General features: G+C 35.3%; 2 protein-coding genes across 2 annotated transcripts in view; both read right to left on the reverse strand.

Moving 5' to 3' along the window:
- Positions 1-10,515: 10,515 nt before the first annotated feature.
- On the reverse strand, positions 10,516-178,708 carry Mcm6 (minichromosome maintenance 6). Its single transcript, XM_090405865.1, has 18 exons — positions 178,561-178,708; positions 167,812-167,958; positions 157,832-157,942; positions 153,012-153,174; positions 137,699-137,838; positions 130,492-130,604; positions 112,302-112,447; positions 104,355-104,505; positions 94,734-94,875; positions 87,679-87,820; positions 61,598-61,705; positions 52,297-52,452; positions 41,833-41,961; positions 39,355-39,516; positions 30,881-31,022; positions 28,805-28,978; positions 17,657-17,796; positions 10,516-11,787 (listed from the first exon to the last, which is right to left on the reverse strand). Exons 1-18 carry the CDS (start codon positions 178,650-178,652, stop codon positions 11,680-11,682), a joined length of 2,466 nt encoding a protein of 821 aa, XP_090261991.1. The 5' UTR covers positions 178,653-178,708; the 3' UTR covers positions 10,516-11,679.
- A 12,953-nt stretch (positions 178,709-191,661) lies between these two features.
- Positions 191,662-288,358, reverse strand: part of LOC150098836 (ras suppressor protein 1-like) — a 105,287-nt gene continuing 8,590 nt past the window's right edge. Inside the window, exons 2-9 of the mRNA XM_090404776.1 lie at positions 285,794-285,844; positions 274,950-275,017; positions 248,936-248,988; positions 239,272-239,390; positions 225,876-225,958; positions 218,109-218,223; positions 202,489-202,621; positions 191,662-196,152 (exon numbers count right to left, since the gene is read on the reverse strand). Of these exons, the coding sequence (XP_090260902.1) occupies positions 196,059-196,152; positions 202,489-202,621; positions 218,109-218,223; positions 225,876-225,958; positions 239,272-239,390; positions 248,936-248,988; positions 274,950-275,017; positions 285,794-285,844 (716 nt within the window). The 3' untranslated portion in view covers positions 191,662-196,058. The remainder of the gene's footprint in view (positions 196,153-202,488; positions 202,622-218,108; positions 218,224-225,875; positions 225,959-239,271; positions 239,391-248,935; positions 248,989-274,949; positions 275,018-285,793; positions 285,845-288,358) is intronic.

Genomic DNA, 288,358 nt, shown 5'->3' on the forward strand with positions numbered 1-288,358 from the left:
CTTTTTCTTTGGTTCACTTTCTTGGGCTTGCTAATATGATGGATTTTCTGATTTTTTTAAATATTTGTCCATTATTGTGAGTAACTGAAAATTAAATTTAATAGAATTAAAATATATGCAAATAAACAAGTCATTGAATAGAAAGATAAAAATCACATGAAACTAAAAATACTACATTATAATATGAGTGGTTCTGCTCTGTGGTAGGATGAGCATGTCACTGAGTGGAATCAACGCTGAGTTTGGACAATCTTTCGGTCACTCGTAGGGAGTGGACCGGAGGATCGTCTAATTTTTGAGAAAGACCCTTTACCTAAATAGTGGTTTTTGAGGATGAACCAATAAACCAACGAAACAACTGTCAGGCCAATGAAACATTATTAGAATGGACCAATAGGAGGCGAATATACGGACGCTTGATAGCGGTCGTTATCACCTATTAGGGCTGGCTAGGGCAACTCGTAAACGCCGGCGAATGTATTCCCGTAAGCTCTCTGGTCAAATTTCATAAGAAACCTTTATAGTTTCTGTATTCGGCTTTGAAATAATGCTGCATTTAATATCCAGTTAATTTTTATAAATAATTGCCGGTAAAGGTTGGCCGATTGGTAGCGCCTCGGCTACTAATGACTCAGTTAAGTAAGTTTGAGAGCGGTTAGTAGTTGGAAAGAGATCGGATCGTTCGATGCTGTTGGTACACTCTCCCTCGATGAGTGTTTGGACTCCTTGGAGGTGTCAAATAATAATATTTTTTGCCTATATTTATATATTTGCCTCTACAGTATATTTATATTTACACTATATAATCTTAATATTATAAGTAATCTATATTACATTACAATAATTGGATATTAATCCTATTGAAAAAATTAGATAATTTTGAGTAACACTTTTTAAATCTCTCTTTTGACGCGGACCTCTCATCTCCGTAAATAATGATGTTTTGTATCAGGAGTATGCGGATGTAGCGGACAGTCTGTTGAAGATGCAGACAACAAATGCATAATAGTGATTCCCGAGTACGGAATCCGTGTAGACAGTCTTTGTTTTCCATAACCCATTAATAGCATGGTTAAACCTGAAGAGATGATATCTATTTTCAGATAGAGGCTGCTTCTGATACTTTACTTTAAGAAGTAAAGATTCTTTTGTTCTTGATCCGTTTTAGACGTTTTCCATTCTTCTTCTCACAAGTTTAGTCTTATTTCTTCTGCAAGTGTTTCATAACCGATTTGGAGTAATTTCGGAAACTCATTTCTAACCGTTTATTACCGTTTCTTTAACCAACTAATCCCCTCTTCCGTTTTCTGCTACTCCAGTAAGCGTCTTCACTAATCAAAATGTGTGTTAACAATCTGTTTACTTATTATAACAAGGTAAAGAACACATTGGACAAGTGTGTGAGGAGGGGATGCGGAATGAATATACAGTAGTGTATTTAGATTTTGCAAAAGCTTTCGATATTGCTACATGACCAACTAGTAATTAAATTGGAGAACAGATGGGATTGGATAGTTGATTAATGCATTAGATTGGACATTGGCTTGTATCATGGGTATCAGCCAGTTGTGTATGGGGAAGTGATATCCCAGAAGAGAAGAGAAAAGTCACAAGTAGTGTGGCGAGGGCTTATTTTGTAGACACGTTTGCTTACTTTGTTGTAAATGTCATTGGAAATGACTTAAATGGTGATATGCAGCAGTTGTTTGGAGATGATGTTAAGTTGGAGAGAGTTACGGGAAGTAGAGCAGATGCTGTAGCTTTGCAGGACCTAAATAGATTGTCTGAATGAGCGAGTGTGTAGGGATGTCAGTTTAATGTAACAAAGTGTAAGGACTTAAAATTTGAGAAGTAAAGATGGCGAAGCAGAGGATAATATTGTAGGGATATTTTAGAGAAGGGTGAAGGAGATGAAAGATCTGGAGGTGATGGGGGATAGGGTCGTCTTGAAATTTCCTGGACATTTTATAGAAATTGTGAAGACAGCACAGCGGATTATGGGGATGATGTGGAGAACACTGAAATGTAGAAGAAAATGTTACGATTCCATTGTACAAGGTTTTAATCAGGCCACATATGTATTACTGTGCATATATTGGGAACTATAGTAGGAACAGATTTCACAAAGTGTCGAACATCCTCCATGAATAACTCGATTCATTTTCGCTTCAGCAACTCCGTCAGTTAATGCTCATTCAGGGCCTGAGGATCAGCAGTTCTTGCACTCAGTTCTAGCAATTTCACATGTGCTCAATTGAGTTACACTCAAGTGCAGTTGGGGGTAAAAGCAATGAGGAGAATCCATTCTCGTGTTACTCCAACCACACAGTTGTACAAGCCAGAAGCCAAGGTGTGTTATTCTGTTCAAAGATGGCATTGTGGTCAGGTTCGACCTCCTGCAGATATGGATGGAGATGATTTGCTAACAGGTCCCTGTAATGTTCACCATTCAGTGTTTGTGAGATGATAAATAACGGTGATATGGTCTGGATAAAAGTTCTCCAGACTATAACACCACCTCGACCAGTTTGTTGAACACCAACAGTACAACCACGGAATAGGGTATCATGTTTACTTCAAATGCGAACCCGGCCATCAGCATGGTACAAAAAGAAATTCGACTTATCACTTCGGACGACCTTCTTCCATCTGTTCGGGGGTTCATTGTCGACGTTCCTTGGCCTATGCGAGGCAGGTTTGCGATGCCTGGCCGTCTTCATGGGTACCCCTGTTGGTATTCGGCTGTGGAATCCCCCAGGCGAAGCAAGCTTAGGTGCAAAGTGATTGTGGAAATGGGTCAAACTAACTTGTTTTTGTACTGTGGCTGAGTTGGGTAATTGTTGCATGTCTTTGCTGAGATATCAGTCATGACGCCTAGTGCTCACCTTCAGAATCAACCACGCGTGGCTGACCAATATAAGCGCTTCTGCTGGATGTTTGCTCATGGTTAATCCAGTCCTGATACAACCTTGATATAGTAATACGGGAGCATTCAACAACTACTGCTATTTCCACAATCTGGCGCCTGCCCTCGGGGACCTCAGTTATCTTCCCGCAGTCAAATTGGTTTATGTCGCCAGCTTTCCTCATTATTTGGTAAACATTTACTGATTACATACAGAGGATAAGTTGGTATTTATAGCAGCCGTACATGATACGTTGGTATCAGTGATACTTCGTTATCGAGCCAAATATGTAAATCAGAGGGGAGATGCCTAATGCAAAAGTTAACTCAGTATACACAATGAATAACATTTGAGATAATGTGCACCCTTGTCGCATATGATTTAACATCAAACCAACTTTCTGTATCCCCTTCAATTCTAACTGCTGACTTAGAGCTTAAACAAGGACTATGTATTTCTTGATATAATATCCCATTTACACCATATAACTGTAACGTTTTGATGAGCTTGGCACCTTGTCACGTGCCTTTTCCAGACCAACAAAATTTAAATACAAATCGTTGTTATATTGCCAAAATTTCGTAACTATTTGTCTTAAAGTGAAAATCCAATCCGTGCAATCACTATTTGGCCTGAAAGCTTGTTCTTCACCAAGCTTCCCTTCCACAATTGTTTTTAGCTATTTCTCAAGTATACTTGCACATATCTCACAAGGAATACTCAGTACGGAAATACCTCTGTAATTCTCACATGCAGTTTAATTTTGCTTTTTATAGATGGGTACTATGAGAACTCTTCTCTAATCATCTTGAATACGCCCCTCTGATCAGGCCTTCTGAATTATACAATGTATAAAACTTCTATTAAATTCTATTCAATATATAAAATCACCAGTTGAGATTGAACTGCCCACTCAGTCTCCAAAAGTTAGACGGGGCTCTAAAACGCCCTCGCCTACTCCCTATATGCCAGAATAAAAAGGCGTTAGCTGATTTATATATGCCAGAATAAAAAGGCGTTAGCTGATTTATATGTATGTTCATATTTTTTATACTGACTGAAATCCGAGAATTAGACAAACGATTATTTTATTTAACACACAACATGTTTAGTCGGAAAGCCGTCTTCTTCGGGCGTGAGAACATTGAAAGCAAAATAAAAAAAACACTACAATGAAACATTGTACCACTACAAAATCGACTATAAACTTCAGCTAAGTTTGAACTGTAGCTACAGTCCGGGCTAAAGCCCTATTGTTAGGCATCTGCGAGCGCTTCACTTCACGAGTGCGCCAGTATCTTATAGCAGAGCTAAATGAGTCCGGTAAATTGTAACTAAGGTTACTGTTTATGTGATGAGAGTCCAGGACAATTTCCTTAGACTCAACAATGCGGCGTTCTACCTCATCGTGGCATATATGAAGGTTTGAAGATGTTGTCCAGTTTATCTCATGTTGGCGGCCTTCACTATTTGTGTTCACTGAGAACAGAACATGGCTTGAGAGGGCGCTTGCTCTGGTTCTGTTGTAAGCAATGTCCCTTTGATGTTCCTCGAGATGTAGGATGATGAAATTCTCAGTTTGGCCATAATATGGCTTCCCGCAGTCAGGTGTGATTTTATACACCCCTAGAAACTGAAGATGGTTGTGAGCCTGTTTGGGTTTGCTTAGAATTCATCTGGGTTTAGGAAGAGTATGAAAGCACGTTTTTATGTTAAATTTTTCAAAATTTTTCTTAGAGTCTGGGAGAGCGAGCTGATGTATGGTAAAGAGATATAACCTTTGGGGTTGTCCTGTCTACGTTGTTTTGATGACGGCAGTATAGTTGTTTATTAATAGTTTTTGAACAGTAGCTATTATTTGCAAAGTTCTTTTTAGATGTCGTAGTTCATTTTTTTATTTCTTCCTTATCTGACAATACAGATCTGGCACGATGCGCTAGAGTGGAGATGATTCCCAACTTCTTTCCTGGATAGTGGTGTGAGGACGCATGCAAGTATATATCCGTGTGTGTTGAGTTTTTAAATATCGAGATTTTTATGGAGTCAGAAATTTTAGTAAGTTTGAAGTCTAAAAAAGGCAGAGATCCATTTTCTTCAATTCCTGTTGTCAATTTGATGTCTGGGTGGAAGTTGTTTAAGTAATTTAAAAAAGTGAAGATTATCTATACCGTATTCCCAAATAAGGAATATGTCATCGACGTATCTCAGCCATATTTTAGGCTTACCAGAGGACACTGCCTTTTGTTCGAAATTCTCGAAAATGGCGAGGTTTGACGTGGTAGCACTCTTCACAAACGTTCCAACACAAGAGGTTCTTAATATTTTAAGCAACATGATCCCAAAAAAGATGTTTGCTCTGCTATCACATTGTGTTAACTCAGGCTACTTTGAATTTGAAGAGAAAATTTATAAATAAAACAAGGGATTGGCAATGGGCAGCCCCCTGTCTACAATATAGCCAAAATTTTTTAATAATAAATAATAAATTTAGTTTAATCCTTTATCCAAGTGTGTGTAAACAAAGCTTGCACCTGAAAGTATCTTCAGGACTGGGGTAAAGTGGTACAACACCGGGCAACTCCTTGCAAAGGTGGAGCAAGCTACCAACACTCAATAGTGTTGAAGAGACCTGAATAAAGGTCGAAACTAGTCTGGGTAGTGGTCCTTCCCTTAATGCATAAATTATACATATCAGCAAGGAGATGTGTTTTGCATTATGGGAGATACTGAGATAAGAGTGTTGGTATCTTGCTCCACCTTTGCAAGGAGTCACCAGGTGTTGTACCACTTTACCCCAGTCCTGAAGATACTTTCAGGTGCAAGCTTTGTTTACACACACTTGGATAAAGGATTAAACTAAATTTATTATTATTATTGATAAAATTATAGTTTGATATAATTCAAAATTACTTTAAAATAAAATATATTCTTGTTTTGTTTCATGAAAAAACATTATCGATATAATTATACAGTTCAGTATAATTCAAAACTTTATTACTGGTGCAAACTGCATATAAACAACAATGGAACTGCACGACGGACAGTGCCGCACTATGCTAATAGCTCGTATTTCACTATCACGTGTATATGCTTGCATGTGTAGCAATATGACACTGTGGTAAACACAGTGCTGCCTTCGCCCTCCTAAGCGCTACAAGATGGATTTTTATTATTTTTTTTACAAAATAAGAGAATTGTATAGGATTGTTAATGATAAAAATAAATATTACAAACAAATATAAATATATTTATATAGAGAAAAATTGGGGGTGCTGCACTTCTGCAATGCCTATGCATTAGCCACCCCTAGTGGAGAGGTAACAGAACACCAAACCAAATAGTTTAGTTACTGAGGGAGCATTCTGCAGGGATGTACCATCTAGGTGGTGACATTGCAATGCCAGATGTGACACTGACTTGTTGAAATAGAGGTTAAAGAACTGGAGGTTTAGAATATTGTAGAAGCTCAATACATATGCAGTGAGCAGTGACGGGATTAGATGGCATATCGTACCATGTATTAAGATGCAAGGGAATTATCAGCTCCACTGACCAAGCTGTTTAATTTAAGCCTCAGTGGTAGGCAGGTACAAATGGAGTGGAAAATAGTAGAATTGCATAAAGGAGGCTCCAAGACAGAAGGCGATCACAAGCTGTATATATTATACTATATTGATGGAACTGCACTTCAAACTGATGAGGCCAGGGCATGGAAGGATTGTTGACAGGAAGTTGAAGTTTAGAAAGCATACTGGAAAGATAGCCAAAAGAACACAACAGATTACGAGGTAGTTGAGGACCACACTACCCAGCTGGGATAGAGAAGTTATTGTTCTCCTTTATCGGATTTTAACGAGGCTGTATCTGGACAATAGTGCAAAGATCTGGAAACCTAGATATGAAGCAGTGGTGGAAAGGATTCAGAGTCGAGCATCAAGTTTATGGATTACTCCACTGCCTATGAAAATAGATTGAAGTTCTATAGGCTTCAAAAAGAGACATGACACAAGCACATAAGTTATTAAAGGGGTTTTATAGAAGTGAACATTTTTTTCTGTTTGTGTAGCTCAGTGGAAGTGGCGTTTGCACATCTCAGCACTAGACCGCTCGAAGAAAGAGCGTTCTAAGTACAATTCTAGTCGCTAACTAGAGGAAATTTTTCTAAGCCTTTCTTTGCCCAGTTCCTGAGTTAGGTTGATCTCTCGCACTTATGAGAGGATTTTTTTCATCCTAGAAATTCATGATAATCGACCGCAAAACCAACACTAAGTCAGACATTAAAAATATTAGGTTAGTGTTAGGGACCACAAGATGACAGAACTTACAAGCAGTCTCTTCACTGGATGCCCTTAAAATTGTGAGTGTTGGGCCAGCTATCTCTGATTGGTTATCAGTGCAGATTGAACTGCCACTGTCTCCAAGTTAGATAGGGTTAAAACGACCTCGACTACTCTCTAAGGCAGGGGTTCCCAACCTTTTTGTTTCCTAGAGCACATTCTAAAATACCAATAGGGTGACAGGGCACCATCTATTTTTTCAAGCAAATTTTTTGAATTCTTTTGTTAAATGAATACATACAAAGTTTACATTATAATCAAATGTTTTAGTACTTAAAAGTTTACATTATATAAAAATTTAAATATGTAAGTTAGTGTGATCTTTGGCATTTCATTTCATTGGCCAGTGCTTCATAATTAGGAGAATATGATGATATTCCAGTTCTTAAACTGGAATGAACAACTTCGAATGCGCATCTACTTTACATTGTATGCGTTTAATACTCGTCATGTGTCATTAACGCATGCATCATATAGCATGCCATGAATTGTTGCGTGATTATTTCAAACTATACGGCACACGGTTGAACAGCGGCGGGCACACACAAATTGGTCGACGGTTGGGAACCCCTGCTCTAAGGGTATAAAAGGCATTATCTGATTTTTTTCCCAGTATGTCAGGAAGAAAAAGAATGTGAGATCACCAATGGAAAGCATGAAAGTGTTACACACTTTCCAGTTAATATGACAGATATTCTGTGAATAATGGATCTCTCATGATAAGTCTTATGACTCCATGGAGATATACCAGTATTATAATAAAAGTAAAAAAAAATTCATTAACACCTTTTATTGCCATATAGGGAGCAGGCGAGGCCATATTTAACTTTTGGAGACAGGGGGTAGGTTCGATCTCTACCATTAGCACATGAGAGATAGCTGGTACAAGACTACAGTAATTATACAGCATCCAGTGAAGAGAGGGGGCTGACGAGTGCCAACATATCATGGTCCCTAATCTTAATACTATATTTATTGTCTGATATAGTGTGGGTTCTAGGGTCAATTTCCTAAGTTTACAGGACTAAAAACCCGCTGGCCTGTGCGAGGTAACTCTGGAACCAACGTTAGAAAAAAAAGCTTAGAAATAGTTCGTTCCTCTGGTCAGTGACTAGAATTGTGGATGCACATGCTATTTCCACAGACAAATTTGAACTGAAACAGTTTGAATGCAGCAGTGGGTACTTTGCTAAATTTCCTTATATAGTATAATTAATTTTTTTTAGTATTGAAAATTTAATTTCATAACTTGTTTCTCCTATATGCATATTACTGCCCTAGTTGGTAGAACTGTTAGTGTCTGTCCTGCACCCAAAAGGCTGCAGGTTCGGATTCTGCCTTGGGCATGGATGTTTGTGATATACTTCAGTCATTCGTACACATTCCTATATACAAATATACTCTCCTGTATATTTAATGGGTCAAATATACAAGTACAAATATACTGGGTCACCATGGGAGTAGACCCTACTCACTCCATAGAAGGCACCTCCCTCAGTAGTCAACGAAATCAGATGCTGAATAGAATATACCACTTACACTGCTTGGAAAGAAGTCAACGGACACCATAATGTGAGGACAAACAGCCATTCTGCCCATCTTAAGATGCAAAATCTCCTTTTGCCACAGTAACTGCAGCAATCCTACAGTGCACACTTTCCACAATTGTATGATAGCGATCAATGGGAATTTTGGACCATTCTTCCTGTTGGCATGCAATAGGGTTGAGACCAGGGCTCTAAGAAGGCTGGTCAAGTGTGGTAACATCCTTGTCCACAAACCATGCAGTTATAGCAGTAGCTTTATGCCACTATTGTCTTGCTGAAAGAAAATGGTCAATTCCATAGAAGTACCACAAAGTAGAAAGCATTGCAATTTCCAGATAATTTTTGGAGTTCAATGTTTGTGGCACCACAAACATCTAATCTGTGAAAAGGATAGCTGTTGTTCATATACCACTGGAGAAGTATCTTTGATTTTTTCACCCCATCACGAGTTGTGGTGTTAGGAAGTATCCAGTAGAACGAGGATAGGCTCTCACCCCCACATCATTAGTTAGTACATGTGACATCATTCTCTGTGAAACATTCATCTCTCACGACACCTGTGTTCTCACAGGATTACAGCAGAAGCCTGTCTTCACCACCCTCACAAGCTGTTGTATCCTAATTCAGCTGTTGGCCTGTTCCTTGGTAGTCAGATACATTTTCTGTATCATTATAACAGTTAATAGTCTGATACACAAACATCCTACCGATACTGAGTGTTTTCAGCATCAAAAATCTTACCTGGAACATTCAGCATGGAAATTAATTCTCACATTCTTTTTTATAGATGGATACTATAAGAGATCTACTCCAATCAACCATCTGTCCAGGCCTTCTGAATTATGCAGTGTGCCCAATTTAAAACTTATTCCTCCACATTTAAGCATACATCTTGTTGAATGCCATTTATTGCAGCTGCCTTTCTACATTTCAGGATTTTGATCACTTTTTCTACCTCAAGTATTGATATGTACTCCTGATTGCATTCGTCTTCAGCATCTTTCATCACTGTGCTGTCACTGCTTGTTTCATTTAGCAATCTTGAAACGTAATTACTCCTAACAAATAAATTTATCTTCATTTTTCATGTCACCTTTTATCATCTTTGATTCCTCTTTCCTTCATTTAAAATTTTTCAATAGCCTCCAGAATATTTGCAACTTTTCTGATATTTAATTTTCTATGTTCTTACCAGTCTTCCCATGATCAGGTAGTTTTACACAATGTTATGCTTTCTCATATTTTTCTCTGTATGTTCTCGGACTGCATGATGACTTATTTGCCATGAACTTGTGAAATAAGTCTTATGTTATTAATAAAATAAATTAAAGATTCCAAGAAATTATATTATTGGTTTAATCCTTTATCCAAGTGTAAGCAAACAAAGTTTGTGCCTGAAGTATTCTTAGGACATGGCATTTACTGGATCTATGAAATCATCTTGGTAAACCCAATTTTACTCAAATGCTGATGCTTACTTATGTGCAGTACACAAAGTCTGAATTTTTGAAATGTATCATAATTGCTTTCGAATAATTAATACTTAATTATTACTATAATAGTTAACTTGGCTGCTATGTAAAACAAAGAAAAGATTTAGAACAAAAGATTATAGTAAAAGTTAATTACAAAAAGCATACTAGAAAAAATACTGTTATAAATAATGCTCAATATAACTGATTAAACATCTTGAAAGGTATAAATTACTTCATAAAAAAAAGTTATTAAACAACATCATTTATTCAATATTTACAATTGATTCATAAAATAAAGACAAAGAATCATTAATATTCTGGAATAATGGTTACGGTAAATCAGACAAATTCATATAGTTTTTATTATTCTGACACATTAATAGCATGACATTAACAAATGCAAAAGTAAAACTGAATGAACAGTTAACAATAAACATTCTCTAGTTTATTAAACAGTTGCCTCTCATTATAGTAAACACCACCATAGTGAATTCACTTAATATAACAAATTACCAAAAAAAAAAAGTCAATCCCTCAAGTCCACAGCATCAGTGCTATGCTAAAAGAAATTTGCTATACTAAACTAATTCTTTTGGTGCTACAAGTTTGATATACTGAGAACTGCATTATGGTATTAATATTAAAATTTCATTTCACCGATAATAAACAGCTGTAAAAAAAAAAAAAAAAAAAAAAATCCTATCAATCAATAATTGTATTATTTATGCAACAGAAAAATGACAAAAAGCTTTGCCATTACAAGTAAAAAATATTTCTATTTTTTAAATTAATATATGTGATTGTCAGTGCAAAAAAATATTTATAAAAAAGATACTTTTTATATACACTATTCATTACTAGATTTGCACTACAGTTTTACCAGATCTGCAAATTTAGCAATGAATAAGAAGCTATGGTTGAATGAAAAAGGAGAAACCAGATCGTTTGAATACAAAAGATTACAACAAATTTAACCTCAGAACACAGTAAAAAAAATAATCAATCAAATAATGCCAAGATATATATACAGTTGGAAAAAGAAAATCCAGTGTTTCTCCACTTTCTAGGCAAAAAAACAACAACAATATTTTAGAAAGTACAATTCAAAATATTTTGGCAAGTCAATATAAAACTTTTAGTGGTCTTATAAACTGAAAAAAAGTGAGGAATAAATTATAGAAGAGATTTAAGAAAATAAAACTGAGATGCAATTAAATGAAAACAAACAGTGCAATTATGTATGTATGTATAGTGAATGAACAATTCTTTTAAAAATTACCTTTGCTTGGTAATACATACTGCAACAATAATTATATTTAAAGAAGCAATCTAAACGACACTTTTGAAAATAACATACTATAATTAAAAAGTAATGTACAAAATAAAACTGGAAATTGCGAAAGCATAACTTTTATCACAAATCTTCAGAAACAAAATTTGGGTGGACAACTAGAATAGGATCATCTTCTTCAACTTCTTCTCCCTTCAAGCCTTTCTTTGATAAAGGAATAATAACTTGATCCTAAAATGAATGAAATTTAATATGTAGTGTATAATTCAGTAAGGATGGATGGGAATGTATATTTTCAACTGACATTTGAACGCTACACTTCATATAAAAAAGATGCGACATGGGCAATTATGAATGCCAATAAATTCAGGAGCATGCATGTGTATGCATATGTAACAAAGTTCATATTCATTAGCTGCGCATTTCTGTTTATTCACAATACATCCAGTTGTTCATCATATGACTGCAGTCATTGCTTCTCAAATTTTCATATGTGTAACATTAATGGTATATCAGGAATTCATCTGCCAGTTAGCAGACAATCATTTTGGTTATTTTTAAATAATCATATGAAAATCATTTTGAATTACTGTAAAGCACATAAATAAACTTTATGTACTGTATAGTTTAGTAGTACATACGCTGAGCTTTGCATTAGCTTCCCTCCAATTTACATATTTGGCATGATAATGAAATACCACGTGATATCAACATCATGTGCAGCTACTATAAATAAGCACACCTATTCCTCTGTATGTAATCAGTAAATGTTCGCCAGTAATAGGGAAACGTGGTAACATAAGATAATTTGACCATAGGCAGATAGTTGGGGGGGGATCAGGAGGGCAGGTACCAGTATTTCAGAAACAGTCAGACTTGTTGGTTGCTCTGATACTACTTTATCAAGGGTGTACCAGGATTGGATTAACCATGAACAGACATCCAGCAGATGGGCTCACAATGGTCAGCCACACGTGGTTGATCCTAGAGGTAAACATCGGGTGTGACTGGTATCTCAGCAATGAAGTGCAAAGTCACACCGTTCACCTACCAGTACAACAGTGAGGCAGTTTGATCCATTTCCACAGGAACCACACGCTGTATCTTGTTTCGCCTGGGGGTTCCAGAGCCGGAGACCAACAAGGATATACCCATGATGATGGCCAGGCATTGCAAACAACACTTCACATGGGCTGAGGAATGTTGGCAATGGACCTTTGACAGATGGAAGAAGGTCGCCTGGAGTGATGAGTCCCATTTCCTGCTGTACCATGCTAATGGCCGGGTTTGCATTTGGCATAAATAGCATAAAGCCATATCCCCTGGTTGCACAGTTGGGGGGTTCAACAGGCCAACGAAGGTGGTGTTATGGTCTGGGGAACTTTTTCCTGGCATGTCCTAGGTCCACTGGTTATTAGCCCACAAATACTAAATGGTGAATGCCAGAGAGACCCATTAGCTAACCATCTCCATCCATATCTGCAGGAGGTCTACCCCGACCACAGTGCCATCTTTCAACAGGACAATGCACCGCCTTGGCTCCCCCCATGTGCATGTGTGGGATATGTTTGAACAGGGTGTGAGAACTGCTGATCCTCCTCTACAGAATGAGCATGAACTGACAAAGTTGTGCAGCAGACATGGATGGAGTTACACATGGAGGATGTTCGACACCTTGTGGAATCTGTTCCTAGGCATCTGCAAGCTGTGATTGCACAGAGATGTGAACCAACACATTATTAGGTTGTGTTCCTAATACAAAGCTAACTCAGTGTAGTTTATATATACTTCTTTAATACTTAATTTATTTGACTAATAACTACTTGAATATACCAATCACAATGGAAAAGCTAAAATATATAAATATAAAACACAGCATAGTATATAATACTACACTGTGTTGAACAAATTTTTGGAATTCATAACGGAGGTCACAGTTTTTTTGACGTATATAAATTGATTTTACTTACAGGAAAAAAGATCTGAGAAATACTGCAAAGGATTAATCTTAAATATTTTACTACCCACACTCTAATGTATTATAGGTTTTGCAAAGTCTCATAAATAAATAAATCCTCTAATACTTTTCATTTCCAAAGTACAAAATTAGTAATACAAAATTAGTAAGCTATATGAAGGTAACAGACTAGGTTATAACTGATGGTTCTAATTCATACAAAAAATTAGTATTGTGCAAGACAATGCACGTGTCTCAGGAACGTGATTTATTTGTAATGACTCATGATGTAATTGTCATGAAAGTTCATTTCTTTGATGTTTAATGATCTAATTAAAGCTTTCCAAATTTCTGGCAAGGTTAGACCGTGATTCTTGTTTAGGTTTTCAGTTGTGCGGGTGACTGTAGCTGCTTCCTTGAAGGTTCTTGAATAGTAGCTATCTTCTATATAGGGCATAAGGCTCTTATCCCACTCAATGTGATGGTTGGTAGATGCAAAGTAGCAAGAAAGGCCTGAAATGTCTTGTTTCTGACATACCCTATGTGTTCTTTCTTTCTCGTTTCGAAGCTTCTAGAGGTCTGATCTATGTAACTAATACCACATGAGCAAGGTATATTATATACTCCAGAGTACTTGTAGAATGGATGAGGGTCTTTTGGTGATCTTAAAAATTTCCGAATAGTGTTGACTGGCTTGAATGCTACTCTGATATTATGTGGTTTTAGAAGGTTAGCCAATTTTTTTGGAAATGCTGCTTACATATGGAATAGTAATAGTACTGATGTATTGGAAGTCATCACATTGTCTGTGTGGTATATCAGTAAAGAGAATCTTCTTGTAGAGTCTTTTTGGATAACCATTTAAAGATAGCTCTCTGGATATCATAGTTAATTCCGTTTGTAGGTCATCTTGGTCTGTTGTGTACTGTATAGCTCTTTTCTTGAGCATATGGATAATGCTAAGTTTCTGAGATATATGATGAGACGAGTTGAAATGGAGGTAACGTCCAGTATTTGTAAGTTTTCTATACACAGATAGGTTGATACTATTATTGGTTTGTTTCTTCATTAGGATGTCTAGGAATGGCAGTTTTCCATCTTTTTCAATTTCTAACATGAATTTGATGGTATGGTGGAAACTATTGATTTGGTTGAGGTAATCAATTAGTTCTTCTTCTTCGAAATGAGAAAGAATGATATCTTTCTCATTTCCCAAATGAGAAAGATATCATCAACATATCTGTACCAAATTTTCGGTTTTGGAATGATCTGGGATAAGATTTTATCCTCTAGATCTTCCATGAATAAGCCAGCACAAGGAGGAGAGAGGGGGCTACCCATGGCTAATCCGGTGAGTTGTTTGTAGACAGTTTTTTGCCAAATAAAATAGTTAGAAGTTAAACAGTGATTGAACGAAGTAGTGATGTTTCTTGGGAACAAGTTGTCTAAGATGTTGATGACTTCAACCACTGGAATGTTTGTAAACAGAGATGTAATGTCCAGGCTTGCTAGTATATCATCTTCATAGATAGGGATGTTTTTTAATTTATCTATAAAATGTTGTGAGTTTTTAATATAAGTATCCGAGACGTGAATGTGTTGTTGTAACATCTTTGCAAGGTACTTGGACAGTTGTAAGTAGGAGAATAGATTCCATCAACTATTGGACGTAATGGTATGAATTTTAGGAACGCCATACAATCTTGGAGTTAGCAGGTGCATTGATTTTAGCTTTCTTATTACTTCTATAGGCCAGTTAGTCATTCCACATAATAGTTCATTGGTGTCATTATGGTTTTTTAGGGTAGGATCCGTACTGAGAACTTCATAGACAGACGTGTCAGATAATAGATTTTTAATTTTTTCTTCGTAATCTTTAGTATTTAATATAACTGTATTATTGCCTTTGTCGACTTTAAGTATGATTATGTCTTTGTTATTCTTTAATTTGAGAAGCATTCTTCTTTCCATTTGGTTAGAGTTAGTGTTAGGAGATCTTGACGGAGCTGAAAGGATTATGCTGCTTTTTAAACGTAATTCATTAGCTATTGGAAGTGGTAGCAATGAGAAGGCTTTTTCTAAGTTGCAGATGAACTCTATTTTAGGAATGGCAGTGGGTTTTAAGGCAAAATTGAATCCTTTTTTGAGAATTGAGATCTCAGGTTTTGTTAAAAAGTGTTTAGATAGGTTAATTATCACTTGGTTATCTAGTAGCGACGGTTTGTAGTTGATACGATTATCATACAGCATGTTGAATTTATCAATTTGTCTCTTTTTGCTGTGGTTAAAGGTTTTGGTAAAACTGTTGCTAATATTATCTAATAGTTGCCATGTCTCTGCGTCAAGGCTATTACAGATATCTGTGAATAAGTTATAGCACTGCGAGTCTATTTTGCTAAGCAAGAATCTCGTATGGCAAATTCTTTTTCTGAGAAGTGCAAACGAAGTTTGTTGGTAAATCATGTTAGCTTTTTTAGTTTTATAATATTGTTTTAGACAAAGAAATTTAAATTTTCGGATCATGCTATTGTCTCTACATCTTTTTAAAAAAGTCAGATGGTTTAAATACCTAGCTTTTTGCATTTTAAACCTTCGAGATTGCGTACCTTTCGTTTGGTGATCTCTTTGATCCTGTTCATTGTGTGGTATTTTTTCTTGACTATTATGTATATAAACTATTACACTTTTTTTATAATGTTAGTCAAGAGGCTTTTAATTTATCGTCCTACATGTTTCGCCAATTTTTCTATCGGCATCTTTAGGGAATACAAAATTAGTAAGCTATATGAAGGTAACAGACTAGGTTATAACTGATGGTTCTAATTCATACAAAAATTAGTATTGTGCGAGACAATGTGCGTCTCGGGAACGTGATTTATTTGTTATATCTCATGATGTAATTGTCACGAAAGTTCATTTCTTTGATGTTTAATGATCTAATTAAAGTTTTCTAAATTTCTAGTAAGGTTAGACCTTGATTCTTGTTTAGGTTTTCAGTTGTGCGGGCAACTGTAGCTGCTTCCTTGAAGGTTCTTGAATGGTAGTTATCTTCTATATAGGGCATAAGGCTCTTATCCCACTCAATGTGATGGTTGGTACAGGCAAAGTGGCAAGAAAGGCCTGAAATGTCTTGTCTGTTGTTTCTGACATACCCTATTCGCTGTGTATGTTTTGTATTGAATATAAATACAATAAATATTATAATAATATATGTCTGTATTACGATTTTTTTCGATGGGGGGGGGAGTAAAATATTTTAATTTTCCCAAGGGGGTCTTTAAATCCATAAGTTCGGGAAACACTGTTCTAAGGCACTTTTTACTGTATCAATTCACTTATATCTTGGTCTTCCTCTGGATCTTTTTCCTACCTCTCCCATTCTGTTTAAGTGGCCATACCACCTGAGATTAGCTCTGCTAACACATTCCTGGTGCTGACAATGTCAAGTTCTTTCCTAACATCCTCATTTTTAATGTGATACTGCCATGCCATCTGTTCATGCCCCTAATCTTTCTCAGGACTCTCATATCTGTGGTCACTAGTTTTGGTCAAGTGTTTTACTTCTGACCCAGCTCTAATGATTTAATTAAAGCTTTCCAAATTTCTAGTAAGGTTAGACCTTGATTCTTGTTTAGGTTTTCAGTTCTGCAAGCAACTGTAGCTGCTTCCTTAAAGGTTCTTGAATGGTAGTTATCTCCTATATAGGGCATAAGGCTCTTATCCCTTATTGAGCAGGCTTCCAAAAAAAGAAATTGTATACAAGAAAAATAAATAGTCCCTTCTCCTCTCTTGAAATTCACTTATTTATTCATAAATAAAAAGAAATATTATTATTTGTCCCAATTAATCACAGTAAGCATAGTATAGACACCTGCTATACTTTGAAAATGTTGAAATGTATAACAGTTTAATTACTGGCTAGATAAATGCCAAGCAACATAATCCCAAATTACAAATAAGGCATACCAAACTGTAGCTTATAACATTGCTGATATATCTTACTTTTGTCAACAAATGCTCACTTAAAATATTAGCATTCTTTTGTAGAAACCCTTATATTGTATGCAAAAAATATGTATATCAAATTTAGCAAAAATTAGTTAATTTTTATTTATTATTATCTAAAATAGTAATTTAACTTACATGGTGAATAAGTCGTTCAATAATTTTCTCCACTAACAGTTTTTTCTGGATTAACTCAGCTTCACTTTCTATCTCACTTTCAATTTCTTTCAGGTACCAATTTATTAATTCACTCATTCTCATGCCTTCTTCTCCTGCTTCTATGAAGAAAATTTTGGTAACATAGTATTAAGTATATAATAAGAAAACTATATCCATATGTATTAAAGATACCAAGAAATTACATTCTTGGTTTTAATCCTTTATCCAAGTGTAAGCAAACAAAGTTTGCACTTTAAGTCACTTCATGACTGAAAAAAAAATTTTTTTTTAAATTTCACAACTGGGCTACTTATATATGGAGGCTGATGACTTCACATCAATTGCCTTAGTATCCCATAATGCAACACACACACACACACACACACACACACACACACACACACACACACACACACACACACACACACACACACACATCCTTACAGAAAATATTATGTATGCATTATGGGAAGGGCCACTACCCAGAAGTGATATCAAGGTTGAAGTAATGCAGAAGCCATATTTCCATATACAAGTAGTCAAAAAGCATCACACCTTATTACTAAAATATTCTGAATTAGAGAAAGATGTTGAAAGCTTTTTCACTTGGTTGCCAAAAAATTATATTCTTAGTTTAATCCTTTATCCAAGTGTAAGCAAAAAAAAGGTTTGTGCATTAAGTCACTTCACGACTGAAGAATATAATTTCTTGTTCCTCAGCCGAGTAAATCTGTTTTATCACACACACACACACACACGCATGATAAAACAGCTTGACTGAAGAGAAACTTGACTGAAAAAAAATATTTAAAATAGATTAAATGACTGGAAGCTGAGAGATAAAAATAGAAATATTATTTTTTTATTTAAATAACACGCAGAACTAGTTTTGTCTTTGTAGAAAACTTCGTCAGGTGCATTACATGAAAAGAAACATCCAAAAAAAAAAAAAAACCACATAGCTATAACTTAAATTGCCAACCTATTACTGACATTTGAAGGCATTCTGGATATCACAGTATTGTTAGGCAAGTGCACATGGTCATAATCTCGTAAATGCCAAAGTTGGATTGCAGCACAGTGACATTCAGAAAGATTATAGCTGAGGTTAGTGTTCAAATGTAATGGGTTAAGAACAATTTCCATATTCCACAGTCTTCTTTCGAGTTCATCATAGCATCTAAAGATGTTCTCTGATTTGTTCCAGATGATGACTGGGTGAGTGATAGAAAGAAAATATCATCTATATATCTCCTCCATAACCTAGGCTTTAATGGGAATGAAGCGAGCTTTTTCTTCAAATGTTGCCAAGTATAAATTTGCCAGTATGGGGGATAAAGAATTACCCATGGCTAAGCCAAAGTTCTGTTTGTGGATAGTAACTTTGAAAAGAAAATAACTAGAATTAACACAATGGGTCAGTAGAGACAACTTTTTTTTTGATAACTTATCCTTTAAAAGAGTTAGAACTTCAGAAAAATGGTTATTCTAAATAAACAGTTAGAAAGCTCCTATTTAATCCATCTACCTGCCATACTGAAGATAGAGATGGTGGAAAAAGCTATATATTCTCCACCATACCAGCTCCGTTTCTCCTAAGTTAGCTAAAGTTCTCAAGAAATTTAAAATCTAGACTTCTTTCATTCCTCTGCCCAAGCCACGTTCCTTACCCAGTACACCTAAACAAAAACATAACAGCTTAAAATATCCTAGTGTTTACTGTCTTTGATGCAACTGGAAGAGCATATTGAGAAACATCACATATGCCAGAACTAGGGCTAGCGCACTATCTAATCACTTCCTTAATTCTACTGACCCTAATGATAAAAATTTTATCACTCACACAGTCATCTGGAACAAATCAGGGAACATCTTTAGATGCTATGATGAACTCAAGAGAACAACTGTGGAATCTAAGGAAATTGTCTTCAATTCATTACACTGGAACACTAACCTCAGCTATAAGCTTTCTGATTGTCACTGTGCTGCAATCCAACTTTGGCATTCACAAGATCATGACCACATGCACGTGCCCAACAATACTGTGGTATCTGGTTTTTCATGTTATGCACCCGATGAAGTCTTCTAAGAAGATGAAATTAGTTGTGTGCATTATTTAAATACAAAATAATATTTCTATTTTTATCTATCAGCTTCCAGTTCATTTAATCTATTTCACACACACACACCAATTAGTTCTATTTTAACATCATTTATGGCAAGCGTTTTCAAGAAAATGTACAGAATACTATGACAGTCCAATATAATTAAGATTTCATTATTTCTAGTTTCCCTATTAACAACTTACTTCTTTGTCAAGTTTTTAATACACACAGTTCTATTTAGAAATTGATTTGCCTCCTATTCCTCACACTACTTGAACAGTGTTAATTTTTCATCCGTTTTTGTTTAGGTCCATATACTATTTGATTATATGCATTAATTCTAGCATTAATGCAGTTAATGTTAGAATTCTTTTCTGATATCTTCATTATTTAATATGGTTCTGTAATGTTATTTTTACAAACAACTGACCATTGAAACATTGATGACCTATAGTATACAAGGGTAAGCTAGAAGAATTTGTGGCTATTCTTTAATATTTCTAGATTATCAAAGAGGATGAGTAGTTAATGTGATGTCAAGAGCATTTTTTTGTTGTTGTGTGCAAGATATATAACCAATTCTGTATGACATCTGAAGTAATGTGCTCATATTTTGGCCACCAGGAGTTGTTAACATAATCAAACACCATCAATCACTGAATTAAGTTCACTATGGAGATTGAATCAAGCAGAATGAACTTTACTTTTCTTTCCTGGCTCAGTTTATCCTATTGATTTCAGTTTTTCTGTATACAGAAAGTTCACTTTTACTGGCAGAGATATTCATAAGTCCTTGAAAGAAATTAGGTATAATTAGGATTTAGTATACATACATAAAAAAAAAATGTTACTTCTCTAAAAAAAAAAAAAAAAAAAAAATCTGAAGGGCACTGGTCAGTTTTAGTCCCTCCCACAAGTATGGAGAATTTTGTATTTGCAAACCTATGGCATCTACAGACATTACACAAAGTAAATACATCTACAATTACAAGCAATAAATCAAGGTTGGCTGATCATGCCCCTTCAATAGATCTGGAATGTGATGACCTTGCTACAATGTTATGCTTAAGGATGCAAATATCTTTGTGAAAATGTTCTATGTAAAGATATGAGCATCTTTATAAAGAATCATGAGACACTATCATATCAGCCTAATCCCAACAGAAATGCTTTTACAATGTTCCAGGTGTAGAAAATAGTTATCAAAAAGAATTTTAGCCAACTTATATTGTTATTTTTTTAATACAATAGCTTCTCATGTGCAGCTTTAAGTGACACAGTATCATAACTATGGATCTTTAAACTTATTCTTTGTAAATGGAATTTGAAATGATAATATACTCTTATCAGCATCGTCTCATAAAATTCTTAATATCCAAACTCAGGGGGGGGGTTGGGGAAGTACAGGACATTCTGATAATACTATATGAAAGTTTACACCATTTCTGTCGACAAATTTTCTTTCAAATCAGTCTGTTGCCTGTCAAGACTCCAACATTATCAGATCTTATATTTCTATCTTCTAAGGCACTTTCTACTGTATCAATTCACCTATAGCTTTGGTCTTCTTCTGGGTCTTTTTCTGCCAACCTAGCAAAGAACACTTGTTTTGCTAATCTTTCTTCTCCCATTCTGTTTAAGTGACCATACCACCTAAGATTAGCTCTTCTAAAACATTCCTGAATTATAACAATGTCAAGTTCTTTCCTAATATCCTAATTTTTAATATAATACTACCATCCGTTAACTCCTCTAATATTTCTCATATCTAGCCTCTAGTCTTTGATCAAGTGTTTTATTTCTAACCCAGCTCTCAGATCAATAAGTTACAATTGGTTTGAACATTGTATTGTTAGTATACTGACTAATTTCTCTCTTATTCCACATAAATTTATTCAGTTGACTTCCTAACATACCAGCTTTGCTAACTGTTGTCTATTTCCATATTTGATTTAAAATATTATTATTAAGAGACATCCAGGGACTCATCAAGAGAGGCCACATACTACGTGCACCAGGTATCATACTTATTCTTGAATTCATTCCCACTGCTTGCACACACAACATTCAATGGCAATCCTCCAATCATACATCACTCTGAGAGAAAAAGTTAGATCTCACTCCCTTCTTAGTGGCATTCATTCTTAGCTTTCAAGAATGCCCTCTTGTCCTTTTCCCACCCTTCATAAAATAAAATATTCCATCAACTGAAATCCTGTATGACCCTTTCAGAAGTTTGTAAGTCTCAATCATATCATCCCTCTTTCTCCTGTTTTTGCAGTCTACAAATTCTCAATCTGTCCTCATAATCAGTATTCCACAATCCTGATATAATTTTTAACACTCTCCTTTGCAACTTTTCTACTGTATCAGAATTACAATGGAAACCAGGAGACCAGACCCAAGAGTGAGGTCTTATCAAGGTCTTGTAAAGGCAAAATGACATCCTTATCTTTACATGTCAAAGTTCACTTCAGCACTGCAATTATCTTTTGAGTTGTGTTTGCAATTTTTGCTACATACTTCAGCTATAACTTCGACTCCCTATCTACTAGCATTCGAAGATCCATAGCCTGATCAGTTTCTTCTAGCATAATCCCAAGAACAGAATATGACATTGGATATCCAATGTTGTATTAAATATCCAATATGCAAGCACTGCACATCAGCTGCATTCCTGATTACCCTACCTTTCTTTGCATAATCATCAACAAATAGCTGTATGTAGCCTGTCAAATCCTTCTCAATGTCATTAATGTACAGATTGAATAACAGTGAACCAAGGACTGATCCTTGTGGTACACCATAGTTACCTTAAATATTGCAGACTCACATCTCCTATATACCACTTTTTGATATCTGTCTGTCAGCCATCCTCTTATCCATGCTAATATTTTATAATCCAACAATATGTGAAATATTACCTATTAATGTTATTAGTAACTAATATTATTTCTTTTCCTTTTGGTTGAAGAAATTGGATGTCCATGGATGTACTGATAGAAAATGCACAGGATAGAGACTGAGCATGTATGCTAGGGAGTAACAGCAAATCAGAGTTGTTTAATCATTCTGCCTACTATATGAATAGCATCTAGGATTTTTAGTAGTGTTTGGGGAAAATATGAGAGTACTGCCTGCATTTCAAATCATATTTAGAAAAAAATACACATACTGTTTGTAAGTTGAAATAATATCTCACATCAGAAAATCCAGTACTGTGATTAATATATGGGATCGAACCAATATGATACTCCAAGAATGCACATTCAACTATATCACAGCACTTGTTGGAAACAACACACTCATGGAATGTTTCAAGTATTATTTTCTTTCCAGACAAAGAAAATATCATATTTGGCTATTAACAACTGATTAAAGCAATAAAAGGCAAAATCCTATGAGGTACCAACAGATCTTCAATGTAAACAAAATGATCAATACAGTGAAAGGTTGACTGTGCCTTCTCTTTTCAAATGCAAATATTTAATACATTCAAGTTTAAATATAAATCAACATTTAATAAACATTTATAAACTATAGAAAGAGAAAGAATTTATACACATACTTAATGTTAATCAGTGGTAATGTTAATTGGAAAATCTGCTAATAACATGTGACTTAAAAAAGGCTTAGCAGGCACTGGCTATAAAGCAGCAGTGTATGAATTCAAGTGTGTGATAAAGAAAGGTTGGGATCTGAGTGAATTAAAATGGTGATAGGACAGCAACATGCAACAGCATCTTGGATAGTTCAAAAATCATGATAAACAGAATTTTGGAATCACAACAGTATGTTTTTTTAATGAGTTTATTAAGTGGAGGTGACAGCATGGATATCGTATTTACTCAAATACAAATCCCACCCCTGATTTTATTTTACAAAGAAAGAAGGGGGTGCTTAAGGGTCAAAGCTGTATAACTGAGAGGAGACCTCCACATAGCCTTTAAAGGCATGCGGAGAACCGACCAGGGCTTCTGACCTAATGTCCAATCCTCACCTTCTCGTGGTGCACCCTGTTGGGTATCTACTTGGATACTGAACAAACGAGGATGGGCTGAGAATTTGGGATTTAGCCAACCAAATTGTATTCTCATTCGTTAAACCAAAATAAAAAATGATAGTACGACATGACAAAATTTCATGCCAGCTGGGGCGTCGCCCGGTTAAACAACCCCCCCCCCCCCCCGTTGTATTCACCAGGGGACCAGGGTGAACGGCGAAAAGTCAGCTACTGAACAAATCTGAAAACAAACCCCAACTCAACATCACCAGAGTTAAAGATCGGTACTATCAACATAAGAAGCCTGAATGGCAAAGAAATGGAGCTAGCTGAGGAATTAGATAAGTACCAGATCGACATAATAGGGGTGACTGAAACAAAAAAGACAAAAACTAGTGAGATCTTTCTGAGCAATAAATACAAAATGTTATATTCAGACAATGACAATCAAGTAAAAGAAGGAGCAGCCATAGTATTCAACACAAAATACGAGGCTAATCTTCTTGAATGGCAATCAGTCTCAAGTAGAGTAATGTGGGCAAATATGAGAATGGGGAACTGGACAATGAGACTTATTTGTGCCTATGGTCCCACAGAAGGTTCTACTACTAAGGTAGAATTTGAGGAATTTTTTGAGGCTTTAGAAAAAGCAACTGACACAATGAAAAAGGAAAAGTTGGTCCTTGTTGGGGATCTAAATAGCAGAGTAGGAAATGATTGTGAGACATACAAAAATATTTTGGGAAAATTTAGAGAAAACAGCAAAGCTAATAATAATGGCAAATATCTGTTGGATTTCTGCTCAGGATATGGACTGGTTATTACTAACACCATGTTCCAACATAAAAATGTGCACAAATTCACATGGAGAGAAGAGGCAAGGAATAAGAAAAGTCTCATTGACTATGTTATTGTTGATAGTGATGTTTTCTCTCTGGTGCAGGACACCAGAGTGTACAGAGGATTTGAAATTGGAAGTGATCACTGTTTAGTCTTGAGCAGGATAAATTGAATTAATATTGAAAAGAATAACATGTAAGAAAGTTTTAAAGCGAATAAAAGTTGAGCAGCTCTCAGATGTGAACTGTAGACTAAAATACACAAAGATTATTGAAGAAAAAATGAGAGTTTGAGAACAGGAATGAAACCTTAGAGATTCAGTGGCAAACTCTGAAGAAAACATTGATTGATTCTGCCAGAGAGGCATGTGGTGAGGTTGTCTGCAAGGATAAAAAAATTAGAACTCCCTGGTGGACACAGGAAGTTAAAGAGGCAGTGAAGGAAAAGAAGAAAGCATATCAAAAGTTCCTGTCAAATAAGTCAGCTTGTGCTCTTAGAGACAAATGCAAGAATGCTAAACACTGTGTAAAACTAGATAAACAAAAGTCATGGGAGGACTTTGGCAAGAATATAGAAAACAAATATCAAGAAGGTGGCAAAATATTCTGGAGGTTGTTGAAGAAGCTTAGGAATGGAGGAAAGAGAGCTGTAAAAGGAGTTAGAGATGATAAAGGTGACATGAAAACGGGAGAAAAAGATATCCTTGAAGGATGGAGTAATTACTTTGAAAAACTGCTAAATGAAACAAGCAGTGATGACAGCACAGTGGTAAAAAACACTGACCAGGCATGCAGTCAGGAATACATATCCATTCCTGAAGTAGAAAAAGCATCAAAGGCTTGAAATGTGGAAAGGCAGCAGGAGTAGATGATATTCGACCAGAAATGCTGAAGTATGGTGGTATAAGAGTCTTATAGTGGCTGCACTGTCCAAGCACATTCATCCCTCTGTCCAAGCTTTCTGAACTATGGTTCAGAAAGCTTGGACAGAGGGATGAATTCCCGATGATTGGAGTAGAGCTCTCATAGTACCCATATATAAAAAGAGAAATAAAACTGAATGTGAGAATTACAGAGGTATTTTCCTACTGAGTGTTCCTGGCAAGATCTATGCAAGTATATTTGAGAAACAGTTGAGAAGAATTGTGGAAGAAAAGCTTGGTGAAGAACAATCTGGATTCAGGCCAAATAGCGGCTGTCAGGATCAGATCTTAACTTTACTATAAATAGTCGAGAAAGCATGGGAATATAACAGAGATCTGTATTTAAGTTTTGTCGATTTGGAAAAGACATATGACAAGGTGCCAAGAGAGAAGCTATTCAATATGCTACAGTTATATGGTGTCAATGGGGCATTATATCAAGCAATACTTAGTCTTTATTTGAGTTGTAAGTCAGCAGTTAGAATTGAAGGAAGTACAGGAAGATGGTTTAATGTTAAATCTGGTGTGAGACAAGGATGTACATTATCCCCTCTGTTATTCATTATCTGTATGGATCACATTATGAAGGAAAGTGGTATTAAACATGATATCAAAATTGGAGATGTTAATGTCAGCTCTTTGCTTCATGCAGATGATGTTATACTTCTAAATAAATCCGCTACAAGTCTGCAAGATTCCCTGACTAAATTGAATAGCTGTTGTAATAGATATGGTATGAAGGTCAGCAATAAAAAGACAAAGACAATGAAAATAGGCAGAATCATTGAAAATGTCAACTGTGTTGTGAATGGAGAACCTGTGGAACAAGTGAAACATTTCAGCTACTTACGTATGATTTTTACAGATGGTAAATTAAATACAGAATCAGCAGAGCTGGTATGGTAGGAAGTCAATTGAATAAATATGGAATAAGAGAGAAATTAGTCGGAACACTAAATTAGCTGTATACAAGACAGTGTTCAAACCAGTTTTAACTTATGAATCTGAGAGCTGGGTCAGAAGTAAAACATTTGACCTAAGACTAGAAACCGCAGATATGAGAGTCCTGAGAACGATTATAGGTGTGAACAGATGGCATCAATGGCAATACCATATTAAAAACGAGGATATTAGGAAAGAACTTGACATTGTCAACATTCAGGAATGCGTTAGCAGAGCTAATCTCAGGTGGTATGGTCACTTAAACAGAATGGGCGAAGAAAGGTTAGCAAAACAAATGTTCTCTGCCAGGTTGGTAGCAAAAGGACCCAGAGGAAGATATAGGTGGATTGATACGGTACAAAGTGCCTTAGATGATAGAAATATAAGATCTGATAAGGTTGGAGTCTTGACAAGTAACAGACTGATTTGGAGGAAAATTGTAGATAGGAAGTTAGTAATGATGTAATTTTTTTCATGTAGCACTATCATATCCTGTACACCCCCTTGAGGGTACATGACAGGAATTTGATGATGATGATGATGAGAAATTAAAAAGTTTTGCATATACCTCGCACACAAAAAAAGTTTAAACATGTTCACATTGGGGAGATAGTAACTCGATCCCACTGTAAACAACAAGGCTGCCCCAACAACCACTATACTGCAGACGCAAGAAAAACAAATAATTTTTATTGAATTACTGAATAAGGTACAGACATTTACAGTCTGTGTAATACATTTCTCAACAAATAATGCAATTAGAGACAACTGGGATAAAAACGGCACTAACTAATGAATCACGTCCCCTCCCACAGAAACTGCTTTAGAGACTCAAGCAAAACCATATGTTGCACCAGCAAAGACAGCATCTAACTAAAAACTATTTTCCAATTTTTTAATTACATGAAATAAGTGTTTGATTGTATTTGAAATTTTCGATGTCATTAAGACAGATCACAAAGGCTAACTTCAAATAAACTTCTACTGCCGAACTGAACTAACATGCTGTATAGTGTGTGTGTGTGTGTGTGTGTGTGAGTCAGCCCACCAGCTTGACACAGAAGCAGCAATAAAATTCAACCAAAGGGTTGAAACTTTGTGCGAGTTGAACCCACCCATGTGGGTGGGTTCAACTAGCACAAAGTGGAAGCGGCACACAAACTATAATGAGAAGTTCTGTCAGAATGATAAACGGACAAAACACCACCCCATCATGAATGTGTTAAAACTAAGAAATATATAGTGAATGTTGTTATAGCAGTTTCAGATATTATGGAATTCGGTTACAGAGAATTAGCATTTCAACTCAACAATTGTCAGCTTGCCTTTGTTGTTGGGTCACGTGCTCTTTTGTTAATACCACACCAATCATATGCATAGCTGCTCTATCTCTACTAGCCTACTTGTCTGAATTACTGTCTGTTTCGCGCTTTGCTTTCACTTCTCATTAGTCATTCATGAAGGAGTATTCATTACATATCTCAAGTCTTGTAAATTGCTGGTAATTTTTGCTTGAAATAATGGGAAAGATGATGCTATTTGGGTAGATGACTTTGATAATGCACACAAGGAAACCGCTCTCGAGGCTGGAAGTAGCGATATTGGTAAGTTATACCCATTTTCAGTTTTTTTCTGAAAACTTTAATTTCCAAAAATCCCCACATATATCTCACATCACGATTTTTTACCTTTAATTTTGGGAAAAAAGTGCAAGTTATATTTGAGTAAATACGGTACTACTTTAACACAGTGGATCAATTATAGCTGACCATACCACTAACGTCCTGAATGAAAGTGTCATCATGTCACACAGACAACATTCAGATGTCCACAACTTCCCAATAGTGCCATAACCAATCACATATATGACGTGACTTGACACAGTCAAAAGAGATAGATTTCTATATTCTTTGGACATGGACTATAGCAGACAATGCATAAACATCCTTGACAATTATGTGGAAAAGTCATGTTAATCAAAGTTACTTTATGTGTCATACATTTATCCATGCCAGAAGAAACAGGAATAGTTAATGAAAAATTCGAGATTCCTTCGAAAAATTCGAAATAGATGATCATGGCTCAGGAAGATAGGAAAATCAAGCATTGTTGTGAAATGTAGCTAAAATAAAGACAATATATAATATTTTAAAATTTAATAATTTAAAATGCACAAAAATTAACCTTTTTGTGCATTTTATACTGATATGGTATTAGCTTTTTTTTTTGTTTCTATACAATTTTTTAGAAATATGAAGAAAGAAAAGGATAGAATTCAGAAATATTCTAGATATTTATTCTAGAGTAAACATTACCTTCTTGCCTGCTCTCTTCTTTCTGTAGTTGAAAGATAAGCAAATTAGAAAGAGATTTATAGTCCTCATATGATAGCCTCAATTTCTGTATTTGTTTTTCTTTTGTAGCTGATAAACCAGTTTTATCTGCTTCGACTTCAGCAGGGTTCTCAACTCCATTAATACCATTGACAACTAGATAATGTGAAAGATATTAATTTCATAAATATTTCAATCTGAAAAAAGAACCTTTTTTTATATATATACACAATATTTAATAATTTGATTAATTAGCTTATACAGTGGGTGATCGGTTAACGAACAGATCGGACAACGAACACCTCACAGAACAAACACAAGAAGCAACGCTGCGTGTAAGATTTGTAGAACTGTATTTTACTGCCATCTATGAACGGTTTCTGGAACGAGACTTTGACAGTTGTATACATAACCTTTTTGTGAATTAGTTGATTTCTGTGAATTTATTATTATTATCATCACCCCAAGACCTCATGGAGTCAAAGGTGCTTTTCTGAACTTTTTATTTAAAAAAAAAAAAAAAAACTGATAATATTATGAGGCCTAAAAAAGAGAGGAGTGTCAAGAACTGTGCTCACCATAGAAACCAAGCAAGAGATAATAGCCAAGGTAGAGAGTGGGCAGAAGATGTTTGATGTTGCTAGGCAGTATGGCTAGAACAGGTCTACAGTAGGCACAATCTTAGCTAAGAAAGATATAATCAAGAAGACTCAAGCAACTAAAAGAGTAATGAAAATCACATCTGAGAAACAAAGATGTGCCATCCATGAAAAAATGGAGAGATTGCTTTTAGTTTGGATAAATGAAAAGGGAAATGAAAAGAGATGTAACTAGTATGACTATCATTCAAAACGCAGCTAGAGAAATTTTGGAAGAACTGAAGAAACAAACTCCACATTCGTCACATGAGGAGATAGAATTCAAGGCGGCTACCACTGGAAGGTTTGCAAAATTTAGAAGGAGATCTGGCATTAAACATGTGGTAATGCACGGCGAGTCTGCTAGTGCAGATTAAGAAGCTGAGAAGTTCTGTCTCAAATAAATTTTTAATTGTGATGAAACTGGTTTATTTTTGAAGCGCATGCAGAACCGTACCTACATCACGAAAGATGAGAAAAATATTCCTGGGCATAAACCAATGAAAGACCGATTGACGTTACTTTTGGGAGCTAACGCTAGTGGTGATATGAAGTTTAAACCACTTCTTGTATGTCACTCTGAGAACCCTAGAGCATTCAACAAAAATTCCATAATTCAAGAAAGACTGCTAGTGATGTGGAGATCGAATGAAAGGGCATTGGTCATGCAGGTTCTTTTCAAAGAATGGCTGTTTAAAGTTTGTGTCCCAAGCATCGAGGATTACCTTCAGACCAATGAACTGCCATTCAATGCACTGTTGCTATTGGACAATGCACCAGGACACTCAAAAGACTTTGAAGATAATTTGCTGGAAGACTTTCCCTGGCTGACAGTTCAGTTTCTGCCTCCAAATACAATACCACTTCGTTGATTCAGACAATCGATCAGGAGATTATTTCAGGTTTCAAGAAATTGCACACTCACGTGTTGTTTCGTCGGCGTTTTGAAGCATGCCAGTTCTCCCCAACGATGACATTAAAAATGTTTTGGAAAGAAAAATTTGATATTCTTGAAGCGATCTGGCTCATTCAAAAGGCGTGGTCAGAAGTCACTCAATGACAGTTGAATTCTGCTTGGCGAAAGCTGTGTCCATCCTGCATTCAGGGAGATGGAGATGATGTCCCTGAAATTATGACAACCTCACTTGCTTCTTTGCTCCGATTTGCAATGCTTTCTTCAGTTTTAGTTTGCTGCCTTTGAAAAGAGTTTCTTATTATGAAGTTTGTCCTTTACTTCTTCCTTCCACTATCTGGTTCCCTTGTTGCTGTAACCATCACTTTAAGTGAAAATAAGAATACAGCATGTAATGTAAATATAAAAGGATAAATATTTAAATGTAAATGTGAAACATAGGATATGTACTGAAATGTAAATTTAAAAGGATAACCAAGTAAATACAAATTTCAGTTAATTTCTCACCTGTTACTTCTCCATTAATTTCATCTACTTCCATTTCTTCTTCCTCTCGTTCTTCATCATATAAATGTATATCAGGTTGTTCCACACGAATAATGGATTTATTCAAGAGCCTGTAAGCCTCTCTCACATGCTTTGGTTGAATCTATTATGATATAAACATACACAATATCTTTACATATGCACACATACATCTACAATTCATATGCTGCATTCAAGTATATGATGGACCCAATTTGATGGATTTTAAGTACTATATATGTTAAAGATACCAAGAAATTTTATACTTGGTTTTAATCCTTTTCCCAAGTAAGCAAAACAAAGTTTTGAACATGAAATATATTCACCTCTAAGCTACTTGTATATAGAGGCTAATCACCTGCCTTAGTATGTATCCCATAATGCAAAGCACACACACACCCCTTTCAGGCATGTATAATGCAATGCATAATGGGAGGGGCCACTACCCATACCGGTTTCGACCTTTATTGAGGTCTCTTCAGTGGGAGCCAGACCCGAGAAAGATACCAAGGCTGAAATAATGCAGAAGTCATATATATCTCATATACAAGTAGACAAAAGGTGCTTGACCTTCATAATAAAAATCTCTGGATGAGAGAAAGATGTAAAAAGTTTTGTACTTTGGGTGTAATATACATTGAAGATACCAAGAAATTTTGTACTTGGTTTTAATCCTTTTCCCAAGTAAGCAAAACAAAGTTTTGCGCATGATATATATTCACATCTGAGCTACTTGTATATAGAGGCTAATGACTTCATATCACTACATATATGACTTCTGCATTACTTGATCCCACTGGAGACACCACAATAAAAGTCGAAACCGGTCTGGGTAGTGGTCCTTCCCATTATACATTGCATTATACATGCCTGAAAGTGGGTGTGTTTTGCATTATGGGATACATACTAAGGCAAGTAATATGAAGTCACTAGCCTCTGTATACAACTAGCTCAGAGGTGAATATATTTCACATGCAAAACTTTGTTTTGCTTATAATAAATTTACTTTAATCCTTTATCCAAGTGTAAGCAGACAAAGTTTGCGCCTGAAATATCTTCAGGACTAAGGCAACTCGTGGTAAAGGTAGACTAAGCTCTTCTCATCACTTGTCTTAGTATCTCCCATAATGCAAAGCACATTTCCTTGCAGACATGTATAATGCTATGCATTAAGGGAAGGACCACTACCCAGACCGGTTTTGACCTTTCTTGAGGTCTCATTAGTGGGAGCCAGACCCAGAGGTGGTGATACTAAGGATGAATAATAATGAATAACGTTTATGGCGAGTTGGGTGAAGCAAAAATGCTTTTCATATTCCCCTTTGTCTGTAAAGGAAGAACTTGGAATGGAGTGTTTATGAGCTATAAGCTCACCCAGTGAAATTAGCTGATTTCAGCTGGATGTATCATATCAGTAGATTCAGTATCATATTAAAAATGAGGATATTAGGAAAGAACTTGACATTGTCAGCATCCAGGAATGCGTTAGCAGAGCTAATCTCAGGTGGTATGGTCACTTAAACAGAATGGGCGAGGAAAGATTAGCAAAACAAGTGTTCTCTGCCAGGTTGGCAGGAAAACGACCCAGCGGAAGACCAAGATATAGGTGGATTGATACGGTACAAAGTGCTTTAGACGATAGAAATATAAGAGCTGATAATATTGGAGTGTTGACAAGTAACAGACTGATTTGGAGGAAAATTGTAGATAGGAAATTAATAATGATGTAATTTTTTTCATGTAGTACTATCATATCCTGTACACCCCTTGAGGGTACATGGCAGGAATTTGATGATGATGATGATAATTCATTAATTGTTTCCAATTTGTATTGGTATCTTATATTTTTAAAAATAACGATGTGTAGCATATCCGAGCTGCCTGATGGGCTGAAGTGGGTGGGCTTGGTAGGTCCAGCCACAACAGCAGAGTCGAGCATTACATAGTTGAATAGTGTGTAGCCTTTGGTATTAATTGAAGAGCTGTACCAAGCTGTGTGTTTTGAATTGAGGTCTCCTGCTATTATTATGGAGTCATTTGATCCAAGTATAGAGCCCAGATCTGTTGTCAGCAGAGGAATGTTCAGAGGATTATAAGCAGCATAGATCTTGAGACTGCCAGTGTTGCTGGTATGCACCTCCAGGTTTATGGTTTGGGTACTGTATTATGATTTAGGTAACTCTTGATATATATGGCTGTGCCTCCACCTCTTGCACCAAGTCTATCATTTCTGTACATAGTGTAGCCATGGATTCTAGGGTTATTAGCTGGTCTTAGGTGTGTTTCATCAATCAAGATGATATCAATACTGAGACGAGTCGCAAATTCTTGAAGTTCCAGGACCTTGTTTATCAATCAATTTGCATTCTACACTACTATCATGAGTGACTTTGGTTTGAATTTTTTACTTATGACAGATGGCTGTTATAATGGTTTGAGTGCCTTGCAGGAATCTCTTTCTGGAAGATGGTGAAGGGCTTGTTTTGCTGAGATACTAAGACAAGTGATAAGAGGAACTTAGTCCACCTTTACCATGAGTTGCCTCAGTCCTGAAGATACTTCAGGAGCAAACTTTGTTTGCTTACACTTGGATAAAGGATTAAACTAAATTTATTATAGTCTACCCAAGTGGGAAAAAAACTTCCAACATTTGTTTTGCTTACTTGGGAAAAGAATTAAAACCAGTATAAAATTTCTTGGTATCTTTGACGTATATTACACCCAAGGTAAAAAACTTTTTACATATATATACATAACAGGTATCCCTCGATTAACGCGGTTAATTAATCCCTCAATGTTACCGCGTATATCAAAATCGAGTTAATCAAATCTAATAATCAATGGTAAAAATTACAATTCGTCCATGATTGATTACTGTATTAATAATTCATTTTATGTGGTACTCTTTTAGGAAAGATAAAAAATGAATGCAAAGTAAATGTTTAATAAATGCTTGTACCTAATTTAATAATACCTTGTACCTTATTTACTGCAATTTTTTTTTATCAAAAGTCGTTTGAGCAGTTTTAGTTTTTTTTCTTATCGGCATAAATTCTATGATAACAAGCAAAATGACTCTCCATACTTCATCAAACAAGCAATAAAACAAAGAAAAAAAACACTGCAAATATAATACATGATGGTACAAATTAAGTGGATATTGAATCCAACATTATTTCAAAGCCGAAACTACTAGAATTTTGTGCCTAATATATAGAAACTAAAAGTTTCAGTGGATGCAAGCATAAATAACCTTATGGGCAACTCGTAGTAAAGGTGGAGTAAGCTCCAGATCACTTTCCTTAGTATTTTCCATAAATGTAAAGCACATCTCCTAGAGGAGATGTACGATAAATAAGTCTTTGGCTCTCTATTGTAATACATGATGGTTTATTTATTTTCAGTTACAATCTAAAAATTATTGAACAAAGAATAAAAAAAACAACAACAACAAAAAAAAAAAAAACTAAACCACACTATATCAGAGGTTGCGGTATCTCTCAGATACAGTTTACTGTCAAATATCACAAACCTTTACATAACTTGTGTTAAACCAAATTGACAGCAAAAAACAGTGCGGAATATCACTCGTAACATATGAATGTACAGCTACTCATGACCTCCAAGCTATACAATGAATTGTGTAAGAATATTTATATTAAACATTTTGCTTATATCTGTCAGATCAGCTGCAAGCTCCTCAGGGTTAAAGGTGCGTTAATCAAAACTCTTGCCGCGTATATCAAGGGATTGTCGCAATTAATTTCGCCCCGATAATCAAATCCGCATTAAGCAAAGCCGCGCTAAGTAAGGGATACCTGTATATATTAGAAAAGAATCTAAAGTTGATTTCATATCTTTCATTGGTATTAATAAGCATATTTATTACAAATAAACAGTATTAAGAACTGATTTATCAAAGGAAGATTTATTCAAGTTGCACCACACACACACACCTTATCTTGATTTTGACTCTACTCCTTGATTTTCAGGAGTAGAGTCCAAAAGAAAGCCATGACTAGTGGTGTGTCGCATGGGTTTGTTCTAGGACCGCTACTGTTTAATTTGTACATTAACGATATAGGAAAGGATCTGAGAGGAACTGTTCAGTTATTTGCTAATGATGCAAATTAATACAGATGATGTCAAGATCTTGCAAGATGATCTGGATAGATTGGCAGACTTGGCAAAGGTTATGCAATTTGGGTGAAAAGATTACCAGCTGTATACCTCATTGATGGAACTGTACCCCAGGAAATTGATGAAGCAAGAGACTTGGGAGTGTTAGTGGGTAGGAATTAAAGTTTGGGTGGGGAGGGGGCCTTACACAGCAAAAGTGGCTAAAGCAGTTCATCAGATAACTTGGTTACTAAAGAATACTCGCGACAGAGACAAGTAGGTTATTGCTCTTTTTTTATCAAGCCTTGATAAGACCTCATCTGGACTGCTGTGTGCAGTCTGTGCACCAAGGTTTCTTGGTGATGAGGAGGAGGAGGTGTAGAGGATCCACAGGTGAGTGACAAAGATGGTAACAGGCTTATAGAATGAACCTTACAAGACCAGGTTGAAGACATGGGTTACACAAACTGGTTGAAATTGCCCATTATGATAGTTTTCTTTGTATCCATGAGATTTATCTGTTTATGTAAGTCACAGTTCTTTTCAGATGTTCCTGGTTTGCAGCATTACCCGACTGTATTTTGTCTTGTTAATTTTTATCTCATACCAAACAGCCTTAAGCCCACTAGTGGCAGTACTATTTCATTACCATCAGAAATTTCTATTCTGGTTGGATTTAAATCTTCTTAACCATTAGTAACACTCCCACATACTTCCTATCTTGTCTGTCCTCTCTGAATACAATGGATCCTTTCACATTCTATTCTTATACTAACATTTCTCCTGTCAGCCAAGTCTCACTAATGCTGATAATTTTTTGTTCAGCTACATTACCAATGCTAAGATGTTCCTCATCTTTAATCCTGATGTGGCATTAGTGGATGCAAGTCAATCAGTGTTCATCATACATGAACACTATTCAGCCTAGTGACTGACTTGCATGCATAGGTGGGGGTTGATTTCTCAACCAATTTCCTCTCCCCATTTCCACAGCATACCCCTTTATTTCTTGACAAACCAAGCACTCATTTCTGAGATAATTGTTAACAAGCCACCATTCTCATGCTTAATTTCTACACTTAATTTAATGCATGCATCCACACTCAACTACTCAGACATATCTAGCTTCAATGACAACTCACAACTCTCTTTCACAGAACAACAATTTCTCCAAGCACCTGTCACCAAACCCATTGCACCACAATCTATCTTATAAGTAGAAATCTTTTTGACTATCAGTCACCCCACATTTCAACGTATTATGCACCATTGCTCTCGAACAATCTGCTCACTGACTCATTCAACTGCAGATCTTCTCTTCAGTTCACTCCTGTCATATAATGGCAATATATTAATAATCTTTATTCTTTTACTCTTTTTTGCCTCACTCAACAACTGATATCTTTTCATATCTTATGATATTTTTTCTCATACTGTACTTTTCTTCTTCCAACCAACACCATCATATCATACACTCTTTCTGCTTGCTTACGTATTACTTCATGAATCTTCATACCAAGGAAATGTGTTTCTATTGCTCACTGGTCCAATACATCCCTAACCACAGAATCACAATATGTTATTATATCTATTTTTGTTTGTTTTCTCAGACCCTCCTTTACTACTTCTTTGCACATTTCATTCCCTCTGGAATCTTTTCTGCTATTTGTTAAGTGCTTTTCAAACTTTTGCAATTTCTGTGTGATGCTGTGAAGCACTCATTGAAGCCTTGAAATTTCGAAATATCATGGAACACTCTAGTTTAGTTTCCCTTTCCTCATATCTTTCTCACACCCTCTCTCTCTCACCATTTTGCATTCTAACACCTCCATTCTTGCTTAATTCCATCCAGTATAACTCATACCAAAGTAATAGATTTGGTATGAAGGTCAGCAGTAACAAGACAAACACAATGAAAATAGGCAGATGCAAAATATCAACTGCACTGTGAATGAAGAACCTATAGAACAAGTAAAACATTTCAGCTACTTAGGTACGATTTTTAGTGAAGATGGTAAATTAAATATGGAAATAGACAACAGAATCAACAAAGCTAGTATGATAGGAAGCCAATTGAATAAATTTATATAGAATAAGAAAGAAATTAGTCCAAACACTAAATTAGCTGTATACAAGACAGTGTTCAAACCAATTTTAACTTATGGATCTGAGAGCTGGATTAGAAGTAAAACACTTAACCAAAGACTAGAGACTGCAGATATGAGAGTCCTGAGAAAAATTAGGGGCGTGAACAGATGGCATCAATGGCAATATCATATTAAAATTGAGAATATTAGGAAAGAACTTGACATTGTCAGCACCCAGGAATGCATTATCAGAGCTAATCTCAGGTGGTATGGTCACTTAAACAGAATGGACGAGGAAAGATTAGCAAAACAAGTGTTCTCTGTCAGGTTGGCAGGAATACGACCCAGAGGAAGACCAAGATATAGGTGGATTGATACAGTAAAAAGTGCCTTAGAAGATAGAAATATAAGATCTGATAATGTTGGAGTCTTGATAGGTAACAGACTGGAATAGGAAGTTAGTAATGATGTAAATTTTTCATGTAGTACTATCATATCCTGTACACCCCTTGAGGATATATATCAGGAATTTGATGATGATGATTGATTTCTTCATCATCATGAAAAAATAAAAACAACCTGACACCAATTCTAGTTAGAGTATTCACTCTGATTCACTCTAAAAGTTAGTTCAAATCCTATGCTGGAATTTGTAAAGGCTTTCTCAGGATAAGTTTGTATAACAACCTGAGTTTATAAGGATCATTTTTTGTCCTCCCTTTTTCTTTTTTTTAAATACCATTTTTATCAGTTTCATAACAATGCTATACAAAAAGATTATAAGTAACAGTGGAGAGAGTGTGCAATCCTGTCTTATATCTGACTGTATAAAGAATAAAGTTGCAATTTCAGATTTTCCTGGGATACCATAGGTTGCTGTACTTTCACTCATTTTTTCTCCTACATAAATGACATTTTCTCACTGACTTCAAATCGTATCTGTAGTTTTGCTGAGAAGAGTACATGCCACTTATCATCATCATCATCATCATTTCGTACAATCATTTAAAGCTGCAAGATGATTAATTCTTTGAGCTCTGATCTGTAATCAATTCTTGAAGCTCTGATCTCCTTATTATTCCTCACTTGCGTGAGAATAACCTTATGAATTTCAATGCTACCAAAACACAGTCCTGTCTTATTTTTTGCAAGAAAGACCTCGCTTCACTTTCTCTTACTTTTGATAATACCCAAATTTCCAACCAAGATCAGATTTTTCTTTTTTGGGCTGACTCACATAGCACCAACACATCCCAGACATAATCACTCTTTAAGCCTTAAAAAAATTGCCCCCACCCTCAATGCACTCTGTACAAATGCTGACACACCACAGACTCACTTCAGCCACTATTATTTCTCCACTTTCTTCTAAGCCTGAAAGAACATGAGTAGCTGCTGATCAACATCCATTTAGTGTTGACCAGCAGTTTAATGTTAAGACAGAATAAGAGACACTTTTGTGGAATATTAATCCTCATTTTATCTCTCTCAAAAATTATAGCCCTCAGTTGTTTAAGAAACATTAATATACCTCTCACCATAACCTCATGCCCACACTTAGTACTGCATTATGAGTTTTGCAACTTTTCATGTGTGGAGCTGACAAAAAAATAAAATAAATAAAAACAAATAAATAAAATTAAATTTAACACCATACAGATTTAATGCTTCAATTCAGTAATAACAGTAATCGTTACTGAAATGATCCTGTTTTTCTTGATGTTTTCATGCATTAAACTGACAGCTTCTGTTTTGAAGAAGTAAAAGCTACAACATAAAGAATCTGATGATGCATTGATTACTATTACTAAAAAACCTTAAACTAAATGAAACAATTGTCATCTATGACAATACTGTTTTATTCATGAGCAATCATTATGATGGATTTGTTACTGTCAGTGCAATAAAGCTCATTTTATCTGTGATTTATGATAAATTGTTTCTTGTAATTACATGAAATAATTAGAACTATAGGATATTAGACACTATATATCTAATATAAAAAAGAAAGACAAAAGAATGATAGCACACTATACGAGTAAAAAGTTAACAGAAATGAAGGGAAAGGTAAGCAGAAAAATAATGTTGAGAAGTAAGATTTTTTTTCCCATTTCTTTTATTACTTTTCTGAGGATATTTTCAAAAACGCATACATCAATTCATTATAAAGTAAGGACAATTTGAAATTCCGAATGCTGAATGATAGAGGATGTATAATCATAAATGTACTATCCTTTGTACATAAATTACCTCTTCACAACAGTGTAGTCGAGCCATAGCTTCAGAAAGGCGAATCATGCTTTCCAGTTGCCGTACTGTGATGCGCCAAGATGATTTTGATAACCCAGCAGTATCTCTCAATCGAAGATGGCGATATTGTTCTACAAGATAATCTTCAGCTTCTTTACTTATCTATAGAATATAAAACAAACCTTAATGATAAAGTAGATTTTTAAGGTTTCACAACTTTTATCGTATACATACTTTTAGAAAGGAAACTATTACTAAAAAACCTTAAACTAAATGAAACAATTGTCATCTATGACAATACTGTTTTATTCATAAGCAATCATTATGATGGATTTGTTACTGTCAGTGCAATGAATCTCATTTTATCTGTGATTTATGATTTATCATAAATCACAAACTTACATTTACTCTTGTAATCAAAATTCTACCATGAGATTCCCCATCAAACACCTGTTACAGCTTCCTAAACTCCTCCTCCCACCACAGCTCCTTTTAGCTTGAAAGTTCTTAAATTTTTTCCCTCAAATATAAACCTCCAATAGCAAATTCGTTCTTTCAGATGACCTGAAAGACCACAATATGAACTGTGTAATTTCTTCCATTCTACTAATACGAATGGAAGAAACACCAAAGCATCTGTTATTTGTATCAATTTCATGTCCGTGCGGTTAGCCTAGTGGCTATGTGCTTTGCAACCATATGCCTGGGAAAGGAGTGTCCCAGGTTCAATTCCTGTTGATGACGTGAGGAGCTTAAGGATCTTCCCTCAGCCATAGACAAGTTAGCCGGTCTTGGGCGTGGACAGCAAGGTTTTTCCTCCAGTTTATCTGGGGTTTTTCATCCCCAGATAAATTTGATCGTATCTCCCTGTAAAAAGGGGCTCAAGGGTGTTGAATCACCATATGAAATGAATGAATCAATCAATCAATCAATTTCATCTAAACATTTCACTAAAATTTCTGATAATCCTGCTAACTCTTGTAATCCGTTGTATTTTCTCCTACTGCCATTTATGCTGTTGACATGTATCCCACAGGCAATTCAGTTCCCAACTTGACATAGATTTACTCTGCTGTGGTGGCATTATAATGGTGCCAAATGGACAATGACTTATTCGCATCCAAGTTTCTGGAAGATAAAACTACACAATGCAAATAAACAATTTACTGACAAAAATTAATTATTTACAAGAGCTCAAGCTAGCATTATCAAAAGCACATTAACAATAATCACACACAGAACAAAATGATCTGGATAACAAGGATAGCTAGGCACAGGGAGGGTGACATTGGTACTCTTTGTGGTGATTCCTGTTATTAATGATAATGAGTAGATAGGATAGTGTGCCAAAATCAATTCAAGATCATAATGCGGTTACCCAGATTCTGTAAAACTTGTACTGCTTCCAGAAACAGTCCCTTGAAGTAGTCTTTCTTCGATGCAAGTTGTGAGAGTCTGATTTCTGGTAGTCCATTCTGGATATTGAAAAACATAAATATATCTGGAACAGATAACCAAAAATTGAACTCTTAGAGCATGCCTTGAGGAAAGACCACTTCATCAGATGGAAGAAAGTCAGGCTACATCACAAATCCCAGTTTAAATGGAGAGACTATTCCTGGAAGCAGTACAAGTTATACAGAATCTGGGTAACTGTAACAGAACTGACAATATGATTTTGAATAGATTTTGAAAAACCTTATCTATCCATCATCATTAATAACAGGAATCACCATAAAGAGTGCCACTGTCACTCTCCATGCATCTGGTTGTCCTTGTGTCTTCAATGCTGCCATTTTGTTTTGTGTCTTCACTGAGTGTGTATTGTTTAAGTGCTTCTGATAATGCTTGCTTGAGCTAGCAAAATATCAACTTTAAATAATTTTTTTTCTATTTCAGTGTCTTTGTAGTTTTCTCTTCCAGAAACTCTGACATGAATCATACACAGCTTCAGAAATTTGAACATGAAAGGATAATTACTGTATCTTATTTTTTACTTTCTCAGTTCATAATGCCAGAACTTGATTGGAAAGCATAAATGATATTATTCTTAGTGGCATGAGTATTTTCAGCACTCATTTCATTATTCAAATTCTCATCCTTTCTTTAAAAACCAGTTAAAAAAAAGTGTATAGCAAAACTAGTAATGTTGCAAGAGATTCAAACTGACTTGTCCAGTACCCAAATGGCAGCTGCACTTAACACTCCTCAACATTTGCTAAAGCCATTAGTTTCAACTTCTCCTTTTCCAAGTAATTCATAATATAAGGGACTGGACAGAGAAGAGGAAGGTGGATAAATAATTCAGTTTTTTTTTCTATGTTTGTTTGAAAGAATGTGTATTAGCTTTCTCTGATGAAGCAACGTGACCTCAGGTAGCAAAATGTTAGATCATCATCCAAACATTTAAGATTTTCTCCATGAAAATTTTCATTTTCATGCAATAATTAAAAATATACACAGAAAAACTATAAATACCTTTGGTTTGAACTGCCGAGCAAAGAGCAGGTATCTCAAAATTTCATCCACGGTATATATTCTTTCTATTGATCCTGCATTATTACTATGTAGATCAATAATTCGTCTTGCAATAGCATAATCTGTAACCTATAAAATTTAAAGATGCATAATTAAATATTTTTAAAATAAAATTAACAACTTACAAATTGTTTACAAAGTGAACTTTGCTGCTCATCTCTTATTAAAAAGAGCTAACTGCTCAAAACTAGTAGGTGTGGGTAGGCATGCAGTATGAAATTTTAGCTAAGCAGTTTAAGTATCGCATCTTTATTGGGTATTAATATTTACATCAAGAAGAAAATTAAACAATGTTTACTGATCATATGAATCAGACATTTTGGAAAGAAAATAACCATCCATCCATCATTAATAATAATAATAATAAAATTAATAAATTAAATTAACTTAGTAATTGTAATTTGGATTCCAATTTAAATTGGGATGATGTAACAAGACTAGATCCAACTAGAGCCTTCTTGAAACATTTAAACTGACTTCTATAAATCAGAACCATCTTTCCAAAGAATCTATATCCCATGATGACTCCATGATGTTTAAGTGCTAACCATGCAACTTCTGGTAATGGATACAGTATTGGTGATTGATAAGTCTCTTCTTTACTGAATGCACTGTTTGTTCAAAATATGAAAGATAATACTCACATGGGACATAGCATGGTAAACACAAGACAGCAATCTCTCGATTAATGCATAATTTTTTTTTCTATACCCAAATTCAATTAGTGTACCTATATACACCTTAAAAAATAAATGTTACAGATTTTAAAAATTTTCGATCTATACATTATTTATGGCTAACTATTTTAAAAAATCACTCACCAGGATGAAATAAATTAGTTACCGATTTGAAACATTTTACAGAGTTATTTTTTAATGGCATACTACACTATTTCCATGTATGCTACGTTCCAAATTTACTGCCAAAATTTACGTCTACTTTACATAGCATTTTGCTGATCATATCTCGTGCAATTGTTTTCAGTACTTTTTTATTTTAAATTATTTTCCTAATCATGAGTAAAAGAATTAGTTAGCAAAAAACAGAAGTGTGAAAATTATTCGAAAAGTAATCTGATTAGAAGAAAAACTTGAATAATAGAGAAAAATGAACAAGGCAAGTGCAGAGCAAAGATAGGACAAGAACACAAAAATGGGTGCTCAACTGCTGAATACAAAGAGAAAGGCAAGGCTGCTTGAAGTTCATCATGCATGCACTGAAAAGCAAAGTACAGGGTGGCCATAAAATAACTTTCCCTCTTTGGGGGCATCTGTAGCTAAAACCAATAACGGAATGAGACCAAATTTTATATTGAGACTTTTGAAGGCATGGGGAGATGATTTCTGCGAAAAAAATATTTAGTACCAAAAGTCGCCAATAGGGGAAATTTTAGTGCTTGCGGAGCTGAAAACAAGCAGATAATTACATTAAAGGCAGATAAAATGGAATAATAACATTTCGACGGTGTAAGCGACAGCAGCGTCACTCATTCCAGCTGGATATGTGGCAAGTTACAATGATAATAATAATAATAATCTAAAACAACAACTTGTGAGAGAGACAGAAATTAATGTAGTGATTGAACTCACAGGAAATAATGTTTTATTCATCAGAATCAGGGTCCCCTGGACCACATACACGATTTTCAATGTGCTGACCTTTCTTGTGTACATAAATTGCATCCAGTGTGCGACATGCTCTACAGCTGAGCTTAAGGAGTCGGATTGGATGTTCATAACAGCGTGTTTTATGTACTCTTTCAAGACATGCAAGTTGGGAACGCCACCAACATACACAATGGATTTCAAATACCCCCCCCCCCAGCCAAAAGTCACATGGAGTGATGTCTGGCTTGTTTTCAGCTTTGCCAACACCAAAAATTCCCCTATCGGCGACTTTTCATACTAAATCTTTTTTTCACGGAAATCATCTCCTCATGCCTTCAAAAGTCTCGATATAAAATTTGGTCTCATTCCATTTATTGGTTTTAGCTGCCTTCAAAGAGGGAAAGTTATTTTATGACCACCCTATATTATAATGATTAAATTAGAGAGATTTCTTTTTATATGGATCGAAGATTATAACCAAAAACGGATCCCGCTAAACACTGGCCTTGTTAAATCAAAAGCATTATCTCTTTATAACCTGGAAAGTAAGGGCTATCAATGATGGAAAAGAAGTAGAATTCCATGTTAGTGCTGGATGATTTGTGCGTTTCAAAAAGAGAAATAACCTGCATAATGTTCTAATCACAGACGAAGCTGCAAGTGCAGATAAGGAGATATCCAGAGATTTTGAAGAAAATTGTGTAAGAAGGGGACTATTGTGATCAACAAATATTTAATGTCGATGAAACAGGCCTTTTTTTTTGGAAGCAAATGCCTTCCAAGACCTTTCTAGCCAAATCAGAGAAATCTCAGCCTGGTTATAAAGTAGCAAAGTCAAATGAAATTACTGCTAGCAATCTGCGAGCAGTTTGGAAGCACATTTCTTCCACATTGTGCAAATGATTTTAGAGGCTTTTCAAATGAATCTAAGTTAATTAAATCTCATCCTGAGAAGTTGAGTGATTCAGACCTGCTAAATTTAGATGCACAGCGGGAAGATCCTGAAGAATATAAAGAAAATTTAATCACTGACAAGCCCAAAGAGGTTTCACAGAAACAATTTGAAAATAGTTTTCGTACAATCGAAGTTTTTAAGCAGCAATGCTTAGAGATTGACCCTGGTGAAGAGAGAACCAGTAAAATTTGCAGAAAAGGCAATACGGCCATTCCGTCAGTTGTATGAAAAAAAGAAACAGAATGCCCACCAAACTACATTAGCTCAATTCTTTGTTAAGAGCAGAATAAAAATTTATATTCTGATAAGTTTTATTGTCTTTCAGCTTCTTGGTTTTCCTTTAACTAGGCCCTGAGACATACCCTAATTCTTTTATAAAAAGAATTAAGGGTCAAAAAGGAAATCTGAGGAACGAATTATACATTTTTCCATAGGTTATTATATTCAATTAGTGCGTTTTCGATTAATGCGCCTGTTTTAAAGAATGCATTAATTGAGGGATCTGTATTTGTCAGGATTAAACATTTCATCTTTATAACAGATTTAATAGTATGGAATTCTTGTTGCAATGATGAAGCAGAAGAGTAAACAGTGAGCTTTGTTAATCAAAGTCAAGACACTCTGACTTTGATGGGGAGGATGATGAGCACAAAAATGTATGCACATACCAGTGAAGGTAGGGTTCCAAAAAATGAAAAAGCTGACCCAGGAAAAGTAAAATACCTACATTTTCCTTTTCCAGTGAATCAATTCATTTTCTGGATGTTTCAAATAGCAAAAGCAAAAATAGTATCTGCATAGTGGACCCAAAAAGAGAGCTCAGAATGAATGGAGGAGAACAAAGCATCATTCATGAAGGATGTTTTAGATAGTAGTTAGCCAAGGGAGGGGGAAAGAGGATTTCTTCATGGTAGTATCTTCAATCCATGTGCAAGATTTTATTTTTCTGGCTAAAATAACCTGAATGCATTATCAGGTCAAAAATATTTATTATTTCAATAGGAAAGCCCTTGAATAATAAGTTTTGGCCACAGGAAGAAGGAACATCAGTATATAAGGAGACAATGTCAAAACTGACTATTAGATCCGTAGGTTATAAAGAAAGATCCTGAATCCTCTTCAAGGAAAATGTGTTGAACTGTTGATAAAGAAAACCTGCTATCAAAAAGAAACCAGACCGTGCCAGATAGTGTTACAGTCTCACGCCGCAATGTGTCAGTGGCATAGACATTGTTGAGTCAGCCTGCCACATGGCATTGAGCTATGTGCACCTGAACTCGTGTAATGCACGCTATTCTTATCACGTGTTTGTTCTATCTGTGATCACACCATGAGCACGATATTAGAACAAAGAGCAAATGTAAAATTTTGCATTCTGAGTGGCATTTGCGTTTTAAGGGCAGAACCACCTTGGAGGGCGATAAGAAGCCAGGACGACCAGCAAAACCCATGAAAATGTCGAAAAAATTCAACAGATCATCCATGCAGATTGACGTATCACCATCACCACCGAAGTTGCTGACAGAATTGAGATTTCATATGGAGCAGCTCAAGCGATCATCACAAGAGATTTGAACATGCATCGGTCGCTGCCAAGTTCGTTCCCATCTCTCGATTTCTGACCAGAAGGAGCACTGTGTGAATGTATGTCAAGATCTTCATCTAAAGGTCATCGATGACCCAATCTTCATTTTAAGGATTACCACAGGGGATGAGACTTGGGTTTACGGCTACGACCTGAAGATAAAACAGCAATTGTCACATTGGAAGAGTCCACATAAACCAAGACCGAAGAAGGCAAAGCAAGTCAGCAGTGCACCAAAGAACACGTCGATTGTCTTTTTCGACATTAAGAGAATTATGCACTGAGAATATGCCCCAGGCACTCAATGCAGAATTCTACTGCAATGTTTTAAGGTGGTTGAGAGAAGATGTTTATCATAAAAGCCTGGAACTGTGGTGAAGCCGTAACTGGCTCATCCACCATGACCAGGCTCCCTCTCACAGCGCCTTAACAATGCGAGAGTTTTTGGGGGCCAACAGCATGGCAGTTGTCCCACATCCTCCTTACATGCCAGATTCAGTCCCTTGTGACTTCTTTTTGTTTCCAAAAATGAAACTGAAGCTGAAAGGGCAGCAGTTTGACACCGTTAAGGAGATCCAAGATGAATCTCAAGCGGTGCTCAAAGCACTTCAACAAAGACTTCCGGGAAGCGTTTGGAGCACTGCAAAAGCAGTGGGATCACTGTATGAACTCGGAAGGGTACTTTGAAGGGGGCCCTGAGTTCAAATTTAAATTGGGTAAGTCAAAGATTTTATTAGCATAGTTCAGTTTCTTTTTGATAACACTTGATACCTTTAAGTGGTAGACACAAAGAACATGTTTTTGCACATTATGCTTCCCATATAGGTATTAGCAGACTATGATTAACTGAACTCATATTTGCTCTACTGCTTCACTGTTACAAGAAATTAATACTATTAAATTATTATGTAGCTAAATGGTTCATAAGTCCAATGATCCTAGTGACACCTGTTAGAATGTAAAATTCTAATCCCATACATTTCTGGAGTCTATATCTGTCACTATAATCAATCCTGAACAACTCTCAGATTCATAATTCACCTTGACCTGTTTTATATACTGATATTCTAGTTTTTTGGCTAATTTCTCTTATTTTATATAAATTCCACTTAAAGTTAAAAACATGAAACGATCCAATTACCCAATGCAAAGAAGTTTAAAGTTATTTTCTTCAAACACTACATGATTCATCTTTTGATAATAAAGTCATGTCTCACAGACTAACCAAAAACTAGACTTTGATGAATACTAAGTTCAGACAACACCCTTCTCTGATTATACTTGGTCTAATTAAAATGCTAGCACAAAATTCATAAAGCAAACATAGATCCACCAACATTTTTTTGTTGTTTGTTTCTGGGCCAAATCAGTCCACAACTTTGAGAAGTTATCTCCATGTTTCTGTTAAATTTCACTTTGATTCAAACACTTATGCTTAATCCATAAAACAAATCCAAACAAAATACACAAATAAGAAAACGTTTTGTTAATGAGTATTAAAAAACATGAATTTCATCAAGAAAACTTTGAGAAATCATAAACAGCATCATGTTCAAAAAAAAATTTAGAAATTGTTAAGTATTGATTTTCTGTCTGTAATTTCCTTTGTATCACATGAATTTAAAGGAAATTTTGAGATTTTCAGGATGCATGCAGAATAATAATCTGTATGCCATACTTGTTTACTTTGTCTACTGCACCATAACTTGTGGCATACCCATTAGATTTCAACAAACTGCCAATCATCTTATATATTGCTTCAATTTATTTATTTACTTTTTAATATTAAATCCACATGAGGGAATAACTGTTATAATAGATTTGGTATGAAGGTCAGCAATAACAACACAAAGACAATGAAAATATCAACTGCACTGTGAATGAAGAACCTATAGAACAAGTAAAACATTTCAGCTACTTAGGTACGATTTTTAGTGAAGATGGTAAATTAAATATGGAAATAGACAACAGAATCAACAAAGCTGGTATGATAGGAAGTCAATTGAATAAATTTATATGGAATAAGAAAGAAATTAGTCCAAACACTAAATTAGCTGTATACAAACCAAATTTAACTTATGGATCTGAGAGCTGGGTTAGAAGTAAAACACTTGACCAAAGACTAGAGACCATAGATATGAGTCCTGAGAAAGATTAGGGACATAAACAGATGGCATCAGTGGCAATATCATATTAAAAACAAGAATATTAAGAACGAACTTGACATTGTTAGCATCCAGGAATGTGTTAGCAGAGCCAATCTCAGGTGGTATGATCACTGAATGGTCGAGGAAAGATTAGCAAAACAAGTGTTCTCTGCCAGGTTGGCAGGAAAAAGACCCAGAGGAAGACCAAGATGTAGGTGGATTGATACAGTAAAAAGTGCCTTAGAAGACAGAAATATAAGATCTGATAATGTTGGAGTCTTGACAGGCAACAGATTGATTTGAAGAAAAATTGTAGATCAGAAGTTGTAATGATATAAGTTTTTCATGCAGTACTATCATATCCTGTACATCCCTTGAGGATACATGTCAGGAAATTGATATATATATATATATATATATATATATATATATATGCACCCATTAATAAAAAATTATGACCATCTACCTAGGTGTGTTGAGCCTCCTTTGGCTGAGAAAAATTCTTGCATATATATTGGCACTGATTGCACCTGACCAATATTTCTCAAACTCTTCTGGCTGCAGTCCACTAGTTTCCTCACACCCCACCCTTTACCTATACTTACCACCAGAAATGAGACTTTACGTGTGATATCTAAATGCTAAATCATGAATAGTTGGCTTAACATACACCAACTTGATTATTTTTCAGAAAATTAAGTTGAAGGAAAATTCAGATAGAAATGGAATACTACGAATTATATCAAAAAGTGAGACACCTGTAAAGTATGAAATTGAGAAAAAGAATTATATAAAAGAACTTTTTTTTTTTTAATTAATAGGATTTTTAATTTATCATATTCTAAACTGTAAATAGAAATTTACAAACAAATATAAGTTTTATTTACTAATAGAATTCTCTCGTGGCCCACTAGTGGGACCACGGACCACACTGACAAAGGCTGCACTAAACCACGGAAGGTATCCAGGGGTTATTTAGATCAAATAGACAGAATAACATCTGCCTCTCATCAAAATAACGATACGGAAATCTGTTACATCACCATTCCCTATGTTAAAGGCGTCTCAGAAGGTATAGCCAAACTACTTAGATCCATTAGACTACAAATGTCAATCCATTCCTATTTACAAGATATCTACTTTTCTAGACTCAGCTCAAGATAAACACCTTCCTTTAGTATATACTCCTTAGAGTATATCAAATTCCTTGCCAGTGTATCACGCGTGTCATTCTGTTGATCATACCAATTTGTGTTCTTGTTGTTTAATTTAAAAGAGAAGCTGAAGATGCCCTCGATATTAGAGCAAAAATGTTATACTAATTAAATATATACATAAGGTAAATCCGTTTTATGTTATTTACCAACACATGATACTGTCTCTGATGAAGTGATGTATTTAATAAAATGCATGCATGTTTGTCTGTGTGTAAGAGCAAGAAAATAAGTCATACTGTTCAAGCACGGAAGAAAGACCCTTTGACACTTCTGTGTTTGGCAGAAGAAGGTGAATCCATTCCGATAATAGGGTAATCAATCTGTCTTGTGGGATGAGTTCATTATTACATGTTGGAAAATGAGTTTTTCTTTCATGAACATTCTAGTTTTTAAAGTGGTAATTATTTAACTATTTAACAGTTGGAAAATTTTATGTATAGTATTAACAAAATTTAAAAAAGGTATAAAATAAAAAATATTGTAAGCAAAAGTGATTTTTAAGAGTTTTATATAAAATAGTAATAATTATACAAAAAAAAAAGAAAAAAAAAAGAGAAATTTTTTCAAATGCACTTAACCATTCTAAAATTACAGTTGAGAGAACTCAGATACTTGAATGTCCTAAGCCGATTAATTATTTATGACTTGTTGTGACTCTTTAACGAAACCATGCATAGAATTTAAAAAAAAAAAAAAAAAAAAAAAAAACCTTTATCAAATTTTTTTAATCTTCATAGTCATCTGAATCAGTGCCCGAATCACTCACTTTCACTTACATTAATCGCCAAAGACTCACATAATTCTTCGATTATTCTGTCTCTGTCCCAATAAATATTTTCCAATGAGGTGACATGAGAGCAATATTTTCCCCAGTTTTGAACTGTAATATTTTTAATCGCCTATTCTGGAAACTTAAAAAGGTTCAACATATTAATATCCCTAATTACGCTTTGATGACGAATAAAATTCTTCACTTCTGTCCAAACATACTCAATAGCATTAATATCACAATGATATGATGGTAGTCTCAAAGCTAGAAATCCATGCTCTTTGAGCATCGTGTCGAATTTAAATAGTTTAGTTTTGGGCGAGTTTCTTTTAACCAAGTTGAGAAATTCAATTTTTCACATATCTGGGGAATGAGAAATATTATTTGCAGAGAGCCAATCTGTAATGACTTGCTTCCTATTACAAGAATTTGGAACTTTAACTGGGTGGAGTGATAAGGAGCATTATCAATTATAACAACCACATTTTTAGGAAGGTTTGGAATCAGCTTTTCCTCTGCCCACTTTACGAAGATAGCAGAATTCATTTGCCCATGGTAATCTCCAGTTGTTGAATTGGCTTTGTAAAGTAAATTTGAATTTAGTAAAAAACTCATTTCTCCATCCACACAGAAAATTATTATGTGCTGCGAGACATTTCCAGTTTGTAACATTCCACATTCTTCTTTAGATTGCCAACATTTTCCAAAGGTTAAATTACTGTCAATCCAAGTTTCATCACGATACGCAATCAGTTTTTCCTTCTGCCTGAAATACTGTATGTTTTCAAATGCTGTGTTCCAACTAAAACTATGTCACTTTGCTCCATGATAAGTTTCCTTTTATTGTGTGACTTTTTGAAACAAAATCCAATTTCATGAAGTATTTTCCTTAAACTTTCTCTTTGCCAAGAGAAAGTTTAAGTTTCTGAAATAAAAAAAATTTTTTTTTTTTATTTCAGCAGAAGAATTAATTTAGGAACAGTTGGCACTTTGTTCTCGACCACATAAAATTCCTGAATAGTTCTTATAACATCTACATTCAAAATCATTCAAACCTACATTTTCAATATATTTTCTTTCTCTGGTGGTTTTTAGGAGATTTAAATTTTGGCTTATCTTCACCTTTTGATTCCCTATGAATTCTTTTAACAGTCGATTCCAGTACGCCCACAATTTCACCTGCATGTTTTGTGGCCTGAGAAACTGGAACAAGGAGACTAACTTCCCGCAATATTCTTTTGCAAGTGCTACTGAAAGGTTTAACACCAGAACTGGATCCACAATACAAATAAATACGAAAAAAAAAAAATCAATGCAAAAAAGTGACAAAAAAAATCAAGCTAGTACAGTGACAGACAAGAAAGCACGTGATTTCACATGTTGGTGATGAATTCATATATCTCTCATTCTTTTCTCCCCTTCAACATGAATTGAAGGGAAGGAAATAGACAGTACATCACTATAGCAGAACTATTTTCAAATCTGACAATGACGAAATATGGAAGTGTGCACAACACAAGTTACACAAAATAATTTAACATCTCATCTTCCTTATAATGTATTAGGAATGATGGCTTGCCTGTTGTGGAGGATTAACTGTTAATCATAATGTTATGATAGGTAGTTAATCAATCTGTGAAGTCTGTTGATGGATATGTTCTGTCTGGTTTATCTGTTTTGTAAGATGGGGAAAAAAAGGTTCTGGGAGAAAGAAGTATGCTGACTTCATTAGATTAATTAACTCATCTTCAGCTAAGAGACCCTTATGGTTTAACATTTACTATTATTCACTTGCAGGAAATAGAAACCATGTCAAAAACTAGCTGTTAAAGAAATACTATTTTTCCCATGCAAGTTGTGTTTTATTAAATAATATTCATCTCGGAACAAACAAAAAAAGATATACCACTACTATTTTTAAGAACTAAGGTGGATCTGTGTTGGGCATTAGAATCAATGCGAAGACAAATGTCTCAACTGCATGTATTCTCAGACTGGTCTGTATATAAAAGAAAATCCTGGCTACTTTCCCTTGAATATGATTTATAAGTAATGCTAGTAATTCACTTATAACAGTTTTTGGAATTTACATCTAGAACTTAAAGAGCAAAATTTTAAACTCACCTCATTACATTCATCAACCAAGATGAAAAATAGATCAAATCTTGACATGAGTGGTGCAGTTAATGTGATATTCTGCTTCAGTGATTTAGTGCGATCATAACGTCCACCAATTGGATTAGCAGCTGCTAATATTGATGTCCTAGCATTCAGACTTGCCTGAAATTATTAGCAGAATAAATTAATTTGGGTACTAAGCCTCTGTGAATTAAGAAAATAATGGATTGTATCACTGAAATAAAAATTCATATGAAATCATCATCTTTTCAGTATTAGAAACCCAGAGGGATACTTGGCCATAAGAGATCATTAGTAGTTATCTTGAAAAACAGTTTGATAGGATAGGATAAGATAGTCTGTATATATCTTTCTCTGTTGTAAGTATCAAATACAGTGCATGTACTTTAATGGAGTAGTTTGTTTTGTATAAGAAAATACTCTACTTGAAAGTTTATTTTTCACTTGGTTAGATTATAATAAATTTAGTTTAATCCTTTATCATTATAACATCCTTAACATTATACATATCCGCAAGGAGATGTGTTTTGCATTATGGGAGATACTGAGATAAAAGAGACGGTAGCTTGGTCCACCTTTGCAACGAGTTGCCCGGTGTTGTACTACCTTACCCTGAAGATACTTTCAGGCGCAAACTTTGTTTGCTCACACTTGGATAAAGGATTAAACTAAATTTATTATAATCTAACCAAGTGAAAAATAAACTTTCAACATCTTTCTCTAAATCCAGAGTAATTTAAAAAAGGTGGCACACCTTTTGGCAACTCCTACAGGTAAAGATGACCTCGCTATTGCTTCTGCCTAGTATCTCCACGTCTGGGCCTGGTTTCCACCGAAGAGACCTCAATAAAGGTCGAAACTAGTCTGGGTAGTGGCCCTTCCCTTAATGCATAACATTATACATATCCACAAGGAGATGTGTTTTGCATTATGGGAGATACTGAGACAGGAGAGATGTTAGCTTGGTCCACCTTTGCAACGAGTTGCCTGGTGTTGTACTACCTTACCCCCAGTCCTGAAGATACTTTCAGGCGCAAACTTTGTTTGCTCACACTTGGATAAAAGATTAAATTTATTATTAAAATACTCTACTTCTTCAATATAACATTAACTTAATCTCACTTCATAAAAGGCCCAGAAAATTTCCATCATAAAATTTGAAATCAGGTGCCCTTTCCAATCAAGTAACATGATGAAAATCTATGCATCATGGGGAAAAGCATGAAATCACAAACTATTCAGTTATAGAAGAGAGATTATTAACCAGTTGGTTAACTAGTGTTATGTTGTTTCTTCTTATATTTTATGTCTCTCTTTTATCCCTTATATATATATAATCTCTTTGTTCTACTTTTCTCTTTATATTTCTTTCTTATTCCTTTCTTATTGCTTATCTAATATCACCTACTTTAAACTTCATCTATTTTACTCAACTTAAACTTATCTCAGACCGAATCACTGACAAGAGTGAAACTGTTGGTTTGTGAGACAAAGGAAATGCTAATGGCGGATGCCTATTCCTTTGTCTCAGCACTGGTTCTAATTCCTTATTCAGACTCAGAGAAATTTATTTTTTTCTGCTGTGCCACCCTGAATCCTAGATTATACTAAGCTTGTATCACCAAGGAATTAGAACACAGTCAGCTTTCAATCTTATCAACTACAATTATCATATCTGCAGTCATGACCTATTACTATCTATCCTCCTGCTTAGGTTCGCCAAATTTTATGAGCAAGTGCAGTAGGTACAAATCTCAGGCAAGACAACATTTATACTTTAAACAAAATATTTAATTCAAGCAAAGACATATAATACACTTTATGACACTAATATAAACAAGCAAAAAAAAAATTGTAAGCAAGAATGCTAATTCTTGCTTACAATTACTTTATCTTTCCCATGGATTTCAATCTGAGAAACATATTAATGACACTTAAACACTTACTCTTGTTATGCTACTCTATTCAATTAATTCCATCCACATTATATTCAAATTCTATTCACATTATATCTAACAATCCTATTCACATTATATTCAGACTTAATTAAATATCCTTACAATCTTTCACAAGACTATTTCATACAATGACTTTCTCTATCTCGTTCATTTATGAACTATTTTCTAGATACTGGCTGCTGCATAAATTTTACGTACATTCTCCTCTTCCTTACACAATTAATCAATTAGCTGTCTCAAGAGTCTCTTGTAACACTTACAATTAATCTTCCTAATCATTTCCACTAGTTAGAAGATATAAAAAAATGTACTTTACCAATTGCTGGCATGTTACTCTGGCCTCTTCACTAATCTAGTCAAATATTCACCTTCGATGTCTAGTTCACTTCCCACATTTTCAGGATATTCTCTACGGATTCCTTCTGTACTTTGTATCGGGATATCTCTGCAATCTATTGCAATTATCGTCTGCTGGGCTGGTTGCCGACTGGTAGGCTTCCAAGTCATTCTTTCGGATCCTCCTCGAACAAAGGAACACCACGTGGAGGCTCCACACCAGCTGGACCTACGAGAACACAGGAACACCCGACCAGCAGCAAAAAAAAAAAAAAAAAAGCCCTGTCTTCAGTGTTACATGCACTTTTAAACTCCCCGCCACTCCTTTCTGCTTCGTCATTCTTCTATGTCAAGCTTTCTTAGCGTCACTCAGCACCACATGCAGAATTTTCACGCAACTTATGGAGTGTAGTAATGAAGGGGGGGGGGCACCGTGCTTACTAACGGATATACCAGTGCACTGAAATACGTGTTACAGAAGTCGGCCATTTCGCATTATGGAATATCATTTCTTTCCCAGCAATTGTTAGGTACTTACAAAATAGTTACGACTAAACAGGTTTACATATAATAAAAACTTTACAATACAATACAAGATAAGACATAAAACTAAATTATTCTCTGTTTAGTAAATTTTTGATTGCTATACAATTGCTTATTTAGCCTGACAAATCATTATTTGCTCCCCAAAGCATAGGGACCATGTTAAGTCCGTATGAAACGTAATTTTCTGTAAATTTAAGTTTCACTCCAACTTAACACTAGTCAACTAATTTTATAAAAGTCTCAATATTATTAAATATTTCCAAAATATCTACTGATACCCAGCTTTCTCAAAGATTTTAATAAAGCATTTTTATAAACATTAAGTGCTATAATTATGTTATCTTCCAGCCTAACATTCATAATTATGAATCCAGTTAATGAAAATACATAGTTTGATGTTGAGTGTTAATTTCTCACTAAATAACAATGAAGTGAGTAAATATTATTATTATAGTAAATATCCATAAAGTCATTATGGTTAAAATTAGGTCTGTGATGTAGGGCTTCAGCACGTTCTTTATATAAATGTCCACAGACCTAATTTGAACCATAATGACATTCTTACTATCCCTAAAGACTGGGAAATTGTCATCCTAAATTGTGTAAAATAATTTTATATGTTATCTCATTTTAATGCAATTTTTTTTTTTTTTCAGATATATTTTCATTTAATTCTATAACACGCTACTGCATGCATAGAGGGATTCCATTGTAAGCATGCGCCCTAACTGTATGTAATTCCTAGTACTGTCTGAATTAAACTGTACTGAAGATGTCCTATGATACTTAGGAAGAAATATTTACTTAATAAAAATGTTATTACTGTGGTTACGTGTGTATGAGCATTCATGACTAAGTCATGAATGCTCCACAGGTTTCATTATACAACAAATATCCATAAAGTCTTGTTTCTAGAAAATTAATGTTTTGAATAACTGAAATATAATTGTAATAAAGCAAATTACTATCTGAACAGCTGAAATATTTTCACTTACAGAAACAAACCATTAATGAAACATTCTGTTGGAACAGTCACTGGATTATTTTCCATTATATGACTATTTTGCTCATAAGAATATAATGAAAAAGCCCTCTGGCTGGAAAGATGTGGGTTTGAATCTTGTCTAGGATGTGAAGAACCTTTATTGGGTTTTCAATCGAAGATGAGTTAGCTGGTCTCATACAGAGGTGGCAAGGTTTATCCTTACAGAATCTCAGGTTTTTCATCTGGCAAAACAGGCAAACTGGCAAGAGCAACATATGTAATTTATAGCCATAGGATCTGCCACCCTATCATAATCAGTATCAAGCTTCTAAGAAGCCAAGTTACTTGACCATCATAGGCCATTAAGCCTAACATGAAAGGGAATATAAGCTAGGATGGGATAAAAATAGTCCATTAGTGTGCTTGAAACGTAGTGGATACTGACTGCATCTGATAAGTATGGTGCATAACGGATGCAGAACTACCTGATGACCATAGTAATCATATCAGTGAGGATGAAACACTCAATTCAATATTAATGTTGAGCACAACTTGAATTATAGTTTTACGTTTCTAAGAAGGCAGTCAAACCTGGATTTGCAAAAAACTATTACTCACAATACTGTTATTAAAATGTGAAATAACTGATGCACTGAAAATACAAAATATCAAAACAATGTTCATTCACCTCAGAATCATGCTTGTAATGAGCTGAAATGATTTCTTTTAAAAACATAATCTGTACACCCTGCTCTAGAAATCAAATATGGATATTTTGAAAGTCACTTCAAGCCTCCACCAAAGAGGACAATAGTTTCACAATGGGTAACGAAATTCATCTCCAACCTAAAAATTCACAAACATCTATGTACCCACGATTGGATCTGAAAGTATGGTCTCTTGGTTTGAGAATAAGTATGCTATTCACTTTGGAAAACTAGACTGGCATATTATGCACTATAATTTATGCATAAATTATGTGCATATATTATAATTTGCTGTTATGATGCAAGTAAATGAATGCAGGTGATGACGTGCAAAAATAAAGCTAAAAATATGCAGTTTCAGATTAAAGAAAGTGATTTTTATGATAGGTATTCATTCATTTCACCATCATTCAGCCCAACAATATGGTATAATTAAAACACTAACTTATATTTGTTCTAATGACACAGCTCTGTTACAGAATTTACCATGCTACAACCCCCCTATGAAACACATGAAATACTATATGGACCCCCCCACACATTCCTTTCCAAACACATAACATCAAATCACTACTAATCCTGTCCTCTATATTTAGAATACACCAGAAAAGAAAAAACCTTTTCATGAAAGACAAACACCATCTTCTATCTTGAAAAAAAGCAATGTTTCGAGAGGAAAAATCAACACCTTTGCATGAGACTGGCTAACTCACTTTCAGTTGAAGAGGCTCAAAGATTTTCTGCAATTGTCTTGTGCCTATTAATACTGTCTCAGAGACAGTATTTTTTGAACACGCTTTCACGGAAAATTAGATAAAAAAAGCTATTGTACTATGTCGAAAAATCCATTATGAGTCACACTGTTTTTGGAGTCAGCAGATGCAATGAAATACTCTCTTAACAAGTATGGCTTATCCAATATTAGAGGATGCTAATTTGTTCCCTTTGTCTATTAGTCCCTTATGGTTTGAATTATTTCCAACACTATTGATGTCTATGCTATGAAGATGCTGGTTCAAATTCCAGCAAAATATTAGCTAGTTAGTTAATAATCATTTTGTTTTCTGCAATTGTTTAATACCATCAAACTTAAGATGAATAATGCTAATATCTAAGCCTGTCTACAAGAAATTACAGTTACAAAATGATGGTGGCTAATTAAAAAACTGCCAACAGAAATAAAATAGGTAATTCTATAGCGAGAAATAAATGTCACAAAGGATTTCCACACAAAAAAAATAATTTTTTTTACAAATATTTTTCAAGCCGAATTGTCAATTGTTACCAAACCTAATATAGATGCTCACTTATTCAGTGCATGCTTGCAAATCCCATTCTAATTATGAAGATGACAAAGAGATTAACCAAAAGGCGCAGTGTCTTTTACAGTATACAAAATTGGAGTCAGTGATTATGTACTACTAGAATTTAGGTGAATCTATCAAAACAATTCATCTGATAATAAATATATTGAGGTGGCATAAGCATTTAAAGACACTGGCAATGATAAACATATCTATAGGATTCCTAAAAAATCATTAAACTGCTGAACACATTTTCAAGTCATTTCAATAAAGTCTAAAGAAGTCAACAACACATGCAAGTTGGAGCTGCATATTTCCAAGTCCACTCTTCACAAGGTGCTTTTAAAAAGATTCCAGTAGAAGATATTTTTAACTGCACATTGTTCAGCTTATCAATGAAATTGATAGGCAAGACATTTTGAATTCTCTATGATTGTACGTGAAATGGAAGAAGAAAACAAATTCCTTAGCAGTTATATTTTCAGAAGCAAAATTCCACATTTCTGAGTAAATGGGCATAATTGCTAATCTAACCAATCTAGTTGTTCCAATGAAAGAGTTTCTAGCTCCTGAATAAGATTCCCTCCGCAAAATGAATGTGTGGTGTGCAGTTATAAACACAGAAGTGACAAGTCTATTGGAGGCCTGAAGTGGCTTGAAAACTTCCATGTTTGGTCTCTAAAGAAGAGTTTCTGGACTATGTAAAAAAAAACCTTTCATGGGTGGGAGCCACATAAATTAATAAACAAAAATAAATGTTTTAGAGTGATTATAGTGCATAATTCAGAAAGCATGGTAATAATGTCAAATTCTGGATGATTGGAATTGAATTCTCATAGTACTCTTTTATAGAAAAAAGAAAGAAAACTAAATGTGAAAATTGCAGAAGAATTTCCCTACTGAGTGTTCCAGGTAAGATCTGGAACTGTAAGCCTTGAGAACAGGCCAAGAAAAATTGTGGAAGGGAAACTTGGGCAAGAACAAGCTAGGTTCAGACCAAATAGAGGTTGTTAAGATCAGACTCTCTAAGATAAATAGTAAAGAAATCACAGGAATATAACAAGGATCTGTATTTAAGTTTCATAGATCTGGAAAAGGCATACGACAAGGTGCCAAGAGAAAAGTTGTTCAAAACATTACAGTGATATTGGAGTAAACAGAACATTATATCAAGCTGTAAGTCAGCACTTAGAATTCAAGAAGTACAGGGAAATGGTTTCATGTAAAATGAAATGTGAGACAGGGATGCACACTATCTCCACTGTTATTCTTTATCTGGATGGATCATATTATGAAACAATGTGGTATTAAGTCTGATATCAAAATTGGGGATGTTAATCTCAGCTCCAATTTATGCAGATGATGTTATACTCTTTAATAAATCCAGTACAAATCTGCAGGATTGCTTAACTAAACTGAATAACTGCTGTAACAAATTTGGTAAGAAAATTAACAGTAAAAAGACAAAAACTGAAAATCTGGCAGGGACATCAGCTGCAATGTGTTGAATGAACCTTATGAGAACAGGTTGAAGATTTGTGGGTTGCAGAGATTGGTTGATAGGCAGAAAAGAGGAGATATGATTGAGACATTCAAATTGCTGAAGGGTTTCTATAGGATTAATTCAGAGGATATTTTTGAGATCAGGACTGGTGGTGGGAGAACTAGGGGACATCTATGGAAGCTGGGCAAGAGTGTGGTTAGCAAGGGTGTTAGAGCTGGGGTCTTTACTTTTAGAGTGGTAAATGAGTGGAATAAGCTGCCAGAGTCTGTTGTGGGTGCTATGACAGTGAATAAGTTCAAGGCAAGGTATGATAGATACTGTGAGAATGTCGAATAGTTGTGTGGACATGATGTTTAGGACCTCCCTCGATGAGTCTAAGGACTCCCTGGAGTCGCCCAAAATAATAATAGTAATTTCAGCTATTTAGGCACAATTCATAGTAAAGAATGCAAATTATATATATGGAAACAAACAACAGAATAAGCAAAGCTGTGTTGGTATGGTAGATTGGTATCAATACCAATTTTGATAATATAATCCATGAAATGAATAAAATTTGAATGGAATAAGTGAGAAATTATTCAAAACAAAATGAATGGTAGGAAGTCAAATTAATAAATTTATATAAAATAAGAGAGAAATTAGTCAAAACACTAAACTAGTTATATACAAGACAGCTCAAGTTAATTATAACTTATGGATGTGAGGAGCTGGATTAAAAATAAAAGTTGATTAAAAACTGGAGACCACAAGTATGAATGTTCTGAGAAAATTTAGGAGTGAAGAGATGACATCAATGGCAGAATCATATTAAAAATGATGATGGCAGGGAAGAACTTGACATTGTTAGCATCGAGGAATGTGTGGGCAGGGTTACTCTCTAGTGGCATGGTCACTTAAACTGAACAGGAAAGCAAAAATTAGTGAAACAGGTGTCTGATAGCAGGAAAAAAATCCAGAGGGGGCAAACAAGTTGATTGCTCTGCAAACTAAAGCAGGTTTCTATTGTTATTAACATGTGTACATAATAATTTAGATCAGTGGTCGCCAAAGTGGTCGATATAACATTGTTAGGGGTCGATAGAAAAATATAAGACATCATTGTACGGGTAATATTTAATTTGGTTAACTTGGATTACCTCCATCCTGAATGACAATGCAATTAAGAGTGAATCGTAGGAACAATGACACGAATAGGACCTGTAAGATGGAGCAAGGTCATGAAAATAGTTACGGAGGCCAATCAAGTAGGCCAAAATGACACATTTGCCAATAAAGGGATGTCAGTGGTTTTATATAAATATATTTTATATATTATTTATCCCTCCTATCAAATATGTAATGTTAAGAAGAACGTCAAAAACAAAAATGTATCCCTCTGACGTTAAGCCAATATAATAATATATACTATATTATGCATACAATAAACACTGTAACTATAAAATAAAAATCTAAAAACTCACATAAGTGTCTTTTTTGCTTGTCCTATTATAATTATGCAATAGTAAAATAGAGGGGGTCGATAAAAAGTCAAAAAACTCCTAAAGGGGGTCGACAGTCAAAGAAGTTTGGCAACCCCTGATCTAGATGCTTATTATATGAGTGAGTGTATCATGGAAAAGATTTTCCACAAATTACCTTATGCACATTACCATCAACATTTGTTAAACAACTTAAAAAAATAATAAATAAGTATAAAAAAAAATTGTAACTAATTAATGAATGCATTTTTTATACTTTTCATTATTCTGTTTCATAAAATTTGATAACTTAAAATGTTATACCCAATGTCAACTTGGGAGACCTAACAAAGCAATTTGAGAGTAAAAATAAAGACAAGCACAGAAATGCAGAAGACTAATATTCATTAAAGGAGAGGAGAGTGGAGGATGCTTTCTTTTGTCGATTTACTGATAAATAACAACAGTATATTTAAATAAAATTACCTTCACTCCTGCTTTGGTAATAGAAATAGTTTGTTGTTCCATAGCTTCATGAATGGCAACTTGATCTCGAGGATCCATTTTATCAAATTCATCAATACAGCAAACACCCTGAAACCACAGAGTATATATTATAAGTAATTTAACAAACTCTTGCATAAATTTAATCATTCCAGAATTTAAAAATTTGAGATTAAAATTTATAAATTTTCTGCCAACTTACAGAGAACACAATAAGAAATTAACTTTTTTTCTTTCTTTTTTTGTCACTACCTATTTCTTAACATATTATATTTTCAGAACTATTTAAGCATTTTTTGTTGCTTTATATAATTGATATAACACGCTCACCTTGAAAGTTTGGGGGCAAAGCAACTAAGACTATGAGACATGTATATTCTGCTTCTTAACTGCATATATTCTCATGCCAAATTGGCTGTTCTACAGAATAATAATAATAATAAAAAAAACGTAAATAACCCTGTATGAGACTAGCCAACTTATTTCAATTGAAAAGTTTCTATAAACATTCCTATCATTCTAGACAGGATTAAAATCCATGTCTTTCCAACACCAAAAGACAGATGTCATCTTACTTGGAAATAGATTCAGATCTTTCATTAAGTCATTACTGAAACCTAAGTCTATAGTTCAAACATGTATGTGCCATATCATAAGTGGTAAGAATATTGTGTTTAGAATATTATTTTTGTCTACTTTAAGTGATTTAGTCTCCACCACATGGATGAAATTAACTTTGTAACAAAGTAGGCTACTTCATTATCAATTTTTATTTATTTTAATGGTAATTCCATACACGAGAGGCTGGTCTACCAATTGTATATTAGCACTGTGAATAGGCAACTGAAGAGAAAGAATAAAGGGTTAAGATTTGATTAGAAGACCCATGGATCATATTCTTTAGGAAATATATAAGACTTGCCACTTTTCCGAAATGGCAACAAAAGAAATGAATGAAGAGGAAGAAAATCTGTTGTCCGAGTTTGGGGTTCTTATGTGAAATGGTGTTGAACACCTGTTACCAGTGTTTTCACAGTTATAGGAGAACAGGGGAATAATCAATACCAATTCTGATGAACAGTAAGGTAAGCACAAAAAAACTGGTAAAAAATGCGAGTTGCATAAATTGAAAGGAGAATGGAATGGAATGAATTGGCAAGAGATGGATCATTAATTAATCTCACTGCTTGTTTCTTACTAAGGCAATTATTTCTACGTGATGTCTAGGGGCACAACCCAAAATGTGAGAATAGTATTCAGTTCTTGTCTCCCAAGTGATGACACTAACAGACTTCATTTTGAAGTTGTTTCTTTGTTAATGACAGCTAGACTTACTCCGCAAAACTCTTCCATGGAATCCATGCATTCCTTTCATTTAAATGGAACAATTACCTAACCATTTTGAGAGGATAAAGGAAAAGCTATAGTGGTTATGGACAGAGCTGATTGAAGCAGAAAAATCACCTTCTTATTACAGAATGAATCCACCTATTAAGAGATCACTCAATCTCATAAAAACTCAATTCACTGAACTGAACTCTATATTAGATAATGTGAACTAGGATAGAAATATGCTATAGAAAGAATGGTTGAATGTTACTTATTTTGGAGGACATCTTATTTATATGATTTACTGGGAAGAGCCTCAAAAAAGGGCTGTCCCTTTAGATAATGCAAACTGTATTGATATTTCTATAGAGCAACAAAATTAAAGCATTCATTAAATGCACATGTTGGGCAGTCAAGATAATTTATTAAACATTCTGCATGCTTTCTCACAAAGATCTAGCCTGTAGAACAGTGCCATGAAAATAAATGAACCATTTCAGTCAGGAAGATGTTTGCCACTAAAGAGTGGATGTCCAAGCAATCAGAAGATTCAGTTATTTTCTGAGGAACTTCCTTTTGATTTAGTGAAGATATCTGAATTTGTCATGTAATCAGGTCACTTTAGTTGGAAGAATAAGATCTATAAAGATTCAAGGCACAAACATGGAGAATCCTTTATTCCCACCTCCTCTTTGGCCAACTACTATTTAAATCATCTAGAGAATACCTTGTTTTCCATCCTTCAAACCTCAACTTTCTTTCAGGGACAGCAACATGAATGTTTTTGCTTTTTTGGCCACATTCACCTTCATCCATAGATCAAATTCACTATAGAAAAGAAGAGAGTTTGCTCTTTCCAGACATTTTGTTTACTTGTACCTTCTCTGGCCATTTCTAGTAAAATTTCTAGCAAAAAAAAATCACGGTCTCCATTCATACACGATTTTTATAGTCTACAAACTTGCGATTTTAATGTTATGTTCTTGATAAAAATTTTATCACATAAAAAATAATAATGTCATCCAAAAGAAGCAAGTCCGATTCTTTTACAGCTAGCAAGAAAAGAAAAACATTGACTTTGGAAACAAAACTCAACATTGTTAAGTGGAATGAAAATTTGTGAGCTAACAAAGAAGTTCGGAATCCACAGTAAGAACAATCATAAAGAAAGGTTTACAGATTTTTGAGGACATAGATTCTAACGAGGAACGAATTGTAGCCACAAGGCAAGGAATAAAAAAATCATTAGCTTGCTATGAAATGAAGAAATTTTGCATGATAAGAAAAAGACATTATGCCATCAGACGAATCTATTAGATTTTATGAAACCATCGACATCGATGGTTTCATAAAATCATTTCATAATTGTAGTTTTTATGAAAAACTACAATTATGATTATATTTCTTAAAAAATATAGGTGTTTTTTTAAACCTTTGGTCCCAATTGTATGTTTGTATATATAAATTACATGCAAAATTATACCCCGAGTTACGTGAATCCGACCTATGCGCTTTTTGTTGGTTCCACCTACCGCGCAACTTCGGGGTTTTACTGTATATATAGCAAAGTTCAGCTTATCATTACTTTCAAAAGATCAGAATTGTTAAACTTAACAAGTTCATATATTCCTCTTTGCCAGTTTTACAACTTCTCTCAATCAAATTTCACCAGTACAGCCACTCTTGGCTTGCGGATAATGCTCTGGATACCCGCTACAGAATACATTGGAAGAAAGCCACATTAATACACCGCAGCAAGTTTAAACATGAAAGATTGTTCATAGAATCAGTGGATGTCCAAGCATGGGCTAAACTTTCCAAACCTCAACAAATTTGGGTGCATGAGACTGCCTCAAATTTGGGAGGCTTGCATCATGAGAACATCAGCCAAGACAGCCCAATATAGCCTGCTAGGGGACTATATTGGGTTGTTCCTTTCATTAGGACTCGAGGAACAACAGTAGTTTCTCAAAGTTTCTCTTTGAGTTGCTCTCAAAGTGAGTTTAAGATCACTAAAGGACATTAATGCCTTCTTCAAATCTGCAGGTGTATACAACATTCCATGTTCCTGTAGATTAAATTACATAGGGCAAACATCGAGAAGCCTGGAAATTCGAATAAAAGAACATGTAGGAGACGTGAACAACAACAGAACAGCTACTTCAGGATTAGCCCATTACTTCTCGATCTCTAACCACACCATCGATCGGGATAAAAGCTCCATGCCCTATACAGAAGAGACTTTTCAATGTAGAAACTTCAAAGAAGCCGTTGTTGTACTCCACTCTGGAGAAAATCTAAACAGAAATCAAGGAATGATTCTGAAAAACATCTAGAAAAGCCTAATAAGTTCGCTCAGCTTACCAGAATTTCATTTTGCCAAAAACTATATAACACACTCAATAAACAATGACCGATACCACGTCCCATGCTTATGATTTTACGCACCGTTTTAATTTATTTGACTGAATGTTACCCCATTCTTCTTTTTTACTAGTAAACGTTAGTTCCATGTACCATTACACGTCCTGAAGAAGCCAGACAGTACTTGTAGACAATATTTTACAAATATCTGGTCAACTAATAAAGCCAATATAAAATTTCAGTTCAGTGTTTATAACAATTTTATTTCATTCTTGATTATTAATAGTAGATAAAATTCAATCTTATATTAGACATTACAATTAAAAATTAATAAATTTAGCAATGATGGTGTATCGAACGGAAAGGTCACAGGCTAAACTTACCTGTTATTACGATTGTTAGAATTTTATCGTTGTTGAAAACAACAATAAAATTTTAAGTGAAAAGTGCTAAACAATGCTGCAGTTGGCAGGATTAATAGTTTAAAATCTATTCACTTCCAAGCTCTTATCTTACTGCTGAAATGGAAACTTTTAATGGTGTAGATCAGTGCTTCCCAAACTTATGGATGTAACGGCCCCTTTTGAAAAATTAAAATATTTCACGGCCCCCATCGAAAAAAAAAAAATCGTAATACAGACTTATATTATTATAATATTGTTTTTATATTCAACTCAAAACATACACAGCGAATATTGCCAAAAATTACATCTTTAGCATCTTACAGACACATTTGACATGGTCTTAAAACATTTCACTTAGTCTTAAAACAATTTTAAATTTATTTTAATTATTTCACAGCCCCCCCCCCCTCAACAAACTAATGGCCCCCAAGGGGGCCGCAGCCCACAGTTTGGGAAGCGTTAATGTAGATCAGTGCTTCCCAAACTTCTGGATGTTAGGGGGCCCCCCCTTTGGAAAAATTAAAATATTTTACGGCCCCCTCGAAAAAAAAATCGTAATATAGACATATATTACGATTTTTTATTTATTTTGTATTTATATTCAATACAAAACATACACAGCAAATATTGCAAAAATGAAATGCAAATATTACATTTTTAGCATCTTACATACACATTTGACATGGCACATTATCTCATATTTTTATATAGATAGATATATGTTATTGTACATTTGTATTACAAGCATGAAACGTAAAACGATTAGTAATAAACAAAGTAAGAATTAAAAACATAAAAGAACTTTAATTTTGTTTTCATTATTTCATGGTCCCCCCTCAACAAAACCTACGGCCCACAGTTTGGGAAGCGCTGGTGTAGATGACCAAACTAGTTTCATGTTTCCCTAAGCCAAGCTATTCAGAATAACTTTTATTTGTGAAAATTATTTGTCGGCTGTGTATCTGATGTAAATAAATGCTTTATTTACAAGAGTTACACACAGACTGCTGAAAAAAATGTTATTAAACAACATTTTTTCACATTATTCAACATATCTATATGCATTGCCAAAAAAAAATATTCGCCATGTAATGGCAATTTGGAACCTAATCTGTTATATGACCAGGGTATGCCTATTCTATTCTGTGCCATCAGGATAAGAGGTGGAGCATGGACATGAAAAATAGGTTTTAAACTATTAAATCCTGACAATTGCAGCATTGTAAAAGTTTTAACTTTCATTATTCTTGTAATAAATTTTGTCTTTTGTAAAAATAGGCTGCCAATGGCATCAGATTTTTACGGTGAAATCTAAGAACACAAGTAAGATCCTAGATATATGTGCTATGATAATTCGCTACCTATTCTCAAAATTTAATCTCAAATTCTACAATAATTAAACAAATCAAGTCTTATTTACAAAATTCTATTTACAAAAATGAAAACTGAAAAATTAATAATACTAAAATACATGAAAAGAAATTTACAATATTTTTGATCTTTAACCACAGTAGCTCATCTTAAAATCTAAAAAGACAATTAACTAAATCATATCTTATTTGGTTTTGAGGCCCCAAAATATACCAGTTGAAAAGAACGTCTCTTAACTGCATCTGGACCACTCTTGAAAACTAGAAAAATCACAGCATTTTTCTTCTTTCTATTTTCATCTTCAAGATTCACAATCTTTTCTCCTCTTGCTGTACGAAGGATTCTTAAAGAAAACTACTGAACACTTAAAAAATTAATTTGCAGTAACTATTCTCCAAAACAGCCATTAAATCATCACCGATTTAATGGAATTAATGGATTTAATGATTACTAATGGAACCTTTGACACTTCGAGTCCTATCAATGTGAATATACATCGATAGGTCTTTAAGTCCCAGTAGGTCTAGGACTCAGAGTGTTAATAACTGATAAACATTTCTCTTCCTATACAAGAAACTTCATTTATCAAGTTCCAAAGTTCCTTTATTATAAATTTCTTCCACAACTATTATTCCAGTTACCTTGGTACCATAACTGCTCAATAACTTTCAAAACATCTTTCTTTATGAAAGACTGCTACTCATAGAACTTTATTCTTACTCGTTCCAAAAATCTTTCCATATCTTTCAACGTATCTCTATCTCTCTCACTTTCACAGCTCTAACCAACAGTTTTCTGTTATGATGTTCTTTTTACTCGTGTATGCTCCAGTCTGCTTGATACTTCCAGTTCTGCTTCAGTCATGAAGTAAGACAAGACATTTCCATTACATGTTATCTTCATGGCACTTTGCTTGAAAGAGGTAAGATCTCACAGTTTCAGTCAAGTAAGTAAGTCTCTTTAACTTATGTATTTTAAACATATACAAACATTAAACTATAATACTAATTTTAAGCCAGACTTTGAACAAGTAAAATCACTCTATTAAAAATTAGTGCTACATGTAAACAATGCAATATCTCACTCACTCACACACATAAAAACAAGAAATTAATCATGCAGCTCTCACAATATAAATGCACTAACAACTGAATTTGAGTTTACACTAATTTACACAAACAAAATTCTTTAAAACGTGTATGGATATACTGATGGTCTACAGAAGGACATGGAGGCTTTGAGTCTCTACAATATACATCCCATGTCATGTCCTTGAAAGGTGTCATCTACAATGCATGTGGAAAGGGGGGGGGATAAAAGAAAAAAGCAGAGGTGCTGGTGAATCACTAGACAATGAAAAGACATCTTATACCTAGAGGTCTAGATGGAGAACTAGGAAAAACGTGCCTATGCAAATTCACACTTGCTGGGTAAATAGTTTGAGCAAGTGAGACTATTTTATCCTTGGACATGATAGTCATACTTCGTACATTGTCTCTGGAATTCTCAGGAGAATACTGAGTGGCATCTTTAAATTTTTTTTTCTGACTCTCATCCATGAAAGGCTGTAAACCTACCATGTGTGATGGCTAAGGAACAGTGTTGCACGAAACTTCACTCTAAAGACCAAAGATGGAGCTTTTCTAAGCCACTTCAGGCCTCTAATAAGCTGGATGTGGCCTCACATTAGACCGAAACTTTCTTTTTAAATTTATTCTTAAGTCTTACAACAGTCGTGTTTGCCTAGCCTTTCATTATCTTCTCATTAAATAGGGTTCCCGCTTAGATTCAAACTGTTAAATGAGCGGTGCAATGAAATAAATCAGGCAATCACCAGATATAGATTAAATAAGAAACATTTAATACACTATCACAAGAAATTACATTAATTGATCATATTTCAAATGAAAGTAATGTGATTATGAAATAAACAAGTTCACATTAAAACAATAATAACTTTACAGTAGAGCATTTGCAGCATGGTTATTTTCATATGCATAGGCTTCTACCCCTCTTATTGAAAAAAGGCTTTTAGTACAAATCTTATAAATGATTATCTATTCAATTGCTTTAGATATCAACTCTGCTTAGTCATTCATGAATTGCATGCACAAATCATTAATCACACACCAAGAAATCTTAAAGTCCTATCATTCTATTACTTATTCTTAATAAGTCAATTTTAGCTTATACCCCGTTCTCACAGAACAATGTTCACTTAATCACACTTTCAAACAGGAATTGTCATCATAGCAATGCACTTTCCTTCTTTCTTTTAGTATATTCACGAAAGACTTAGAAAGGATTTTCTTACCGGGACAGTTGATTTACTTAGCTTATTATCACAGATCCTGAGAGATATTTCTTTGCTTGATTCTAGCTTTCTCCTTTTGGTCACATCAGTACGATAGAATCTTGGTTTATCGTAATGGCTTGACCGGTTCGAGAACACAAGGCTTTTTTTCTCGAAATTGACGATCCTTCAGGCTTTCTAGGCAATCCTTGCCTTTCCTTACATCCTTTACTATTATTGAATGAGGAATTAGGAATCTGGATATGAACAAAAGCCTAAAAGTTAAGTGAAAAACTAGAGAGCTCCCCTGTCCCTTCTGTCCTGTTCTAACTCCCTGCAATCTCTTCTTTCTTCCTGCCAAAAACCGGTTCGCGCTGGCTTCGTTACACCGTATAGCAACTCGCATTGAAATGTGCACTGGCGAATAACTTCATAACTACATGTAGTGCTTAATTCTGTTATGCTGACTATGTCCTTCATGATGGTTTCCATATGCAGATTAATACAGAGTCTCTGTGCACAGTTTACATAATATATACATACTCTATAAGGAAATAGTACAGGATAAACAACTAACAACTATTAGAATATATAATTATTTTATAACTATGGAATAAACAACAGTAATTAATTAATTCACTATTTATCTGATGAGCAAACTTAGCTCAGGGAATGACAGATTATGTTAAATCCTGAATGAAGTATTAATAATTTATAATTCTCTTCATTCAGAATTTAACAATTTTCAAATAAGTACAAGCTAATGTTTATATCCAGTATCAATAGAATCCTTTATTTCACACCATTTTATGCATAGAACAAGAGGGTTTACACACACATCAAATCACACATTACAGGATGCTGAAGTTATAACACATTACTATCATATATAGGCACTAGTGTGCAGCATTAGTGCCTATAGCTTTTACTTATAGGTAGGGACTTAGAATAGCTAAAGAACATGGTTGGAGAACACTCTACAAGGAAGGTTGTTCCAGAAAATAAAGGCAGAATGGAATGAAAGAGAAAGAGAGAGAAGCAGACTTGGTGGGTTTGATGTTGATTTTTTGTGACGAGGCAGCATCTCATCATCTATTTCTGACAGGACAGCACTATACTCTATTTGAAATTGCCTGCCAATAAGCATCAGCATCAAGCACAATTAAATTTATCTTTATGTTTTAGTGCTGAATGCTACTACTGCTTCCTTTCCAATAATACTACTGCTTGAATATGACATTCCATATTTATTATTTAGCTAGATCTCACCTGTTTGAGTCATCTTCATCTTGGCAATATCAATCAAGTCCGTGTGATACTCTGAGTCCTGCTTTTTATTTATTTTTTTTATATTACTCCCACACACAAAAGGCAGAAGTGCCTACAGCAAATAAATACTGCATGTGGCAGGGATCAGGAGTAGATTAATCTATTGATATTCATCTTGAACTATTAGAGGTTGTAATTAGTCCATTGGAAAAGCTTTGCATGGGAGACTATTCTACAGAACTGAGGCGGATGGAATGAAAGATGACTAGGAATATCAGATTTGGTGAGTATGCAGTTCAAATGTAAAGAGATGTTGAGCAGCTGTTGCTCAAGTTCCTGTAAATCTGGCAGAAATGGGAGGCATAATGGATAGTTCTGCCTAAACAATAGCCATGGAAATATTCGTAGAAGAGACACAATGCAGAAACTGATTTTCTATAGGAAAGTGGCTGAAGAGAGTCTGAAAGCAATGTGTCATTAATCAACTAAACTGCCTTTTTTTGAACAGCATCAAGAATTTTTAATGAGGTCTTAAGTGCATCCTCCCAAATATGAGAGAAATATTCTAAGGTTGGCTGGATTTGGGATTTAAACAGAGTAACTATTCACTTGTATAGCATCATCATCACCTATACAAAATAGAAAGGTTTAGAGTAAAAGTCAGTCTGAGGAGAAAGAGATTTGGTCTTGATTGACGCTGAGCTGAGCATTACCAAAAGTAAGTGGAGAAGATCTAAGGTCTTTTTTTTGCAAGAAAACAAGCAAAACTCCTAAAGATCAACTACATCTTGTTGAACATCCAGGAGCAAAGATGGAGCTTTTAACATCTGCCTTGAAGAACATAAAAATTACATCTGAAATCATCTGTATGACATGTCAGGATTGGCAGATCATGCTCTGGATACTCCTTCACATAGGATCAGATGGAAAAAACAACTACATTACATAGAAATCATTACAGGTCTGAGAGGCTATTCTTAGAATCAGCTATGAAGTACTCTCCTAACCTCAACAAGTATGGTTGCATTAATTTACCAAAGATCTGGGAGACTATTATTTTAAGACCTAATAGCTAGACTTTTCTAAATTAACTTTGTAGTTATCTGGCCCATGGAGGATGCCATGTAAGGACATTAGGTTACAATTTAAACTGTTTCTACAATTACTTAGTTTAGTGCTGTGTGCCTGTTACAGTTATCATTGTGCTCTGATGATGCTAGGTAGAAAACCAGCAAAATATTAGCAAGTTTAATAAATGCAATTTTTCCCTCTTGGTGTTGGTTATACTGTTAAGCATTATGAAGCAAAACTGTGTTCTGTATTCAAGTTGACTAGGTTGTTTTTACTCCAATCAAGAAAGTGCGGAGATCAATGTTAGGGACACTTATTATAGATGATCTCGAAGCTTGAGATGTTTGAGCACTGCAAGCCTTGTCATGTGAGTAAGACAAGCTAAGTGTGCTATCATCAGCAAAACTATGAATAGAGTTTGCAGTTAATCAGAGCAGGTCATTTATATAAATCAGAAAGAGTGGGTGAAATGACACAACCCTGAGGGACACCAGCATTAACAGGAAAGTCTGAAGAGAGAACACTATCCACTATTACATAAGGATTGACCTGAGAGAAAACTGGCAATCCAAACACACAAGGTTGAAGGCAGTCCAAATGATGGTAACCTGTTGAGAAGCCTTCGATGCCAGACCCTATCAAAAGCCTTGGAGATGTCAAGAGCAACAGCACAGGTTTCTCCAAACCTTTACATGGAATGGATCAAGATTGGCAAAATCCATACTGGTGATCATGAATTAGATGGCAGTTCTCCAAGTGCTGAAGAAGAAGATGACTGTTAATAACCTTTTCTATTACTTTAGACAAAACTGGGGTGAGAGCATCAATAGCTTGATGATAGCATTTATTACCCTTTTTGGGAACTGGTTGCATATGGCCTTTCTTCCATGCTAAAGGATGATGCCAGCTGAGTACAGTTTAGTAAACAGATGATAAAGAACAAGTGTTAGATCAGGAGCACATCTCTTGAGCATAATGGGTGAGGTGAGATTCCATTGGGACCAGCTGCCTTAGTGGCATTCAAGTTATTCAAGATGCTTCTGATGTCTTTCTGGCAGAACATCACAGGAGGCATCAGATGCAACATTCAAGGAAAAGGAGGTAATTTGCCATTGTCATCTATGGAGGAGTTGGAAGAAAAGAAGGAAGTCAGGACATCAACTGTCCTTAGGCAATGTTACAATGCTACCATTAAGGTGAGATAGAGAAGGTAGCATGGGTACTATGAGAGCTTTACTCCAATCATCTGGAATTCGTCAATCTGTCCAGGCCTTCTGTACTATGAAGTGCAGCCACTGTAAGACTTTTATACCTCGATACTTGAGCATTTCTGGTCGAATCAAGCCACTTGCAATTGGCTGCTTGCTTCCCTTGGACTGCCCCTGGCACACTTCCTGGAGAACCATGATTTAGATATGGGTTGGGAAATTTGAAAGCGAGGAATGAAAGCTTCCATTCCAATATGGATTATTTCTGTAACAAGATCAATGGGTATCTGGATCAGAAAAACGAAAACAGTAGTCTGGCTGGCGATGGAAAAGAGGAGTAAAAGTTACGTGAGTCATTTGATGTTGTTGTAATGCTAATCTCTTAAGCTGATGGGCAATTTCTGCTGATGTCGAGTTTATTTCAGTGGCTGACCTTTCACTGTTTGTCCTTATTCTTTGATGAAAACAGAGGGACCCTGTTTAACTGAGGGAACCTACCAGGCATGACATTTTGTTGAGTTGTACCATCATGCTTGCTTCTGGTTTAAGCCAATATAGAATTACAATTTTGTTAGCTAAGTCCAAAATTTCCAGATTATTCTCATTATTCATGCCATGTAGAAATGGCTTAAAGCATAGCAGCAAGTAACCTGCTAAGTGGTTGGCCTGATTGTCAAAACAGTTACTATATCAGTTCAACTAACAGGCTACAGTTCGAATCCCATAGGCATGGATGTATATGAACAATTTTTTTTTTTTACTAATTATGTAAAAATAAGAAAAGATACAAAAAATATTATTCATATATGATTCATAAAAAAAATCCTTAGCCAACCCATAGTTTACAAACTTTCACAGGTGGAAGTCACATTAAAAAAAAGAGGAAGTAAAACACCAAAAATGAAAAATTGTCCACTAGAGTGTCATAAGGTATGTAGTGTTGGAAAAGAGCACTGGAAAAAGATAAGTGCTAATTTGAGTAATAATTAACAATATTTCTTGAATTTTAGTGTTGTACTATTTATTTTGGATAACAAAGTGTGTGTCTGCACGATTTTTGTATGATTTATTAATTGAAACTGCCTTCTTTAAACAGAACACAATGGTGGTACTAACAAGGTCAACCATGGGGACGTCGACTGGTGCAACTAAGCGTGCACCGCAGAAATCAAATGGCATTAACAACAGACTTTTCAAAAATGGTTCAATATCGTGAGTGTATGCATGGCAGCGTCAGAGATGTGTTTGTGGAGAGAATGAACAGGAGACGAGAGAAAGTATGGATTTGTAGGAAGTGCAATATATTATTAGACCATGAGTCAATGAATGAGAAACAGACTGAAAAGATAAAAGATGGAGTAAATGAAAGAAACGGAAATGAAACGAAGCTAGTGAAACTGAAGGAGTGAAAGAATGCAAAAACAAAAGTTAATGATAAGGGAGTGAAAGGAAGTATAAATGAGGAAACAGAAGTAAGGAGCTGCAGAATGAGAGGTAGCGAGACTATGGGAGTGACAGAGTCACTCCAGTAGTCTCGCTTTTGGAAAGCAAAATTTGATGAAACAGTTACTAAAAATGAAAAAAATATGTGAAGTGATACTAGACATTTAGTGGAAACTAATGAAAGTGTGCAAAATAAAATGAAAGAAAAAAAGCTAAAAGAGATAGCAGTATATGGCAATTCCATAATTAGAGGATTAGTTAATGAGAAAGTCCATAAGGTCTACTATCCAGGAGGGAGAACGAGTAGGATAATTCAGGTATTGGACATGAGGAAGAAATGAGCAAGAGTTGAGACGGAGAGCAAAAATCATGAATGGTATGATAGTGGAGCTGTGTGTAAGGAAAAGGGAGTACAGTTTGTGGATGTATGGCATGTGTTTGAGGAAAGAATTATACAGGCACACGATGGGTTGCATTTCAATGGCTTTGGAGTGAGTGCAATGGAGAAAGTGTTGCTAGATGGAAGTACAGTGTGTGATGCATGCAAGAGATCAGAAGTAAGAGATGAAGTGAAAAATCAGGAGAGTGGTATTGAAGAGACAGAAATGCTTGGCAGTGGAAACAGTAGTACTGGGAGAGATAATGAGAGAACGGAAATGCAAGAGAAACAGGGAAACGAGGAGACTGGGAAACATGGCATTGGGAGAATGGATGCTGAAAGTAGCAGTGAATGCGTGTGTGTATGGAGATGGAGTATACTGCAATGCGGGTGGCAAAGTTGTGACCAAGCAGATATACACGGTAAGCGGTAATAAAGGTGATTGGGTAAGGGCAGGTGTAGTGGGTATGTCACAACCAACAAGTGGCTTGGATAGGACTGGTTTGAAAAGAATAACATGTAAGAAAGTTTTAAAGCGAATAAAAGTTGAGCAGCTCTCAGATGTAAACTGTAGACTAAAATACAGAAATATTATTGAAAAGAAAATGAAAGAGTTTGAGAACAGGAATCAAACCTTGGAGATTCAGTGGCAAACTCTAAAGGAAACATTGATTGATTCTGCCAGAGAGGCATGTGGTGAGGTTGTGTGCAAAGATAAAAAAAAAAATCAGAACTCCCTGGTGGACACAGGAAGTTAAAGAGGCAGTGAAGGAAAAGAAGAAAGCATATCAAAAGTTCCTGGCAAATAAGTAGGCTTTTACTCTTACAGAATACAGAGACAAATGTAAGAAAGCTAAACAGTGTGTAAAACTAGCTAAACAAAAGTCATGGGAGGACTTTGGCAAGAATATAGAAAATAAATATCAAGAAGGTGGCAAAATATTCTGGAGGTTGTTGAAGAAGCTTAGGAATGGAGGAAAGAGTGCTGTAAAAGGAGTTAGAGATGATAAAGGTGAAATGAAAACAGGAGAAAAAGATATCCTTGAAGTATGAAGTAATTACTTTGAAAAACTGCTAAATGAAACAAGCAGTGATGACAGCACAGTGATAAAAAACACTGACCAGGCATGCAGTCAGGAATACATATCCATACTTGAAGTAGAAAAAGCCATCAAAGGCTTGAAATGTGGAAAGGCAGCAGGAGTAGATGATATTCGACCAGAAATGCTGAAGTATGGTGGTATAAGAGTCTTACAGTGGCTGCACTGCATAGTTCAGAAAGCCTGGACAGAGGGACGAATTCCCGATGATTGGAGTAGAGCTCTCATAGTACCCATATATAAAAAGGGAAATAAAACTGAATGTGAGAATTACAGAAGTATTTCCCTACTGAGTGTTCCTGGCAAGATCTATGCAAGTATACTTGAGAAACGGTTGAGAAGAATTGTGGAAGAAAAGCTTGGTGAAGAACAAGCTGGATTCAGGCCAAATAGAGGCTGTCAGGATCAGATCTTCACTTTACGACAAATAGTCGAGAAAGCATGGGAATATAACAAAGATCTGTATTTAAGTTTTGTCGATTTGGAAAAGGCATATGACAAGGTGCCAAGAGAGAAGCTATTCAATACGCTGCAGTTATATGGTGTCAATGGGGCATTATATCAAGCAATACTTAGTCTTTATTTGAGTTGTGAGTCTGCAGTTAGAATTGAAGGAAGTACAGGAAGATGGTTTAATGTTAAATCTGGTGTGAGACAAGGATGTACGTTATCCCCTCTGTTATTCATTATCTATATGGATCACATTATGAAGGAATGTGGTATTAAACCTGATATCAAAATTGGAGATGTTAATGTCAGCTCTTTGCTTTATGCGGATGATGTTATACTTCTAAATAAATCCGCTACAAGTCTGCAAGATTCTCTGACTAAATTGAATAGCTGTTGTAATAGATATGGTATGAAGGTCAGCAATAAAAAGACAAAGACAATGAAAATAGGCAGAATCATTGAAAATGTCAACTGTGTTGTGAATGGAAAACCTGTGGAACAAGTAAAACATTTCAGCTACTTAGGCACAATTTTTACTGAAGATGGTAAACTAAATATAGAAATAGACAACAGAATCAGCAAAGCTGGTATCGTGGGAAGTCAATTGAATAAATTCATATGGAATAAGAAAGAAATTAGTCGGAACACTAAATTAGCTGTATACAAGACTGTGTTCAAACCAATTTTAACTTATGGATCTGAGAGCTGGGTCAGAAGTAAAACACTTGACCAAAGACTAGAGACCGCAGATATGAGAGTCCTGAGAAAGATTAGAGGCGTGAACAGATGGCATCAATGGCAATATCATATTAAAAATGAGGATATTAGGAAAGAACTTGACATTGTCAGCATCCAGGAATGCGTTAGCAGAGCTAATCTCAGATGGTATGGTCACTTAAATAGAATGGGAGAGGAAAGATTAGCAAAACAAGTGTTCTCTGCCAGGTTGGCAGGAAAACGACCCAGAGGAAGACCAAGATATAGGTGGATTGATACGGTACAAAGTGCCTTAGACGATAGAAATATAAGATCTGATAATGTTGGAGTCTTGACAAGTAACAGACTGATTTGGAGGAAAATTGTAGATAGGAAGTTAGTAATGATGTAATTTTTTCATGCAGTACTGTCATATCCTGTACACCCCTTGAGGGTACATGGCAGGAATTTGATGATGATGATGATGATGATGATGAAATGAACTGCTGTGTTTATTTACAAATGCCAGAAGAAGCAGAAATTAGGGAGATGAAATGGTTTCACTGATTGAGTTTATTTGCCCCCAAATCATTGGAATAAATGAAGCATGGTTGAATGAAGATGATATCCTAACGGGAATAGAAATGGAAGGATACAGTATTTTTCGCGAGGATAGCAGGGAGGTAGCAAGGAAATTGTGTCCACAATAAGGTAGACATGGAATAGGGGCAATGGTTATGAGGCAGTGTGGTGTAAAGTGGAGGTTGACAGGAAGACATTTAGGTGGATGTTGCTATAAACTAGGGAATGTGGAGGTAGTGATGAAGAAATGTATAAACAACTTGGATCAGTAAACAAAGGAAGGGCAATTATTATGGGCAATTTTAATTATGGCAGTATAGATTGGAATGAAGATCTAACAGATAAGCTTAAGTGTTGATGGTTATTCATGACTTATTTTTCACAGTATTAACAACACCACACACACACACACTTTTATCACAAAGAAATTTTATTAATGCTTATATTTCGCTTCTCCGAGTTTGCAGCAAAAAAAGAATTCACAAAAGTAAAAAGCAAACACCTAAAGAAATATGAACTCCTACAACAGCGCCAACGTACGAAGTCCCGACCGCAACTTCGACGAGACCAAGGGGTCATAAACCTATCATCGGAAACACTCACTGAAAAAGCCAAGAACGCTCTCAGTCTAAGACATAACTTTGTCATCATGCCCAAACAAATTCCTAAACTAGAAATTATGATGAAAGTAGAATGTGGTATCCACGATCTTCCACCAGCAATGGCCAATAACGTGCAACTAGATATAGCAAGTATTCTAAACAAGGCTAAGCCTCCAAAAAGCAATAAGCCACATAAGCAAATAACTGCCCTAAAAAGTTATATAATAATAAAAATATTATTATTATAAAAGCCGATAAAGGAAATGCAACAGTTATCATGAATCAAGACGAGTATAACAGAAAAATGCAAGATCTCATATGTGACAGTTCCACATATCAAATTATACATCGAGATCGTACGATGTTTCAAAAGAAAAAAGTCCAAAAATTACTGAAAAAAGTGACATCATGGCCCAAAGAAATCATCAGGAAAATAAAACCATTTCATGTTAAACCACCCCGTATTTATGGATTCCAAAAATCCACAAAACTAATATCCCCCTACACCCCATAGTCGATAGCATAGATAGTCCCACATATAAACTGGCCCGGCATTTAGCCAAGTCGCTTGCCCCCCCCCTACTGGCAACAACTCCTCTACTTTTGTAAAAAATTCAGTCCATTTCAAAACACTGGTTAAAAATCTAATCCTAAAAGATTCAGACATAATGGTTAGTTTCGATGTCACCTTATTTACCACTGTACCACTTATAGACACTCTTGATTTAATCAAGTCTAAATTTCCCCCTGATATTTTTGAATTATTTCAATTTACCATGAATGCAGGTTACTTTACATGGGGAGGAAAATTCTACAAACAGAATAATGGTACTGCTATGGGTTTCCCCCCCCTCTCTCCCCCGTTAGCAAATTTTTACATGGAACACTTTGAAAACAAAGTACTTACCACAGCTACATACAAGCCACAAGTGTGGTTACGCTATGTAGATGATGTGTTTGCCATCTGGCCCCATGGACAAGACACTTTGGATGCTTTTGTCACCTACCTAAACAGCCAATACTCCAAAATTCACTTCACAGTAGAAAAAGAATCAAATAACTGTTTACCATTTCTTGACACATTAGTCACCCACCTTTCAGATGGATCACTATCTTTTTCTATTTACAGAAAGCCTACACACACAGGAAGATACCTACATAAACAATCACATCATCATCCAGTCCAACAGTACGGCATTTTAAAACACTTACAGAGCCAGAGCCATTTGTTCTAACGATACAGCTCTGACCACTGAACTCCAATACCTGCACCATACATTCTTAGCCAACGGCTACAATCCCTACAAAATAGATAAAATACTACATAGGCCCATTACGCTGCCCTCCCCTAATACACAAGAATACAACATGACCATTTCTATTCCCTATATCAGAGGTACATCGGAAAAGATAGCCAAAGTATTGTTGAAACATGGCCTTCGCACCACTTTCAAACCTCATGTCAAGCTAGCAACTCTGATCCGCTCACCTAAGGATAAACTTCACCCTTTAGCACACCCAGGAGTGTATCAAGTTCCTTGGGACTGTAACTTGGCCTATTATGGGCAAACAGGAAGATCAGTGAACATCCGCTTGGAAGAACATGAAAGATACATTCTCTGCTATTACTATGAGAAGTCGGGACTGGCAGACCATGCTTTGGACACTCCTTCACACAGAATTAGATGGAGGAAAACGAATGTGTAATTTAGGAGTCGTTATAGATATGAAAGATTATTTTTTGAGTCAACAATGGCTTTGAAGAATTCTCCCAACCTTAACAAATATGGTTGCATTAATTTGCCAAAAATTTGGGAGACGGTTATCCTAAGAAAAACTTCTGGATAGCTGCTGCTTTTTTTTTTTTTCGTTAGAGGGCGCCAAAAAATAGGACTTCAGATCTTTTGTCTTTTGCAATTATATTGTTTCACTCACTCACTCACTGTCGCATATACAAGTGTGTTGTGCTCTGATGATGCTGAGTTGAAAATCAGCGAAATATAAGCGTTAATAAAACTTCTTTGTGCTAAAAGTGTGTGTGGTGTTGTTAATACCATGAAAAATAAGTCATAAATTGGAATAAGAGATAGCATCTGGGAATAAAGAAAATGAATTTCTTGAGTTGTTGAGAGATAACTATCTCAGGCAGTGTGTAAAGGAGGGCACGAGAGGATCAAGCATTTTTAGATCTGATCATTTCCCCAGAGAGTGTAATTGTGAGTGGGTTTCACACTTTCCTCCAGTTGGTGAGAGTGATCATGAAGTCATCACCTGGGTTGTAGCTAATCATATGCAAGCTTCTGTGAGGAAATGACATATGTGGAAGTATAAGGCTGGTAATTATGACAAGCTTAGATTGGAGCTAGAGAATGGAATGAGGAGTTGAGTGGTAAGGAAATAAATACTGCTTGGGAACTGATAAAGAAATAAAAGAAATAACAGCATCAATGTCGCCACTAGAGGGCCAGGGGAATGGTCGTATTTTCAGGGAGCTCCCGAAAGCTAAGTACAATTTTGAATGGAAATTAGAATAAATGTTAAAAATCATAACGTAATATTGTCTAAATTTGGTAGCTTGTTGTATCTGTGTGATTTTGGTGTAAATTCCGTAAATTAATTTAGTCTTTAACGATACGTTTCATATATTTGAATATGGCGCCAATGCGACGTAAGATAATGGCGTCCAAAAATACGACGCCATTGTTCAAAAACTATAATGTGAGAGAATTTGTCCAATGTGATGTGTGTGAAATGTATGCATTCCCGAATGAGTCTGGAGTATGGGTTGAAAGTGATAGTGGTGGGAGAATGTGTAGAAAGTGTATGCAAAGTGAGGAGTCGAAGTATGTGTCAGGTTGTGAGACAGTTATGGTTGAAGAAAGCCAGAATGCGAGTGAAAATAGTGGCTCGATAGGGAATTGCGGTGTACAAGATGGCAATGTGAGCGGTGATCTAAGAAAGAGTGAGAGCAATTATACAGAAAGAGAAAATGGTTTGAATGATAAAAAAAATGAGGAATTATTTGTAGGAAGTGAGATCGCTAGGCTGCGTGCAGTGATACAAGATGCGCAGCGGCAATTAGAGCACCTGCAAAATTCTTTCCAGAGTGATTCGGCTAACGGAAATAAACAGCGTGGGCGAGTTTCCGAAATGAAGGAGAGAGTATTGTATGGTGACTCGTTATTAAGAGGAGTAATAGATGGGAGTGTAACTAAATCGTACTTACCGGGTGCGAAATTTAAGGATGTAAGTGAGAGCATTAGAGTGCAAAAACAGAGGGTGAAAGAAATAACAATTGTGGCTGGTACGAATGAATTGAAAGGTGATAAATTTTTTATGAGAGAGGACTTGAAAGTATTGTTAAAGGTAGCGAAAGAAAAGAGTGACAGAGTTAGAATGGCGAGTCTGTTACCGCGGTATGACAGAGAGGAGTTTAGAAGGAGGGCCATAATCGCAAATGATATTATGCGCAGGTTATGCGGACGGTGTGGTGTGGAATTTGTGGACGTGTGGAATGAGTTTGATGGGCGAAAGGACTTATACAAGATGGATGGACTGCATTTGAATGGACTTGGTGTGCGGAGACTGGAAAAAGTGTTGCTGAATGAAGTGAAAATGGATGTGCAGAACCAGGGAAACTAGAACTACCAAGGAGGGGGGGAAGTGGATATCCAGACATCAGTGAGACAGTTGAGTGTAAAAATGTATATAATGTACCTGAGCCAGCAATAAGGACAAAAAATGGGAATGGGATATTTAGAATAACGCATCAAGATAGGGGTGGGACAAAGGGAACACTGCAATTCATGTATACTAATGCCAGGAGTATTAGGAACAAGAAGGAAGAATTTTTGGCCTTGATTGGCTCTTCCTGGCCACAGGTTATTGGCATTAGTGAAACATGGCTGACGGAAGATGATATAGTTAGTGGGATAGAATGTGTAGGTTATAGTATGTTTAGGAGGGACAGAGAGAATAAAATTGGGGGAGGGGTGTTATTGATGATAGCTGATGAACTGCAGCCAAGGAGAATTGAAGTATTGCAGGATAGTGAAAGGAGCTCATTTGAGGCTATTTGGTGTGAGATTGATACTGGCAGAATAAAATATACAGTTGGGTGCTGCTATAGACCAGGTGATGGAATAGATGGTGGAGATGGTATGCATAAACAAATTGATGAAATGAGTGGAAGGAGGGTAATTATTATGGGGGATTTCAACTATGGTAACATTGATTGGAAGGAGGAGAGGACACATGTGAGGAAGGAAATGGATTTTATTCAATTATTAAGGGATAACTATCTGAAACAGCATGTAATTGAAAATACTAGGGGTGTGAGAGTGCTTGACCTGGTAATAGTATCTGAGAATTTGACTGTAATGAATATGACCATGTTGCCACCTATTGGTGAGAGTGATCATAAGGTCTTGACCTGGGAGGTGGCTAAGGGTGTGAAATTTGTGATTAAGACAGGGTATATGTGGAATTACCGTGCTGGCAAGTATGACAAGCTTAGGAGATTGCTTGGATCAGTGCCATGGCATGTACAACTGCAAGGGCTGGACGTCGATAGAGCATGGGAAGTGATCAAAGAGCATTTACAGGAGGTTATGGCTGATTGTATACCTAAGGTCCGAATAGTGAAACAAGGAGGGGTTAAATGGATGAATAACACCATTAAGCTTGAGCTGCAAAAAAAGAAACAACTATGGAGGGAATTTAAAGAAAGGGGTGACCTGCAGGCACACGAACGGTATAAAGTACAGGCTAGAAGGGTAACGAGTGTGGTAAAAACAGCAAAAGCCGATTATGAAAGGAAACTAGCTATGCAAGCAAAAGAGAATCCCAAACAGTTCTTTCAATATGCTGCAAGCAAGAAAAAAACTGTACATGGCAAAATGATTTTAAGGAATGATGATGGTAAAGAGTTCACTGAACCAGTCGATATAGTGGAGTTACTGAGCGTGCACTTTGCAAAAGTATATCATCCAGGTGGTGACGTTGAAAAAATGAAGGAACCATTAGTTTATATGGGAATTGTGATGAATGAAGTGGAGGTGAATAGTCTATTACAGAACCTTAATGTGAATACATCTGTGGGATTGGATGGTATACCGGCACGGGTCTTGCATGAAGCGGCTAATGAATTATCAGTGCCCTTGACCATGTTGTTTAATCTGAGTCTCGGGTCTGGCTTAGTCCCGAAGGCGTGGAAAGAGGGGAAAATAGTTCCACTGCATAAAGGAGGATCCAAGACTATGGTTACAAATTACCGACTGATCAGCATATCAGGAGTTGTTGTCAAGGTCTTGGAGAAAGTAGTCAAGGGAAAAATACAGGAATGGATTGATGAAAATGAGATACTGTACAGAGGACAGCATGGCTTTGTGAAGGGTAGATCATGCCTCAGTAACTTGCTCAAGTTTTATAACAAGGTGACGGCTGAACTGGATAAGGGAAATGGGTTTACAGTGATACTGCTGGACCTGGCAAAGGCGTTTGACAGGATACCACATGGAATTCTAATCCGTAAACTACAACATATGGGAATGGATATAGGGTTGGTGAGATGGATAGCTGGGTGGTTGATGGAGAGATATCAAAGAGTAGTTTATTCAGGAGTAGAGTCCAAAAAACGGCCTGTGACTAGTGGTGTGCCACAGGGTTCTGTTCTTGGACCACTGCTGTTTAATCTGTTCATTAACGATATAGGGAATAGTCTAAGTGGGACAGTTCATTTGTTCGCTGATGATGCAAAGTTGGGTAGGGCGATAGTGAATGCAGAAGATGTCAAAGTCTTGCAAGATGACTTAGATAGATTGGAGTTCTGGACTAAGGAGAATGGATGTCAATTTAATGTGACAAAATGTAAGGTTATGCATTTCGGAGTGAAAAGATTAGCAGCAGTATACCACATTGGTGGAACTGTACTCCAAGAGATTGATGAGGCCAGGGACTTGGGAGTGTTGGTGGATAGGGAGATGAAGTTTAGGGGGCACATTGCGAAAGTAGCTAAATCAGCTCATCAACTCACTTGGTTGTTGAAAAATACCTTGACGAGCAGAGAAAAACAAGTTATTGTACCTCTGTACCGAGCCCTGATAAGACCTCATCTCGACTACTGTGCCCAGATTTGGTCACCTCGGTTCCTTCTTGATGGGGAGGAGGTTGAGAGGATCCAGAGGCGAGTGACTAAGATGATAGCAGGTCTATGGAATGAACCATATGAGAACAGGTTGAAGATTTGTGGGTTGCAGAAACTAGTTGATAGGCGAAAAAGGGGAGATATGATTGAGACATTCAAATTGCTAAAAGGATTCTATAGGATTAATTCAGGTGATATTTTTGAGATCGGGACTGGTGGTGGGAGAACTAGGGGACACCCATGGAAGCTGGGCAAGAGCGTGGTTAGCAGGGGTGTTAGAGCTGGGTTCTTTACTTTTAGAGTGGTAAATGAGTGGAATAAGCTGCCAGAGTCTGTTGTGGGTGCTATGACAGTGAGCGAGTTCAAGGCAAGGTATGATAGATACTGTGAGAATGTTGAACAGCTGTGTGAACATGATGTTTAGGGCCTCCCTCGATGAGTCTAAGGACTCCTGGAGTAGCCCGTGGTAATAATAATAATAATAATAATAATAATAATGTGTGAACGTATTCCAAAGGCCAAAAGGCTGAATAAGGTAGGTGTAAAATGGATGAATGAGGGGCTTCAGCATGAAATCTGGAAGAAGGTACGTTGAAGGCAGAACAAGACGAATAATGGTAATAATCAGTTACATGAAGAGTATAAAGAACAGGCCAGGAGAGTGACTTAGTTAGTAAAGAAAACAAAAGTGTAGTATGAATAAAAATTGGCAAATCGAGCAAGGAAAAACCCTAAAGTTTTTTTAGATATGTGGCAAGTAGAAGGAAGAATGATTATGGTAAGATGATATTAATGAATGAAAATGATGGAATGGTAACTGCTGCAGAAGACATCGTTGAGGTAATCAGTGATCAGTTTATAAGGGTGTTTCATTCTGATCAGGGTGGGATCATGAGGAACTTAAGTGTAAGTGAGCAGGAGGTACTCGAGGAAATAATTAACCTTGATGTCAACCAGGCAATAGGATTTCATGACATATCACCATGTGTCTTAAGGGAATTGGCAGTAGCATTCACATGCCTGTTTAATAATAATCTTACAATAGCAAAAGTTCCAAGGGAGTGGAAAGAAGGTAAAATTGTTCTCCTGCATAAAGGTGGTGATAAGGCTGTGGATACAAATTATAGGTGGGTGAATATCTTGAGTTGTGGTGAAGGTATTAGATTGGTGAGAAGTAGGATACAGAAATGAGTTGATAACAGCAGTATTCTCTGTGGTTATCAGCATGGGTTTGTTAAAGGTAGATCATCTTTTACTAACTTATGTACTATAGCAAGGTGACAAATACCTTAGATAGAGGAGATGCATATACAGTGGTGTACTTGGATTTTACAGAAGCTTTTGATAGACTGCCACACAAAAAGCTGTTAAATAAATTGAAACAGATGGGAATTGGATAACAGACTTGTAAGTTTGATCAGTGACCGGCTGTCAGTTAGATATCAGAAAGTTGTATATGGGGGGGGGGGGGTTCAGTATCCCAAAAGAGGAAGGTCACTAGTGGTGTACTGCAAGGGTCAGAGTTTTGGTACCATTGTTGTTCAATTTGTATATTAATGATATTGGGATGGGTTTAACTAGTGGTATGCAGCTGTTTGCAGATGATACAAAATTGGGGATCAAGGAGAACAATGCAGAGCAAGCATGTTATGGCCTTACAGGAGGACTTGAATAGATTGCATGAATAGGTAGGAAAGAGGAGCTATCAGTTCAATGTTGTAAAGTGTAAGGTTTTGAAATTTGGTAAGCAATGATGGGATGCAAAGTATACACTTGGTGGGGAAACTTTAAAGGAAGTAGAGGAGATGAGAGATCTGGGAATGCTGGTGGACAAGGACCTGAAATTCAGGGACCACATTGTATAATTTGTGAAGACATCACATCAGATAAATAATGATAATGATGCAGAGGACCCTGACATGTAGAAATAAAGAGGTTATGATGCCACTGTGTAAGGATTTGATCAAGCCTCATATGGATTATTGTATGCAGATTTGGTCACTGGGTTTTCATGATGATGAGGATATATTAGAAAGAGTCCAGAGAAGATTCACAAAGGTGGTCAGTGGTCTTTGGAGTATGAGGACAGATCAAGAGAATGTAAATTGCAAAGCCTCATGAATAGGAGGAAGGAGAGATATGATCGAGATATATGAGTTAGTCAGGAGTTATAAGGTTGACATGGAAGAGATTTTTCACAGAATAGGAGAGGGGGGGGGGATAGAATAAGGGACCATCTCACACCCTCCTTATACAGTTTCCTGGGATGAGAAGTGAGGAGCAGGTTCTTTGCATGGAGAGTGGTTGGTGAATGGAATGTATTGCCTGAGTGTGTTGCAAATGTAGAACACATTGAATCAGTTTAAGGCATGGTTGGATGAGCATTGTGCACAACTGTGTGTACCTCCCACAATGAGTCTGACTCCTTGGAGGTCAGTATAATATTAATAATAATAAAAGCACAGACCTTCCAAGTCTATAGATATAGACCAAAACTGAAGTTCAACTCTTCCTCCCTTCTTAATATCAACTGTGGCACACACAGTATCAGCATTTTAGCCTAAAGCTAAAAGACAGTAAGCGAAGAAACGGTAACACTGTGTCCTACCATTGGAGTGTTTAGTTTGTTCCATGTCACAATGTTTTAAATTAATCTGAATTAATCTTTAATTTTAATTAAGATATAGAATAAGTGACATCAGAATTCTGTGTTTAAGAAGATACTCTGTTTTTTTTTCCCTTCCCCCAATTTGTATTATGCTATGTACTCTGTTTAAAAATGCCTTGAGGCATACCACATAGCAACCAAAATTAAATACCGAAAGTGAAAAGTAAAATAGAGAAATTTGACTTAGTAGACTTTCCAGTCTATAGATTACAAACATAATGAAAGGCTCCATCCAATTCTCATTTGTGTTATTTGTGATACTGCATTACTGGTTGAAGAGAAGCGTTGCAAAACACAGAAGTTTTGATTATTTTTAATGATATTTCCACTTGCAAAAAGTTATCAACATATAGGACATTATGTATCTTTGGTGGACTAAGAAGAATCTAAGAGAGACCTGCTCTAGTAACTAAACATAATGACCTCCAATAACAAAGTGGTCTCACACTAGTGATAAAAATCATCTATTCATGACATAGATTGCATTTGCCCACCATGTAGGCATATTTATATTATTACAAGTTCAAACATAAAAGGAAAAAAAAGAAAACATTGTCAATCTAGACATTTTCATAATTTTTTTTTTTTACTTCAGAATCTATAGCAGATAATTCCTTTTATATACTGGTGATTATTAAATATTATAATTAGTGATATTAAATTCTTAATTTATCTTTTTCTTATCTTACGTTATCAGCTAGCATAAGAGCTCCAGCTTCAATTACAAATTCTTGAGACTCCTCATCTCTAACCACAGCTGCTGTAAGACCAGCAGCGGTTGAAGCTTTTCCACTGGTATATACAGCTCTAGGTGAAAAGTCTGTCACTTGCCTGAAAGCAAGATGTAGGTAATATAATAGACTGACTATTCCTACTACTACTACTCAAATAAATGAATTTAGCTTTTAGTGCATGCAAAATTATAGCACACTAAAATGAAATTTATAATGCATTTTATTCTGTCAACTGACTCTGAAATACAGATATACCATAAGATCCATTAAGAATCATAAAAATACAAGAAATACTGTAGAACTGATAAACTGGAAGTGAGCAGCATATATATGATGCCACTACTTCTGTACTCCCCCCATTACATGCATATAAAAATGTACAGGTGCCAATGACATGATACTGAATAATGAATGTATAGTGGATTTGTATATATATGTGCCATGTTTAGTTTGTTCTGTCACATTTTTTAAAAATTAATCCATGACAGAAAGAAAAAGGAAAAGAACATATTTGACTGTAAAAACAGAAATTAAAACTGATATATTGAATACCCATCATGCACACTGACAAAAAAGAATATAGTGTGAAAAAGCAAACTGTATCAGCTATTCACAAAGCTGAAGACCAGTTAAAATTTTATAATTGATGTGATTAATTTATGTTATTACTATGTACTGTGTAATGAAGTAGTTATTATGCAATAAATAATAAATGCAATATGTATGACTGACTGTATATGTAGCGAAATTTGTTTTTTCACACATAAACAAGAGTTATGTTGTATTTCAAACTACAGTATGTAATTTGTTATTTAACAGACCTCTGATTTTGTACAGACACTATTTTATAAACTTTTTGAATCAGTGGACTTTCTAATTTTATGGATGGACACCCTCTTCCCCTAATTAGTTAAATCAAAAATATACTAAAAGAACAAGTATTTTGTGAAGTGACGTGGAATGTTTAGGGAGGCTTCTCTTTTTTGCATGTGATTGTTCTTTGCATGACTTTTTCATATTGTAGAAGTGTCTATATTTAAGTTTCTGTGAAATATAGTGCTATATACCCACAGTGGCCAAACTGCGGCTTGCGAGCCGCATGTGGCTCTTCTTAAGTTTTATTGCGGCTCAACTAACAAATAAAAAATATTTACAATTTTTCTTAATTTTCTATTGTTTTTAATTTAATTTTTCAATTAACTACATTACTGTTCAGCAATGTAGTTACATTTATATTATCTTGTCAGAAAATTTAAATAGATACATTAAAAGATACAAAAGAATCAACTGACATTACAGACCAACCACAATTAGCAATTTTTATTCGTTTCGTTCTTGAGGATGGAGTGATGTGGGAAGAATTATTAGATTTAATAGCATTAAAAGATAGTACTCGTGGCGTTGATATTAAGGAAGCTTTTGATGTTGCCCTTAAAAATGTTCCAAAAAAGTAAATTTGTGGCTCTTAACAATTTCTGGGTAGGTAATTATGGCTCTTGCTACAAAAAATCTGGCCACCCCTGCTATATACTACCAATATTTTTTCCACATACTGTATAGTGTTATGTTATAAAAGACTGATCCCTCCTATTTCCTCCTGAAAACAATATGTAATTCATAGACAAACCTTTACCATAAAACCTAGACAAGCAATAAAGTATTAACTTTCAAACAGAAACAAATACAGCACTGTTTGAGAAATCTGTTTATCAATCAAGTTTATACAAAACTATGTTACAGTAAACTCATGCTATAATGATACTGAAGTGACTGAAAAAATGGTTTTTAGAAGAAAGAAAGGCTTATTACAAAAAACATAATTACTACTATGGTTGGACTTTTTTTGGTAGATTGTTATAGTAATCAAGTTTGCTACAGTGAGGATTGACTGTATTATCCTGGAAGTTACATTACTTCTTAACATTAGATAATATTAAAGATCTAAATGAATAAGAAGAACATTGTAAAACCTTCCTGAAAGAAATTAATACAAAATTATTCCTTAAGCTTATTTAAACATTAACCGATTAATTTGGAGGAAAACTGTTGATTGGTAGTTATGTAGTACTACTATCATAATATCCTGTACACCTTAGAGGGGTACATGTCAGGAATTTGATAATGATGCTTATTTAACATGAAGGAAGCTTTGTATACAGCCTGTGTAAGTATTGAGGATGAAGGGCTGGGAAGTAAAGAGATGAGAAAATGTAGCTAAACTAAAATAAATACTTGAGTGACATGAAAAGAATATAATCTAATAAACAACTGGCTCATGGGCAGAAAAGTTTTCGGCAGCATGTGATAGGTTAATTTGCTGAGAGAAGACTTAGCTACTAAGCTAAGAACTTTAGCTTTATTTTTTTTTTTTAAGTTTTATTATTTTTTTATATCTTAGACTAACAATTTCAAAATTTCCTTTGTGTTACTTTAAATTTTTCATGAGGTTTATAATTTTGTTTGTTCTGTAAATGGAAAATAATAGTAATAATAAAGGGGAAATTTTCAAAAGTGTGAATGGAAAAAAAATAATGGATCAACACACATTTTCAGTGAGTGAACTGCTTTTGTAATATTGCAGCATCTGAAATAAGTATATTTATTAAAAGCAGTTCTTGGCATCCACTGATCAGCTATTATTGTTATAACAATGCATCAACATGTTATACAGCATTTACAAAAATAACCAAACATGCAAATAACATAATAAAAATATTAAACTAAAGTAATCTTATTGTCTTTATCTAGAAAAATGTATATTTTATATAACTGCAATTAATGGAGAAATTGCAACTGGCAGAAGACTTGCATAGTCTATAAGGAATGTGGAGAACTGACTGAGAAATTGTGATCTGATGTCCAATCCTCACCTTCCCATCATGCATCCATTACATATCCATTTTAATGGATATCTAATGAATACAAGGAAAGATTGGTAGTTTGAGACTAAGACTTTGTCAACCAAACTGTAAACTATATTGGCTGAAAGTGGTACAATACATTAAAGATATCATGTAGGCTGTCCAATTATACATGAGGACAAAGTTAGCTACTAGAATAACCTTAATCTCAACAGAAGTGAAGCGAGGCACTATCAAACACAAAAAGCACTAATGGAAAAGTGAAAGCAAAGGAATTACATAACTAAGAAATACTTATATACATGGTATCACTGGTACTAAGAATAAAACAAGTGAGATCTAAAAACAATTATAAGGTGACTTATGCAGAGTGGATGTCATGGAAAGGAGGGAGTAGCTATAATAGTCAACATTAAGCATGACACTGAAGTCTTGAATGGGATTCAAGTAGAACAATGTGAACAAATCTCAAACTGAGGAAATTGTACGAGGCACTATGGTCCCATGGAATGTTCCTAGTAAAAAGAAATAGAGAAATTTAAGTCAGCTGCCATCATTTATAATAGCTGAAGACAAATTCAATAGTAATGGCAAGTACTTGCTAGATTTCTATTAAGGACATAGATCAGTCATTATACTAGCATCATGGTCTAACAAAAATGTGCTTAAACTGACATGGAGAAAATACATACAAATCAAGAAGACAATTGCTGCTGATGATATTATTGTTGATAGTGATGTTTTCAAATCGGTCCAAAAATAAAAGTGTCCAGGATATTTCAAATAGGAAGTAACCACTATCCAGTGTTGATTACCTCACTAAGCCATGGGGGGGGGAGCAGTATACTAAAGTTTTTAAGCAACTTTGAGATGTGAATGAACTGTAGATTCCAATATACAAAAATTAGTGGTGAGAAAGTGCAGTCTGGAAAGAAACTGCCCCTTAGAGACAAAGTGAGAAATTCTGAAGAAAATACTGTATTTACTGACTCAGCTAGGGAAGTATATGATAAAGTTATCAGTAAAAAAAAATATAAAAATAAATAAATACATAAGAATTCCATGGTGGCTACAAGAAGTCAAAGAGGCAGTCTGTGAAAAAACTATAAATATAGAAGAAATCATAAAAGTTCTCAACTAATTAGTATTACTCTTAACAGAGAAAAATGAATGAAAAATTAAATGCAGCAAATGATAAAAGAGTGACAGAAAATATTCAAGGTAATGCAACTAGGAATACATATCAATACTTGAGATAAAAAAAGACATTAGAAACCCAAAATATGGAAACACAGCTGGAGTAGGTGATATTTGTCTTGAAATATTATATAAAGTTTTTGCAGTAAATATGCTGCATAATGCAGTTTACTTGAAACCCAGATGATTTTTTATTTTTTTTGTGGCTCCCACCCATGAAAAGTTTCAATGAATCTATAGTGCATTTGTACTGTGGGTGGGTTAAGGATTTTCTTCTATTTTCAATTGATTTTATTTATTTTTTAGTATTTTTTAATTTATGTTTTACCAGATCTGGGAACAACCCTGCTCTAGAGACCAAACATATTCAAACCACTTCAGGCATCCAATAAATGGGGAGGTGGTCTCACATCAGGTGATGAAATCTATCTTCCACCTAAATAGCACTGATGTTCACAAACATCCATCCCAGGATGGGATTCAAACCCACAGCCTGTTCGTTGGAGAGCAGATATGCTAACCATTTGGCCAACCAAGCCAGCTTGAAAGAGAGCTCTTATTGTATCAATTTAGAAAAATGGAAACAAAACTAAATATGAGAATTAGGAATTTTCCTGATTAGTGTTCCAAGAAAGATTTATGTGAACATTCTTGGAAAAGGATAAGAAAAATTGTTGAAGGGAAAACTGATAAAGAACAAGCTGGAATTTTGCAAAAATAGTAGTTACTAAGATAAGATTTTTATCTTATGACAAATAGCTGAGAAACCATGGGAACAAAATAAGGATCTTCATATAAGCTTTGCTGATCTTAGCACATAAGGTAAAGTTATTTGAGCAATAAAACTGTATGGTGTGAGTAGAACCTTATACAGAGCAATGTACAGCACATATGCAAGTTGTAAATCTGAAGATAGTTCAGTGTTAAATCAAATTTAAGGCAGGGTTGTAGGCTATCTTCATTGTTATTAAATAATCTATATGATCTGCAACATTAAGGAGAGTAGTATTAAATATAATCTTCATACAGGAGATATTAAGCTTATTTATGCAGATAATGTTATCCTTCAAAAATAAATCTGCTGCATGTCTTCAAGAGTTTTTACCAAATAAAATAACTGTTGACAAATTCAATATGAAGATCAGCAATATAAAGACTAAAAATTGTGAAAATAGTTAGGACAACAGAAAACATTAACTGTATTCTCAGTAGTGAACCTATAGATCAGATACCCATTTTAGTATTTTCATTGCCAAAATAACTAAGTTAAATATGGAAATTGATCACAGAACAAGTAAAGTTGGTATGGTTAGAGAAAAGTTGAAATAATTTTATATAGAACAAGACAGAAATCAATCAAGAGCTTGATCAGAAATAAGAGTTGACCAAAAAATGAGACCACAAATAAGAGTTCTGAGGAAAATTAAGTGAGAGAGCAGGTGGAATCAATGACAGAATCATATTAAAAATGAAGATATCAAACAAAAAGAAGTTTATGTTATTAACAATCAAAAATAAGCAGAAGTAATCTAAGATGGTATGGTCACTTAAACAGGATAGGAGATAAAGGGTTAGCAAAAAAAAAAAAAGTGTGTGTGAAACAAAAACAGCAGGAAAAAGATCCAGCAGATGGCAAATACAGAGAAGAAGCAGTTAGGAGTGTTTTAGAAATAGCCACTTGAAAAATAACATAACAATTACAGAAGAAGGTTGTTGACTGGAAATAGTCATGAAATCATAATTGTGCTCGATTGACCACCATAATGTGTGGTAAACTCTGAAAGTATACAACAAAAGATTATTTGATTTCAACTGTTAGTTCAATGTATGTTTATGTAACAAGCATAGGCATCATTGTAACTCTGATGCTTTTTATTTTATTCCTCCCATTACTACATTCAGTTAGCTAAGTCATTTGATTTAGCTCTAGCCCATAAAATGTGTGTTATGTAATTGTATCGGCTGTTAACAATAATAAGGCAGCTTTATGTCCCCCTCCACTTTCACATTAGTAAGATTACTCATTTTACTTTATTTCCTGATTTAACAGAAGACCACATTACTTGGATTTCTATAAGTCTTATTTTTTTATTTATAACAGAAAATTAGTAACTAGTAAAAAGCTTATGCTTTATAGCTGACTATTCACTGTCCTGCTCATAACGTGACAAATTAAATGTTTACGTTACTGATTTAATATTATTAAAAAAAATCAGAATATTCCTTGCCATAAAGCTCAAACCTTTTCTCTTACTGTTAATCTTAGAGTATATGAAAATAATTTCTAGAAATCCAAAATCTTAGTAATCAGTTTTTCAAGAGAAAAAAAACTAACAATTTCAATAAGTTATGATTTTATAAGTAAATATACATGAAAAGTCTCCATAACTCAAATGGTAATAATAATGTCCTTTGACCAGAAAGCATAGGTTTGAATCCCATCTGGGATGTGAATATCATTATAAGAACTTTTCAGCTGAAGGTGAGTCAGATGGTGTCAAGATTGCACCCACTCCAAAAACTTGTTTTTCATTCTAAGTCAGAGAATCCACACACATATGCAGCCTTTGCAAGAAGCATTAAATCCCTATCATAATATTAATGGGATTTCTACAAGGCCACATTACTTGGCAGCAAAAGCATGCGGATGTAACAAGTTGATGGAAGATGAGATGTATACATAAATAAAACATTTTTTTTTGTCAATGTGAGATGAGTCATGCTAACTAATTAACATCAATTAAAGCATCTTAAGTTTTAACAACAAGTTTATTATTGACAATGACTATACCAAACCATTATAACAAATGACAAAAGTCATGACGGAATAGGCACAATGCTATTACAAAAAAAATTCACTATAGCAAACTTTTCTTGTAACCCCTCTGAGTTTGCTATAGTAAGCTCACTGTACTCCCCCCCCTTTTTTTAGTGCTCTAATTTCTTACTTACTTTAAAAACTGACTCTTTGCAGTACTAGGATCTCCTACAACGCAAACATTAATATCACCTCTCAGTGTGGTACCTTCCAAAGTAGTTTTCGGAACACCACCAAACAGCATGAGTAAAATTCCTCTTTTTACTTCATCATTTCCTGTAAATGAATTACTGTCAAATTTTCTGAATCAATAAAGGTCATCTCAAATGAGAATTTGATTATAACACCTTCAATTTCTGATTAATATTTCAATAAATACATCCATAAACACAAACTAATACACTGAAAATTAAAATTACAGACACTCAAACTCCCAATACAGCAAATTCCTATGAACCAAAGAAAGAGTTCTATAGTAGGACTGCTTAAAGGTCAAAGTTAGATAACCAGGAGGAGACATCCACATAGCCTGTAAGGAAGAATGTGGGAAAATGAATCCTAGCTTTTGATGCAGTGTTCATCCTCACAAGTCCTCACGGTGCACTCATTAGTGGGTATTCATCTGAATACTAAATAACCAGAGGCCAGGTTAACAATTTTGGATTTCACTGATCAAACTGTATTTTGTACTGGCTTAAATACAATGATATAACATAATCAATTATCATTGAAACTGGAGTTTCACCTAGATAAACAAAAATCCCTACTGCTTTTGTAAGAGAAGCACATCATAATGAAAGTCAGCTACTGGAATAACTTGAAACTGAAAAAATTGAAGAAAGCCACCATCCACATAATGGGGGGAGAAAAGTCAGAAGACGAATTACAGAAATACCGTGTTGACATAAGTGATATCACTGAACAAAGAAGACATAAGTAGGAAGAAGGATTTTCTAAATAATAAACATAAGATATTATATTCAAACAACAGTGATCAGAAAAAGTAAGAATTAGCTATGGTATTCAACACTAAATATGAAGATAAACTTCTTGAATGGCATACAATTTCAAGTAGAATAGAGTGATGTGAGCAAATTTCAAAATGGGAAATTGGACACCGAGATTTATTTGTGCTCACAGATCTACAGAAGGTTCTAGTAAAGAAGGGAAATTTTTGTCAAGGTATTAGAGAAGAAACAAAGAAAGAGCTGATTCTAGTTGGAGAGTAAATAACAGCTTAGGAAATTAATCCAGATAATTTAGAAATGTTTTGTGAAAATTTGGAGAAAACAGCAGAGCTAATAAGAATGGTAACTACTTGTTTTATTTCTGTTCAGGATATGGACTAGTCATTACTAATCCCATAATCTAACATTCAGATTTGAAATAAGAAGTTATCACCATCTAGTTTTGAGTAGGCTAAAAATAAATAAATAAAATTTTAAAAAGAATGAAGTCTAGCAACTTTTAGAAGCTGATATATAGAAATATTATTGAAAAAACAAAGTGGAGATGGAAAACAAGAACCACACCTCAAAAACAAGAACAGCAAAATATGAACATACACTGATTCAGCCAGGGAAACAAGTGGTGTAGGTGTCTGCAAGGCAATCATGAAAGAGAAGAAATCATATGCCAAGTTCCTGGCAAGTATGTCAGCATGTGCTAAAAAAATATATAGAAAAATGTAAGAAAGATAAGCTATGTGTAAATGTGGCTGAACAAGTCAATGGAAAACTTTAGAAGAATATACAGGGAGTCCCATAAGTTTTGAGATATTTCAATAATTCATAAAAATTAGAAAAATTGGTATATTAGAGCGCGGTTTGCACAAAAGTGAATTGCAAGGAGGGAGATTTTTTTTTTTTTTTGTGGAGAGAAAAAAATGTACTTCAAATTTTCACCAATGGAGGGCACTGTGCCGCTTGCATCATTTGCAAATACATGTAAATGAGAGTTCTATAAAACGCAGGGTGTACTGCTGACAGCTCGTAATGAATGCGTGCAAATTCCCAGTCATTGGGGCAAACAATAATTTTTGTGAAAAGAAAAATCTGTTGCTGTGATGCTTACATTGGTGGATAAGACATTGCTAGTGAAGTTGTCTTACGCAAGTGGGGAATCGGTAGCAGAAGTTTTACGAAAGTTTCGACCGCAGAAAAGAATAAAGAAAGGTCAAGATCCTATCATTCCTGCCAGACTATAGTCTCTAATATGACATTTCAAGAAAACTTGAAATTTTTCAGATTGCCCTCGAACATGCAGACCAGTGTTATCTGAAGCCCGTACCAGCGTTGTGGTATCGAAAATGAATACCTTAGTGGCACAATCAACAAGCGGTGTAAGCAGTGCATGGGAAGCTGCAAGAATCACAGGTATAGCATAAACGTCAATATTTTTCATCCTTCATGGTGCGTAAGCATCACAACAACAAATTTTTCTTTTCACAAAAACAATCCTGTTCACCCCAATGACTGGGAATTCACATGCATTCACCATGACCTGCCAGCGGTACACCCTGCATTTTTTAGAACTCTCATTTGCACGTATTTGTAAATGATGCATGTGGCACAGCATCCTCTATCAGTAAAAATTTGAAGTAAATTTTTTCTCCTGGCCAAACAAACCTCCCCCCCCCCTCCTTGTGATTCATGCAAACTGCACTCTAATATACCAATTTTTATGAATTATTGAAATATCTCAGAACTTATGGGACACCCTGTAGATGATAAACATATAATTACAGCAGCAAAATGTTCTGGAAACTCTTGAAAAAGTTTAAAAATGGAGGAAATAGTAATGTATAAAGAATCAAAAATCATAAAGGTGACATAAAACTGCAGATAATTACATTCTGGATTAATTAATTTAAAACAAATATTAAATAAGCAATGACAGAACAGTCACTGCTTATTTCATTGATAGAATAGTGGTAGCAAATATGCAAGAGAAACTGTCATGAGTATATTTCAATGATGATAAGGAAAAAAAAAAACTACAAAAATCCTGAAATGTAGAAACATAACAGGATTAGATGCTATTAAACCAAATAAGTTTTTCAGTGGCTACACTGCATAACTCAAAAGATCTTTTATGTTGCTCCCACCTATGAAAGGAAGGTTTACTTGTAAACCTACAGTACATTTGTACAGTAGGTGGGTTAAGTATTTTTTCTTCATATTTTTATCGACTTTATATATTTTTTGTTGTATTTTTTACAGTCTGGAAACCCTGCTCTAAAGACAAAACATGGAACTTTTAAACCTTCAGGCTTTCAATAAGCAGGGAAGTGATCTCACACTGGGCAATGAAATTCATTCCCACCTAAAGACAATAACAAGGGGGGGGGGGGATTCAAACCCACGGCCTTTTGGTTGGAGAGTGGATATGATAACCACTCAGCCAACCAGGTCAGGGATCAGATCAGAAGGATGAATTCCAGATGATCAGAGTTGAGCTCTCATAATAACTATCTATAAAAAGTGAAATAAAATGGGAATGAGAATTACAGAATTTTCCTTTTGAGTGTCCCATATAAAATTTTATGTAACTATACTTCATTGTGGAAGAAAAACTTGGGAAAAAGCTGAACATTAAGTTATATATCAAATCAGAAATATTCAACTCAGTTCTATACTTTATGCATATGACGTTATACTCCTAAATAAATCCAACTACACTGAATAACTGAGGTAACAAATTTTATATGAAAAGTAGCAATAAAAAAAGATACAAAAACTATGAAAATAAACAGGAACTTTTGGAACACATCAAAAGTATCCTCAATTAGGAATCTGTAGAAGAAATCAAACAATTTAGCTATTTAGGTACAATTTTCAATGAAGAAAGGAAATTAAATATGGAAATTGATAAAAGAATCAATAAAGCTGTATGATGAGGAGGAAGATAAGAAACTGATATCAAATAAGCAAGAAATTAGGCAAAACAATAAACAAGCAACATATAGATGGTATTTAAATTAATTTTAATGTGCAAATCTGGGAGTTGTCAGAAATAAAACAGTTGATGAAAGACTAGAATAACTCTCAGAACAAGATATTTTATCTCTGATAAAAATTAAGGGACTTGACATTATCATTCAGGAGTGAGTGAGAAGAGTTAATCTAAGGTGATTATGTTAGGTCACTTAACAGAACACTAAAGAAAGGTCCTATGGTCCAATGAATCCTTAGAGTATCAGAATATAATATCATTTTTGCAGAAATTTAAATGTAAAACTGGCTTAACTTTACATACCTCAAAACATTATTGTTAAAGCATAACATATGTCAGGTTAGTTATTATACCACAAGCAGAAAATTATGTTATTACAAACAAAAAATTTAAGATCATGTTAAGATGTTGGTTTTATTTTAAAGTGAACAACATGATCCATCTTAAATTTATGATTCAATGCTTGAAAGGATTAAATATTCTACATATCATCATTTTTATTTTACAGTTAACATCATATTGTATTACTAGTTAACATCATATTGTATTACTTTTTAAGATTAAAAATGATATGATATGAAAACATTTAAATATGTTTGTTTTTAAATGTTTTCATAGCATAGCATTTAATCATTTAAAAGAATTTTGACATTTAAAAGCATATGTTCTTGTTCTTGATGCCCAATGACATACAGTATCCACAACTGCTGCCCCAAAAGAACTTATAATCAGTAATGAATTTCAATAGTGCTCACACTTTCATGCATCAAAAAATTTGATTACTATGCACTGTGCCACATGTTTCAAGAAACTTGTAAAATATTCATCCACTGTGTACACAATAAATGAGAAATAAAACTGACAGTATGCCATTGTAACAGAGGGATGAAGGAACAAAACAAGACTAGAGACATATTTCAACATGCAGGTATTACTTCTGGAATGCCTCACCTAATATAATATATCGTATCTTAATTTTTGAAGATAACTACTCTTCTTGAATTAAAAGAAAAGTTTTAAATATTCTGTATCTAAGTTCCAAAGTTTTATAATTTGATATTCATTTAGTTTTGTACTGAGTTCCTCAGTACATGGATGCTTATATCAATTACATATAAAATATATGCCTAGTAGTAGCACCTGTGAATTACAACAGGCACCATGCATTTGATGTCAGTTATGAAAAAAAAAAAGTTTTGAAGAAGAAAGATATCTGACATTTACTTTTTTTGTTTGTTTGTAAATCAGAAAAAAAAAAAATTATAACTACAAATTTTTGGAAAGAAAATTCTTGTCTTTGTTAAGCAGATCATTTACCAAATGATATTTACACAAACATAGAAAGAATCACAAATATCTGAATGGTCATCAGCAATTTTTTTTCCTTCAAATAGCATACATTTTTAAGGTGCGTGTTTGTGGGGGGATCAGTCTCTCTTCTGACTTTATAGAGATTTCAGGTAGAAAATAAAATGAGTTGAGTAAACTTTGTGGAAATGTTCATATGGAAATGACCAAATCCCCAAAGAAATTTCTCTTTGAGCTGATTTACACAGTGCAGAAAATAAAAAATAATAATTAAAAATAATGATATTCAATTCATATAAGCTCAAAATATGAATAAGGAAATATTTTCTTACTTACAGTAAAACAATCCTTGGGGGAATTGTTACAGGACATTCATACAAGCTTTGGAAAGACTCAGAAAATTCATATGCTCGTATGACATTTAGTTCTATAGTAATTCTTCTGAACATTATCAAAATATATCCTTAAAATCTCAATTTCAACTTGGGAAACCAAATAAAGGGCTTCTGGAACCAATTCAGGATAGTAAAAGAGTGACTGAACATGTGAACTGCTCTGAGAGCCAGAAATATATATGCATGTTGAACATTGTGTGAACAAGCAGTACACTGTTATGCAACAGCCATCTACTGGACTGTTCTGAACCAGTCACGTTTGATTCCAATAAATGTTTCAGTATGTTTAAGTAGTAATTACTGGTGACAGTTCTTTCTTCTAGAATGAATTTCATATGAAGTATCCCTTTGAGACTGAAGAATATGATCAGCATGGTTCTGATATGTCACTTCTGGAAATGATTTTTATTTATTTATTTTTATCTTGGGGAGCTCAATGACCACCATCTGCACTAAAGTGCAGAATGGCAATCATCCAATTGGTCCACCACCAGCTGCCTTAACAAAAATTTGTGCAAGCAACCAATCCTATGAATTTTACCTCACAGGACCTTGTACAAATTTTTTTTTCTTCTCAAGTCTGTGGTGATTATGAACCCTATCAATTCTTTATTTACATTTAACTATTTAACTCAAGTTTAATTGGTCATATTTAACTATTTAATTGGTCCACGACCAGCTGTCTTAACAAAAATTTGTGCAAGCAACCAATCCTATGAATTTTACCTCATAGGACCTTGTACAATTTTTTTTTTCTTCTCAAGTCTGTGGTGATTATGAACCCTATCAATTCTTTATTTACATTTAACTATTTAACTCAAGTGTTTGCTAGCATTCTTAGTGTAAACTGTGCATTTTGTCCACCAATTCAAGGTTGCTGGTTGTTTTGATCATCCACTGTCCTCTCTACCATCTTAAAAATGCCTAAACTGTTTGTGCTCAGGACATAGCCTCATCCCTATTAGCTGTTTGTAACACTGCGTGTTTCAAAAAGACCTTATCTTTACAGAAAGCTTCATATTGATCCATTGTCCCTTCTTTCATTCTGATGGTGACATTAACATGATGCACAAAGAACCTTCATATAAAAAAATAAGTGAATTGGACTGACAGAAGTCCAGGGATCATACTTCCATACTCTCTCTCTCTCTCTCTGAGTCATACTTGCATTAAAACCGCCACCCTTTTCTGCCTTTTAAATTCCATCTCATTACTTTTATTTATTTATTTTTATTTTTTGCCACACTGTGTACACTTCAAACCTTACCTTATCTCACACAAACCCATCACATGCTCATCCTCCAAAAAACTTGGTATCCTTTTCTGCTCAGAACACTACTGCTGCTACTACTCAACTGAGCAGTTGTCAACATTGCACAATTTTCAAATCCAGTCAACTTTAAAATACTATTTTCACATTTAGGTGGCACACTAATTCTGAAGCAATGCTCTGTTGCTGTCCATAGGAAGATAATTCAGTTAATAGATGACCTGTTTCTCCCAATGGAATGTTCTGTTTCTGTCTTTTCTAGAAGTATTTTCAAAGATGCAACTAGTTATAATCATTTTCCTCTTAGCCTGCCAAAAACATTATGCAACTGCTGGTCAACATCCATTCATTCATAGTTCAGATTCGAATATACTAAACCAACTTCTCATTCTTTTCTTTCATTCCACATTCCAGTTATCCAAGAAAAAAAAACATGAATATGTTCATACTTTCATCTTAACCACTTTCCTATAAACAACAGAGGTGTTAGGATTTGCAACCTCTTGCAAATACTAGTTCTGTGAATTAAATAAACTGAATTTATTTTAAAACTGATAATTTCAGATCAACTGAGAATTTGAATAAACCATGATTTACTGTTCATTCTACTTGTGGATCGCTTCATACAAGTCAGTTCAAATTATAACTGCAAAGCTAAAAAAAAGAAATGATTTTCCTTTACTTCATGCTTAGACGGTGATCAGAATACATTATGAAAATTATGGAACCAACTACCGCATTAGAGTAAAACTTTAATTTAATATAAACCAAAATAAACACTCGACATTTCGACCTTCACATTAAGGTCATCATCTGGAGTATACGCACATATACAAAGAAACAAGCTGTACAACAATCTACATGGTATGCTAAAGTTACTGATTAACCATTAAAACTATTGGCCTGGCCTCTGGTGTAAAACCAAAAAACTTACTACATCAAAGCTAGAGTTCTGTTATTATTATTATTATTAGGTTAAAATTAAATGAAGCTGGAGAGCAACATGTTCATACCAAAATAATTACTTATATAAGTATACATATAAATTAAAACAAACCAGTATGGATAATGGCCAATAAAAGCTGAAAACTGCTTAGAGTCCTAAAGTCAGGGTTTGCTGGAAAAATAAGTGAGCTAAATGTGTGCCATCCAAATTTTTGGGATTTTTATGCCACCATTATTGTTAAGATTGGGTGGTTAATCAAAATTTCGGACTCTAGCTTTGATGAAGTAAGGTTTTTTTTTGACACCAGAGGTCAGGCCAATAGTTTTAATGGGTGATCAGTAACTTTAGCATACCATGTAGATTGTTCTACAGCTTGTTTCTTTATATATGTGTGTATACTCCAGATGATGACCTTAATGTGAAGATCAAAATGTCGAGTGTTTATTTTGGTTTATATTAAACTAAAGTTTTACTCTAACATGATAGTTGGTTCCATAATTTTCTCTTATTTCGAAATAAGAGAAAATACCAACCCAAGAGAAAATTCATACAGACAATTACCTGTAATTGTTTCCATAATATGACAGATAATCACATATACAAAACAGACTGTTATTATTTATTATTTTATTCACCATCAGTAATAACCAGTGGCGGCTCTTGGCTTGAAATCGTGGGGGTGCTGCAACTTTCGAAATATACATACACATTGTAAGTACGGTGCATACGTGTTTGGATAAAATATCAAAATTGTGGTAAAAATTTAAAAAAAAAAAAAAATTAAACATGAAAAAATATTGTTTATTATCGATAAAATTATACAGTTTAGTATAATTCAAAATTATTTTAAAATAAAATTCATTCCTTTAACTGTAATTAAAGGAATGGATTTACAATTTTTGGACATTACAATTAAATCCTTTAATTGTAATGTCTAAATATTTAAAGAGATGGAGTAAACATGATAAACACTACGAACACTCTACTACTGGCACAAACTGCATATAAACAACAGTGGAATTGCATGACGGACAGTGCTGCATTACACTAATAGCTCGCATCTCACTATGGCTTACATATGCCTGCATGCACGTAGCAATATGACACTGTGGTAAACACAGTGCTGGTAGCGTCCTTCACCCTCCTTTTATCATTTTTTATACAAAATAAGAGAATTCTATATGATTGTTGATGATAAAATTAAATATTACAAGCAAATATAAATAAATTAATAAATATATTTATATATAGCGAGAAAAACTGGGGGTGCTGCAGTTTCACAGTGCCTATGCACGAGCCGCCCCTGGTAATAACACTAACTGAATAATGAATAAAGTGTATCTGTTGTGGTAGGATCCTAAATCCACTTTTGTTTTACATAAACAAATGGTTCATCATACATTAATAATCACAATGCCTTTTTGGGTCAATGAGATATACAAGTAAATGTTTATACTCTACTGTACATGGGATTTTTTTTTTTTTTTTTTTTTTTTTTTTTTTTTTTTTTTTTTTAGTCCAAAGAAATTTTCAGTTGCTATCAAAATTTCAATTCTCCTTGGTCAAAAAAAAAAAATATATATATATATAAAATTTTAAGAGCAACACATATCTACATCTATAATAGTAAAGATAATTTTATTTTCACCACATGTGAGCAGTTATCGAAAATTCACTCACTATAACAAACTTCCCAAAAACGTTTCAGCAAAAGCCTACAGTAGTAGTACTGTTTTAAAGCATCTTCACTACTATCAAATTCCACTAGAACAAACTTTCATTTCATATACCTATGTGTTTGCTATAGTCAAATTCACTGTATATAATAAAAAATTAACAGCAGAATTTTATATATGTGTATATATAAGTATTAGACATTTACCATGAACAGTAGGGAACAAGCTAGAAATAAGATTATGATACAAGTTTTTATCTTGACTCATTTCATATATCTTTTCCCACTCCTGTGGGGTCATTTGTTTTTTTAATGTTTCAGCTGTCATGTCTTCAGATTCAAGCTCCCTACCACCAAACTAAAGAGAAAAATCAATAAACAGAACTATTATCACAAAAAAGTATAATATACTACTCTAACTATTGCAAAACTAGGTCAGGAATGGAACAATTAATGTTACTTAATTTTGATTTATTAAAGCCCATGATAGAGCAGAATATACTGCAACATATTATAAAATTATAATTCTTTATTCTAATAACTATTGATGCTTATATGAATTACTAACTGCAAAAATGAAACATCTCAATTTTTGCCAACTTTACAGAAACAACCAAAAACTGTGCATAAGTTGATTTGTTGAAATAGTTTTTAATTTCTGAATGACTTCAATAATTTTCTAGAATCTAATATCCTTGTAATCTATTGCTTTGAAATCTGTGGTATTGTTCAAATTTAAGAAGCAGTTAGAGATTACAAGTCATTTCTAAAAAAAAATTGATGTGTCCCCTTTTTGCAAATAATGATTCATATAAAAGTATTAGAAAATTACCATGAGCAGCAGCAAACAAACTAGAAATACAGTTGATACAAATATTTTCCATAGAATTAAAAGTCTTTATTATAACAATCACTGATGTAACAAATGGCAATGTTTACTTCTATAGCAATTGAATTCAACTATATAATACCATAAATCTCAATATATGCAATAAAAGCTTCAACTGGCAGAGCATGATGCCATTATCATCATAATTATGCAAGACTGTGTGTAACAGTCCTGTAGATAAAATTGACAAAAAGTAAATTTGGCATCAAATTGTATCAAGTAACCTCAATATAAATATCATAAAAATCCATTCTCAATCAGAATAATATAAATAGATGTTTTGCAATACTGAAAACTGGGTCAAAAAAAAGGTAAAAACATCTTGAATGCTGATTTCTAAAAACAATGAAACAGAACTGCAAAATGCTTTCATTTTAAAAATTTTTATGGAATTTACAACCGTGTTAAAAAACTTTTTTATTATCCCGACGTTTCGATCTTCACATCAAGATCATCATCTGGAGCGTACATAAGTATACAGAACAAGCTGAGTTACATCATTAACTGTAAGCTAGAGAAACAATGATTTGATCACATGTTATTCTACTGGCGTGACCTCTGGTGAATAAAAAAAAAAATTATAAAATAAAATAAAAAATTTTTACATCAAGCTAAATTCTATTTTTACAATGACAGGAATAAACATTCTTTTAGATGGTTTTCTTTCAGAAACAATTGGTGTCCTATTTTTAGTATTACAGTATTCCTTAGCCACCTAAACAAACAACACAAACGCATACAGTTCACAATTGAAAAACACAACGCACTTCGGTTTCTAGATACACTTGTCACACGTCTTCCCTCGGGCAATCTTTCCTTCACTGTTTACCGAAAACCGACACATACAGGACAATATATACACATAAACTCCTACCACCACCCAACACAAAAACTAGGTGTCATCAACACGCTAAAAACAGAGCTCAGACAATTTGTTCCAGTGAACAGGCACTGAAAGACGAGTTTAAAATTATCAGTAATAACCTACAAAAAAACGGATACAGCCAAAATACTATAAACAAAATTCTCTACAAAACCACAATAAAAAACAAAGACAAACCAGACTACAGTAAAACTATAACCATTCCCTACATTAAAGGAATATCAGACAAAATAAACAGAGTACTACAAAAGTACAACCTCAAAGCCACTTTTAAACCTCCTGCAAAATTAAAAAACTTACTCAACTCATCCAAAGACCCACTCCCTCCACTAGCTCACCCTGGAGTATAGCGGATTTATTGTACTTGCAACATACCATATATATGAGAAACAGGATGCACTATTCCTATTAGACAAAAAGAACATAAACGAGACATTAAATATAATAATTATGGTGAAGCTGGCCTTTCTGATCATGCCCTGAATACCTTACACAGAATTGACTGGAAAACCACCAGCTGTCTACATCACACTAAAACATGGTATGAACGGAAATTCAAGGAAGCCTGCGAGATTATCAGCAAACCACCCCAATTTGAACAACAATGATGGTTTAAAAATCCCAAACATATGGAAGGTATATATTCGACCTTCCTCACCAAGAACAACTATAAACAGGACTGTAGAAAATCCAGTATTGTAAATAAAAAATAAGAATTGTAATAGTAAAAATAGGACACCAATTGTTTCTGAAAGAAAACCATCTAAAAGAATGTTTATTCCTGTCATTGTAAAAATAGAATTTAGCTTGATGTAAAAAATTTTTATTTTATTTTATTTTATTTTATATATTTTTTTATTTTATTTTATTCACCAGAGGTCACGCCAGTAGAATAACATGTGATCAAATCATTGTTTCTCTAGCTTACAGTTAATGATGTAACTCAGCTTGTTCTGTATACTTATGTGCGCTCCAGATGATGATCTTGATGTGAAGATTGAAACGTCGGGATAATAAAAAAGTTTTTTAACACGGTTGTAAATTCCATAAAAATTTTTAAAACGAATGCTGATCACCGTGTAACCCAAAAAGAAAGGAGAACTGCAAAATGGATTTTTATCTGAAAGCTGCATAAGACACAAAGCACTGAAGTGCCAGTAACCATCAAACAATAAACTCACATTCCTAATCAAGGAATAATGGATGAAAGAGTCAACAGAATTTAATATTTATTCATTTATTATCAAGACGCTATTTTCAGTACATTTATGATAAAAAAATAACTATGGAAGTGATCCCAAAATCACGCAAAGGCCATCCCCCCACAAACAAAACTAATCTCAGGTGAAAGTAGTAGAAATTTTCAAGGAAAATGACTTCCAGCTTTCTTCTTGCACCAGATCAAACAAAACATACAAATGTCTCATGACACTAAATCCACTGAATGCAACCAGTGTATTTAGTTTTTGAATTTTTGAAAAACTCAGAATTATCACTGAACGGCTTCATAAATTTTTTGTACAAAATGTAACAACAGCATCAAACAATAATTAACTAATTTTTTTTTTTTTTTAAATAACGAAACCTGTGGTGCGATTATAATTAAAAGAAACACACGTATTAACCACAATGAAAATTATTTAATTGTAAATATTTCGTCCTAAGTATCTTAGGACATCATCAGTACAGTAGTTTAAAACAATAATAGGAATAACATACAGTTAGGGCGCATGATTACAATAGAATCTCATTAAACGTGCATAACGTGTTACAAAAAAAAAAAAAAAAAAAAAAAAAAAAAAAAAAAAATTATTTAACACAATTTTGTATGACAATTTCCCATACTTTAGGAATAGTAAGAACGTCGTTGCTGTTTAAGTTTGGTCTGTGTAGTAGGGCTTCAGAACTTTCTGAAGTGTTTATATTTCCCAATATAAACAATATTTACATTGAGGTTACTTGTATGGGGATAACTAACCCAAGATGCCATACTTATGAAGTAAAGGGAAAGAGGAGAATAAAAAATAAACCTGAAAGCCAATCCTAACTGTATGTTATTCCTAGTATTGTTTTAAACTACTGTGATGATGTCCTAAGATACTTAGGATGAAATATTTACAATTAAATAATTTTCACTGTGGTTAATACGTGTTTCTTTTAATTAATTAACTAATTATTCTCACACCATACTCTTGGCTACTGAGAACATTTCATTTTGTAAAGTGGAATTTCACATTTACGTGACAGTTATCCAAACTACATGAAAACTGAAATGTATCAATAAATATTAGTTACTGAAACATGATCCAAGGTACACTTCGTTATTGCTAATTTGTATACTGTCACAAACTAATTAAAAGTTCTGAATGAAATCTCTGGAGTACAAATACTGTTTTCAATCTCATATTGCAAACAAAAGCCCAAAAATTTACTACAATGAATTACATTTACTATTAAAGTCCAATCAGCAAAGATCTTTCTTGGTGATGAATCCAGAAAGGTCCTAGGACCTCAAACTAGGCAATCATTAACCATCTAATCTAAAGATATTCACAATATACATGCCCATAGTGGAATTCAAACCCTCATATCCCATTGACTGAGATAAGCAATGAATCAATAAATGCCACAGGTGTGGGGATAACTAGCCCAAGATGCCATACTTATGAAGTAAAGGGAAAGAAGAGAATAAAAAATAAACCTGAAAGCCAATCCTATTCTGCAGACAAATCAAACACTTTTATCTATTTCTGGCCTTCTAGTAAGCAGGGTGTTGGTATTACACTGGGAGATGAAATTCACTGATGAAAATTAACCATAATAGCCTGAAAATATGGATTCAAATCCTTATTTTATTCCAAATTTAGGTGGTAGACAATTTTTATCAAATAGTAGGAGACCACTACCAACCTGCTTACTGGAGGCCTGAAGTGACTTGGAAAAGTAGGTTGTTTGGTATATAGAACAGAGCTTCAGATTATTTAATCCTCAGCCCATGCCTCACTAAATGCATGACAAGTTTACACCCTTTAGTGGGTTGTAAATTTGCATAAAGTGGAAGAGATTCACATAAAGTCATGATGAAACTACTCATGAGCAGTTGATAGGGTGGCATTACACCAAAACCAAACCTAATTCCATGGTAAACTTCTGCCAATGAATTTCTGGATGTAATATCCTCAATATGCAGAAATCAAACCATGATGCACACCACTATGTACAGTGTCTTACCAAGTCACAGGACATGCAAATATAAACAAATATGTCTTTATTACTCACAGAAATTAATAACATTGTCCTGCTATTGGCAATAATAACTGCTTTAGTGCATCTTGAGTTTTCTTTTACTAATTTCTAGAAAGTGGTGTGCATCACACTACCATAACTCTTTTAAAGCAGTAAAAACTCCATTAATGAAGACAAGCTATCCAGGCCAGACATCGGGGTTCTAGTTCAATCCTACATCTGTTCTGTCTCATTTAGGTTGGGATACATGCTGGACAGTGCAAAGTTCAAATGTTACCCTCTTCAAATCAGTGACTTGTTAAGTCACTGTTAAGACAACACACACTCAAGTAAACAGTCTTCTCCAGGCATTCTCCATATCCAAAACACAATCATCAGATTGAAAGAGTAAGCATGACTCATTATACAAAAGTACTGACTGCTACTGATCCAAAGTCCAGGTTCTATGTGCAGTGATCCATGCCAATCAATGATGTGCATTTGTTGTTGCTGTTTGGGTTGCTGTTCTTCTGTGAAAATTCATCGCACACCTCTATATATCATGGAAACACTTAAGAGATTACTAGCACTCTTAAGGTCTCTGAAGACAAAGATGAAATAACCTGTTGCTATTTCTTTAGGCTTAGTGTCACACATGGACTTTCATTTCTTCAAACACTTTCTCTAAATGACATTATCATTATTTTCTGAATTGGTATTCATGTGCTCATCATTTGGCATGTAAGATCAAAATCATTTCTACACAATGTCCTTGTAAAGAAATTCAGGATGCATAAGAAAATCTTTCTCATATGGATCCTAGTAAGATATCACAAATCTAAACTTGCTTAGCAGGGTTGCATTTGGAAATTATATCTTTATTTTTGATCAAGGATGTTTTCAAAAGTTCATCATCATCATCAAATTCCTGACATGTACCCTCAAGGGGTATAAAGGATATGATAGTACTACATGAAAAATTTATATCATTACTAACTTCCTATCTAAAATTTTCCTCCAAATCAGTCTATTACTTGTCAAGACTCCAACATTATCAGATCTTATATTTCTATCGTTTACGGGCACTTTGTACCATATCAATCCACCTATATCTTAGTCTTCCTCTGGGTCGTTTTCCTGCCAACCTGGCAGAGAACACTTGTTTTGCTAATCTTTCCTCGTCCATTCTGTTTAAGTGACCATACCACCTGAGATTAGCTCTGCTAATGCATTCCTGGATGCTGACCATGTCAAGTTCTTTCCTAATATCCCCGTTTTTAATATGATATTGCTATTGATGCCATCTGTTCATGCCTCTAATCTTTCTCAGGACTCTCATATCTGTGGTCTCTAGTCTTTGGTCAAGTGTTTTACTTCTGACCCAGCTCTCAGATCCATAAGTTAAAACTGGTTTGAACACTGTCTTGTATATAGCTAATTTAGTGTTCCAACTAATTTCTTTCTTATTCCATATGAATTTATTCAACTGACTTCCCACCATACCAGTTTTGTTGATTCTATTGTCTATTTCCATATTTAATTTACCAACTTCAGTAAAAATCGTGCCTAAGTAGCTGAAATGTTTTACTTGTTCCACAGGTTCCCCGTTCACAACACAGTTGACAGTTTCAACAATTCTACCTATTTTCATTCTCTTTGTCTTTTTATTGCTGACCTTCATACCATATCTATTACAACAGCTATTCAATTTAGTCAGAGAATCTTGCAGACTTGTAGCGGATTTATTTAGAAGTATAACATCATCCGCATAAAGCAAAGAGCTGACATTAACATCTCCAATTTTGATATCAGGTTTAATACCACATTCCTTCATAATGTGATCCATATAGATAATGAATAACAGAGGGGATAACGTACATCCTTGTCTCACACCAGATTTAACATTAAACCATCTTCCTGTACTTCCTTCAATTCTAACTGCAGACTCACAACTCAAATAAAGACTAAGTATTGCTTGATATAATGCCCCATTGACACCATATAACTGCAGCGTATTGAATAGCTTCTCTCTTGGCACCTTGTCATATGCCTTTTCAAAATCGACAAAACTTAAATACAGATCTTTGTTATATTCCCATGCTTTCTCGACTATTTGTCGTAAAGTGAAGATCTGATCCTGACAGCCTCTATTTGGCCTGAATCCAGCTTGTTCTTCACCAAGCTTTTCTTCCACAATTCTTCTCAACCGTTTCTCAAGTATACTTGCATAGATCTTGCCAGGAACACTCAGTAGGGAAATACTTCTGTAATTCTCACATTCAGTTTTATTTCCCTTTTTATATATGGGTACTATTAGAGCTCTAAACCAATCATTGGTAATTCGTCCCACTATCCTGGCTTTCTGAACTATGTATTGCAGCCACTGTAAGACTTTTATACCACCACATTTCAGCATTTCTGGTCGAATATCATCTACTCCTGCTGCCTTTCCACATTTCAAGCCTTTGATGGCTTTTTCTACTTCAAGTATGGATATGTATTCCTGACTGTATGCCTGTTGAGTGTTTTTTACCACTGCTATCACTGCTTGTTTCATTTAGCAATTTTTTTTCAAAAGTTTTATACATTATATAATAAACATTTCTGAAAAATTCTATAGTGTGTTGCTGGCCTACAATGTACCTGAAATATTTACACACATTCTTGATGAAAATGAAGAATGGAAAATTAAACACAAAACTCAACAGACTACATACTCAAGCAGAAAATAAACTGTGTTTAGACTGACATGTCTGGCAATGTTCCCATCTCTTATGTACTCAAAGCATCAATCATTTTTACATCTTAAGTGTTTATATTTTTTTATTTGAATATATACAAATCTACAATATTATGTGAAGAAATTTATGCTCAGAACACTTGAATTGTTAACAATCTTGCATGCTGAAAGACAGTATCATTTGGCACGCGGGATCAAAATCAATTCTAAGCAATGTTCTTGTAGAGAAATTATTTAGGATGTATGAAGAAAACCTTTCTTATTATTTATTACATAGGCCTATGCAATACAGTTAGGAAGCTTTTGAGCACAGTTTTTGGATATTTTAATAAAAGCAATGAAATTTTTAAATATATAAAAAATAGTGAGTTTTAAGTGTTTAGAATTAAAGTACGTTTTTACATGTACTGCATTTACCCTTGGGTTTGTTGGTGTGACAGAACATCCTAAGAAAGCCATCCTATAAGAGAGATCTCTAACTCCTAGAGCTTTCAGTCCTCTAATCCCTTCTGTTTCAAACCCTTCCATTCCTTTATGACGGGCACTGCTTTCAGCACGAACACCTAAAAGTAAATGGATAATACAACATACTATATATTATCAAGTATATAATGTCCAGTCAAAATATTATAATCATACTAATAGTTCATAGGCTTCTTTGTTACTTCAAGAATTGCTGCTGTGTATGTGGCAAACTCCACAAGACCTATGAAAGCACATCAGGGTTACTTCTTGTGTTCATGGTGGAGAATTTTTCAGCAAAATCTTTCAGTCCATGTAATTCATAAATGATGACTCAAATCCAGTGAATTTGACAGCCATGGTAAAACACAAAGTCATATTCACTGAACACCACTCTCAAGCGATGGTGACATGACAAAATGCATTTATCTGCCGGAACACACATACCATCTAGGAAGGAAGACAGCTGCCATGAAGAGTTGCATGTTTTGCTGAATGAAGAGGAACATCTTCATCAGCTATAATGATGTAGCATTTGCGGTATGATCTATGGGTATTTGGATTCCAAGAATTCCAAGGAAAACATCTCTTCCCTACACCAGAACACCTGTCACCTCCTGGCTGTTTCTGCTTCACAATGACTGGATTCCTTTCCACATTTTTGCCTATTTTATTTAGCAAATTTAATTTGATGTCTCCACTAAAAACTGTGCCAAAATAGCTGAAATATTTTACTACTTGTTCTGTAGGTTCTCCACTGAGAATTCTGCTGAAGTTTTCTATGTTCCTGCTTATTTTCATAGTTTTGGTCTTTTTATGGCTGATTTTCATGCTAAATTTGTCATAGCTGTTATGCAATTTATTTAGCGAAGCTGAGAATTGAACTGCATGTATTTAGGAGTACATCATTTGCATAAAGCAAATATGCTAAGTTTGATATCTCCAATTCTAGTATCAGTACTGTGGATGAGCTAAGCATTAGACAACCTGGAAACCTTGTTCTAGAGACAAAAAACAATACTTTTCCAAGCCACTTCTATAGGTTCTCCACTGAGAATGCTGCTGAAGTTTTCTATGTTCCTGCCTATTTTCAGTTTTTGTTTTTTTTACTGCTGATTTTCATGCAAAACTTGTTGCAGATGTTATTCAATTCAGTTAAAGAATCCTGGAGACTTGAACTGGATGTATTTAGGAGCACAATATTATTTGCAGAAAGCAAAGAGCTAAGTTTGATCTCTGATTCTAATATCCAGTTTAATACCACTTTCTTTTATAAAGATATCCATATAGATAATGAATAAGAGTGGAGATAAAGTGAATCCTTGTCTTACACCTAATTTTATGTCAAACCATCTTCCTGTATTTCCTTTAATTTTAATTGCTGACTGATAATCTACATATAGACTACACATTGCTCTGTATAATGTTCCATTTACTTCATATAATTGTAGCATTTTGAAAAGCTTTTCTCTGGGCATCTTGTTATATGCCTTTTCAGATCTATAAAATGAAAGTATAGATCCTTGTCATATTCCCATTATTTTTCAACTATTTGTCTTAAAGTGAAAATCTGATCTTGACAACCTCTATTTAGCCTGAACTCAGCTTGTTTTATAAAAAGAGACGATACAGAATGGAAGTTGACTCTAGGGCACAAACCTTTAGGAAAGTTGGAGTAATGTCATCAAAGTCAGGAGAATTTTTGGTATCCGATTTGAACAAAATTTTCCTCTCTCTTTCTGGCAAAAGGACACTGAGTATTTGGGATGGTTGGGAGACATTTACCAAAATCAGCAGTGCGAGAATTGGAAGTGAAATAGGAAGCTGGGAGGTTGGCTTTTTCTATGGCTTGATGATACAACAGAACCAACAGGACACAATAGTGGTGGGAACAGTGTTGGGCAGAAGTTCAACCAGTGGCTTTGGCTAGAGACCAGAATGCATGGCTGCCATTTGGACAAGCTGCAAGTTTTCCTTCAATTCTAACTGCTGACTGACAACTTAAATATAGACTATGTATTGCTCTAGAATGTTCTATTCGTTAGGAAAGTTGGAGGAATGTCAGATGTTCTAGAGATGTTCTATTCTATACAACCCATATAATTGTAGTGTTTTTAAAAGTTTTTCACTGGGCACCTTGTCATATGCCTTTTTCAGATCTACAAAACTTAAGTACAGATCCTTGTCATATTCCTGTGATTTCTCAACTATTTGTCTTAAAGTGAAAATCTGATCTTGACAACCTCTATTTGGCCTGAACCCAGCTTGTATTTTTCTCCAAGTTTCTGTTCCACAATTTTTCTCAACTTCTTTTCAAGTATGCTTGCATAAATCTTACCTGGAACATCTAGTAGAGAAATTCCTCTGCAATTCTCACATTCAGTTTTATTCCCTTTTTAATAGATAGGTACTATGAGAGCTCTACTCCAATCAATCTTTTGACTAGGCCCTCTGAATTATGCTGTGTAGCCACCACAAAACTTTTACACCTCTATAATTTAGCATTTCTGGTAGAATATCATCTACTCCAGATGCCTTTCCACATTTCAGGTCTTTGATAGCTTTTTCTACCTCAAGTATTAATATGGACTCCTGTTTGCATTCCTTTTGAAAATTTTCTACTTTTCTGTCGCTGCTTGTTTTGTTTAACAGTCTTTCAAAGTAATTATTCCAAACATCTAGGATATCCTTATCTTCAGTTTTCATTTCACTTTTATCATCTGTGATTCCTTTTACGGTACTCTTTCCTCCAATCCTAAGCTTTTTCAAGTCTCCACAACATTTACCACCTTCCTGATATTCATTTTTTATATTCTTACTGAAGTCTTCCCATGACTTTGTTTATCTACTTTTACACATAGCTTAGCCCTCTTTCATTTTTTTCTGTACTTTTTTTTAGGACCTCTGTCAACTTATTTGCTAGGAATTTTTGGTATGCTTTCTTCTTGTCCATAACTGCTTCTTTAATATCTTGTGTTCACCATGGTGTTTTTGTTTTTCTATCCTTGAAGACAGTTCACCACATCTACCTCCCACATACATACCTCCCAGACTGAATAAATGTTTTCCTCAGAGTTTGCCACTGAGATTCCAGGGTTTGTTTCTTGTTTTCAAACTGTTTCATTTTTCTTTTTTTTTTCCCAATAATATTTGTATACAGTTTCCCTTTAAAAGCTGATCAACTTTAATTCTTTTTAAAACTTATTTACATGTTTTTTTCAATATGATGTTCATTTTGATCCTACTTAGCACTAAATGATGATCACCTACAATTTCAAATCCCCTGTTCTCTCTTTTATCCTGACCCAGCATAAAGATATCACTATCACCAATGCCATAGTCAATGAGGCTTTTCCTATTTCTTGCATCTTTTTTTCCAAGCAAGCTTGTGCACATCTTTATGTTGGGACATGGTATTAGTGATGACTAGTCCATATCTTGAGCAGAAATCCAGAAGATACTTAACAGTTTTTTTTTTTTTTTTTTATTAGATTTGCCCTTTTTTCCAAAGTTTCCCAAAACATTCCTATATGATTGGTGGGATTAATTTCCTACTCTGCTGTACAGATCTCCAACAAGGGCCACTTTTTCCATTTTCTTTATGTTGGCTACCTGTGCTAATGACTAGAAAACTTCTTCCACTTCTTCCTTAGGAGAGTCTCCTGTAGGAACATACACACAAATAGGTTTTATTGTCCATTTCTCCATTTTGAAGTTAGCCCACATAACTCTATATGAAACTGCCTTTCAATCTAGAAGTTTATCTCCGTATTTTGTATTGAATGCTATCACTATTCGTTCCTTGTTCATTATTACCTGAATATAGCTTCCTATACTTATTATTTAGTAAGATCTCACCTATTTTTGTTTTCTTAGTCTCGGTAATATCAATCATGTCCACATGGTACTTTTCCAGTTCTTTTGAAAAGTTCAATTTCCTTTTCATTAGTACTCTTTATATTGATGGTTCTTGTGATGTTGGTTTTATTCATCTTCTTCCAGATGCTGAATTGGAGTTCAGTCCCATAGCGCTTACTTTTCATTGTTTTCCCCAGTCCCTTGGCGAAAGCAGCGGGGGGGGGGTCCCACTGGGTGATGATCCAGCCAGCATTAAATCTCATCATGTTGTACCATTATGTGTATTTGTGGTCTAAAAACCAATATTATTATTAGTATTATCATTATTACGTAACACCTCCAGGGAGTCCAAAGACTCATCAAGGGAGGGCACCTACTCTACAACTCTGTGTCTCCACCACTCCACCAACCACAACTACCTTCATCATCTACACCAGGGGTTCCCAACCCTATGCCCGCAGGCACCATGGCGCCCGTCGACCAATTTGTGTGTGCCCACCGCTATTCAACCGTGTGCCGTTTAGTTTGAAATAATCACGTAACAATTCATGGCATGCTATATGACGCATGCGTTGATGACACATGACGAGTATTAAACACATACAATGTAAAGTAGACGCACATTCGAAGTTGTTCATTCCAGTTTAAGAACTGGAATATCATCACATTCACCTAATTATGAAGCACTGGCCAATGAAATAAAATGCCAAAGATCACACTAACTTACATATATATATTTATATATTTAATTTTTTATATAATGTAAACTTTTAAGTAATAAAACATTTGATTATAATGTAAACTTTGTATGTATTCATTTAACAAAAGAATTCAAAAAATTTGCTTGAAAAAATAGATGGTGCCCGTCACCCTATCGGTAGTTTAGAATGTGCTCTAGGAAACAAAAATGTTGGGAACCCCTGATCTACACCAACGCCATCTACAACTGACCACTAGTATTTTCACAGATAATCACAAACATCCATGCCCACGGTGGGATTCGAACCCTGCAGCCCTTTGGCTGGAGAGTCGTTATGCTAATGTTGGATCCTACTTGTTCTTAATCTATACTTTGGATCCGATATGATTATAATTATGATGTTCTTAACTAATTGATAAGTTGTGAGTTGATTTCTAATTCAAATATAGACAAAATTTATATTTAAAGACTGCGCCACTCTATATCTGAATTAGTTCAAGAATTGAAGAAAAATCAACCTTCAACTATCATCATCATCATCATCAAATTCCTGCCATGTACCCTCAAGGGGTGTACAGGATATGACAGTACTACATGAAAAAATAACATCATTACTAACTTCCTATCTACAATTTTCCTCCAAATCAGTCTGTTACTTGTCAAGACGCCAACATTATCAGATCTTATATTTCTATCGTCTAAGGCACTTTGTACCGTATCAATCCACCTATATCTTGGTCTTCCTCTGGGTCGTTTTCCTAATCTTTCCTCGCCCATTCTGTTTAAGTGACCATACCACCTGAGATTAGCTCTGCTAATGCATTCCTGGATGCTGACAATGTCAAGTTCTTTCCTAATATCCTCATTTTTAATATGATATTGCCATTGATGCCATCTGTTCACACCTCTAATCTTTCTCAGGACTCTCATATCTGCGGTCTCTAGTCTTTGGTCAAGTGTTTTACCTCTGACCCAGCTCTCAGATCCATAAGTTAAAACTGGTTTGAACACTGTCTTGTATACAGCTAATTTAGTGTTCCGACTAATTTCTCTCTTATTCCATATGAATTTATTCAATTGACTTCCCACCATACCAGCTTTGCTGATTCTGTTGTCTATTTCTATATTTAATTTACCATCTTCAGTAAAAATTGTGCCTAAGTAGCTTAAATGTTTCACTTGTTCCACAGGTTCTCCATTCACAACACAGTTGATATTTTCAATGATTCTGCCTATTTTCATTGTCTTTGTCTTTTTATTGCTGACCTTCATACCATATCTATTACAACAGCTATTCAATTTAGTCAGAGAATCTTGCAGACTTGTAGCAGATTTATTTAGAAGTATAACATCATCCGCATAAAGCAAAGAGCTGACATTAACATCTCCAATTTTGATATCAGGTTTAATACCACTTTCCTTCATAATGTGATCCATATAGATAATGAATAACAGGGGGGATAATGTACATCCTTGTCTCACACCAGATTTAACATTAAACCATCTTCCTGTACTTCCATCAATTCTAACTGCTGACTTACAACTCAAATAAAGACTAAGTATTGCTTGATATAATGTCCCATTGACACCATATAACTGTAGCGTATTGACTAGCTTCTCTCTTGGCACCTTGTCATATGCCTTTTCAAAATCGACAAAACTTAAATACAGATCTTTGTTATATTCCCATGCTTTCTCGACTATTTGTCGTAAAGTGAAGATCTGATCCTGACAGCCTCTATTTGGCCTGAATCCAGCTTGTTCCTCACCAAGCTTTTCTTCCACAATTCTTATCAACCGTTTCTCAAGTATACGTCCATAGATCTTGCCAGGAACACTCAGTAGGGAAATACCTCTGTAATTCTCACATTCAGTTTTATTTCCCTTTTTATATATGGGTACTATGAGAGCTCTTCTCCAATCATCGGGAATTCGTCCCTCTGTCCAGGCTTTCTGAACTATGCAGTGCAGCCACTGTAAGACTTTTATACCATCATACTTCAGCATTTCTGGTCGAATAGCATCTACTCCTGCTGCCTTTCCACATTTCAAGCCTTTGATGGCTTTTTCTACTTCAAGTATGGATATGTATTCCTGACTGCATGCCTGGTCAGTGTTTTTTTATCACTGTGCTGTCATCACTGCTTGTTTCATTTAGCAGTTTTTCAAAGTAATTACTCCATGCTTCAAGGATATCTTTTTCTCCTGTTTTCATGTCACCTTTATCATCTCTAACTCCTTTTACAGCACTCTTTCCTCCATTCCTAAGCTTCTTCAACAACCTCCAGAATATTTTGCCACCTTCTTGATATTTATTTTCTATATTCTTGCCAAAGACCTCCCATGACTTTTGTTTAGCTAGTTTTACACACTGTTTAGCTTTCTTACATTTGTCTCTGTATTCTGTAAGAGTAAAAGCTGACTTATTTGCCAATTTGCCAGGAACTTTTAATATGCTTTCTTCTTTTCCTTCACTGCCTCTTTAACTTCCTGTGTCTACCAGGGAGTTCTGATTTTTTTATCCTTGCACACAACCTCACCACATGCCTCTCTGGCAGAATCAATCAATGTTTTCTTCAGAGTTTGCCACTAAATCTCCAAGGTTTGGTTCTTGTTCTCAAACTCTTTCATTTTTTTTTTTTTCAATAATCTTTCTGTATTTTAGTTTACAGTTCACATCTGAGAGCTGCTCAACTTTTATTCGCTTTAAAACTTTCTTACATGTTATTCTTTTCAATATGAAATTCAATTTTATCCTGCTCAAGACTAAATAGTGATCACTTCCAATTTCAAATCCTCTGTACACTCTGGTGTCCTGCACCAGGGAGAAAACATCACTATCAACAATAACATAGTCAATGAGACTTTTCTTATTCCTAGCCTCTTCTCTCCATGTGAATTTGTGCACATTTTTATGTTGGAACATGGTGTTAGTAATAACCAGTCCATGTCCTGAACAGAAATCCAACAGATATTTGCCATTATTATTAGCTTTGCTCTTTTCTCCAAATTTTCCCAAAATATTTTTGTATGTCTTACAATCATTTCCTACTCTGCTATTTAGATCCCCAACAAGAACCAACTTTTCCTTTTTCATTGTGTCAGTTGCTTTTTCTAGAGCATCAAAAAATTCCTCCACTTCTACCTTAGTAGAACCTTCTGTGGGACCATAGGTACAAATAAGTCTCATTGTCCAGTTCCCTATTCTCATATTTGCCCACATTACTCTACTTGAGACTGACAGCCAATCAAGAAGATTAGCCTTGTATTTTGTGTTGAATACTATAGCTACTCCTTTTCCTTGATTGTCATTGCCTGAATATAACATTTTGTATTTATTGCTCAGAAAGATCTCACCAGTTTTGGTCTTTTTTGTTTCAGTCACCCCTATTATGTCGATCTGGTACTTATCTAATTCCTCGGCTAGCTCCATTTCTTTGCCATTCAGGCTTCTTACGTTGATAGTACCGATCTTTAACTCTGGTGATGTTGAGTTGGGGTTTGTTTTCAGATTTGTTCCAGTAGCTGACTTTTCGCTGTTCGCCCTGGTTCCCTGGTGAAAACAACGGGGGCCTTGTTTAACCGGGCGACGCCCCAGCCAGCATGAAATTTTGTCATGTTGTATCATCATTTTTTATTTTGGTTTAACCAATAAGAATACAATTTTGTCGGCTAAATCCCAAATTGCCAGCCCATCCTCGTTCGTTCAGTATCAAAGTAGATACCCAACAGGGTGCACCACGAGAAGGTGAGGATTGGACATTAGGTCAGAAGCCCTGGTCGGTTCTCCGCATTCCTTTAAAGGCTATGTGGAGGTCTCCTCTCAGTTATACAGCTTTGACCATACTGGCCGAGTATATTTGACTTACTTAATTTACCCGCTTTGGTTCGAATATTTTATGAATGGTGCAGTAAAAGAGATTCAGGCAAAATACAACTTTAGATAAACAAAAACAAACATTTAATTTTAAAATCACAAATTTTACACTTAAGTTTAAATCAGTAATTAAGATATCACAAACATTTTAACTCCTCAGGTAAATTCAATCATTCAACTCATACAATGGTAAATCTGTTGTCTCTATAATACAGTCTTCTCACAGTTCCTTAAGTTCCAAATACAACAAAAATTGCAGTAATACCTCTTCACAAACAAACACTTTTAAATATACACTTTAGCTAACTTCCTCAATAGTTACTGTTAATATAAGGAAATTCTAGAATGAAACTCACACACTTCTCTGTATAGGAATATTAATGGTTGGAATAATCTTACCGATAATCTTCTATCTTCATCTACTTATACATATACACTTTTTATAACTGTAAACACTTTAAACAGTAAACGGCACTCATTAAAATAATTCTTCTAAGCAATAACTGAATTAATCATTGGTCACAATACACATAAACAAACGTTGTTGCATAAAGTACTACTGATCACTCATGAAATAGGGCAACACAATAATTCCTTAACTTTAGGTTTTATATGCACAGTTGTTCACTCTTCCGGCATTCAATTAATTCTTAGACACTACAATTCTAAACACAGCTATCGGTATACTTCAACTTTACAGCTCTACTATTCTTTAGTAACTTCGTGCTTTGCTTCAAGGTTCTGTGTGTCCTTGAAAGGTCGGCCCTGAAATTAAATCTCAATTCAAGTATTGCTAGTCCATTTAGTAGTCACTCAGCTGTCTTCAGCTATAATTGTTATTCTACAACTTATTAGCTAACCGCCTCTTGGCTAGTAGACTTTATTGGCTGCTTGAGTGACTTGCCGACTCGCTATTATCTCACTGCGACTCACTGTGATTCCCGAATGCTCCGATTCCAACCTAATGCTAATCCTCTCTCTCTCTCTGTTTCCTTATTATTCTTATTTTCAGCGTTCTTCGCTTATATCTCCGTTTTTCCCGCCTAAATTCTTCTTGTTTCTTTTTAGTAAACTTTCAGCTTTCTCCCCACGTTCGGTTCCAAAAACGTGCTCGCTCACTTACATACTTTTCCATGACAACCAAACAAAATATAATAAAATTGAGGTATTGCATAACGCTAAACTTCTACAAATAGGAATAAACAAAGAATATTTACATTTCAATTAATGCGCAGTTAAATTATCAAATACAAACTCTTATATTAATATAGCAATAAATAAAATAAACCTAATAATATTTAAATACAGTCTTTTCATTATTAATACATATATCTTTGATTAAATAATTAGATATTAGACAAAATTAAAGTAGTTATATGAATATTAAATTGTAAAATAAGTTGTTTACATTAAATAATATTTACAAGTCTAGCTTTTGTGATGGAAGATCATGTCGGATTCTGAAGCAAATAATAATTACTTAAATCTCTATATATATTCAGAATCCAACACTAAACATTCGGCCAACCAGGCTTCCAATAGAGGGTACAATTTGGTCGGTTAAGTCTCAAATTACCAGGTTGGTTCTCTGCATTCCTTAAAATTCATTGGCCTCTACATACAAAGTAGTCCAGTCATGAAGATACCTCATGTGCAAACTTTGTTTGCTTACATATGGATAAAGGATCAAGCAAGAATACAATTTCTTGGCAATTTTAATTTATATTATAACCAAGTGAGAAAACTTTCAACATGAAGGTCACAATGTTGAGATATTAAAAGTATTACTGAGTAATACTTTATAAGTATAGAAACAGTCTCCTTAATTCTACCATACCGAATGCTGATCACCATGTAACATTTATAAAAAAGGATCAAGACCATTTGATATTGTTACATCCACTTCATCTTATCTATGCCATTTTGTTATATGTGCTTTATCTTTATACTTTGGCTTTCTTACTATCGACGCACACTCTGTAATTTAACAAATTTATTTAATGACTGCGCCAGTTACATTATCTGTGTAAAATTGTAAGAATCTTAAACAAAGATAAAGCAGATACTATTCCCTTTTGCTGTACCATTATGTGTATCTGTGGTTTAAACCAATAGAGAATACAATTCAGTCAGCTAAGTCCCAAACTGCCAGGTTGGTTGACCATTAACTTCTATCAGTTGTGGCTTAAACTTATTACTTGGCATATTATAAATACCTTGCCCCTCATTTGTCAGTTACATGCAAGTTCGTAGTTTTGGGGATTAGTGCATTGATAAATCAGCCTTAATGTGTTATTTCACAAACTAATTTAATTTAAACCAAGAAATCTATCTACAATGTTCATCTGCATATGAGCATGGATACAAAGAAATTACAAGTCATAGACAATTTCATGTGATTCTATTTTAGGCTTAGTTCTCACACAATCTTAACATTTCTATCTCATAATCTAAATATATTTTAGCACAATTTACTACTAATTTCTATTCATTAAACATTTTAAATAGCCAAGCATGAGCTCGATTAACAATACCTTACATTCATTATGTACAGCAGTTCACTTACTCTTATAATAGATATTTATTCAAATACTTCATGAACATTTACATTAGCACAATTGAATATGGTACAAGGACACATTACGTAATTGTCCAGAAGTATTTACATATCCTTCCAAGTACTCATGACTGGTTGAATTACATATATTTCATTCTTTCAGGAAGTCCTTATTCGATTCCTTTGTCTATGCGATAATATTCCTTTTCTTCTGCCTGTATGCCTATTCCTTCAGGAAGTCCTTATTCAATTCCTTTGTCTATGCGATAACATTCCTTTTCTTCTGCTTGTATGCCTGTTCTTTCTTTCCCCACCATTTTCTTTGTCATTGATATTCTTTATCCTCTGATTTCCATTCATAAGCAAAGTGGCAACCTCAACCAGTTGCCGATCTCTTAGTGACAACTTGTGCTGATATCTCCTCATGAAAGACGCTCCGGTGACCAACAGTAGACCTTACATGGTGGTGATCCCAGGGAAAAAGGACTAAAAGCCCCAAGATGCTCTCCTTCCTGACACGAGAGCTTTTAGCATAGTATGCATGTGAGATGGGAATCTCTCAAGATTCCCATCTCAGAGTCACGTTAATCACAGGATATGCTGACATCACAACTCATGTGACACCAGTTTGAATAATGTAAAATATTTTTCATAAAGTTATTACATAAAAGAAATTCAGCATTTTACAAATAATGACAATACCATTTAGAATTTTCATTCTAGTTAACAACTTGTAAAAGTGAACATTGTAAAATCATATGAGATTTTAAAAAAAGATTTTTTTTTAAAAGCTCATAAAGAGCCTTAAAAAAGATATTTTGGTTGTTTTTTTTTATTCGACTCAGTGATTTTTACTTCACTAGCGCTTTCAGGAGCATGACTTTTAGTAACGGATTCACTGTCCTTTTTAGGATTAATCTTAATCTCATAAGTTATGGATTATCAAAATTAAGACTCTTGCATTTTCTAATCCTATTAACACATATCCTTGTCTTATAGGTTTTAAACTTAGTCTGAGCTACATTCACAAAAGACTTTTTCCAAGATTAGGTGTTCCACTATTAGTATCATTTAATTATCTAATTTGTTATTTTGAATCTGTTCAATCTTCTGCAAATCATTAGGAACTATACCTGCCTTACTAATTTTATGACCTAGAAAAACAATTTCCTTCTAAAAAAATTTACATATTGGACAAATTTTCTTCATCAACTGAAATCTATCCCACAAAGAGAAATTGTACCATCCAAGAAGTTACAGGTAAGCTGATATTTCTTTAAGAAATCCAGGTCAAGAATTACCTATACATTAAGATTTGAGGTCTCAGGAAGAAGTTCATGAGATGTTTAAAAGAAAACATGGAATACTAAGTGATACATTTACTTTCCTTGAAATAGAAATCTTAGTTTCAGAGATACCTGTCAGTCTGATTGGATCCTTCAATCTAATAACATCATCTGGAAACAAGTTCTTGATTCCAGATTGTTCTTGTTTCCCTGATTATTGACAAGTTTATATCCACTAGCATTATATTCAAATCATATCTTATTAACCTATATTCCTTTTTTTTAGAATCAAACTTTTTTTCTTCTATAACAATCTCTAGACAAATGTCCCAATTTGTTACAGCTGTAACATCTAGGCAAAACTCTTTCTTTCATTACTTCTTTACACTTAGTCTCAGTCTCTCTAGATGATTTAGCTGATATATTATGAGAATTGCTACTTACTCTAAGCTCTGTCAACAATTTGATTAGTCTTTCTTGACCTTCCAATATATACGTTTGCTGTTTATCTATTTCTTCCTTAATGAAAATCTTTGAGGGTTCCTAGTTCTAGAGAATCTACAGATTAATTAGTTTTATATCTACATCTTGGTTTAAATCTTTAATGTAAAAGGTGTGACAATTTAATTCCCAGAATGCACCTGTAAAAACCTACATTATGAACTATACATTAGTGGCTACTGTCACCTTCGAAGTAGTCCCCTTGTGCATTTATACACTGGTTTAGGCGGTGTTCCGTTTTCGGAAAAAAAGCCTGGAACTCTTTTTTCCGGAATATGCTTAAGTTCCTTTATCCCATTATGCTGGATATCAGCAATGTCAGAAAATCTTGTTCCTTTTAGCGCAATCTTTAATTTCGGAAACAGCCAGAAATCACAGGGAGCTAACTCGGTGAATAAGCAGGATGACCTAATTCAGTAATTGATTTTTTGGTCAGAAACTCTCTCACAATGAGCGCACTATGGCTTGGTGCATTGTCGTGATGGATGATCCACTTGTCAGGTCAAATCAGGTCCTTTCCTCTGAATAGAACCTTGTAATCTTTTCAGTACCTCTAAATAGCATTGTTGGTTGACTGTTTGTCCCTGTTCAATGAATTCATAGTGGACTATCCCCCTTGTGATCAAAGAAAGACACCAGCATGGTCTGTAACTGCAAACGTGACATGAATGCTTTTTTCAGACATGGCGAACTTGGGGTTTTCCACTGTATGCTCTGGCGGTTCGTTTCGGGATTGTACGGGAAGCACCAGGTTTCATCATCTGTAATTACTCTCAGAAATGTGCATATTTGCATAAAGATCAGTTGCAACTTGAAGCCGCCACTGCTTCCGTTTGTCCACAAAGATCCGAGGCACAAACTTTGCGGAAATATTTTGCATTTCCAATTCTTCAGTTAAAATTACCCTGACTGTTTCTCGATTCATTTGCAATTCATCAGCCATTAATCACACACTTAATCAATTGTCAGACCATATTAAATCTTACACTCTGTTCACATTTGTGTCCATCATTTTTGTTTTTCGCTGCCCACTTCTGGGGCCGTCGTTCACATCTTCTCGCCCACCTTTGAATCTCTTATGTCACTTGACTTTTTCAGAGCATCCACGCCATATGCCACTTTTAACAGTTCCAACATTTCAGTAGCAGTTTCGCCAATTTTCACATAAAATTTGATGTTAATACACTGCTCCAAATTTCGATCACACTTTTTACGCCAAAGTTTACACACAGATCTATTGTTTTTGCAATAGCCAACTAGCAAAATGGCTCTATCGGCTTGAGGTTTATGCACACATTAGTTAAAACAGGTACAAAGACAATTACTCACTTGACTCCAACCAAATCACCACATGGGCGACACTACATTGCAATTCCGGGAATTAAATTGTCACACCTCGTATATCTTACTTTTCCCCTTCCTTTTATTTAACTTATATATATACATAAACTCCTACCACCACCCAACACAAAAACTAGGTGTCATCAATACCCTAAAAAACAGGGCTCTGAAGATTTGCTCCAGTGAACAAGCACTGAAAAACGAATTTAAAGTGATCAGTAATACTTTTCAAAAAAATGGATACAGCCAAAACACTATTAACAAAATTCTCTACGAGACCTCAATAAAAAACAAAGACAAACCAGACTACAGTAAAACTATAACCATTCCTACATTAAAAGGACATCAGACAAAATAAACAGAGTACTACAAAAATACAACCTCAAAGCTACCTTTAAACCTCTTGCAAAATTAAAAAACTTACTCAACTCATCCAAAGACCCTCTCCCTCTGCTGGCCCATCCTGGAGTATACCGCATTTATTGCACCTGCAACATACCATACATAGGCGAAACAGGACGCACGATTCCGATCAGACAAAAAGAACATAAAAGACACATCAAATATAATAATTATGGTGAAGCTGGCCTTTCTGATCATGCTCTGAACACCTTACATAGAATTGACTGGAAAAGCACTAGTTGTCTACGTCACACCAAAACATGGTATGAACGCAAATTTAAGGAAGCTTGTGAGATCATTATCAACCACCCCAATCTAAACAATAATGATGGTCTAAAAATCCCATACATATGGAAGGCATATATTCATCCTACGAATCCTTCCTCTCTAAGAACAACTATAAACAGGACTCTAGAAAATCCAGGATCCTAAATCCATAATAACAACTTTAATAATGAAAAATAGGACATCACTGTTAAGGGTAAGAAAAAAAAATCTATAAGAAAGTTTATTCATGTTGTAATTTATATATATATATATATTTTTTTTTTTTTCAAATCAAAAATAACAATTGTAATAATAGAAATAGGACATCACTGTTACTGGAAGGAAAACCATCTGTAAGCAAGAATATTTATTCATGTAATCAAAAATTAAATTAGCTTGATGTATTTTTTTTTTTTCTTTTTTCACTAGAGATCATGCTGGTGAGTAGCATGTGATCAAATCATTGTTTCTCTAGCTTACAGTGTGAAATGTAACGCGCTTGTCTTGTATATTTATGTATGTTCCAGATGATGATCTTGATATGAAGATCGAAACGTCGGGATAATAAAAAGTTATTCTAATACAGCTGTAGAATCCATAATTTCAAAAATGAATGCTAATCACTGTGTAACACTAAAAGAAAGGAAAACTTATTTTTCTGATTGTCATTTTTGCTATTACAAACCATATTACTTGCAATGACACTTCTTTGTTCAAAAGAGCGCACTTGTTTAGGGTTTGAGGACTGCTAGATGGCCTTTCTCTTTCTTTAACTGATAACGTTGTTCCATATTCTTAATTTTTTTTTTTTTTTTTTTTTTTTTAATAGGCTACCTCTTTTAGTTCATCTTTTAAGCATACCCTGAATTGATGAAATATAGACTATTCTAGATGAGATTTTTCATCTAGAATAGTCTATATGAGACACTTAATTTATGACCTATGCTTAATATTCTATTATAATACTCTGAAACTGTCTCTTTATTTCCTTGAATGCAAGGGTGTAATTTCCATAAATTAGAACTTACAACTCTTATCTTAGAATATTCAGATATTAATGACATATGTATTGTAGTCAATAGTATCTGTCAATATAGGTGAGGTATTCAAGAATGTTTTTGCTTTACCTACTAATTTGTTCCTAAGAATAATTAGCAACTGAAATTCTGACCATTTTCCTCTCTTTAAGCTTTTCCGCAAAATTAAAAACATGACTATGTTTTCATTGTCTTCTGAAAATGTTGGAACAACAAGATTAAAGTTAACTGCCCTGAAGAACTCGCTGTCCTCAATTACATTCGTATCTACCCTACTTGCATTGACAGAAGTATCACAATCACCTTCCATATCCATTTCTTAATTAGATAATAAGCAAACCTTTATACAACACACTGATGCTGTAGTCAAAACTAATCCAATCCAAATTTAACAGATTTGAAATTTTTCTACTTGATTGGATTTAATCCTGTTGACTCCACCATTGTTATATCCTGCTTTGTCTTATCTGCTACATTTTGTTATATCTACTTTTACTTTATTACTTTTTGCTCTCTTACTCTCATGCACACTCTGTAATTTAACAAATTTATTTGTTTTTCGACTGGGCCAGTTAAATTATCCTTTGAGTGCGAAATAGTAAGAATCTTAAATGAAAATAAAGTAGATATTATTCCCCTTAAACATCGTGGTGGCTTAAATTTATTACTTAGCATACTATAAATACCCCTCATTTGTCAAATACATGCAGGTTCATAGTTTTTGGGATTAGTGCATTGACAAGTTGGCCTCAACGTGTAGTTTCACAAACTAATTTAATTAAGCTAAGAAATCTATTTAGGATGTTCAATCTACATATGAGCATGGATAAAGAAATTACCAGTTATAGACTATTCCACTTGAATATATCTATAACATAGTTCTACAATCCTAATATTTCTATCTCTTAACCTATATGTAATTTAATACAACATACTAGTCATTCTTACTTATTAAACTATCAAACCTATCAAGAGTGAGCTTATTTCTAAATTAACTTACGTTCACTACATACAGCAGTTCGCTTACTCTTATAATAGATACTTATTCAAATACATAATTAATATTTACATTAGCACAAATGAATATGGAACAAGGACACAGTTCGTGAATTGTCCAGAAGTATTTACATATCCTTCATTCTTTCAGGAGGTCCTTATTCGATTATTTTATCTACATGACAATGTTCCTTTTCTGTATGCCTGTTCTTTCCCACCATCCTTGTTGTTGATATTCTTTATCTTCAGAATTCCATTCATAGCAACCTTGGCTATTCGACAATTGCTTTCTTCGCTGATCTCCTCCGAGATGCTCTGGTGACTGACAGTAGACTTCACATGGAGGTGGACCCAGGGAAAAGGGAACGAAAGCCCCAAGATGCTCTCCTTCCTGATGCAAGTGCTTTTATAGCTCCAGACTTCACGTAGTGCACATGCACATCTCACAAGATTCCCATCTCGGAGTCACATTAACATCGGGATATGCTGACATCGCACTCATGCAACATCAATTTGATTAACACAAAGCTTTTATAACAAAGCTAATATATACAAGATATTTTTTATAAAGTTTTTACATACAAAAAATTTAGTATTTTACACACAATGACAATTCATTTATATTTTTCGTTCTAGTCAACAATTTGTAAAAACTAACAAGATAAAACATTAATCATGCGAGAATTTAAAATATTGCCTAATTAATGGATAAAGAAGTAAATTACATTTCAGAAGATGTAATATATTTGTTTATACAGATTTGCATTGCTTACTTACTATTTTGTATTAATAAATGTTTACATATTTACTTCTTTTTTTCGCATGCTCATATCAATAGTTTACACTATATACTAAACCAGATGTGATGTCATTGAAGCACATAACATTACATCTGTCTCAAACAAACTAAATATATACATATATCTATACACACATATAAAACACGTGCAGTAAAGTCAGAAGAATGACTTCTCAACTACAAATAAGTCAGCTAGTCCCATAAACAGATGGCATGCTTCTTTTCATTTGGAAACTTTGTCTTTTTTAAAATAGGAATAAAAATTTAACTGGTTGGGGAATATGAGCAAATAACAGACAGCAGATTGTGTAAGAGAGGACTAGCTGTTCTATCAGAGCATAAATTAGGTTGATTTTTTTTTTTTAAATAAAAGTCAACGCAATAAACTATAAGCTTTTAGTCCACTAATATGGATAAGCAAAGGATTAGATTAATCATAAATTATGCACTACACAACTCTGAGATACCTGATGAAAGATGGAAGTCATCTATCACTTAACATATGAAAGGTATGGAGGACTTACCTGGTGAGGATAGTTGGCTGACATCTGGAACAACAATCAGGGTGCCAGTAAAATCACAACGGTCACCTGGTTGAGCTGTTTCAACTGCTTCAGCTCTTAATATGACTTCAACACTAAGATTACATGCAAAATTAAAGAAGAAATTTAGTTAACAGTACTTCTCTATAGGTAAAATTTTAAGACTTGGAAAATTTCAAAGTTTCAAACAAAACAGAAAATTTAAATGTACTTAAAAGTGAAAAGCTTGAATTGCAGTTGTGCAAAAAGATAAGAAAATGCTTAATTTACACAAGGGAATATTTTCATCTTTAGTTTATGGCAAATAAATTGAGTCAACTTTATTTTAAATTTGAATTTTTTTTTAAATAAATTGCAACTGAAAAAAAAGTAGGGTTGTCTACTTCTAGCCCCCCCCACACACACACCAAAGTAGGAGGAATGATCTATAATATGTAGTGAAAAAGCAAATGAAATTCCAGATAAAATAGTTTGTTGGCAGTAAAGCGAAGTCATTTGAAACAAATCATTTGTTTTCTCTTGACTAACATATGAACTAAGATTTAACTTCTTAGTATTTTATTACACTTAATCAAAATATTTAAACATACGCATCTCTTACATCATCTAGCTAAAAAAAAAAATCCTCCACCTAGTAATTAAAAATACAATGGAGTCTCTCTCTCTTAAGTAATTCATGGCTTGGCTTTACTGCCAACAAACCAATTTATCTGGAATTTCATTTGCTTTTTTACTACATATGCTTAATCTGCACAAGGAAAAATGACCATTCCTCTTACCTTGGTGTGTGTGTGGGGGGGGGGGGGTAGACAACTCTACTTTTTTTCAGTTGCAGTTTAAAAAAATTGAATATTTAAAATAAAGCTAATGCTCAATTTATTTGCCATAAGCTAAAGCAAGGAATAGATTATCTTATCTGAGAAAATAAAATGCTTAATATGCACCAATATATGCAACAGTAGCTTTGGTACAACTATAACTGAAAAACATGATCTCTGAGAAGGGCCTATATGTTGCTTTCCCTTATAGAATAATTCAAGGCATCACTAAGTAGATGGTCATTCCAGGTTTACCTGGATCCCTCCTGAAATGGGCATCTAGTTAGTGAAGAGCTCAAATATACTATAACAAAAGGCAATCTACAGAAATCCTCTGAGGGACCACATCTTTCAATTACAGTTGTACATAATGAAAGTTCCTCATACTGAAAGTAGGACTCTTAATCCGCTATCAAATATGTTGGTGCATGTTGAAAATTCTGTTTCCTCAAATAAAAGCGATCTTTTGATCAGTAGAAAAAGAAGTCAAACATTAGATTTCTTCTAAATATCAATAATTTTTGTACAGCAAGTAGCCTTTTGCTGGTTAATGTTAAAATATTTTACTGTAGAAATTTAAACGTTAACCACAAAATCTAAAATTATTTATAATGAGGTTGTCTGAAATAGTACAACTACAGCCAATTGTTAATAGCACGTAGCAAATACCACTACATTCAAAGAGAATGTAGTGGTATTTACTGCATTCATCACTCAAAAAAAGGCCAAAAGAGCTTTGATTCACTGGCTAAGATCCTTAAGAATATAGAAAGCTAAGCTCAATTGCAGAAATTGAGCAACTGAATCATGGTTGATCCACAACCTAAAAAATAAAATAAAATAAAAATCCGAGATGCAGAATTGGCCAGATTTTTTTATCTATATGAAAAGCATGAAGAAAATTATCTTCTGTGGTGAATATTTTTTTGAAAATTTTAATGATTTAGAATAAAATATTTAAAGTTTGCAAATAATTTTTAGAAAAATTAAATATCATCAATATTTTAGCCCTAGACAGAACACTAATGTACACAGGTGTATAATTTTCTCTCCTTTTCCTTATAGGCATTTTAACACCTCTGACAGAGGCGTTAAAATAATAGACAATTTCACTAAGCAGAAATGCTTAGTGAAATTGTCTATTAGATAATCATAAGACAAGGACTATCTAATCAGCTCTGAGTATCATGTTCATTATACTTAGAGCTGATATAAGATGTATCACCTTATTGATTGATATCTTCCAATAAGCTCACATCAAGTCAGTGAAGTAGATATCTCCTTTTTGATGGACATCTAGGGATAAAAATAATTTCACAAAGTACTGCTAGAAGAAGAGTTTAAACATATTCAGGGATATATTGTAGCATTTCTCTTGTCACCTCATCATATGTCTTCCAGATCTACAAATCAAACAAATAATATAACAATCCTCGTTATATTCCCATGATTTCTCAATTATCTGTCTTAAAGTAACAATCTGATCCTGACAACCCACACCACTAGTTCTTCCAAAAATTTCTCTCGCACAATTTTTCTTAGCCTCTTATCAGGCATACTTGCACATATATTACCTGTAATGCTCAGTAGAAAAATTCCTCTATTCTTGTATTCAGTTTTATTTCCCATTTTCACAGAGAGATACTATGAGAATTTCACATATAACTGCATTGTTTTAGGTTTTAGTTCAATTTTCCTATCTCAGTGAATTGATAGTATGATCCATAGTATTTTCTGTGATAGTAGCAGTTGTGGCTCATTCCAGGTGTTATTGCCATAATGTGATTTTTCAAGTTTGGTGGTTCCAGCTTATTAAGAATGTTAATGATACCAAACAATTTTAAACCTGGTTTTACTCCATTTCCCAAGTAAGCAAACAGACAAACAAGTCAAGTTTGCGCCTGCAAGTGTTGCAAGTCTAGCTGATCCTACAGGTAGTATAAGATCAAGGCAACTCATGGTAAAAGTAGAATAAACTCTGATCACTAATCTTAATATTTACCCTTAATGCCAAAACACATCTCCTAGAGGAGATGTATGATGTTTTCTATTAAAGGTAAGGGGGCCACTACCCAGACCGGTTTCGACCTTCATTGTATATAATAAAGTATATAATAAAATATAATTTTGTATATAATACAAAACATCATACATCTCCTCTAGGAGATGTGTTTTGGCATTAAGGGTAAATATTAAGATTAGTGATCAGTTTATTCTACTTTTACCATGAGCTGCCTTGGTCTTGCACTACCTGTAAGATCAGCTAGACTTGCAACACTTGCAGGTGCAAACTTGACTTGTTTGTTTGCTTACTTGGGAAATGGAGTAAAACCAGGTTTAAAATTGCTTGGTATCTTTAACATTTATTATACCCAAGGTAAAATACTTTCTACATTTATATCTCCTCCTGAGATTTTTATTTAATAAGGTTAAAACACCTTATGGTAACTTGTTCTGGTAAAATACTTATAAGCTCTGTATTACTAAAATCTTGGTATTTCTAGCCTGGCTCCCACTGATGGGGGCTGGCCTTGAGAGGCTCTGCTTGGGGATAGGTTTTTGCCTGTCTCTGAGCAGGGCCACCGCTGAGATTATGGCTCTGGCTGGTGGTGGGGTGAGCCTGCCACTGGGTAGAGCCAATGCTGAGAAGTTCTTCTCAGTGACGGAGTGAGTCTGTCACTGAGTGGAACAACGCTGAGTTGGGCGGTCTTTTGGCCACTATTGAGTGGTCTAGGGATCGTCCTAATTTTTAGAGAGGTCTTTACTTAAATACACCTCAATAAAGGTCAAAACCGGTCTGGGTAGTGGCCCTCTTGCTTTTAATACAAAACATCATACATCTCTTCTAGGAGATATGTTTTGGCATTAAGGGTAAATATTAAGATTAGTGATCAGTTTATTCTACTTTTACCATGAGTTGCCTTGGTCTTGCACTACGTGCAGGGTCAGCTAGACTTGCAACACTTGCAGGCGCAAACTTGACTTGTTTGTCTGTTTGCTTACTTGGGAAATGGAGTAAAACCAGGTTTAAAATTGCTTGGTATCTTTAACATTTATTATACCCAAGGTAAAATACTTTCTACATTTATATCTCCTCCTGAGATTTTTATTTAATAAGGTTAAAACACCTTATGGTAACTTGTTCTGGTAAAATATTTATAAGCTCTGTATTACTAAAATCTTGGTATTTCCAGCCTGGCTCCCACTGATGAGATCTCAATAAAGGTCGAAACTTGACTTGTTTGTCTGTTTGCTTACTTGGGAAATGGAGTAAAACCAGGTTTAAAATTGCTTGGTATCTTTAACATTTATTATACCCAAGGTAAAATACTTTCTATAGCTTATTAAGAAGTTCTGTAGTAGAAAGAAACTACAGTATTAGATGAGATACTGTCTGGCTGGATTCTGTCCACTGCTGCTGGATATCTGCAGTCAGCTGTTATGAACACTCTTTCATTGTAGAACAGTTCTTCTGATAGCTAGTGAGGTTATGCCAGAGAGCAAGTCAATTTTGTTTTAAGCAGCCTATGTCTATAATACAGGTTTAATATTGTTGCATCAAGTTTGGAGGTGTAGTGTGACATGAATTTGCCCACATAAGGCATGCATACTATGCAGTTGCAAAACAGAAGTTTGTTCTATACCAATTTTTCCCCTTCGACAATTGTCTTTTTGTTAAGCATGCTTGCATAATTCTTTCCTAGAACTTAGTAAAGATAGATCTATAATTCTCAGTGTTTTACACCCTATTTTATCAATTAGTAAGAAGAGTGCTCTGCTCCAATCAACTGTGATGCAAACTTCTGAATTATGCAGCATGTAAAACTTTTATATCTAGGTAAATTCTGAAAGATTTTTCTACCTCAGGTATTAATGTACTCTGAATGTAGTGCTCTTGGATATTTTCTACATTGTTCCATCATGCATTCCATAATTTAATAATTTTTCAAAGTAATTGCAGACATTCAGAATATCCTCATCTTTAGTTATGATATCAACTTTATTATTTCCAATTCCTTTTACAGCACTCTTTCTTCCATTTTTAAGCTTCGTAGAAGTCTCCAGAAAACTAACTCTTTTATGATATTTATTCCCTGTATTATTCCCAGTCTTCCATGAGATTTGTTCAGCTACTTTACACATAACTTAGCTTTCTTGGATTTTGTCTTCTGTATTACTCTGATGATATGCTGATTTAGTTGTGAGAAACTTTCAATATGACTTCTTCTGCTGGACTGTTCTTATAGAAGAAGGAATCATATTGAAAGTGAAGTTTTTTTTTTTTTTTTTTTTTCTTGCAGGAAATTTTATAGCATACTTCTCTGACTGAGTCAATGTGCTCTCCAGATTTTGCCATGAAGTCTCTAAAAGTTGGTGCATGTTTTTGTTTTACTTTTTTTTCATCAACAATATTTGTACATTTAAATCTACTTTCAGTGATTTTCATCATCATCCAACTCAAAAGTGATTACCATTGTTTTCAATCAATAATATACTCTTGTATATTCTGAACAATCTGAAGATACAATATCAACAATAACATAATCAATGACTTTTTTTTTGCATACATATCTTTATTTTGGTCATCCCCACTGTTGTGAGAGCTTGATCTCATAACAGTGACTAACACTACATGCTCCATGCGTGTAATGTTACTTGTTCTGTTTTAATTTTTTAATTTATACAATAGCGAACAGCCCCCCCTTGGTAAAACTTGTTGGCATTAGATGTTTATAAATCATGGTCAATTAAAGATCAATATATATTTCATTTTAATTATAAGTTTAGGATTGTTCGTACCCATACCAGTGAGGGCAATAGCTTACTAATTTGTAGGTTCTTGTTAATTCTTGATGATGATGTCATCAATAAAGACAATGAAACATTGACTTTATTATTTATTAATTATATTAATTTATATTATTTATATTATATTATATTAATTTATATTTTCTTTGTGCAGATAATCTCCAAAAATTACACAGTGTGCAAGGATATATTACCTTGGAAATATTTTTTAACTAAATTAACTTCATAATTTCATTACCAGAACTTTAAAAAAAAATTATATGAAACAAATTTCAGAAAGCTGTCTTGAAAATAGTATTAGATAGCAATGGGACACATTTTTGGGAGGGAAAAAAAAAAGATGGTTTCATATGCTATATACACAGTCTTACCATAATACTGTTACAACTTCTGCACACACCCAAATGCTGCCCACAGAATTGCACAAGCCCGGTTCCATCAATGGTTGCTATGTGCAACCATTGATGTGATAAACACATCAATGTTGCGTAGCATTGATGTGTTTATCAGTAGAGAGACAGTTGTCTAGCTGTACAGGTTAGCATGCAATGGGAAAATTATGAGAACCGCTGCAATAGCATTTCACAAGGTTGGAATGCAGCCACCTGTTATTTTTCGACACACTAAAAACACTTGGGATCAGTAGGATGTTTGCGTATCGGACTATTAACCACCTGTTCTTTGGTAGTCAGATGACTACCAAAGAACAGGTCGACAATGCTGCATTAGGATGCAACAGCTTATGAGGGCTGAGAAGGCAAGCCACTCCGTAACACTGTAAGAATGCAGGAAGCAATGTTGTGAGAGATGAACATTTCGCAGAGATTGATGTCACATGTACTAACTGATGAACTGGGGGATGAGAGCCTATCTTCATTCTAACACCACAACTTATGCAGCAAAGGGATATAAAAGGCACTTCTCCGGCAGTACACAAACAACAGACACAGATGAGAAGATGTTAGCCACAGAAGAGTAGTTTAACTGCCAAAACAATTGGGTATGCACCCCGGATGGTCGCACAGCACGTGCCATAGCATCCAGGATTCAGAGAGGTCATCACCCTGCATCAGTGATGGTTGGTGGTGGGGGTGACGTATCAGAAGGTATCCAAGTTGCATTTCTGTAAGAAAGGGGTCAAAACCTCTGCCAAAATGTATCAAGACTGTGCTGGAACCTGTGGTATGAGGCAGTGACCCTTCCAACAGGACTCAGCCCCTGCACACAAGGCAAGGACTACACAACAGTGGTTGAAAACACCATCTGAATGTTGTGCGTGCTGCCCTCATGCAATTCGGGTATGTATAAAGGCAAAAAGGAGACATTTCGAGCATTGAGTGCTGATATATGCACGTTATACATGTGGTTTTGTATGAGCTGAAAGCTATAAATGATTTACTGATAGATTAAAGGTTTATGCGCTGTCCGAGTTGTAACAGCATTTATGGCTAGACTAGGTGTGTGTGTGGAGGGGGGGGGGATCTTGCCTTATAAATGATAAGGCAAGATCCCTAGCTTTATCGTTTAACTAACAAAATAAATAAATATATATCATTTCATACCTTCTAGGAATGCATCCTCTAGGAAGTTCAGCTTGTGTTTCTTGTATACGAACTTTCTGAAAATCCACAAATCTGGATTTGTTAATATCTAACATGAATCTAGAACGATTGTTGCACACTGGATTACGGCATATTGTGGGCTGCAAATATAATGTTCAATTATAAATATTATTATTATTAGAGATGTCTAGGGAGTCAGAGACTCAATTGAGAGAGGCTGCATATCACCCACACAAGCTGTTATACCTTTTCTTTAATTCATTCATTCACACTATCTGCATTCAACACCAATAAAGGCAAGCCATTCTGATTATGCCCCACTCTATAAGAGAAAAGTCTAGATCTTAAGTTCTTTCTTGACTGCATTCACTCTTATTTCCAAAAATGCCCTCTCATCTGCTCTCCATCCTCATAAAATAAAGAATTCCATCTGCTAGTATTCCATATGACCCTTTCAGAAGTTTGTAGGTCTCATATCACCCTTCCTCCTGTTTGGTAGTATCTGAAGTCCAAAAATCCTCATTCAGTCCTCATAATCTACATTCCACAGGCCCAATATTATCTTTATTGTTCTTCTTTATATCCACTTTACTATCTTCATGACCTTGAAAACAAGGAGACCAGATCTGCACGCAATAGTCCAGGAGAGGTCATACCAAGGCCTCATAAATAAGTAAAAATGACTTGCTTATCCTTAGATGTCAATGTTCATTTCAGCATTGCAATTCTATTTGTAATCTTTGCTATATGGCCCTTGAACTTCAACTACTAAAACGCAATGATAATTTGCTACTAGCATAATCTCACCAATATCTCATCAAACCAAAGTGCATAACTTTATATTTACCAATCTTTTCAAATCCTTCTCAATGTCATTAATGTAAAGACTGATCCTTGGGGTACACCACTGGCCAATTTAAATCTTGCAAACTTATCTTCCCCCCTCCCAATACACCTTTTTCATATCTTGCCAATCAGCCATTCTCTTATCCAACCTAATGGTTCATAATCCAGTCCCATATCCCCCAACTTATGCAACAGCCTTCCACGTCTCAGCAAGTTTCTCAAATGTGACCTTTCCACAGTAAACCCATGCTGTTCATTACATAGTAAAGATTCTTTGTCATGCAAATGCTTACCAACTTTTCCAAAATCTTCCCCACAATCCAAATGTACTGATAGACATATGTCTTTGCTCATGCAATGCAATTATTATACATCCTTTACACTCCTGTGAATCTTTGCTGTGCTGAGATTCAAATTATATAGCTAGATTAAAGGCATAGTCATTTCAGTTGAACACTCTTTTAGCATCTGTGCTTACATCTGATCAGCTCCTATTGCCAAATTCATAATTAGTTTATGTAATAGCTCTGGAACTTCCTTCTCATCCACTTAGGATGAGAAGTTCCAGTGTAGAGGCTATTATCAAAATTGGCACATATTATCTGAACAATCTCTTCTACATCTGCCATCAGCATACATCTGTAGAGTTAATCTTTCACATTTATTCTCTCTTTTATTTGCAGGATAATGACAGAATTATTTTGGGTTGGCTTTAGCTTGAAGAGCCAGTGTTTCTTTTCATACTCAAACTTAGCTTTCCATATACTTGTAACTCTTCTGTACCATGCCTTATAATTTTCATAACTTATGTCACTTTTATGCATATGGTATTCCTTCACATCACCTTCTTACAAATCTCTTATTCCTATCCTATTTATTATTGGCACTCCAGGGACACATTCCTACATTACATCTTTTAAGTATTTTTAATGTTTCCCATGCACTGCTGATATCCTTCTCTAACAACTAATACCATGGGACAGAACCTATTTAAACCAATTGGTCGATCAATTTTAAGTCACTCAAAATGATTACTCATTTAGCACCAATCAGGTTGATTTGGCAATGCATTTCACTGATACAGCAACTGATCCACTAGATCTGCAACAACATTCCACCACATACTTGATCTTGTTAGACTTCATCTCACACCCAGATAGCTTCCAACTTACTACTACATGGAAAATTGTCACTAATCTTGCAATCACAGGTTTCTACACTAACTACTTTCACGTCATCTGATATCATTAGCAACTCATTCCCCTCTCTCTCTGCCCATCTTTTCTATCCTTCCTAAAAATATAGTACCCTTTACACCAGTTAGTACATCTGCCTCTGATAGCCATGACTCAATAATGTCTACAATCTGAAGCCAAAAGGTATTCAGCACAACAAAAGTATCCTGGCATTTGTGTATACAGACATAAGTTACCTCCAGTCTTTTTTGTATACTCACCTCCATTATCTACAAGACCCAGGTAGACAACTTACAGATTTCTATTTGTATCTAATGCCTCACTTATGCAGATATCTTTGCACATACTTAATAAGTTAGAATAAGCAAGCACACAATCACTCTTTCATCATAATCACTTCCATGATTATGCCCATTTCCATCGTTAACACATTCACATCTTCACTCTCACAAAGAATAACTCTTATTCTCTCTCACCATTCCTCCCATCATGATCTTGTTTCCCTGACTATATTAGGTCTCACATCAATACCATTAAATAATTTCTCCAAATTGCTGATACCAAATGCAGGCTGTCCCTCTTATATACATCCACTCTTCACTCAAAAACTCTCTCTCTCTCACACAACCAAAAACCTGCAACCATTCCTTCTACACAACCTGCACATTGAATTATTTGCTATCACAACCATTTCTCTCAATTAAATACTGTCAGATCTGGGTAACAATTTTTACACTCACTTTTTTATGCTTGCTTCTTCCAGCAAACCTTTCATATCCTCTCTCATGCTGCATTTAATTCCAATTTAAACCTAAGAATTACCATCTCTTTTACTTTTCTTTTATACACATACAGCCATTGAATTAGAAACTTTTATTTAATACCATGTTGGACCTCCTTCAGCCCAAATTACAGCACATATGTAGTTTGGCACAGATTTCACAAGGTGTTGAATTGCATCTATGTCTACAACACACCAGGCATTCACCAGACAGTCCTTTAACTAGCTCAGAATTGATAGAAGACAACTCTGCTCCCAGATGGTGAAAATCTCTCTGTCATGCCCACTGAACCATTCTTGCACAATAGCATTGTCATCCATGAAACAATCATTACCTGCTGGATTAAAAGTCAGCATTGCAGGATGGACTCAATTGGCAACGATGTTCACATATTCCTTGGAGGACAACATCAAAGGACCCATTCCGTACCAACAGAACATGCTCCACACTGTGACACCAACCTCTAACAAGGTGTACCATGACTTGTCAGACTTCAATTCCCTGTGCACAGTCTAGCGAGATATGGGTCGGGAACACTTCATTAAATGCCTTTTGTCCATACAAGCCTCCTCAGACAATGGCGATCTCATTCCTGACAGACTGTCTTGGGATTATTGTTACACCGCTTATACAAGCAATGTGGGTTTTTTCCCACGGATTAAACATCTGGGATATCTCACCTTTTGCAAAACCAGTCAGCTCTGCTGATTTATTTTATTTTATTTTTAAATCATGGCTGCAGCCAGACAGGCATCAAGATTAAGCACTTTATCGAACTTCTAAAGATCTTTTGTTTTTCCCATTGGGATCAACACCGTGGGCAATTACTGACTAGCAACATTCTTAAACAGTTGCCTAGAACACATGATGACGCACATGACCAAGTAATTTGCATATATGTTGTGTAAGTGACATTTACGTACATCTGCATAAAGGCTTTCAATGCAGTGGCTTACATGTATTTTTCAATTACATTATATTTAAAATTTTTGCTCCCAGAAAACTAGAAAGAAGTAACAGTCATCAGTGGCATGTTTTATAAGTGAATCACTATTAGTTGTAACATTCTTCACTTTATATTCTACTTTACTTAACTGATTATCATTACTTAATATCTTACCTACTTTTCTCTCTCCTTCTGCTGCTTGCTTATCCTTCCTATGCTTCTCGACTATTCTAATTCAAACATTATCTGTCTAATGAACTATTTTAGTGTTGGAATTTCAAATGTTAAATTCATTTTCAATATTCATGATCAACTTCCTGATACATACCTGCAGGGGGAGTACAGAATAATCACAATAGTACTACATGAAAAACTTACACCATTGCTAACTTCCAAACAACAATTTTCCTCCAAATTAATGTTATCTGATTTATATTTCTGTCTTTTAAGGCAGCTAGATCTTCTTCTGAGTCTTTCCTGCCAAAGAACACTTGTTTTGCTAATTTTTCCTCTCCCATTCCATTCTACTTGAATGATCATACCACTTGAGATTAGCTCTACTAACACATTCCTGAATGATAACAATGGCAAGTTCTTTCCTAATATCCTCATTTTTAATGTGATACTGCCATTGATGCCATCCACTAATCTTTCTCAAAACTCTCATATCAGAGGTCTCCAGTCTCTGATTTCATGTCTCAGACCCACAAGTTAAAATTGGTTTCAATGCTGTCTTGTATACAGATAATTTAATGTTTTGCCTAATTTCTTTCTTTCTAATTCCATATCAGTTTACTCAGATGACTTCCCACCATACCAGCTTTACTAATTCTGTTGTCTATTTCCATATTTAATTTACCATCTTCACTAAAAATTGTGCCTAAATAGCTGAAATGTTTTACTTGTTCTACAGGTTCACCATTCAGTATATATGATATATTCAATGTTTTTCTGCCTATTTTCACTTCTTTGTCTTTTTATTGCTGATTTTCATACTAAATTTATTACAACAGTTATTCTATTTAGTCAGGGAATCTTTCAGACTTGTATGATTTATTCATAAGTATACCATCATCTGCATAAAGTAAAGAGCTAAGATTAACATCACCAATTTTGATATCAGATTTAATGCCACATTTCCTTCATAATGTGATCCATATAGATAATGAATAACAGTGGAGATAATGTACACACTTGATTTTTCTTCAAACCATCTTCCTGTACCTCCTTCAATTCTAACTGCTGATTTACTTAAATAGAGACTATGTATTGCTAGAGATAATGTCCCATTTACACCATATAACTGTAGTGTTTTGAAGAGCTTTCCTCTTACCACCTCGTTATATACCTTTATTAGATCCACAAAGCTTAAATACAAATTCTTGTTATATTCCCGAGATTTTTCAGCTATTTGTCTTAAAGTGAAAATATGATTCTGACAACCTCTATTTGGCCTGAATCCAGCTTGTTCATCACTAGGCTTCCCTACCACAATTTTTCTTAGCCATTTCTCAAGTATACTTGCATAAATCTCACCAGGAACACTCAATAAGAAATACATCCAGTTTTATTTTCCTTTTTATAGATGGACACTATAAGAGTTCCAATCATTTGGAATTCGACCACCTAACTAGACCTTCTGAATTATGCAGTGTAGCCAATGTAAAACTTTTATATCTCCATATTTGAGCATTTCTGGCCAAATTTCATCTACTCCAGCTGCCTTTCAACATTTGAAGTTTTTGATTACTTTTTCTACTTCAAGTATAATGTGTTATTGATTGCATCCATGTTGTGAGTTTTCTACTAACATGCTGGCACTGCTCATTTCATTTAGCAGTCTTTCAAAGTAATTACTACAGACATCTAGAATATCTTTATCTTCAGTTTTCATGTCACCTTTATCATTTCTGATTCTTTTTACAATAATTTTCCTTCGTTTCTAAGCTTTTTCAATAACCTCCAGAATATTTTGGTACTTATTTTCCCATTATTTATTTTCTATGTTCTTACCAAAGTTTTCCTATGACTTGTTTCGCTAGTTTTACACAGTGCTTCATTTTCTTACATTTTTCTCTGTATTCTCTAGGAGCACAAGCTGACTTACTTGCTAGGAACTTTCGATATGCATTCTTCTTTTCCTTCACTGCCTCTTTAACTTCCTGAGTCCACCACGGGGGTTCTGATTTTTCTATCCTTACAGACAACCACATGCATCTCTGGCTGGATAAATCAATGTTTATTCAGTATTTGAATCTTCAAGGAAGGCTCTTGTTTTCAAAATCTTTCATTTTTAATTCAATGATGTTTGTGAATTTGAATCTACAGTTCACCTATGAAAGCAGCTGAACATTGATTCATTTTAAAACTTTCTTACACATTCTTCTTTTCAATATGAAATTCAATTTTATCCTACTCAAAACTAAATAGCAATCACTTCCTATTTCTTAATTATTAATTGACTTAAGGAATTCACAACGTACAATAGAATATAAATTAAATAAAATTTTAATATATATTTCCAATATTTCGGCAACGCCACGTTGCCATTTTCAAAGGAACTTACAATAAAGACACATGCACGCAGGCACTACATACAAGAAATGAGGACAAAGCAGGAAGCTATCGTTTCTCCTAAAAGTCCTGATGGTGCCCCCTAGCAGGCTATGCAGCTATTCTTGGCCGTTGGGCTGAAGGTCTCATGATGTATGTCTCCCAAATTTGGGGCAGTCTCATGCAACCAAATTTTTTGAGGTTTGGCATGTTTCTAGGGCTGAGGCTGATTCCATGAAAAGTCATTCAAACTTGAACTTCTACGGTGTATTATTATTATTATTGTTCTGGGCAACTCCAAGGAGTCGACAGACTCATCGAGGGAGGCCCTAACATCATGTCAAGAACAACTCTTCGACATTGACACAGTATCTATCATACCTTGCCTTGAACTCATTCACGGTCGTAGCACCCACAACAGTCTCTGGAAGCTTATTCCACTCATTCACCACTCTCCAAGTAAAAAACCTAGCTTTAACTCCCTTGTCAACCACGCTCTTGCCCAGCTTCCATGATTGGTCCCTAATCCTCCCACCACCAGTCATATTTTCAAAAATATCTTCTGGATCAATCTTATAGAAACCCTTCAGTGATTTGAATGTCTCAATCATATCACCCCTCCTTCGCCTATCGTCCAATCTCTGCAACCCACAAATCTTCAACCTATTCTCATAAGGTTCATTCCACAGACCTGCTATCATCTTGGTCACTCGTCTCTGGATCCTCTCCACTTCCTCCCCATCACGAAGAAACCCTGGTGCCCATAACTGGGCACAGTAGTCCAGATTGGGTCTTATCAAGGCTCGATACAGAGGAACAACAACTTGTTTGTCTCTGCATGTTAAAGTATTTTTCAGAAGCCAAGTGATTTGATGAGCTGATTTAGTCACTTTTGCAATGTGCCCCCCTAAACTTCAATTCCCTATCCACCAACACCCCTAAATCCCTTGTCTCATCAATCTCCTGGAGTACGGTTCCACCAATGCGATATACTGCTGCTATTCTTTTCACCCCAAAGTGCATAACCTTACACTTTGCCACATTAAATAGACATCCATTTTTCCTAGCCCAGTCCTCCAAACTATCCAAATCATCCTGTAAAATTTTCACATCCTGTGCACCCACAATTGCTCTACCCAACTTTGCATCATCAGCAAACAAGTGAACACTTCGCCTCAAATCCTTTCCTATATCATTGATGAACAAATTGAAAAGCAGTGGTCCAAGAACAGAGCCCTGTGGCACACCACTAGTCGCCAGCTGTCTTTTAGACCCCACTCCTGCATAAACCACTCTCTGGTATCTCTCCTTCAACCACCCTCCTATCCATCTCACCAACCCTATATCTATCCCCATGTGCTCCAGTTTACTGATTAGGGTTCCATGTGGTATCTTGTCAAAGGCCTTGGCAAGGTCCAGTAGTATCACTGTAAACCCATTACCCCTATCCAGTTCAGTCGTCACTGTGTTATAAAACGTGAGCAAGTTACTGAGGCATGATCTACCCTTCACAAAGCCATGTTTTCCCCCATACAATATCCAATTTTCATCTATCCAATCCTGTATTCTTTTCTTGCCTAATTTCTCTAAGACCTTGACAATGATTCCTGATATGCTAATTGGTCGGCAATTTACAACAGCAGTCTTGGAACCACCTTTATGCAGTGGAACTATTTTCCAACCCCCTCGGGACTAACCCAGACCCGAGACTCAAATTAAACAAAATGGTCAAGGGTACTGACAATTCTTTAGCTGCTTCTCGTATGACACGAGCTGGTATACCATCCAATCCTACGGATGTATTGACATTGAGGTTATGCAATAGACTGCTCACCTCCACTTCATTCACCACAATTCCCGTATAATCTACTGGTTTATTCGTTTCTGCAATGTCACCACCTGGATGATATATACTTGCAAAGTGCTCACTCAGTAACTCAACTATATCAACTGATTCAGTTACCTCCCTACCATCGGCATTCTTTAAAATCATTCTGCCATGTACATTTTTCCTTTAACTTGCTACATATCTAAAAAAACTGTTTAGGATTCTCTTTAGCCTGCATGGCCAATGTTCTTTCGTAATCCTTTTTTGCTTTTCTTACCACACTCGTTATCCTTCTGGCCTGCGCTTTATACCGTTCATGTGCCTGCAGGTCACCTTTCTCCTTAAATTTCCTCCATAGCTGTTTCTTTTTTTTGCAGCTCAAGCTTAATGGTTATTCATCCATTTAACCCCTACTTGATTTATTATTCGGACTCTAGGTATACAGTCAGCCATTGCTTCATGCAAACAGTTCTTAACTGCCTCCCATGCATTATCAACTTCTAGTCCTTGCAGTTGTACATGCCATGGCACTGAACCAATCAAACTCCTAAGCTTGTCATACTTTCCAGCCCGATAATTCCACATGTACCCTGTCTTAATTGAAAATTCCACACCTTTAGCCACCTCCCTAGTCAAGACCCTATGATCACTCTCACCAATTGGTGGCAACGTGGTCATATTTGTTACAGCCAAATCCTCAGATGTAATTACTAGATCAAGCACTCTCTGACCCCTAGTATTTTCCATTACATGCTGTCGCAGATAGTTATCCCTTAATAACCGCATAAAATCCAATTCCTTCCTCCCGTGTGTCCTCTCCTCACTCCAATCAATGCGACCATAGTTGAAATCTCCCATAATAATTACCCTCCTTCCACTCATTTCTTCTATTTGCTTGTGCATACTGTCACCACCATCTTTTCCATCAACTGGTCTATAGCAGCACCCAATTGTATATTTAGTTCTGCTAGCCACAATCTCACACCAAATGGCCTCAAATATGCTCTTTTCTCTATCCTGCAATTCAACTTCTATTCTCCTTGGCTGTAGCTCATCAGCTATCATCAACAATACTCCTCCCCCATTTTATTCTTCCTGTCATTCCTGAACACACTATACCCATCACATTCAATCCCACTAGCTATATCATCTACAGTCAGCCATGGTTCACTAATACCAATAACCTGTGGTCTGGAAGTGCCAACCATGGCCAAAAACTCTTCCTTCTTGTTCCTAATACTCCTAGCATTAGTGTACATGAATTTAAGAACCCCCCCATTAGCCCCAACCCTACCTTGATGCCTTGTATTAACTATCCCACTCTGATTTGTTGTCCTTATTCGCTCGGGCATATTATATTCATTCATACATTCAACTGCCTCCCTAAGGACTGTATATCCCCCCCCTTAATAAATCTAGTTTCCCTGAATTTGCACATCCATTACATTCAGCAACATTTTCTCAAGTCTCCTTACACCGTAACCATTCAAATGCAAGCCATCCATCTTATATAGATCCTTTCGCCCATCGAACTCACTCCACACATCCACAATTTCCACACCACTTGTCATACATAACCCACGCATAAAGTCATTCGCAATTATGGCACTCCTTTTAAACATTTCACTGTCATACCGTGGCAAAAGACCAATCATTCTAACTCTCTCACTCTTTTCTTTTGCTACCGCAAACAATTCATTCAGGTCTTCTATCATTTCCATTTTATCTCCTTTCAAATCATTCGTACCTGCCACAACAATCATTTCTTTCACCCTTTCCTTTTACTTTCTAATAGACTCAGTTACATCCTTTATGGTCGCACCAGGTTGGTACGATTTTGTCAAATCCTCTACTAACACACCTCGTACTAACGAGTCTCCATACAGCACTCTGCCCTTCATTTTGTTCATGTTCACACTCATACGCCTATTTTTCCTATCATACTTTTTATTATTGGTTGGTTCATTCAGTCGACTTTTGCTCATACGCTCTAGCTGCTGTTTTGCCCTTTGTATCGCACCATTCAACAACACGATCTCACTCATTGCATCTATCTCATCTTTTTTATTCTCTGTAAAACCATTAATACTATCATTCACACTTTCTACATTCACACTCTCACAATTCTCTGGTACAACCTCCGTTTCCTGTCATATCCCTATTTTCTTCATTCTGAAGTTTGACAAAAATATCACACTCACGATCCGAAATACACTTCAATTCCTCATTCTCCCTACATTTTCTACACACATTCACTCCTTTATTATCATCTAATCACACTCTGACCGCACTCCGTAAAGCGTACATTTCGCAGATACACTGAATCATCTCCTTTATATTACCATTCTTGAAAGAAGATGGCGGACCATCATTACTGGCCTCCATTTTCCTTCGTACTGGAGCTATACTTACTAGTAACGTATTTTATCAAATTATAAATTATAAAAACCAAAAACACACAAACAGATGCACTAAAATACGCAAGGCAAACAAAACTACGCAATATTAAAGTAAATTTATCAACAATAACTGAAAATAACGCTTATCTTATCTGGAGCTTTCACGAACACTACAAATCCCTCTAGCGGTGACTTCCCAACATAGATTATGTTATAAAACACTTTAGTACACTAACAAAGCTACAATAATATACTAAAATTACACAATTAAATCTAACAAAATATTAATAAATCAACAAAAATCACAAATCTTTCAGGAGCTCTCCGACAGTACGTCCTTTCACCAGCTAGCCCCGACACCATTATTGTGGCTTTCTTCCACTGTATTCTGTGGCGTATATCCAGAGCATGGTCTGCAAGACGAGCGGCTATACTGGTGAAAACGGGTGTAGTCCTTGTGTTCTGAAATTCTGATATTCGCTGTCCTGCCTGTTTGGCCAAAGTAGGACAGCTTACAGCTGCAAGGGATCTGGTATACACCAGGTAGGGCTAGGGGAAGTGGTTGGTCTTTAGTGGAGCGGATGAGGAATGCCAATTTTCTGTATGGTCTGTCACAAGAGGTCAAATCATGTTTTCTTAAGATTTTGGTAATTTTTTCCGAGGTGCCTCGGATGTAAGGAATGGTGATGGATTTAGAGCCTTTTTGCTCTTCCAAAAGGCTCAACGATGATGTCGTCAGCGCCCTTTGCCTCAGCCGTGATTTTGCAGTCCCCCCGAAAGAAGTGCCGGTGCTCGATGTAATGGTTAACGTCAAACGGGGGATCGGTCACTTACCGTCGGAGGTAGCCAACAACATCAGACTCGACGTAGCCAACATCCTCGCTCACTCTTCGCCTCCAAAAAGTAACTTATCGTATGCCCAACGCATGACTCTCCTGAAACTACGCAAAGATAAAAGTATCGTCATCACCAGAGCGGATAAGGGTAATGCCACAGTCGTTCTTAATACCAGCGAATACAATCGTAAAATGAACATTATCCTCCGCGATCGCGCTACCTACATCCCGCTAGAACACGACCTCACAAAAACACAAGTTAAGAAATTAAAAATCTTACTTAAAAAAGTAACCTCCTGGCCCCCTGACATCACGAAAAAACTTAAACCTTTCCGTTTCCCCCCCCCCCAAATATACAGTTTACCAAAAATCCACAAACCCAATTCCCCACTCAGGCCTATAGTAGATGCCACCAATGCACCTTGTTACAGACTATCTAAACAGCTGGCCAACTCTCTGTCCCCCCTCACCGGAAATTCCACTTCCTATATAAAAAAACTCAACCCACTTTAAAGCCCTCACAGAAAATTTAACCTTGAATAATACAGACATGTTAGGAAGCTTTGATATCTCCTCTTTGTTTACCAATATTCCCTTAACTGACACTTTATCTCTCTTAGAAAACGTTTTTCCCCTCTGACATCTTAGATCTCTTTTCCTTTGCCATCAACTCTGGGTATTTCTCTACAAGCAGATAGAGGGAACCGCCATGGGTTGCCCCCTCTCACCCCCCCTTGCCAATTTCTATATGGAAGATTTCGAAAAACGAGCCACACTCAAACATTCTATCTGACTAAGATATGTAGATGATGTGTTCTCTATTTGGCCTCATGGCCCAGACACGTTAGATTCCTTCCTCAGTCATCTCAATAGCCTACATCCAAGAATTACTATGGAAAAGGAAAAGAACAATTGTTTACTCTTCCTAGACACCTTAGTCACACGCCTGCCTAATGATACACTTGCCTTCACTGTATACAGAAAACCCACACACACAGGCAGATACATTCACAAACTCTCCCACCACCACCCCTCGCAACAATATGGCATCATTAAAACTCTTACCAAGAGAGCCCACAATCTTTGTTCCAGTGGAACCACCCTCACTACTGAGCTTAACCACATACACAGAACTTTCCTCTCCAATGGCTATAGCGAACACAGTATCAAAAAAATAATCAATTCCTCCCCCATTCCCCGTCCCTCTCGTCAACAAGAATTTAAAAATGCCATCACCATACCCTACATCCGTGGCACTTCAGAAAAAATAGCCAAGATACTAAAAAAGTATAACCTACACACAGCGTATAAGCCCTACCGCAAACTTGCTACCCTTATCCGTTCTACGAAAGATCAGCTCCCTCCTCTCTCTCTGCCTGGAGTTTACAAAATACCCTGTTCCTGTAAGCTTGCGTACTTTGGACAGACAGGCAGATCAGCATCCATCCGCCTGGAGGAACACAAGTCGTACATCGTTAAACACAACTTGGCCATTCAGGCTTGGCTGACCATGTTTTGGACACCACCCACAGAGTATCATGGAAGAAAACCACCATGCTCCACCACAGCAAATTCAAGAAAGAGAGACTTTTCTTAGAAGCAGCAGCAGCTCTCAGAAACCAACCAAATCTTAATAAATACGGTTGCATTAAGCTTCCGAAGATTTGGGAAACACTCATCACCAGAGGTCCCACCTTACATTCCAGGCCACCTATGCCTTTAGAGGACGCTCCACCTAGATAGGACTTTAGTGTCACCCACGTGATTGGGCTTAGTATTGTAAGTTTTTGTGTGCATGTTACATTAATTGTTTTTGTAATCCCCCGTAGATGTCCTAGTGACTAGGACGAAATATAGGAAGTATTAAATTCCATTTTAATTCTTTTTGAGTGTTGTAAAAAATCCATTAAACCTCCAACATAAATTACACAATCCTTCTCATCTGTTTCTCAAGTTTACTTGCATAAATCTTACCAGGAACATCTGGAATTTTGTCCCTCTGAAACATTTAGAAAGTGTCCAGGCCTTCTGAACTATGCAATGCAGCCACAGCAAGACTTTTATACTTTCATACTTGAGCATTTCTGTTCGAATATCATCTACTCCAGCTGTTCTTCCAAATTTCATTCTTTTGAAGGCTTTTTCCACTTCACGTATGGATATTATTCCTGATTGCATGCCTGTTGAGTGTTTTTTACCACTGTGCTGTCACTGCTTGTCTCATTTAGCAGTGTCATTCAGCCTTAATTACTAAATGAGACCGTTTGTCTCATTTAGTAATTAAGGTTGAATGACATTTATTCAGCCTTAAGTAATTAACTACTAAATTACTCCTTAATGTATGGAGTAATTTAGTAATTACTCCATACATTAAGGATATCTTTTTCTCCATTTTTCATGTCACCTTTATCATCTCTAATTCCTTTTACAGCACACTCTTTCTCCATTTCTGAGCTTTTTCATCAGCCTCCAGAACATTTTGCCACCTTCCTGATACTAATTTTCTATGTTCTTACCAAAGTCTTCCCATGACTTTTGTTTAGCTAGTTTTACATAGTTCTAGTAGTAAGACTTATACATTGGTTAGACATAACTGGTAATTAATTTACGGAATTAACAATGCATATAAAGTATATTAATTAAAGATAACTTTAATGAATCACTTCTATATTTCGGCAATGTCACATTGCCATCTTCAGGAACATAAAGATATGGTATGTGCACTAAGGAACTAACAAAGCAAATGAGGAAGAAAGTAAGAAACTAATTTTGTTCCTAAAGTCCTAATGGTGCCCTCTTGCGGGCTAATTTGGTAGTCTTGGCAGTTGGGCTGAAGTTCTCATAATGAAAGTCTCCCAAATTTGGGGCAGTTTCATGCACCCAAATTGTTGAGGTTAGGAACGTTTTTTTAGAGCTGCTGAAGATTCTTTGAATAATCTTTCGTATTTAAACTTGCTGCGATGGATTATTTTTGTTTTCTTCCAACGAATTTTATGGTGGGTATCTAAGGCTGCCAGCCCAGAGCGGCAGTACAGCCGCTCTGGGCTGGCAGACCATGCCTTCATTAAATGATTCATTAAAGTTATCTTTAATTAATATACTTTATATGCGTTGTTAATTCCATAAATTAATTACCAGTTTTACATAGTGTTTAGCTTTCTTAGCCATGAGCAAAATGATAGCCTTCTTAATTCTCAACAAATCTTGGCATTCTTTTCATTTTGAGATGATACTTATCATCCACCCATCCAATTACTAACTCTGTACTAATCTCAAATCTGTCCAACCTTAGAATACTGTTCTCATGTTTTGGGATGGTGTGCCAGAAACCTCCCTCAAAATTGTTGAAAATACTGCCTAGACAAGAAGAGTCCAAATGATCAATGCTCCCTCCCTCAGTGACAAACAGTGTGTTTCTGTTTTAAGTCTTTTCTACAGTATGTTCATGGATGTGCTCCACTGAACTGGCATCCATCATTCCTCCATTTTCTGCTAAGCCTGCTGAAACATTAGCAGCAACTGCCCAACATCCTTTAACTGCAAACCCAATAAACTTGCTTACTCTCTTCCTCTTTCAATTCATCTGCTCTATTCTCTGGAACAGCCTTTCTCATGAAGTATTCCCCAACAACCAAAGCCTATAACTTTTCAAAAAAAAACATCTTTTGATATGACTAGTGTGTGATATAGATTCTGCAACTGTATTGTGTGTGTGAGTAGGGGGAAGATATAATTTAAAAATTAATTTAGCGAGACCTAATCATTACAAAGAAATTTCAAACCAAACCATAACACTGTAGTGAAGCAATTGTAGTTGTATTACAATACAAGAAGTTTTTATTTTTAAACCATTGTAGTCTAGCTTCTGTAATCTAAGTATTTAATTATATATTAATTTTTTTGGAGAAAAAAAAATCATTTACTTACTTGGGTATATTTAAATTGCTGTTCCACATCCTTAATCATTGTCTGACAGTCAAGGCAAGTGAATGTTCCAGCAACCAATTCAGGATGAACAGGATGGGTTCTTACTACCTGGCCACTAATACGCAATAAGGAACCAATTTTTGTTGTTGTTAATTCACGTACCCTATAAGACATGCATTAATTTAAGATTAATTTTTTGTAAAGAACAATTACAAAAAAATAGAAGAATCAATAAACCACCATTGGTAAAATTTTGAAATAAATCAACCCCTTTCACAGTTTTTTATTTACTCTAAAATAAAGATATTATCTCCCTTCCTAGTTGGCCATTTTCAAAGAAAAATATTATTTCTGTCAATGCAAATGCATGAAATTTCATAACTAATAAAAAAAAATCATAAGTTGAAATAATCTTTATTACTTAGAACTATTTTAAATTTTTGTATAACTTTTATGTAAAATAACTGAAAATATGGCATTTTACACAGCCCAGAATTATGAAGACAATACCTGGATTCTTCTCTAATACTGCTTCATGCACTTACTCGTGAGAAACTTTTTCTTCTTTGTCTTGCCCTTAATAGGTAATAAAACTGCATGAAATTCTCTTTATTGGTTCTTTATGATTCAATAAACAGAATTTCAGCCAGGTGGATCCTTTAGAAGGATGCATGATAGGAGTGGTCGTTATTTTTACTTTTGCTGCGAGCAGCCATTTTTAAATCACTGACCAACACAATGGCCACAAAGGTATCAATATTTTGACTGCGGCATTGCAATAAACGCAGGAAATAACCATATCGATTTCAAGTTCTTTGGAGATGCAAAGATTCATCTAAAATTGTCTCAGAAGATCTTTATCTTCAGTTTTTATATTACCTTTATCATCTATTAGTAATTGTTACTATATTTTTGAACTTTTTCAACAGCCTCTAAACCATTTTGTTCCTTTTATGACAATTATCTTATATAGACTTGACAATAATTCCATGATGTTGTGTTTAGCTACTGTCATACAAAGCTTAGCTTTCTTACATTTTTCTTCGTATTCTCTCAGGGCGCCTACTGACTTACCTGCTAGGAAGTTTCAATATGCTTTCTTATTTTTCAGGACTGTGTCTAACTTCATAAGTCTATGACTCCACCACGTGTCCCTGACTGAATCAACTAATGTTATCTTAAGAGTTTGCCACAGAGACTCCAAGGTTTGGTTCCCCCCCCGAAAGATTTCTGTAATAATATTTGTACATTTAAGTCTACAATTCACTTCTGAATGCTGCTCGACTTTGATTCTTTTTAAAACTTTCTTACTTATAATTACTTTAGTCATTAAACATCACATTTGCAATTCAATCTCATTATGCACAAATAGATCACTACATCATTGGAAAAAAGACCTAAAGACCATAGCCTGTAAGGAATACACGTATAACTGACTGGCCATATGACTTAATGAGCACTTGGAAAATGAGGATTGCATATTAGTATTCATTGAAAGAAAAAAAAAGAATGGATGACAAAATTGTATTCTACATTGACAAAATAAACATGAATTATGATGGTATAGCATAATCAAATATCATACCAGCTGTGATGTTACCCAGTTAAATAAAGTTCATTCAGCTGTTTTCAAATAAGGAAACCATAAACAATGACTAGATAATCTCAATTTCAACAGAACATTGAAAACAGATACCCATCAATGCAAAAAAGACAGGGGGGAGATATAAGTAGTAAAATAGTTACTAAAATATGACATAATGGGTATCACTAAGGCAAAGAAAACTTAAACAGCCAAAAGTGATTGTGAAAAGAAAGGAGGCATATGGGAGAAATTTATAGATGGAATAACACAGAAAAATTTCAGTGGATTGAAAAATTAAATTTTTGTTTATGCCAGAAATAAAGATGCACAGATAGTGAAGAGAAATTTCTTTGGGTCTTCAGAAAGGGGAATAAACATAAATCAAAAAGACAAACTGGTTATTGTTGGATGCCTGAACAGCAGAATAAGAAATAAAATCAAGACTCATGGAAACATAGTGAAAATTACAGAAAAGAACAGAGGTGGCACTAATGGCAAACACTTGTAAGATTTCAACTTAAGACATGGACATAAAGAACATAAATTCACACTTTATAAAAATGGAAATAAAACTGACAATTAACACAGGAATTTTATTATAAAGTGATCTACATTTATGCATTACTATGCACACATAGTAATGCATAAGTTCATAATCATCAAGTCTTGATATATACCCTCAAAGGCTACTATGACAGCACTACATGATAAGTATATATTATTATTAATCTCCTATCAACAATTTTCCTCCAAATCAGTCTATAACTTGTGAGCACTCCAATATTGTCATATCTAACGTTTTGTGCTTCTAAATCTTCTCGATCCACCTAGATCTTGGTCTTCCTCCGGGTCTTTTCCCTGCCATCACACACCTGTTTTGCTAACCTTTCTTCACCCATTCTATTTAAGTCGCCATACCATTTTAGATTAGCATTGCTCACACATTCTTGAATGATAATGTTAAGTTCCTTCCTAATATATTCATTTTTAATATAATTCTGCCATTGATACCATCTATTTTCACAATCCTAATTTTTCTCAGAACTTTCATATCTATGGTCTCTAGTTCTTTGATCAGATCAAGTTCTTTATTTCTAACCCAACTCTCTGGTGCATAACTTAAAACCAGTTTGAACACTGTCTTATATACTACAAGTTCAGCAGTTTGGCTAATTTCTCTCTTGTTCCATATAAATTTATTCAATTGGCTTTGCTTATTCTGTTGTCTATTTCCAAATTTAATTTGCTGTCTTGACTAAAAACAGTGCTAAAATAGTTGAAATATTTTACTGGTTCTGTAGATTCTCCACTGAGAATGCTGCTGAAGTTTTCAATGTTCCTGCTTATTTTCATAGATTTGGTCTTTTTATGGCCGATTCTCATGCCAAATTTGTTACAGCTGTGACCAGAGACTTGCTGCATGTATTTAGGAGTAAAACCATTTGCATAAAGCAAATAGCTAAGTTTGATATCTCCAATTCTAATATAAGTACTGTGGATGAGCTAAGATAACCTGGAAATCTCATTCTAGAGACCAAAAAGATGATACTTCCCCAAGCCACTTCAGGCACAGTGGTGATTTCACACCAAACAATAAAATTATCTATGAACTAAATGCATCCATGCAAATCTGTGCCACAGCAAAATTAGAACCCACAACATGTTGGCTGGAAACTTGGTAGAAAATTATGAACTCAGTCAACTAGGTGGGACACACTTGAGACACAATGAAGAAAAATTGATGAAGACACAAAACTGATGAAGAACAAGTTGGTCATTGGCCAAACCAATGGTACTAAATATGCATGGTAAAAATCTTGGTGGTATCAAGATTTTTATTTCTTATCAAAACAAAGATGAGAAATAATGAGAATGATGAGAAACAGTTGAGAAATTATGGGAACATTACAAGGATCTCATTTGAAAAGGCTTCATAAGAGAAAAATTGCTCAAAACACTAAATCTGCATGATGCAAATCAATATTTCATCTAATTTTTGCTGGCCCACGTGCACATGAAAAGCATTCTGAGTGCAAGTTTCCAGTCTCAATGTGTGTGTGATAGCCTGTGCTCATAATAGCAGAAGTCATAAGCTGTGCCCCCCTTAATTCACAACATAAGCACACAACTCTATTATCCTTGTCATATTTAAAATTTCACTAGATGCAACTTGCATCTTGTGCTTTGACATTGCGATTTCAACACATTTGTCCAGCTGTTTTAACTTCAACAGTGATTTGCTAATGTAATATTTCTTAATGAAATAAAGAGCCAAAAAGCTTCACTTCAGCGATATAAAAATTATTTAAATTAAGGAAATATTTAATCCCACATTATTTCAAAGCCGAATTTTACATTAGAGTTAATACTAAGAATAGTGATCCTAGCTTTATCCACCTTTACTACGAGTTGCCTGGTATTGTACTACCCAGGTATTTGCTTACGCTTGGACTAACCGAACTTTTATAGCTTGCTATATTCGGCATGAAACTCTTTGATTTCTACCTTAGAGTTTTGTATTCAGCTTTGAAATAATGTGATTTAAATATCCCCTTAATTTAAATAATATTTCTTATATTAATGTTTCCCCCCCCCCCTTTTTTTTTGTCTAGCTAGACCTGTAAAACTGCAATCACTGAATTAATTTGCTTAAATTTATATTTCAATTTTCTGTCCTTTTCAAATTTTCCCAAAACATTTCTATGTTTTAGCTTCACTTCCTATTCTGCTGTTTAGATCTTCAATATCAGTTTTCCTTTTAGGTTACCTTCATTCGCTCTCTCTCGTGAAAACATTTTCATGAGAGAGAGAAAGAGATCTTTTCTTTTCTAATGATAAAAAAAATACAACTTCTTTTATAAAAAACTGAATTTTTCTTCAAGTCTAAAGTCATGTTTAATGGTGAATACTATAGCTATCCCTTCCTTTCCTTGAGCTTCCCCTTTCCAAATAAATTATTTGATGCTTGTTAATTAAAAGGATCTCACTTGTTTTAGTCTTTTTAAGTCTCAGTAATGCAGTTATATAGATATGGTATTTCTGTAATACCATGCATACATATTTCTACAATATTTTTTGATGCCCAGTATAGTTCCTGACAAAAACAGTGCCAGACTTTATATAACTGACTGATGTGACACTCACTAGAACAGTTCCAAATTCACTAGCTTTAGGATTTTAAACTGTTCATTTCTTTTTGAAAAGAAGAAGAAAAAAAAGTGAAAAAATTACTTACTTGTGTCTGGTAGGAACATCTACAAAACTAACATAAAATTCCTTTTCTATATTTACTTCTGCTCTGTCCTTCACAAAATTATAAACAGATCGACACAGATATGGGTATACTCTAAAAGAGAAAAAAAAATCATTAAAACATTATATACCCTGAGAAGCTGCAATAAAATCCACTAGAAATGCTTCAAAATACCAAATATTTGATTTTAAAAAAAATAATAAATAAATATAATTAACACATGATGCATATGAATATCAAACAATACTTTTCTCATATTTTTTTTTGCTTGGACAGTAGACAAATGAGGGAAATGGATCGTCAGAGGCAGTTGTGAGTGCTTGTCAGCAGATGAGCTTAAAGAAGCATGTGAGGTCCGCGTGGTTAGCCTAGTAGCTATGCACTTCGCAACCATATGCCTGGGGAAGAAGTGCCCTAGGTTCGATTCCCGTCGACGACATGAGGAGTTTAAGGATCTTCCTAAGCCATAGCCAAGTAGCCGGTCTTGGGCGTGGACAGCAGGGTTTTTTCTGCCAGTTTATCTGGGGTTTTTCATCCCACAAGCAGGCAGAAAGGCCCGGTGAACACACAGGATACAGCCATAGGATATAGTATGGCAAGGAAGGCAACGGGAAACCACCTTGCTCATAATCATCTCCCAAGTATGACAGGGGATAGATAGATAGAAGCATGTGATAAGTAGTATGTGAATAGTGGTAGGGTAGGCATCCCATGAGTCTTTTAACTCCATGGTGGTACCCATATTATAATAATAGAATAAAATAATGGTCAAAGCTGTATAACTGAGAGGAGACCTCCACATATAGCCTTTAAAGGAATGCGGAGACCCGACCAGGGCTTCTGACCTAATGTCCAATCTTCACCTTCTCGTCATGCACTCTGTTGGGTATCTACCTGGATACTGAACGAACGAGGATGGACTGGCAATTTGGGATTTAGCCAGCCAAATTGTAATTCTATTGGTTAAACCAAAATACAAAATAATGGTACAACATGACAAAATTTCATGCTGGCTGGGGTGTCACCCGGTTAAACAAGGCCCCAGTTGAACAGCGAAAAGTCAGCTACAAATCTGAAAACCCACCCCAACTCAACATCACCAGAGTTAAAGATCGGTACTATCAACATAAGAAGCCTGAATTGCAAAAGAAATGGAGCTAGCTGAGGAATTAGATAAGCACCAGATCGACATAATAGGAGTGACTGAAACAAAAAAGATAAAAACTGGTGAGATCTTTCTGAGCAATAAATACAAAATGTTATATTCAGGCAATGACAATCAAGGAAAAGAAGGAGTAGCCACAGTATTCAACACAAAATACAAGGCTAATCTTCTTGAATGGCAGGCAGTGTCAAGTAGAGTGATTTGGGCAAATATATTTTACCAAATTTTCCCAAAATACAAAAATATTTTGGGAAAATTTGGAGAAGGGAGCAAAGCTAATAATAATGGCAAATACCTGTTGGATTTCTGCTCAGGACATGGACTGGTTATTACTAACACCATGTTCCAACATAAAAATGTGCACAAATTCACATAGAGAGAAGAGGCAAGGAATAAGAAAAGTCTCATTGACTATGTTATTGTTGATAGTGATGTTTTCTCCCTGGTGCAGGACACCAGAGTGTACAGAGGATTTGAAATTGGAAGTGATCACTATTTAGTCTTCAGCAGGATAAAATTAAATTTCATATTGAAAAGAATGACATGTAAGAAAGTTTTAAAGCGAATAAAAGTTGGGCAGCTCTCAGATGTGAACTGTAGACTAAAATACATAAAGATTTTTGAAGGAAAAATGAAAGAGTTTGAGAACAGGAACCAAACCTTGGAGATTCAGTGGCAAGCCTTGAAGAAAACCCTGATTGATTCAGCTAGAGAGGCATGTGGTGAAGTTGTCTGCAAGGATAGAAAAATTAGAACTCCATGGTGGACACAGGAAGTTAAAGAGGCAGTGAAGGAAAAGAAGAAATCATATCAAAAGTTCCTGTCAAATAAGTCAGCTTGTGCTCTCAGAGAATACAGTGACAAATGTAAGAAAGCTAAACACTGTGTAAAACTAGCTAAACAAAAGTCATGGGAGGACTTTAGCAAGAACATAGAAAATAAATATCAAGAAGGTGCCAAAATATTCTGGAGGTTGTTGAAGAAGCTTAGGAATGGAGGAAAGAGTGCTGTAAAAGGAGTTAAGAGATGATAAAGGTGAAATGAAAACGGGAGAAAAAGATATCCTTGAAGTATGGAGTAATTACTTTGAAAATTTGCTAAATGAAACAAGCAGTGATGACAGCACAGTGATAAAAAACACTCACCAGGCATGCAATCAGGAATACATATCCATACTTGAAGTAGAAAAAGTCATCAAAGGTTTGAAATGTGGAAAGGCAGCAGGAGTAGATGATATTCGACCAGAAAGGCTGAAGTATGGTGGTATAAAAGTCTTATAGTGGCTGCACTGCATAGTTCAGAATGCCTGGACAGAGGGACAGATTCCAGATGATTGGAGTAGAGCTTTCATAGTACCCATATATAAAAAGGGAAATAAAACAGAATGTGAGAATTACAGAGGTATATCCCTATTGAGTGTTCCTGGTAAAATATATGCAAGTATAATTGAGAAACGGTTGAGAAGAATTGTGGAAGAAAAGCTTGGTGAAGAACAAGCTGTATTCAGGTCAAATAGAGGCTGTCAGGATCAGATCTTCACTTTACGACAAATAGTGGAAAAATCGTGGGAATATAACAAAGATCTGTATTTAAGTTTTGTCGATTTGGAAAAGGCATATGACAAGGTGCCAAGAGAGAAGCTATTCAATACGCTACAGTTATATGGTGTCAATGGGGCATTATATCAAGCAATACTTAGTCTTTATTTGAGTTGGAAGTCAGCAGTTAGAATTGAAGGAAGTACAGGAAGGTGGTTTAATGTTAAATCTGGTGTGAGACAAGGATGTACCCCTCTGTTATTCATTATCTATATGGATCACATTATGAAGGAAAGTGGTATTAAACAGGATATCAAAATTGGAGATGTTAATGTCAGCTCTTTGCTTTATGCAGACGATGTTATACTTCTAAATAAATCCGCTACAAATCTGCAAGATTCTCTGAATATACTGAATAGCATTGTAATAGATATGGTAGGAAGGTCAGCAATAAAAAGACAAAGACAAGGAAAATAGGCAGAATCATTGGAAATGTCAACTGTGTTGTGAATGGAGAACCTGTGGAACAAGTAAAACATTTCAGCTACTTAGGCACGATTTTTAGTGAAGATGGTAAATTAAATATGGAAATAGACAACAGAATCAAGAAAGCTGGTATGGTAGAAAGTCAATTGAATAAATTCATATGGAATAAGAGAGAAATTAGTCGGAACACTAAATTAGCTGTATACAAGACAGTGTTCAAACCAGTTTTAACTTATGGATCTGAGAGCTGGGTTAGAAGTAAAACACTTGACCAAAGACTAGAGACAGCAGATATGAGAGTCCGGAGAAAGATTAGAGGTGTGAACAGATGGCATCAATGGCAATATCATATTACAAACGAGAATATTAGGAAAGAACTTGACATTGTCAGCATCCAGGAATGCATTAGCAGAGTTAATCTAAGGTGGTATGGTCACTTAAACAGAATGAGCGAGGAAAGATTAGCAAAACAAGTGTTCTCTGCCAAGTTGGCAGGAAAACGACCCAGAGGAAGACCAAGATATAGGCGGATTGATACGGTACAAAGTGACTTAGACGACAGAAATATAAAATCTGGTAATGTTGGAGTCTTGACATGTAACAGACTGATTTGGAGGAAAATTGTAGATAGGAAGTTAGTAATGACGTAAATTTTTCATGTAGTACTATCATATCCTGTACACCCCCTTGAGGGTACATGGCAGGAATTTAATGATGATGAATAAAATAACATAATACAGACTTTATAAAAAGATGATACTGTATATATTTTACACATTTTGTTGCATACATTTTTTATAAGCCTGTTAATCTTTAGATAAAATATGTTCTTTAATTTATAAATAAATAAGTTGATGTCCTCAGCCTCCAAAAAACTTGGTGTCCACTTCTATTCAAGATACCATTTCTTCCCTCTACGACTCCTGACAATATATAAATCCCAAACTCATCCAACCTCAGAATACCCTTTTCATATTGGTGGGGATGCAACATCAAAAAAACATCCCTAAAAATGCCTGATGTATCAAGAAGCAAGCAGTCTAATAACTAGACGATCCTTCTCTAATAGATGCATTCCAATTATTTTTCCTGTCTTATGCCTTTTCTATAAATAATTTCATGGACACTGCTTCACCAGACTGATCCCTCCACTTTCCTCTAAGCACATAAATATACAAGCAGCTTCCCAGTCAACATTACAAAATTCAAGTTCACACTTACTGAATCAACTTTTCTTATCACAACCTCCTCCATTCCATCTACTTGATTTTTTAGAATAGCTTTCCTCGCAAAACAAGCCTTAAAATACAAGCCATTAGGAAAAAGAAAACCAGGACGTCCTCTTAAACGATGACTTCTAAGGCTGGACAGGCCATGTTAGGCCTAAATCCTTGATACGCATGATGATGAGCAGCTTTCCTCGCACTATTTCCCTTGAAGACTGGCCTCCGATTAACATCCCTTCTAAGATAAGGAAGCAAATGTGCAAGTGATGATGATGTCTTCTGAGCAACAGGTAGGTTATACAAAAATGAAGTCAACTGAAAATATAGCTGTATATTAATTTAGCCATGATAACTTAAAACTGCCTGTGGCTTTATAAGTTTCTTAATATCATTACGATTGTCTGCACTGATTTTTGTACTGTACTTTTGACATCTTGGTAGTGTCAAACTTAAAATTTTTAAAAATCACATGGTACTGATGTACTGTTTTGTTAATATCACAACAATAAAAACACACTTCATTAGTGTGTCATCTTTGACGGTGAGCAGGAGACAGTCCCCTGTGTGGATGTGTGATGGCTCCAGCCATGAAAGTAGCTTAGAGAGAATGCTGCTCCCAGCTGTTCAAGAGACAAATCAGAAGGTTCCTTCTTTCACTTTACTATTTGACAACACAGCCCTGTTGTCTCATGTGTGTGTGTGTGTGTGTGTGTGGATGGTGGGGAGCGATATAATAAATTTAGTAAACTATTAAAGTGGAGTAAAATTGAAAAACCATCATCATTAAAGATATTCCTAAACTATCAATAATTCTGAAACAAATCAGTAGCCTATATTCCTGCACACTTTTTTTCTAAATTCAAAAGAAATAAATGAAAATGTAAGAAACTCTCATTTCATCATAACTTTTATTTACTGTCAACCAAATAACAGAATCAGAAAAAGGTGGATGTTCGCACTAAAATGATAACCACAATCTCTCTCTCTCTCTCAGAAGTAAAAAATACCACGATCCTGAATTACACTTTCCTCTATGAAAATATGAATTTCACATCATCTTTTATTTACTTATGTAAATAAAGGATGGCGGCAACAAAATATTTATACAAGGTTCTTTCAAAAATCATACAATCCAACACATATGTAATATTTTACCGTGATTAGACACTCAGTGTGTGAGTTATCACAACAGCTGAATATTAAAGGAACACGTCTCAAGTGTTGGAAGTGACTACATTCTTCCTGCAAGCATAATGCTACAGGCTGGAAAAATGCACATACAGTATTTGCAGATATAAGGCGCAAGGTCAACATTAACATGTTTCATATGACTGTTCTGAATGCTTTGCTTTAATGTTCTAATTCAATCAAGCCATTCAGATCTCTAGCACTGCTAGAGAATATTCTTGGTGTCACCAACCATTACCTCACAAGTACTGGTTGGTGCCACCACACCTGGAGATCATTGTAAACAAAATTTCTTACTTATTGCAGGGGTTCCAAAGAATTTGTTTAGTATTGTTCTGTCTTGCTACAACCAAGTATTACAGGCAATAATCGCCAACGTGACAATAAACCAATCAGTGATGTTGGTTAATCATTAATTATAGTGACAGAAAACTGTAATTTTCTAGCAATAATTAATGATTAAAAAGATATCAAAATAGGATTTGAAATAGAAAGTGATCACTATTGAACTCACCATAGAGTTCTGATTTTTCTCAGAAAGTTAAAGAGCATGTGAAAGAAAGAAGAAAGCATATTGAAAATACCTAGCAGTAAATTAGCTTGTGCTCTTAAAGAATACAGAGAAAAATGTAAGAAAGCGAACCACTGTGTAAAACTAGCTAAACAAAAGTCATAGGAAGACTTTGGTAAGAATACAGAAAATAAATAAAGAGAAGGTGGCAAAATATTCTGGAGGCTATTGAAAAAAGCTTAGAAACAAAGGAAAATTACCATAAAAAGAATCATTAATGATAAAGGTGACATGAAAACTGAAGATAAAAATATTCTAGATGTCTGGAGTAATGTCACCTTTACTTTACTTTGAAAGACTGTAAATGAAACGAGCAGTGTCAGCATGATAGTAGAAAACATCCAGCAGGAATGCAATCAAGAACACATATCCATACTTGAAATAAAAAAAGTAATCAAAAACCTGAAATGTGAAAAAGCAGCTGGAGTAAATGAAATGTGGCCAGAAATGCTCAAATATGGAGGCATATAAAAGTTTTACAGTGGCTACAATGCATAATTCAGAAGGCCTGGTCAGAGGGTCAAATTTCAGTTGAATGGAACTCTCATAGTGCCCATCTATAGAAAGGGAAATAAAACTGAATGCAAGAATTACAGAGGTATTTCCTTACTGATGCTCCTGGTAAGATTTATTTAAGTATACTTGAGTTGAGAAATGGCTAAGAAAAATTGTGTAGGGAAATTTGTTGAAGAACAAGCTGGATTCAGGCCAAATAGAGGTGTCAAAATCATATTTTCACTTTAAGACAAATAGTTGAGAAATCTTGGGAATATAACAAGGATTTGTATTTAAGTTTTGTGAATCTGGAAAGGGCATATGACAAGGTAATAAGAGGAAAGTTCTTCAAAATGCTACAGTTATGTGGTGTAAATGGGACATTATCTAGAGCAATACATAGTCTCTATTTAAATAAATCAGCAGATAGAATTGAAGGAGGTACAGGAAGATGGACTGAAGAAAAATCAAGTCTCCGCCAAGGGTGCACATTATCCATATGGATCACATTATGAAGGAAATGTGGCATTAAATCCGATATCAAAATTGGTGACGTTAATCTTAGCTCTTTATTTTATGCAGATGATTTATACTTATGAATAAATCTAGTACAAGTCTGCAAGATTCCCTGCAGTCAAAAATCAAGTCTGCGACAAGGGTACATATTATCTCCACTGTTATTCATTATCTATATGGATCACATTATGAAGGAAATGTGGCATTAAATCCGATATCAAAATTGGTGATGTTAATCTTAGCTCTTTATTTTATGCAGATGATGGTATACTTATGAATAAATCATACAAGTCTGAAAGATTCCCTGACTAAATAGAATAACTGTTGTAATAAATTTAGTATGAAAATCAGCAATAAAAAGACAAAGAAGTGAAAATAGGCAGAAAAACATTGAAAACATCAACTATATACTGAATGGTTAATCTGTAAACAAGTAAAACATTTCAGCTACTTAGGCACGATTTTTAGTGAAGATGGTAAATTAAATATGGAAATAGACAACAGAATGGGCGAGGAAAGATTAGCAAAACAAATGTTCTCTGCCAGGTTGGCAGCAAAACGACCCAGAGGAAGACCAAGATATAGGTGGAGTGATACGGTACAAAGTGCCTTAGACGATAGAAATATAAGATTTGATAATGTTGGAGTCTTGACAAGTAACAGACTGATTTGGAGGAAAATTGTAGATAGGAAGTTAGTAATGATATAATTTTTTCATGTAGTACTATCATATCCTGTACACCCCTTGTGGGTACATGGCAGGAATTTGATGATGACGACAACAGAATTAGTAAAGCTGGTATGGTGGGAAGTCAGCTGAATAATTTTATATGGAATATGAAAGCAATTAGTCAAAATGCTAAGCTGTACACAAGACAGTGTTCAAACCAATTTTAATTTATGGGTCTGAGACATAAAACACTTGATTAAAAATAAAACACTTGATCAAAGACTGGAAGCCTCTGATACGAGAGTTCTGAGAAAGATTAGCAGAGTGAATAGATGGCATCAATGGCAGTATAACATTAAAAATGAGGATATTAGGAAAGAACTTGCCATTGTCAGTTAGCATTCAGAAATGTGTTAATAGAGTTAATCTCAGGTGGTATGGTAGCCAACATGTAGGAAAACTTTTACCTAGGATGGCAGGGAAAAAAACCGAGATATATATGGAGTGATACAGTAAAAAGTGCCTTAAAAGAGAGAAATATAAGATATGGTAATATTGGGGTCTTGACAGATAACAGATTAATTTGGAGGAAAATTGTTGATCAGAAGTCAGTAATGGTGTAACTTCTTCATGTAGTAATATCATAATTATCCTGTACGCACCTGAGGGTACATATCAAGAATTTGATGATGATGATGATATCAAAACATAAAACTAATTAACAGAAATTTTTATTTTTTCTCTCTCTCTCTGTAACAGAGACAGATATCATGTCCATCTAAACATGAATTTTTATCTGATTTGAAAACTAACATTAATTGTTTGCTTTGTCTACAGGTGGTCTGATGATGCTAGTGTAATACTAGAGAAATATTAGCTGTTACAAATAAACTAATTAATTTTGCAGATTGCATTTAATCTGTTAAATTAACCAATAAGTTTTAAAGACTAAACTTGTATCTTTGAGACACACAGCTTTAGTCTTTAACCTTATGAGATGAGCTAACTGAGTATGCACTTTCATACAGTACTTAACGTGAAATATCAATTACAGATAGGATTAACTACCCTATCAGAACATTAAGTTACTATGAAGACATCACTCAGCCATGACAGGCCACTGAGCTGAACACACCAAGGGGAAAGTGATAATTTAACTTGATTCATTTCAACTAATATGCATGAATAATTCTTTAAAAAGACTTGTAGTACATGAGGATGATCATCTTTCAGTAAAGAAATAAGTTTACTGTCCCTTATTTTGATAATGAACTTCAGTAGCTCAGTCAATATCAATGATGCCCTTTGGCTGCAAAGACCTGATGTGAATCTTGACAAGGTCAATAAGACCCTTTATAGGGACAATTTTTCAACCAAAAGTGAATTAGGTTGTCGTGTATGGAAATGCAAAGTTTTCCTCCTGGAAATTGATCTTCATTCAGCAAGAAAGACAAATTGGATAGAGATGCAATTAGCGGACACAGCAAATCCTGGAAATACGGGCTAACATCCATTTCCACTGAATTTGGTTTTGAGAGCATACATAGTATGGTATGGGGCCTACATGCAAGCAAAAACAAATTACGTTGACACCAGATGTGTTATAATTAATAGTGTGATCATATCCAACTAAAAGTCAACTAAAATAATTCAAATAACAGCTTTTTCAAATTACAGGAACCATCCTATTCCATCACATATGATTTTGAAAGCCTGCATTAGTATGGAACAGGTAAATATACCATGCGGACATATGATTCTAATACTAGATTTGTTATAACTAATTATTAGCAGTGTGAACAGAAGTGAATATTAGAAACAAATCTATACCCTGTGAAATAATGTGTAAACTGTGCAAATTAAAGTAGCTAGCAAATAATAATAATAATAATGTCATAATAATCTCATTCACTGTCTTTGGTTCTGAATAATGCAAAACAGTTAACAAATTTTTAGTCAATGATCTATGTTTAACATCACTTTCTTTTAAACATGCTAATTCATTGAATTATTTATGCAATAAGTTTTCAGTGGTTACTTTGGGAGACAACATAATATTGCAGTAGTGTTTCTGAAAATAAAACACAAAAGAAGAAGGTTTCTTTACCTGTAATATTCCTCCTGAATGGTGGTTGCTAAGTTTTGGTTATATTTTTCTACATGTTGAAAACTCACTTGCAAAGTATTTCTTTCTGGTTTCACTAAATTTCTGGAATCTTCTGCATATCTCAGTTTACCATGTTCATCTTGGAATCTATAAACAACAGATAATCCATTAAAAAATAGTTCAAGAACATATGTACTTTCTTCTTGACAATCTTTCTTGCATTCATTTGCATATATTGTAATATATAATGCATATATATTCATATATATGAATATTTATATATATGTGCTGGAGTACATATATATAAACTCACACCAGTGGTATATCAGAAAATCCAAAAAGGAAGAGAAAAGAGCTAACTTTACAATTAACAATCCAAGATATTGCTATTGGTAACAGTGATATGTTGCTATCGCTAATACTCATATCAGTAATACAGTAATACAAAACTCGTACCACTCATAAAGTTTCACATTACTACATTTTTTTTTTATTTTGTGTGTGTGTGTGTGTGTGTGTGTGTGTGTGTGTGTGTGTGTGTGTGTGTGTGTGTGTGTGTGTGTGTGTGTGTGTGTGTGTGTGTGTGTGTGTGTGTGTGTGTGTGTAAATGTGCTTTTTATAGTATGCTTTTATATGGAAAGAATGAACAAGAAAAGTGAACAAGTATGGGTGTGCAGGAAGAGCAATATTCTAATGGACTGTGAGGTTTCTTTAGATGAGAGTATGGAACATGAAGCAAACAATGTGGGGCCAAGAATGGAACTCACTGCAGAGTGTAAGCATGTGAATGGTAATGGGCAAAATAAAGGTACAAGTGCTGGAATGCAAGAGTGCATGCATAATGAAAGCTGAGACAAGAAATGAGGCATATGCAGAATGAACAAATACCTATAGTATGAGATTGGTAGATATGAATAGAAGGGTGTAGGAAGAATCAAATGAAAGATACCATGGGGAAGAGGTAACAAATGATTCGAGACTAGCAATGTATGGAGATTCCATTATTACGAGCATGTAATAAATGAGAGGGTGCACATGTTTTTGCTTTCCCAACAGGGATGAACAAGCTGATAGAGGGTTCAAATATTGAGAATTATGTGAGCAAGAAAGTTGCTAATATTTATAGTAATGAATGATTTGGATGGGCAGAAGGAGACTGTGAGAATGGATATCAGGAGGTTAATGAGAAGAGTGAAAGCCAAGCATATGAAAGGTAGTCAACATGTTGTCTAGGTATAACAATGACGAGTTGGGATAGCAAGCAAAGATTATGAATGGAATGTTTTCAGAGCTATGTAAGGAGAAAAGAGTGCAGTTTATGAAAATGTGGAATGAATTGGACGATGGACGGAACAACATGAGTGATGAGCTGCATTTGAATATATTTAGCATGAGTCAAGGAAAAGGCTGTTGCAGGAGGAGAGAGAGAAAGAGAAATGACACGGGTGAAACAGCGCTGATGAAGTAAGAGGTAATGTGGAAGAGCAGGAGAGTGAAGCAGGAGAAAAATGTTTGCAAACAGAAAAGTACGCAGAGCGAGATATGAGAATGGGTAATGGATGAATTTATGGTGGACAAAAAGATATGAAGCATATGTGCTGGAATCAGTAGTGAATGAATGTACGTATTTGAATGGTCACCAAAGGAATGGGATGGCCTGATATGCAAGGGTATCCAAATCTAGGAAAAATATGGAGGTGATGATAGAAAGGAATGGCAAAGAGCAGATGTGGAAAAGTCACAGCCAAGAGATGGCATGAATAGGATTGGTGATAGCCCAGAAATGAATTTCTCTATTTATGAAATGTGGAAAGGATCAGAAATAAGGGGGATAAATTGTTGCATTGAGTTAATTTATATGAAAATTGTTGTAATAAATGAAATATGAATGGATGAAGAAGGAGAAGAATAAGATGATATCCTTACAGAATAGAAATGAAGTGGTATAAAGTTTTTTGCAAAAATAAGAAGAGCACGAGGGATATGAAAGTGATAACAGCAGAGAAATTATGCGGGAGTACAGCAGTGGTTTTGAGGCAGCATGGTGTGAGAAGGAAGTCAATTATATGAAATCTTTTCCTGAATGTTGTAACGGGCTTAGGAATATGAAGAGTAGTGATAAGAAAATGTATAAGAAAACTGGCCTCACAAATAAGTAAAGGGTGATCATTATGGGTGATTTTAATTATGGCAGATACAGAATGAGGAGAATGAAGAGATAACATATGGGAACAAAGAAAGTGAATTTCTCCACATTTTGAGAGAAAAACGACCTTAAGCAATATGTAACTGAGGAGTGAGTCTTGGTTTTTGATCATTTCATCATAGGCTATTATTGTAAATGGGATGATGATCTCCATCCAATTTGTAAGAGTAACTATAAGGTCAACACTATGTTGTTGTTGTCAGTCTGTATAATCCCACTGCTGGGCAAAGGCCTCTCCCCATGTTATTCCATTCAGCTCTATTTTGGGCTGTTCTTGACCAGGTTGGTCCTGCTGTTAAAGTAAGTTCATCTCTCCATCTGGTCCCATCTAGTCTCTCATTTTCTCATCAAGTGTCCTGCCCATTTCCATTTTAGGGATTTTACTGTGACCTTTGTTTTCTGTTTTATTTCTAGGGCTGTTATTTTTTCTATCCTTTTGATGTTTAACATACTTCTCTCCACTGCTCTTTGGTATGTTCTTAGCTTGGTCACTTGTTTAGTTGTTAGTGACCATGTTTGTGATCCATAGGTTAGAATGGGTAGTATGATCATATTATGAAGTTTGCCTTTTAAGCTAATTGGTAAGTCACCCTTCATCCACTCTTTTAAACTCCAATAGCTCCTCCAAGCATTGGTGATTCTGGCATCTTCTTTTTCCATCCTGTTTTTAAATGATATTATCTAGCCCAAATATTTAAAATTTTCTTTGTAACTTATTATTCTGTTTTCAACAGTTATTGGAATTTCTGTGTGGTTAGTCATTAGTTTAGATTTGCTGTAGTTTATGTTTAATCCATATGCTTTACTTTTATTACTTAGATCTCTAATCATCATTTCTGGTTCTGAGCTGTTTTCAGAGAAGAGTGCTACATTGTCGGCAAATCTAAGATTGCTTAAATTTTTGCCTAAGATGTTTAAACCATAATTATCCCAGTCCCGTTCTCTAAATAATATTTCCAACAATGAAGTCAATAACTTGGGTGCTATTGGGTCTCCATGTTTAATTCCTCTTCCAAGGTTGAAGGATGGTCCTGTTGTCTCAAGTTTGATTTCTGCTGTGCCACTATTATAAATATTTTTTAATATTCTGCTATATTAGGTTGGCAAATAAGTTTGTTCAGTTTATGCGTTAATACAAGTTTACGCCACTTCGCCTGTTGCGCTACCACACAACACTATTGCGCAGTTGAAAGGCGACATTTCACATAACCTTTCAGTGAATTTTTGTTCGGCCTACTTCAGCTGCATGTGTGTAACATATTTTTAGAAATGGAAGGAAATAACGTACATTACCAGCATATTTTGCTTTTTTATTTCAAAAAAGGCAAACGAGGCTACGGAGGCCCATAAAAAATATGCAGCGTATATGGGGATGGTGCCTTAACAGAACGCATATGCCCAAAGTGGTTTGCCAAATTCTGTTCTGGAGATTTTGACCTCAGTGATGCGCTTGGTGGCCGACCGAGGTTCATTCGAGTGTTGTGAAGGATATTGTCGACAAAACTCCATCACAAACAGTACAGGAGATTGCTGCAGTACCGAACATATCCCATACAAGCATTGAAAACCATTTGCACAAGCTGGGATATGTTTTCAAAACTCAATGTTTGGGTGCCGCATGAATTGACTGCTCGCATATCCATCTGTGATTTGCTGCAACGTCACCAAGAAAACAACCCATTTTTGAAGCAGATGATTACAGGAAATGAAAAATGGGTCGTGTACGATAACGTGGTATGTAAAAGATCATGGGGACACAAGAGCGAACCACCGCAAACAACCTCAAAAGTGGGATTGCACTCAAAGAAGATCATGCTCTCTGTGTGGTGGAATTATAAAGGTGTTGTCCACTACGAGGTGTTACTTTCAAGCAGAATGATTGATTCAACTGTCTATTGCTCACAGTTAATGCGACTGGCCTGTGCAATTAGCACAAAATATCCTGAATTGGCGAATTGGAAAGGAGTTGTCTTTCACCACGACAATGCCAGAACACACACATCGTTAACAACCCAGAGTAAATTGTTACGTCTTGGCTGGGATGTTTTGCCGCATCCTCCATATTCACCGGACCTGGCACCTTCCAATTACCACTTATTCCGATCATTGTAGAATTCTCTGAATGGGAAAAACCTTCACTAATGAGGAGGCTGTCAAAAGACACCTGGATCAGTTTTTCGCCAGTAAACCTCAGGAGTTTTATGAACACGTCATAATAAAGTTGGTTGACAGATGGCAAGAGGTCATTGATAAAGAGGGTCCATATATAACTGACTAGTATGTATTATACATATTAAATAAAATGTGTTTCGTTTCACTCTGAAAAACTGAACGAACTTATTCGCCAACCCAATATTTATTTTCTATATCTTGATTTTTGAATCCCAGAAACAGCAGCTTGTGTTCTATCAAGTCAAATGCTTCCTGGAAGTCCATGTATAGAGGCTTATTATATTCTTGATATTTTTCAGTAATTTGGTTGATAGTATGTAGATGATCAATAGTCGAAAAATCTTTTCTAAATCCTGCTTGTTCATATGGTTGGTTCTGATCTAGTTGGCTTGTAATTCCATTTTGGATAACCCTAATAAATATTTTATAATTATGTGAGATGAGACTTATGGGTCTGTAGTTGCTTATATTTGATCTATCACCCTTCTTATGAAGTAGTATTATATCTGAATTAACCACTGCTTTTGTACTGTTTCTGTATGTAGGATGCCACTGTATAGTTTGAGAAGTTTTGGTAATAGTTCCACAAGTTCCTATTTTGAAGAATTTTGCTGGAATTTGATCATCGCCCTGTGTTTTACCATTTTCATTTGTTTGAATGCCTGTTCTATTTCTTCTTCAGTGATTTACTTTCCAAGATAGGATCATCATAAGTCCTATTTGTTTGGTTATTTGTTAGACTATTTGCTTGATTACTTGAATATAATTCTTGGTAGAATTCTGTTGCTATTTTGAGAATTTCGTATCTGTTATTTGTTTTATGACCAAATTCATCTACTAAGGAAGGGATCCAGGATTTGCCATTTTTTAGACTATTTTTTTGCTGTTTTTAAAGATGTGCCTTGTTCTAGAGCTTGTTTGATTTTATTTATGTTGAAATTCCTTAGATCTTTTCTAATTTCTCTTTCGACTAATTTATTTAGTTCAACAAACTATTTTGTTTTGTATTGATTAGAACCTTTTCTTTAGTGGTTCTCTTAGTTTTATTAAGTTTTTGGTATTGTCAGTTATTTTTGACTCTTCATTTCTCTTGTTGCTACTTAGTGGTTGGTGTGCTTGCTTCATTACTTTTCTCAAAGCCCTTGAATATTATTTAACCTGGTTGATTTTTGAGTTGTTAATATTTGCCTTAAGTTGTCTCTAAATTTCTTCTGGTTTCTTTGTAGATCTTGAGATCCTGGTTGTCTGTTTCTGAACCAATTATTCCTGTTTTTAAAACCAGAAAGTTCCTCTTATTAATCTATGATCAGAAGTAAAGTCAAAAGTGTTAAGAACTTCAAAGTTATATAGATGAAGTGAATCTTTTAATAATATATAGTTTATTTCATTCCTTGTTTTTCAGTCTGGTGAAAATCCATGTCCATCTTCTTTTTTCTCTTTCCTAAAGAAGGAATTTCCAATTTTCAGTTGGTGGTTAAAGGCAAATTGTAGGAGTCTCCTTTCTCTGCTGTTCCTTTTCTGGCTGCCATGGTTTCCAAGAACTAAATCTTCTGCCTTTTGTTGCTTAGTGCCTACCTGGGCATTAAAGTCTCCCATTATAATGACCAGCGAGTTGTGGGGTGTTATTGCTAGTGCAAGTTCATGATAGAACTCCTCTAGTTTTTCCTGATCATAGCTTGTGGTAGGAGCATAAACTTGTATTATTGTTAGTGATTTGTTTTTTCCTAATTCTAACTTTAAGGAGGCAATTCTGCAATATGCTTTTTGCATTTGCTCTTAATTAAGAGCAACTCCATTAAGTCCATTTTCAGTGTCACATCTCACCTCTGAAAGTCCAATGATGTCCCAGTTGATTTTTTCCAGGGTTTCTAGTTCTACTAATCTATCCTCTGATTGTAATATATGGACATTCAATGAGGCGATTTTTATTGTATACATTTTAGTGGTAGATTTAGTTGAAGTTTTAGAAGTTTTCATGATGGTTTTCCCAGTTCTTTTATCAGAGGCAGACTCAAACCCTTCAGGGTTTGAGTTCGCATCTACATTCGCCTTGGAGAATGAAGCTGGAGAAAAAATGAAGAGAAGTAGTGTACAGAAGTGGCTTAAAATGGAAAGTAAGGATGGGATGTAGGGTACATAATTGGTGGGGATATCTTGATGGAGGCAGAAAAGGAATCTGGAGGGCTGGAGCCCTTTCATATGGCCTTGATTAGGTCACATATAGATTACTGTATACAGATTTGGTCACTTTCCTTGTTTTTAAGAATAAAAATACACTGGTTTCTGATCTCTGTAATGCTGGTATTAAGAAAGACTGAGAAAATGCAATTTGTGGAGTCTCACAGGAAAAATCTCTGCCACATTACCATAAAACGTGGAAGAGATTTTTCACAGAATGAGGACAAATAGGGATAGAAGAAGAAGCCATCTGTGGAAGCAGTATAAGGCATGAGCAGGGGAGTGAGAAACAGGTGTTTTACAAGGAAAATGGAGTGGGATGTACGAGACCGTACATTCCACTCCATTTGCACGAGACCGTAGTGCTAATGCAGAAAATTATTCTAATGGTTTGATGCGCTATGTACATGAGATTGAAGAACTTCCCATCATGGGTCTTTCACTCTATGGAGGTCTGATGATGATATCTTTTTTTTTTTTTTTTTACTTTTTACTTTTTTTAAATGGTAATTAGAAAACAAAAAAAGCTGCTTAACCTATACATAAATTATATTCAGGAAAGACATAAGGGAGGTTGTTTCAAACAACACCAGAAAAGTAAACGAATAAAAGAAGAAAAAAATAATAATTAAGTTTGAAGTTGAACTGCGACCAGCACTGCATGTGCCTTAACAGATATAAAAAAGAAAGAATTATGATGCTAATTCTAGCTAATAGTGACAAAAGAAACATCAGCAGAAACTGAACATCACCAAGAAAGACTGCAGTATGAGTGGGAGACAGAATATTGAGTTCCAAGGAGTGGAAAGAGAGCAAAATAATTCCTTTGCATAAGGGAGGCTTTAAGCAACTTATAGAACAATTAGTATCTCAGGAGTGGTGGTGAAAGTTTTTGGTCAAATTTTTTTTTACCAAAAAAATTAGTCAAAAAGAGAATTCCAGGAATGGGTAGATAAGAATATGATACTCTGTGAGGGTAACGTGGCTTTGTGAAGGATTGGCCATGCCTTAGTAATTTACTAACATTCTATAACAGAGTGACAACTGAGTTGGATCAAGAGAATGACAGCCATTTCACCGAATATCACATGGAACTCTTGTTACACAAATCAGAACAAATGGGAATGGATATAATACTGGTTATATGGATACGAGGGTGGCTTATGGATAGATACCAAAAAAGTGGTATATGGAGGAGCAGAATCCAGAAGATGAAAGTATGACAAGTGGTGTGCAGCAAGATTCTGTGCCAGGACCACTGGTGCTTAATTTGTACATAAATGAAATAGGAAGGAAATAGGATGAAGAAAATATTATTATTATTATTACTATTATTATATGACACCTCCAGGAAGTCCAAAGACTCATCGAGGGATTGCACCTACTCTACAACACTGTCTCCAGCACTCAATCCACCAACTACAATGAATCGCAACTACCATCACCATCCACATCAATACCATCTACCACACACCACAAACAATTATTTTCATAATCACAAACATCCATGTCCATGGCGAGATTTAAACCCGCAGCCTTTTGGCTAAAAAGAATATACGCTAAACACTTGGCCAACCAGATATTCATATATTTGCTGATGATAGAAAACTGGGCAGGGTAATAGTTAATCAAGGTGATGCAGAGAGCTTGCAGAATGATTTAAATAGGCTGTCAGTATGAGCAAAAGATAATGGGAATCAATTTAATGTGGAGAAATGTAAAGTTATGCATTTTGGGATAAACAGATTACAAGTTATGCCACACTGATGGATCTGTACTCCAGGAAACAGATGAAACTAGGGATTTAGGGTGGTGGTGGTGGTAGGTAGAAAATTAAAATTTAGAGGGCATATTGCTAAGGTGGCTCATAAGATTACTTGGCTATTGAAGAGCACACCAACAAGTAGAGACAAGGAAATTGTTATTCCTCTTTATAAGACTTTGTTATGTTCACATCTGGATTACTGTGTTCAGATTTGGTCACCTGGGATTCTTAGGGATAAGGAAGCAGTAGGGAGGATCCAGAGACAAGTGATCTGTAGAATGCTCCCTATGAGGATGATTTGAGAGTTGTAGAAGTTGGTTGATAAGCAAAAAAGAGGATATGATAAAAAAATTTAAGTTACTTAAAAGGTTTTATTGGATTAATGCAGAGGAAGTATTTCAGTACTTGGCTACTAGGGAAGGGGGGGGGGGACAGAACAAAGTTATCCCTGAAAGTTGAGTAAGAGTGTAGTTAGTAGGGTTGCGAGGTCTAGATTTTTCACTTAGAGAGTGGTGAATGAATGGGTTGCCAGAGATAGTTGTAAGTGCTTTTTCTGTTAATGGAGTAAAGGAGAAGTATGATAAGTACTGTGAGGATAGTTTGGGTCTCCTGTGATAAGTCTCTGTAGCACAGTATAGAAGAACCCTCTGGTTGGAAAGACCCAAGTTTGAACCCCTATCCATGATAAAAAGAACCTTTATCAGCTGTTTCCAATCAAATGGTAAATTAAATGGCCTCATACAGAGGTGAAGGGTTTCCCCTCCCAGAAATTCATTTTTTTTAAGTCCCTCAAAATAGGCAAAGCAGTTCCATAAATACACATATCTACAGACAAAGCATACTAACACTAATGCAAGATGGAAGATATTAGATCCTTACACATTATGGATCTCAGATACAGATCCATAATGGTCAACCTCCTGGATGGAGATGACAGGATAGGACTATAAGAGATTACCCTTTTTTCTTGCAATTTTCATATGTAAAAATCATTTTTTTTTTAAATAATATGATTACAATATTTTTGAAATAAAATACTTTAAATAAGAATACCACTATCTGTTATTGTTAGTAGTAGTATGGACCAGACTTGAGTTGTTTTTTTAAGAGGGAGGGAGGGGATGATTAATAAACAGAAGGAAAGAGATTAAGAAATATTTAAGATTCAAGTTTTATTAATGTCATTTACTCTGAAATTGTCACTAATAACATTTACTTAAAATATTTAATTTTAATCCAAACAACAAGGGAAAATGTCACACACACTCAAAATTCATTTTTGTTGCCTAAAAATTTATATTTTGTTTTGATTTCTTTAGAAAAGAACTGATCTCCCTTCCAATTTGTCACTGTTTGTTATGTGCTCTATATATTTTGCCTTGTTCACCAATGCTGATTTCTTGAGAGGAAGAATGACTACACACACAACCGTGGAGACTTCATCTGAACCTAATTAATGCAATCACAGGACTGCTAACATTATTATTATACAGGTCAAAAAATGGAGTCAAAACAACTCATTGTGGAGACCATATTAACCATTATTCATACAATACCTATCACACCTCTCCTGAAACTCATTCACCACTGGGGTATAAACTACTACTTCTGACAATCCATTCCACTCATCCTTACTAACCAGAGGCTCATACCACTTCAAAGAACGACATGTCCTCTCCTTATTTGTCATGTATTGAAAATTTTCTTTTGCATTAATCTTATTGTATCTCTTTAGTAACTTCGATGTTTCCTCTTGTCCGCCTGTAAACTAAACTCTGCAATTCATAAATCTTCAATCTGTCCTCAAATGTAGTAAGCATTCCATAGATATAGAGCCGTTATCACTTATCTTTGAATTCTCTATCACCTCCTGACCCTCAAGAAATCTTGGGAAAAAATTACTTTACCTCACCTCCGTATGTACCCGACTAATTCAATATCTTTAGGTGACTTAGATACGATGCTTAAGATAAGCTTAGGATTCTTAAAAGGGCAGGTTATCTTCTCGTCCCAAATAGGATTCGAACTCTGGTCTTTCCAACTAAGCACATCATTGTTATCGACTAAGTTACCCAGAATCCGTACATTAACTCACACACTACAGATAATATCCAACATAGCATAAAACAAACTGAAATTTCCTAGGATATGTTTCTGTTTTTCATTATCATCACTCCAAATATCGTGTTAACTCACTGGTTGATGATTTCCTTGTTCAGTGACTTATTATATGGAAAAGTATCCAAGCGAAGAAATGATCCGTACTAAGTGTATTTTCGTAATTTTTACAAGGGAGGAACTAAATTTTCTTATACGTTGCGGTAAGTTTTTGTTAACAGCTGAAACCATATCTCTATTTACTAGAGTTTAAAGGTCTTTCTAAACTTTCTTTTCTACTTTCAAAACATTTCACGCCAAATTTACTTACTCCTCCAAAAAATCTTGAAATAACTTTTGACATCGATCACCGATATCATCTTTTACGCGAACTTGTCCTACACGCTGCTCAGAAACATCCATGTTTATAAAATGCTAGACTGTTAAAAGGCAAATGACACGCACATCACCCAGATACTGCTAACATCTTTCCCGCCAAAAGGCTATCTTTTGTGTTTATTTCAGTCTCAACCTAGTGGTGTCGCTTGTTAAAACTTCTTGTTTATAAACTGGTGTTATTTAAGCTTATTTTTTTCTAAAGCTTTCTTCAGTTGTGATCTTTTTAGAAAAGAAATGAGTTAACTGTCCAATTAAATTTTGAAACAGCTGACACTGAATGAAACAACTTTTAAAACTTTTTTTCATGAAAACAAATTTATACATTTACTGAAATAAGAGCTAACAGGTTTCACTCCGGTGAAGTAAAATATTTAAAATTAAGTGGATATTGAATACCACATTATTTCTTAGCCGAATAAAAAACTCAAGGAGAGGAAATCTAATCTAAGAGTTTCATGCCGAATATAGAAAACTATAAAGTTCGGCGAGACCAAGCGTAAGCCAACACCTGGTAGTGCAACACTAGCAAATCGTAGTAAAGGTGGGGTAAGCTGCAATCACTGTCTTTAGTATTTACCCATATGTAAAACACAGCTCCTAGGAGATGTATAATTGTTCTACATTATTTGACATGAAACTCTTAGATTAGATTTCCTATCCTTGAATTTTTTATTCGGCTAAGAAATAATGTGGTATTCAATATCCACTTAATTTTAAATATTTTACTTCGCCGAAGTGAAGTCTGTTGGCAGTGGCAGATTAAGGATAGTTGGGGCCCCTAGACAAATTATATTTCCCCTTCCCCACAAAAAAATAAAATAATAATAAAATAAAAGTTAGGTGACAAATAAATGAAATTTCGTACTTTTGGTTTTTTGAACTTCTTTGAAAAGGATGATAAATAAATAACAAAACTTTTTATTTATTTTTTCTTTTTCTTTTTAATTTTTTATCAGTTTTTTTTTACAATTTTACAAAGTTTTTTTTTACTCGCACTACACTCAAATAATGAAAACACGAAAAGTCACACTAAAAAGTTATTTTTGAAACAAACACCTCACTCTTACACAATTCACTAACAAATGAAGTTAAGGAGCAAGCAGGCGAAACTTCCTATCTCGGCAGTGCAATCACTTTTCGTGACATCGAAGCTGTCAACAGCATCGTGCACCGACATTGGTAATGCGGTTTAATTTAAAGCGTAGATAGCGCGCGCGCTGTTCAAAATACAAAATACGAAGCTTGTCAACTAGCGCCGACATTGGTATTGCGGGATTCTTTAAAGTGTAGACAGTGCGTGCTGTTCAAAATACGTATTAAAACGTAATAATTGTTTTGAAAAAATTTTCGCATAAAATAATCAAGATTTTTATGATGTTTGAAAACATTAATCTATTTTAAAACACTACAGCAAAATGTCTTGGCTTGGGGCCCCCAAAGCTTGAGGCCCATAGGTACGTGTCTCATTGCCTTAATGGGTAATCCACCACTACCTGTTGGCTCTTATTTCAGTAATTGTATTTGTGCACCTTTTGGCGAATCGTACAGTAAAGAAATAAGCTCTGACTACTGAAACTTAAGTATTACATCCAGGTCTACCTACTCACTGATGAGATCCCAAAGAGGGTTGAAACTGGTGCAGGGTTGGCCTTAAGAGGCTCCCCTTGGGGGTAGGTTATTGACTATCTCTGAGTGAGGCCACTGCTGCGATTATGGCTCTGCTTGGTGGTAGGGGGTGAGCCTTCCACTGGGTAGAGCCAATGCTGAGAAGTTCTTCTTGGTGATGGGGTGAGTCTGTCACTGAGTAGAACAATGCTGAGATGGGTGATCTTTCAGAATTACCTAATTTTTAGAGCCTGCTTCACCAATAAAAAATGGTTGAAACCAGTGTGGATAAGGCTTGGGTTCTGAGAGGCTCTGCTTGGGGACAGCTTTTTGCTTGTCTCTGAGTGGGGCTACCTGAGATTATGGCTCTACTTGGTGGTGGGGTGAGTCTGTTACTGGGTAGAGCCAATGCTGAGAAGTTTTTCTTGGTGACTGGGTGAGCCTGTCAGTGAGTGGAACAACACTGCGATGGGCGATCTTTCGAGATCACTAAATTTTAGAGCCTGCTTCACCTATACATAGGTCAAAACCGGTGAGGGGTAGATCTGGCTCTGCTTGGAGGTAGGTTTTTGTTTGTCTCTGAGTGGGGCCACCGCTGAGATCATGGTTCTGCTTGGTGGTGAGGTGAACTTGCAACTGGGCAGAGCCTATGCTGAAAAGTTCTTCTCGGTGACAGGGTGAGCCTGTTACTGAATGGAACAATGCTGAGATGGGCGATCTTTCGGGTTGAAACATAGGTTGAAACTGGTGAGGGTTTAGACTATAAGATTCTCTTATAGTTAAACGTTAAGATTTTGTTTGGTTTCGATGAGGAACTGAATGTAAAATCCACAGTAACAGATAGCAACGCTGTAGCCAATGAAGTTTTAACTGAGCTCTGCTTTGCTGTTACTCAGCCATGACTAGAGCTTTTAGCTCAATAACACCTTATTCAGTGACGGGATAAAGAGTCAAGGACTCAACCCATCTTCTCCCCCCCCCCCCAAGCCGGCCTGGTTGGCCGAGTGGTTAGGGTATCTGCTCTCCAGCCAAAAAGTTAAAGGTTCGAATCCCGCTGTGGGCATTTTGTGATTGTCTGTGAAAATACATGTGGCGGTAGTCGGCAGTAAATGGCTTTGGTGTTAGATGATGAAGGTTGGTGGAGTAGTAAGACAACGAGTTGTAGAGTAGATGCCATCCCTCAATGAGTTTTTGTACTCCCTGGAGTTGTGATGTAATAATAATAATAATTCTATTCTTCCACTAGAACATACTTTAACTCACCAAGTGCCCAAGGGGGAGGGATAGCAGTGCGATGCACAAGAGTGTATGTTTCAGTGGATATAAATCAGGTAATCGTGCTGGCCACAGCCATTGGATATCTTTGGCTTAACACTCCTCTACACACCTGAGATTTATGGGCAATGGCACTCTCGTGCATTAAAGAAAAATCTAGACGAACTGTACCATTAAAAAAGCTGCACTAGGTTAGGGCTCAAGGAGTTACAGCATCCCTATCAAAAACATAAAGATTCACTGCAGCCGTTGATCAATATTTCAGTCCACACGAGAATTCTACCGCCACCGTAAGTGTCTCCTTTCCCTGATGTTGGAGGTTACAGCATTCCTAAACTCATGTAGCAGATTCCAGATCAAACAATAACTGGAATCTGCCTGTAGGCTAAAACGAGATTCATGAACAGAACTACACCCAATTTCTGAGGGTTCCAAGTCGCATTTTCAATTTCGACAAGCTCTGCAGTGGTTTGCGGTTAATGGAATACAAACCACTGGCTTCCTTGCACAGAGTCTACTTGAATTCAGCCATCTTAATACAGTTCACTTATAAATATTTTCAACTCTGACCACAGCAACCTCAAGAAACAATTGATGACAGTACATTGTGTGGTTCTGCCTGGCTGTAAGAGTCATATAAAACATCTATTCTAGTTCATGTAGCAATCGGGCGAACTTGGCCTTGTCATATAATTGTTCCTGTCTCTGATAATATGAGTTCTACGGTCTATTTTTTGGGATGCATGGTTAAAAATAGCACTCAAAACGAACTACCTGGAGAATACCGTATTTACCGTATTATTATACACTATTATTATATATCGGCCATTGTATTATTATACACTACATAAATAAAATCATAACACTTTCATACACTTGTTAACATCATTTAAGACATGTGCAAATCCATGTTCTATTATTGCCACGTATATCAATATTTCCACTGTTGTTGTTGTACTATTTTGTGAGCAGGTTATATAGATTTGGGATTTATATCATGATTGATTTGGTTTGGGTTTGACTTCGTTGTATGTAATGGCGGAAGTAACTAAATGTATTGGGAAAATATTTGTTATTTTATGAGTGTTCTATAGCCTCTTGTTCTTCAACCTGTGGTCCGTGGATCAGTGAAGGTCCGTGGAAATTTCCAGACGGTCTGCCACCCCCCCCCAATCACGTAACAGCTACATGATTCGGGTGCTACGTCGTTGCAATGCGAGTGGGACGCTGCACACGACAATATAGGGCCCGAATATAGGCGAAGTGCACTGCCGTCGAATGCCAGTATTGCGTCACCTCGCCTGTCGACGACGCGTTGCAAAAATTCTTATTTTATCGCGCTCGTCCGTATTATTTTCTAATATTATGTTGTGGTATTTCGGAAAACAAGTTATTTCTTTCGTAAAATTTGAAACCCTAAAAAATGGATGCAAAAAAAGTCAAAAACCTTTTAACCTTCTTTAGTAGAAGCAAGGACAATATTCAGGAGAAAAGTAGTGATGGTACCAAAAGTATGCCAATTACTAGTGCTTCACGTTTAGAAGAAACAAAGAAAAAGAAATATGTTGATACTTCGGAATGTGCAATACAAACCAAAAAAAGAAAAGGAAACTTTGTTAGACGTTTCGACAAGGACTATTTAAAGCAAGGTTTCATTGTAGCCGCTGGCAGTGAACTATCATCATGGCCTTTGTGTATAGTATGTTCCGAAATTCTGTCAAATGACGCTATGAAACCTTCCAAACTTTTACGTCATTTGCATTCGAATCATAGAGATTTCATTGATAAGCCACTGGACTTTTTTGCAAGATTACATGACTAGATGAAAAGTCAGAAAAGTGAAATGAAAATGATGACGACCAGTGACAAGTCGCTACTTCGAGCGTCTTATTTAGTTGCTCTTCGAATAGCTAAAACGAAAAAAACCGTTTACTATTGGTGAGTAGTTAGTAAAGCCTTGCATCTTACATGTCGTACGAGAAATTTTGGGTCCTCAAGCCACTAAAAAACTGGAGACTATATCGCTTTCGGACACCACCATTTGAGAGGAGAATTAATGATATGGCCACCAATATTGAAAAGCAAGTTGTAGAGGGGATAAAGAAAGCGAGATGTTTCACGATTCAACTTGATGAATCAACTTACGTGAGTAACCATGCTATCCTACTTTGCTTCGTGAGGTAGAGTGGTGATGAAGACTTAAGAGAAGAACTTTGTTGCCTTGACTTACCTGGACGAACTACTAGTTCAGAGATATTTAATGTTCTTGACGGGTATTTTCAAGCACAGGGCTTGTGCAAATGCACAAGACAGGAGCAAATGCATCGGACTGTGTACGGACGGTGCTGTGAGCATGACTGGACATCGCTCAGAAGTAGTTACGAAAATAAAGGAAGTCGCGCACCCAGAAGTTTTGTCCACTCACTGTATGATCCACCGGGAGCACCTAGCTGCAAAGAAGCTTTCTACTGAACTAAACACTGTGATGAATGACGAAGTGAAGATCATTAATGAAATTTGTAGTCCAGCTATGAACTCCAGGCTGTTCATGACAGTGTGAGAGTATGGGCTCACACCACCATAATCTCTTTCTCTATGCAGAAGTGATGTGGTTATCGAGAGGAAGGGTTCTTGCACGCCTTTCCGAACTGAGGGAAGAAGTAGAGCAGTTTCTGTGAGAGTGAAAATCTGACCTAGTAGTGCCTTTGTTGAATGAGGAATGGATGGCTAAGCTTTCGTATATAGCGGACATATTTAGCCTTCTTAACGAACTTAACATTTCTCTTTAGGGGGTCTTGTACAAATATTTTTACACAGAGAAATAAAATGAATGCAGTCAAAAAGAAACTGGCTCTTTGAGATAGTCGCGAACAAGAGGAAGATACAGAAATATTCCCACTTTTGGGGAATTTTTGATTGCTGCTAATGTCAACAAGAAAGTCATGATCAACATAATAAGTCAGCATTTAAGAGCGTTAGCTGGAAACTTTAATAATTATTTCCCTGAAAATGAGGATCCTCGTAAAGGTAACCTCTGGATTAATAATCCCTTCTTGGAAGATATAAAATCATTTGCACTTGATCCTCGTGAAAAAGAAAAGCTGAGCGAGTTGTCTTCTGATGTCACTCTAGTGTCCAGACATAAAAAAATGCAATCATTGTCTCAATTTTCGATATCACTCTTAAAAGAATACCAATCTCTGAGTTATAAAGCTATCAAACTGTTAGTCGTTTTTTCGACTTCCTATTTGTGGGAAAAGATTTTTTCTGCCATGTCATAATAAAAAACAAACAGAGAAATCGAATGGATGTTATTACAATGCTTCGTCCCACAGAAACAACGCTCCAGCCACCTATATCAAATTTTCTAACCCCTAAGCAGCGCATATGTCGCAGTAGCTAAAAATTGTAATTTTATAACATTTGATTTAATAAATCAAATACTATCTTTGAAACATTGGTTTATGTTTCTGTCTTAGCTGCCAGCTGGTCCGTGAAATATTTCTCCTATTTTCCCCGGTCCGCAGATGTAAAAAGGTTGAGAACGCTGCTCTAGCCTATTAGCTGTTTTGAGAGTTGTCTCATTCTCTTTTAAAATTATGAGGCCGGTGTTGTATCTGCTGATTGATTTCATGTGTGTTCTCTAACCAGTTGGTTTCTAGTGTCATCTTTGAGGAATGAAAATCCCCCCCCCGCCGAGCTTAAGTGAGGAAAATCATGCCACCACTATTTTGGACAAGATTGGAATTCAAGTTTTTTAAACTGAAGATTTGTTCGATTTTTCACATATTGCATTATCTAATGATAAACTGGCACTTGCACATCAAAAATCAGTTAATGCCTTTTATTCCTTTATAGGGAGTAGGCGAGGCCTTTTATACCCTATCCAGCTTTTGGAGACTGAGTGGGCAGTTCAATCTCCACCAGTAGCCAATCAGAGATAGCTGGCCCATGTCTATCACTAATTATAGCAGCCACTGATGAAGAGGCTGGCAAACAAGTGCTGCCATCTCTTGGTACCTAACCCTAACAAGATATGTCTGAAATAACGTGGGTACTATAGTTGATTTTCTTGAGTTTACAGGATGAAAAACCCGAGTTTCGGGGAGGAAAAATCAACTAAAACTTTGTTAGAAATGTCCTTCCAGTTCGTTTTTTTTTAATTCTATAAATCAGATAAAAAAATAAATGAATTCTACTTGAATGAATGTCTTTATTTCCTAAGGTCATTAGAGGAATCCTTTAGCCTAATTTTTGAGTAGGTGGGAGCTGCTCTAATTTTTATTTTCTACTGAGATAATGAGTGTAAACTATCAATCTAGGGTTTCAACAGGAAGAGAGTGGCAGCTGCTGCCATTTTCTGTCCTTAAATCCTCACATACATGCAATGGTTTCTGATACTCAAATTTTTTGAGATGCAGGTTAAAAATTAGTTTTATAGAGAGAAAATCCCACTTGCCAGTTCCCAAGATCGACTGAATCAGGAACAGGCCGAAGAAAGAGTAAGAAAAAAAAATCATCCAGTCAGCAACTAAAATGAAATCAATAACCGACTTTCTTCAGGTAGCCAAGTAGCATATAAATATTTGTTTTGATATAAATGCCATTTTCACTAACACAGGCGCCCTAAAATCCAGAGATGACAGGGAAAAAAAAACTAACTAAAAAAAAACACGAAATATTCACAATAAAATTTACTTTATGGCAATGGAACAATGCACAACTGAAGCAAATAAACATATGGATAATATGCCAGTTTCTATAAACTGAGGAACAAAGAGAAAACCACATTAACTCATAACTGTGTAATGCATTTTTATACAATTCGGTGCAAAGGAATATGATCTGAAATGAGAATGTGAAATACACAGTGCTCTCATCCCCATGTTCTTGTAGCTGACGGGAGGTCAGATACAAGAACATAGCACTCCTTTTTTTTTTTAGAGATCAGATAATCGGACATTCACTGTAGTTGTATCTTGTGGCTTTCCTTGATTAACTCTGGGATAGTGTTTACAACTGTTGGAATGGTTCTACAGTATGTGAACCACAGAACTACTCGCATACAACCATCTATCTACCTCACATTGGCCAGCCTGTAGTCTTATGATGGCTCGCCACCTGAATTCATTGATATCATGCAGCCATATCCAAAACTTTTACTGTTATTATAAAATGTTTTGCTCTCACTCAAAATGGTAAGCCATTCCAAAACACCAGCTTTTGGGCCATGGCTCATTTGCATATACTGTTGTCAGTGCTATTTATATGATAACTAAACTCAACGTCAATTTTTACATGCTGTACCTGACTTTCATATGCTTTTTTTCCATTTCCTCCGCGTTATCAAGATTTTTCTCTTTGTTCCTTAATCTATGGAAGCCAATGTATGGATATGGTTAAGTGTATGCACACGTATTCTGTAAGGAATATTTGCATACAAGTATATGCATACTACCTTACTAAATATATGTATCATTGAGCATATTATTATTATTAAGAGAAACCTTCAGAGAGTCAGGAATTCATCAAGGGAGGCCATACTATTCGCACCAGCTGTCATACCTGTTCCTTGAATTCATTCACACCACGTGAAACACGCAACATAAAAAGTCAATCCATTCTACTCACGCACTACTCTGAGAGGAAGATCTAGTCATAACCCCTTTCTTGAAAGCATTCTCAACTTCCATGGATGCCCTCGCATCCTTTTCACATCTTCCAGTTAGCATGTTGGCTTCTGATAGCAAGATCTCACTAATGCCTACAATATGAGGTCCCAATATATTAATCAAGGCAATAAACTACACTCAACAAATAACCCATCAATAGAATGGAAAAAAACAATTGTGGTTCCTATCTTCAAAAAAGGTAGTAGAGATGACCCTAAAAACTATAGATAGAGGTATAAAAATATTAAATTCCTGTTACAAAAAATATACCAGAATTTTAAATAAACTAATAAAATAGTTTAAGTTCAAGTCTGGTCGCCGACTGGAGGAACTTTTTCTAAACCTTTCTTCGACTAGTTCCCGAGTTAGTCGCCCGAGGAATGGAAGAATATTCCTGTTGTAACATATCAGAAATTGGTTGAAAGCATGCCCCACAGGGTAGATGCTGTCATTCAGGCCAAAAGCTGTCTATTAATATGCATTCTGGCAATTATTATTATTGTTGTTGCATGGGCACCTCCATGGAGTCCTAAGCTTCATCATGGGACCGTTCTGTTTAACCACTGTGTGGAGAAAATGATAAAAAAGAGACTAGCCTAGAAAAAGTCAGAATTTATATATATATGGACAAAAATAGGATGATAGCAAATATAGATGATATAGCATAATCTATAAGGAAAACTTAAAACATGATAGAAACCCCCCCCCCCCCACACACACACAAAAAGCAAGAAATATGCAATGCAGATAAATTTTAGTAAAGCCAAAAAAAAAAAAAAAAAAATGAAAATAGATAAAGAGAAAAAAACGTTTTAACTTAAACATCGAAGAAATAAAGGGTGAAATAAAGATCAGGTTAAAAATTGATTACTTTGGTGCCTTAATCATAGTCAAATTAAATTCTGTAGGAACTATTAAAGCATAAATCTAAATTTGCCTACTATACCCAAACAAATATTTGATAACATATGCACCTCTCTAAACAACATAAAATCAACATTATAGTTCAATGGTACTCCAATTCACAACTCTTTATGATGCAAATAACACTTGTATTGTTAAACAGGATGGAATAAAAAAAATAGTGATAGTCATGGGCCAGCTATCTGTTTCTGATAGGGCTAAAACGGGCTTAGCCTACTCCCTACAGGAAATAAAAGAAGTTAGTATATTTATTTATTAGGATGGAATAAACATTAACAAACCAAAAATGCATGTGAGAAAAATGAATAAAATATTAACTGTAATGAAAATCAGTGAGATCAGAAATGATGCATATATTACCATATTCCATTAACAGCAGCAATCAAATTCCACAAATTTTCAAATGTGGATGATAGGAGAAGAAAAAATAAGAGCAAGAAAGAACCAAATAGAAAACAAGAACCATAGCTGAACTCTTACAGAAATGCAAGTTGGCTGCAGTCATGGTAGTTTAAACCTGTCTTTGACAGCTGATAATGGTAATGTGACAATGAAAGAATTTAAGATATGGCATGCCATATTTCAGGATGAACCTCCTGCAATGTCTTTACTTCTTGAAGATGCTTCTGCATCTGTCAGTGATGACTTTGCCCTCTGGCTGCAAAGAGCTGGGTTTGAATCCTGTCCAAGGAATAAAGAACTTTTTATATACAGACTTTTCAACTGAAAGTTAGTTAGCTGGTCACAAAGAAGTGTTATACACTCAATGGACAAAACATTAGAGATAGGGGTGATAGGAAGTTAACACTGCCATCACCTGCACAGAATGAAACACACCCAAACCAATGAAGACAGTAAATAGGCGGATGTCGGGGCTTCCCAACAGTGTATTGCAATCGACAAACACGGGTAAATGTGATCTTAGCAGCTTTGATTGTGGATGTATTATCAGTGCAAGACTGATGAATCCCATTATCAGTTGTACTGAGCTGACGGGAGGGTGTGGGTATCATGGTGACAGCATGAGGTCATGCCCCCCCCCATCATATGCCAGGTCAGCTCTGTGATGTTTGAGGAGCCTTCTCATGTGAAACATTAGGTCCCTTAGTGTGTCTGGAGAGGTACTTAAACGCTGTACATTACCACAATGTGCTGGCTGATCACCTATGCACTTTCATGGCCTTCGCACATCCTGCAGCCGATGGTCTGTTTCAGCAGGACAATGTGCCACCCCACCACAACGCAACGCAACTACCCAGGCATGGCTTGAGAAACACTCATCCAAGTTTGGGACCATCCACTGGTCCAAAAGATCCCCAGATTTAAATCCAATCAAATCTCTGGGATGACAGAGTGAGATATCAGATCCATGTATCTGGGACTGACGTCTAAGGTACAATTGTGGACAATGCAACAGGCATGGCTGGAATTACCTCCGGCAATCCTCCAGTATCTGGTGGAGTCAATGCCTTGGAGAGTACAGGGTATTATTTGCACTAGAGAAGGACCAACATGCTATTTATATACACTCAGTGTATATAAATAGCATGTATATAAACCATAAAATATATTTATTAATAAAATAAAAATTTAAATAATTATCTTATTAATTAAAGGCAAAAGAGGGATAACTGGTAAAACTAGTCATTTAATCCTAAAGCCTATGGATCTAGAATTCCAGGAAACTAACAGTGGTTAAACAAAAGCATAATAATAAAAAATAAAAGAAACAACACCTGGATATCAAATCCAGATAGAAGCATATTATTAAGCAGGTGGATTTCAAGTTGAAGATGGTATGTAGAGATTTTTGATTACTCAGAGAATGAAATCCTAGAGCTTGAAGGGGAAAGTGATCAATTGAACAGATAAGGATAGACTGATGAAGTACGGCTTATGTCCTTTTGAACTTCTTTTCAGTCAGGCGATGATGCAGTAGTTAAGACATCCGACTGGTTATATCAGGTCAAGGCATTTGTAGCAACATGATCAAAGAAAGGTCTTGTACAGAAGCATATGTCTGTACAAAGACTTATGCATTAGCAAAGGACATACAGAGTAATTTGTTTCATCACTGAAGGGCTATAGTGCAGCAGCTAAGAGAGTATATCCTGGAGAGAAAGAGAGAGAGAAAAGGGAATACTTAGTTTTTTTTGTTTTAGATAACTTACTGTTAGTGTTCCTCTGTTTTTGTGAGTAGAAATTGTATGTATGTAAAAACACATACATACAAAGATAGTGTGATTGTTGGAAAATGCAACAACCAACATTTTTTGAATGAAAAACAAACTCTGATTTTGTATTTGCTACTACTGAAAAGCCAAAACATTTTGGATTAGAATTATATAAGGATTCGAACTCATGAAGTTCACAGAAGAAAATATTTGATTTATTATCATCATCAAATTCCTGCCATGTACCCTCAAGGGATGTAAAGGATATGATAGTACTACATGAAAAATTTGTCATTACTAACTTTCTATCTACAATTTTCCTCCAAATCAGTCTGTTACCTATCAAGAACTCAAACATTATCAGATCTTATATTTCTATCTTCTAAGGCACTTTTTACTGTATCAATCTGCCTATACCTCTCAGTATGAAATTCAATTTTATCTTGCTCAAGACTAAATGGTGATCGCTTCCAATTTCAAATCCTCTGTATACTCTAGTGTCCTGCACCAGGGAGAAAACATCACTATCAACAATAACATAGTCAATGAGACTTTTCTTATTCCTTGCCTCTTCTCTCCATGTGAATTTGTGCACATTTTTATGTTGGAACATGATGGTAGTAATAACCAGTCCATGTCCTGAGAAAAAATCCAACAGGTATTTGCCATTATTATTATTAACTTTTCTCTTTTATTCAAATTTTCACAAAAAATTTTGCATGTCTGACAATCATTTCCTATTCTGCTATTTAGATCCCCAACAAGGACCAACTTTCCCTTTGTCATTGTGCAAGATGCTTTCTCTAAAGTCTGAAAAAAATCCCTCCACTTCTGCCTTATTAGAACTGTGGGACCATAGGCACAAATAAGTCTCATTGTCCAGTTCCCCATTCTGATATTTGCCCACATCACTCTACTTGAGACTGCCTGCCATTCAAGAAGATTAGCCTTGTATTTAGTGTTGAATACTATGGCTACTACTTCATTTCCTTGATTGTCATTGCCTGAATATAACATTTTGTATTTATTGCTCAGAAAGATCTCACCAGTTTTTGTCTTTTTTGTTTCAGTCATCCGTATTATGTCGATCTGGTACTTATCTAATTCCTCAGCTAGCTCCATTTCTTTGCCATTCAGGCTTGTTGATAGTATTGATCTTTAACTCTGGTGATGTTTAGTTTGGGTGTATTTTCAGATTTGTTCCAGTAGCTGACTTTTTGCTGTTGGCCCTGGTTCCCTGGCAAAAACAACGGGGGCCTTGTTTAACTGGGTGATGCCTCAACCAGCATGAAATTTTGTCATGTTGTACCATCATTTTGTATTTTGGTTTGATTTATTAAAAAATTAGAAAAGCTGAAATTAAAAACTGAAGTCACATTTCTGTTAAACAATAACAGCATTTATTACATTTTTAGCAACATTTCGGAATTATCAATATGTAATACATTAAAAATTCACATACTAAAGGTTTCACACACAAAAAATGAGCAGTACTGTATATGTAAAAATGTTATCGAAAGGCATACCAGCTGTTTTTAAAATAATATATGTATATCTATATAATATATATGGATATAAAAAATAAACTGCAAATATCAACTGTTTGCAGATGTAATTAGCACCAGAAAATATTTCCTCTTATCATACACTACAATTATACTAACAATTTTTAATACAATTAAGTTTCTTTTTTTTACTTTCCAAAATTTCCCATAAAATTTGTCAAAAAACTATAATATAATGTTAATTTAAAAAAGTTCTGAAACTACAAAAAGAAATCACAAATTATGTCCAATTTGAAATATTTTTTCCCTTTAAATATTTATGTAAAACAGCAATAACAGTAAAAGTGAAATTTGTCTTTTTAATTTCACAAGATCTGTTTTTGCAAAGGATTAAAATATTTTATTTTCTGTAGAAATAAATACACACATGGATCAGTGTGCTGGAGAATACATATGCAGAAACTAGATAGACATTATCTAATAACTAGGATTTTGCTATAAGACAATACTAAATAACTGAACAAAATATTTATGTTTGTATTTTCATATAGATAATTATGTTGGAACCAGAACAAAATTATCCAACTATTATGGTATACTCTGAATACCTTAAGCAAAGAATGAAAATCGTGATATCTAGACTTCAAAATTCCACTTAAAAAAATCTCTGCCCAAATCAAGCTCACATTATTTATCATTTTTTAAATCTCTCTTGAACAGTATGCTCATCAGTGGCATAACTTTTTTATAATAAAGAAGTGGATAGATATTCATGAAATAAGTAAGTATAACTCATGGGACCTCCCTAGAGAATTCTTACAAACTTTTTGTACCTACTAGTCACAAACTGAAAAGTTTTAGTCTAGTTTCAGACTACATTTGCATTGAATTCATGTCTTCTTAAAAACTTCAGTAATGAGAATTAATTAAAAAAATATTGATTTACTCAATTTTATTTTTTAATCAATGCGACATTCTCGTAAGTTGATTTACTCAAGAAATACAAAACACCAGAAAACTGAAAAATATACTTTCATACTCAAATATCACTTAAGATATAAAGAACAAATAACACACAATTTCTCTCACATGAAGTCAATTACAGCAATACTGATCCCAAATTTAATAAATTTAAATAAATAACTACGAAATTGTATGAAACCATCTAATATAAGAATTCATTTAGCAAAACAATTAATTTTAAAATGAATAATCACCTCAAAAGATTCTCTACATACACAGACATAGCAAGTGGATTCATTCCACATGAGATTCAGCTAAATGCAATCAGGAAGAAAAAGGTACTAAATACCAGAATTATACTATATAACCAAGAAGGAATTCTTCTTAGTTTAATCAGTAACAATGATGACCTTTGGCTGGAAAGAGTGGACTTTTGAATCCCATCTGTGATGTCAAGAACCATTGGAGTTTTTTAACTATAGAGGAGAGGAGGTATAATACAAACATACAAGTCATTAAAGGGATCATACAGTATATATACAAGTGAGAATTTGCAGCTTATGGCTAATGTTGGTTGAAACCTGGGGTCACTAAAAGCTGAGTAACTGTTTAAGAAGTATGTGAGGTTAATTCCTTTCATTTGGGAGTGTAGTAGGAATATGGAATGGGTTATCTTTAGAAGTTGTGTCTTTGGTGAAATTGTTCAAGGAGAATGATAGGTATTTGGATATGAGTGCTGAAAATGGCCTCTCCTTCTGAGTCCACGAACTTCCTTGGCAAGATGTTCTGCCACTGGCACCCTTCAACACCTGCACTCATTGCCAGATTTAAGATTGTTGTATGCCTAAGCTACAACTCTTAAGAGGTCTCTTTTACGATGTAAATTTTAGGTTATCTATACTGAGGTGGAGGCAGCTTGTGATGCCTTATGCTGTAGCTTGTCTAGCTTATGCATATATCTGCCACTGTCTGCACCCTTGGCAACTGCCGCATTGCAAAAGCATTCTTTTGCAATGGGGCAGTTGCCAAGCAAAGCACATGCACGTGCACACACACACAGCAGACAATCAGAGCATTAATTAGGCTTATATGTAGCCAAGTAACTAAGCCATAACAGGCCACTGAGCTTAACATCAAGGGTAAGGTCTAAACCAAAACAATCTGAAACTTGTAAGCATTTTTAGGGCAGAGATTTTCCCTTAATTTTTTTCATTCAAATATCATAGGCCAGTCACATATGACATAATGCCTGATAATTTTGGGTTTCACTTTCCCTTCAAAAACATGCACCTGCCTCAAACAGTTTTTACAGGAGCATTCCATATAGTAAAAACAGAATAATTCATGGTATCATGCCACTGTTGCTCTAAATGGACATATGTCTATTGTTGGAAGGTTGATAATAACAACCAATTCCTGCAACCAAGTGATAAATAATATGAAACATTAAAATTTACTATATCATTCAATCTTCCATTAATATGTTAGGTAAAATGGCTTGACATGCCAAGTAACTTGGCTTTTCATTAACCTAAATTATGGTTAATTCTATTGATGTTTGCTAAGTACATTGATGTATGTGTTCTTTCAGAGTTTTTTGTTTTGTTCTGTGGAAAATTAAAAAAAAAAAAGCAGAGTTTCTGAGTGAAAAACTCTCCATTTCTGCAAGCAACTGACTTCAACCACAGCTGGGTAATAAAATGTTATAGCTGGCCTGGTTGGCCGAGTGGTTAGCGTATCCGCTTTCCAGCCAAAAGGCTGCGAGTTCGAATCCCACAGTGGGCACAGATGTTTGTGATTGTCTGTGAAAATCTAGTGGTGGTGGGTGGTAGATGGCGTTGGTGTAGATGATGATGATGATGATGGTAGCTGCAGTTGGTGGAGACAGAGTTGTAGAGTAGGTACCCTCCCTTGAATGAGTCTTTGGACTCCCTGGAGGTGTCATGTAATAATAATATTTATTAACTGTCAATCAGAATAGCATAAAAGAAAAGTGTGTCACTAAAGAATATTAAATTGAATATATCAATAACCTTTTCCCCGATTTCACTGCATAGCCACTCTCGCCCTTACAAATTTAGGGAACAAAGGAATAGTTTTTTTAATAAACTGTCCCTTTGCAGAAGAGTCACTACAGTGAATTATTTTTAGAATAGCATTGATATTGTGCAGCCTTTTGTCAGATTTTTTCCAGAGTTTGTTACAATGAATGAATGAATTCACTATAACAGTGGTTGCTAATAGCGAGAACTGACTATATTTTTCCCTAAATGCTTGAATGCAATAATCATAATACTGTTTTGCATTAGATTGCAAAAAGTTGTACCTATGAGAATGATTAAACCAAATCACTCCTTAAAACATACAGAAAGCATATCAGAAAGCTAGTCATCTCATCTTGTTTTTGTTACTTCACTTTTTCCAAATTTAATATTAAAAATATATGTGAAATGAATTAAAATATTTTAGAAAAAGTGAATAGTGTAACAAAATGAACAGCAAGCATTGCTTTTTGCTTCCTATCCTATTTATCTGGAAAAAATAATATTTTATATTCATTCTGTTGCAATAAACAGAAAGAAACTGAGCATGTTAAATGATTAGAACTTCTAATTCATTCTAAATTGTCTTTTTCTTTTTTTTTGTTGGAAACTATAGAAGTTTCTCTATGTCAAAGGAAAATATCAATTTGAGAATTGAGAATCCTTGGACTTATATGATTATAATAACTGCAAGTCCAGTTGTCAAAGAGAATAATCCTTCAATATATTTGAAGATTCCTAAAAATGTAAGTTACATAAATGCAAATACTTTCAACTACAGTGATTTAAAAATCACCTCTCAGTAAATTTCACAATCTATTGTAAAGAAATACTGTCAGCACATGTATTGGGTATTCCAAAGAATGCATAATATACAGTAGATATAGAAACATAAGAAAATTCTCACATTTGCATATTTTTAGAAGACTAACATATACATATAAAAAAAAATCAGATATTTCTGTCAAGTCTTGATCAAAATAGATAAAGCAAGGATTTCAAATTTTAAAAAAGTCATACTAAATAAAAACTTAAGATACAAATGGTGAAAATGCTTGCAAAATGAGAATATTTACATTTAGCTAGTAGACTTTTTTTTTATGCTGAAAGAATATAAGTACAGATGTTGAGCTAGTTACAAAAATGGATAAAATCTATACTTTACACAATATTAACAACATACAAGTAATGATAATATGCAACAACAACAACATAAGCATATGAAGTCATTTGGGGCAAGTTTAATAAAAATATAAATCGTTGCTCTCCTTTAATTATGATCCCTTTTGCGGCTTATTTTCTTGGATTTGTCAGTAGTCTTAGGTGGAGGTATAGATTCAACTTGGGCACGACGTCCATACACACTGCAAGGAAATTAATGAAATATATGAATACAATAAATTTAGTATTTTCTATAATATACAATAAAGAAACAATGTATTATTATAATAACTTTCTCCAATTCCCTTTACTTTCTTTTAAAGATCATCCCAAAGAATACTGAGGTCATGTGAATAACTTAGTGTCATGTTGGAGGCTTAATGGATTGTATACAGCACTCAGAAAGGATTACAACAGAATTTAATTATGTTTTAATTTAATAGGAAGAATTTAATTCTTCCTATATTTTGTCTCAGTCAATGAGACATCTTCAGGGATTACAAAAAAACTAATGTAACATGCATACAAATCACAAACAATATTAAGTCCAACCACATGGGTGAACTAAAGTCCTAACTAGGTGGAGCGCCCTCTAAGAGTGGTTGTAGGTGGCCTGGAATGTAAAGTGGGACCTCTGGTGATAAGCGTTTCCCAAATCTTCGGAAGCTTAATGCAACCATATTTGTTAAGATTTGATTGATTCCTGAGAGCTGCTGCTGATTCCAAGAATAGTCTCTCTTTTTTGAATTTGTTGTGGTGGAGCATGGTGGTTTTTTTCCATGAGATCCTGTGGGTTGTATCCAAGACATGGTCAGCCAGATCTGACTGACCATAGTCATAGTTGCAGATGTATGACTTATGTTCCTCCAGGCAGAGAGTAGCTGATCTGCCTGTCTGTCCAAAGTACACCAGTTTACAGGAACAGGGTACTTTATAGACTCCAGGCACTGAGAGAGGAGGGGAGCTGATCTTTTGTAGAGCGGATAAGGGTAGCAAGTTTGCGGTGGGGCTTAAATGCTGTGTGTAGGTTGTACTTTTTCTGAGTGCTGTATACAATCCATTAAGCCTCCAACATGATGTGCTCACAGCACTTAAGCCTATACACACGAATAACTTAGTGCTTTATCTAATTTCACATCAGCTAAGAGAGAAATTTTACTCTGAGTATTTGAACTTAAATTAATGAATTACCTGAACTTAAAACATTAATGAATTATTTGAACTTAAAACATTAATGAATGCATTAAATTAAATATAAAGAGTCCTAAAATCCAAACTCTCATATACTCCTTAATTAACAATTTAACTCCAAGGTCCTCCCACCCATCTAAACACTATTTCTTGTTGTTTATCCTCCCAATGAAACTGAAATTCTTTAATTTCAATTTCCTACTATGATTAAGTAAATCAAAACCACATAGTGGCTGTTTTTAATTCTGATGTTATTAATAAATAATAGATCCTACTACCTCTAGATAGTTTTCATCATACAAGGTAATTTAAAAATATACAAAAAAAATTAACTCTTAAAAATTGTTATTCTATTTACAGATTTTTCATTAGTAAAGCAAAATATCATCTATGCTAAAATTGCTCATTAAAAATACACCATTTTTCTTAACTCACAAAATAATTTGTCCACAATGTTATTGTTGAAATTCAGGCCCTTCCTAAGCAAGAGCACTCTTTTCTCACAGTCGCTTCTGATAACATTACAATTCCCCTCATGTGAATTTTTTTTGAGACCTACACCATTATACCAGGTTTCAGAAATTACTTTTGCTCTTTCTGCAACATTTTTTATGAACTATGAACTTATCCAGCTCAGTAGATCATTTAGATCACAAAACAGTTTAATATCTACCATTTCTTCTAATTTGAACCGTAGAAGCTTAGTTTTTAAATTTCATGCATTTGTGTTATGAAGCAGTATATTGTTCAAATCAAGCTGTAACATCATGGATTTCCAGCCATTCATTCAAACATCTTCACCAGATTTTGATACACTCTTTTCCTTCTCTTCTTGCCAACTGCACAGTGACTAACCGTGTGTTAAGGCTTAAGTGCTTGGAGGACATCATGTTGGAGGTGTAATGAAGTACTGACAGCACTAGGATAGGATTAAAAACTAAATTTAATGCTTCCAATATTTCATCTCAGCACTGAGACATTTTCAGGGAGTACAAATAACACTTGTAATACACACACACACACACACACACACACACAAAGACAACACAATACTCAATGAAGCACGTGGGTGACTAAGGTCCTATCTAGGTGGTGTGCTCTCTAGGGTACACCACTGTTTACACCTTAGGCAACCTACAAACATCTTTCTAGGATGTTTGTAGGTGGCCTAGGATGTAAACTGAGACCTATGATGATTATTGTTTCCCAAATTTTGGGAAGTTTTATGAATTCATATTTGTTTAAATTAGGTTGATTTCTGAGTGCTGCTGCAGATTCCAAAATCAGTCTTTCCTTTTTAAATTACTATGTTGGAGCATGGTGGTTTTCTTCCAGAAGATCCTGTGAGTTGTATCCAATAAATGTATCCAGTAAATGCCTCTTATTTTTTACATGGCAAAATTTGAAAAATGAGCCATAGACTCAGCACCTCTCAAACTTTCTATCTGACTAAGATACGTAGATGATGTGTTCTCTATAATAAAATTAGTTTAATCCTTTATCCAAGTGTGAGCAAACAAAGTTTGCGCCTGAAAGTATCTTCAGGACTGGGATAAAACTTTCAAGATGTGTTCTCTATCTGGCCTCATGGCCTAGATATATTAGACTTCTTCCTTAGTCACCTCAACAGTTCACATTCAAGAATCTAGTTTACAATGGAAAAGGAAAACAACGATAGTTTATCCTTCCTAGACATCTTTGTAACACACTTTCCGAATGGTAACCTCTCCTTCACTGTATATAAAACTCACACAGACAGATACATTCACAAACTTTCCCACCACCCCATCTTAACAATATGGCATCATTAAAACATTACAATACCAATAGAGTCTATAATCTTTGTTCCAGTGGAACTCTCTTTCAACTCAACTCAACCATATACACAACACCTTCCTATCCAATGGTTACAGTGATCACAGAATTAAATAAATAATCAATTCCTTCCCCATTCTTTGGACATCACCTCAGAAGGATTTCAGACATGCCATTACCATCCCCTACATCTGTGGCACATAAAAAAAAAAACCTAGGTTTTTAAAAAAAGTACAACCTATACACAGCTTTTAAGCCCCACAGGAAACTTGCTACCCTCATCCATTCCACCAAAGACCAGCTCTCTCCTCTCTCTCTCTCTCTCTCTCTCTCTGTGGCTGGAGCAGTTAGCTTACTTCAGACAGACAGGTAGATCTGTTTAGATTAACACAAATCATACATCTGCAATCATGACCATGGTCAATCTGGCCTTGCACAGCATGTATTGGATACAACTCACAGGATCTTCTGGAAGAAAACCACCATCTGCAGTGGCACTCAGAAATCAACCTAATTTAAACAAATAAGGATGCACAAAACTTCCCAAAATTTGGGAAACAATAATTGTCAGAGGACCTAGTTTACATTCTAGGCTGCATACAAACACCCATAGAGGGTGCACTACCTAGATAGGACTTTAGAGTCACCCACGTGTTTCATTAAGTATTGTCTTTGTGCGTGTGTGTGTTACAAATGTTATTTGTATTCCCTGAAGATGTGTCAGTGACATACGAAATATCGGAAGCATTAAAATTAGTTTTTAATCCTTTCCTAGTGCTGTCAATACTCCATTAAGTCTTCAACATGATGCACGGTGACAAACCTTTGTTCTTTCTGCAACATTTTTTTTTTTATAAACATTACATTATGAACTTATCCAGCTCAGTAGATTATTCAGCAATCAAAGACACTTCATCACCATGAAATTATATCCAATTCTTAATAAATCAAAACTGATAAGTTAAAAAAACTACAATTGTGATTAGCACAAAATCTAGTTAAAATTCAATTTATTATCAAATCAGCATAATAAAATTTATTTATTTCTTCTTGATTTTTCAGCTACAGTCACTACCAATAAATCCTCCTGTTCTAACAACTTAAATAAGAACCAGTTTTACATCAGTGTTGGCTATTAGTATGAATGTCTGAATTTACTGCCCAAAGCACTGAGGCTATAATGACAGCATATTATGTCTGTAAATTGTGTGTGTTCTTTTGGCCAGTTTCCATATTTTACAGGAGAAAAAAACCATGCCACTTCTGTTTGAGACTGGCTAATTCACTTTCCTCTTCTTTGATCCTCTTTATTATGACTCTTCATTAGGATGAGTTTCCTTCTTCAGTCCTGTTCCTTACCTGATTCATCCTCCAAAACCAACCACTTAAAACATATGAAATATTTTAGATTTGAACTTCTCCAAGTACGAAGATTTTTGTCCCACTAAGATGCTGTAAGAACTCAGCATTTGCAATGCTGGAACTTGTAGAAGTTCAACTGAAAATTTAACAGCATGGCTATAACATTTTTTCTGAAAAATCTAAAGTAGGAACAACAGAAAATAGTTCAAAATTAGAATCTTAAAATCAGGAAAGTTAGAAGAAAATGTCTGCAATCTAGTTAGCCAAGTGGATAGTATCTTGCTCTCCAATCAACAGGCTGTGATCACAAATTCTTTATCAAATCAGCATAATATTGATAAAATTTACTTTATTTCCTTTGATTTTTTGCAATTACAGTGACTACCAATAAATCCTCCTTGACCTTTCTAGATCTTTTAAATAAACTCCAGTTTTACATCAGTGGTATACTGGCTAGCATGAATATCACAGAATTCATTTCCTTTTCCTTATGATTTTTTTTTTTAAACCTCCAGCTTTGCTGCATATGGTTTGAATCCTGCAGTTACACAGTACTGACGGTAGATGAATTTCATCACCCAGCAGATCACCATCCTATTTAAGGCCTGAAGTGACTTGAAAGTATTCCATGTTTAGTTTCTAGAACAGGATTTCCAGATTATCTGAGAACATATTTCAGATTTATAACTTTTCATTGAAGAAATTCACTTTAAAAATGTATGTATTTCTATTTCAATACCAAGATTAATCTACTTTTACTTCACAAAACACTATTTAAATCAGTAATTAAAAAATAACTATGTCTGCAATCAACCAGAACTGAAAAAAAAAAAAAAAAATTGTACTCTGCAAACTTAGAGGCTAGCTAGAATAGGAAGGGGAAGATTTTTCAGCTATTTTGGAAGGTTTTCAGTTCTGAGAGATTCAATTCATTTCCCCATATGATATTCATATGGGGAAATGAATAAGACAAGTATTTGGATAGCATGGAACTTCTGTATCTGAAATAATCTGACTAGTTATGATCTCTTTTTATCTTAAATCTCAATGGAAAGTTTTTACCAAAAGAATTTCTTCTAAAACTTCCATCCAATATGATGGTTCTCATTATGATAATACTTCTTCAATCAGGGAGCTATCCCAAACCTCTTAGGAATGTTTTTTTTTATTGTTTATAGTATGCTGGTTATAAAATCTCGGCAGGGCATTGCATTATCCACAAGCTCCCAGTTTCTTAGCTATTCTCCACTTAAGATATTTTATTATAATAATATCCAACTTTGAAAAGTCTTTCCTCTCTCAGTGTAGCACTATTTTTCTCAGATTCAAGTTAAAATTATCTTTGGATGATTAACATTTTTGTCAAAGTAGCTAAGAATATGAGAAATTAGTGTATTATGACTGCTAACTATGTATTCTCAAACTGGTTAATCTGTTTTTTCATGAAGACCCAAGATTGCCTGACTTTAGCCTTGCCTAAAAAACCTAGAAATTTAGCATAGCATTTTTGTGAAGAACAATATATCCTCTTCTTTCCATTCCAAAAAATCAACTAAGAACCTCTGAAGTATACCACTTGGTATGTATGCATACAAATGCTTTTCCGAGTGTTATAATTGTCCATGCTTTGTTCCTTTGCATTGCAATAATGTTTAGTGCACAAAAAAGGTGCTGCAGAATTTTTTTTTCCTCATGTGGGTGATAGTAGATAAGGATCTGAAATTTAGGGGACACATTGCCAAAATTGTGAAGACAACACAAAGGTTTCTGGGAATGATGTGGAGGACACTGACTTGTAGAAGTAGGGAGATTCTTGTTCCATTATAGGAGGGTTGTTCAATAAGTCCATGCAAAGTCTAAGAGATACTGCCACCAGTACGTATCGAGGCTATTTTTAGTTGCTGGCAACTGTTGGAGGATCACACACTAAGTTTCACACACTAAGTTTCAGTCAGATAGATCTATTACTCTGTGTTTGGCATTCATTTGAATCAATCAAGTACTGTGATTTGTGAAAAATGGATAAGAAAGAATATCGTGTAGTGATTAAACATTACTTTTTGAAAAGCAAAATGGCTCAGGAAACCAAAGCTAAGCTTGATAAACATTATGGTCAATCTGCACCTTCGATTAGAATGGTTTATAAGTGATTTAGTAACAGTTTAACTTACTACTTGTATGTATCAGAACGAATATACTCAATAACATGAGACACTCCCAACAACAGTTGATCAGCTATTGGTGGCACCCAAGGATTGTTATCCATTCTAACAACACAGTGATGACCAAGAAGATCAAGATTACCTAAGTTTATCCAAAAAATAAAATATCAGTTATACATTTATTATCACAGTAATATATATATATATATATATATATATATATAATTTTTTTATAATAATTTTTGTAATTAGTTTATTAGTCAAACTTAATGATTAGTTAAAAATGCACTATTACTACTTAAGTATTAATAGTGTAGTAATAGTAACAGACAGTGCAAACACTGTACACACAAAAGGAAAAAGATATGAACTAAATGTCAACTTTGAAAAAACTAAAACAATGATATTCGGACAACAGGAGTTACTGAACAGAGTTACAATAGACAGATTTCAACTGGAAAATGTGGAACACTTCACATATCTTGGATGCCACATGACTTGGACCCCAAAAAAGAGATAAAAATTAGAATAGCCAGAGCAACAACTATTTTAAAAGCAATGGACAAAATATGGAAGAGCCAAGCTATAAAGATGCAAACTAAACTGTGCATTGTAGAAACCTGTATCTTCAGCAGCATGCTCTATGGATGTGAGGCCTGGATACCCATGAGAGAATCTGAAAGGAGGATATTAGCATTTGAGAGAAAGTGCTATAGAAAGATCTCGAGAATAAGCTGAATCCAGAAAGTGAACAATGAAGAAATCTGCAGACGAATACAACTAAAAGAAAACCTGATCCAGAAAATAGTCAAAAGGAAACTACATCTCTTTGGCCATATATGTAAAATGAAAGATGAGAGGAAAATAAAAATGCTGCTGTTTGGGATGATTGAAGGAAAGAACAAAAAAGGAAGACCAAACAGAGAATGGGGCGATGACATTGTCAAATGGTGTGGAGTCTCCATGCACAGACTTCTTGGAGGCTCTATGCACAGACATCTTGGGGGCTGCTCTATGCACAGACATCTTGCACAGAATAGAATGCAGTGGAGGAATCATGTCAAGATGGCATCGGACACTGGACTCATGGTTGTTGATGATGAGTAATAGCGCATTTGTTATAACAAATTAGGTTAACCTAAATGAGCAGAAAGGCTTATGCATTGGCAGTACGTAAGTTTATTTAACAGTATTAATTCACAACACAGAATATAAGAAAATATTTATTTATTTCACTTTTGAGAAGAGGCTGAGAAAACTGTGGCAAAGAAACTAAGAGAAAGACAAGCCAGATTCAGGCCAAACAGGGGTTTCAGGATCAATCACTTTAAGACAAATGGTTGAGAAATCATTGGAACATAACATGGATCTAAGATCAGGGCTGGCTCTACCGACGGTGCAATACGTGCATTTGAACGGGGCGGCAAAATTTTTTGGGGGCAGCAAAGTTGGCATAAACTATACGAAAAATAAGGGAGAAGGGGCGGCAAAATTCCTAGGGGCGGTCCTGTCTAAGATTTGTAGATCTGGAAAGGCTCATGATAAGGAGGAAAGATAAAAGCTGTTTGCAATGTTAGAATTACAAGAAATATACAGACTGTATATTTTTATATACAGTCAGTATATAAGCAAATTGTTTTGATGCAAAATCATGTGCATGACAAGGATGCACACTATCTCCACTGTTATTCACCATCCATATGGATCAAATTACGAAGTGACACTGAACCTGATATCAAAACTGGGAAGTGCTAATCTCAGCTCTTTACTTTACACAGATGATGATATACTCTTAAATAAATCCAGTACAAATTTGCAAGATTCCTTAACTAAACTGAAAATCTACCATAACACATTCTGCATGAAAATCAGCAATAAAAAAAGACAAAAACTATGAAAATAGGCAAGAATATTGAAAACCTCAACTGCATGAATAATGAAACCCTATAGAACAAGTAAAACATATCAGCTAATTACACAAGTTTTAGTAAAAGCAAAATAAATATGGAATTAGCTTATTCCTACCATACCAGAATAAGCAAAGCTGGTATGGTAGGAAAGGAAAAGAAGGAGTAGCCATAGTATTCAACACAAAATACGAGGCTAATCTTCTTGAATGGCAGTCAGTCTCAAGTAGAGTAATGTGGACAAATATGAGAATGGGGAACTGGACAATGAGACTTATTTGTGCCTATGGTCCCACAGAAGGTTCTACTAAGGTAGAAGTGGAGGAATTTTTTGTAGCTTTAGAAAAAGCAACTGACACAATGAAAAATGAAAAGTTGGTCCTTGTTGGGGATCTAAATAGCAGAGTAGGAAATGATTGTGAGACATACAAAACTATTTTGGGAAACTTTGGAGAAAAGAGCAAAGCTAATAATAATGGCAAATATCTATTGGATTTCTGCTCAGGACATGGACTGGTTATTACTAACACCATGTTCCAACATAAAAATGTGCACAAATTCACATGGAGAGAAGAGGCTAGGAATAAGAAAAGTCTCATTGACTATGTTATTGTTGATAGTGATGTTTTCTCCCTGGTGCAGGACACCAGAGTGTACAGAGGATTTGAAATTGGAAGTGATCACTATCTAGTCTTGAGCAAGATAAAATTGAATTTCATATTGAAAAGAATAACATGTAAGAAAGTTTTAAAGCAAATAAAAGTTGAGCAGCTCTCAGATGTGAACTGTAGACTAAAATACACAAAGATTATCGAAGAAAAAATGAAAGAGTTTGAGAACAGGAATCAAACCTTGGAGATTCAGTGGCAAATGCTGAAGAAAACATTGATTGATTCTGCCAGAGAGGCATGTGGTGAGGTTGTCTGTAAGGATAAAAAAATCAGAATTCCCTGGTGGACACAGGAAGTTAAAGAGGCAGTGAAGGAAAAGAAAAAAGCATATCAAAAGTTCCTGTCAAATAAGTCAGCTTGTGCTCTTAGAGAATATAGAGACAAATGCAAGAATGCTAAACACTGTGTAAAACTAACTAAACAAAAGTCATGGGAGGACTTTGGCAAGAATATAGAAAATAAATATCAAGAAGGTGCCAAAATATTCTGGAGGTTGTTGAAGAAGCTTAGGAATAGAGGAAAGAGTGCTGTAAAAGGAGTTAGAGATGATAAAGGTGACATGTAAACGGGAGAAAAAGATATCCTTGATGCATGGAGTAATTACTTTGAAAAACTTCTAAATGAACCAAGCAGTGATGACAGCATAGTGGTAAAAAACACTGACCAGGCATGCAGTCAGGAATACATATTCATACTTGAAGTAGAAAAAGCCATCAAAGGCTTGAAATGTGGAAAGGCAGCAGGAGTAGATGATATTCGACCAGAAATGCTGAAGTATGGTGGTGTGAGAGTCTTACAGTGGCTGCACTGCATAGTTCAGAAGGCCTGGACAGAGGGACGAATTCCCGATGATTGGAATAGAGCTCTCATAGTACCCATATATAAAAAGAGAAATAAAACTGCATGTGAGAATTACAGAGGTATTTCCCTACTGAGTGTTCCCGGCAAGATCTATGCAAGTATACTCGAGAAACAGCTGAGAAGAATTGTGGATGAAAAGCTTGGTGAAGAACAAGCTGGATTCAGGCCAAATACAGGCTGTCAAGATCAGATCTTCACTTTACGACAAATAGTCAAGAAAGCATGGGAATATAACAAAGATCTGTATTTAAGTTTTGTCGATTTGGAAAAGGCATATGACAAGGTGCCAAGAGAGAAGCTATTCAATACGCTGCAGTCATATGGTGTCAATGGGGCATTATATCAAGCAATACTTAGTCTTTATTTGAGTTGTAAGTCAGCAGTTAGAATTGAAGGAAGTACAGGAAGATGGTTTAATGTTAAATCTGGTGTGAGACAAGGATGTACATTATCCCCTCTGTTATTCATTATCTATATGGATCACATTATGAAGGAAAGTGGTATTAAACATGATATCAAAATTGGAGATATTAGTGTCAGCTCTTTGCTTTATGTGGATGATGTTATACTTCTAAATAAAGCCGCTACAAGTCTGCAAGATTCTCTGACTAAATTGAATAGCTGTTGTAATAGATATGGTATGAAGGTCAGCAATAAAAAGACAAAGACAATGAAAATCGGCAGAATCATTGAAAATGTCAACTGTGTTGTGAATGGAGAACCTTTGGAACAAGTAAAACATTTCAGCTATTTAGTCACGATTTTTTCGGAAGATGGTAAATTAAATATAGAAATAGACAACAGAATCAGCAAAGCTGGTATGGTGGGAAGTTAATTAAATAAATTCATATGGAATAAGAGAGAAATTAGTCGGAACACTAAATTAGCTGTATACAAGACAGTGTTCAAACCAGTTTTAACTTATGGATCTGAGAGCTGGGTCAGAAGTAAAACACTTGACCAAAGACTAGAGACCACAGATATGAGAGTCCTGAGAAAGATTATAGGCGTGAACAGATGGCATCAATGGCAATATCATATTAAAAATGAGGATATTAGGAAAGAACTTGACATTGTCAGCATCCAGGAATGCATTAGCAGAGCTATTCTCAGGTGGTATGGTCACTTAAACAGAATGGGCGAAGAAAGATTAGCAAAACAAGTATACTCTGCCAGGTTGGCAGGAAAATGACCCAGAGGAAGACCCAGATATAGGTGGATTGATACTGTACAAAGTGCCTTAGACGATAGAAATATAAGATCTGATAATGTTGGAGTCTTGACAAGTAACAGACTGATTTGGAGGAAAATTGTAGATAGGAAATTAATAATGATGTAATTTTTTTCATGTAGTACTATCATATCCTGTACACCCCTTGAGGGTACATAGCAGGAATTTGATGATGATGATGATGGTGGTATGGTAGGAGTCAAGTGGAATTTATATGGGATGGGAGGGAAATTAGAGAAAATACGAAAATAGCTGTATATAAGACAGTGTTCAAACTAAATGTAACTTATGGATCAGAGAGGTTAGAAGTAAAACAACTGATCAAAGACTAGAGATTACAGATATGACACTTTTGAGAAAAATTATGGGAATAAATATGGATGGCATAAATGGCAGAATTTTATTAAAAATTGAGATATTAGGAAGGAACTTGATATTCTCAGCAATGGACATATAAGCGGCACTAATCTCAGATGATATTGTCACTTAAATAGAAATGGAAAAAGAAAGAGCAAAACAGATGTTTGAAGCCAGGATGGTAGGACTAGGACAAAGATCCCATGGAAAATTAATATATAAGATCTGAATTGTAACCATGATCTACATAAAAAAATGTACAAATGAAAAAAGTAATCATAAATCTTCAACTAAGTGATAATGATAGCAAGATGTACAAGAAGATTTTTGGAATACATGGAAATGTCATTCTGTGAGGTGTATTTAATGCAATGTTACTAGGCCAGGGAATGAAAAAAGGCGGCAAGTGAGATGTTAAGAGATTTTAATTATGGTAACACAGATTGAAAAGAGAAATCTTCCTCTGATAACCAGGGAAATTATTGCATTCACAGTTTTGTGGATGTGGAAAAAATAATTGGATTTGTGTAGAATCAGAAGGAAGGCAATTATGAAACAGTTAGGAGCCAGTTAAAAGAAAGCAGTAGTAAGGAAGCAAGAAATTCCATCTGTATTGCACTGATGACAGTGCAATACAGATGGAAATTAAAAAAGTAAACAACAATGAAGGTATATGGAGAACGGAATCTTTCTTTATATGTAGTCACGACACAGCCATGTAAAAACCAATACTATTAGGATCAAAATCACACACACACACACACACACACACACACACACACACACACACACACACACACACACACACACACACACACACACACATTTGATCCCAATAATATGTTTTTACCTGGTTGTCTTAGGACTGCATATAAAGAACGATTCCATTCTCCATATACCTTCATTGTTGTTTAATTTTTTAATTAACCAATTATATATTTGGTTTAATTCTTTATCCAAGTTTATACTTGGATAAAGAATTTCCAACAAACAAATTTTGCACCTGAAGTATTTTCAAGACTGGGACAACTCGTAGCAAAGGTGGTATAACTTCTCATCACTTGCCTTAGTATCCGATAATGCAAAGCACATTCCTTTGCAGATATGTATAATGCTATGCATTAAGGGAAGGGTCGCTACCCAGAGGTTTCGACCTTTACTGAGGTCTCATCAGTGGGAGCCAGACCCAGAGGTGGTCTGGATCTGGTGGAAGTAATGGTGAAGATGGAAGTAATGAGAAGTCATATTTCCATATACCAGTTGTGTCTGACAATTTCAATTGACATTTATGGCATTAGGGGTGAAGCTAGATGCTTTTCATATTCCCTGCTATCTGTTACAGCTAAAGTGAGGTTAAATTTTATGAGCAGTTTGCTCGCCCTGGATGGGCATGGAGATTATTCATCGCTACAGGAAGCTAAAATGGCTTTTGGTGTTTTATATTTGAATATATCCGTCGCCTCATAGGCTACAGCTTGCTGAACTAGATCGTTATATAAACGTTTTTAGGAAAAACTTTGTTGCTAAAGATTGTAGGAAAGAGAAGATATAAGGAATATTTGTATCTCGATGAAGTTGATTGTTTCTGATGAACCATGGGGTGTTCAGAATCATTCGCAAGAACTTGTTTTGCACGCGTTGCAGTTTGATAATATTTGTAGTGGAGGTATGGCTCCAGGCTGGAGAAGAGTGACTATGGGACAAATCATCAGCTGGTATAAAAGCAATTTGATTCTGATGTTTAGCTTGCTGTTCCTGTTAATTAGGGGATAGATCTGGGCGATGCTTTAGATGCTTTTGCACACGTAGTCTTGATGTGTTGGTTAAAAGTTAATTTTTTGTTGAGGACGACACCAATGTATTTTGTTTCTGTCTGCCAGGGAATTTTAGTATTGAATAGTAAGACGTCTCCTGCAGGAGATATCGATCTTTTCGTGAAGAGAATGGTTGAGCTTTTTTGGGGATTTACTTGTAGTCTCCATTTGGAGACTACAAGTAAATCTCTAACTTTAGAAAGTTTTCTTGAAGCTTTCTAGTAATGAAGTGTGGTCGGAGAGATCTGGTTAATAATGCTGTATCATCTGCATATAGGGCCGTGATGGATGATATTGGGATGTGCAGAATATCTGACGTATATAGAGAACAGCAATGGAGGCAGAAGGGTACTCCAGCCAAGATATGATGCTGAGATGAGGTAGCACCATTGATCTTGACTTGCATGGTTCTGCTCTGTAAATATGATCTAACTAAATGTACCATTTTCAGTGAGATACCGGCTCAGATAAGTTCATGTAGCGGTCCGAAGTGCCATATTTTGTCCAATGCTTTGGACAGATCAAGAAAAACAGCTCCACTGTATTGATGCCAGTTGCAGCTGGTGGTAATATATTCCACTATTCTGTGGATTTGCTGGGTAGTACTATGGTGTTGCTGAAACCGAATTGCTAGTTAGGAAGGATGTTTAGTTCATTTACTGAGGCTTGAAGTCATGAGAGGATGATCTTCTCTGCAATCTTACCCAAGTTGGAGATGAGGCTAATAGGGAGATATTTGTGAGGGAGGTGCAGGTCCTTGCCTGGCTTATGAATAGGGATTACATCAGCCTGTTTCCAGGAAGGAAAATAGTGAAACCTTAAGATTGCATTTATTATTATGGTCAGGTGCACTACAGCTTTTCGGGGCAGTAACTTGATCACCCTATTTGTGATGCCATCTGGCCCAGGAGCTTTTTTTTGTTGTTTAAATTTTTAATAATGTCATATATTTCAGTAGGTGATGTGGGTGCAATATGGTCAGCAATCAGGAAGTTTTAGTGAGTGTCTGACCTTGTCTGTGAATTCTATACAGGTGATCGAAGTCTAAGTTTTCATATGAAGGTTTGCACTGCTGTTCTAAATTTTTTGCTGTGGCTTCTGCCTTTTCAACATCTGTGTGAACAAGGCCTTGGTCAGAAGGCATAGAGGAAAGGGATCTGTCTTTGTTTCTGATATTTCTCAGTAGTCCCCAGATAGAATGATCAGTAGGTGAAATAGAGACTAACTTTCCCCACCCCCATAATTGGGGGGGGGAACCCCCCAAATTATGGGGGTGGGGAAAAAACCCCGCTTACCGTGCAGTTGTAGCCTGGCTGGCACTCTGCAAAACTCAGAATCTTTTGGGTAAAAGCATTAATATAAAATGCCGAGATCTTCAGAACTCATCTGCAACAAGTATCATTTACAAAAAAGTCACCATTCAATTCATACTCAATATCATTCTCTGACTCAATTCAAAATCTCAGTTGGGTCTGGTGGAAGTAATGGAGAAGTCATATTTCCATATACCAGTTGCCAAAAATTGTCACACCTTATTATTAAATTTCTCTGGATTAGAGATAAGTTGATGGAAGTTTTTTCACTTGGCTATGCTACCAATTATATATTTTGTTTAAGCCTTCATTCAAGTGTAAGCAAACAAAGTTTGCACCAGAAGTATTTACCACCTTTGCCCCAGTCCTGAAAATACTTCAGGCGCAAACTTTGTTTGCTTACACTTGGATAAAGTATTAAACAAAATATATAATTGGTAGAATAGCCAAGTGAAAAAACTTCCATCAATCATTTACTTAATTATACTGATGATGAATGGCAACATGTGAATTGAAATATTTGTAGTTCATCATCATCATCAAATTCCTGCCATTTGATGATGATGATGAACTACAAATATTTCAATTCACATGTTGCCATTCATAATCAGTTTATGGGTGACTCCAAGGAGTCCTTAGACTCATCGAGGGAGGCCCTAAACATTATGTCATCACAACTATTCGACATTCACACAGTATCTATCATACTTTGCCTTGAACTCATTCACTGTTAGCACCCACAACAGACTCTGGCAACTTATTCTACTCATTCACCACTCTAAAAGTAAACAACCCAGCTCTAACACCCTTACTAACCACACTCTTGCCCAGCTTCCATGGATGTCTCCTAGTCCTCCCACCACCAGTCCTGTTCTCAAAAATATCCTCTGAATTAATCCTATAGAAACCCTTCAGCAATCTGAATGTCTCAATCATATCTCCGCTTTTCCGCCTATCAACCAATTTCTGCAACCCACAAATCTTCAACCTGTTTTCATAAGGTTCAATCCATAGACCTGCTATCATCTTGGTCACTCTCCTCTGGATCCTCTCAACTTCCTCCCCATCAAGAAGAAACCTAGGTGACCAGATCTGGGCACAGTAGTCGAGATGGGGTCTTATCAAGGCTCAATACAGAGGAACAGAGATAACGACGAGCAGAGATAAGCAATAACTTGCTTATCTCTGCTCGTCAAAATATTCTTCAGCATCCAAGTGATTGGATGAGCTGATTTAGCCACTTTTGCAATGTGTTCCCTAAACCTCAACTCCCTATCCACCAACACTCCCAAGTCCCTGGCCTCATCAATCTCCTGGAGCACAGTTCCACCAATGTGATATACTGCTGCTAATCTTTTCACCCCAAAATGCATAACCTTACATTTTGCCACATTAAATTAACATCCATTCTCCTTAGCCAAGTCTTCCAATCTATCCAAATCATCCTGCAAAATTTTGACATCTTCTGCACTCACTATTACCCTACCCAACTTTGCATCATCAGCAAACAAATGAACTGTTCCTCCCAGTTCCTTCCCTATATCGTTAATGAACACATTAAACAGCAGTGGTCCAAGAACAGAACCCTGCGCCACACCACTAGTCACAGGCCGTCTTTTGGACTCTACTCCTGAGTAAACTACTCTCTGGTATCTCTCTATCAACCACCCTCCTATCCATCTCACCAACCTATATCCATTCCCATATGTTGCGGTTTACAGATTAGAATTCCATGTGGTATCCTGTCAAAGGCCTTAGCCAGGTCCAGCAGTATCACTGTAAACCCTTTACCCTTATCCAGTTCAGCCGTTACTGTGTTATAAAACCTGAGCAAGTTACTGAGGCATGATCTACCCCTTCACAAAACCATGCTGTCCCCCCCCCCATACAGTGTCTCATTTTCATCAATCCATTCCTGTATTTTTCCCTTAACACTTTCTGCAAGACCGTGAGAACGACTCCTGATATGCTGATCAGTTGGTAATTTCCAACAATAGTCTTGGATCTTCATTTATGCAGTGGAACTATTTACCCCTCTTTCCATCCCCCCCTTCAGGACTAAACCAGACCCGAGACTCAGATTAAACAATATGGTCAAGGGCACTGACAATTCTTTAGCCGCTTCACGTAAGACCCATGCTGGTATACCATCCAATCCCACAGATGTATTCACATTAAGGTTCTGTAATAGACTATTCAACTCCACTTCATTCAACACAATTCCCAAAAAAAAATAATGGTTCCTTCATTCTTTCAATGTCGCCACCTGGATGATATATTCTTGCAAAGTGCTCACTCAGTAATTCCACTATATCGATTGATTCAGTGACCTCCCTTCCATCGGCATTCCTTAAAATCATTCTGCCGTGTACAGTTTTTCTTTTACTTTTCTCTTTAGCTTGCATGGCTAATTTCCTTTCATAATCCGCTTTTGCTTTTCTTACCACACTCATTACCCTTCTAGCCTGCGCTTTATACCGGTCATGTGCCTGCAGGTCACCTTTCTCCTTAAATTCCTGCCACAGTTGCTTCTTTTTTTGCAACATAAGTTTAATGGTATTATTCATCCATTTAACACTTACTTGATTTACTATTTGGACTCTAGGTATACAGTCAACCTTAACCTCCTGCAAATGCTTCTTGACCACTTCCCATGCCCTATCAACATTCAGCCCTTGCAGTTTTACATGCCATGGCACTGAACCAAGCAATCTCCTAAGCTTGTTATACTTGCCAGCATGGTAATTCCACATGTACCCTGTCTTAATCGAAAATTTCACACATTTAGCCACCTCCCAGGTCAAGACACTATGATCACTCTCACCATTAGGTAGCAACATGGTCATATTCATTACAGTCAAATTCTCATATGCTATTACTAGGTCAAGCACTCTCGAACCCTAGTATTTTCCATTACATGCTGTCTTAGATAGTTATCCCTTAGTAACTGAATAAAATCCAGTTCCTTCCTACATGTGTCCTCTCTTCCTTCCAATCAATGTTACCATAGTTGAAATCCCCCATAATAATTACCCTCCTTCCACTCATTTCATCAATTTGTCTATGCCTACTATCTCCACCATCTATTCCATCACCTGGTCTATAGCAGCACCCAACTGTACATTTTGTTCCATTAGTCTCAATCTCACACCAAATAGTCTCAAATGAACTCTTTTCACTATCCTGCAATACAACTTGTATTCTCCTTGGCTGCAGTTCATCAGCTATTATCAATAACACCCCCCCCCCCAATTTTATTCTCTCTATCCCTCCTGAACACACTATACCCTACACATTCTATCCCACTAACTATATCATCTTCTGTCAGCCATGTTTCACTAATGCCAATAACCTGTGGCCAGGAAGAACCAACCAAGGGCAAAAATTCTTCCTTGTTCCTAATACTCCTGGCATTAGTATACATGAAATGCAGTTATCCATTTGTCCCACCCTTATCTCGATGCGTTATACTAACTATCCCATTCTGATTTCCTGTCCTTCGTATTGGCTCGGGCTCATTATATACATTCTTACACTCAACTGCCGCACTGATGTCTGTATATCCACTTCCTCCCCTCCTTAATAGTTCTAGTTTCCCTGATTTTGCACATCCACTCTCACTTCACTCAGCAACACTTTTTCCAGTCTTCGCACACCAAATCCATTCAAATGCAAGCCATACATCTTGTACAAATCCTTTCACCCATCAAACTCACTCCACACGTCCACAAACTCCACACTACACCATCTGCATAACCTGTGCATAAAGTCATTTGCAATTATTTCCCTCCTAAACTCGTCTCTGTCATACTGCAGCAACAGACTCACTATCCTAACTCTATCACTCTTTTCTTTTCGCTACCTCTAATAATTCCTTTAAGTCCTCTCTCATATCAAATTTATCTCCTTTCAAATCATTTGTTCCAGCTACGACTATCATTTCTTTCACCCTCTGCTTTTGATCTCTAATATTCTCATGTACATCCTTAATTTTTGCACCCGGTAAGTACAATTTAGTCAAACTCTCATCTATCACACCTCTTACTAACGAGTTACCATACAACACTCTTTCCTTCATTTCTGAAACACTCCCAGTCATACGCTTATTTTTCCTTTCACACACTTGTTTATTTCCGTTAGCCGAGGCACTCGGAAAGAGTTTTGCAGTCGCTCCAACTGCCGCTTCGCCCTATGTATTACTCTGCGTAACCGTGTGATCTCACTTATTACAGCTAATTTCTCATTTTTTTTCATCACTCAAACCATTTTCTCTCTCTGTATAATTACCTTCACTCTCTCTCTTTCATCACTGCTCTCATTGCTATCTTGTACAACATCACAATTTACTATCAATCCGCTATTTTCTCTTACATTCTGGCTTTCTTCTACAACACCTATCTCACGACCTGACACACTCTTCAATTCCTCACTTCCCTTACATTTTCGGCACAGTCTCCCACCACTATCATTATCTATCCAGACTCCAGCCTCTTTCGGGAAAGATCCCGCACAAGTTACACTGGACGAATTCCCTTACATTAAAGTTTTTGAACAATGACAGTGAAATTTTGGTCGCCATTGTTTTTCATTGCATTGCCGCCATGTGCTACACTATCAATCGTATCTTTAAACTACTAGTTTAAATAAAATGGAAATCACACAGACAGAGTAAGTTACCAAAAACAAACAATACCACATCAAGACTAAATCAATATTGCCAATTTTTTCTCAAAATAATACTTATCTTTTCGGGAGCAGTCTGCAAACACTACTCACCATGTAGCCCTCTAGCAGACAATCCATCTATGTTAATTAAAATATTTTTTTCAAGTGTGTATACATGTAACTTTAATAGAATATTGAATAACGCATGTTATTGCTTAATCAACAGAGGATAAATCTAGTCAGTCACCTGAATTCCAAGAAGATAAGTATAATAAATTTAGTTTAATTCTTTATCCAAGTGTTAGCAAACAAAGTTTGCGCCTGAAGATACTTTAAGACTGAGGCAACTTGTAGCAAAGGTGAACCAAGCTCTCATCACTCCTGTCTCAGTATCTCCCATAATGCAAAGCCCATCTCCTTGCAGATATGTATAATGCTATACATTAAGAGAAGGGCCACTACACAGACCGGTTTCGACCTTTATTGAGGTCTCGTCAGTGGGAGCCATAGTATCAGCACAACTCCTCCTCGTGTTAGAAGATGATAATGCAATGTGAAATGGGCCTCCTCTAATGGATCAGGTTTCTCACACAAGCTACATTTATGTTGTGAAGTGTTGTGAAAACATGCAGCCTTGTTATACTTGGTGCAGCAGGACGATAATTGCCCCTGGCTTGATTCTGACTAGTTACTTTTGCTTTATTTTAACAAAAAAGAAAAACTTAGAAAACAGGTTGTGCCTTTTATGTAATGAACTTTTATGTTAAGATTTTCATCATTTGTTTCTGGAAATTGTGGGAGCTCATCAGTGGGAGCCAGGCCCAGAAGTGGAGATACCAAGGCAAAAGCAATGGAGCGGTCATCTTTACTTATACGAGTTGCCAAAAGGTGTACTACCTTATTACTTTGTGCAAACTTTGTTGGCTAACACTTGGACAAAGGATTAAACTAAATTTATTATGGTCTAACCAAGTGGAAAATAAACTTTCAACATCTTTCTCTGAATCCAGAGTAATTTAATAATAATGGTATACCTTTTGGCAACTCGTATAAGTAAAGATGACCTCTCCATTGCTTTTGCCTTGGTATCTCCACTTCTGAGCCTGGCTCCCACTGATGAGACCTCAATAAAGGTGGAAACTGGTAGTGGCTCTTCCCTTAATGCACAGCATTATACATATCCACAAGGAGATGTGCTTTGCATTATGGGAGATACTGAGACAGCAGTGATGAGAGCTTGGTCCACCTTTGCTACGAGTTGACTCAGTCTTGAAGTATCTTCAAGCTCAAACTTTGTTTGCTAACACTTGGATAAAGGATTAAACTAAATTTATTATAGTCTAACCAAGTGGAAAATAAACTTTCAACATCTTTCTCTGAATCCAGAGTAATTTAATAATAAGGTGGTATGCCTTTTGGCAACTCATATAAGTAAAGATGATAAAGATGACCTCTCCATTACTTTTGCCTTGGTATCTCCACTTCTCGGCCTGGCTCCCACTTATTTATTTATGCTAATGGCTACATGAAACTGGCAAGTGAAAAGTACAATCACAATTTCCAGAAACAAATGATGAAAATCTTAACATAAAAGTTCATTACATAAAAGGCACAACCTGTTTTCTAAGTTTTTCTTTTTTGTTAAAATAAAGCAAAAGTAACTAGTCAGAATCAAGCCAGGGGCAATTATCGTCCTGCTGCACCAAGTATAACAAGGCTGCATGTTCTCACAACACTTCACAACATAAATGTAGCTGTATCCGAGGTTTAATTAGAGAGCAGTTGTGTCTTGTGTGAGAAACCTAATCCATTAGAGGAGGCCCATTTCACATTGCATTATCATCTTCTAACAAGAGGAGGAGTTGTGCTGATACTATGGCTCCCACTGACGAGACCTCAATAAAGGTCGAAACCAGTCTGTGTAGTGGCCCTTCTCTTAATGCATAGCATACATATCTGCAAGGAGATGTGCTTTGCATTATGGGAGATACTGAGACAGGAGTGATGAGAGCTTGGTTCACCTTTGCTACGAGTTGCCTCAGTCTTGAAGTATCATCAGGTGCAAACTTTGTTTGCTAACACTTGGATAAAGGATTAAACTAAATTTATTATAGTCTAACCAAGTGGAAAATAAACTTCCAAGAAGATAAAGTTTTCCTTATCACTTTATCAATTATGACTATGGAGTGTTGGCTACAAGAACAGACCAAGGGAATGTAATCTGCAAAGTTTAGTGTAAAGAAGGAAGGATGAGACATGATATTAGTTATTGGGAAGTGTTCATCTAACGGTACCTGGTAGATTTTCCAAAGAAATGAACCAAGGGGAAGGAACATATAGTATTCCTGGAAGCTTCAAAGGTGAATGATGAAAGTGGATAAACAATAAACATTTAACCTCCTGTGATGATTCTCTTGACACCAAGGAGGGCTAGCCTATGTTGATAATTATTTAGTAATATATTTTAAAAAACATTAACTCGTGTAAGGGAAATTAGAATTTATTAAAAACTCCTACACAAGTAACATTCAGGAGAATGCAAAAGACTGGTTACAATTCAAAATAGGAACACAAGCATAATAACATAATTTTAAAAAATATATTACTATATTTACCACATGTTTCTATACTAGTAACAGATAATTATTAAGAATATCCAAAGTGTGAAAATAAAATATTTAAAAAAAAACATAAAAATATAAATTCCAAAAAAAAGTAAAACATTCTTAAAAACATTTCTTAGTATGTGTTCGATTAAAAAAAAAAAAAAGACTTTAAAATTCCTCTTAATTTATCAAGGCAATGCTTACCAAGTTCTGGAGGTAGTACAGCAAGACGATTTCCTTGTACGTGAAGCTCTCTAAGGCGGCTGAGCTCTCCAATTTCTTTAGGTAATGCAAGCAAGTCATTTTCCCTTAATACAAGCTAAATACAGTATTTAAAGATATAGAAAAGATTTATAATGAATCTCCTTTGTTGGAAAAATCAGATTTATATTATTAATACTAATGCAATTAAAAAAAAAAGATGATAAGCTGACTATCAATGTAAATTATATAAGGAAAAAATTAAGCATTTAATACGAAAATGTCTATTTCATAATGAGTATCTCATCACATCGTCAGGAGCAATACTCAACAAATGAACCATTACACAAAACAAGAACGGAAACAAAAATTTTACAAATTGCATAATCTTCTACTGCTAGGACTAGAAGTATGATGCCATAGTATTAGGAGGCTAAGTAACAATTTAAACTTAGCCAGTGGAACACCAAGCTCATAAGATAAAAATATAGGTAAAAACATTCAGATACACATACACACACATATATTAATGAAAACATAACATAACCATAAGAATTACATTTACATATATAAAAAAAAGATCTTATTTAACAGATTAATAATATTCATCATCATACGGTTTTGCAAGGATTTAGGCCTAGAGGGGCCTTTTCCAGTCTTAGAAGTCATTGTTGAATCTCTTTAGAGGACGTATTGGTTTTCTTTTTCCTCATGGTTTGTAATTTAAAACTTGTTTTGGTAATATTTCTATTTTCATTCTTTCAACATGTTCCATCCATTTATGTGTATATATTTTTATTTTTTCTATTACTGATTCCTGGTTTAATTCTTTCATAATTTCTTCATTTCTTTTGTGATCAAATAGAGTATACTGCAGTTTTTCTCATAAACTTCATTTCAGTTGTTATTAATCTTTGTTAGTACTTTTGTTTTATTGTCCAGATTTCATTTTCATACAATAGGACTAGTAGCGCTAATGTATTGTATACCTATTTAGTTTTTTTTTTTTTTTTTTTTTTTTTTTTTTTAACTAGATGAGGTTTAAATATAGAGTTAATTAAACCTGTTATTTTTAAGCATTTCGAAATTTTTAGGTTTATATCCTTTTCATTATCATATGTAATCATACATCTTAGATAGTTAAATGAATTCAACTGTTCTAAAATCATGTTATCTATTACTATTTTAGTTCTTACTGGATCTTGTCCTTTAAAGGTCACTGTTTTTTATTTTTCTTTTGATATTATCATTCCATAATCTTTGGTTATTAGAGATACTACAGATTAATAATTGTAGTTCAAAATCACGATTTCTTATAATCTTAAGAAATAGCAAATCTTATAATTTTAAGAAATTGCTTAAGTTTTTAAGCCATCATTACATTCAAATTTGGCTGATTGCAGAGGACTTCATAACATTTTCTGAATATATCTCACATTTGAAAGAGCTTATATACGAAAGATTTTTGCATTGTTTCGAAGAATTCTGTGACTAACAGAAACTCCATCTTCAAGATCAGACTTCTCGTGTGTGAAGAAAACAGATAACCCATGTTGAAAGTTTTCCCACTTGGTTATGCTATAAATCAAAGATGCCAATATATCATATTCTTGATTTAATACTTTATCCAAGTGTAAGCAAACGAGCAAACAAAAAAAAAAAAAAGTTTGTGCGTGAAGTGACTTCATGCACTTCTAAAAATGATTAGATAACAGCAGAGACAGAGTAGAAAAGTATATAAAGAATAGCTTATAGTTCATATTAATTCATTCTTAAAATAAAAGCTCTCCAGTTTCACATTCTGACATCATATCTCTAAAGAATATATCGAATCAAAAATAGACCCTTATAGGTTTGATGTACAAATCATAAATCTTCTGCACTTTAGATACCTATACACAAAGGGTTAATTTGTCTTTTTTTAACTTACTGAGAACGAAATTAGTTTTAATAAGAGATCAAGATTTCTCTATCACTTCCAAAAAACCTTCTAAATTATCATTAAATGATCACCTTTAAGCATTTCAGAGTTAGAAATAAGTTTGCACTCAACAAGAAATAATCACATCATCATCTCAAATAAATGTAGTTAAGTAGATAAGGAAAATGACATAGTGGTCAGAGACTCAAACAGAATGTAACCAGAGACATATACTCCCTTCTGCGGAACTGTGTAACCTATAAGCTGATTATAAGAGATCCCATTAACTGACATCTAAGCAATGCAGCAAACACATTTTTAATGGTACTTGTGATATAGTAAAGCAAACATAAACACATAAATACAAATGATTTTATAACACTTTATGAAATCAACTTTTTATTATTATTGCGTAGCACCTCCAAGGGGTCCAGACTCATCAAGGGAAGGCACCTATACTACAACCATCCGTCTCCATCACTCACACCAATTACAGCAAGCCGCATCATCTACACCAATGGCATCTACTGCCCACCACTACCACTAGTATTTTCACAGACAATCATAAACATCCATGCCCACAGCAGGATTTGAACCCACAGCCTTTGGGGCTGGAGAGCAGATATGCTAACCACTTGGCCAACCAGGCCAGCAGCCGAGAGGCAGGATCACAGCAGGAGTTGACATGACACTTATTTGTTCAGATGATGCTGTCACTATGTAGATCTATGAATATAATAGATCATCAGCAAATTGATAATTCAACAAGACAGAATATTAACAATGGATTTCAAGATAAGAGCTATATGCTAGCATAATACAGTACAACAGATTGAAAAGCAATCTAAAACAACTGCTTACAACTAATAAAGATAAGACTTTTCCCAATTTTAGGTAAACAAAGGCAATCATTACAGCTTAAGTTAAGGCAACATAGCAGTGCTTCAGTGCTTTCTTTGACAACCACACCATTACTATTTTAATTTTAAGCATTTGTTCTTTGAACAAATGCACAAAATTAAAATGGTAATGGTGTGGTAGAACATGCTCTTCTAAGGATTCTTTTAGACAAGAACTATAATGTTAAGGATAACATAACTCAATGATTATTTTCCACTGAATGTTCAAAAACACATCTTGGATAATTTCTTTTTAACAGCACTTTATTATTAAAACACTTTATTAGCTATCAGAAATCGACCATTATTACCTAAATCAAATACACCTCCAAATATATATTGAAGTTTCAAAAATTTGGTTTCCAAATGACATACAAGCCAATAAAAATACTTTCTTTTTTAGACTTTCAGTCAAAAGATAATCATCCTTTCTTAAGGTCTCTTGGAGTTTACCAAATTCCTTGATTCTGAAGTTCCTACTTTTCATCCAGTCATGGACATACTACAGACATCTAGCAGTTACAACATATGGATTATGATTATTTTCTTCAACCTGAAAAACTCGGTCTTGCAAGTTCAAATCTAGTAGTATAGCTAAAGCTTTTGCCTCCTGGGGTGATCCCTGAGTTTGCTGCCCGTCTCAATACACACCAAAAATACTACAAAAAGTCAAAATGATGGATATGGAAATAAATTAAAACACTATGTTTATTTTTGAAGTAAACTTTAATTCCAACATTCTAAAATGTTATTTTTCTAGCTTTTCCATTAGCAAACTCGTCGATGACATTGTCGAAGTCTATCACTCAGTTACTGTTCTATAGACAGTATGGCAAGATTTCTTAAATGCAAAGTGCTGCCTGGGGCAGACCGGGTTAAGGTGATCAGGAATGCAACTGATATGAAGTACTTGAGAATGATTTGAATAGGCTGGAATTGTGAGCATGGGAAAATGGATGTCAGTTCAATGTCAGTAAATGCAAAGTCATGGACTTTGGCATGATTAGATATCCAACATTGCATTATATTGGTAGGATTATGCTAGAAGAAACTTATCAAGCTAGGAATCTTGGAGTGTTAGTAGATAGGAAGGTGAAGTTCAGGGGCCATGTAGCAAAGATTGTAAATACAACTCCAAAGATAACTGCAATGCTGAAACAAACTGACATGCAAAGATAAGGATGTCATTATGCCTCTTTACAAGGTCTTGATAAGACCTCACTTGGACTATTGTGCACAGGTTTGGTCTCCTAGTTTCCATTGTGATTCTGATACAGTGAAAAGTGCACAAAACAGTATTAAAAATGATGTCAGGATTGTGGAATACTGATTATGAAGACAGATTGAGAATTTGTAGACTGCAGACATTACACAGGAGAAAGAGGGGTGATATGATTGAGATTTACAAACTTCTGAAAGAGTTGTACAGGATTTCAGTTGATGGAATCTTTCATTATATATATATATATATATATATATATATATATATATAATGAAGGATTTCAGTTGATGGAATCTTTCATTATATATATATATATACATACACATACATACACACATGAGAGTGGTCTGGAAAGTTCTTGGCCTAACAATGAAAAAAATTTATAATTTCAAAATTATTTTTATTTTTTGTGTTATATATCTTGATTCTGCACCCAACACGATGTCATCCTCATACAACATTGTCCAAGGCACATCTTTTCTCACCTCTTCCATCACCAACCTCCATCACAATATTAAACAGGAATGGACTTAATGGGCTTGATGCAAACCAACTGTCACTTGAAAACTTCCTGTCTCTCCCAGGCAGGTTGAAGGTAACTCTTGTCTTCACATTTCTGTATATCTCCTACATCAATCCGACATATTTCTCCAGTACCTTCTTATCCCTCAGATACACCTCCAGACTTCTTGCCTTGGCACTCTATCGTATGCTTTCTCCAGATCAATAAACACCAGATGTAGCTCCCATTGTTTCTCTCGAAACTTTTCCATCATCTGCTATAACCCAAAAATAGCATCCATTGTTGATTGACCAAGCATGAAGCCAAACTGCTCTTTTGCAATCTCCACCTCCTGCCTCAGTCTTCCATGAAGAACCCTATCTAGGATTTTCATTGTGTGGGACATCAGCTTTATTCCTCTGTAATTCTTACAAGCTTGTGTATCGCCTTTACCCTTGTAGATAGGGACAAGAGTACTGTACTTTCCCTCCACTCCTCGGGCATATTTTCTTGTTGGCAAACTTTTATGAACAGGTCCCACAGCAGGTTAATTCCCCCCCCCCCCCACTGCCTTCCATGCCTCCACTGGGATTCTGTCAGGGCCCACCAATTTTCCATTCTTCATCCCCTTTATGGCCTCCTTTATGGCCTACTGGGAGGACAATACACTCAAGTAAAAAAGTATTCTCCAGGGATCCTCCATATCCATCAGACTAGAAAGAGTATACATCATGACTCCTCACTTTAAAGGATTGATTTCCATTGTTTTAGAGTCCTTTAAGCCTTAATCTATGACAAAATATAAATTAATTAATAATAATAAGAAGAATCCTTAACTCACTCATGATACTAATGTACCATAAGTTAAAAACCATTTGTAGACAGAAGTTACCGTATTGTTTGGACCATAAGACACACCTTTTTACATAGAAAAATCGACTTAAAATTGGGGTGCGTTTTATGGTCTGAAGGTAACATTAAAATACGAATCTTCACACTGTACCGAAGCTGTTAGCAAAGCTCAATTACTGGCGCAATATGTTAATAAAATTAGTAAGTATGCCATTGAAGGTAGGTACCCAAGTTATTTCGCTGCATATGGGTGAATCACCGATTTAGAGCATCAATAGTCATTAGTGTGTAAACATATGTGCTTTTGTACGGTTCATTTGAATTATTTTTTATAAGTCATTAAAATTTTTATCTTAAAATTAGAAAAAATGAGTGTAAAACAAAAAAGACTTTCATATAAAGTGAGTTATAAATTAAATGTGATAAATTATGCAAAACAATATGGAAACAGAGCAGCAGAAAGACATTTTGGTCCACCACCAACAGAAAAAATGGTTCGCGAGTGGAGAAAACAACAGGAACAATTAAAACTGCTATGTAAACATTCTGTTCGAACCTAGAAAAATGGCCAGAATTAGAAGTACAAATGAAAAATTGGGTAACAAATCATCGAAACATGGGAATATCTGTTTCTAAGAAAATTATAATTTTTGAAGCGAAATGATGGACAACTGCTAATGGAATTTTAGATTTTACCGGATCACCGTCTTGGTGCTTTAAATTTATGAAAGACACGGGTTATGCATGCGTACAAAAACCACTCTAGCCCAAAAAATGCCGGCTGACTATGAAGCTAAAATTATAGAATTCCATAGATTTGTCATATCAGCAAGAAGGAAATTTAACTTTGAGCTTAATCAAATTGTGAACATGGATGAAGTGCCTCTAACTTTTGATGTTCTTTCAAATCGGACAGTAGATTCAAAAGGCACCAAAATAGTGATCAAAACAACAGGTCACGAAAAAACTCACTACACTGTAGTTTTAGCTTGTTGCGCGGAGGGAACAAAACTACCCCCCCCCATGTTAATCTTCAAGAGAAAAACGTTACTGAGAGATGAAATTCCTTGTGGCATTATTATCCATGTTCAAGATAAAGGCTAGATGGACGAAACAGGAATGAAATTATGGATACAAAAGATATGGGCAAAATGTCCAGGTGCGTTGTTTAAAAAGCCTGCAATGTTAGTGTGGGATCAATTCAGAGCACATAAAACAGAATCAATCAAGAAGCTTCTAAAAGAAATGAATACAGAATTAGCTGTCCTTCCTGGAGGACTTACAATATAATACAATATCAATTACAACCCTTGGATGGATCTATTAATAAACCATTCAAAAATTTTATGCTGGAAGAGTTGAACAAATGGATGGCAAAGCCAAATCACGATGTTACAGCAACAGGACATATGAAATGGCCAAACAATTTCAGAAGTATGTACCTGGGTGAAAAATTTATGGGAAGCTGTGAAAGAAGAGACGATTATAAAGCCATTTAAGAAATGCGGAATAAGTAATGCGATGGATGGTACCGAAGATGACGCAGTTTTTGAAGGGAGTGACAACAATAGTTCAGATGAAAGAAATACGAACGATGACGTTAACGAGACCAGTGATAGTATCGAGAGTGAAGATAAACTGAATATTGCTAATACAAATGATTGTAACAATAAATAAAAATTAAGTAAGAATTTGTAAATATCTTTATATAATAAAATATTTTTTTCTAAAAATCGTCTCATAAATTTGGGGTGCATCTTATCGTCCGTAAAATATGGTACATAATTTTTATTTAAATTACAACGTGTATTTGTTGTTATTAATAAGGACTTATGAGCTGCAGCTTTTGAATAAAATTTCAGGTCATAACAGTTCCTCTACATACTGCAGATATACAGGGGACTGCTTATAGAAGCTTGCACCAGGGTCTAATGGCGAGATAAGAAGATAATTATCTCAAGGAGCATCAGATCCAATCATCAGTCAGTTATTTTACGCCAACCTAGCCTTAATCTTGGACGTTGCTAACTGCAGACTTAGGAATGTTGATTTTCAGTGTAAGTAGAATGTGCAGACATTTTTCTTCCAAATGACATCTGACCATCATGTTCTCTGGAATGTTAATAATTCTTTCCATGTACTCATCATTATCATTTAGCATGCACGATTGAAATAACAGCGAATTACTGATCCTTTATAGAGTTATACAATGTGCATATTCATCATTATACAGTTACACTCATTTTTTGCTGCACTCAGCAGGGTATTTTATGACTTAGTAAGATGTTCAAAATGTTTTGTGAAAAAAAAAATACACAGTTTAAATTTATAATCTATATCTTAATAAATTTCCGATAAGATTTGAAATACTTACAATCTGAAGATTCTTCAGTTGACCAACTTCTGGTGGCAAATGTTCAAAATCATTATCACCAAGATACAATGCACGAAGTGTTTCTAGGGATTAATCAATTTTTTTAAAAAATTCTACATTTATGGATAACAATTGTATTAAAGAATTGATAATTTAACTAAAATAAGCCTAATTATAATAGATCATTCAAAAACATTAGAATTACAGCATTAGCAGGCTTTCACAACAAATATCAGATTTCCACAACTGTGTCAAACCACTATTAGTTATGCCTATCATATTTATTCACTATACATTATGAAACTTATATAAACAACTACCGTGTTAGAGTAAAACTTTAGTTTAATATAAACCAAAATAAACATTTGACATTTCGACTTTCACATTAAGGTCATCATCCGGAGTATACGCATACATACAAAGAAACAAGCTGCACTACAATTTACATGGCATGCTAAAGTTACTGACCAACCATTAAAACTATTGGTCTGACCTCTGGTGAAAAAAAACCTTACTACATCAAAGCTAGAGTCCTATTATTATTGTTGTTATCTATTAGGTTACAAAATTAAATTAAACTGGAGAGTAACATGTTTACAAAAAGGAAAAAATTAATAAATAGTAGATAAAAATAAAAGATTACTTATATAAGTATCTATATAAATGACAAGCAACTGGTATGGATAGTGGACAATAAAAGCTGAAAAACTGTTTCGAGTTCCTAAAGTTAGGGTTTGCTGGAAACTAAGTGGGCTGAATGTGTACCATCCAAATTCTTGGGATTTTTATGCCACCATTATTATTAAGATTAGGGTGGTTTAATCAAAATTTCACATGCTTCTTTAAATTTACGTTCATACCAGGTTTTTGTATGATGTAATGAACAAATACTTTTCCAATCAATTTGGTGTAGGGGTGTTAAGAGAATGATCTGAGAGGCCTGCCTCACCAAAATTGTTAAATTTAATGTGTCGTTTGTGCTCTTTTCTTTTTTACAGATAGGGATTGTATTTCCAGTTTCTCCAATATAAGGTTACAGGTGCAATAAACTCCAGGATGTGCCAATGGGGAAAGAGGATCCTTAGAGGAGTTGAATGCATTTTTTAATTTTAAAGGTGGTTTAAAAGTGGCATTAAGATTGTAATGGTGTAATGTAGGATTCTACTAATTTTTTCTGATAACCCTTTAATGTATGGGATAGCTATGGTTTTACTGTAATCTATATTATTTTTTGATGAATTTTATGTATAACTTTATCAATAGTATTTTTGTTATAGCCATTATTTATAAATGTATTACTAATAATTTTGAATTCTTGTTTAAGAGCTTGTTCATTAGAGCAAATTGTTATAGCTCTGTTTTTGAGGGTGTCAATGACTCCAAATTTTTATAAAAGGGTGGTGATATGAATTAGCATGTATATATTGGCCATTATGTGTAGGTTTGCAGTTAACAGTGAGGATAGACAGCCTGAGGGAAGATGTGTGACTGGCATATCCAGGAAAGGAAGTGAGTTCTGATTTTCAATTTCAATAGTAAACTGTATGTGCTCATGTTGTTTGTTCAGGTGGCTAAGGAATGCGTTTAAAGTTTGGCGACTGTGTGGCCATATAAAGAAAACATCGTCAACATATGTAAGCCAAACTGTAGGTTTTAGAGTAAACGAATCAAGAGCACATTGCTCAAAAGTTTCCATATAAAAGTTAGCAATTGGAAGAGAAAGAGGTGAGCCAATGGCCATACCTTATTTTTGTAGGTAAAATTTATTTTGCCACACAAAGTAAAAGATATTTATTCACTGTTTTGTCCTCATCACATCAGCACTGTAATGTATTTCTTTTATGCACTTTCACATAACCTGCAGAAATAGTTTTTTTATTCTCCATTTTCCACCAGACTTCTCCTTTGTCAATGTCCTTTTGTAAGCTCTTTTCACCAACTTATGTCATAATTATTATTATTATTATTATTATTATTATTACGGGTATCTCCATGGAGTCAGTAGACTCATCGCGGGAGACCCAAACTAGCAAAACAATATCTGTCATATCTCTTCTTGAATTCATTTACAGACGAAGAGCTCACAACTAAGTCAGGCAATGAATTCCACTCATTCACCACCCTCCAGGCAAAAAACCTTGTTCTGACACCTTTGTTAACCACACTCTTCTTTAATTTCCAGAGATGACCTCTTGTTCTTCCATCACTTTCACACAGCTGAAACATTTCCCCTGCATCAATCCTATAAAAACCTTTTAGTAATTTGAATGTTTCTATCATATCCCCTCTTCTTCGCCTATCAACCAATCTCTGCAATCCCCAAGCTCTCAATCTATCAATGTAGGGAGCATTTTTTATATCACTCACCAACTTGGTCACTCTTCTCTGAACCCTCTCCACAGCCTCCTCATCTCCAAGGAATCCAGGTGACCAGACCTGAGCACAGTAATCCAAATGTGGAAGTATCAATGCTTTATAAAGGGGAATAATAACCTCTTTATCTCTGGATGTCAGTGTGTTCCTCAACAACCAAGTAATCCTATGTGCAATCTTGGACACCTTAGCAATGTGTCCTCTGAACTTCATCTCCCTATCTACCAATACCCCTAAGTCCCTAGCCTCATCAATCTCTTGGAGTACCTTTCCATCGATGTAGTACACAGCTGGTAATCTTTTAATCCCAAAATGCATGACTTTACACTTTTCCACATTGAACTGACATCCATTTTCTTTTGCCCATTTTACCAGCTTATTTAAATCCTCCTGCAAACTTTCAACATCAGCTTGATTTTTTATTGCACTACACAACTTTGCATCATCAGCAAACAACTGAATATCTCCCTTTAAGCCGTTTCCTATATCATTTATATACAAATTAAACAACATTGGCCCAAGCACAGAGCCCTGAGGCACACCACTGGTGACCTGCCTCATTCTGGACTCGGCTCCTCCATACACCACCTTATGGTATCTCTCCCTGAGCCATTCTCCTATCCATATCACCAATTTAATTTTTTTAAATCTTCTATTACACACTTTAGTATATTTTGCTCAATCTGTTTACAAAGCTTAATGTTATATAGTCCTGATATCATTTCTGTACATTTTTTTGACATTTCCTCATCTCTTGAAATCCAGACAGTTTAGTTAATGTATGACATTCTAGATGTGGAATGATCAAGCCATTATGAAAAATGGAACAACTACTTTGTTGGCTATTTGTTACTATCCTTCTAATTATGGGAGCCATCCTTCATCATTATGGCTTCCCTAATGCATTGTTAAACTGACTCCTTATTAATTCTTGTCAGATAATGTGCCATTGTTACAGTATAATTCCAGCAATGGAACCTTTTACTGTTACTTTCCAAAACACAACATCTCTTATTTAAAACAATAAACTACAACATGATAATTAACATCCCTTTACTTAAGGGAATATTAATTGCCATTTATGGTAAAAATAATCAATTAATATTACCAATTCGATTTTGGACCTACACATGAAGATCAACTCAGATGTATACATCATCATCAGCCATTTTTGATCCACTGCTGGATGAAGGCCTTTCCAATATGACTCCAAGATTGTCTGTCAATGGCTTTTTTTTTTCCCATGTTACGCCTACAAATTTGACAATTTCATCAAATCATTTTTCATTAATCCATTCATTTTGGCCAGCATTGTGGTCATTTTTTTCTCCCATGGAATCCAATCCAGTACTTTTCTTGTCCATTGTTGGTCTTGTCTTTGAGCAATATGCCCAGGACATCACAACTTCAGATCCGTGTGTTTATCATATATATATATATATATATATATGTGTGTGTGTGTGTGTGTGTGTGTGTGTGTGTGTGTGTGTAGAAAGTTTTTTACCTTGGGTATAATAAATATTAAAGATACCAAGCTATTTTAAACCTGGTTTTACTCCATTTCCCAAGTAAGCAAACAGACAAACAAGTCAAGTTTGCACCTGCAAGCTGGTCTTGCACTATGTGCAGGATCAGCTAGACTTGCAACACTTGCAGGCACAAACTTGACTTGCTTGTCTGTTTGCTTACTTGGGAAATGGAGTAAAACCAGGTTTAAAATAGCTTGGTATCTTTAACATATATATATATTGACCTTGAGAACACATCAATTTACAGACAAAAATACTAGTGGTGGTGGGTAGTAGTGGTAGTGGCAGTTCACTAGAGTTAGAGTTGATGGACTCTTAACTAATTGGAGGTGTCACGCAATAATAATAATATTCCTTTTGCAATCCAGACTTGTGATAGCAAGCATACATTATTTATCATACTAAATTGCATTGTTCTTAGTTATTGAAATGCCTTTGCATTTAATGTCCATGTTTCACTGCCATATGTCAATATAGGGAAAATACAAGGCTAAAAAGTTTCCTCTTCAGTCATTGTGGTAATTCACTTTTGAATGTTAAATAATTTTCAAAATGCTTTCAACCCAAGCTTTGTTCATCTTTTGACTTCTTGCAAATTTTGATCCTTCGAAGTATATGTAATGATTCACTTGTCAATTTTATCATTGTTAATTTTCCTTATTTCTGGTTGTGCACATAGTTATTGAACACAACTTGGGTCTTCTTTAGGTTTATCTTTAACCAGCTTTTGCTTCAATCTGGAGTTCACATATATGAATCTAATTCATACTGACTTGAGGTGAACATAACTATGCTATCTGCAAAGCATAAATCATTGAAATATCTTCAGACTTTTTTCTTCCCAATCAAAAAGTTTGAATATTTCTTTCAGACATTCTATGAATAGATTTTGAGGTATCATGTCACCTTGTCTTATGCCTCTGTATTTCCACAGTAGAGACTCTGTAACTCAGTCAGTATAGATGAAGTTCTTTGGTCGGAAAGACTTGGGTTCGATTCCCATCCATAACATGATTCACTATCTGGTCTCTCTTTTGACTAAAGTGAATAAGCCGATCTCATATGGAGGTAGAGGGCTTTTTCACATGGAAACTCAGGTTTTTCATCCCTCAGAACAGGCAAACTGGCCCCACGAATACAGTCATGAATATTTACAACAATGTGGAAGAAACAGGGTCCTCACCACATTCTCCTTACACCCATAGTCAACCATGAGTCACATCATGGTAGTTAACCTCCTGGACAGAGATGACACATGATGATTTTCACAGTAGAGATCTTTCCTCTGAAATGAACTGTTGCATTGGTGTAAGCTGATTTGATGGTCCTAACGTATAGCTTTCCCCACTTGCTGGTTTCGTAATGCTTTAAGTATTGCAGAAGTTTTATTGAATCCAAGGCTTTCTCATAATCAATAAAACTAAGACAATGGTAGTTGGTATTCATTACACCATTCAGTAATCTGTTATACAAATTGAATATGGTCCACTGTCAATGTGCAAGGTCTAGAGCTGCACAAAACCTATAAACCAAGATTTTGTACACACTTTGTAAACCACCAGAGGTAGACTGATGTGTCGACAGTTCTTCAAGTCTTCTACTTCACCTTCCTAGTCTATGAAAATAAGGGTAGCCTTTTCCCATGCATGATTATTCTTCAGACACTTATAAAAGTTATAAAACTTATAAAAGTTTTGTCAACATTCTATAAATCACTTCACTCCCACCTCCTTGCTTTTATAAGTTAAAGTATGACTCCATCCTCGCAGCTTTTCCATGTCTTTGACACTCCACGCAACTTATTTCATATTATCAGTTATTTCATAGTGTTGTTGTCTTCACTTGCTTTTCCATATTGATATACTATTGAATAAAATTCTTCAATTTTTTTTTGCTATAGCATATTTATCTCTGGTTATATTCCTATCTCACAGTTTGGTTGCAACTATTTATTTATTGTTGTTTGGTTTTGAGGCTGCAGCTGTCTTCAATTGTTTATTGTATAAATTTACAATTTAATTTTATTATTTCTTCCTTTATACATTTTCAGATTGTTTTGCACAATTCAGTGTATTCAATTTTATTTGTAAGGTTATCAGATTGTTTTATTTCTATTCATTTATCATTTCTTCAAATATTTTGTCTTATTTCTGTTCTATTTTAAGTGAGCACCGCAAAAGGTTTAGGGTAACAATGTCATTACTTTCTGATCTGATATACATGTATGTGCATGCACACATACATATATATATATATGTTTGTATATACACACACATGCGCGCACATGTACAGGGTGTTCGGGATAAATTTGACATATTTATAATTAATTATTTTTTCCGTAAGTTACATGTATTAACACACACTTCTCTTCATTTAAAAGTTTGGACCCTTCTTCATTCATATACAAGATGTCAGAAAGGATGGATAGCTGGAACCCACCTGAATCATGGAAGAGAATAACTTGTATCATGATGATTCGTGCCCGCCATCAAAATAAGGATATTACGACTGCTGCCCAATGCTCCCTGAATACAGTAAAAACAATCAGGCATGAACTAGAGACTTGCAATGGTGACTACGAGGATGTAGCAAGAAGAAAGATCCCTAGCAGATGATCTGATTGCGTTCGTACAGCAGAATTCCTCGCAAATCTGCAGGAACAGGTGTTGAAGAACCCTGGCATTGGAATTCGGGCTTTGTTCGTGGAGTTGCTAACTGTAGTCAAGCCCTGGATAACAAGGGTAGCCAATGGTAGGCCGTATGTATGGCAGCAGGATTCGGCCCCTTGCCACACCTCTGGGAAAAGTCAAAAATGGTTGTCTGAAAATTTCTACGACTTCACCAGTCCAAATGTTTGGCCTCCAAACTCCCCAGACCTTAACCCCATGGATTATTTTGTATGGGGCGCAGTTGAAAAAGACACCAATCGCACTTCCAGTAATACAAAAGCCCAGTTAATGGATAAAATTAAAACAGTTTTTGCGGCCCTTCCCAGGGAGACTGTAGCATCAGCTTGTTCGAGGTTCCGAAGCAGAATTGAAGCTGTGATCGATGCTAATGATGGTTATTTTGAGTAAATCTTGTTGATAGTATTGTAATTAACTCTGCCTGTAATGTTTTTTTGTCAATTCATTAAATTTAATAGATACAAAGAAGATTTTCTTTTTCCTTACGAAACTGTCAAATTTATCCCAAACACCCTGTATATGTGTGTGTGTGTGTACAAGGCTTGACAAATTATGAAAAATTCTACTTGATATTAAAAAATTGTATTCACCAAAGATCTACCCCATTTTATTAATGATATGCTAGGTCACATGCTGAACTACAAAGCTGGAAATTATGACAAACTTGGGAGAATACTATCTTTGGTCCCTATGGTATCAGTTACTGAATGGGAAAGATATATTCGACATGCATGGGAATCTTTGAAAAAGTGCTTAAATGAGGCAGAATCTGAATGTATCCCTAAAATTCAAGGAACAAATATGGTGGAAGTGAAATCGATGTGCAACTTTATTAACCAAGAGATTCATAAGAAGATTATGTACAAGGATATTGTACATGTGTGTGTATAATATCATTGTACATAATCTTGTTGAAGCACATGTATCAGACTTCTGTGGAAAGCGAAACTGGAGTACGAAAAGAAATTAGCTATGTAGGCTAAAGGCAATCCAAAAGAATTTTTGTTATGTAGCAAGTAAAAGAAAGAATGAATGTGGAAGAATAAATTTGAATGCAGATGGTAGTCTAGTATCAGAAACTAATGAGATTGTTTAATTAATGAGTGTTCACTTTGCTAAGATATATCAACCAGGTGTAAAACATAGTGCACAGTGCTACTACTGCATTGAATGAACAGTTAGGGATGCATATGAATGAGGTTGAAGAACCTGGATAAGAATTTGGTAATATGGACAAAAGGAATATCAGCATGTATGCTAAAGGCATGTTCAGCTGAAATGGCCAGGCTTTTGTCATGTTTGTAAAACTTCAGTCTCAGCTCAGGAAAGGTACCACTGGAATGGAAGGAATGTATGGTAGTTCCATTGTACTAGGGTAGTGCAAAAATAGATGTATTTGCTACTGACCTATCAGTATCTCTGGTGTGGTAGTGAAGATTTTAGAGAAGTATGCCACTGGTAAGTACAGAAATGAATAGACAGACAAGCTATACTCTGCAAGGAACAGCATGAGTTTATAAAGCGGGGTCATGTTTTAGTAGTCTGCTGATCTTTTATAACAATGTTACAGCTGAGTTGGATAAAGGTAATAATGGATACACTATAATACTGTTAACTTTTGTTAAGGCATTTGATAGGATATTACATGAAAGACTATTGCATAAATAGAAGAATATGAGTTTGGAATATAAATGTTTGACTTGGATAAGTGGATGGTCAGACAGGTATCAAAGTGATATAGAGTGGGTGTGAATCTGAGAGATTTAAGGTGACCAGTGGTGTACCCCACAATCTGTCCTTGATCATTGCTGTTCAGTTTATACATTTAATGATATTAGGAAGGATCTAACAGGAGATGTTTGCTGATGATGCAAAAATAGACAGGGAATTTAGGGATGCTACTGATATCCAGCATTTACAGAATGATTTAAATAGGCTGGAAATTTGGACAAATGATAATGGCTATCAATTCAATGTTAGTACATGTCAAGTTATGAACATTTGAGTGATGAGATATCCAATGGTGTATCATATTAGTAGGGTTATGATACAAGAAACTGATGAGGCTAGGGATCTTAGCATTATGGTGGATAGGAGTCTGAAGTTCAAAGGTCATGTAGTGAAAATTGCAAATATAACTCAGAGGGTCATTCTGATGTTGAAACAACCTTGACATGTAAGGATAAGGAAATCATTTTGCCTCTTTACAAGGACTTGTCAAGACCACACCTGGAGTACTGTGTGCTGATTTGGTATCCTGGTTTCCAATGGGATAAACAATCTGTAGAAAGGATGAAAAAAAAAGTTACAAAGATTATATCAAGATTATGGAAATTAGATTATGAGGACAGACTGAGAATGAGTACATGCACTACAGACTCTGGTGAACAGAAGGAAGAGGGAATGATATGATGTGTATAATCTTTGGAATAGGTGTTATAGGATATCATTAGATGAAATTTTTCATTATATGGAAGGTGGGATGAGAATATAAGGGAATTTGTCTGTTCATGTTAGTAAAGGGCTTTTTTTCTCTCACTGCTCTAATAAGACAACAGGAGGTCCATGAAGTTTAATGGTACTGTATTTTTTTTATTTATTTTTATTTTTAGAAAATATAATTTGTTACATTAATTTTTGTTATTAGAATTTATTTTTTTTTATATCTGATCCACACACAAAAGGTCACATGACCTATAGCACATTAGTGCCGTGTGTGGGTAAGAGGGATAGAAGAAAGGAGGAATCTGTTCACATTTTGCTTGAACAGCTGAGGATTGTAATCTCTGGGGAAGGTAGAATAGAGGGAGGCTGTTCCAAAGAACAGAAGTAGATGGAATGAAAGAGGAGGCAGTGAATTTGGTTTGGTGAGTTTCAAGATGGACTGTAAAAGGGTGTTAGCAGTGGCTCTTCTTTTAATGATTTTTGAGGAGAGTGGGGGAATAATAGTGGCCAATTCAGCAGGGCACTATATCTTTAGAAGAGGCACAAGGCAGAAACTAAATGTCTGTGAGAGAGGGAATGAAGTGGGTATGTGAGAGAGGGGTCATTAATTAGCTGGACTGCCCTCTTCTGGACAGAATCGAGCAATCTTAGAAAAGATATGGGAGCAATATTCCACAGATGGGCAGATTTGGGCTTTATAGAGTTAGCAGCTGTGAAAGTGTGAAGTAGTGTCTTGTGTAAAAAAGTACAAGGTTTTTGGCAGCTGTAGAAATAATAGTTGAAATGTGGTTGTGCCAGGAAAGAGGTGAGATGCAAGTCAGACCAAGAAGAGAAATCTGATTGTGCTTATACAGGGTGATTCAGAACTCTTGGACCAAACTTTAAGGGATGATAGAACACACCTAAACAAGCACTTTATCATACAATGCATGGTCTGAACTCATGCGGTGAAGCACTAGAGGGCACTTTCGAGTGAACACTTATAAGCGCTGGTTTTTGCAGTCGTCGTTATTTCTACCGTAGAGTGCAAAATGGATTGATTCTTTCACAAATCAGGAGAAGGCTGACATCTGTTTCATTTACGGAGCTGTGGACGGGAATGCGAGGGAAGCCCAAAGACTGTACTGAGAGTGCTTTCCAACCAGACGCATGCCTGATCGTAAAACTTTTCAGCGATTGCACCGGTATCTGTGCGAAATGGGCTCCTTTGTCAGCGGCATGCAGGATACAGGGCATGCAAAGAGTGTGAGGACGGCACGTGTTACAGAGGAAATTCTACATAGGGTTGCAGATCGTCCCGAATGTAGCACATGAGCAATTTCCCATGTGTGCCCCAATCGACGGTGTGGCGAGTTCTATGAGACGAACGATTACATCCCTACCATGCACAGAGGTTGCACGCCTTGACACCTGCAGAATACCGGCCTCATGTGGATTTTGCACAGTGGTTCCTGCAGCCAGACTTTGATGCAACTGTCTTATTCACTGACATATGCACCTTTACACGTGAGGACATTTTTAATACCCACGATTATCATGTGTGGGCAAGCAGAAATCCGCACGCCACACATCCACATTCGTACCACTGGCGTTTCCCCATAAGTGTTTGGGCTGGAATCCTACATGACCATTTGATTGGCCTATACCTTCTGCCAGCACAACTGAATGGGAGAACGTACCTCGTATTTTTACAAGAGGTCTTGCCACAATTACTGAACCCTGTTCCAACAAACATTCAAACACATATGAGGTTCCAACATGATGGAGCGCCACCCCATTTCAGCGTGGATGTGCGGAATGCCTTGGATGCAACATTTCCTGGACAATAGAAAATCCAGGAAATTATGAGGACCTTATTGCCGCTGCACTGTACGAGAAATACCTGGTGTGTTTGCAATGTATGCCAATCACTAGGTCGAAGGTGTACATTAATGTTGGCAGTTGCTCTTTTGAGTAGTTTCTGTAATTTGTTCAATAAAATTCTTTAATTTATGTTCTGTAATTTCTGCAATTGTTTCAAATCTCCTCTGTCATTCTTGTGTTTCTTCATTTCCTGACACAGTAGTTGCTAACCCCTAGCACTTCACCACTTGAGTTCGGACCATGTATTGTATGACGAAAAGTGCTTGTTGAGGTGTGTTCTATCACCCCTTAAAGTTTGGCCCAAGAGTTCTGAATTATCCTGTATATCACAGTCTTACTGAAGGTGAGCTTTTTTGCAAAAGATAAGACAGGACTGATTTTGGTGGCAATGAAGAATGGCTCTTCATATTATGCATATTCTTCTGTTTTTTCTTACAATAAAAAAAAGTTTCGTTTAGAAAGTTACTTTTATTAAATAATGTCCAGCCTGCAGCTATGTGAAGGCTAGCAAAATCAACTTGCCACAGGTGGCTGGGCAAGAATGTTTGTCATGCTCTGCATATACATATGAAATCAGTTATGGGAAAATTCAGAGAAATTCACATGGTCTTTCTTGACATTTCAAAAGCATTTGATCAGTTTTGGCAAAGGGACCTGTTTAGTACACTGCCATTTTATCATCTGCCTTTCATCTTCTGCAACTGGATCACCAAGTGCCTCACTGGTGTCGCTCACTACAAGTCATGGTGTATGGTTTCCTCTCCTCAGATACTTTCACGGATAATGCTCTGCTAAACTGGCCACTATCATTCCTCCACTTTTCTCCAAAAGCATGCTATCCAAAATAACTTGCTCTGACAGACTTCAAATCCTATCCACGGCCTCATGGATGACAGTACACTCCATTCCTCCTTTTCATTTGACCAACCTTGTAGTGTTCAATTGTTAGAGCATTCAAGATCCACCATGACCAATGTCCTGAACTCCCTCCAATCTTCTAGATATATTTCAATGGGGCAAGGACAACCTTGTAGACTTCAATGGCAAATTCAGTCCTGTCTAATCTCTTGCAAGAAAAAAGCTCACGTTCACCCCCCCCCCTTCCAAACCTTCAATAATAACCTGATACCCAAATCCAATCAGATTTCCCTTCTTAAACTGATCTACACTTCTAACCTTCCTGGCATAACACAGCTCAACAACTTCTGCAGCCCCCAAAAAACTCAGTGTACTTTTCCATCCAAGACGATACTTTATGTCTTTATAGCTATTATACAAATTCCAAATCTGCCAAATATGGAATGTTGCTCACATATTTGGGATGATACACCAAAATCCTCTTTAAGAGTGTTTAATGCTATCCAGTTAATTAATGATCCCCCCCCCCTCTCTCTCTCTCTCACAGATCCACTTCAATTCCTCTGTGACAGACATCAGTTTCCACATTATGCCTATTCTCCAGATACTGTCATGGATAATGCTCTGCTAAACTGGCCACTATCATTCCTACACTTTTCTCCAAAAGCATAAGAACAAGTGCTGCTGCTAACTAAACTTCCATTTAACAATCCAGTTTGAAACTTGCTGGACCAAACCAGTTTCTCTGCCTCATCATTCCTACCAACTACTTCTGTTCTGTGTAAGAGCCTCCACCACACTCTGTCTTCCTCAAAGAATACAATCTTCAGCTATTGAAAACAGAATGTGAACAGATTCCTCCGTTCTTCTTACCCTCCTGGCACCAATATGATATATATATATATATATATTTTTTTTTTATGAAAAAATTGAATGACTAGACCTGAGAAATTTTTTCATAAAACTATGTATGTTAACCGAGTTAATGATCATTCTGTCATTCATATATATATATATATATATATCAAGCCCCCATAGCTCAATCACAAAAGTTATTTGCAAAATCTGCCCTTCACATGGAAAGATCTGTCAGCATTTGAATTCTGTTGAGTTGAAATTGAATGAAGAGTAATAGATTTTTTTTTTTTTTACTAAGCCAGATGCATGGAGTATTTCCTCTGCAAATCACAGTCTCAGTTGTAAATACCACTGCCTGGACTTTCTCCAGGCACACTTCAGCAAGAATATTCAATAACTGACTTGTCAGCCTTCTAGATCATTAAAGTTATATCTTAAAAAAAAAAAATGCTGTGTGTCTCCATGATTTTAACATCACTCATAATGCATGCTGGAAGAAATGGGGAAAAGTAAACTAGCTTTTTGCTGTACACTTGGCAATGAAACTCATTTATCACCTGGTGGTGCCACCGATTGCTGTGGAATGACTGCACTTTTCAGAAATTCAATATTTCATTTTGTGGCAAGAACTTCAATTCTAGAATTTTAGACTTCCAAAATTTAGCCCTAAACAATACAATCTAGCTTAGCTGTATTAAGAAGAACGTATTCAACTCTCTTTTAGATTCATATTATATTTACATAGAATATTCTATTATTTTAATTTAAAAGCAAAAGTATTACCTATCATGAAAAAATTTCCTGGTAGGCTTTTCTCATTTAAGTTATTGTAGGTAAGATCTAAAACTTCAAGTTGAGGAAATGCACCAAATCCCCTTGGAAGAGTGGAAAGTCTATTCATTCTATAAAAAAAAATAAAATAAATAAAAAAACGCTGATACTAATTTCAAATACAGTGATATATCTATGAAGGTTGATATTTAAAAGGAATTGCAACCTCAATTATATTTCTGATACTTTTGATTTTTTTGCTAAAAGGTAACTTGCAGTTAATTCTTCATCAGGCACCAGCAGTCACAATATTGACTGGTGGCAGAAGCTTTTTATGAGAAAAATAATAAAAACAAGATTTTTAAATAAGAACTCATTATGTATTAATAAGCAAGCAATTTTGCAATAATAATGACATGGATTAAATTTTCATGTGATCATTATCAACTTACCTAATAGTGGCAAAAAAACTATATCATATCCCATTCATTATGGGATTATTCGTGCCAACAGTAAAGTATAACAGAAACAATCCACATACAATATTGCACACAAGTAAGGAAATGAACTTAGCACAACAATTTAGATGTAGTCTTGTCAAAGACCCCATAAAGTAAGGGTATAATTTCCTTATTCCTACATGTTAGTGTTATGTCCAACGCTGCAGATGTCTGATGTGATAAATTAACCACCTTAGTAATGTGGTTTTTAAACTTTAATTCACTGTTCACTATTACCCTTAGGAGGTCTCTAGCTTCATCAGCCACTTGCAGCAAATTCCTATTAATATAATACTGTAGTGCCCTCAATCCAAAATGCATAATTCTGCACTAAGCAACGTTAAATTGATATCATTAACATTTGCCCATAGAATCAGTCTTCTCAAGTCAGCCTGCTAGGATTCTCTATCCGGTGTATCCCTTATCATTTGATCCAACTTTGCATCATAATATAACTGGATATTCTCCTCCAGACCATCCTAATGCTGTTAATATAATTAAACAGCAATCCAAGCAAGGACTTCTGCAGAACTCCACTGGTCATCCTCCTTTCTCAGAATCCCTAGCACTATCTATATAACAAGCCTATGCTGTCCATTAAAGTGATATCCACCTACTTCTGGATGCAGGTCCAAACTAGCCTCTCCAGTTGATCTATAACTGGATGCATCAGTTCTAGTTCCACCATCGCATAATGGAATTATCTTGTTCTCCTTCTTAGTGAAGGTTATCTTTAGTGATAGGGAAGTAATTTCTCTCTCTGATTTCTGATTTCCATTGACCTGTTCATCTGTCTGTGTTCACTGGGCATCTACAGATGCCGTATGGTCACTCCAATGCTCGATGATGTTCCACACTAGGCCTCGCCATGTAGTCCTGTTGTTTGCCCTTCTGGCAGCCTCAACTCTCTGAAGATCAGTCACTCCACATATGCCAGCCATCCATCTCATTGATGGTCTACCCCTGCCTCTTTTTCCAGGAACTTTGCCTTCTATTATTGTTCTGAGAAGTCCTCCTTCCATCCTTTCTATGTGTCCAAAATATTTTAACTTTCTTCTGTCAATATCCTTAAGGAGCCTTAAAGTTCTACTAATCTTTTCTAATCCATTCATTTGTACGCCTTTCAGTGTATCATATCCTCAACAGCCTTCTGTAACACCACATCTCAAAAGCAGATATCCATTTCTTATCTGACTTCTTTAGGTTCCAAGTCTCGCATCCATAAGTCGCTGTTGGAAAAACAACTACATCTAAAATCCTCAACTTTGTGTTCCCATGGAGATAGATCCATCCTTCCAGATTTTAGACAGGTCTCTGACTGTTGTTTTAGCCATTCCTAACCTTTTTCTGACATCTTCTGAACAGCAATTCTTCATATTAATAATGGATCCCAGGTACTCAAACTTGCTGACTTCCTCAATTCTTTCTCCATTAAGATACATTTGTTTCTCAAGAGCTTCTCTGTTTGTCTTTCCTATTCAGCCAAGTTATTTTCATAACCTGATGTTCTTCATGCTGTTCCTGGTCCAAACATGGTCATCAGATTTCTCCTGAAATTGGGTCCCCATTTTCTTTTTATGCAGCTATTATTTAAATGGATGAACAAAACTCTAGCTACATCAATGTTCATCCAGTTAACTTTCTTGTGATTTAATCTCCTAACTCTGGAGATGTAGTAAGTAAGAGCTTCCTTGAGACATACCTCTGACCACTTACTTCCCATGCAATGCTGATTCTTCTTGAGAAACTATCATGCAGTTTCTCATTGCCAGATCCTGCTTCAAGCTTCTGTTTATAATATTAAATGGAAGTTTAAACAAAACCTCTATAAGATTTTGCTATACCATCTAAGTTAAAACGTTAAAACTGCACTATCATTTTCTGTAACTGTTATGCCTCCAAATGGAGACATAACAGTTACCTTATTTACATACAGATTCTCAGATACTATTATCAGATCTAATATTCTTGCACTGCGAGTCCTTTCTATCATGTGCTTCTTAAAAAAGTTGTCCCACAGGAACTTTATATATTCCCAATCCCTTCTCTTACATGCTTTCTCATTCCCTCTAACATTGTTCTAGTTGAAATCATCCATAATGACAGGCCTTCTTAATGACATCCATAAGGTTAATCGGCCTATGCAGCTTGCAATCATTTTCAGAAACAAATTATATATTCTGTCCTGTAAACCTCTGCTTCACACCAAATAGATTCAGAGCTTTTGGCTGTTATCACTCTAATATCATCATTCCCAATCTTTATTCTAGTTGATTCAATTCATTTGGATTGTGCCTTCTCTAAATATGCTGTCCACTGCATTCTATTCCTATAATGATATTCTGAAACTGCACTAAAAACTCAGAACAATGAGAAGGCACCTGAATTAGATGGTGTAACAGCAGAAGCTATTAACATGGAGGAAAAGAGCTCTGGAAACAACTATTAAATATCTTTAATACAGTTCTAGCTACATCCAACATTCCATCACAATGGAGAGAAGACCTAATAATACTAATATCCAAGAAATCTGAATACCCAGAAAATTACAGAGGAATCACACTACTTCCTAAAAATTTATAACAGAATGCTTCTAAACTGAATTGAACAATACATAACAGCTCTTTTACTAAAAAAAAAAACAAGCAGTTTTTTTTTAAAAACAGAAGCACTGTCATACACATCCTCTGTCTTAAAAGGTTGCTAGAAGGAGCAAGAGATAAAATCTTCCAATGATCTTAAACTTCAGATTTCTCAAAAGCTTTCGATTCAATCAACAGACAAAGGATGTTCAAAATTCTCAGTTATTATGGCATACCCTTGAAAATAATCTAAGCAGAACCATATCAGAATTATCATACAAGAGTAATGGTTAATGGAGAGATGACAGAGTTTTCCTAATTCCACTGAAGTTCTTCAGGGAGACTCTTTGGCATCATAACATTTTCTTATTATCCTCAATTATGTATCCAGACTCACAGGAAATGAGTATAGAATAATTCTTGAAGATTCAGCAGGACAAACTTACATAAGCAGTCTCTGTTTTGCAGATGATGCTGTATTGATTGATTAACATTCAGACTGCACAAAACCACTTAGATAATTTATATAAAAATGCAGTATTGATCGGGTTAGCAATCAATAACAGTAAAGTTAAAGTCCTAAAGAACAGAATAGAAGGAAATATTAGGCTAAATGACCATATTCTTGAAGTGATTTTCAGTACCTTGGTTCCTACATCAATACTCTAAGTGACATAGTGAAAAGAAAACACAAAACTCTTCAATTCCATAAAAGTAATTAATATCTGGAAATCCAATCTCAAATACCAAAATTTGTCTGTACAAAACCACCAGTCAAGCTGAATTTAACATATAGTGCCCAGATTGGAACATGACTACTCAATGAGCAGTTAATATCATCAATAGTTTTTGGGACAACATGCTTTCGAACAATACTAGGATACACACAGCAAGATCAGATTCCTAATATTGTCATTCTTGAAGAAGGCTAGCAAAGATCCCTAAAGAAACAATTAAAAAAAAGTCAATCGAGGTTGTTGGGATACCAACTTAGACATCCACCTTCACCTACACTCAGTTTTTTGCTCTCTACAGGCCAACTAATGGACATAGAGCATAGATGGCGAACCTATGGTATGTGTGCCAGAGGTAGCATGTCCGAGAATTTTGCTGGCACGTCAATGATTTACAGGTGATATCCTTTTATATGCTTATAAATTATTCAACTTTTTTTTTTTAATTAATACAATATGTACAAGTTAAATTTTGTTTTACATGAGAGGGCAGCAATGAAGATACACATATGATTGGTGCAGTATTAACAAAAGATCATGTGACCCAAAGAGAAAGGCAACCAACAAGTGTTGAGTTGAAATGCTAATTCTCTTCAACCGAATTCCATAACATCTGAAATTGTCATAACAACATTCACTATATATTTCTTAATTTTAACACATTCATGATGAGGTGTCGTTTATCGTTACAACGGAACTTCTCATTACCGGCAGGCTCAACTCACAAAAAGTTGAATTTTATTCCTGTTTGTTTGCATTTGAGCTGGCAGGCGAACTCACACACGCATTATATGTACAGTGATCATATTTTTTGGAGAAAATAAAGGACAAATCAAAAATTGTTTCATAATAAATAAAAAAAAAAAAACAGGTTGCATTTATTTGTTTCACTAAAACTAAAAAGCTTTATAACATTTATTGTAAAATATAAGCACATACATAGCATTTTACACAATCATGTTATTACTTTAAAAAATTTAGCTTTGATACTTTTAACAAGAATGAACTTTTTTTTAATAAATCAGGTTTGTGTTTTAAAAATTCTTTAAACTGTATACAATTCATGTCAAAGTTCCATTTGGTATAATTGTATGCTTTCAATGTTTCTATTTTTAATTGAGTTTTTTCACTGGTCCACATACTGTTCAGTAATGAAAATACTCGTTCAGTGGGGGCATTGGATCCAGGAAGACATAAGCAAAATTCAACAATTTTTAAAATATACATGTTTATCTGCGAAATGTTTAAAAATTTCAACCCATCTAGGCTGGCAGGACTCATCATTTTGTCGCCATTCTTTGATCTTTTCACTGGTGACATAACTTTTAATACACGAAACTTCATCAGATAGTCGCCGTCATTTATATTTAAGTTCCAGTGACTGGAAATTAACAAAACATTTTCCTCGATCTTTGCCCGCAGAGGGATTTCTCATAATAGGACCCATTCAAATACTTCAATTTCCATGAAACAGCTGTCCCAGTTATTTAAATAACCCATGCAGGTTTGGTAAAATTTATGAATTGCATCTTTAAATATGTTGGAATCAATATTCAATTTACTATTTCAATTCACAAAATAAAGGACAAAATGGCCATTTTAGAAAAAAAAACATCTAAAGGACAGAGCAGGACTCTGAAATAAAGGACTGTCCTCTTAAATAAATGGCATGTTTCAATTCGTGGTAGAATTTTATTTGAAGTTAGCCTTTGTGATCTGTCATAATGACATCGAGAATTTCAAATGCAATAAAACAAACATTTATTTCATGTAACTGAAAAATTGGACAAGAGTTTTTAGTTAGATACTGTGTTTCAGTGCAACATATGGTTTTGCTCGAGTCTATACAGCATAGTTTCTGTGGGAGGGACAATAGTAATGCAATTAGTGACAGCTGGAATAAAAACGGCGCTAACTAATGAATCACACTATTTGGTGAGAAATATATTACACAGACTGCAAAAGCCTCTGTACCTTATTCAAGGATACAATAAAACTACACTTGTTTTTCTTGCATCTGCAGTATAATGGCCATTGGGGAGGGCGTGTTGTTACCGCAGGGAGTGGGTTACTATCGCCTCGACGTGAACATGTTTAAACATTTTTCATGTGCGAGGTAATATGCAAAACTTTTTGATGTTTGTTTTCATAAAGCAAAATCAGGGTGTTAGTTATACACGAGGGCAAGTTATATTCTAGTAAATATGGCAACCATTTTGCCGACAAGTTGACATCCTTCTGCTGCTTCCCCTGCTCAGCTGACTTCTATGTTGAGTTACAATGCATAAATATTTTTGTCACTTTTTTTTTCTTCAAACCAACATCATTAAAATCAATTTAATAATACAATAATCAATTTTACACTGAATAATATTATAAATTTATATAATATTATTTATAAAATTATAAATAATTATTTATAAAATATTATATAAGATTATAAATTAATTAATTTTCTATTAATTTTTCCCCTACTAAAAACTGCCCGGCACATCAGCAACTTTATTTGTAAATTTTTGGCATGAGCACATAAAAAGGTTCACCACCACTGCCATAGAGGAAGACCAAGAAAACAGTTTTTGCAATACATAAACTTATTTTTTGAAAATGAGGCTCATGAACCATCCGGCACAAAACAGAACAACTTGGCTCACTTCATCTAATAGATCATCGTGTTAGAGGTTTAATGGAGTATTGACAGCACTAGGAAAGGATTAAAAACTAATTTAAGTGCTTCCAATATTTTGTTTCAGTCACTGAGACATCTTCAGGGAGTACAAATAATGCTTGTAACACACAAACAACAAAGACAACACAATACTCAATGAAACATGTGGGTGAATCACACTCTATCTAGGTGGTTCGCCCTATATGGACATTATTAGGCAGCCTAAGATGTAAACTGGGACCTCTGATGATTTTGGGAAGTTTGGGAAACAATTATCATAGGTCCCAGTTTACATCCTAGGCTGCCTAAAAACACCAATAGAGGGCACACCCCTAGACAGGACTTTAGAGTCATTAAGTATTGTGCTGTCTTTGTGCGTAGCATTATTTGTACTCCTCAAAACAAATCTCTTTCCCTCTCCTCATAAGTTTTTTTTTTTTTTTAATTATCATCATCATCATCTACCTGACATGTACCCTCAAGGGAAAGCCATCATAAATGCACATGTGCATGTGTAGAATTTATAAGATCACATGTTGTTTGCTCCACCAATCAACTTATAGAACACACACATAATATCACAAATGATAATTATTGATAATTCCTTCACCAGCATTCTATCATTTTCATTTTTAATATAATCCTGCCATTGATGCCATATGTTCACTCCCCTATTCTAACCCAACTCTCAGATCCATAACTTAAAACTGGTTTTGAACACCATCTTGGATACTGCTAGTTTGGTGTTTTGGTTAATTTCTCTCTTATTTCATATAACTTTATTCAACTGGCTCCTCACAAATACCAGCTTTGCTTATTCCATTGTCCATTTCCAAATTTGCCCATCTTCACTAAAAATCGTGCCTAATTGCTGAAAGATTTCACTTGTTCTACAAGTTTTCCATTGAGAACAGTTGAAGTTTTCTATGTCCCAACCTATTTTCATAATTGTGGTCTTTTTATTGCTGATTTTCATGCCAGATTTGTTACAGTTGTTATGCAATTTAGTTAGAGAATCCTGGAGACTTGCACTGGATGTGTCAGTACATCATCTACATAAAGCAAAGAGCTAAGTTTGATATCTCCGATTCTCATATCAGGTTTCTTTTATAATACAATCCATGATGATGAAGAGTGGAGATAATATGCATCCTTGTCTTACTCCTGATTTTACATTGAACCATCTTCTTATATTTTCTTCAATTCTAACTGCCGACTGATAACTTAAATATAGATTATGTATTGCTCTGTATAATGTTCCACTTATCCTATATAATTGTAGTGTTTTGAAAAACTTTTCTCTGAGCATCTCATATGTCTTTTCAAGATCTACAAAACTAAAGTCCTGATCCTTGTCATATTCTCATGATTTCTCAACTATTTGTCATAAAGTGAAAATCTGATATGGACAACCTCTATTCAGCCTGAACCCAGATTATTGTTATTATTCTTCTTCAAGTTTCGCTTCCTCAATTCTTCTCAACTTTACATTCAACTTCATTTCCTTTTTTTCAAGATGGGAACTATGATAGCTCTATAATCATCTGGAATTCATCTTCAGACCGGCACTCTGAATAATGCAGTATTATAGCCACTGCAAAACTCCATATTCAAGCATTTCTGGTCGAATATCATCTATTCCAGCTACTTTTCCACATGTAAAGTTTTTAATGGCTTTTTCTACCTAAGTATTGATATGTACTACCGTTTGTATTTCTCTTGAAAATTTTCTACTACTGTTCTGTCACTGCTTGTTTTGTTTAACCCCTTAACACACAAAGATGTCTGTGACACGTCTTTTGTTTATTGCACCAAAATTGATTTTGAATTTTAGTTTCACATATAAATACAACTGAATATAGATAGACGCTAGACAATCTTGTGCCTATTTCCTTTCAGCCAAGAAAAGTTGCCAACAGCGTGTATCGGCTATTTCGTTTGCACAAATTCATCATTATTTTTCAAATAATGATGAATTTGATCCAGCAAATCACCCTCACCCAAAAAATTGGCAGAAAAACGACTGCTTTCTGATTTTTAATTGGTACGTTAAGGGTACGTAATTGTTTGAAAACAATTACCGTAGGCATCCGAGATATCCTTACCTTCAGTTTTCATGTCACCCCATTTACAGTACTCTATCCTCCATTTCTAAGCTTTTTCAAAGGCCTCTGGAACATTTTGCCACCTTTCTGATATTTATTTTCTATATTTTTATTGAAGTCTTACCATGACTTTTGTTTAAATACTTTTAAACATAGCTATCTTACATTTTTTTCTCTGTATTCTTTTAGGGTATCTGCCAACTTATTCGCTAGGAACTTTTAGTATGCTTTCTTCTTGTCTAGGACTGCTTCTTTAACATCCTGTGTCCACCATGGCAGTCTTATTTTTTTATCCTTGCAAACGTCACCAGATACCCCCCTAGCTGAATCAACGTGTTCTTCAGAGTGCCACTGAAAGTCCGAAGTTTGGTTTTTATTTTCGAAATGAATCATTTGCCATTTTCTAATGTTTGCCTATATATATTATGCATGTATGTGTGTTTGTTGTTATATGTGAATAGAGAGGATGGCATATGATTCATTTTTCATGTGTTAGCATTTTAAAATGCATGTTGTTTTTTCTTTTCTTTTCTCTGATGCAAGGTAAAGCAATCATTTCATCCAGCATGTTAGCATATTTTAAGGAGCTACACTGCAAATATCCATTTGCAGTGTAGCTCCTTAAAAGTGAGAGACTTAGATAATTAAAATTATCTATATAATTTTATTAGTTTATTAATTTTATTTTATGGAACCCAGTAGTAATATTATTGCTAACTGGTAGAATATTCTACAAGACTGGACATAATAGCATAATAAATCATTCAAAGAAGAAGAAAAAAAATGCATTTTTGCTAATCAGCCATTGGTTTGGTTACCACAGAATTATTATTTCCTGCAACTAACAGCAGCTTAATTTTTAACTAAACAGGTTTGATGGGCTCACCTGGAAACATAAGTGCCAATTATAGTATTGTGTCTATGAGATACTGCTCCAAGTTCTGAACAAAAAGGTGAACTTTTGGGACAAACCTATTTTTGTATTTTGAAGATCTACTGAATTTAGTTAAAGTACTGAGAATCCAATTGATATATATATATATATATATATATATATATATATATATATATATAAAACTATACATACCCAAGATTTAAGATTTTTAATTTGGGCAGAGATGAAATAGAAGTTGGTAGATCCTAAAAAATAAAAAGTAATAATAATGAACAACCAATGTCTAAAATAAGTTTTCTTTTATATTATAATCAAAATAATGATAATAGTCACAACTGTTTTAATTCTAAAAAATTTTACATATATAATTCCAAACAGATTAATAACATTTGACAGATAACTGATCAGAAATTATTATCTGTGGAACACATACTCAAGGATATTATTTAGGATATTACGATAGTGCAATACAAGATATTATTTCTAGTTTCATATCTATCATTTTCTTCTGAATAAGTCTTATTTGATAAGTATCCTATATAAGTATCCTTATTAAGTCCCCACCCACAACTGCATCTATCAAGCAAAATTTTTCTTTAGGTATTTTTTCTGTCAGTTTTGTTTCAAAACACTTATTTTGCTCATCTTTCATCTCCTACTCCATTTATATTGCTAAACACCATAAATTGGCGACAGTTCCTTCTCGGTATTTATATTTTAATATGGTCCTACCACCAATGCAATCTGTTTACCCTTTTTTATATGTTTTTTTATATATATATATATATATATATATATATATATATGGAAGAACACGAGGGACATTACTTACAAGAGACAGCGAGCCAGTGCATTATCAAGTCATATCCTTTTCTTGGCTAATCCTAATGATGAAAGCCAAAGTCACAAAGTCTGCTGGGAAAAACCTACTAACATCTTCCGTTGCAATGATGAACTAGAGAGAAAAATCATGGAATCTAGAGAAATCATCTTCAATCCTGTTCATCTAAATAATAACTTGAGCTACAACCTCCCATATAGTCATTCAGCTGTAATCATGTACTGGCGTTTACGACATGCTACTAGCACGTACCTTCCCAACAATACAACAAATGAAAAACAGCTTTAAATACAACCACAACGATTTAATGTCAATTATGTATAGAGACTCTCTATGATGTTCATAGTTTATTTAAGCATCAGTGTTTTAGTGTTTTATCTTTCTTTTATAATATCACCTGATGAAGGCTGTTACAATCCGAAACTAGTCGTGTTTTTATATTAAAACCTTTTTACTTAAATCTCGGTTCTAGTCATTCAATTCTTTTTAAAAAATATGTATGTTAACCGAGTTAATGATCATTCTTTCATATATATATATATATATATATATATATATATATATATATTGGGGGGGGGGGTTAAGACCCATGAAAAGTTAGTAGTAACATGCAAAGTACTTTTATATATTTTTTTTGTAATGTTTTTTATTTATTTTTACATAGTTTAGAAACCCTACTCTAGAGACCAAACATGGAATTTTTTCAAGTCACTTCAGACCTCCAATGAGTGGGGTAGTGGTCTTACACTGTTTGATGAAATTCATCTACCACCTAAAGACAATCACAAACATCCATGCCCATGGTGGAATTTAAACTCACGACTTGTTGGTTGGAGAGTTATGCTAAGAATTCTTATATCAGTGGTCTTCTTCAATTTTTTTATCAATTTTATTTCTCACCAAGGTAGGGTTCAAACTTGATCTGAACAATGTCTTATATAGTAATTTTGCACTCTGGCTATATCTTCTCTTTCTCTCATTCCAGGTAAATTTTAAAATGATTCTCAACTATATATCAGCCTTGCTTATTCCATTTTCTCTTTGTCTTTTTAAGTTGAATTTTAACTAAAAAAAAAAAAAAAACTTCTATTTTACTATCTAAAATGTGTTACTTATAAGTTTGCTATTGAGTATGACAAATGTTTCTGATTTTCAACCTAATTTTATGTTTTTTTCCCTTTTATTGCTGATTTCTAGACCTATTTTATGGATATTATTTGTTTAATGAATCATGAAGATATTTTTGAAAATATGACTGGTGGTGGGAGGACTAGGAGCCATGCATGGAAGCTGGGCAACAGCGTGGTTGACAAGGGTGTTAGAGCTAGGTTTTTTACTTGGAGAGTGGTGAATGAGTGGAATAAGCTTCCAGAGTCCGTTGTGGGTGCTATGACCGTGAATGAGTTCAAGGCAAGATATGATAGATACTGTGTGAATGCTGAATAGTTGTTCCAGACATGATGTTAGGGCCTCCCTCGATGAGTCTGTCGACTCCTTGGAGTTTCCCGGAACAATAATAATAATAATGAACACTTAATTATAACATTTATTAAGAGGACAAAATTAATTCTCCAGTCAGGATGTCCAAGTGGTTATGACCAGCCTGGCTAGAGAGTTAAGTGTATCTGTTCTTCTTCAATGAAAAAACTGCACTTTCAAATACTTCCATAAGCATGGATGTTTATGATTATCTTTAGGTGAGAGATGAAATTCATCTCCTACCTAAAGGCAAATGGATGCCTGAAGTGGCTTGAAATGTTCCATGTTTGGTTTCTAGAGTAGGGATTCTGAATTATATAAAAATACAAAAACTTATAAAAATAGAAAAAAATCCTTAGCCCATTCACAATGCCAATATACTATAGGTTTACAATATCTTCTTTCATGCTTACATGGTGATCTGAATACATCATGAAAATTATGGAAACAACTATTGTGTATTGGGAAACTTGACATACAATCCCTATCTGTAAAAAAGAACACAAACGACACATTAAATTTAACAATTTTGGTCCGCAGGCCTCTCAGATCACGCTCTTAACACAAATTGATTGGAAAAGTACTTGTTTTTTAAATCATACAATAACTTGATATGAACGGAAATTTAAAGTAGCCTGCGAAATTTTGATTAACCACCCTAATCTTAACAATAATGGTGGCATAAAAATCCCAAGAATTTGGATGGCACACATTCAGCCGAATCAGTTTTCCAACAAACTCTGACTTTAGGTTTGCTGGAGTTTTCCAGCAAACCTAAGCAATCTTTCAGCTTTTATTGGCCACTATCCACACTATTTTGTTGTAATTTATATGTATACTTATATAAGTAATTTTTATTTTATTATTTCATTTTTTCTTTTTTGTAAAAATGTTGCTCTCCAGCTTAATTTAATTTTGTAACCTAATAGATAATAATAATAGGACTCTAGCTCTGATGTAGTAAGGTGTTTTTTTTGTTTTTCTTTATATACCAGAGGTCAGGTCAATAGTCGTAACAGTTGGTAACTTTAGTATACCATGTAGATTGTAGTGCAGCTTGTTTCTTTATAGTATATATGTGTATACTCCAGATGATGACCTTAATGTGAAGGTCGAAACGTCGAGTGTTTATTTTGGTTTATATTAAACTAAAGTTTTCCTCTGACACATTAGTTTTCCATAATTTTCTTATTCTGCTTGTCACAGAACACGAGGCACTAAAATCGAGTGACTAGCAGAAACAATTTCAAACTGTAATGGAAGACACAGAAAAATGCAAGTCCTAAAAACTCATTAAAAACCATTTTAAAGAAATGGTTTTAATGAGTCTTTTATCAAGAAAGCTTTCAATGGCTTTAGGCTACCAGCCTGTAGATGTATGGAAGATATCTCTCATATTCCACTTCTGCTTATTAGAGGAGTTTCTGAATGTACTGCTATAGTTCAAACACCTCTTATTATTGTGGTGTTTTTTCCTCCTGTCAGGAAGATTTTTACTTGCCTTTCTTCACTTAAATATAAGCTTCTTCCACTCAGCTTTCCAGATGTTTATCAGATCCCTTGCTCCTGTGGTTTGTCTCACTTTGAACAGTCCAGTAGATCTGTGGCCATCCATCATGAAGAACATAAATCATACATCCAATTTTATGAACCAGAGTAGTTAGGCCTAGTAGAACATGCCATCTTGACTAAACAATGTTTCTTTGGAAGAAAGCTTGGCTTTTACATAAAAGTAGATTCCTTGTAGAATAATAATACAAAGAAAGCTGTGAGACAGGCCTTTCTACACCACCTAAATTTAAACAGATCTGATGGCCTTTGGTTATCCCCTTTATGGAAAAAAAATTCTGTAAATTTCTGATTATTATCTTATTACTTTCATTTCATTACATTAACATTAATATTTATTTTATTTTTTTAAATTAGGAATTTGCTGAGTGTCTGTTTACTTACGCTGTAGCGGTGCTTTTTAAAATTAATTCTTTTATTGCATTTTATTTTGTGTTTCAGTGTTGATATACTGAGGATGCCTTTGATATTTAAATGCAAATTTTACATCAATCAAAATTACTTCCATGTAAGTTTGAGTTTCTGCCTTTAATTTCTACAAACAAAGGTGGTCTTAGAAGGCTACTGGGTTGAAGGTGGACTTCCAAATTTCAGGTAAATTAATGCAGCCATACATGTTGAGATCAGGAGTTCATGGCTGAAATGGACTTCAAAAATAGTCTCTTATATAATAGCTTTTATGTAGTACAATGTTTCTTCCATTTCATGTAGTGTGAATTTATGCACATTACATGCCTGAAATGCTGTTATGATGGTAATATAAGTATTTCTTATGCTTATCAAAGTAGTTAACAGCTTGTCTATCCACGATAGCCAAAGTTGCAAATAGTGAGCACTTTATACATTCCTTTGATGTATCAAAGGATGGAATCTGCGAACAGTAATCGATAAAAGATCTGAAGATTATGTAGTCCTTTAGTTATCTTTTCAGATGGATATAGAGCCACCTGTCATCCTACATTAGTAAACCAGGAGTGGGTTTTCCCTCCAGGCTTCTTTATACAACAAAATTATTTTGTCCTCCTACTCTCTTAGGACTTTATAGACTTAAACAGCCTCATTAGAGACAATGCCATTTCATGCACATTTTCCTAATTGAATTAAGATTCTGCAATATCTTAAGTACTTCCGATTCATCAACCACTATTCTCACATCAGTTCCTGTCACAGCAATATCTTTACATGGATGACACAACCTGGTAAGGTGATCACTTGGTAATTCAACTATTTTGTCTGCTTCTTCACCTTACCATCATTAGCACTCGTTAATGTTATCATTCCACAGTCATTCTTCCTTCACTTGTCACATAGTGAAAGAACTCTTTGGGATTTTATTTGGCCTGCTCAGCTAATTTCTTTTCATAATCTGATGATGCCTTTCTTGCTTGTGCCTTGTGCTGCTTATGAGCCTGTTGATCACTTTTCTTTTATATACCCTCCACAGTATTTTCTTTTCACAGCTCCTGCTTAATGATACCTCTCATCCGTCTAATTCCTATTTTCATTCCATTTGCCCTGAAGAACAGAGGCAGATAGAATGAATAGTTCCATGAACAATGTTGTGCTTTCCTCCACTTTCTTACAGAAGTGTAAGAACTATATATGCTAGTCAGCAACAATTTATTCTCCAGAGGAAGGCACAACACTGTCCATGGAAATATCTATAAAAAGACATACAGGGTGTTCGGGATAAATTTGACAGTTTCGTAAGGAAAAAGAAAATCTTCTTTGTATCTATTAAATTTAATGAATTGACAAAAAAACATTACAGGCAGAGTTAATTACAATACTATCAACAAGATTTACTCAAAATAACCACCATTAGCATCGATCACAGCTTCAATTCTGCTTCGGAACCTCGAACAAGCTGATGCTACAGTCTCCCTGGGAAGGGCCGCAAAAACTGTTTTAATTTTATCCATTAACTGGGCTTTTGTATTACTGGAAGTGCGATTGGTGTCTTTTTCAACTGCGCCCCATACAAAATAATCCATGGGGTTAAGGTCTGGGGAGTTTGGAGGCCAAACATTTGGACTGGTGAAGTCGTAGAAATTTTCAGACAACCATTTTTGACTTTTCCCAGAGGTGTGGCAAGGGGCCGAATCCTGCTGCCATACATACGGCCTACCATTGGCTACCCTTGTTATCCAGGGCTTGACTACAGTTAGCAACTCCACGAACAAAGCCCGAATTCCAATGCCAGGGTTCTTCAACACCTGTTCCTGCAGATTTGCGAGGAATTCTGCTGTACGAACGCAATCAGATCGTCTGCTAGGGATCTTTCTTCTTGCTACATCCTCGTAGTCACCATTGCAAGTCTCTAGTTCATGCCTGATTGTTTTTACTGTATTCAGGGAGCATTGGGCAGCAGTCGTAATATCCTTATTTTGATGGCGGGCACGAATCATCATGATACAAGTTATTCTCTTCCATGATTCAGGTGGGTTCCAGCTATCCATCCTTTCTGACATCTTGTATATGAATGAAGAAGGGTCCAAACTTTTAAATGAAGAGAAGTGTGTGTTAATACATGTAACTTACGGAAAAATATAATTAATTATAAATATGTCAAATTTATCCCGAACACCCTGTATATAGCAGAATCATAACATCTGTGTAAAAGAGAGTGACTAGAGCAAATTTGGGAGGAGACTTAAATGGATTACCCTCCTCTGGATAGCATCAAGTATTCTTAGAATTATTATTATGTGACACCTCCAAGGAGTCCAAAGACTGATCGGGGGGGGGGGGGGGGCACCTACTCTACAACTCTCTGTCTCCACTACTCAATTCACCAACTACAGCAAACTGCATCATCTACACCATAGGTTCCCAAAGTGGGCGGTACCACCCCCCAGTGGGTGCTGAAGCCTTCTAAGAGGGCTATAGTGGGATCAGAAGCAATTGAGGGTGTTCAGGCGGTCTAGGGGTCGGTGGTTCTTTATAGAAGAAATTAATAATATATATTTAAAAATTAATTATTTTCGTGATTTTGCGATTCGATAATCGTTTAAAATTAAATATTGCATTTTAATTCATCTTATGCCCGTCTTACACGATCAATTTTTTTATCAATTTTCTATTTCAATTATTTAATCATTTGAAAATTTACCATGTCAGATAGAAATAGATGTCAATTTATCTGTCAATGAGAAAATAAAGCATGTATATATGTGTGTATAATAGGTTATGTTTACAGTAGCAAATATATTCGTTATATTTCATTTCAAAATATATATAAAATCTATAAAACCACTTTTCTAATTGATTTGTACAAATATAAACCCAATTTTATTTAATTTAATATTACGAGTAAAAATAATAATGGCAAGAAAGAAATAAAATCGTAAATTTTAGTTAGCCTAGTTAGTACTAACTTATATTGCTAACTAGAGGGAAAAAACAAAGCAAATATTATTCAAACTTATTATACTGTTTTCTGTGGTTATGTTTTGTAGGTTTGTTTATATCTTGTGTAATTATTTTATTTATTAATTATTATTTATAATTATTTGGACAATGTCGTGGTCGTACGAACAAAATGCGCTTGCGTGCAAAATAAAAAATTGAACGTGTCATACAGGATATTTTAACTTCTATTTTTTATATAATTAAAAAATGTATTCAATTTTTGCTATTGTAAAAATTGATGTGCCATACAGGCTTTAGTCTATCCACGCAGCAGACGAGTCTTAACTAGTAGTATGTCGGTCAACTATTACGTAGGTAATTCACTCAATTCAGCATGTTTTGACAGGAATATGGGTGCTTGCAGTGACTTGTTCAAAGCACGAGTACGATGGTATCGCAAACAAGTCGATTTGGGCTAGATTTCAAATCTATAAATACCAGTGGTTTAGGAATAAGTTTCATTATTTTTTGTGTGCTTTGCATACAATCATCAGTCGAAAGTGTGATAGATAAGTGGAGTCATACAAAGTGTAAATTAGATCTTTTATTTTGTGAATATTTTTGCAAATTTTATTACTTCATTATGTCTGAATATAAGAAGAAATGTCGACAGTACAGTATTGAGTATTTGAACTATGGGTTTATTCAGTCTCCTACGAACCAATTATTACCCATGTGCTTGATTTGCCAAAAAAAAAAAAAAAAGTGTTTTCAAATACATAAAGGACGTCAGCGAATCTATTCGACTGCAAAAACAGAGGGTGAAAGAGATGATAATCGTGGCAGGAGCGAATGATTTGAAAGAGGACAAAATGGAAATGATAGAGGATGTGAGGGAGTTGTTTGAGGTAGCAAAAGAGAAGAGTGAGAGAGTTAGGAATGTGAGTATCTTACCGCGGTATGACAGCAAAGTGTTTAGAAGGAGGGCCATAATTGCCAATGACTTTATGCATGGGTTATGCATGGAGAGTGGTGCGGAATTTGTGGATGTGTGGAATGAGTTCGATGGGCGAAAGGACTTATATAAGATAGATGGGTTGCATTTGAATAAAGTTGTGTACAGAGACTTGAAAGAGTGTTGATGAATGATGTGGAAGTGGATGTACAGACTCAGGGAAACTAGAATTATTAAGGGGAGGGGAGTAGATATGCAGACTTTAGAGGGGCAGTTAAGTGTATGAATGAGTATATTATGCCCGAGCGAGTACGACGGACAACAAATCAGAATGGGATAGTTAGTAAAGGCATCAAAGTAGGGATGGGACAAATGGGCTTCTGCAATTCATGTACACTAATGCCAGGAGTATTAGGAACAAGAAGGAAGAGTTTTTGGCCATGGTTGGCACTTCCAGGCCATAGGTTGTCGGTATTAGTGAAACATGGCTGATAGAAGATGATAAAGCTAGTGGGATTGAATGCGACGGGTATAGCGTGTTCAGGAGTGACAGGGTGAATAAAAAGGGGGGAGGAGTGTTATTGATGATAGCTGATGAGCTTCAGCCAAGGAGTATAGAAGTTGAACTGCATGATAGGGAAAAAAGCACATTTGAGGCTGTTTGGTGTGAGATAGAATCTAGCAGAACAAAATATACAATTGGGTGCTGCTATAGACCAGGTGATGGAGTGGATGGTGGGGATAGTATGCATAAGCAAATAGAAGAAATGAGTGGAAGGAGGGTAATTATTATGGGTGATTTCAATTATGGTAACATTGACTGGAAAGAGGAGAGGGCACATGGGAGGAAGGAATTGGATTTTATGCAGTTATTAAGGGACAACTATCTACGGCAACATGTATTGGAAAATACCAGGGGGCAGAGAGTGCTGGACCTAGTAATTGCAACTAAGAATGTGGCTGTAACGAACATAACCATGTTGCCACCAATTGGTGAGAGTGACCATAAGGTCATGACTTGGGAGGTGGCTAAAGGAGTCGAATTTACAATTAAGACAGGGTACATGTGGAATTACCGGGCTGGTAAGTATGACAAGCTTAGGTGTGTGCTGGGCTCAATGCCATGGCATGTAAAACTGCAAGGGCTGGATGTTGATAGTGCATGGGAGGTGGTTAAGAACTGTTTGCAGGAGGCAATGGTTGACTGTATACCAAGAGTCCGAATAATAAATCAAGTAGGGGTTAAATGGATGAATAACACTATTAAGCTTGAGCTGCAAAAAAAGAAACAATTGTGGAGGGAATTTAAGGAGAAGGGTGACCATCAGGCGCAGGAACAGTATAAAGCTCAGGCCAGGATGGTAACAAGGGTGGTAAGAAAAGCAAAAGCAGATTACGAAAGGAAATTGGCCACGCAGGCTAAAGAGAATCCCAAACAGTTTTTTCAATATGTTGCAAGTAAAAGGAAAAATGCTCATGGTAGAATGATCTTAAAAAATGCTGAGGGAAGGGAGGTAACCGAATCAGTCGATATTGTGGAATTACTGAGCAAGCACTTTTGCAAGAGTATATCATCCAGGTGGTGACTTTGCAGGAATGGAAGAACCAACAGCTTATACTGGAAATGTGATGAATGAAGTAGAGGTAACTAGTCTAATACAGAACCTCAATGTCAATACATCTGTGGGATTGGATGGTATACCAGCTCGTGTCGTAAGTGAAGCGGCCAAATAATTGTCAGTGCCCTTGACCATTTTGTTTAATTTGAGCCTCAGGACTGGGTCAGTCCCAAGGTGGTGGAAAGAGGGGAAAATAGTTCCACTGCACAAAGGTGGTTCCAAGGCTCTGCTGTTGAAAATTACCGGCCAATCAGCATAACAGGAATCATTATCAAGGTCTTAGAGAAAATAGTCAAGAGGAAAATACAAGATTGGATAGAAGAAAATGGGATATTGTATAGGGGGACAGCATGGTTTTGTGAAGGGTAGGTCATGCCTCAGTAATTTGCTCACGTATTATAACACAGTGACGGCTGAACTGGATAAGGGTAATGGGTTTACAGTGATTCTACTGGACCTTGCTAAGGCCTTTGACAGGATACCACATGGAATTCTAATCAGTAAATTGCAGCATATGGGAATGGACATAGGGTTGTGAGATGGATAGGAGGGTGGTTGATGGAGAGATATCAGAAAGTGGTTTACTCAGGAGTAGAATCCACAAGACGGCCTGTGACTAGTGGTGTGCCACAAGGATCTGTTCTTGGACCACTGCTGTTTAATTTGTTCATAAATGATATAGGAAAGGATCTGAGAGGAACAGTTCATTTGTTTGCGGATGATGCGAAGTTGGGTAGGGCAATAGTGAATGCAGATGACGTCAAAATTTTGCAGGATGATTTGGATAGATTGGAAGTCTGGGCTAAGGAGAATGGATGTCAATTTAATGTGGCAAAATGTAAGGTTATGCATTTTGGGGTGAAAAGATTGGCGGCAGTTTACTGCATTGGTGGAACCGTGCTCCAGGAAATTGATGAGGCACGAGATTTAGGAGTGTTGGTGGATAAGGAATTGAAATTTAGGGGCACATTGCAAAAGTGGCCAAATCAGCTCAACAAATCACTTGATTGCTGAAGAATACGTTGACAAGCAGAGACAAGCAGGTTATTGTTCCTCTGTATTGAGCCTTGATAAGACCCCATCTAGACTACTGTGCTCAGATTTGGTCACCTAGGTTTCTTCTTGATGGGGAGGAGGTGGAGAGGATCCAGGGGCGAGTGACCAAGATGAGAGCAGGTCTGTGGAATGAACCGTATGAGAACAGGTTGAGGATTTGTGGGTTGCAAAAATTGGTTGATAGGCAGAGGAGGGGAGATATGATTGAGACATTCAAATTACTGAAGGGTTTCTATAAAATTAATTCAGAAGATATTTTTGAGAACAGGGCTGGTTGTGGGAGGACTAGGGGACATCCATGGAAACTGGGCAAAAGTGTGGTTAGTAAAGGTGTTAGAGCTGGGTTCTTTACTTTTAGAGTAGTGAATGAGTGGAATGCGCTCCCTGAGTCTGTGGTGGATGCTGTGACAGTGAATGAGTTTAAGGCGAGGTATGATAGATACTGTATGAATGTCAAATAGTTGTGATGAATATGATTTGGGGCCTCCCTCGATGCGTCTAATGACTCCCTGGAGTTGCCCGTAATAATAGTAATAATAATAAATGAAGCAATGAAGCCTTCTAGGCTACAAGAGCATTTGACTAAAATGCATGCTGACAAAAAGGATAAAGATTTGTCCTATTTTCAAGTACTAGAAGAAAAATATTTTAAACGTCTAACTATATCAAAACTTTTTACGTCGTCCACTAAACAAGATAATGACAGATTACAAGCTTCTTATAATATTTCATTATTAATCGCAAAAGCAGGAAAACCACACACAATTGGTGAGGAATTAATTGATTAATTGAATTAATTAATTGATTGAATTAATTAATTGGTGAGGAATTAATCTTGTCGGCAGTAAAAGAAGTAATAAACACTGCGCTTCATAAGCCAGCGTCAGATATCATCAGGAAAATTCCTTTGAGCAATAATTCAGTACAAAGAAGAATCAATGAAATGGCCAAAGATGTTGAAAAATCATTGTGCGATTATTTGAAGACATGCCAATTTTCCATTCAACTCGATGAATCAACTCTCCCAAATAATGAACCACTACTCTTATCATACATACGATTCACAAAAGAAGAAAAAGTTTGTCAAGAATTATTATTTGCTAAAAACTTGGAAGCAGATACAAAGGGAGAACTATGTTTTAATATCATGAATAAGTTTTTTCAAGAGAAAGGCATTCCTATTCGTAATATTTTGTCTGCTGCTACTGATGGTACTCCAGCAATGACAGGGCGCCACAAGGATTTCATAGTGCATTTGAAACAAGCAGTACCAAACGTACTCACTATACATTGTATTCTTCATCGTTAACATTTGGTTGCAAAAAATTTAAGTGAACGCCTGCACACGTCACTCCATTACGTTATTAGAGTAGTCAACAAGATTAGAAGCAATTCATTGAGTGACAGATTGTTTAGCCAACTTTGTAGTGAAAATGATGAAGATTTCAATCGTTTGCTGCTTCACACAGAAGTTCGCTGGCTTTCAAAAGGTATTTGTCTGAATTGATTTTACAATTTGTTTGATTTAGTACTAGAGTTCCTAGAAAACAGAGACGACGGATTGCGGTCCAACCTGATTACATCCAAAAATGACATCGCTTATTTGACAGACCTCTATAAAATATTTAATGAAGTCAATCTACAACTACAAGGTGATGAATTGAATTTAATTAAAACAAAAAATGTTATTGCCGCTTTTGTAGGGAAACTTCTTCTGTTCAAGAGGAATATGGGTCGAGGGGAATATAACCACTTTTCAAATTTATCAGCAGTGTCTCTCAAAAAGGAAGATTTACTTACATACTGCCAACACTTGGAGGTTCTCCATGCTGATTTCAATGAGCGATTCAAGGATATTCTAAACATGAATATACCAAATTTGGTTCTAGTTCCTTTCTCACATGTAAGCACAGTAGGATCATCAAATTTAGAAGTGGAACTCATAGAACTCACAACAAATGAAGAACTAAAAATAAAATTCAAAACTGGATACCAAGAGTTCTGACACTGTACCCTGGATTATGGGAAACAGTGCAGAAATTTTTAATTGCATTTCCATCTTCTTATTTGGCTGAGTGTGGGTTTAGTGCTACTGAATTTAGTATCTAAGAAAAGAAACCGATTGCATATAACTGAGCGTGGCGATTTACGACTGTTTTTAACGAAAGTTGAACCCGATATTAACAAACTTTTAAAAATGCACCAGGCTCATCCTTCACATTAATTTGGTATTTTTTCTTTGTATTTTTACTTTCTAAGTTTGAAATAAACCATCTAATACATTTGATGGTGTTTTAATTATTACAATAAGATTCTTACTAATAATGCAATCTCTTAATATGTATTCCGAATTTTCATATTTAAACCATTGTATGAAACTTCACATTAATTTGTTATTTTTGCTTTGTATTTTTACTTTATAAGTTAGAAATAAACAATTTTGTAATATATTTAATGGTGTTTTAATTATTACAAAAAGATTCTTACTAATGCAATGCAATCTCTTCATTGTATTCCACATTTTTATATTTAAACCATTGTATGAAACTGTGCATAATATTATTCGAGCATACATTTTGCAATCTTTACATATGGGCTACGTTTCACCAAAATCGGTATAGCAATAACTGTGTTCAAGATGAAGCACATATTGGCCACTTCTTTTTAAAAATTTAATGGCATAAGCAGTAATGTATCATTAGTTGCTATTTAAGTCAAAAATATCAAATGGCTTGAACGCGGAAAACTGTTATAATGGGGGTCGTTACAAAATTTATGTCTTGCAAAGTAGGTGGTGGCCCGAAAAAGTTTGGGAACCTATGATCTACACCAGTGATGGCGAACCTTTTTACCCAGGTGTGTCAAACATCTTTTTTTTTAAATATTGATGTTGTTGATGTGCCGCTTGCATACATGCATTATAAATTTACTACATAATCATAGATGGTGACTTATACATATCATATTAGGCTATTTATTTAATAGGACATTGATATAAAATCTATGAATTCATATTATACAATTAATTTAATAAACTGAAATTACAAACTTACATTACATTTAATGACTTTTCTGTTGCTGAGTTCTGGTAGAAAGTTACTTTATAGAAGGGCTATAGTGCGTACATTTTAATGCTACACAGGCAGAGCTCAAATCATTGCTCAATCCATTGCTCCCTTTCGATTTGATATTATTTAAGGCAGAAAATAGAGTTTCACAAGAGTATGTAGAAGAGAAAATTGTTAGAAGAGCTTTAGCAAAGATTTTAAGAGCATGAAAGTTTTTGGGAAGGCTATTCCACATGCTTAGAATTTCACAGTCTGAATTTTTACACTCGGTATCATGCAGATGTTCCCGCTCAAGTTGTTCTAATTCATTTCTAAGAGCAATAAACTTTCTTTTCCAGATAGGATTGCACTGGAAGTCAGCTAGTTGTATTTCTAGATCTTTTAAATTCAACCACTCAAAGCCATCTAATTTAAGATCCACGAATTCTGTTTCATCAGATACTTTATGAATTGGATTGTTTGTTCCAACATTCGAAATTGCTCAAATCTAGAAGAAAACTGGTCAGTTACTGACTTTAGAACTTCGATAGACTGGTTGATATGTTGTTCACGATTTTTGGGGCTGGTTTTGTTAAAAAAAAATTTCGCTCTTGGGAAATACTTAAAATTGTTACTTTCTAAATCACGTTGAAATATTTTGAGTTTATTCTCATAGCTCTTGATCGTGGCAAACATAACATCAACAGATTTTCCGAATCCAAAACCTTGCAATTGTATATTAAGTTCATTCAGGTGTAATGAAAAATCTGTGAAAAACATCAGCTTGCTGAGCCAAGCAGAATCATTCAACTGAGAAAATTCATACTCCATGCCCTTCGTATTTAAATATAATTTAATTTCATTTAAACATTCGACAAACCGTTCAAGTACTTGGCCATGACTCAATCATCGAATATAATTGTACATTAATAGACCATTGTACACTGATTTAACTTCACTTAAAAGTGAATTAAATTCTCGTTTGTTTAAAGCCCTGGCAGCAATAAAATTAGTTACCTTTGTCACAATTCTCATCACATCATCCAAATCCTTTAAGCCTGATTTCGCACACAGTGTCTCCTGATGTATAATACAATGGAAACAAACCAGGAGATGACCAACATATTCTGTAAATTGTTTGATAAAACCGACATTACGGCCAACCATATTAGGCGCACCATCAGCTGTAATTGGAAATATTTTCGATAAATCTATCTGTTTCTCATGGAACACTTTAACAATGCAGTAGCATATGTCTTTACCTGTCGTGTTTTGAGGTAAATTTTCTAACTTTATCAATTCCTCGTGCATAGAATCACCGTGAACATACCTTGCAATAATAGCCAATCGAGCTGATGACGTAATATCTGTAGTTTCGTCGATACAAATGGAAAAACAATGCCATGACTTCAAGTCTTGTTGTATTTGATTTTCTATACTAGTATTCATTGATATAACTCTGTCTTTAATAGTATTCCTACTTAATGGTAACTCTTTCATGCGCTTTACAATAGCTTCCTTATTATGAAAGTCCTCAAATAAAAATATGCACACTTTATGAAAGCTTCTTTAACATAATCACCATCACTAAGTGGTTTCCCATGTTCAACAATAGTATGTGAAATACTGTAACTTGCAGCTACTAAATTTGAAGGTCCTGAAACAAATTTAATTTAAGTTCCTGATTGTGATTCTGCCAGTTTTAGATGTTGCGATATGTATTCTTTGCGTTCTTCAAAAGTTTTTTCTAGGAGCCATTTGTACTTAGTTTCCAATTTACAGAGAACTTTATCGCCTCTATCAATAACACCATATTCTTCAGTCCAGGCATCTTTGAAATTTCTTTCACTTCCTTTCTGTGATAATTTTAGTTTTTTATTAGTGCTGGCTGCAATTGTAAAAGGGTTCTCAAATTAAAAAAGAGCAAAATTATATACGGCAGTAATTAAGCAGTAATAATTAATAAGAACTAACAATTACTGGCAATGAATTATACACCAGCAATTCAAATTACGTAAGTGGCAGACCATGCAAGACTACCACTACTTCTTTAAGCAGGGTTGCCAGATTTATTACAGGTACATTCCTAGCAACCTTGTTACGTTTTACTCTATCACAGGTCTTCACAAACTTTCTGGATGTCAGGGCCCACTTTGCAAAAAATTAAAATATTTCACGCCCCCCTCCCCCTTGAAAAAAAATCTTAATAGAGAGATATATTATTATAATATTTATTGTATTTATATTCAATACAAAACATACACAGCGAATATTGCAAAAATCAAATGCATATATTACATTTTTTGCCTCTACCGTTTGGTTCTGAAGAAGATGCGGGCTGTTCTGGTAAAATATGAAATACTGTCCTTTTTTTTTGAGTCTGTTTCTGCTTCATCTGATTGTTCGCAGGATTTTTTTTTATTTTTTATCAGCCAATTATCCATCTCAGAGTTAAATTTTTTTAACATAGAATAGATCAAATAATAGCACCACTTACCGATACTGGCACACCACAGACTGACAACATGAAATTAGCGAATATTACCTGAATAAGGGAATCTCCAGACTAGGAACATTTTTCTCTTTTGTGACTTTTCTCCCTTTACGGTAATTAAGCCTAACGCGAAACATTCAGCAAAGGCAGGTTATTAAAATGTGCATATGATTGGAGTGGTATTAACAAAAGATCGTGCAACCAAAAGATAAAAGCATAGCTGACAATTGAGTTGAAATGCTAACTCTCTTCAACCGAATTTCATATGTGAAACTGCCATAACATTCATTATATACAGGGTGTTCGGGATAAATTTGACAGTTTCGTAAGGAAAAAGAAAATCTTCTTTGTATCTATTAAATTTAATGAATTGACAAAAAAACATTACAGGCAGAGTTAATTACAATACTATCAACAAGATTTACTCAAAATAACCACCATTAGCATCGATCACAGCTTCAATTCTGCTTCGGAACCTCGAACAAGCTGATGCTACAGTCTCCCTGGGAAGGGCCGCAAAAACTGTTTTAATTTTATCCATTAACTGGGCTTTTGTATTACTGGAAGTGCGATTGGTGTCTTTTTCAACTGTGCCCCATACAAAATAAACCATGGGGTTAAGGTCTGGGGAGTTTGGAGGCCAAACATTTGGACTGGTGAAGTCGTAGAAATTTTCAGACAACCATTTTTGACTTTTCCCAGAGGTGTGGCAAGGGGCCGAATCCTGCTGCCATACATACGGCCTACCATTGGCTACCCTTGTTATCCAGGGCTTGACTACAGTTAGCAACTCCACGAACAAAGCCCGAATTCCAATGCCAGGGTTCTTCAACACCTGTTCCTGCAGATTTGCGAGGAATTCTGCTGTAAACGCAATCAGATCGTCTGCTAGGGATCTTTCTTCTTGCTACATCCTCGTAGTCACCATTGCAAGTCTCTAGTTCATGCCTGATTGTTTTTACTGTATTCAGGGAGCATTGGGCAGAAGTCGTAATATCCTTATTTTGATGGCGGGCACGAATCATCATGATACAAGTTATTCTCTTCCATGATTCAGGTGGGTTCCAGCTATCCATCCTTTCTGACATCTTGTATATGAATGAAGAAGGGTCCAAACTTTTAAATGAAGAGAAGTGTGTGTTAATACATGTAACTTACGGAAAAATATAATTAATTATAAATATGTCAAATTTATCCCGAACACCCTGTATATATATTACTTAGTTTTAACACTTTTACGAATTTTAACACGTTTACAATTTTAACACGTTCGGTTGAATTTTATTGCTGCCTTGGGAAATCGAACTCACACACACATCTAATTAATAACAATAGTTTTTAGTTAGATACTGTGTTTGCACATGCAACATATGGTTTTGTTTCAGTCTATATATACAGACTAGTTTCTGTATGAGGGGACATGTGATTCATTAATTAGTGTGTTTTAATCCCAGTTGTCTCTAATTGCACTATTTGTTGAGAAATATATTACACAGACTCCTCATACCTTATTCACTGGCATAATAAAAGTACTTTTTTTTATTGCCTCTGCAGTATAGTGGCTGTTAGGGAGGGCGTGTTGTTCACCACTGCAAGCGAGTTACTATCTCCCCACATGAACTTGTTTAAGCTTTTTTTCATGTGTGAAGTATATGCGAAACGTTTATTGGTAACAGAAAACTAGCTCGGATGACAGTTATAATATAAAACGAGTTTCGATATGTATATAAAGTCAATATCAACAGTCCCTGATTATGAATGCGTGATGAAAGGGATAGGATGATTTGGAGCTTCCCTGCAGAGCATTCGAAGTAAATACAATTAACCACTGCTTTGAAATGAAACATATGAATAAGCAATATTTACTAATATTCATTAAGCGCCGAAATACGCAGGAAACAAAGTTTGTGAACCAACACCAATGTGTGAATTTTTCCATTAAAATATAAAAAATAACAAAAAAGAAATAATAAATAATAAAAGTTAAATACGTTTCTTTTAAAATAAAAAAATCTACTTGGTCTTAAAACATTTTAAATTTGTTTTCATTATTTCACTGCTCCCCTTAACAAAACCTACGTCCCCTAAGGAGGGCTGCAGCCCACAGTTTGGGAAGTGCTGCTCTATCATGCTACTAAATAGCAGTTATTTAGTAGTATTTAGTGTGACGTCATCGTAAGTTGTTACTATTTGCATTATTTAACAAAATTTACTGAATTTATTGCAACTATAAAAATGTTTTCATTATTTACTCAGATAAATTCAATATTTAATATTGCGAATTATATTTTCTGTTAAAGTGGTTTTAAATATGTTTAGAATTTGTATTACTCAGTTGAGAGACTTGGAATGCATGCATGAATGAATTTCACATAAAAGTCAAATGAAAACTTTAAGTTTATAATATATAAAGCACGTATTTATAAGTCTGTATCGTATAACATTGATAATACTTTTTATAAGTTTTTATAATATCATATGACTATGCAGAAATTATAATGATTAAGAAAGAAAAACGTACACTTAAAACGCTCATTATTTATAGGCTAGTTACAAAATAAAATAGAAATAAGCTAACTACAAAATATAATTCTTTCAATGAACCGAAACCTATCTTCGCCTTAACTGAGAACGATCTTATATGATTTATCACAGTTTTGTCATCAGAATATCAATATACCAAGGTGTGTCACCCGAAATCCTCAAGTGTGTCAGTGCTGACACGCATGTCATAGGTTCGCCATCACTGATCTATACCAATGCCATCTACTACCCACCACCATCACTAGTATCTTCACAGACAATCACGAACATCTATGCTGACGGCAGGATTCAAACCAGCAGCCTTTTGGCTGGAGAGTGGATACGCTAACCACTTGGCCAACCAGGTCGGCATAGAATATTGCTCATATTTGGAGTTCGCCATCTGAAAAATGTGTAAGCAGTAGTCCAAATTTGAGTGAAATTGAGATTTATGCAGTATTAGCAGTTGTAAAGGCAAAAAGTAGTGTCTTGGAGTGGACAAGTAGTTTCATTTAGTTCTTTGCAGGCTGAATAAAATATATCCAAAATGTGTTTGTACTACTAGAGACTACAGGTGCAGGTCAACCCCAAAAAAAAGAAATTTGGTATTAATTGAAGATCTGGATATTGTCAAAGTGTAAGGGGAAGTTAGTGAGTGCTTTCTTGCAAGAAATAGTAAGACAGGATTGTGTTTTGATCTGATCAGAGTTTAAGGCACTGGTTATGAAGGATCAAAAAAGCTTCCATGATTATGCACTCCAAGTTGGTGAAATTAAGATGAACAGACTGTAGTGTCAGTGAATAACTATGGATAGGATATGAGGTCAGTGAAAGAAAATAGTTATTTACTCTACACCCACAGATACGAGACCCTTCGACACTTCTGCACATATCAGAAGAAGGAGAATCCATTCCGATGTAATCAATCCATCTTGTGGAATGAGTTGTCTATTATTACACATTGGAAAATTAACATTTCTTTAATGAACATTGTAATTTTTGAAGTGGTAACTATTTTGCTTGTATAACAAGCAAAATAGTTACAAAATAAGTTGGAAAATTTTACGTTATAAAGCACGTGATTTTGCATGTTGGTGACCATTTCGTACATCAGCTTATTTCTTTTTCTCTTTAACATGAATTAACTCTTCTTGACAAGTTACCAGACTAGTCTCGGATCTGTGGTCGGACAGTATGTAGAAGGAAGAAAGTGGGTGAAAGTACAGAGGTACTCTAGCAGTGGTGGGGAAATATGAGGAGAGAAAGTCATCGACCATGACACACATTGAATGACCAAAAAGGAAGCTAGTAATCCAATTACAAAAGGCAGAAAGCAAACCATAAGATCTTAGTGAGTAGGCCTCTATGGTAGATTCAATCAAATACTCTAGAAATGTCAAGAGCAATCATATGAGATGCTCCAAACCTTTTCATGGCAATTGTCCAAAGGTGGATGGTGATGGCCAGGAGAAGTATAGACTTATTTCTCTGAAGCTAATCAGAATGCTGATGTTTTTTTAAGGGAAATTTTGGAAAGAAATCAGTGAGCAGTTCTTGGTAAAGTGATATACTTGCCTGGATGTACTCTCATCAATGCAAGAGTTAGAGAAGAAGAATGATGATGCTGGTAAGTCATCTTTGTGTGAATTTACAATAACAATATCTGACATGTGAGAGATGTAGAAATTTGGATTGAGGGAGGGGGGGGGGCAGTTACATCCAATAACATTGGTGAGGGACAGTAGGCTCAACTACCATTTGAACAAAAAGAAAGTTTTTCCATATTTGATCCTTTCAAAATTAGATTTAGATTTCTTGAAGTTTTGCTGCATCTGTTGTGAGCTGCAATGGAAAGTGCAAAGCTGCAGTTTTGTCTTAAGCAACTTAAACAAAAGAATTAACTGCTTCAAATACCTTGGACGTGCTTATCATATGCAAAAGAAGCTAACACTGATATTAAAATTTCAAACTTTCTAAAAATAACAGGAATGATTGATGATATTTCCAAATTCAAAAGCATACAAGAATAAGAATTTATAAAGTGTTGGCAAGACCTTCTCTACTGTACGGACAGAAGACTATACCCTCTGGGACAAAAAAAAAAAAAAAAAAAAAAAAAGCACAGAAATACATAAAGATACCAAAAGAAGTGGATTGAACATGTTGAAAGAATGAACAGTTCAAGACTACCCAAAAAAAAAATACTCTGACACCATCCAGTCGGAGAATACAGAAGTCAGGGATGACCAAGGAAAAGATGGAATGAGACTAGAACAGGCTATTTGGCCTGTATATCCCTGAAAGGATGATGATGGTATAAAAATAGTATTAGATGGATGCAAGTAGAATGGACAACACTTTAATTTTGGTTGATGGGGAATTTATGTTCAGAAATCATATGGTAAGACAACTAGTAAAGCTCAGCAAATTGTAGGTTTAATTAAAAGAAGCTTCACTTGCAGCTGGCAGACAATACTGAATTAGAGCTCACAAATCACATGGATATTTAATGAATGCCAAGACAAATGAAGGCATTCAGAGATGCATGGAAGAATTATATCTTAATAACTAAGATATCAGTTAGCTCTAGGAACAAATAGTTTATTGCCTTTGGCTGAACTAGACTCTTATAAGCGAGTATAATAAAAAGTTGGAAAAGACAAATATAAGAAGCTCACTTTTTGTTAAGATTAAAAACGTGTAATAGCCTTCAACTCCGCCATGGGATCCTTAGGGGTCTCATGCCAGTCCCAAGCCTGGATAAAGGAAGATGACCGGTCAGATGAGTGTCGATGCTCTGACCGTAAAGAAAAAACACGATTCTTATCTGATGCCTATACAATCAACAGCTACAACATGTCAGCTCGGGCGTCGCCTGAATAAACAAGGGTCGCGATACCAATCGAGCGATTGAGGTTGGATCGAAAAGTGGGATACCGAAAGAAAACAGAAACTGAAACTAACAGAACTGTTATCAGTAGGAACGTGGAATGTGCGGACACTCTGGATGTGAGGAAAATTAGAAATACTTCGTGAGGAAATGAAGAGATATCGGTGGGATATATTAGGATTGGCAGAGATGAGATGGACATCATCTGGAGAGATCAATGGATGCGAAGTAATATGGTCAGGACAGGACACCATGCACAAAGCACGAGTTGGGTTCCTTCTTAGCAAAAGAGCTCGAGAGGCACTGTTAGCCTACAAACCAGTTAATGAATGAATCATAGTAGCAAGATTTCAGGCAAAGCCATTCAACATGTCAATAGTCCAGATATCTTATTCTACAAAGATCTGACAGAGACAACAGAAACAATACCAAAGCAAGATGTGCTAATTATTGAAGGAGATTGGAATGCCAAAGTTGGAATAGATAATGATGGTTGGGAAAGAGTCATGGGAAAATATGGTTTCGGAGAAAGAGATGAACGAGGTGAAAAATTGTTAGAATTTGGTCCACAGCAAATAACCACTGTAACAGGAGTTACAGTAGTTATTTCTGTAACAGGAGTGTACCAAAAGGTGTGTAGAAAATGGACATGGCGATCAAATGATGGGAAAACCAAAAACATGATTGATATGATTATAATTAAAAGAAGATGGATAACATCAGTACGGCAATGTCGAACTTTTCAAGGAGCGGATATAGACTTGGACCATAGTTTAGTGATTGCAAACATCAAGATGAAATTAAAAAAAGAAATATAAACCCCAACATCAGAATAGAAGAGATACTTCTTCCTATTTCTGCTTCACGAATAAGTGAAACAGAAATAGGAAGAAGGTACAGAACAGTGTTAGAAGAGAAACTTAAAAGTGTGGAGAAAGAAAAAAACTCGAATTTAAGAGTGAAAAGAGTAATGAAGGCGATAGAAGAAACAGTACCAGAAGAAGAGAAGATCAAGAAGAAATGGATTACACAAGAAACACTGAAGTTAGTACAGGAGAAAAGAATGTTGAAGATAAGAAAGGATACATCAGAACAAATAAGAGAAAGTGTAATGAGACGAAAAAAGCAGTCAGAATGGATAAGATGAAATGGTTAGAAGCCCAATGCAACAGTATAGAACAATATAGAACAGTATACTATGGAGAGCATAAAACAAGGGAGGTATACAAAATGATTAGAACCATTAATAGAAAGTGGCAACCAAAACAGACCACAATTAAAGATGAAAAAGGCAGAGTATTAATGAATAAAGAAAAATTGTACAGCAGGACAAGATACTGTAGTGAGTTATATAAAGAAAAACTAGATTCAGATAGTGTTGGGAAACTGACTGAAGAATTGAAGCAGATATCACCACCAGGTAATGAGCATGATTATGGACATTTTAAGAGGAGAGGTAGAAAAAGCAATAGGACAGCTAAAACACAACAAGAGTCCTGGTAACGATAACATTACTGGAGAAATGATTAAATATGGTGGTGAAAGTATGGTTACAGAAATGCACCAACTATGTAATATGGTATGGAAAGAAGGGAAAATGCCAGAGGAGTGGGTGAAATCAATATTAGTAACATTATACAAGAAAGGAAATAAGCTAGAATGTAAAAATTATAGAACAATTGCCTTGATAAGTCACCTTGGTAAAGTGATGATGATCATATTGACAGAAAGATTGAGAACACAATTGGAAGCATACCTTGCAGACGAGCAAGCAGGATTTAAGAAGGATAGAACTACAATTCAACAGATTTTGACAATGAGGTTAATAGCAGAGAAAGCTAGGAGAAAAAACAAAAACATATATACTTGCTTTGTTGATTTTCAGAAAGCATTTGACAGTATTGACCAGAAAGTGACATTAGCAGTTCTGGAATCCTATGGAATTGATAAAAAACTAATAGCTATATTAAAAGATATTTATCAGAATGCAGTTGCAGCAGTTAGAATAGGTGATGATTTGGGGAAATGGTTTAAAACAAGCAGAGGTAATAGACAGGGAGACCCAATATCACCAAGCATTTTCGTCACACATTTAGAAAGAGCAATGGACAAACTGAAGGAAGATGCCAAAGGAATATCTGTACACTGAATGAGAATTAACAATCTGAGATTTGCAGATGACATTGTTATTATTGAAGAAGATGAAAGAGAACTACAAAAAACACTGAAACTGTTAAATGAGGAAGGGAAGAGATTTGGACTTGTTATGAACTTTGAAAAAACAAAGACAATGGTATTTGGTGAGAAGAACATGAAACAAAAGATACAAGTGGATGGAACTGATATAGAAAATGTAGAACAATTCACATATTTGGGAAGTAAACTGACATATGACTTGGACTGTAAAAAAGAAATAAAGGTCAGGATTGCAAAGGGAAGAACAAATCTGAAGGCCATGGATAACATCTGGAAAAGTAAAGTGATCAGTCTGCAAACAAATCTAAAGAGTATTGAAAACATGCATCTTCAGCGGTGTACTGTACGGATCTGAAACGTGGGTAATAAATAAGGAATCAAGAAAAAGAATTCTGGCATTTGAAAGAACTTGTTACAGGAAGATTCTAAGAATAGGATGGATACAGAAAATCACCAATGAAGAGCTCTATCAGAAGATACAACCAAAACAGAATCTAATGCAGAAGATTATAAAACAGAAGCTGCAATTATTTGGACACATCCGTAGAATGAGTGAGGACCGGAAGATAAAGACATTTATGTTTGGTATTTTGGATGGTTTAAACAGAAGAGGTAGACCATACAGAGAATGGATAGACGATATAAAAGACTGGTGTAGAATGGGTGTACAAAAACTGCAACACCGTGCACTGGACAAAGAAAGGTGGAAAAAGATAGTGAAACAGGCATCAGACATCAATGGGCAATGAGCCCATGGTTCGTGATGATGATGATGAATAGCCTTCAGCAAAAGTTATGGAAGCAATGAATTTATGCAAGAAAGAATTATATAGTTATGAATGAAGGATAATTTAATTTAAAAAAAATTGATAATAATGATCATCTAATTTAACAAAGTGAGGCTCTGTAGCTCAGCCAGTATAGATGAAGCCCTTTGGTCGAAACGACCTGGGTTTGATTCCCGTCCACAATGTGAGGAACCTTTATCTGGTCTCTTTTGACTAAAGGTGAGTTAGTCGGTCTGTCTCATATGGAGGTAGAGGGTTTTTTCTCCTGGAAACTCGGGTTTTCTGTCTCTTTGATGAATGAATGAATTTAACAATGTTGAACATTACACTGTTATGTGTATAATGAGAAAATGGAGGAGAGGAGAAGAAACTAAATATGAACATACACAAGCCAAACCTACAATTACATGGGAAATTTATCAAGTGCATTAGTATCGCAGAGTGATTGTTACTCGGTATACAGTTCATTCTGCTTCTCTCTCTCTCTCTCTCTGTCTATCCATCACAACCACCAAAAAAATTATACATAAGTTATATTATTGTTCTCATTCATATTTTCACTCTGGCATGAAGGTGAAACTTATTTTTACCCTGTATATGCAAACAAAAACTTTGGGTATTAGTCCAAAGTTGTGTTTGCATACATTAAGGTAAAAATATTGACAAAAACAAGAAGAATATTTTCTTGTCAATCATAGTAAGAAGTGAAGATGAACTCTGAAGATCAATATGCTCCTTAAACATAATTTCTAAAAAATCTGAATACAAATATCAACAGACAAAACAAAAATCATGGCTTTTCAAGGACCATATCCAATCTATCCTGCAAATAACTAGCTAGCTACCCTAAATTTATAGAAAAAAATATGTGAAATTGATTCTACTACTTATGATGGATATGAGAAATATGATCCACCATCAAGAAATACCTCCATGCATCTCCAAAGGTCTACTTCACATTGATGAGACCTCAAAGTTCAAAACCAACCTGGGGAGAGTAAGTGGCACTAAACTTAATGTGTGTTGATATATACAATTCTTTTGAGGGCAGAGGGGAAGGGGGAGTGTTGTGCATTAATGCAATGCAAAGTGCAACCAGATGGAAATCAACTGCTTATATACAAAAATAACTTAGTCATAAAGATACATCATACATAAAATAAATGTTTGTTTGCTTACACTGAGGTAAAGAATATGGATGAAAACAAGAATATAATTTCTTGTTGGTTATAATAAATAATACCACTGTATTTCTAATAACATCATTTAAATGAAATCAATAGAGTTAAATATGGCAAATAGTACTGGAGTTTTCTCATGAATTCATGTTTCAAATATTCCATGCTAGCAAGAAAGAAATCATTATAAAAAATTAATTATACATAAATTCTATCATACCTCAATGTAATTATGGAAAAGGTTCAAAATTTCTAAGTTAGGAAGGTTGGCTATACCAGGAGGAACACCTAAGAACATGCAAGCATAAAAAATAGTCATTAATATAATAAAGTTACAAAATTAAAAAATTCATTTCACTTTATAACTAATAAACATGTATCAGTTAATTAACTGAGGGTAAACTCATCATTAAAAGTTTAAGCAAAAGTTGTGATGATGTTCTGCACTTAAAATAGTATAGGTAGAAAAATACATTAATGCTACATAAGTTTATTATAATAAGAATTCTCAATGATTGAAAAAAAAACTGTCATATTGTCTCATGTTCGCTTGCTATGCTCAATAGCATGTCATAGGCAATAACCTGGTTTCTTATAAACTTAATGAATGCATTAATACAGTGGATAAACTGTCATCATGTTCTGTTGTATTCATAAATTACAGGTATTCTCAAGTAGGCTTGTCTGTTCTGCAGGATGAAAAGCTACTTTTTCCCTTGCTGTCAGCTGGAAAGTCCTTATAAGAAGTTCCTCATATCCTAGACAGGATTGAAATAAAGGTTGTATACAATGAAAAGGCATTAATGCTATCAATCAAGCTATGGGAATCCCATATAAAAACAATCATTATAACCAATTTTCCAGTCACTTAAAAAAAAATCAATCTTGCAATAAATGACTGTTGAATATTTCAGGATAAAAAAAATTAAAAGTAAAAAAGAAACCCACTATAATTTATTATTATTATTACGTGACACCTCCAAGGAGTCCAAAGACTCATCACAGTCCACCTGCTCTACACACATCTCACCGTCTTCCCTACTACTTAACTACAGACAACCACAATCAATGATGTCCATCACCACTAATAACAGTATTTGTTGTCTGTAAATTGCATGTGTTCTGTTGGCCTTTCATTTGACAATATTAGACTAACAGCAGTGGCATAGCTGTGGGTGCAGAGGGTGAAGTCTGCCCCTGGTGGCACTTTTTTTGGGGATTTCACGTGAGGCAATTTTATTTGTCGACGATTCTTTTATTTGTTAGATTAGTAATTTTTATTACTTAATTAATAATTAGTTTTTAACAACTATACTTGCAACTAAAATAAACAAAATATAAATATAACAAAACCGTTATTACATTTCCCTATCATACTATAATTCAAATTCTTAAAAATAAAAAACTTTTGATGCATGTATAAAAATTAACAAGCATGATTCCAAAATGCTAAAATGCCTGATTTATCATTAGTTGTTTTTTTTTTTAACCTGTTACACATTTATATCATTTGGGTTGTTATTGAAACTATTGAAAACACATTTATTGTATTCTTTATCTATGGTTAGTCTAGAGCAGGGGTGGGCAACTCTTGGCATGCATGCCAAACGTGATAAGCCAACAACTTTTTTCAGGCACGCAACCCAGGGCTCACCTTAATAATTAAATAAATAAATACATTTCAAACATCTTCACTGACTTGTATATTTTAACTTAATATAATACAATTTTATTAAGTACAGCTATACCAAATAAAAATGCAATAAAGAAGTAAACCCTACCAACTGTTTTAGTAATAATAAGTCATAAGAAAATAAGAAACAGAGATCCTATTTACAAGCCTATGTATAAGTTTCATCCAGTTCAGTTGCATCATTCGCCAGGCAACCAGACGTGGCGTGATGCCTTTACCATCATTTGATATATCTTTTCATGTTTAGTAAAGAACGTATTCGTTTTCTAAAGTGTGTATATATGTAGATTTGGATTTTATTAAATCATAAGTCATTAAAATATGGATTGGAAGTATTTATTGTCAATTAATATGTTTAACTTATTAGATATAAAAGCAAATGTCCTTTACATTGCCATAAACATACCGTATTTACTTGAATATAACTCTCACTTTTTTTCCCAAAAATTAAAGCTAAAAATTATGGTGCGAGATATATGATATGTGGGGATTTTCGGAAACTTAAGTTTCAGTTTTTTTCGTGAAATCCGCATATAATATCTCGCACCATGATTGTTATTGCTATTTCCTGCCTAGAGAGCAGTTTTCTTGTGTGCATCCTACCCAAATAGCGGCATCTTCTTTCCCATTATTTCAAGAAAAAATTACCAGTAATTTACAAGACTTGAGATACTTAATGAACAATCCTTCACGAGTGACTAACGAACAGATGCTATGGTACTAGGCCAGTAAAGATAGAGCAGCTATGTGCACATAATTGGTGTGGTATCAACAAAGGATCACGCGAGTCAAACATAAAGGCAAGCCGACAATTTTTGAACTGAAATGCTAATTCCCTTCAACCAAATTCAATATCTGAAACGGTGATAAAAATATTCACTATATATTTCTTAGTTTTAACACGTTTACGAATTTTAATGCTTCCCATTTATTTTTATTGCTACCTTGGGGGGACAGACTCCCGCACATCTAGTTTTCAAGTTAGAACCGTGTTTGCCGGTGTAACATATGGTTTTGCTTGAGTCTAAATAGCATAGTTTCTGTGGAAAGGGAACATGTGATTCATTAGTTAGTGCCATTTTTATCCCAGTTGTCTCTAATTGCACTATTTGTTGAGAAATATATTACACAGACTGCAAAAATGTCTCTGTACCTTATCCAGTAATAGAATAAAAAGACCTGTTTTTACTTCTGTCTGCAGTCACTATTGGCTACTGGGGAGGGCGTGTGGTTTACCACGGGAAGTGAGTTACTATCGCCCTGAAACGTGTTTAAACTTTTTTTTTTTTGCCTGTGCGAGGTATATGTGAAACTTTTCAATTTCTTTTTTCGTAAAGTAAAATGAAGGGTATGAGTTATACGTGATGGCAAGTTATATTTAAAGCTATGTGAAATGTATTATCAGTATTCAGGATTATGAAGTATTATCTGCACATGATTAGATTGCATGCATACCCTTCTCTTTCATTTGCATGTGTGTAGGTCGGCTTATAATTGTACTAATTTTTGGTTTGCTTTAACTTGGTTGGTTTATGCAGAGAGTGATTATGATGAGATTTTCCGAGTCCAAATTATAATCTTTGTCAGTGTCTATAGGTCTCTGTTCACATTTTTACACCCCATAATCCGATTTTTATTAAAGTTAAAAGCTGTATGAAGAAAGCAATCATTTAATAATTATTCAATTATATATATATATATTTATTTATTTATTTATTTGCTACCTGCTCTTTACAAGATTGAGCAGAATGTCACAATCACCAGCAAAGAAACAGACATTCAAATGAAAAGGATATTAGGCAATTTAAAGAATACTGGACTGAAAAATTTGACATGATTAAGAAAGATAATAAAGCATTATGCATTTTATGTTCCGAATCAGTTGTTTGTAAGATTTCTTCTGTAAAGAGACATTTTGAAACTGTTCATAAGAAATTAAGTAATAAAAGTGAGCAAGAACAGAGAGAATTAATTTCTCATGAACTGAGCAAGACAAAAAACAGTCCGATACATTGATGAAATTTATTTCAGGTAGACCTAGTTCCAACTTAGTTGCTGCTAGTTTTGAGGTTTCAAAAGTTATTGCCCAACATGTAAAACCACTCAGAGTAGAAAAACAATTAAGGATAGGATATTCAAGTTGGAAAGGAATACAGCAGAACAATTAACAAAAGTTTGGCTTCAAGTAAGTTCTTTTCAATTTGTGTTGATGAGAGCACAGACATTACATCATCAGCTAGGCTGGCAATCTTTGCTAGATTTTGTAGGGATGATGAAGTATGTGATGAGAGGATTAACCTCGTAACACTACCTGAGCGTATCAGTGGGGTTGAAATATGTAAAGCAATTATGAACAAATTATCTATTCAGCAAATTGATATTTCAAAAGTGGTATCCGTCACAACAGATGGTGTGCCCAGCATGATTGGTAAGAAAGCAGGATTTGTAAATCTGTTTGCAAAATATGGTGGTCATCCACTGATAGGTTTTCATTGCATCCTACATGAGGAGAATTTATGTGCAAACGCTGACCTAAAGGAACTTCAAGAAGTGACACAAACCAAGGTTGTTAATTACATTTCTGCACCTGCTTTGAATAAAAGAAAATTTCAGAATCTATTGAATGAGGTTGATTTGGCGTACAAAGGACTAATAATGTACAACAATGTTCGTTGGCTTATCGAGGTCTTGTTCAGAAACAATTTGATTTGTTGAATGCCTGGATGAGATATAATAAATTTAGTTTAATCCTTTATCCAAGTGTGAGCAAACAAAGTTTGCGCCTGAAAGTATCTTCAGGACTGGGTTAAGGTGGTACACACCAGGGCAACTCGTTGCAAAGGTGGAGCAAGCTACCAACACTCCTATCCTAGTATCTCCTATAATGCAAAACACATCTCCTTGCGGATATGTCTATTGTTATGCATTAAGGGAAGGGCCACTACCCAGACCGGTTTCGACCTTTATTGAGGTCTCTTCAGTGGGAGCCAGGCCCAAGTCGAGATATCAGGCAGAAGCATTAGCAGGTCATCTCCACCTATAGGAATTGCCAATTGGTGTGCCACCCTTTTTTAATAAATTACTCTGGATTTAGAGAAAGATGTTGAAAGTTTATTTTCCACTTGGTTAGAGTATAATAAATTTAGTTTAATCCTTTATCCAAGTGTGAGCAAACAAAGTTTGCGCCTGAAAGTATCTTCAGGACTGGGTTAAGGTGGTACACACCAGGGCAACTCGTTGCAAAGGTGGAGCAAGCTACCAACACTCCTATCCTAGTATCTCCTATAATGCAAAACACATCTCCTTGCGGATATGTCTATTGTTATGCATTAAGGGAAGGGCCACTACCAGACCGGTTTCGACCTTTATTGAGGTCTCTTCAGTGGGAGCCTGGATGAGATAAATCTCTTTTTGACTAATCAACAAATGCGTTATAAAGAAATGTATGACACTGTATGGGTTTGTAAAGTGATGTTTTTTGCAGATTTTTTTGTAAACATTTAAATGACTTGAACCTCAACCTACAGGACACAAAAACATCTTCAAATAAACTTGCAGATGTTTTCATGGATAAATGTGGATGATTTTGAAATGCAATTGATTGATTTTCAAAGTAGTTCAATTTGGAGGCAGAAATTTGTTGATCTCAGAGTTGACTTGGAAAATATTGAAAAGGAGCGATTAGAGACGGGAGTAACAGAGAGAAGTGCAGATAAAGAGGTACTAAGAACTTGGAATGCTATTCCTTAAACTTTTGTATGTTTAAAAACCCTTGCAACAGCATTATTATCCATTTTTGTATCTACATATTCTTGTGAATCATTGTTCTCAGTGATAAACTTTGTTAAGTCTCATAACAGGAGTAGCCTTACAGATGAAATTAGTAGCCCATGCATATCTCTACAGGTTACAAAATATAAACCTGATATAAATTATCTGTCATTAGTGATGCAGCAACAGCAGAAGTCTCATTGATGCTAAATAAATAACATGTCCGCTATTTTTCTTTCTCTAGTTTTGATTTGATGTTTTCTGCTAAAAATGGTAAAGATTAATTTCTGTTTAATATATTATGTAGGTAAAATATTTATCTGTAATTTTTATGTATTACTCATAAGGGATTAAGAAGTACTAAAATTATATCTTTTATTTTATTTTCTTTTATTGTGCTTTAGTCAAGTAAAACGATTATGAGATTGTGCACTGCAATATATTGGAAAAACTTGGAAATACTTGAAAAATCTTATGTCTGACTGATCTTTATAAAAAAATTTAAATAAAAAAAAAAATTCAGAATTATTGTTTACTCTTGCTGATGTTAAAAACTGAGTCTTTAAATTGTGTAGCTTTATATGGCAGCTAGAATTACACTTAAATGCAAATAAAAAAAATATTCATGCTATCAACAGGGTAGAAGGACTTAAGTAAAAATTCCGTCACTAATTTTTATATTCATTCAATCTTACATGACTTACAATATTCTTTGATTTTACCATTCTAGTGTGGTTTTTGAAAAGGTCTTCCCAATACTTAAAAGACACCAAGTAATAATATGTTCCCCAAAATTTCGGTTGGCACGTGAGAAAATTTTGCATCAAAGTTTTGGCGATTTTGGCATGCACACTAGAAAAAGTTGCTCACCACTGGTCTAGAATCTAGATTTAAACAAATCTATCATACTGCTGCACGTTTGGGAGTTTACGGCGATCAAGGAGCTGAGGCGAAAACACCCGCCAGTCTGACCAGTGGTGAGGGTGACTAAGATTGCCAGAAATGCTATATGTCTTTTTGACTTTTTTCGTAGTATTTTTGGTGTGTATTGAGAAGGGCAGCAAACTCAGGGACTGCCCCGGGCAGCAAAAGCTCTAGCTATGCTAGTGACTAACGGCCATTATCTTTTGCTTATATTGCCAGTCTAAGTCATTCTGTAGAATCTCTACATCAACTTCATTGACTATATCACTCTTCCTATATTTGCATAATCAGCTAAAAGCTGAATAGTTTCCCTTAAAATCATTTCCTATATCACCAAGGTAGAAATTAAACAACAGTGGACCAAGGACTGCACCATATACAACTCTTTGATGTCTATTCATCAGCAGCCTTCTTATCCAAATCAAGAACTTCATATCCATCCCCATTTTTTCCAATTTATGTAACTGAGTTTCATGTGGTATCCTATCAAATGCTTTTATAAAATCCAGGCATATCACTGTCCAGTAGGACCATACTTCTCCATACATTATAATATTCCTGCCCACTCATGCCTAAATTCTATCTTTTACCAACTTCTCCAATACCTTCACCACCACTTCTGAGGTACTGACTAGCATATAATTCACTACCTGTCTTGAAGCCTCCTTTATACATAATCAGCTATATCTATTACAGAAGTAACAAATGAGATAATCTTGCAATAAATTTGTTTCTAATTTACAATACGATTTAGATAAAATATGACCTAATGGATATAAAATCATGAAGCACTAAGTAGACATTAGAGAAACAATAAATATAAGAAGCGAACAATTTCTAAATTTTTATTCAGAATTATGGATTGCTAATAATTACAAAAGAAATGTCTGGCAAACAGATTACAAATGATAAATTAAATTATTATTATTATTCAGGCTCCCATGGAGTCAAAAGACTCATCTTGGGAGGTCCTTTCTAAGAAACACAAGTCTATCAAGACTCATCGAGGGAAGTCCCTCCTAGGAAACACAAAGTCTATCATACCACTCCTTAAACGCATTGATTGTTCTCGATCTCACCACTCCATCAGGAAATGCCTTCCATGGTTCAACCACCCTCCTTGCAAAGAAACCACTCCTCACACTCTTTCTCACAGTTTCTTTTCGTAACTTCCAGGGATGGCCCCTTGTCATTATTCCTTCCTGCTGTTCAACCAAGTGAAGGAACTCCCCAGTGTCAACCCTGTAGCCATCTCTCAACAGTTTAAAAGTCTCTATCTTATCGCCTCCCCTTCTTTTATCCACCAAACTTTGCAGTCCACACTCTCTCAGCCAATCCTCATAACTAACATTGTACAGTCCTGACACCATCTTTGTTATCCACCTTTGTACCCTTTCCACAGTTAATTTATCCCCTTCAAATCCTGGGGACCAGATCTGAGAACAATAGTCTAAGTGTGGTCTGATCAGAGTCTTATACAATGGAATGATAACCATTTTATCTCTGCAGGTCAGTGTCCTTCACATTATTGCAGCAACCCTCTGTGTTACCTTCACTACCTTTGCAATATGTCCCCTAAATTTCAGTTTTCTATCAATCATCAACTCCAGATCTCTTGTCTCCCCTACTTCCTCCAGTTTAACTCCTCCCGTAGAGTATGCAACATCCCATCGATGTGTCCCAAACCTTACATTTTGCTGCATTAAACTGACACCCCCATTCATTTGCCTATCTGTCTAGCTTATTCAAATCCTCTTGCAGGGCTACCACATCTGCACTATTACTAATAACCCTTCCCAGCTTCGCATCATCCGCAAACAACTGAATATCCCCTTTCAATCCACGGACAATGTCATTGATATAAAGGTTAAACAATATCGGTCCCAGCACTGAGCCCTGTAGAACACCACTTGTAACCTTCTGCCTCTTTAATATTGCTCCACCATACACAACTCTCTGATACCTATCGGACAGCCAATCCTGAATCCAGTTGACCAATCTGACATCCAGACCATCAGACCATTGTGCTGCAACTTGAATATCAGCTTATCACGTGGCAACCTGTCAAATGCCTTTGCTAAGTCTAGGAAAATGGCAGTAAATGCCTTTCCCTCATCTAATGCTCTTGTAACATTATCATAAAAGGCTAGCATATTGCTAACACAAGAGCACCCCTTCACAAATCCATGTTGACTCTCACAGATAACATTACCCTCATCTGCCCACTGTTGTATACGGTCCCCTCACTACTTTCTCCAAGATCTTACTAACTACTGATGACACACAAACTGGCCTATAATTAGACACTTCCAGTCTGCTACCGCCCTTATGCAATGGCAGTATCTTACCTTCCTTCCATTCCATGGGCACCTTTCCTGCAGCCAGACTTTCATTGAAAAGACAGGTCAAAGGCACTCTCAGTTTCTTAGCACATTCTCTCAAACTCATTGTGAAATACCATCCAGTCCCACAGCTTTACTAACATCCAGAGTACTCAGTATGTAGAACGCATTCTCCTCCTGCACCTCTAAAACCTCGAACCTGCCCTATCCCTCTAATATGAAAATCGATTCCTCCAGGATGAAATACTCAATAAAGTGTTCATTGAACAATTCCACTATGTCCTCTGCATCAGTAACTCTATTCCCATTTTTATCCACAATGTCATTCTTCTACAGTCATTTCTCCTCCTACTGGCCACATAGATAAAAAATTCCCTAGGATTTTCCTTGGATCTAAGGGCCAATCTTTTCTCATATTCCAGTTTTGCCTTCCTTACCATACTAGTCACTCTCCTGGCCTGTCTTTTATATTCTTCATGCATCTTCTCTTCACCTGTCTCCTTATATCTCTTCCAGAGCCTCTTTTTTGCATGCAGTTCCTGTTTAATATTGTTTATCATCCACTTTACTCCAAATTGTGTCCTCTTCTTCACTCATGGAATACAGCTTACCATTGCTGCTAACAAATATTCCTTCACAATTTTCCAAGCACTAATGATATCCCGGCCTTCCAATACCTCCCTCCACGAAACTTCACCAAGTTGACGTCTAAGACTATTATAATCACCTGCTTTATAATTCCACATACGTTCCTGTCTCTTTGATACTCCTGCATGGCTATTCATTTTCCAAGTCAAAACCATATGGTCACTCTCTCTCTCCAACTGGTGGGAGAGATGTCATCTCAGTTATTATCAACTCTTCTGATGTTATAACCAAATCCAAAACTCTTGAACCTCTTGTTCCCTCTGTTACATGTTGCCTAAGACATTTGTCCCTCAAGAATTCTAGAAATTCCATTCCCTTATTGCTACATGCATCTTCCTCTCCCAAATTTATACTGCTATAGTTAAAATCTCCCATAACAATCATTCTTCTTGCACTTACCATCCTCAACTGTCTCAACATCTCATGGTCCCCACCCTCTGTGCTCCTTGGTCTGTAGCAACACCCACTAAGTATCCTGTCTTGCCCACCTCCATCGGACAGCCAATCGGACACCCTATCGGATATACCATGCCAAATACCATGCCATCTCACACCATATGCTTTCAAAATCATTAGTGTCACAGCCTTCCAAAGCCTCCACTCTTAGAGGACATAAGTTGTCACTTATTATAAGCAGTACTCCACCACTATGCTTTCCCTTCCTATCCTGCCGAAAAATGCTGTACCCAGCTACTTCCATTCCTGTTATTATATTCTCTTCTGTCAACCATGTCTCGGTGATCCCAATAATCTTTGGCCAGGCTGATGCTATCAGTGCCACCAATTCCTCTCCCTTATTCCGAATACTCCTGGCATTAGTATAAAGCATAAAAATGCCATTGTTTCTATACCCAGCATTATCCCCTCTAGACTCCACTGGGCTCATCGTTACCCGATGTCATCCCCCCCCCCCTCCTCCCAAGTACCCATTCCCACAAGAGGCCACCCCTGCTACCATCCACACTGGGACACACTGACTCGTTCAGAACAGCAATCTCCCAGATGCCAACGTCCTTCCTCATTCAAATACAAGCGGTCTCTCGCATACAATTCCTCTCTGCCCTCAAACACTTTCATATTTAAATTTGCTGCAGTGTATTAATGTGGCTTTCTTCCACATGACTTGCCTTTGCTTGAAAGTATTCAAAGATTCTTCACAGGATTTAAACACCCAGATTTTTTTCAACTGAGGTAGAGAGTTCCTCACATTTACTCGCTACGAATAGTTTTTTTTTTTCAGATAATATCTTACTTTTTTAACCAAGTAAAGACAATATATACATTAAATAACTGAAGATTCTGATGATACTGATAGCATCCCATGCTTTTTCAACCTTAGCCAATGGTAATTAATTTTTTTTCTATATTTAGAGCATGACCCTAGTATGGTCATGCTTTAAATTGTATTGTATTTCATTAAGTAATAATTATCTATTTTATCCCTTCATTCTGCATATTTTCAAAGTTTGCAATACATGAAAATTCTGCTTTATGAGACTGCATGCATGTAAAATACCAAGCTCAAATTCATATCTTGGAAGATAGAAGAGGGAAGTGGTGCTCTGATAACAACATTCTATGTTAGTGAAATGTAAAATATAAATGATTTTTTAAAAAGGTATTTATCTCTTATTTATATATGATAATTTTCACATAAAAGTCAAGATAATTAAAAAAAATACTTACTGATAATTTTATTATGGCTTATAGTCAACCTTGTAATATTCTGCATATTTACTGAAAGAAAACAAAATTTGTTAAATGATTTAAGTAAAATAACATACACGCAAGAAATTATAAAGCAGTATTGCAGCTAGTTATATAAATACCAAATAATCAGATGCAGTGGAATCAGTGCTTTTATATTATCTCAAATGACATTAGGAATTTGTTAATAAAATTTATCTGGGGTTTTTCATCCCGCAAGCAGGCAAACCGGTCCCGTTAACACACATGGATACAGTCAGAAATACCTATGACAATCCAGCCATAGGTCTGAATTGTCAGCTATGCCACTCCCAAGCCCAGATAAAAATAGGGGGGGAACTGAGGTGGTGCCGTACCTCCCCGTAAAAGGGCTGTGAGCCCCTTTGTTATTAATGACTAATAACAGCATACAGAAAATATTAAAAATCAGTGAGTTATTACCTCCCACATACTACTCATTATGTAATGTCAAAATCAAGTGAAGTTCATTTCAATTTTTTTTTAGTTGAACTTAAAATTCAAAAGATTTATATTCACTGCAATTTGACTTTTTCAGCAAAATTGGGTAATTTTAAATAAAGTTTGCAAACTCAGCTCCAACATACTTATAAGCAAGCATACATTTATGAAAGAATGGTTTGAATGGAATTATGGCATAGATACAGGCATATTGGCCATAAAAACAAACAATACTATTGCTGGTAGACAGCAGATAGCATGTATTGATCTTCCAATCAACAATTTTCCTCCAAATTAATCTGTTATCTGTCAAGACTCCAACATTATCAGAGCTTATATTTCTGTCTTTTAAGGCACTTTTTACTATATCAATCCACCTGGATCGTGTCTCCTTCTTCTGGGTCTTACTTGGCAAAGAACACTTGTTTTGGTAATCTTTCCCCTCCCATTCTATTTAAGTGATCATACCACCTGAGATTAGCTCTGCTAACACATTCCTGAATGCTAATAATGGCAACTTCTTTCCTAACATCCTCATTTTTAATGTGATACTGCTAGTGATGCCATGTGTTCACTCCACTAATCTTTCTCAGAACTCTCATATGAGAGGTCTCCAATCTTTGATCAAGTGTTTTATTTCTAGCTCAGCTCTCAGATCCGTAAGCTAAAATTGGTTTGAACAATTAGTGTTTTGACTAATTTATTTCTTTACTTATTCCATATTAATTTATTCAGCTTACTTTCTAACATACCAGCTTTACTAATTCTGGTTGTCTATTTCCATATTGAATTTGCCATCTTTACTAAAATTTGTGCCTAAATATAATAAATTTAGTTTAATCCTTTATCCAAGTGTGAGCAAACAAAGTTTGCACCTGAAAGTATCTTCAGGACTGGGGTAAGGTGGTACAACACCAGGGAACTCCTTGCAAAGGTGGAGCAAGCTACCAACATTCCTATCTCAGTATCTCCCATAATGCAAAACACATCTCCTTGCAGATATGTCTAATGTTATGCATTAAGGGAAGGGCCACAACCCAGACTAGTTTCGACCTTTATTGAGGTCTCTTCAGTGGGAGCCAGGCCCACGTGGGGATACTTCAGTGGGCCTGGCTCCTGTACCTCCTTCAATTCTAACTGCTGACTTACAGCTTAAATGGACTATGTATTGCTTGATATAATGTCCCATTTAAACCACATAACTGTAGCATTTTGAAGAACTTTCTTCTTGGCACCTTGAAATATGCCTTTTCTAGATCAAAAAAACTTAAATACAAATCCTGGTTATATTCCTAAGATTTCTCAACTATTTATCTTAAAGTGAAAATCTAATCCTGACAACCTCTATTTGGCCTGAATGCTTGTTCTTCACTAAGCTTCACTTCCACAATTGTTTTTAGCTATTTCTCAAGTATACTTGCATAAATCTTACCAGGAAGTAAGACAGGGAAATAGGCACTCAGTAGGGAAATACCTCTGTAATTCTTTCATTCAGTTTTATTTTACTTTTTATAGATGGGTACTATGAGAGCTCTGCTCAAATCATCTGGAATGCAACTCTCTAACCAAGTCTTGTGAATTATGTAATGCAGCCACTGTAAAACCTTCGTGCCTCCATATTTGACATTTCTGATCGAATTTCATCCATTCCAGCTGTCCATAGTTATAATTTCCTATTTCAAATCCTCTGCCTACTCGTGTCCTGAATCAGGAGGAGAACATCGCTATCCACTCTAACACAGTCAATGAGACTCTTCTTATTTCTTGCATCTTCTCTCCATGTGAATTTGTGCACATTTCTGTGTTGGAACATGGTATTAGTAACAACAAATCCATGTCCTGAAAAGAAATTCAGCAAGCATTTACCACTGTTATTAGCTTTGAGCTTTTCTCCAAATTTTTCCAAAACATTTTTATATGTCCAATAATTATTTCCTACTCTGCTGTTTGATCTCTAATAAGGACCAAGTTTTCCTTTTTCAATGTGCCAGCTGCCTTCTCTAATGCCTCAAAAAATTCCTCCATTTCTTCTTTGGTAGAAACTTTTGTGGGACCACAAGCACAAATAAACTCACTGTCCAGTTC

Source organism: Typopeltis vanoorti, chromosome 15 (genome assembly GCF_054136105.1).
Source record: "Typopeltis vanoorti isolate ZY-2024b chromosome 15, IOZ_Tvanoo_1.0, whole genome shotgun sequence".
Taxonomy (NCBI): domain Eukaryota; kingdom Metazoa; phylum Arthropoda; class Arachnida; order Uropygi; family Thelyphonidae; genus Typopeltis; species Typopeltis vanoorti.

Excerpts from the sequence above, each read along its gene's own strand:
- Mcm6 (XM_090405865.1), bottom strand. The coding sequence starts at position 178,652 with ATGGATGTTTCTGAGCAGCGTGTAGGACAAGTTCGCGTAAAAGATGAT. Across the intron at positions 137,839-153,011 it reads AGCAATTTAAATATACCCAA|CCCACAATATGCCGTAATCC; the intron begins GTAAGTAAATGA and ends TTATATTTGCAG. Across the intron at positions 28,979-30,880 it reads AATTAATGGAGAAGTAACAG|TTGTCAATGGTATTAATGGA; the intron begins GTGAGAAATTAA and ends CACATTATCTAG.